Source organism: Lithobates pipiens, unplaced genomic scaffold, assembly GCF_037356315.1.
Source record: "Lithobates pipiens isolate NorthernLeopardFrog02 unplaced genomic scaffold, aLitPip1_a1.2 Scaffold_3, whole genome shotgun sequence".
In the NCBI taxonomy this organism is placed as follows: Eukaryota; Metazoa; Chordata; class Amphibia; order Anura; family Ranidae; genus Lithobates; species Lithobates pipiens.
The window spans coordinates 281,701,606-281,934,898 of record NW_027507790.1 but is presented as its reverse complement, the minus strand read 5'-3'; the positions used below and the strand labels follow the sequence as shown (position 1 = coordinate 281,934,898).

At 49.6% G+C, this 233,293-nt stretch overlaps 4 protein-coding genes across 6 annotated transcripts; 3 read left to right on the top strand and 1 right to left on the bottom strand.

Moving 5' to 3' along the window:
* Positions 1–10,154: 10,154 nt before the first annotated feature.
* LOC143941172 (creatine kinase M-type) lies at positions 10,155–21,950 on the top strand. Its single transcript, XM_077463198.1, has 8 exons — positions 10,155–10,296; positions 13,883–14,095; positions 16,468–16,622; positions 18,242–18,374; positions 18,855–19,026; positions 20,140–20,263; positions 20,787–20,976; positions 21,410–21,950. Exons 2-8 carry the CDS (start codon positions 13,903–13,905, stop codon positions 21,586–21,588), a joined length of 1,146 nt encoding a protein of 381 aa, XP_077319324.1. The 5' UTR covers positions 10,155–10,296; positions 13,883–13,902; the 3' UTR covers positions 21,589–21,950.
* A 9,364-nt stretch (positions 21,951–31,314) lies between these two features.
* On the bottom strand, positions 31,315–146,823 carry MARK4 (microtubule affinity regulating kinase 4). 3 transcript variants are annotated; one of them, XM_077463196.1, is made up of 16 exons: positions 146,774–146,823; positions 104,532–104,580; positions 104,382–104,447; positions 102,962–103,032; positions 96,465–96,521; positions 77,417–77,653; positions 61,572–61,691; positions 61,372–61,483; positions 59,615–59,724; positions 53,939–54,089; positions 53,633–53,847; positions 53,347–53,450; positions 52,966–53,202; positions 47,157–47,236; positions 36,351–36,395; positions 36,044–36,247 (listed from the first exon to the last, which is right to left on the bottom strand). In XM_077463196.1, the coding sequence occupies exons 2-16, from the start codon at positions 104,557–104,559 to the stop codon at positions 36,183–36,185; spliced, it is 1,698 nt and encodes a 565-aa protein (XP_077319322.1). In that variant the 5' UTR covers positions 104,560–104,580; positions 146,774–146,823; the 3' UTR covers positions 36,044–36,182. The 3 variants fall into 3 exon arrangements, with proteins under 3 accessions (XP_077319321.1, XP_077319322.1, XP_077319323.1); XM_077463197.1 differs by having other exon boundaries at positions 61,384–61,483; XM_077463195.1 differs by lacking the exon at positions 47,157–47,236 and having other exon boundaries at positions 31,315–36,247; positions 61,384–61,483.
* A 16,119-nt stretch (positions 146,824–162,942) lies between these two features.
* On the top strand, positions 162,943–210,572 carry MEIOSIN (meiosis initiator). Its single transcript, XM_077463194.1, has 12 exons — positions 162,943–163,012; positions 167,835–167,913; positions 179,079–179,172; positions 181,954–182,049; positions 182,780–182,822; positions 185,304–185,401; positions 186,656–186,760; positions 186,843–186,886; positions 199,202–199,405; positions 205,334–205,479; positions 205,582–205,671; positions 210,277–210,572. Exons 2-12 carry the CDS (start codon positions 167,836–167,838, stop codon positions 210,461–210,463), a joined length of 1,185 nt encoding a protein of 394 aa, XP_077319320.1. The 5' UTR covers positions 162,943–163,012; position 167,835; the 3' UTR covers positions 210,464–210,572.
* An 8,538-nt stretch (positions 210,573–219,110) lies between these two features.
* PPP5C (protein phosphatase 5 catalytic subunit) lies at positions 219,111–232,903 on the top strand (the record flags this gene model as incomplete). Its single annotated transcript, XM_077461097.1, is given in 3 exon segments — positions 219,111–219,290; positions 223,973–224,214; positions 232,756–232,903. Coding segments are annotated over 3 exon segments (523 nt in total), but the record flags the coding sequence as incomplete, so codon positions are not given.
* Positions 232,904–233,293: the final 390 nt, after the last annotated feature.

Genomic DNA, 233,293 nt, shown 5'->3' with positions numbered 1-233,293 from the left:
AGTGTGGGGGAGGGGCATTTGTATGGCGCCCCCTTTACTCCGATACCCCTAACTAAGATGCAGTGGAACCAATTGCCTTCAGAAGTCACCTAATTAGTAAATAGAGTCCACCTGTGTGTCATTTCATCTCAGTATAAATACAGCTGTTCTGTGAAGCCCTCAGAGGTTTGTTAGAGAACCTTAGTGAACAAACAGCATCATGAAGGCCAAGGAACACACCAGGCAGGTCAGGGATGAAGTTGTGGAGAAGTATAAAGCAGGGTTGGGTTATAATAAAATCTCCCAAGCTTTGACCATCTCACGGAGCTCTGTTCAGTCCATCATCGGAGAATGGAAAGAGTATGGGCACAACTGCAACCCTACCAAGACACGGCCGTCCACCTAAACTGACCGGGCCGGGCAAGGAGAGCATTCATCAGAGAAGAGCCAAGAGGTCCATGGTAACTCTGGAGGAGCTGCAGAGATCCACAGCTCAGGGGGGAGAATCTGTCCACAGGACAACTATTAGTCGTCTCTCCACAAATCTGCCCTTTATGGAAGAGTGACAAGAAGAAAGACATTGGAGGAAGAAAGTCATAAGAAGTCCTGTTTGTAGTTTGTGAGAAGCCATGTGGGGGAGGGGGCAGCAAACATGTGGAAGAAGGTGATCTGGTCAGAGGAGACCAAAATTCTACTTTATGGCCTAAAAGCAAAACGCTATGTGTGGGGGAAACTAACACCGCCCATCCCCCGAACACACCATCCCCACCGTGAGACATGGTGGTGGCAGCATCATGTGGTGGGGATGGTTTTCTTCAGCAGGGACAGGGAAGCTGGTCAGAGTTGATGGGAAGATGGATGGAGACAAATACAGGACAATCTTAGAAGAAAACCTGTTAGAGTCGGCAGAAGACTTGAGACCGGGGCGGAGGTTCCCCTTCCAGCAGGACAACGACTCGAAACATCCAGCCAGAGCTACAATGGAATGGTTTACATCAAAGCATATTCATGTGTTAGAATGGCCCAGTCACAGTCCAGACCTAAATCCCATTGAGAATCTGTGGCCAGACTTGAAAATTGCTGATCACAGACGCTCTCCATCCAATCTGACAGAGCTTGAGATATTTTACAAAGAAGAAGAATGGGCAGAAATGTCCTCTCTAGATGGGCAAAGCTGGTAGAGACACCCCCAAAAAGACTTGTAGAGAAAGGGGGTTCTACAAAGTATTGACTCCGGGGGGCGCCATACAAATGCCCCTCCCCCCACACTTTTCACTTATTTATTTGTATCATTTATCATTTTCCTTCCACTTCACAATTATGTGACACTTTGTGTTGGTCCATCACATAAAATCCCAATAAAATACATTTATGGTTTTTGGTTGTCATAAAATGTGGGGAATGTCAGGGGGGTATGAATACTTTTTTCAGGCACTGTATATCTGTATCTATATACATCCTTGTCCTATACGGTGTATCCTAGATACGGGTCTTATAAAATACACAGTGATATAAATGTTAATGGGGTCCCCCCCAGACTCTCCCCCTGGTAAAGCACCCTATCCCTGTGTTGATGAAGAAAAGGGCCTCTTCCCTACAACCCTGGCCTGGAGGTTGTGGGGGGTCTGTGGGTGGGGATTAATGGGATCTGGAAGAAACTTTTTAACCAGAAGGGGGCCCCAGATAACCCCCCCCCCCATGTAAAGGGGTTACTTTTAAGGAGTACTTTTGACAAGAAATATGAAAAGGCCCCAAAATAAAGTCCCATGGTGGAGATCCGCCGTCAGTCACGTATAGTTGTGCCGATCGATGGGCTCGGATGACATCACTGGTTGCTAAGGGTGTGGTTGGGGCCGGGACTTGCTGCTGCCTTAACAACAACTGAGGAAATGATAATATATACGGTTGTGGAAGAGAAGCTCTCCGATACACGGCACTCGGCTCCGGCATAATGGGGTGAAAGTCCGGCATTCATACCAACAACCGGAAATTCAATCCTAACCCTGAGCTCACCCCTAGGGGGCGTCATCTATAAGAGGAGGAGACGGGGTCCCGACCATCCAGAAATTTACAGAGTGTCCTAAAAAATCTACAGACTATTGGGGGAAATCACACAGAGTATGGGGGGACTCGGCACAGACTATGGGGGGACTCGGCACAGACTATGGGGGGACTCGGCACAGACTATGGGGGGACTCGGCACAGACTATGGGGGGACTCGGCACAGACTATGGGGGGACTCGGCACAGACTATGGGGGCGACTCGGCACAGACTATGGGGGGACTCGGCATAGACTATGGGGGGACTCGGCATAGACTATGGGGGGACCCGGCACAGACTATGGGGGGACCCGGCACAGACTATGGGGGGGACTTGGCACAGACTATTGGGGGAATTCGGCACAGACTATGGGGGGACCTGACACAGAATATGGGGGACCCGGCACAGACTATGGGGGGACCCGGCACAGAGTATGGGGGGAACTCGGCACAGACTATGGGGGGACTTGGCACAGACTATGGGGGGGACTTGGCACAGACTATTGGGGGACTCGGCACAGACTATGGGGGGACCTGACACAGAATATGGGGGGACCCGGCACAGACTATGGGGGGACTCGGCACAGACTATGGGGGGACTCGGCACAGACTATAGGGGGACTCGGCACAGACTGTTGGGGGGACCCGTCACAGAATATGGGGGGACCCGGCACAGACTATGGGGGGAACTCGGCACAGACTATGGGAGAACTCGGCACAGACTATGGGAGGACTCGGCACAGACTATGGGGGGACTCGGCACAGACTATGGGGGGACTCGGCACAGACTATGGGGGGACTCAGCACAGACTATGGGGGCGACTCGGCACAGACTATGGGGGGGACTCGGCACAGACTATGGGGGGACTCGGGACAGACTATGGGGGGACCCCGGCACAGACTATGGGGGGGACCCGGCACAGACTATGGGGGGGACTTGGCACAGACTATGGGGGGACCTGACACAGAATATGGGGGGACCCGGCACAGACTATGGGGGGACTCGGCACAGTCTATGGGAGGACTCAGCACAGACTATGGGGGACTCGGCACAGACTGTTGGGGGGACCCGTCACAGAATATGGGGGGACCCGGCACAGACTATGGGGGGAACTCGGCACAGACTATGGGAGGACTCGGCACAGACTATGGGGGAACTCGGCACAGACTATGGGGGGGACCCGGCACAGACTATGGGGGGGACCCGGCACAGACTATGGGGGGGACCCGGCACAGACTATGGGGGGGACCCGGCACAGACTATGGGGGGACTCGGCACAGACTATGGGGGGACTCGGCACAGACTATGGGGGGACCCCGGCACAGACTATGGGGGGACTCGGCACAGACTATGGGGGGACCCCGGCACAGACTATGGGGGGACTGGGCACAGACTATGGGGGGACCTGACACAGAATATGGGGGGACCCGGGGGTACATTATACGGTGATGACAGTCGGGTGTATGTTTATACAGTAGCAATAGTTGGGTGTTTATTATACGGTGATAATGGTCCGGTGTAACGTCATCGTTTGCCGTCTCTGAAGACTCCTCTTGACCTCATCTATCCTCCCTCTCAGCGGTATTTCCAGCCTCTTCTCTCCCCTCCTCCAGTTTCAGGGAGGTGATGATTGGTTGGTGATATTACGCTCTGCGGTGGCGGATCGGGATAATCTCCCTCTTCTGATCTGTAGAGTCCTTGGAATTCCCTCTGATCTGGGATCACTGCAGGGGCGAGGATAATGGGGGGCGAGGATAATGGGGGGCGAGGATAATGGGGGGCGAGGATAATGGGGGGCGAGGATAATGGGGGGCGAGGATAATGGGGGCGAGGATAATGGGGGGCGAGGATAATGGGGGGCGAGGATAATGGGGCTGAGGATAATGGGGGGCGAGGATAATGGGGGGCGAGGATAATGGGGGGCGAGGATAATGGGGGCGAGGATAATGGGGGGTGAGGATAATGGGGGGGCGAGGATAATGGGGCTGAGGATAATGGGGGGGTGAGGATAATGGGGGGGCGAGGATAATGGGGGCGAGGATAATGGGGGCGAGGATAATGGGGGTGAGGATAATGGGAGGCAAGGATAATGGGGCTGAGGATAATGGGGGCGAGGATAATGGGGCTGAGGATAATGGGGGGCGAGGATAATGGGGCTGAGGATAATGGGGGCGAGGATAATGGGGCTGAGGATAATGGGGGGCGAGGATAATGGGGCTGAGGATAATGGGGGTGAGGATAATGGGGGCGAGGATAATGGGGGGTGAGGATAATGGGGGGAAATGTTCTCCAGGGACAGCACGGCCCCATTTATAATTTGTCATGGGGCCCAATCACACTGAGCCCTCCATCGCATTGTGTTCATGTGTGAGGGCGTCAGAAAGTCTATTCATTCGAAGGTGTCATCAACACGAGGGGTCTCAGGTATTTGTGAGGAATGTCTCAGGTATATCTCAGATATGTTTCAGATATTTTTCAGGTGTGTCTCGGGGTATATTTCAAATATTCTTCACCTATACCTAAATTATTAGGTATAGATCAGGGATGTCTCAGGTATATATAAGGTACATCTCAGACATATCTCAGGTATGTCTCGGGTGTATTTCAGGTATTTCTCAGGTAGGAAAGGACTATAGTCCTTTCAGTCTATGCCCTATGAAGTACAGTGCCAGTCCTCTACAGTATATTGCAGGGGGGTCTATGATATAACATCGGTCTATACTCTGCACAGAGGGGCCCCGGTCCTCTACAGTATATTGCATGGGGGTCTATGATATAACATCGGTCTATACTCTGCACAGAGGGGCCCCGGTCCTCTACAGTATATTGCAGGGGGGTCTATGATATAACATCGGTCTATACTCTGCACAGAGGGGCCCCGGTCCTCTACAGTATATTGCAGGGGGGTCTATGATATAACATCGGTCTATACTCTGCACAGAGGGGCCCCGGTCCTCTACAGTATATTGCATGGGGGTCTATGATATAACATCGGTCTATACTCTGCACAGAGGGGCCCCGGTCCTCTACAGTATATTGCAGGGGGGTCTATGATATAACATCGGTCTATACTCTGCACAGAGGGGCCCCAGTCCTCTATAGTATATTGCACGGAGATCTATGATATAACATCGGTCTATACTCTGCACAGAGGGGCCCCGGTCCTCTATAGTATATTGCACAGGGGTCTATGATATAACATCGGTCTATACTCTGCACAGAGGGGCCCTGGTCCTCTATAGTATATTGCAGGGGGGTCTATGATATAACATCGGTCTATACTCTGCACAGAGGGGCCCCGGTCCTCTATAGTATATTGCAGGGGGGTCTATGATATAACATCGGTCTATACTCTGCACAGAGGGGCCCCGGTCCTCTACAGTATATTGCAGGGGGGTCTATGATATAACATCGGTCTATACTCTGCACAGAGGGGCCCCGGTCCTCTACAGTATATTGCAGGGGGGTCTATGATATAACATCGGTCTATACTCTGCACAGAGGGGCCCCAGTCCTCTATAGTATATTGCACGGAGATCTATGATATAACATCGGTCTATACTCTGCACAGAGGGGCCCCGGTCCTCTATAGTATATTGCACAGGGGTCTATGATATAACATCGGTCTATACTCTGCACAGAGGGGCCCTGGTCCTCTATAGTATATTGCAGGGGGGTCTATGATATAACATCGGTCTATACTCTGCACAGAGGGGCCCCGGTCCTCTATAGTATATTGCAGGGGGGTCTATGATATAACATCGGTCTATACTCTGCACAGAGGGGCCCCGGTCCTCTACAGTATATTGCAGGGGGGTCTATGATATAACATCGGTCTATACTCTGCACAGAGGGGCCCCGGTCCTCTACAGTATATTGCAGGGGGGTCTATGATATAACATCGGTCTATACTCTGCACAGAGGGGCCCCAGTCCTCTATAGTATATTGCACGGAGATCTATGATATAACATCGGTCTATACTCTGCACAGAGGGGCCCCGGTCCTCTATAGTATATTGCACAGGGGTCTATGATATAACATCGGTCTATACTCTTCACAGAGGGGCCCTGGTCCTCTATAGTATATTGCAGGGGGGTCTATGATATAACATCGGTCTATACTCTGTACAGAGGGGCCCCGGTCCTCTATAGTATATTGCAGGGGGGTCTATGATATAACATCGGTCTATACTCTGCACAGAGGGGCCCCGGTCCTCTATAGTATATTGCAGGGGGGTCTATGATATAACATCGGTCTATACTCTGCACAGAGGGGCCCTAGTCCTCTATAGTATATTGCACAGGGGTCTATGATATAACATCGGTCTATACTCTGCACAGAGGGGCCCCGGTCCTCTATAGTATATTGCACAGGGGTCTATGATATAACATCGGTCTATACTCTGCACAGAGGGGCCCTGGTCCTCTATAGTATATTGCAGGGGGGTCTATGATATAACATCGGTCTATACTCTGCACAGAGGGGCCCCGGTCCTCTATAGTATATTGCACGGAGATCTATGATATAACATCGGTCTATACTCTGCGCAGAGGGGCCCTGGTCCTCTATAGTATATTGCACGGTGGTCTATGACATAACATCGGTCTATACTCTGCACAGAGGGGCCCCGGTCCTCTATAGTATATTGCAGGGGGGTCTATGATATAACATCGGTCTATACTCTGCACAGAGGGGCCCTGGTCCTCTATAGTATATTGCACGGAGATCTATGATATAACATCGGTCTATACTCTGCACAGAGGGGCCCCGGTCCTCTATAGTATATTGCACGGGGTCTATGATATAACATCAGTCTATACCAGGGGTGTCCAAACTACGGCCCTCCAGTTGTTCAGGAACTACAATTCCCATCATGCCTAGTCATGTCTTTGAATGTCAGAGTTTTACAATGCCTCATGGGATGTGTAGTTCTGCAACAGCTGGAGGGCCGTAGTTTGGACACCCCTGGTCTATACTCTGCACAGAGTATAGACCAGTCCTCTATAGTATATTGCACGGAGATCTATGATATAACATCGGTCTATACTCTGCACAGAGGGGCCCCGGTCCTCTATAGTATATTGCACGGGGTCTATGATATAACATCAGTCTATACTCTGCACAGAGTATAGACCAGTCCTCTATAGTATATTGCACGGAGATCTATGATATAACATCGGTCTATACTCTGCACAGAGGGGCCCCGGTCCTCTATAGTATATTGCATGGGGGTCTATGATATAACATCGGTCTATACTCTGCACAGAGGGGCCCCGGTCCTCTATAGTATATTGCGCGGTGGTCTATGATATAACATCGGTCTATACTCTGCACAGAGGGGCCCCGGTCCTCTATAGTATATTGCGCGGTGGTCTATGATATAACATCGGTCTATACTCTGCACAGAGGGGCCCCGGTCCTCTATAATATATTGCAAGGGGGTCTATGATATAACATCGGTCTATACTCTGCGCAGAGGGGCCCTGGTCCTCTATAGTATATTGCACGGTGGTCTATGACATAACATCGGTCTATACTCTGCACAGAGGGGCCCCGGTCCTCTATAGTATATTGCAGGGGGGTCTATGATATAACATCGGTCTATACTCTGCGCAGAGGGGCCCTGGTCCTCTATAGTATATTGCACGGTGGTCTATGACATAACATCGGTCTATACTCTGCACAGAGGGGCCCTGGTCCTCTATAGTATATTGCACGGAGATCTATGATATAACATCGGTCTATACTCTGCACAGAGGGGCCCCGGTCCTCTATAGTATATTGCACGGGGTCTATGATATAACATCAGTCTATACTCTGCACAGAGTATAGACCAGTCCTCTATAGTATATTGCACGGAGATCTATGATATAACATCGGTCTATACTCTGCACAGAGGGGCCCCGGTCCTCTATAGTATATTGCGCGGTGGTCTATGATATAACATCGGTCTATACTCTGCACAGAGGGGCCCCGGTCCTCTATAATATATTGCAAGGGGGTCTATGATATAACATCGGTCTATACTCTGCACAGAGGGGCCCCGGTCCTCTATAATATATTGCAAGGGGGTCTATGATATAACATCGGTCTATACTCTGCGCAGAGGGCCCCTGGTCCTCTATAGTATATTGCACGGTGGTCTATGACATAACATCGGTCTATACTCTGCACAGAGGGGCCCCGGTCCTCTATAGTATATTGCAGGGGGGTCTATGATATAACATCGGTCTATACTCTGCACAGAGGGGCCCTGGTCCTCTATAGTATATTGCACGTAGATCTATGATATAACATCGGTCTATACTCTGCACAGAGGGGCCCCGGTCCTCTATAGTATATTGCACGGGGTCTATGATATAACATCAGTCTATACTCTGCACAGAGTATAGACCAGTCCTCTATAGTATATTGCACGGAGATCTATGATATAACATCGGTCTATACTCTGCACAGAGGGGCCACGGTCCTCTATAGTATATTGCACGGGGTCTATGATATAACATCAGTCTATACTCTGCACAGAGTATAGACCAGTCCTCTATAGTATATTGCACGGAGATCTATGATATAACATCGGTCTATACTCTGCACAGAGGGGCCCCGGTCCTCTATAGTATATTGCATGGGGGTCTATGATATAACATCGGTCTATACTCTGCACAGAGGGGCCCTGGTCCTCTATAGTATATTGCATGGGGGTCTATGATATAACATCGGTCTATACTCTGCACAGAGGGGCCCCGGTCCTCTATAGTATATTGCATGGGGGTCTATGATATAACATCGGTCTATACTCTGCACAGAGGGGCCCCGGTCCTCTATAGTATATTGCAGGGGGGTCTATGACATAACATCGGTCTATACTCTGCACAGAGGGGCCCCGGTCCTCTATAGTATATTGCGCGGTGGTCTATGATATAACATCGGTCTATACTCTGCACAGAGGGGCCCCGGTCCTCTATAATATATTGCAAGGGGGTCTATGATATAACATCGGTCTATACTCTGCACAGAGGGGCCCCGGTCCTCTATAGTATATTGCACGGAGATCTATGATATAACATCGGTCTATACTCTGCACAGAGGGGCCCCGGTCCTCTATAGTATATTGCACGGGGTCTATGATATAACATCAGTCTATACTCTGCACAGAGTATAGACCAGTCCTCTATAGTATATTGCACGGAGATCTATGATATAACATCGGTCTATACTCTGCACAGAGGGGCCCCGGTCCTCTATAGTATATTGCACGGGGTCTATGATATAACATCAGTCTATACTCTGCACAGAGTATAGACCAGTCCTCTATAGTATATTGCACGGAGATCTATGATATAACATCGGTCTATACTCTGCACAGAGGGGCCCCGGTCCTCTATAGTATATTGCATGGGGGTCTATGATATAACATCGGTCTATACTCTGCGCAGAGGGGCCCTGGTCCTCTATAGTATATTGCATGGGGGTCTATGATATAACATCGGTCTATACTCTGCACAGAGGGGCCCCGGTCCTCTATAGTATATTGCATGGGGGTCTATGATATAACATCGGTCTATACTCTGCACAGAGGGGCCCCGGTCCTCTATAGTATATTGCAGGGGGGTCTATGATATAACATCAGTCTATACTCTGCACAGAGTATAGACCAGTCCTCTATAGTATATTGCACGGAGATCTATGATATAACATCGGTCTATACTCTGCACAGAGGGGCCCCGGTCCTCTATAGTATATTGCATGGGGGTCTATGATATAACATCGGTCTATACTCTGCACAGAGGGGCCCCGGTCCTCTATAGTATATTGCGCGGTGGTCTATGATATAACATCGGTCTATACTCTGCACAGAGGGGCCCCGGTCCTCTATAATATATTGCAAGGGGGTCTATGATATAACATCGGTCTATACTCTGCACAGAGGGGCCCCGGTCCTCTATAGTATATTGCGCGGTGGTCTATACGCTGCAGACAGACATTATTATTACTCGGTGGCAGGTGTCACCCTGGGAGCTCTGTGTGTGCAGATCGCCCTGCAGGGGGCGGGGCTTTCTAAGAATAACTGTAAAGTGAACCCTTCTGCTCCAGATAAAGGCATGTGCAGGGCTCAGAGCAGCAGCCAATCACCATGTTAGGTGGGTATGACATCACAGCGACATGTTTCACACCTCTCCTGTCTGACCAATGGGGTGACCCCGGTCACTATAAAGGGGGAGATTTCGTGACAGTTAGACGGGTCACCCTGAAGTTTGCTCCGTCTCCATAGCAGGTAACGTGCAATGCTTAATCCTTTCCTTCCAGGGACCCCTCACCGCCCACGGACCCTCCCCCAACACCCCATTATTCCCAGACCCCCAAAGGCTGGGAATATCACCCTCAAATTTTCCTGTACCCCCCAATATCTATCCGGGGGGCTCCCATCCCCCAAGGACAGCCGCTGCAGAACCCTCACCCTAAAATACCCCCAAATCTGCAGCTTTACCCCCAACCTGCAAGTCAGCGCTGTGCAGGTCCCCTATATACCCTATATCCCAAGAATGGGCAATGTCTCCAGCCTGCAGAGCATTGCAGCCCTCTCTGCAGAGCATTCTGTCATTGCAGAATGCTTGTATTCATTGCTGCAGATCATCTCCACCTCTCCTTGTCTATTCGCCAGGCTCTGCAGAGCATCTCTCCCTGCCTGATCCATTCACCAGTCTCTGCAGAGCATCTCTCCCTGCCTGATCCATTTGCCAGCCTCTGCAGTAACATCTCTCCCTGCCCGGATCCATTCACCAGCCTCTGCAGAGCATCTCTCCCTTTCCTGGTCCATTCGCCAGCCTCTGCAGAACATCTTTCCCTGTCCCGGTCTATTCACCAGGCTCTGCAGAGCATCTCTCCTTGTCATCATTATAGCTCTATTCATGTGTAGGTGTAATAGACACAGAGCTGTACTTCTACATAATGGCATCAGTGGGATCTGCAGAGCATTTCACCAATCTCAGCACAGAATATCCCTTTCCTGATAACCTGTCATTGTGGCCAGGCAACAACCTGTGACCCCCGTGTGACCCCCCCTACCCACCTGTGACCTGGGGAGGAGGGCAAAGGACGGGGTGGGGTGGGGTGGGGAGGAGGGCAAAGGACGGGGTGGGGTGGGGTGGGGAGGAGGGCAAAGGACAGGGTGGGGGCCGCCTCCTATAACTCTCGCTCTACACTGTTACCACCATCGTCTACCCTTCACCTTCTCCCTCCTGTAACCCTCCTGGTCACCTTCTACCCCCTCTCTTACCTCAAGTCTACCCTCCCCCTCCCATAACCCCTAATGGGGTCACCTTCTACCCCTTCCGTTACCTCCAGTGTCTACCCTACCACCCCCCCCTCCCATAATCCCCACCGGGGGGTCACTTTGTATCCCCTCATCACCACAAAACATCTACCCTTCACCCCCCCCTTCTATAACCCCCCACTGGGGTCACCCTCTGCTCCCTTAGTTACTGTCAATATTTACCCTCCCCCTTCCATAACCCCCACTGGGGTCACTCTGTACTCCTTCTGTCACCACTGAAGTCTTCCCTCCACCCTCCTGTAACTTCCACTCTTCCACCACCAAACTTCACTCCTACCCCATTATAGCATGTAACCCGGGGAAAGGAGAGGATGGGGGCTTCCAATGTCTACTCTTCACCCTCCCCCATCACCACCGCCAATGTCACCCCTTCTCCTCTCTGTTTACTACCAGCAATGTGAATTCCCCCCCTCCCCCTCCCAGTCACATCACACTGCTGCCACCTGTCACCCTGGCTGGGGCTTCAACATTGTGCCATCTATAAATACCAAGAATGTGCTGCCACTGCACTCGCAGATTGTCACACCGCCACGCTACTACACCGGAGTCACGTACACACCCTCTGCACAGACCCTCCACACCCCCAGATCTTCCATACATACACCCTCTGCGCAGACCCTCCACACCCCCAGATCTTCCATACACCCCCAAATCTTCCATACATACACCCCCAGGTCCTCCACTCAGCAAGATCCACCATTCATGCACCTCGAGTTCCTCCACACCCCCAGATCCTCCATACATACACCCCAGAACCTCTAGACCCCCAGATCCTCCATACATACACCCCAGAACCTCTAGACCCCCAGATCCTCCATACATACACTCCTGAACCTCTAGACCCCCAGATCCTCCATACATACACCCCAGAACCTCTAGACCCCCAGATCCTCCATACATACACCCCAGAACCTCTAGACCCCCAGATCCTCCATACATACACCCCTGAACCTCTAGACCCCCAGAGCTTCCATACATACACTGTACACTCACATCCCTTTAGCAACATGATCCACCACAGACTCTTAGGGGTTAAACGCCTCATGTCCAGGTTGGCCAGGACTTTGGTGGCCAGGCGTCGGGAGACCTCCAGGACTACAGCAAGGAGGGGCACCTTTCGAGGTGGAGGTAATTCTGGAACCAATCTCCTTTGGCATCTCCGGCACGCAAACAGCCGTTTCCAGCATCTCACATAACATGAGTAGAAGACTTGAACAGCTGCTGGGCCTCCTGCGATGGGATATTTTTGACACATTGACTCTCCTGTAACCATAATACTCAGTCTGGCTGCAAGACGGAGAAATGTTATCTGAACTTAATAGTACAACTGGCCACAACCAACAACCAGTCCAACCGTCCCCGAAATATACACCTACCTCTCCTTCTAAACCAACGCTACCTCCTCTGGTCTTCATACCAACCAGCCTGAGATCTTCTACTACTAGCCCAACACTAACTCTTCTGGTCTTCATACCAACCAGCCTGAGGTCCTATACTACTAGCCCAACACTAACTCCTCTGGTCTTCATACCAACCAGCCTGAGATCTTCTACTACTAGCCCAACACTAACTCTTCTGGTCTTCATACCAACCAGCCTGAGGTCCTATACTACTAGCCCAACACTACCTCCTCTGGTCTTCATACCAACCAGCCTGAGATCTTCCACTACTAGCCCAACACTACCTCCTCTGGTCTTCATACCAACCAGCCTGAGGTCCTATACTACTAGCCTAACACTAACTCCTCTGGTCTTCATACCAACCAGCCTGAGGTCCTATACTACTAGCCCAACACTAACTCCTCTGGTCTTCATACCAACCAGCCTGAGGTCCTATACTACTAGCCTAACAGTAACTCTTCTGGTCTTCATACCAACCAGCCTGAGGTTCTCTACTACTAGCCCAACACTAACTCTTCTGGTCTTCATACCAACCAGCCTGAGGTCCTATACTACTAGCCTAACAGTAACTCTTCTGGTCTTCATACCAACCAGCCTGAGGTTCTCTACTACTAGCCTAACACTAACTCTTCTGGTCTTCATACCAACCAGCCTGAGGTCCTATACTACTAGCCTAACACTAACTCTTCTGGTCTTCATACCAACCAGCCTGAGGTCCTATACTACTAGCCTAACACTAACTCTTCTGGTCTTCATACCAACCAGCCTGAGGTTCTCTACTACTAGCCCAACACTAACTTTTCTGGTCCTCATACCTACCAGCCTGAGATCCTATACTACTAGCCTAACACTAACTCTTCTGGTCTTCATACCAACCAGCCTGAGGTTCTCTACTACTAGCCCAACACTAACTTTTCTGGTCCTCATACCTACCGGCCTGAGATCCTCTACTCCTAGCCCAACACAAACTATTCTGTCCCTAATACTTACCAGCCTGAGGCCCTCTACTCCTAGCCCAACACTAACTCTTCTGGTCCTCATACTTACCAGCCTGAGGCCCTCTACTCCTAGCCCAACACTAACTCTTCTGGTCCTCATTTACATCATTAACCTTTTCTCTCTTCCAGGTCTAGCCCAATCTCTCATCATGCCTTTCGGAAACACCCACAATGCTTTCAAGCTGAACTTCTCCTGCGAGGAGGAATTCCCAGATCTCTCCAAGCACAACAACCATATGGCCAAGGCCCTGACACCTGACATCTACAAGAAGCTGAGAGATAAGTGTACTCCAAGTGGCTTCACCCTTGATGACATCATCCAGACCGGTGTGGACAACCCAGGTAGGTCTATAAGACAAATCTTTCCAAATTCTGTTCATAAGTCACTAGACTGGTAGCTGACATTGTGTTCTCAGATCTCTTGCGGTGGGACAGGTCCACCATTGCTATGTTGCCTTGAGAACTCTCCAGGTCCCATCATCTGCCTTTAAGAGTATGGTAGTGTTGTAAGGCAATGGCGAGTTCACTAAAATGCAAAGTAATTAGGAGTCCCACAAGACACACTATGACAGTTGGTCAGTTGTTAATGAAACACCGAACATTAACAAGACCTGTTATTATGGATTATTAATTTTCTATACACGTAATAAGCTCATGATGCTGCCCAATAGACAGTTCTAGAGACTTCCGAGGAGGAAAACGAGTAGATGTGTTGTGACAGGAAGACCAGAACGATCTCCGCCGCCAGGAGACTGAAAGGTTCCACTATTCGTACTTTGTGACTTTATCGTTAACAGTGACCCCACATGAAGGGACCCTGGGAGCCTAAACAAATCATTTTCTTAGGTTCTCCAGTTTTACCAATTATTTGGCATTTCATTTCATTTGTTAAATTTCAGCTGGAACTTGGTAGAACTCCGTTCCACCGCCTCTGGTTCCGGCCCTCTGCTCCCCGCTCACCACTATCACTCGTAAACACAAAAGTCCGGCTTCTGTGTTTAAAGGGGACAGCACATCTCCCAACGGCTCCCACAGATCTGGTCTCCTGAGTGGCTCCCACTGAGTGCAGGATGGGGACAAGGGAGATGGAGGTGCCCGGGGTGCAGTACAGATCCCAACACCCCCACTGGATGATCTCCCACAGAGTGAGAGAGGTGGAGCCAACTACAGTTTGCAGGGAGGTACTAAAACCAACTGGGTGCTTCAGCTTAAGACGGCAACTAAGGAAGGCATGTGGGAGATGGTGGAGCTTTTAAGGAAGTGGGGAGAACATGGGGGCGGTGGAGGGGAAAGAGGGGGGGGTTGCATGCAGAGGTGAGAGCTCAAGAGATGTGGATGGGGGATGCAGAGATAAGCAGCTGTGAAAGAAGGGTGAACTCTGCACTCTGTGTGTAGCGCACCCCTGAACTCTGCACTCTGTCTGTAGCGCACCCCTGAACTCTGCACTCTGTGTGTAGCGCACCCCTGAACTCTGCACTCTGTGTGTAGTGCACCCCCTGAACTCTGCACTCTGTGTGTAGTGCACCCCTGAACTCTGCACTCTGTGTGTAGTGCACCCCCTGAACTCTGCACTCTGTTTGTAGTGCACCCCTGAACTCTGCACTCTGTGTGTAGTGCACCCCTGAACTCTGCACTCTGTGTGTAGCGCACCCCTGAACTCTGCACTCTGTGTGTAGTGCACCCCTGAACTCTGCACTCTGTGTGTAGTGCACCCCTGAACTCTGCACTCTGTGTGTAGCGCACCCCTGAACTCTGCACTCTGTCTGTAGCGCACCCCTGAACTCTGCACTCTGTGTGTAGCGCACCCCTGAACTCTGCACTCTGTGTGTAGTGCACCCCTGAACTCTGCACTCTGTGTGTAGTGCACCCCTGAACTCTGCACTCTGTGTGTAGTGCACCCCCTGAACTCTGCACTCTGTTTGTAGTGCACCCCTGAACTCTGCACTCTGTGTGTAGTGCACCCCTGAACTCTGCACTCTGTGTGTAGCGCACCCCTGAACTCTGCACTCTGTGTGTAGTGCACCCCTGAACTCTGCACTCTGTGTGTAGTGCACCCCTGAACTCTGCACTCTGTGTGTAGCGCACCCCTGAACTCTGCACTCTGTGTGTAGTGCACCCCCTGAACTCTGCACTCTGTTTGTAGTGCACCCCTGAACTCTGCACTCTGTGTGTAGTGCACCCCTGAACTCTGCACTCTGTGTGTAGCGCACCCCTGAACTCTGCACTCTGTGTGTAGTGCACCCCTGAACTCTGCACTCTGTGTGTAGTGCACCCCTGAACTCTGCACTCTGTGTGTAGTGTACCCCTGAACTCTGCACTCTGTGTGTAGTGTACCCCTGAACTCTGCACTTTTTGTGTAGGCCCCCCTCCTGAACTCTGCACTCTGTGTGTAGCGCACCCCTGAACTCTGCACTCTGTGTATGCAGCGCAGCCCCGAACTCTGCACTCTTTGTGTAGGCCCCCCTCCTGAACTCTGCAACTAATGCACTCCTGGAATTTATTGCCCCTTTAAGTCCCTCTTACTATTAGTGAAATTTGACCACACCCACTATTTGATGCGATTTGGAGTGTGTGTATCTGTAGGGAGTGGGTCACGGTTGAGTTCCTGTACCTATTTTCTGAGGGAAAAAAAAGCCCTGGTTATATGTTTGTCGTTGACTGGCGCTGTGTGACATCATCTTGAGTATTGGAAATGATGGCCTTTTCCTCTGCAGGTCACCCTTACATCATGACTGTGGGCTGCGTCGCTGGTGACGAGGAATCCTATGAAGTCTTCAAGGATCTGCTTGACAAAGTCATTGAGGACCGTCACAATGGCTACAAACCCACCGACAAGCACAAGACCGACCTGAACTGGAACAACCTGAAGGTAGGTTTGTGTGAGTTGAAGGTCCATGGATGGGGACAGAGGGTGGCGTGAAGTGGGGTGATGCCATTTGTAGACTTGGAGTCTTCCATGTCCCAATGTTCACCTGTTGTGTTTGATCCCAGTAAAGTCTACTGATAGAGAGGTGTGCTCATCACCCACCCTTCTCTTTCCCGTGTCTGAGCCCAGTAAAGTCTACTGATAGAGAGGTGTGCTCATCACCCACCCTTCTCTTCCCCATGTCTGATCACAGTAAAGTCTACTGATAGAGAGGTGTGCTCATCACCCACCCTTCTATTTCCCATGTCTGATCACAGTAAAGTCTACTGATAGAGAGGTGTGCTCATCACCCACCCTTCCCCTCTCCATGTCTGATCCCAGTAAAGTCTACTGATAGAGTGGTGTGCTCATCACCCACCCTTCTCTTTCCCATGTCTGATCCCAGTAAAGTCTACTGATAGAGAGGTTTGCTCATCACTCACCCTTCTCTTCCCCATGTCTGATCCCAGTAAAGTCTACTGATAGGTGTGCTCATCACCCACCCTTCCCCTCTCCATGTCTGATCCCAGTAAAGTCTACTGATAGGTGTGCTCATCACTCACCCTTCTCTTCCCCATGTCTGATCCCAGTAAAGTCTACTGATAGGTGTGCTCATCACCCACCCTTCTCTTTCCCATGTCTGAGCCCAGTAAAGTCTACTGATAGAGAGGTGTGCTCATCACCCACCCTTCCCCTCTCCATGTCTGATCGCAGTAAAGTCTACTGATAGGTGTGCTCATCACCCACCCTTCCCCTCTCCATGTCTGATCCCAGTAAAGTCTACTGATAGGTGTGCTCATCACTCACCCTTCTCTTCCCCATGTCTGAACCCAGTAAAGTCTACTGATAGAGAGGTGTGCTCATCACTCACCCTTCTCTTCCCCATGTCTGATCCCAGTAAAGTCTACTGATAGAGAGGTGTGCTCATCACTCACCCTTCTCTTCCCCATGTCTGATCCCAGAAAAGTCTACTGATAGGTGTGCTCATCACTCACCCTTCCCTCCCCCATGTCTGAGCCCAGTAAAGTCTACTAATAGAGAGGTGTGCTCATCACTCACCTTTCCCCTCTCCATGTCTGATCCCAGTAAAGTCTACTGATAGGTATTGGTGGGCTTACCTTCTGAAGACCCTCACAGAAGCGTTTGAGTAGGGGGAAGGGTGAGTGATGAGCACACAGCTCTATCAGTAGACTTTACTGGGATCAGACATGGGGAAGAGAAGGGTGAGAGATGAGCACCACTCACCCTTCTCTTCCCCATGTCTGATCCCAGTAAAGTCTACTGATAGAGCGGTGTGCTCATCACTCACCCTTCCCCCTACTCAGTCACTTTTTTGGGTGGTATTTTTGGCCAATCCCATGGCCTTCCACTAGTTTCTGGATGCCCCCCCCCCCCCCAGTTGGAGGCCCTTCACTGACTCGTACTGTGATAAAACCCTGTTGCATAGATATGCACGCATAGTATTGCCGCGGCTCGTCTGGTTTTGGTTCTCGGGATCTGTTTTATTGTCCAAAAATCTCCCCTTTGTTGGGAATTGGTGAGACGTGGAAGGGGACTGTTAATTTGCAATTTGCTCTGTGCAGGGTGGAGATGACCTGGACCCAAACTACGTTCTGAGCAGCCGTGTCAGGACTGGCCGCAGCATCAAGGGATACACCCTCCCCCCACACTGCAGCCGCGGTGAGCGCCGCGCCATTGAGAGTTTGTCCATCAAAGGTAAGGAGCTTCTGGAAAGTTCTGGTGACACCTACTGACGGCGGGGCGCGGGGAGCTGAGAGGGCGGCAGACTTCCATATTTAATGATCTACTGATGGAATCTGAGTGTGTAGAATCACTTCCAGAAGGCGATGTTGGGTAACATGGCCTCCCACAAGAGGTGCTCCAACTTCTGATATATTGTGCAGGCAGAACATCTGATCCACATCGGGGTAACCATAGAGAATACATACATGTCCTATACATACTACTGTGAGTCCTATATACCACCACCTTATTATACAAGTCCTATGCAGGTGGGGGCAGAAGACCATATCTGAGCCATCAGGGTAACTGTACTGCGTAGGGATTACATACAAGTCCTATACATGCCACTATCGTCCTATATATCATCACCTGTATTATATATACAATACATCTTTTCTATCTATCTATATATATATATATATATATATATATATCTCTTTTCTGCTTGTCCAGCTCTCAGCAGTCTGACTGGAGAGTTCAAGGGAAAGTACTACCCCCTGAAGGACATGACTGACGCCGAGCAGCAGCAGCTGATTGATGACCACTTCCTCTTTGACAAGCCTGTGTCTCCTCTTCTGCTGGCCGCCGGTATGGCCCGTGACTGGCCCGATGCCCGTGGTATCTGGTAAGTGGCACTAGGGGGAGGGGGGTCTTTCATTTTTCATAGTGTCTATGATGTGATATAGATGGGGGTCAGGTACAGGAATAGACCACAGGCCTCCTCTGTAGAGCCTCTATGATGTGATATAGATGGGGGTCAGGTACAGGAATAGACCACAGGCCTCCTCTGTAGAGCCTCTATGATGTGATATAGATGGTGGTCAAGTATAGGAATACACCTCGGACCTCCTCTGTAAAGTTTCTATATGTGAATTAGATGGGGGTCCGGTATAGTAATACACCTCAGGCCTCCTCTGTAGAGTCTCTATGATGTGATATAGATGGGGGTCAGGTACAGGAATACACCTCAGGCCTCCTCTGTAGAGTCTCTATGGTGTGATATAGATGGGGGTCCGGTATAGTAATACACCTCAGGCCTCCTCTGTAGAGTCTCTATGCTGTGATATAGATGGGGGTCCGGTATAGTAATACACCTCAGGCCTCTTCTGTAGAGTCTCTATGCTGTGATATAGATGAGGGTCAGGTATAGTAATACACCTCACACCTCTTCTGTAGAGTCTCTATGGTGTGATATAGATGGGGGGTCAGGTATAGTAATACACCTCAGGCCTCCTCTGTAGAGTCTCTGGTGTGATATAGATGGGGGTCAGGTATAGTAATACACCTCAGGCCTCCTCTGTAGAGTCTCTGGTGTGATATAGATGGGGGTCAGGTATAGTAATACACCTCGGACCTCCTCTGTAGAGTCTCTATGCTGTGATATAGATGGGGGGTCAGGTATAGTAATACACCTCAGGCCTCCTCTGTAGAGTCTCTGGTGTGATATAGATGGGGGTCCGGTATAGTAATACACCTCAGGCCTCCTCTGTAGAGTCCCTATGGTGTGATATAGATGAGGGTCAGGTATAGTAATACACCTCAGGCCTCCTCTGTAGAGTCCCGATGGTGTGATATAGATGGGGGTCAGGTATAGTAATACACCTCGGACCTCCTCTGTAGAGTCCCTATGGTGTGATATAGATGAGGGTCAGGTATAGTAATACACCTCTGTAGAGTCCCTATGGTGCTATGTTTGTACCAGCTCATGTCACTTTGACTTATCATCTTCTTTCTCCAGGCACAACGACAACAAGTCCTTCCTTGTGTGGGTAAATGAAGAGGACCACCTGAGAGTCATCTCCATGGAGAAGGGAGGCAACATGAAGACTGTGTTCAAACGCTTCTGTGAGGGTCTTCAGAAGGTAAGCCCACCAATACACGTCCCCTTCTATATCATCCAGGAGCTCCTCATATCACCTGATCTGATCTTTATCAACAATCACGGTAGTTCTCATATACAATATACCCATCAGACCCGGCAAAGGTCTCCATGGAGAAAGGGAAACACATTTGGATATCAGGATCCCCTCATAAGAGACAAATGTTACCCCAGACTAGATGGATTCTGGAGGTCACCACTACCCCGGGAAATAATCCAAGCATCAATAGGCGGTGGGACGCGAGTAATATATCTGCCAGTCCCGGCAGCAATACACGTGGGTTCTGCACAAAGGCAAACAAATGTCTGGAGAGTTTTTGTTTTCCTAAAAGTGCACCAGATTTGTTTTTTGTTCTGACATAGAGTTCCATGTCCTCTCTGTAGACTTGACTATCTGGTTGGTCTTATGAGTTTGCAGTAAGGGGTGCCATCATTGTCATGATATACCTTGTCCCTCATCTTCTCTGTTCCATCACCTGATGTGGTCCCATGTGTGTTCTGTGCAGATTGAGGAGATCTTCAAGACTGCAGGACATCCCTTCAGCTGGAGCGAGCATCTTGGTTACATCCTTACTTGCCCATCCAACTTGGGCACAGGTCTGAGAGGTGGTGTCCATGTCAAGCTTCCCAACCTCAGCAAACACCCCAAATTCGAGGAGATCCTGACCAGACTGCGTCTGCAGAAGAGAGGCACTGGTAAGTACATTTATTGTCGGTTTGTATCCACTCCAGTAACCCCAGTCTCTCTTGTATAGTTACATAGTAGGTGAGGTTGAAAAAAAGATACAAGGCCCATCACAAGTCCAACCTATCAAAGATAAAACCTAAGTAAAGAACATGGCGGTTCTTCCAAAATAAATTGGGCCAGCAAAAAACAAGCAGCAGCAAGGAGCTGAAATCCCAGGGTGGAAGGGGTCCTTATGTCAGATAGTCAATCTATATAAGACTTGCTGGATGCCATCTGTGGATATGAGACTATAACCGGGGTGTAATTAGTGTCATTATAACTGGAAGGTAACCCTGGTGAACATCAAGCAAATGTCCTCCATCTGAAGCCATGAGAAGAACGTTACTTGTAGGTCAGGGATTCCGTCCAGTCCACTTACACGTGTGTCTTCTTCCTCCGCAGGTGGTGTGGACACAGCTGCTGTTGGTGGCACCTTTGATATCTCCAATGCTGACAGATTGGGCTTCTCTGAGGTCGAACAGGTCCAGATGGTGGTTGATGGTGTGAAGCTGATGATTGAGATGGAGAAGAAGCTTGAGAAGGGACAGCCCATCGATGACTTGGTGCCAGCCCAGAAGTAAAGGGCTTTTTAGAGACAGAGCTTAACAACTCCCCTCTCGTAAAGGACACCGGAGAGAGGGGGGCATGGAGACCCCAGGAACACCACTAGAGGTTGCAAGAAAATCGTCTTCAGGGGGGATGACAGTAGAGATGGGGGAAGAGAGAGCGCGATGGGAGGGGGCAGAGAGGCTGGCGGCACCAGAGTCATCAGCGGCCTTTATTCCCATCTCTCTCTGCGTGGCGGGTGGACTCAGAGGTGGCTTTTTGTACAGTTGTCATGTATTTATTACACATATTCCCAGGTTTCCCTCCCTCTTCCCCCATGTGTTCTGTGTCCCTTCTGTGATCAGATGAAGACAATAAAGACACAATTTGGCCTCTATATCATCTCTGTCCCTCACTTTGATGTGTATGTGATCAGTATGTGTGCCGTGAGATCTGTGAATGGATGGCTGATGACCTCTTCAGATCTGGTCCAGGAAAACGCAATGTCTCTTCCTTCCAGCAAAGCCACCAAAGATGGTCCTGCTGTAGATAATGCCGTCCAGTGGTGAAAATCTCGCCATACAATTGTTTCAGCATACATGAAAAGAGCAAATCACTGGGCAGAGAGAAGCTGCTGGGTGGAAATAGTCCCTTGAGGAGACCCCAACTCCACATGGCTGACATATCTCTCTACAAGTCCTTCCCAGAACCTGATCAGCTGAGGTCTCATCCGTATTATGGGATGTATTTGTGGCTACATATTATGGCGTGGCTCCGATGTGGCTTCACTATGCCGTCCTCTGATTGGAGTTGGGTTGAATAAAGACACACGTCCATTGGGTTCATCCAAAATACAACATTAATTAAAAACTTTCCATCCTCAGAAGAGTAAACCAAAAGCTGACCCAGAGGAAGGCAGAAAACCATCATAAAGTATTGTCCAAAATCCCCTAATTCCCTCCTGATCTCCCAGGTCAATTGAATATTCCCTGGGGCAACAATCTACATCGGCCATTCCCAACCAGTGTTCCTCCAGAGGTAGAACAGGGTTCCTTGAGCTGTGGCTGATTGACCTCCCATCTGATGGTGCCTCCAAAGCTCTAGAAACAATGCCACTTGGCAAAGCCAACAGCATGACACCAATTACTGTATCTTTTTAGCTGTTTGTAAGGGTGGCGATATAACCACCAATATAAAAAGGGCATTCTTCCTAGTGACCACCACTATAAGGAGGGCATTCTTCCTACTGACCACCACTATAAGAAGGGCATTCTTCCTACTGACCACCACTATAAGGAGGGCATTCTTCCTACTGACCACCACTATAAGGAGGGCATTCTTCCTACTGACCACCACTATAAGGAGGGCATTCTTCCTACTGACCACCACTATAAGGAGAGCATTCTTCCTACTGACCACCACTATAAGGAGGGCATTCTTCCTACTGACCACCACTATAAGGAGGGCATTCTTCCTACTGACCACCACTATAAGGAGGGCATTCTTCCTACTGACCACCACTATAAGGAGGGCATTCTTCCTACTGACCACCACTATAAGGAGGGCATTATTCCTACTGACCACCACTATAAGGAGGGCATTCTTCCTACTGACCACAATGATTAGGGGCACTTTTGCCAATGACCTCCAATGAATTGGCATTGTAAGGGTTTCCCGAGACCTGAAAATAATTTTAGGGGTTCCACTCGGCTAAAAAGGTTGAGAAAGGCTGATCTAAACTGTTATTTTTCTATACTGATAGCCAGTTATGTTCTGTGCACTAAAGGATAAGAGCACCTTAAAACAAAGTACACTTATCCTTTTTGCCTCCTTCGCCTGACCTAACCTACCCCACCCCTTCACAGATGCATATTTACCTTCATCCAATGACCATGCTTCCACTGTTTGTTTACATCCAGTGCCATAAGTCTTCACCGTCCTGGCCAGGCCCACACATTACAGCACCATAGACTTCTATGAGATTATCTCCAGCCTCAAGACACAGCCCTGTACAGATCAATGGGGCACTAATACACAGTGAAGGCTTCTACCTGTCCTGCCAGAAATCCTTAGCTGATAACTTCCCCTTCTTTCTGCTGACAGTTATCAGTTTCATTGTTCACGCTATACATGTGGCTTACAGATACTCATCAAAGTGCCCCCCTCTACATCAGGTTCCCCCATCAAAATGTCTCCGTTACATCAGGTTCCCCCATCACGGTGTCCCCTTACATCATGTTGCCCTCATCACAGGGTCTCCCTACATCAAATTTCCCCATCAAAATGTCTCCTTATATCAGATTCCTTCATCACAGGGTCCTCATACATCATGTTCCCCCATCACAGTGCCCCCCCCCACATCAGGCTCCCACTTTACAGTGTCCCTTACATCAGGGTCCCCCATCACTGTGGTCCCTTACATCAGGTTCCCCCATCACAGTGTCCCCCTACATCGTGTTCCCCCATCACAGTGTCCCCCTACATCAGGTTCCCCCATCACAGTGTCCCCCTACATCAGGTTCCCCCATCACAGTGTCCCCCTACGTCAGGTTCCCCCATCACAGTGCCCACATACAGTTCATCAGGTTCCCCGATCACTTCACTCCCTTTCATCAGCTTCCCTCATCACAGTGTACCCCTTACATCAGGTTCCCCCATCACAGTGTACCCCCTACATCAGGTTCCCCCATCACAGTGTACCCCCTACATCAGGTTCCCCCATCACTGTGTACCCCCTACATCAGGTTCCCCCATCACTGTGTACCCCCTACATCAGGTTCCCCCATCACAGTGTACCCCCTACATCAGGTTCCCCCATCACTGTGGTCCCTTACATCAGGTTCCCCCATCACTGTGGTCCCTTACATGGTTGTTTGGGGGGGGGCCTCTGGTTGCCCTGCCCGGATGCGTTGAGACCTGTTGCCCTTCCTCTCAGGGTTGCTGCTCGTTCATATGACTCGCTACATGCTCTGTCTGTTTACTTAAACTGTTGCCTTGTGGTTTAGTTCTCTAATTTTTTCTTTTTTTTTTTTATGTTTATGTTGAATGTTTTGTGAGGTTGCACATGGTGCATTTATGACTTATAAGAGGCGGGGGGCGAGCCTGCGGAGCTGGGTCTCTGGTTTCCTGTCAGTCTCGTCCCCACCAATAGGCCGGCATATTGCCCGGGGGGTCACGGTTAGTTCCCCCGGGGTCGTTATATGCTTCCACTTGATTTCTAGGGAGCCGAGGGCGACAGGCCCACTCCCGGGATACAGTTTTCTGTGTCTTTATTTTTCCCTTCTCTGCTCTGTTACTTCCCTCTTCTATTCCCTCTTTCTCCTCATTAACTTCTGTCTCTGAATTCTCTGATCTTATCTCTCCTCTCTTTATTTCTGCTTTTGCTCGCTACACTCCGCTTTCTGGACCCTCTCCCCCTCCCCCCCCTTCTCGCCCCGACCCCCCCCCCCTCTTTTCTCCTTGCTCTGACCCTTTCTGCACCCTTCCTTCCTCCCCTCTTACCGTCCCCGTCTACCCTCCCGGTGTACCCCACCCTTTCTCTCTTCCCCACCCCCCCCCCCCTTCTCTCTGGTTCGGTGGTCCCCCCGATTGCTATATGGCGGTGCCACGTGTGAACATCTTGTCACTTAATGCGAAGGGCCTTAATACGCCTGAAAAGCGCCGCATGCTTTTAGCTGATTTGAAAAGATTACATGCTGATATTGCCTTTATACAAGAGACCCATTTTAAACCGACTGCACTGCCGTACCTGCGCAATCGACACTTCCAATGGACGTATCACTCCACTAACCCGCTAGCCAAATCCAAAGGGGTCTCCATACTCCTCTCTAGTAGACTTCCGTGGCGCTGCCAGGGATCCCTGTTAGATCCCTCAGGCAGATATGTGTTCCTTAGGGGGCTTATTGGTCAAGTACAGGTGACATTGGCGGCCGTATACGCTCCTAACGAACTCCAAGCCACTTTTCTAGAGAGGACCATGGAAAAACTGCAGGAATTTAAGGTTGGGCAATTGCTACTCGGAGGGGATTTTAATGTTCCGTTGATCCCCTCTGCAGACACGTCGTCCGGCCGGACGTCCCTGCCGATTGCTCAGCTTAAACGTATTGCGAGGACACTGCATGACTCACAACTTGTAGATGTCTGGAGGTTACAACATTCGGGGGAGAGAGACTACACGTTTTACTCCCCCATGCACAAGCTTTATACCCGAATCGACTACTTTCTAATTCCCCACTCCCAATTACACGCGGTTGAATGCTCTTCCATAGGCGACAGGACTTGGTCGGATCATGCGCCGATCTCCCTTACATACAGGCTGACCGACGCTTCCTCCCTGACGAATAGATTTTGGCGGCTAAACGAAAGTCTCCTACAGACCCCGGAAGTCCTGGATGATGTCAGCCAACACGCTGCGCTGTTATTTACAGGAAAATGACCTCCCAGACTGTCCACCGGGTGTTCTGTGGGAGGCCCACAAAACGGTAGTGCGGGGGGGTTCTGATACGACACGGCGCACGGATAAAACGGGAACGCGCCGAAAGGCTGAACCAGCTTCTGGAACAGCTGCGCGTCGTAGAGGCCAGACACAAACACGCTCCCTCACAACCTTCTGAAACTGACCTACTGATGATTAGAAAGCAGATTACGGACCTACTACATTATAGAGCTAAAGCTGCCATCCAATCTTGCCGCAGGATGACCTATGAGTCAGGCGACAAATGCGGGAAGCTCCTGGCAAGATTGGTCAGGGAACGTAGGCTTCTGACGTATGTTCCCCATGTCGTGGCGCCAGGGGGTCGGAGAGTCCATCTACCCATGCACATCACCAGTGAATTTAGAAATTTTTACTCAGACCTATACAACCTACGGACATGCCCCACGTCCCCAACCGCCCTGACTGACTACTTGGGAAAATCTCAAATGCCCTCCTTGTCCCCGACAGCGAGGGAGGACCTGGAATCCCCCATCACTTTGACGGAAATTCATAAAGCTATAGGGACAATGAAGCCAGGGAAGGCCCCCGGGACCGGACGGTTATACACTGCAATACTACAAACGCCTGTTGGACCTGCTAGGGCAACCCATGCTTGCTCTGTTCAACGCAATAGGGGAGGGCGGGGAGTTTACTCGGGATTCCTTAGCCGCTCACATCTCGGTGATTCATAAAGAGGGGAAAGACCCGGCATGCTGCGGTAGTTATCGGCCGATCTCTCTCCTAAATTTAGATCTCAAAATCTACACCAAGATTTTAGCTACTCGACTAGCAGGCCATCTCCAGCGACTGATTCATTTGGATCAGGTTGGATTTATTCCTTCCCGTGAGGCCAGAGATGGTACCACGAAGGTGCTGAATCTGATCCATGTGGTGAGGAAGGCGGGATTGCCGTGCGTACTATTAAACACGGATGCTGAAAAGGCTTTTGACCGCGTAAACTGGCCATTTATGTTTGCGGTACTCCGGCACGTAGGGCTGGGTGACAGAATGATCGCACGTATATCTGGGGTGTACTCCAAGCCGACTGCCCAAGTTAAGGTTAATGGGGCATTGTCAAATCCTTTACCAATAAATAACGGGACACGTCAGGGTTGCCCACTGTCTCCTCTCCTGTTCGCATTGACTCTAGAGCCTTTTTTGGCCACGGTAAGGCTGAACCCGGATATACGGGGAGTAACCGTGGGGGGTGTGCAACACAAATTATCGGCATACGCCGACGATATGCTCTTCACGTTAACTAACCCAGGCATTTCCTTACCCAATCTGCTCAAAGAGTTTGAGGTATACGGGAAGTTGTCCAATCTGAAGATCAACTTTACCAAATCGGAAGCCATGGGGGTGTTGCTCCCGCCACGGTTGCTCACTGCTCTGCAATCCAGCTTTCCGTTCAAATGGACAACGACTGCCCTGACTTACCTAGGCACTATTATTCCTCTGGACCTTGCAGACCTCTATACATGCAATTTCCCCCCTTTGTTGACTAAGACGCGGCTGCTTTTGGACTCATGGCACAAGGGGACCCATTCCTGGTTCGGTAGATGTAATCTACTCAAAATGTGCATCTTGCCAAAATTTCTGTATTTATTTCAGACTCTGCCGATCAAAATCCCCCCTGTTTATTTTAAACAGGTACAGGCATTGTTTACCCGCTTTGTCTGGGCACAGAAGCAGCCTCGGATACCGCGTTCCCAACTGTCCCTTCCAAAACGATACGGAGGTGTGGCGTTACCAGACGTCAGGCAGTATTATAGTGCCTCCCACTTGAGTAGGGTGATTGATTGGGCTCGCAACCTTCCCACCAAATTGTGGGCCTAAATAGAACAACACCAGTGCCCGGTCCCGCTGAAGTCTGCCCTATGGTGCAGGGCTGCGCTGCCGAAGGAAGTGAAAACCCACCCGCTTATAGGCAACACCTTATATCAGAGTGAGAAGGCGGCGCTCCAACGCTCCCTGACGACCGCGTCGTCCCCGCAGACACCGATTCTTGGTAACCCTAGATTCCCGCCGGGACTACCGTCCACGCAGTTTCCTTACTAGGGCGTCTCAGTTTGTAGCGCGAGATGGCTGGGTTTCTATTGGTGCCCTTATGGACCGAAGGGGCCCCTACGGTTTAGATTTTTGGGATGCCGCGCGTCTACATCACTTTCTTCAGTCCATCTCGAGCCCCTTGGCTCATTCTAGACCGCTGACGGTATTTGAGGAGCACTTCTCTGACACGGAACCTATCTCCCGACTTCTTTCTAAAATGTATGTTCTCCTGAATACACCGCCGCCAACGCACCGGATCTCTAGTCTTGCGAAATGGGAGGGGGACCTGGGCTGCACCTTCACGCCTGCACAGATTTCACAGGTTCTACGGTTTACCCTGAAATCTTCCATATGCACCAAAACACAGGAGTTGAATTATAAAATCCTCACAAGATGGTACCTGACCCCTAGCCGCCTCCACCTTATCTTCCCGGACGCGTCGGCACATTGCTGGCGCTGCGGGGAAGATGGAGGTACGCTCATGCATGTTTTTTGGTCCTGCCCCAAGCTCTTGGACTTTTGGACTGCAGTCCGAAATATTGCCCAAAAGTTTACGGAATGGCAAATCCCGAATGACCCAGCCTTCTTCCTCTTACATTTATCGGACTTGCCCCCTAGGAGATATGCACGGTCAATCTTGCGCCATCTCACCAACGCGGCCAAATCTTGTATCCCTCTGCTCTGGAAGCAACAAACTCCCCCTTCCGTGGCCATGTGGTTACGGAGGGTGGAAGAAATGAACAAAATGGAAGATCTAATAATGACTGCTCCGGATAGGCAGGAAATTTACCGAAAAACCTGGTCTCTTTGGAATGGGTTTGTGTACTCGACAGAAGGCAGAGCCCTTTTCGGGCACTAGGGGGAGTTAGGTGGGCTGACAGGCGTTCGTGCAGGGGACTCCGAATCTCCTCCGCTCCCCTTCCCTAACTTTTTCCTTACCCCTCCTTCCCTTGTCCCCCCCTTTCCTTAATCCTTCCCCCCCCTCTTTTCACTATTTATCTCTTCTACATTATCCCCCCCTTTTTTTTTGCGCTTCTCATCCTCCCCCCCCTTTTTTTCTTTTGCTTTTCTTTGTGCGCTGTTGCCAGACTTTTTCTTATATATGCGACCTAATGACTGCTTACAGCGGTCGTGTTTTCGGCCTATGGATCTGGACCTTGGGTTGTTCACTGTACTTGATATATTTTTGGCCCCCCTTGCCGGTTCTGACAGAGGGGGGGGGGTTCTTGATGAGGTCGATCCAATGTTTACGGTGTAATATGTAACTAATAGTCGTATCTCCTGTTACTATGCTGCACATTATGGAGGCTGCGACCTTCACTGTCTTGGTTGTTATTTTTTTATTGGGGGCCCTACCCTATGTATGTGAAACAAAATTTTCTGAATAAACTTATATTTGCAAAAAAAGAAATGTCCTCTCTAGATGGGCAAAGCTGGTAGAGACACCCCCAAAAAGACTTGTAGAGAAAGGGGGGTTCTACAAAGTATTGACTCCGGGGGGCGCCATACAAATGCCCCTCCCCCCACACTTTTCATATATTTATTTGTATCATTTTCCTTCCACTTCACAATTATGTGACACTTTGTGTTGGTCCATCACATAAAATCCCAATAAAATACATTTTATGGTTTTGGTTGTAACAAAATATGGAGAATGTTGAGGGGTATGAATACTTTTACAAAGCACTGGAAGCCCCCCCCCCCCCCCCCCCAGACACTTAGAGGTGGATTGACCAAAACTGGAGAGTGTTAAATCTGATGCCGATCTGCACAGAAACCAATCAGCTTCCATTTTTTTTTTGTCAAAGCGAAGTTGAAGAAGCTGAAGTGAGTGATTTTGCACTCTCTCCCCCCCCCCCCGGGGTGTCCCCTGGTCATTTACAATGAAGAACTTTGCCCCAGGTTCACTATATGGACCATAGATGTATCAATAAACGGTGATCCGATCCATAGGAATCGCGATGATGCGGATGATATTGGATCCGTTCCCATGGACCCAGGCCCAGCCCATCCCCCCATTTTTCTGAAGACTCAGATAGGAAACAAACCACACTTCAGATTTCAGGGTGACTTTAATAAATAGATTTGGGGTACATTTTCGGGGAGGGGTTCCACTGCTGCGATCTACACTACTCGCATGACTGCTGCGGCCGGAGCAATAATCAGACAGGAAGATGTGGACAGAGGTGGAGTTTGCACAGGATGCCGGGAGTTCTGTGTATAAAACATGAGTAAGAGGACGTGTACCGCTGACCACGCGTGACCAGTGTATGTGGGCTGTTCTGGGGTCACTTGTATGCACATGGAGTTTGGGGGGGGGGGGTAATTGATTGTAAGGCTTACAGATTGCCTCTGATTTGGAGCGCAGAAACCACAGCAGCCAATCAGAATAATTTCCTTGTTCTGACCGTATAATGGTGAAATCTGGTCACTGCACTCCAGCATTGTCCTCTGCACCAACAAAGTGCATGTGGTGCCGGTATGTGGGGGCAGTACAGAGGGCATACAGCTGGGTATGGGGGAGGAGGGGGAAGTCCATATGGGGAAGCTGGCTTTGGGTATGGGATAGGAGGGGGGAACCCATATTGTGGAGCTGATTTTGGGTATGGGGGAAGCCCATATGGTGGAGCTGATTTTGGGTATGGGGGAGGAGGGGGAAGCCCATATGGTGGAGCTAGTTTTGGATATGTGATAGGAGGGGGAAGCTCATATGGTGAAGCTGGTTTTGGGTATGGGGAGGAGGGGGAAGTCCATATGGTGAAGCTGGTTTTGGGTATGGGGAGGAGGGGGAAGCCCATATGGTGAAGCTGGTTTTGGGTATGGGGAGGAGGGGGAAGTCCATATGGTGAAGCTGGTTTTGGGTATGGGGAGGAGGGGGAAGCCCATATGGTGAAGCTGGTTTTGGGTATGGGGGAGGAGGGGGGAAGCCCATATGGTGAAGCTGGTTTTGAAGATGGGGAGGAGGGTGAAGCCCATATGGTGAAGCTGGTTTTGGGTATGGGAGGAGGGGGGAGCCCATATGGTAAAGCTGGCTTTGGGTATGGGGAGGAGGGGGAAGCCCATATGGTGAAGCTGCTTTGGGTATGGGGAGGAGGGGGAAGCCCATATGGTAAAGCTGGCTTTGGGTATGGGGAGGAGGGGAAGCCCATATGGTAAAGCTGGCTTTGGGTATGGGGAGGAGGGGGAAGCCCATATGGTGAAGCTGGCTTTGGGTATGGGGAGGAGGGGAAGCCCATATGGTAAAGCTGGCTTTGGGTATGGGGAGGAGGGGGAAGCCCATATGGTAAAGCTGGCTTTGGGTATGGGGAGGAGGGGGAAGCCCATATGGTAAAGCTGGCTTTGGGTATGGGGAGGAGGGGGAAGCCCATATGGTAAAGCTGGCTTTGGGTATGGGGAGGAGGGGGAAGCCCATATGGTGAAGCTGGCTTTGGGTATGGGGAGGAGGGGGAAGCCCATATGGTAAAGCTGGCTTTGGGTATGGGGAGGAGGGGGAAGCCCATATGGTGAAGCTGGTTTTGGGTATGGGGAGGAGGGGGAAGTCCATATGGTAAAGCTGGCTTTGGGTATGGGGAGGAGGGGGAAGCCCATATGGTGAAGCTGGCTTTGGGTATGGGGAGGAGGGGGAAGCCCATATGGTAAAGCTGGCTTTGGGTATGGGGAGGAGGGGGAAGCCCATATGGTAAAGCTGGCTTTGGGTATGGGGAGGAGGGGGAAGCCCATATGGTAAAGCTGGCTTTGGGTATGGGGAGGAGGGGGAAGCCCATATGGTAAAGCTGGCTTTGGGTATGGGGAGGAGGGGGAAGCCCATATGGTGAAGCTGGCTTTGGGTATGGGAGGAGGGGGAAGCCCATATGGTAAAGCTGGCTTTGGGTATGGGGAGGAGGGGGAAGCCCATATGGTGAAACTGGTTTTGAAGATGGGGAGGAGGGTGAAGCCCATATGGTAAAGCTGGCTTTGGGTATGGGATAGGAGGGGGAAGCCCATATGGTGGAGCTAGTTTTGGGTATGGGATAGGAGGGGGGAACCCATATGGTGGAGCTGGTTTTGGGTATGGGGGAGGAGGGGGAAGCTCATATGGTGGAGCTGGTTTTGGGTATGGGGGAGGAGGGGGAAGCCCATATGGGTGGAGCTGGTTTTGGGTATGGGATAGGAGGGGGAAGCCCATATGGGTGGAGCTGGTTTTGGGTATGGGATAGGAGGGGAAGCCCATATGGGTGGAGCTGGTTTTGGGTATGGGTAGGAGGGGGAAGCCCATATGGTGGAGCTGATTTTGGGTATGGGGGAGGAGGGGGAAGCCCATATGGTGGATCTGGTTTTGGGTATGGGATAGGAGGGGGAAGCCCATATGGGTGGAGCTGGTTTTGGGTATGGGATAGGAGGGGAAGCCCATATGGGTGAGCTGGTTTTGGGTATGGGATAGGAGGGGGAAGCCCATATGGGTGGAGCTGGTTTGGGTATGGGATAGGAGGGGGAAGCCCATATGGTGGAGCTGGTTTTGGGTATGGGGGAGGAGGGGGAAGCCCATATGGGTGGAGCTGGTTTTGGGTATGGGATAGGAGGGGGAAGCCCATATGGGTGGAGCTGGTTTTGGGTATGGGATAGGAGGGGGAAGCCCATATGGGTGGAGCTGGTTTTGGGTATGGGATAGGAGGGGGAAGCCCATATGGGTGGAGCTGGTTTTGGGTATGGGATAGGAGGGGGAAGCCCATATGGTGGAGCTGATTTTGGGTATGGGGGAGGAGGGGGAAGCTCATAATGTGGATCTGGTTTTGGGGTGGAAGGGACATCAGGTTACGGTAAGCAGAGCGGAGTCGGAGCAGGCTGCTGTGAGATGATGAGATCAGGGAATGTGGATATCAGCAGAACCTCCAGCAGAGAGCGACATGAAATTGTGGTGTAAATGTGAAGACATCGGAGAGAAGGGTGACCTGTACATGAATACAAACATTGACAGACATTTGGCCTTCGCCTGCCCGCTGTCTTTTCAAACTCCTAACAGTTTGCAGCATATCTGACCGGATGAGGAGCAACCCATTACTGAAGCCAGGTCCAGGGAAGGAGGACGACAGCGCAGTCACCACATCTCACAACCGCCCTCTGTGTAATACTGTAGAGCCATTTGTATGCCATTCCAGTAATGGACAGAGGATGGGGAGAGAAAGTGGATGAGGATAGTAGAGAGTGATGGGTAAGGGATGAGGAGTGCGGAGAGCGATAGGTAAGGGATAAGGAGTGTGGAGAGCGATGGGTAAGGAATAATGGGTAAAGGATGATGGGTAAGGGATGAGGAGTGTAGAGAGCGATGGGTAAGGAATGATGGGTAAAGGATGATGGGTAAGGGATGAGGAGTGTAGAGAGCAATGGGTAAGGGATTATGAGTAAGGGATGAGGAGTGTGGAGAGCGATGGGTAAGGGATGAGGAGTGTAGAGAGCGATGGGTAAGGCATGATGATGGGTAAGGGAAGATGGGTAAGGGATGAGGAGTGGAGAGCGATGGGAAAGGGATGAGGAGTGTGGAGAGCGATGGGTAAGGGATGAGGAGTGTGGAGAGTGATGGGTAAGGGATGATGAGTGTAATGAGTGATGGGTAAGGCATGATGATGGGTAAGGGATGAGGAGTGTAGAGAGCGATGGGTAAGGGATGATGGGTAAGGGATGAGGAGCGAAGGAAGCGATGGGTAAGGGATGATGATGGGTAAGGGATGTGGAGTGTAGAGAGCGATGGGTAAGGGATGATGGGTAAGGGATGATGATGGGTAAGGGATGTGGAGTGTAGAGAGTGATGGGTAAGGGATGATGATGGGTAAGGGATGAGGAGTGTAGAGAGCAATGGGTAAGGCATGATGATGGGTAAGGGATGAGGAGTGTGGAGAGCGATGGGTAAGGGATGAGGAGTGTAGAGAGCAATGGGTAAGGCATGATGATGGGTAAGGGATGAGGAGTGTGGAGAGCGATGGGTAAGGGATGAGGAGTGTAATGAGTGATGGGTAAGGCATAATGATGGGTAAGTGATGAGGAGTGTAGAGCGATGGGTAAGGGATGAGGAGTGTAGAGCGATGGGTAAGGGATGAGGAGTGTAGAGAGCGATGGGTAAGGGATGAGAAGTGTGGAGAGCAATGGGTAAGGGATGAGGAGTGTAGAGAGCGATGGGTAAGGGATGAGGAGTGTAGAGAGCGATGGGTAAGGGATGAGAAGTGTGGAGAGCAATGGGTAAGGGATGAGGAGTGTAGAGAGCGATGGGTAAGGGATGAGGAGTGTGGAGAGCGATGGGTAAGGGATGAGGAGTGTGGAGAGTGATGGGTAAGGGACGAGGAGTGTAGAGAGCAATGGGTAAGGGATGATGGGTAAGGGATGAGGAGTGTAGTGAGTGATGGGTATAAGGCATGATGATGGGTAAGGGATGAGGAGTGTAGAGAGCGATGGGTAAGGCATGATGATGGGTAAGGGATGATGGGTAAGGGATGAGGAGTGGAGAGCGATGGGAAAGGGATGAGGAGTGTAGTGAGTGATGGGTATAAGGCATGATGATGGGTAAGGGATGAGGAGTGTAGAGAGCGATGGGTAAGGCATGATGATGGGTAAGGCGTGATGATGGGTAAGGGATGATGATGGGTAAGGGATGATGGGTAAGGGATGAGGAGTGGAGAGCGATGGGAAAGGGATGAGGAGTGTAGTGAGTGATGGGTATAAGGCATGATGATGTGTAAGGGATGTGGAGTATAGGGCAGAGTGGATGCAGTACGATTCCATTGCGTGTTGTGAAGACTTGTGCTTACCACATACATGTTTATAGATCAGATTCCGCACATCCTGTGTTAGACTGACTACTGGGTATAATACAGAGAGATGTATGGTTGGATATAATACAAGGTGATCATCTACCATTGGATGGAGTCTAGTGATTGGGATCGTCCAGTGTATCCTATGACCAGACACCGCATGGGATGGACATCCTGTGGTGGAACGTAGGGTGGTGGTGGCGGTCGTACACGGTGATCGAATACCAGGAGGTGTGAAGGTGTGCTCTTCTGTGTTGGGTTCACAGTATCCTCTCAGGGTGCACCTCAGCGTGCTACCGGATTGCGCGTTGCGTTGGGTATGGAGAGCAGTGGGTGACCAGAGGGCAATCCCCTCCCCAATACTTAAAAGGTAATTTGCGTGACCCGCACATATATACAGACCCGCCCACATGACCAGCAACCTATGGGTGTGAGTGGGCAGCGCAAGGGGAGGGGCATAAGAAGGCCAACATTCCATTCCTAATAAAAGGGAAACATTATCCAATAGACATCTGAAGAATAATCACCAGCAAACTGATTAATAGGGTGTGGAGATGGGGGGGGGGGGAGGGGGTCAGATCTGTGTTACTCTTTGTGGATGCAGAACTCAAAATATGGAGTTCCAAGAGGCTCATTAACATATCGCATACGCTAGGGGAGGCGGGGCTAGTGGGGGGCTTGAGGGGCAGGCTCATCTCTGAGTGCTCGGGTTGGGGGGGGACGATTACAGGCTGGGGAATCTTCTCAGGAAAGTGTTAATTATTGGATTAGATAACACTGATCCAGCATGTTTTCCTGTCCATGTTCCTCGTGGGAAGTACAGGGGAGGGGTCTCAGCATGAAGACCCCTCCCTCAGTGATGTCACAGCTCTTCCTCTTCAGGTCACAGCCCTCTCAATATACATAAGTGGGGGATGGCACAGATGAACGGGCCGCGTCTCCTGGGCTGAAGCGGATGAGCTCCTCCCCCCCCCCCCTTCTTTTCGCCGCGGCTGCTCCAACAGCGCGCGGTGGGCGTGGCAATCCAGACCAGGAGGGTGTCCATCTTAAAAGGCACGACATCCCAACAGCAGAAAGTGGACGTGTCTGACCCGAGGGTGGGGCTTTTCCAGCTCTCAGAAGTTACAGCAGAGTTTCAATGGATTTCCACGGAGCGTAGACCTCCCTTTTTTCTTTTTTTTTTTTTTTTCTTAAAGTCCCAGCGACCCAACAGTGACGAGTGGGCGGAGCTTACCCTGTAAGGGGCGTGGTCTACCCACTGGGGAAGATTCACCAGGAGCAGTGGAGGGGGCTGGCAAATTCAAGGGGGTACGCCGGGCAGATTTCTTCACATCCCTGGGAGGTCTGAGCAGGCCGGAGTGGGTCGGCGTTTTATACCAAGGTATATCGCTACTGCGGAGGAAGAGAGAGAGGGGGGGAGGGGGGTGTGAGCGCAAACATGAGACCACCAACAAACACGGCATTCATGATCCAAGAAAGATGGCGGCACACTCACCCTGTGACCTGAGGTCTCCCGACTCCCTCAGATTCGTCTGTGACCCTGAAAAAAAAAAAAATACGAAGGTTCAACGTCACCAATAGACAACCGTCAAATCTGAAATCACCTTCTGGTGCAAAATCCAACCTACTGAAAAGGTTCCTCACCATCAGGGGCACAATGTCAAGTCATTGGGCCCTTTATACGAGGGTTCCTTAAAACGTTTCCACACTTCTATATATTCGTTGGACTTTTTGAAGACCCCTCGTATATTACCCAGCAGGATGGCTATGGCGGGGGGGGGGGGGGGGTCATAAATCCTATCTCCTAGATAAGCCTATCACCCTGCTGTGTTTTATGGGTGTTATATCTGCCCCAGGGGGCGTGTTCAATACAGTTCCCGGGAGGAGCTCATATCGATGGGGATGTGTCTAGGTGTCTAGATCATTGCCAGGACTGTAGGTGCTCCTGCACCCAATGCGGGGAAATACAAAGTGTTGGGTAGTCACAGGCCCTACGGTGGGTGTAGGTGGGTTTGTGTTTATTGTACATTGGATTATGCTGCCATCTTCAGAACCTGAGCACCACTGAGAAGAAGAGGCAGGAGCCCGCCTGTAATGTGTCTTCACTCTCTATAGATACTCCCCTGGGTACCTATGGTGCAATATGCGCCCCGGCTGGTGGAAGTCTGTCCCAGTGGAGGGGTGAAGGCTGATTGGAGGGGGCATGCCCAATGGAAGGGTGAAGACTGATTGGATGGGGCATGCCCAATGGAGGGGTGAAGACTGAATGGATGGGGCATGCCCAATGGAGGGGTGAAGACTGAATGGATGGGGCATGCCCAATGGAGGGGTGAAGACTGATTGGATGCGGCATGCCTAATGGAGGGGTGAAGACTGATTGGAGGGAGTATGCTCAATGGAGGGGTGAAGACTGATTGGAAGGGGCATGCACCCTTGACCCTGCCTCCATTTATAACCTGATCAGTATGGAGAGCACCTCCACCGTGGTCAATTAGGGCTTGATCTTACAGGAGTTTGGGTGTGCCATTATGCCCGGCTTCAGCTGGGTGCCCCTACTGCGTCCACACGGCCTCCTTCCTGAGGGTCACAGGCACCATATGGTCTTCCCTACTGTATCTACATGGCCTCCTTCCTGAGGGTCACACGCACCATTTGGGCTCCCGTACCGCATCTACATGGCCTCCTTCCTGAGGGTCACGCATACCATTTGGGCTCCCCTACCGCATCTACATGGTCTCCATCCTGAGGGTCATGCATACCATTTGGGCTCCCCTACCGCATCTACATGGTCTCCATCCTGAGGGTCACGCATACCATTTGGGCTCCCCTACCGCATCTACATGGTCTCCATCCTGAGGGTCCCACGCACCATTTGGGCTCCCCTACCGCATCTACATGGTCTCCATCCTGAGGGTCCCACGCACCATTTGGGCTCCCCTACCATATTTACATGGCCTCCTTCCTGAGGGTCACAGGCACCATATGGTCTTCCCTACTGTATCTACATGGCCTCCTTCCTGAGGGACACACACACCATTTATGCTTCACTAATATATCTACATGGCCTCCTTCCTGAGGGTCCCACGCACCATTTGGGCTCCCCTACCATATTTACATGGCCTCCTTCCTGAGGGTCCCACACACCATTTGGGCTCCCCTACTACATCTACATGGCCTCCTTCCTGAGGGTCACATGTGTCATTTTCAGAGCACACATGGGTCAGCACAGCTTCTCCCACCACCCCTCAGCATATCCGAGCCTCTGATCCAGTACTTGGGCTACCTGCTCCATCCAGTGACAAGCCACAGGCGGCATTACCACATCCTATTTCTGCATTAGTGTGGGGCTCCCTCAGATACATGCGTACTACGTGGGTCTTGGCAGCATACAATCCTTTAATGGTACTGGGGGGCTTGCAGTGTAAGCTCTATAGGACCTGACACCGATTGCTGGGATCACTCCCAGCACTCCTCTTCCGGGGCTAACCCTTCCCCAGAATTGTTCACGGAATTCTCAGATACTATCTTACAGCCATGAGAGGTGACTCCGAATGCAGGGGCCCTAGGCGTGGTTCCACACCCTCTCCTCCTCTGCATTCCCTGGGGCTGCAGCTGCACAGTCAGACGAGGACGAGGAGGATTGGACTTTATCCTCACTGAGTTCATGAGGAGTCGCAGTCTGCAAACATGACTCCTAAACGTAAGAATGTCACCTTCCTGAGGGTCACGCATACCATTTGGGCTCCCTTGCCGCACCTACATTGCCTTCTTCCTGAGGGTCCCACACACACCATCTGGGCTCCCCTACCACATCTACGTGGCCTTCTTCCTGAGGGTCACACACACCATTTATGCTCCCCTACCGCATCTACATGGCCTCCTTCCTGAGGGTCACACACACCATTTGGGCTCCCCTACTACATCTACATGGCCTTCTTCCTGAGGGACACACACACCATCTGGGCTCCCCTACCACATCTACATGGCCTCCTTTCTGAGGGTCACACACACAATTTGGGCTCCACTACTACATCTACATGGCCTCCTTCCTGAGGGTCACACACACACCATTTATGCTCCCCTACCACATCTACATGGCCTCCATCCTGAGGGTCACACACAACATTTGGGCTCCCCTACTACATCTACATGGCCTCCTTTCTGAGGGTCACATGTGTGATTTCCAGAGCACACATGGGTCAGCACAGCTTCTCCCACCACCCCTCAGCATAGCTGAGCCTCTGATCCAGTACTTGGGCTACCTGCTCCATCCAGTGACAAGCCACAGGCGGCATTACCACATCCTATTTCTGCATTAGTGTGGGGCTCCCTCAGATACATGCGTACTACGTGGGTCTTGGCAGCATACAATCCTTTAATGGTACCGGGGGGCTTGCAGTGTCAGCTCCATAGGACCTGACACCGATTGCTGGGATCACTCCCAGCACTCCTCTTCCGGGGCTAACCCTTCCCCGGTATTGTTCAGGGAAGAATTCTCAGATACTATCTTGCAGCCATGAGAGGTGACTCCGAATGCAGGGGCCCCAGGCGTGGTTCCACACCCTCTCCTCCTCTGCATTCCCTGGGGCTGCAGCTGCACAGTCAGACGAGGACGAGGAGGATTGGACTTTATCCTCACCGAGTTCATGAGGAGTCGATGTCTGCAAACATGACTCCTAAACGTAAGAATGTCACCTCAGTCCTTATTACACAGTCCATACACGCCTAGATCTACCTATATTGGCTACACCTAAAGTCACCGACCTCCGTCCTCTAAAAAGTCCTCAACCTGTGCATGCTTTTCAGGAGCATTCCCTATTACATGGGGTTCTGTACAGTGATTGGTCCAACCTGGAAAAGGTCTTTGATCCTCCTAAGTATTTTGCCCAGCAATACCTCATGGAGGGTTCCTGCAGAAGTTCTCTGTTAAACTTGTGGACATTTCCTGCCCTAACAAGACCCTGACTGTCCCCGTTGAGCACATCCCTGTATTTAACCCCTTCAATACCAGACACTTTCACCCCCTTCCTGCCCACAGAGCGTGCCCGATGCGTGGCCCCCTGGAGAAGTGGTTCTGGGAGGACATCCATAGACACCCTCCTAGAACTTGAGAGCCGTGCTGTAGCCATCTTTGGGGCGGAGAGGGGTTGGAGACCCAGTGAATACAAGGCTAGAAGCCCTTTCTAAGGCCGCGTACACACGGGCGGATTGTCTGCCCAACTTAGTCCGCTGAACCGTGTTTCAGCGGACAGTCCGCTCGTGTGTGGGCTTCAGCGGACTTTTTCAGCGGACAGTCTGGCGGACTAAGTCTTTCGGAATTTCCGTAATTTTATCCGTCCAAACTTGGTTTCAGCGGACAGTCTGGCGGACTAAGTCTTTCGGAATTTCCGTAATATTGTCCGTCCAAACTTGGTTTCAGCGGACAGTCCGCTCGTGAGTAGGCAAGTTGGACGGACTAAGTATGGCGCATGCTCAGAAAGGATTTACACGCCGAAGGTTGCATTGCTGAGTATTGGACGTCGTATTTCTAGTCCCGTCGTACGTGCCGTACACGTCATCGCGCAAGCTTTCAGCGGACTGTCTGTTCATCGTGTGTGGTCCGTTCATTCAAATGTTGGACGGACTGTCTGTCGGATTGTCTGACGAACTTAGTTGGGCGGACAATCCGCCTGTGTGTACGCGGCCTAAGGTTTTATTTTCCACAGGATGGAGATGGGGAGCATTCCGGTCATTTTCATCTCACTGAACTGGGGGTTTTGGTACGTGGACCATGCCACATTCCTAGTGGATCCTCAGTGGGGCCTCTCGACGTATTAAGATCTTCTCTCCCAAGGGCCGGTTTTCCAACCTGCTTCTCAATCTCTGGCTTTTCCAGCTTGGCCTTTGAAGCCCAGGTGCTGAGCGATGAAGGGGGTCTATCGAATTTGTTCTTTAAAGTTAGGAAAATGACTTCTCGTAAGTCTACTACGGCATATTTCTCTTGGACAGGAAGTTCCCTGTAGGATGAATTCTGTTTGATTTTCCAGTCTGGTTTGGATTAGTATTAAGCCTCGAGTACCATCAAGGATAAAATTTGGAGACCCGCTGTGTACCATACCCTAGTCAAGATCTCCATGCAGGAGGGGGAGCTTCCATTGTTCGACTTGTAGATATCCCAGTGAAATATTCAAGAAGAACAATGTCTGTGGCAATTTCATCCTGGTTTTGTTGGCTCTTTAAAGTCCACTCTTTGGACCTATGAGGGGCGTCCCTCTTGTTCTTACTCAAAAGTTTTCCTATCTCATTACAATTATTTCTGCAGGTCGAGTTTCTGAGTTGATGGTCTTCAACCCCTTTCTTGTGCTATGCGAGGACAAGGTTTTTTTGAGGCCCGGGCCTCTTTTCTGCTCAAGGTGGTTTCTTCCTTCCAGAACATTGTACTACTGTCTCTCTGCAGAAGATGCCCCTCCATTGTCTGAATGTGGTGGGTGTTGTTGCATGGGGACAGCCGCTTCTCCTTTCTCCGCTGCCAGGTGGTTGCATCTGCTCATCAGTCAAGCTTAAGGCTTTGAGGGCCAAGTTCCCCCTGTCCCTGTCAAAGCAACAGCTGTGTTAGTGCTTCATGGGCTTTTCAGCGTGAGACGTATGCGTAGCCCCTTTTCCTAAACAGGGTCCTTTTTGTCAGTGTTGTTTTTGGCTGGTCTGTAGTTATCTCACACTGCTTGTATGGGTTTCACCTGTTTTTTCCTTAACCCCTTCCCACCGAGCGTACGCAGATGTGCGTACTTCGCTTCAGGGGGGTATACCGGGATGATGCCCGCACCTGGGGGATCATCCCGGTACCGTTTTTTTCAGCAGGCGATTGGCTATCCAGCAATAACAACCGATGCGGCTAAAAGCTGTTATGCCGGAGGAGCGGAAGGGGACGTCCCCCCCTCCCGCCGCTGTTACCGGTGCTCCCGCTCGATCGGGAGCACCGATTCCATGTCCGCTGCCTCCGGCTGCTGGGGAGGAACTGTAACGAAAGCCGTAATCGGCTTCGTTCCAGTCTCCTCATAGTAAACACAGAAGCGACGTCATGACGTCACTTCCCGTTTACTCGGCTGCCAATGGCGCCGCTTTTAAAAAGATATACGGTATTCAGAATCGCCGTTTTCGGCGATCTGAATACATTGAAGTGTAAAGGAGGGGTGGGGGGGTCTTTTAGACCTCTGATCCCTCCATAAAGAGTACCTGTCACCACCTATTACTGTCACAAGGGATGTTTACATTCCTTGTGACAGCAATAAAAGTGATCAATTTTTTTTTTTTTTTTTTAAACAATTTAGTTTTTTTTAAATAAATTTAAAAAAAAAGAAGAAAAAATTTTAAAGCGCCCGCCGTCCCCGCGAGCTCGCGAAGCAAAGAAAACGCATACGGAAGTCGTGCCCGCGTATGTAAACGGTGTTCAAATCACACATGTGAGGTATCGCCGCGATCGTCAGAGCGAGAGCAATAATTCTAGCACTAGACCTCCGCTGTAACCTGGTAACCCTGTAAAAAAAATTTAAAGCGTCGCCTATTGAGATTTTTAGGTACCATATTTTGTCGTCATTCCACAAGTGCGTGCGATTATAAAGTGTGACGTGTTTGGTATCTATTTACTCGGCGTAACATTATCTTTCAAATTGTGCAAAAAAATTGGGCTAATTTTACTGTTTTTTTTTTTTTTTAATTCATGAAAGTGTCCCTTTTCCCAAAAAGTTGCGTTTATAAGCCCGCTTTGCAAATACCGTGTGACATAAAATATTGCAACAATCGCTGCTAAAAAAGTCTCTGCTAAAAAAAATATATATAATGTTTGGGGGTTCCAGGTAATTTTCTAGCAAAAAATATGGATTTTAACTTGTAAACACCAAATGCCAAAAATAGGCTTAGTCATGAAAGGGTTAAGCTTAAAGCGGCGTTTCACCCAAAAGTGGAACTTCCGCTTTAAGCACTCCTTTCCCCCTTACATACCACAATTGGCATGTCATTTTTTTTTTTTTGGGGGGGGGGGTGGGTCCCACGTCCTGCTTCTGACTACGGGCCCACCTAGGAGACTCCTCATCTCCCCTTAGGTGGCCCCTCCCTCTCGGCAATCTTCTGGGACACGTGGCAGGTCCCAGAAGATTGCCTGTCCACTCGGAGAGCACAGCGCAACTCGCGCATGCACAGTGCATGCCCGGCCGTGAAGCCTCAAGCTGCCGCAGTTTCAATGGAAGCACCGCGGAGAGGAGGGGAAGAGAAGCGAGGCTCCGTGCGGCCGCATCGTTGGACCCCGGGACAGGTGAGTGTCTGTTTATTAAAAGTCAGCAGCTACACTTTTTTTAGCTGCTGACTTTTACTAAACAAAAAAAAATCCGGGAACTCCGCTTTAAGTTGGCTTGTGATTTCTCACTGTCACCAGTAGATGTCCCCGCTATCACTGGTCATAGTATGAGATTTTACAAATAAAACGCATGTTATGAATATAGGTTTAGGCCACTGGTGCATGCTGGGGGAGGAAATAAACATTTAGGACAGGCCGCTCTCTTCCCCTGACGCCTAGGGAGGTGCTGTTGGGTGGAGCTTTGCTGTTAGGCCCACTAGCCTGTTTTGTGTGCTGTAGAGGTTCTGAAGCTGTTCTTCCTGGTCTGGAGGAAGGTGTGCCAAGAGGGAGGCCCCTTGCCGGAGAGCGGCAGGAGAAAGCCCGGTCTCCCAGAAGGGCCTGGTGACTCGCTTGGAGGACGCACTGAAATTTGGGAACGTGCTCCCAGTGTTGCCGGGTCATCCTCGAGGTTCTGATACTGTGAAGCTAGACATTGATCTGGAGAGTCTGGAAGTGATCTGCTACAGCATCTGGGACCAACCCCAAACCTCACCTCCTGAACTGTTCGCAATAAAAAAGTGACTGCTGCCCAATATTCTTTCTCGGTCCCCTATTTTAGCCATGGACTCAGCCATTGGGTGAAATGCTAGCCTGCCTCTGGAGGTGCTATACTGCCTTTGGGGTGTTAAAGGGGTGCTTGTAAAGTCTCCCCCTGGTCTTCCGTTCACAATTTCATTAGGTTTTATCAGGTTGACATTTCGGGTCTCATCTGATCCCGGCTTCCGATGTAAGGTTCTTCGGGTGGCTCTGTAGGACCTGTTAAGCTTCTCCGTTAACCTGGTGGTTTTGGTGGACCTTCTGTCTTGTCCCCTCCCCTCTTTGTTGGACATCCAATGTAAGGTTCTTCGGGTGGTTCTGTAGGATCTTAAGCCTCTCTATTAACCTGTTGGTTTTGGTGGACCTTCTGTCTTGCCCCCACCCCCCCCAGTTGGACATCCAATGTAAGGTTCTTTGGGTGGCTATGTAGGATCTGTTAAGTCTCTCTATTAACCTGGTGGTTTTGGTGGACCTTCTGTCTCCTCCTCCCCCCCCCCCCCCAGTTGGACATCCAATGTAAGGTTCTTCGGGTGGCTATGTAGGATCTGTTAAGCTTCTCCGTTAACCTGGTGGTTTTGGTGGACCTTCTGTCTTGCCCCCCCCCCTTAGTTGGACATCCAATATAAGGTTCTTCGGGTGGTTCTGTAGGATCTTAAGCCTCTCTATTAACCTGGTGGTTTTGGTGGACCTTCTGTCTCTCCCCCCCCCCCCCCCCCCCTTAGTTGGACATCCAATATGGTTCTTTGGGTGGCTCTGTAGGATCTGTTAAGCCTCTCCGTTAACCTGGTGGTTTTGGTGGACCTTCTGTCTCCCATCCCCCTCCTTATTTGGACATCCTCATGAACCTAAATACTCAACCTGTATCTCATAATGTACTTTTATGTAAGATTTTAATGTCGATCTTTACTCTTATTTTAATGAGACGCATAGCTTTGCATTGAAATGACATGCGTTGCAGCATACTGTGATGCATTGCCGTGTGGCGCAACGCGCTGGATGCGATAAAATGCTGGAGGCCTCATTATCTTCTGGTGGGATGATGCTGATGGATATATGTGGCGGGAAGTACCATGACTTGTGTATACTGGGGCCCAGTACAGGACTGGAGGAATCCTCCGGATCCCGATGTCATTGTCTGCTACGCACTTCACAACCATCAGAGATCCCACCAACCCCCTCCACCAACCCCTCCACCAACCCCCTCCACCAACCCCCTCCACCAACCCCTCCACCAACCCCTCCACCAACCCCCTCCACCAACCCCCTCCACCAACCCCCTCCACCAACCCCCTCCACCAACCCCTCCACCAACCCCCTCCACCAACCCCCTCCACCAACCCCCTCCACCAACCCCCTCCACCAACCCCTCCACCAACCCCCTCCACCAACCCCCTCCACCAACCCCCTCCACCAACCCCCTCCACTGACCCCAAAATCATTTCTACAGAAGATACAAAGTGACAATATGGCGGGTGAATGAATAGGAAAGAGCAAGGTTCATCCAGAACACGGCGCCTCTGATCCGGGAATTACAATCCTCCTGGAGATACGCGGCCGCAACTGCTGATCTTCCTCTCAAAATGCTACTCGCCTGGCTGTTATCACCCCACATATCAGGGAGGTCAGAAGCCCTGATCTGCAGGTCAGCAGCAAAACATATACAGAAGCCAGAGGATCAGCATAACAGCCAGGCAACCGGCAACACTGAGACCTCAGCAAAGGCAGTCTCTGCGTTTCTTCCCAAGAGCTTTGTAATAAATGTCCACCAATGAATGAGACAATCAATGAGACAATCAATGAGCCAATAAGCCAATGAATGAGCCAATAAGCCAATGAATGAGACAATGAATGAGTCAATGAATGAGACAATCAATGAGACAATCAATGAGCCAATAAGCCAATGAATGAGACAATCAATGAGTCAATGAATGAGACAATGAATGAGACAATGAATGAGCCAATAAGCCAATGAATGAGACAATGAATGAGTCAATGAATGAGACAATGAATGAGCTAATCAATGAGACAATGAATGAGACAATCAATGAGCCAATAAGCCAATGAATGATACAATGAATGAGCTAATCAATGAACCAATGAATGAGACAATAAGCCAATGAATGAACTAATCAATGAGTCAATGAATGAGACAATCAATGAGACAATCAATGAGACAATGAATGAGCCAATAAGCCAATGAATGAGACAATGAATGAGTCAATGAATGAGACAATGAATGAGACAATGAATGAGCCAATAAGCCAATGAATGAGACAATCAATGAGTCAATGAATGAGACAATGAATGAGCTAATCAATGAGACAATGAATGAGACAATCAATGAGACAATCAATGAGCCAATAAGCCAATGAATGATACAATGAATGAGCTAATCAATGAACCAATGAATGAGACAATAAGCCAATGAATGAACTAATCAATGAGTCAATGAATGAGACAATCAATGAGACAATCAATGAGCCAATGAATGAGACAATGAATGAGTCAATGAATGAGACAATGAATGAGACAATCAATGAGACAATAAGCCAATGAATGAGACAATCAATGAGTCAATGAATGAGACAATGAATGAGCTAATCAATGAGACAATGAATGAGACAATGAATGAGACAATCAATGAGCCAATAAGCCAATAATTGATACAACGAATGAGCTAATCAATGAACCAATGAATGAGACAATAAGCCAATGAATGAACTAATCAATGAGTCAATGAATGAGACAATCAATGAGACAATGAATGAGCCAATAAGCCAATGAATGAGACAATGAATGAGTCAATGAATGAGACAATCAATGAGCCAATAAGCCAATGAATGAGACAATCAATGAGTCAATGAATGAGACAATGAATGAGACAATCAATGAGACAATGAATGAGCCAATAAATGAGACAATAAATGAGTCAATAAGCCAATGAATGATACAACGAGTGAGCTAATCAATGAACCAATGAATGAGACAATAAATGAGTCAATGAAATCTCTTTCTACACATATAGTAAAATGTGGGCACTGAGGGAGGACGTCACATGATCTGCACACAGCGATTGTCAGTGGTGAGAAGGAACGATCGGGATCCGGGGTTGTCGGGTGTGTGGAGGACACACAAATCTGACACTCTGTGGCAGAGTTTTTAGAGGAGAGAGTCGGGTCAGTAAGACTTGGAGTGAGATCACAGCCTTCCATCAGAGGAGAGAGAAGGTTAGAAAGAGAGTTCAGGAGGAGAAGGAGTGTTAGAGATGAGTGGAGACGAGTGTTAGAGACGAGTGTTGGAGACAAGTGTTGGAGAGGAGGGTGATATTAGCAGAGAGGAGGGTTGTATTAGTGGAGAGGAGGGTGATATTAGCAGAGAGGAGGGTTAGACACTTACTGATCTTGCTGTCCTGAGGGAGGGACACTCCAGACACACAGCGGTGGGACGCCTGTCTCTTAGACGGGTCGAGAGCGACCCTGGAGAGGAGAGGAGAGGAGAGTGAAATAGAAAAGGAGACAGAAAGGGGTGGAGTCAGAAGAGGGAAGAAAATAATCTGAAGACAAATGAAAGAAAAAAGTAAAAGTTATTCAGACACAGGAGGGGGAGGGGAGCGAGACGACTGCCAATCTCTGACTGCAAAACTCCGACCCGCCACACCGTCCAATGACATCACATCCATGGAGAGCGCCGGACCCCGACCAGCACCTACCACATAGCCCAACTGTCATACCGTGCACAGCCAACATTCTATTCAACTGTCATACCGTGCACAGCCAACATTCTATTCAACTGTCATATCGTGCACAGCCAACATTCTATTCAACTGTCATATCGTGCACAGCCAACATTCTATTCAACTGTCATATCGTGCACAGCCAACATTCTATTCAACTGTCATATCGTGCACAGCCAACACAACCTATTCAACTGTCATATCGTGCACAGCCAACATTCTATTCAACTGTCATACCGTGCACAGCCAACATTCTATTTAATTGTCATACCGTGCACAGCCAACATTCTATTCAATTGTCATACCGTGCACAGCCAACATTCTATTCAACTGTCATACCGTGCACAGCCAACATTCTATTCAACTGTCATACCGTGCACAGCCAACATTCTATTCAACTGTCATACCGTGCACAGCCAACATTCTATTCAATTGTCATACCGTGCACAGCCAACATTCTATTCAACTGTCATACCGTGCACAGCCAACATTCTATTCAACTGTCATACCGTGCACAGCCAACATTCTATTCAATTGTCATACCGTGCACAGCCAACATTCTATTCAACTGTCATACCGTGCACAGCCAACATTCTATTCAACTGTCATACCGTGCACAGCCAACATTCTATTCAACTGTCATACCGTGCACAGCCAACATTCTATTCAACTGTCATATCGTGCACAGCCAACATTCTATTCAATTGTCATACCGTGCACAGCCAACATTCTATTCAACTGTCATACCGTGCACAGCCAACATTCTATTCAACTGTCATACCGTGCACAGCCAACATTCTATTCAATTGTCATACCGTGCACAGCCAACATTCTATTCAACTGTCATACCGTGCACAGCCAACATTCTATTCAACTGTCATACCGTGCACAGCCAACATTCTATTCAACTGTCATACCGTGCACAGCCAACATTCTATTCAACTGTCATACCGTGCACAGCCAACATCCTATTCAACTGTCATACCGTGCACAGCCAACATTCTATTCAACTGTCATATCGTGCACAGCCAACATTCTATTCAACTGTCATACCGTGCACAGCCAATACGTTCTATTCAACTGTCATACCGTGCACAGCCAACATTCTATTCAACTGTCATACCGTGCACAGCCAACATTCTATTCAACTGTCATACCGTGCACAGCCAATACGTTCTATTCAACTGTCATACCGTGCACAGCCAACATTCTATTCAACTGTCATATCGTGCACAGCCAACATTCTATTCAACTGTCATACCGTGCACAGCCAACATTCTATTCAACTGTCATACCGTGCACAGCCAACATTCTATTCAACTGTCATATCGTGCACAGCCAACATTCTATTCAACTGTCATACCGTGCACAGCCAACATTCTATTCAACTGTCATATCGTGCACAGCCAACATTCTATTCAACTGTCATATCGTGCACAGCCAACATTCTATTCAACTGTCATATCGTGCACAGCCAACATTCTATTCAACTGTCATACCGTGCACAGCCAATACGTTCTATTCAACTGTCATACCGTGCACAGCCAACATTCTATTCAACTGTCATACCGTGCACAGCCAACATTCTATTCAACTGTCATACCGTGCACAGCCAACATTCTATTCAACTGTCATATCGTGCACAGCCAACATTCTATTCAACTGTCATACCGTGCACAGCCAACACAACCTATTCAACTGTCATACCGTGCACAGCCAACATTCTATTCAATTGTCATACCGTGCACAGCCAACATTCTATTCAACTGTCATACCGTGCACAGCCAATACGTTCTATTCAACTGTCATACCGTGCACAGCCAACATTCTATTCAACTGTCATACCGTGCACAGCCAATACGTTCTATTCAACTGTCATACCGTGCACAGCCAACATTCTATTCAACTGTCATACCGTGCACAGCCAACATTCTATTTAATTGTCATACCGTGCACAGCCAACATTCTATTCAACTGTCATACCGTGCACAGCCAACATTCTATTTAATTGTCATACCGTGCACAGCCAACATTCTATTCAATTGTCATACCGTGCACAGCCAACATTCTATTCAACTGTCATACCGTGCACAGCCAACATTCTATTCAACTGTCATATCGTGCACAGCCAACATTCTATTCAATTGTCATACCGTGCACAGCCAACATTCTATTCAACTGTCATACCGTGCACAGCCAACATTCTATTCAACTGTCATACCGTGCACAGCCAACATTCTATTCAATTGTCATACCGTGCACAGCCAACATTCTATTCAACTGTCATACCGTGCACAGCCAACATTCTATTCAACTGTCATACCGTGCACAGCCAACATTCTATTCAACTGTCATACCGTGCACAGCCAACATTCTATTCAACTGTCATATCGTGCACAGCCAACATTCTATTCAACTGTCATACCGTGCACAGCCAACATTCTATTCAACTGTCATACTGTGCACAGCCAACATTCTATTCAACTGTCATACCGTGCACAGCCAACATTCTATTCAACTGTCATACCGTGCACAGCCAACATTCTATTCAACTGTCATACCGTGCACAGCCAACATTCTATTCAACTGTCATACCGTGCACAGCCAACATTCTATTCAACTGTCATACCGTGCACAGCCAACATTCTATTCAACTGTCATACCGTGCACAGCCAACATTCTATTCAACTGTCATACCGTGCACAGCCAACATTCTATTCAACTGTCATACCGTGCACAGCCAACATTCTATTCAACTGTCATACCGTGCACAGCCAACATTCTATTCAACTGTCATACCGTGCACAGCCAACATCCTATTCAACTGTCATACCGTGCACAGCCAACATTCTATTCAACTGTCATACCGTGCACAGCCAACATTCTATTCAATTGTCATACCGTGCACAGCCAACATTCTATTCAACTGTCATACCGTGCACAGCCAACATTCTATTCAACTGTCATACCGTGCACAGCCAAAATTCTATTCAATTGTCATACCGTGCACAGCCAACATTCTATTCAACTGTCATACCGTGCACAGCCAACATTCTATTCAACTGTCATACCGTGCACAGCCAACATTCTATTCAACTGTCATACCGTGCACAGCCAACATTCTATTCAACTGTCATACCGTGCACAGCCAATACGTTCTATTCAACTGTCATACCGTGCACAGCCAATACGTTCTATTCAACTGTCATATCGTGCACAGCCAACATTCTATTCAACTGTCATACCGTGCACAGCCAACATTCTATTCAACTGTCATACCGTGCACAGCCAACACAACCTATTCAACTGTCATACCGTGCACAGCCAACACAACCTATTCAACTGTCATACCGTGCACAGCCAACACAACCTATTCAACTGTCATACCGTGCACAGCCAACATTCTATTCAATTGTCATACCGTGCACAGCCAACATTCTATTCAACTGTCATACCGTGCACAGCCAACACAACCTATTCAACTGTCATACCGTGCACAGCCAACATTCTATTCAATTGTCATACCGTGCACAGCCAACATTCTATTCAACTGTCATACCGTGCACAGCCAACACAACCTATTCAACTGTCATACCGTGCACAGCCAACACAACCTATTCAACTGTCATACCGTGCACAACCAACATTCTATTCAATTGTCATACCGTGCACAGCCAACATTCTATTCAACTGTCATACCGTGCACAGCCAACATTCTATTCAATTGTCATACCGTGCACAGCCAACATTCTATTCAACTGTCATACCGAGCACAGCCAACATTCTATTCAATTGTCATACCGTGCACAGCCAACACAACCTATTCAACTGTCATACCGTGCACGGCCAACACAACCTATTCAATTGTCATACCATGCACAGCCAACATTCTATTCAACTGTCATACCGTGCACAGCCAACATTCTATTCAACTGTCATACCGTGCACAGCCAACATTCTATTCAACTGTCATACCGTGCACAGTCAACATGTTCTATTCAACTGTCATACCGTGCACAGCCAACACATTCTATTCAACTGTCATACCGTGCACAGCCCACATTCTATTCAACTGTCATACCATGCACAGCCAACATTCTATTCAATTGTCATACCGTGCACAGCCATCATTCTATTCAACTGTCATACCGTGCACAGCCAACATTCTATTCAACTGTCATACCGTGCACAGCCAACATTCTATTCAACTGTCATACCGTGCACAGCCAACATTCTATTTAACTGTCATACCGTGCACAGCCAACACAACCTATTCAACTGTCATACCGTGCACAGCCAACACAACCTATTCAACTGTCATATCGTGCACAGCCAACATTCTATTCAACTGTCATATCGTGCACAGCCAATATTCTATTCAACTGTCATACTGTGCACAGCCAACATTCTATTCAACTGTCATACCGTGCACAGCCAACACAACCTATTCAACTGTCATACCGTGCACAGCCAACACAACCTATTCAACTGTCATACCGTGCACGGCCAACACAACCTATTCAACTGTCATACCGTGCACAGTCAACATGTTCTATTCAACTGTCATACCGTGCACAGCCAACACGTTCTATTCAACTGTCATACCGTGCACAGCCAACACGTTCTATTCAACTGTCATACCGTGCACAGCCAACATTCTATTCAACTGTCATACCGTGCACAGCCAACATTCTATTCAACTGTCATATCGTGCACAGCCAACATTCTATTCAATTGTCATACCGTGCACAGCCAATACGTTCTATTCAACTGTCATACCGTGCACAGACAACATCCTATTCAACTGTCATGCCGTGCACAGCCCATGCGTCCTATTCAACTGTCATACCGTGCACAGCCAACATTCTATTCAACTGTCATACCGTGCACAGCCAACATTCTATTCAACTGTCATACCGTGCACAGCCAACATCCTATTCAACTGTCATACCGTGCACAGCCAACATTCTATTCAACTGTCATACCGTGCACAGCCAACATTCTATTCAACTGTCATACCGTGCACAGCCAACATCCTATTCAACTGTCATACCGTGCACAGCCAACATCCTATTCAACTGTCATACCGTGCACAGCCAATACGTTCTATTCAACTGTCATACCATGCACAGCCAACACGTTCTATTCAACTGTCATACCGTGCACAGCCAACATTCTATTCAACTGTCATACCATGCACAGCCAACATTCTATTCAACTGTCATACCGTGCACAGCCAACATCCTATTCAACTGTCATACCGTGCACAGCCAACATTCTATTCAACTGTCATACCTGCACATACCTGGATACCAGTGACACCCAGAGCACAGAGCTGTCGTAGTTCATATAAAATGTGCTCTTTGTGCCTTGCGGATGACCCCAGAATAATCCCCGGGGGGGTTCTCTGGGCCCCCAGTCTGTACTATGGACAAGCAGAAGAAGGATGGACTCCACTTTCTACTCACTTACCTGCGAGTCAGTTTGGAGGTCAGTTTGCTGAACAGGTTGGAGGTGGCCCGGGTCCGGCTCTGGTTTAACCCCTCGTGTGGGTGGGTGGGAGAGCTCGGCGGTGGATTCTGACCCCGGCGGTCCCTTACATGGCCACCATGGAAAGTGCTGCGAACGTTGGAACCCCGGGAGAGGGAGCTGCGCTCCGCGATGCTCTGCGTAGAGGGCGACGGGGCAGGAGGGCGAGACGGCGTAGAGCTGGCGGGAGAGAGAGGAGGGGGTGGGGAGAGATATCATCAGAATCAGAGATTGCCAATAGAGCTCCCAACGCTTCTCAAACCAACATCACTATGATGTCATACGGTGATGTCACTCGACTAATATTGTTGCAGTGATATTTACCTGTTTTCTTTTCCATTATGGAGGAGAGAATGGCGCTCTGAGCCGTGGCGGTCTGTACAAACATACGTGTTCCTGCGACCCATCACCCCCGGAGGCGTGTTGATCTGAGAGACAACAAAATGGCGGTCATGGAGGAGGACGCACACCGCGTGGGAAGCTCAGTGAGAAGTTTCCCCCCCCCATGAGATCTAATGACCAATGAACAATGACCAACCCTTGGCTGATCCACCATCATCCAATCACCTCACACACAGCCAGAGAAGGTAAAATGTTATTGGACGCTTACCGTTGTGGGTGGGGCCTCTTTACGCGACTCAGGAATTTCTGATTTGTTGGGATTGTGTGCATGGCTGACCATGGGGCTAGAGGGCGGGGGAGGCCTGCTACCCCCACTCACAGATCCACTGCCCCTCCTGGGGGCAAGACGCTCCCCAACCGTACTCTCATCCCCCACACCGGGAGGACTCCTCTTGGCTTGTGATGGGACAGGCGCCGGCCCACCTGGAGGAGAGAAACCATGGATTACCGTTACAAAGCCGACAGAGAAGATGGAGGGACACACCTACATTTCTGAGACACCCCAAACACTCACAGAAATCACTGTGCCTCCTCTGTCTCTGGTACCCTCGCTGGTTCTTGCTGTGGGTCGATGATGACTTGGTGGCACCATTGGTAACATCTGAGCTCACTCGAGACCGAGTCAGTGAGAGAGTGCTCTCCGAACGAGTCTCCCCTCCTTCATTCTTTAGGACAAAAAGAGAGAATAATGAGATGACTGGAGGGGGAGGTGAAAGGAAAGTGAGAGATAGGGGATAAGAGAAAGCATGGGAAACAGGATGGAGGGGGACTGAGGGACATCATAGAGGAAGAGAGATGGGGGACTGAGGGACATCATAGAAGAAGAGAGATGGGGGGATGGAGGGACATCATAGAAGAAGAGAGATGGGGGAACCGAGGGACATCATAGAAGAAGAGAGATGGAGGAACCGAGGGACATCATAGAAGAAGAGAGATGGGGGGATGGAGGGACATCATAGAGGAAGGGAGATGGGGGACTGAGGGACATCATAGAAGAAGAGAGATGGGGGACTGAGGGACATCATAGAGGAAGAGAGATGGGGGACTGAGGGACATCATAGAAGAAGAGAGATGGAGGGATGGAGGGACATCATAGAAGAAGAGAGATGGGGGAACCGAGGGACATCATAGAAGAAGAGAGATGGGGGAACCGAGGGACATCATAGAAGAAGAGAGATGGGGGGATGGAGGGACATCATAGAGGAAGGGAGATGGGGGACTGAGGGACATCATAGAAGAAGAGAGATGGGGGACTGAGGGACATCATAGAAGAAGAGAGATGGGGGACTGAGGGACATCATAGAGGAAGAGAGAGGGAGGTGATTGAGGGACATCATAGAGGAAGAGAGAGGGAGGTGATTGAGGGACATCATAGAAGAAGAGAGATGGGGTGACCGAGGGACATCATAGAAGAAGAGAGATGGGGGGATGGAGGGGCATCATAGAGGAAGGGAGATGGGGGACTGAGGGACATCATAGAAGAAGAGAGATGGGGGAACCGAGGGACATCATAGAAGAAGAGAGAGGGAGGTGATTGAGGGACATCATAGAAGAAGAGAGATGGGGGGGACTGAGGGACATCATAGAGGAAGAGAGATGGGGGACTGAGGGACATCATAGAAGAAGAGAGATGGAGGGACCGAGGGACATCATAGAAGAAGATAGATGGAGGGACCGAGGGACATCATAGAAGAAGAGAGATGGGGGGACATCACAGAAGAAAAGAGATGGGGAACCGAGGGACATCATAGAAGAAGAGACATGACATCATAGAAGAAGAGAGATGGGGGGACCGAGGGACATCATAGAAGAAGAGAGATGGGGGGGACTGAGGGACATCATAGAGAAAGAGAGATGGGGGACTGAGGGACATCATAGAGGAAGAGAGAGGGAGGTGATTGAGGGACATCATAGAAGAAGAGAGATGGGGGGGACTGAGGGACATCATAGAGGAAGAGAGATGGGGGACTGAGGGACATCATAGAAGAAGAGAGATGGAGGGACCGAGGGACATCATAGAAGAAGAGAGATGGAGGGACCGAGGGACATCATAGAAGAAGAGAGATGGGGGGACATCACAGAAGAAAAGAGATGGGGGAACCGAGGGACATCATAGAAGAAGAGAGATGGGGGGGACTGAGGGACATCATAGAAGAAGAGAGATGGAGGGACCGAGGGACATCATAGAAGAAGAGAGATGGGGGGACATCACAGAAGAAAAGAGATGGGGGGGACTGAGGGACATCATAGAGGAAGAGAGATGGGGGACTGAGGGACATCATAGAAGAAGAGAGATGGAGGGACCGAAGGACATCATAGAAGAAGATAGATGGAGGGACCGAGGGACATCATAGAAGAAGAGAGATGGAGGGACCGAGGGACATCATAGAAGAAGAGAGATGGGGGGGACTGAGGGACATCATAGAGGAAGAGAGATGGGGGACTGAGGGACATCATAGAAGAAGAGAGATGGAGGGACCGAAGGACATCATAGAAGAAGATAGATGGAGGGACCGAGGGACATCATAGAAGAAGAGAGATGGAGGGACCGAGGGACATCATAGAAGAAGAGAGATGGAGGGACCGAGGGACATCATAGAAGAAGAGAGATGGGGGGATGGAGGGACATCATAGAAGAAGAGAGATGGAGGGACATCACAGAAGAAAAGAAATGGGGGAACCGAGGGACATCATAGAAGAAGAGAGATGGAGAGACCGAGGGACATCACAGAAGAAAAGAGATGGGGGAACCGAGGGACATCATAGAAGAAAAGAGATGGGGGAACCGAGGGACATCATAGAAGAAGAGAGATGGGGGGGACTGAGGGACATCACAGAAGAAAAGAGATGGGGGAACCGAGGGACATCGTAGAAGAAGAGACATGACATCATAGAAGAAGAGAGATGGGGGGACCGAGGGACATCATAGAAGAAGAGAGATGGGGGGGACTGAGGGACATCATAGAGGAAGAGAGATGGGGGACTGAGGGACATCATAGAAGAAGAGAGATGGAGGGACCGAGGGACATCATAGAAGAAGAGAGATGGAGGGACCGAGGGACATCATAGAAGAAGAGAGATGGGGGGACATCACAGAAGAAAAGAGATGGGGGAACCGAGGGACATCATAGAAGAAGAGAGATGGGGGGGACTGAGGGACATCATAGAAGAAGAGAGATGGAGGGACCGAGGGACATCATAGAAGAAGAGAGATGGGGGGACATCACAGAAGAAAAGAGATGGGGGAACCGAGGGACATCATAGAAGAAGAGAGATGGGGGGGACTGAGGGACATCATAGAGGAAGAGAGATGGGGGACTGAGGGACATCATAGAAGAAGAGAGATGGAGGGACCGAAGGACATCATAGAAGAAGATAGATGGAGGGACCGAGGGACATCATAGAAGAAGAGAGATGGAGGGACCGAGGGACATCATAGAAGAAGAGAGATGGAGGGACCGAGGGACATCATAGAAGAAGAGAGATGGGGGGATGGAGGGACATCATAGAAGAAGAGAGATGGAGGGACATCACAGAAGAAAAGAAATGGGGGAACCGAGGGACATCATAGAAGAAGAGAGATGGAGAGACCGAGGGACATCACAGAAGAAAAGAGATGGGGGAACCGAGGGACATCATAGAAGAAAAGAGATGGGGGAACCGAGGGACATCATAGAAGAAGAGAGATGGAGGGACCGAGGGACATCATAGAAGAAGAGAGATGGAGGGACCGAGGGACATCATAGAAGAAGAGAGATGGGGGGATGGAGGGACATCATAGAAGAAGAGAGATGGAGGGACATCACAGAAGAAAAGAAATGGGGGAACCGAGGGACATCATAGAAGAAGAGAGATGGAGAGACCGAGGGACATCACAGAAGAAAAGAGATGGGGGAACCGAGGGACATCATAGAAGAAAAGAGATGGGGGAACCGAGGGACATCATAGAAGAAGAGAGATGGGGGGGACTGAGGGACATCACAGAAGAAAAGAGATGGGGGAACCGAGGGACATCGTAGAAGAAGAGACATGACATCATAGAAGAAGAGAGATGGGGGGACCGAGGGACATCATAGAAGAAGAGAGATGGGGGGGACTGAGGGACATCATAGAGGAAGAGAGATGGGGGACTGAGGGACATCATAGAAGAAGAGAGATGGAGGGACCGAGGGACATCATAGAAGAAGAGAGATGGAGGGACCGAGGGACATCATAGAAGAAGAGAGATGGGGGGACATCACAGAAGAAAAGAGATGGGGGAACCGAGGGACATCATAGAAGAAGAGAGATGGGGGGGACTGAGGGACATCATAGAAGAAGAGAGATGGAGGGACCGAGGGACATCATAGAAGAAGAGAGATGGGGGGACATCACAGAAGAAAAGAGATGGGGGAACCGAGGGACATCATAGAAGAAGAGAGATGGGGGGGACTGAGGGACATCATAGAGGAAGAGAGATGGGGGACTGAGGGACATCATAGAAGAAGAGAGATGGAGGGACCGAAGGACATCATAGAAGAAGATAGATGGAGGGACCGAGGGACATCATAGAAGAAGAGAGATGGAGGGACCGAGGGACATCATAGAAGAAGAGAGATGGAGGGACCGAGGGACATCATAGAAGAAGAGAGATGGGGGGATGGAGGGACATCATAGAAGAAGAGAGATGGAGGGACATCACAGAAGAAAAGAAATGGGGGAACCGAGGGACATCATAGAAGAAGAGAGATGGAGAGACCGAGGGACATCACAGAAGAAAAGAGATGGGGGAACCGAGGGACATCATAGAAGAAAAGAGATGGGGGAACCGAGGGACATCATAGAAGAAGAGAGATGGGGGGGACTGAGGGACATCACAGAAGAAAAGAGATGGGGGAACCGAGGGACATCGTAGAAGAAGAGACATGACATCATAGAAGAAGAGAGATGGGGGGACCGAGGGACATCATAGAAGAAGAGAGATGGGGGGACATCACAGAAGAAAAGAGATGGGGGAACCGAGGGACATCATAGAAGAAGAGAGATGACATCATAGAAGAAGAGAGATGGGGGGACCGAGGGACATCATAGAAGAAGAGAGATGGGGGGGACAGAGGGACATCATAGAAGAAGAGAGATGGGGGGACAGAGGGACATCATAGAAGAAGAGAGATGGGGGAACCGAGGGACATCATAGAAGAAGAGAGATGGAGGGATGGAGGGACATCATAGAAGAAGAGAGATGGGGGGATGGAGGGACATCGTAGAAGAAGAGAGATGGGGGAACTCAGGGACATCATAGAAGAAGAGAGATGGGGGGGGACAGAGGGACATCATAGAAGAAGAGAGATGGGGGAACCGAGGGACATCATAGAAGAAGAGAGATGGAGGGATGGAGGGACATCATAGAAGAAGAGAGATGGGGGGATGGAGGGACATCATAGAAGAAGAGAGATGGGGGGACCGAGGGACATCATAGAAGAAGAGAGATGGAGGGATGGAGGGACATCATAGAAGAAGAGAGATGGGGGGATGGAGGGACATCATAGAAGAAGAGAGATGGGGGGGACAGAGGGACATCATAGAAGAAGAGAGATGGGGGGATGGAGGGACATCATAGAAGAAGAGAGATGGGGGGATGGAGGGACATCATAGAAGAAGAGAGATGGGGGGATGGAGGGACATCATAGAAGAAGAGAGATGGGGGGGACAGAGGGACATCATAGAAGAAGAGAGATGGGGGAACCGAGGGACATCATAGAAGAAGAGAGATGGGGGGACCGAGGGACATCACAGAAGAAAAGAGATGGGGGGATGGAGGGACATCATAGAAGAAGAGAGATGGGGGGGGGGGGGACTGAGGATCATCGTAGAATAAAGAGATGGGTGGACTGAGGGACATCATAGAATAGAGATGGGGAGATTGAGGAACATCAAAGAAGAAAGAGATGGGGGGATGGGGACGGAGTGACATCATAGAAGAAGGGAGATGGGGGGGCTGTGGGACATCATAGATGAAGAGAGATGGGGGTGGGGACTGAGGAGCATCATAGAATAAAGAGATGGGGGGATGGAGGGACATCAGAGAAGAAGAGAGATGGGGGGGGGGACATCATAGAAGGAGATGGGGTGGGGGGGAGCTAAAGGACATCCTAGAGAAAGAAAGATGGGGGGGGGGGGACTGAGGAAAGTATATGACCGCCTCGCTCACCTCTGCTTTCCTCCCCAGCAGCAGGTAGGTGGCCATAACCTCGTTATACTTATTGGAGCTGAGAGCATCTTTGATCTCCTCCCGGGAGTAGCCCATGTCCAACATGATCTCTGGAAAAGAGAAGGATAATTACAGAACTGTCTGGACTCGCCGTTCTTCTGGATTTGCTGACGATTTGGGGAATGATGATGGTCCATATATGGGTTTCATTCCTATCATCACAGAATACGGAGCGGCGCCTATCTAGTGCCCATGAAGCGGCGCACATCGTCCCAATATTAAGGGGTATAAAATGCTCCACCCTCCAGCCTGGAATCTCAGACACGGGGTGTCCTTGGTAAACCATGTGTGCCAATTTCTGCCCCCTCAAGAGTTGGAATTTATCTGCCTGGGAATGTTCCTCTGATGGCTTGTTGCCCAGTCTTGTATTTGGTGCGTTGTGTAGACTCAATGTCTGTTCTTGACTGACAGGAGGGACTACCCGGCTGCAGTCCTTCCTCCTTAGGTTTGCTGCGGGTTCCGTATAGATCTGCTCTACAGAGGGGTTCTGCTCAGAACCAGCCCAGCCCTTCTCCTCTGAACTCTCTCATCCAGCAACTACAAGGTCCTGACCCAAGAATCAGCATCAGCTTAGATCAGCGTCTTCCACATTCCGATGTTCTAACATGAACTGGCCCTCTAGATTATTTCTTTATTTTCTGTTCTTTAGTAAGGAATCTACATTCCACATTAATAATTCTGCTACCAAAATTAGTGTGTGCTGTTACTTGTCTCCAGCATTGTTCCTGTTCTTTTTGCCAGAGGCAGCCATTTTGCTGAAGCCCAGAGCCCCTGAGCAGCAGTAAATCTTTAGTCTGCAAGCAGATCGGCCTCTAGAGTGCCTAAACATAGAGAGCAACCGAGCATGTGCAGAGCTTGGGGAGATTTTTACGTAGTGGCAGCTGGTGCTCAATATTTGGAGGCACGGGGGCAAACAAACCTGCCCCCCCTCGCTCGTACATACCGCTACTGCTAACCACCTACCTGCCCCCATGCACAGGCTGGCCTGGGTACTCACACTGCTCCCCGCTCTCGGCACCAGCTCCTGCTCATCCTCCCATCTACAATCCGTCCGCTCCGTCTCTTCCTTCCCGGGGGAGCTCTTGTTGCAGGCATTGTTTCTCCTCCGGGCTGGACAGGAAGTGGGTCCTGAGACCCGATTGGCCAGGAGTCCCACGACTCCCTGGCCAATCGCGTCTCAGGACCCACCTCCTGATCGGGAGGAGAAGCAAGAAGACTATAGCAAATATTAATTCTCTATGGTCACACAACTGGGTGGGCTCGGGGGGGCGCATTGCTCTGCGCCCCGAATCCAGCCTTTTTTTAAGCCAATTAGACTCTCAGGCTCTAATCATGTGCTTCAAAATAAAAAAAACAACCCATTGAAATCAATGCATCTGGTGCCCTGCATGTAGATTAGGGGGCCGGGCGCATGGTTTAGGGGGGGTGGTGCCCCTGGGCCCCGTATGGAGCGGCCGCCACTGGCATAGGCACCTATGATATACCGTATCTATACCTGCAGAATCGGCCGGCCTGAAGTCATCTAGAAGGACTTCATTTTCTGACTAAATTTCCACTTTAAGCTGCAGCCACATGCCTCCCTTTTTTTTTGCCATTTGTGGCAACCTGACAAAGTGGCCCCGAGCGTAGGATGTGGACAGAATCTGCATTCCGGGGACATAGCGAGGAAGAGGAGAAATATGTTCATTCATTCGTGCCTTCTATCTCACCGATACGCTTGGGGTCAGCGTGGTCCTCTTCTGGCTCTTTATAAGGCTTAAGATCGTCGCTGTCAAAGCCGATGTTCATCCATTTGTCATTCATTATTTGCTGAGCGAGAAAATCAGAAAGTCAGATGGGGGAAGAAGTGGGGGCAAAGGACAGACAGGCCTACAGGCGGCGGGGGCGGGGGGGTTACCTCCAGAGTACACCTCTTGCTGGGATTCAGCACCAGAAACCTCCGCAGGACGCTCTCGCAGTCGGTGCTCATGTAGAAGGGGACTCTATATTTACCGCGGAGGACCCTCTCCCTCAGTTCCTGGGGATACAAACCAGAGACATGAAGAGTCCTATTCATCCTCAGACAGAACCTACCTCTCGTTCTACCCACCCACCTCCAACCGCCGATACTCACCTTCGCTCTACACAGAAAACATACTAAATGGACTTGTGTCTTTATTGTTTTTTTTCAACCTGACTATGTAATTGTGTAACTGTTCGCTGCTTTCCGTGCTGCTTTATAAAGTTATTTTCAGCCCGAAATATAACAAATCTTTATCCCACCAGTACAGTGCCTGGAAAAAGTATTCATACCCCTCGAAATATCCCACCAACCAGCTCTAATTCATCCAACTCCAGATTAATCTTCTTGAAACCTACAGTTGTAGACCTGTTAGTTCACGAGTTGTCCACCGCCGTTTCTGTACTACTCTATCGATGTGAATTTTCAAGAAAACCCTTTGTACGAGAAAGTTCCCACCAACCAAAAAACGTAAATGTATTTTATTGGGATTTTATGTGATAGACCAGGGATTCTCAACCAGGGTTCCTCCAGAGGTTGTAGGGGTTCCTTCAGCATTGGGCCATTTCTGCCTCTCAGATAAGTTCCCACCGACACCATTGATCTTTTTAGCTATCTGTAAGGAGGTAATTCTTCCCCAATGACCACAAGTGTAAGGACCGTTCTTTCCAATGACCACAAGTGTAAGGACCATTCTTCCCACTGACCACAAGTGTAAGGACCATTCTTCCCAATGACCACAAGTGTAAGGACCGTTCTTCCCAATGACCACAAGTGTAAGGACCATTCTTCCCAATGACCACAAGTGTAAGGACCGTTCTTCCCAATGACCACAAGTGTAAGGACCATTCTTCCCAATGACCACAAGTGTGAGGACCATTCTTCCCACTGACCACAAGTGTAAGGACCATTCTTCCCAATGACCACAAGTGTAAGGACCATTCTTCCCAATGACCACAAGTGTAAGGACCATTCTTCCCACCGACCACAAGTGTAAGGACCATTCTTCCCAATGACCACAAGTGTGAGGACCATTCTTCCCACTGAACACAAGTGTAAGGACCATTCTTCCCACTGAACACAAGTGTAAGGACCATTCTTCCCACTGACCACAAGTGTAAGGACCATTCTTCCCAATGACCACAAGTGTAAGGACCGTTCTTCCCACTGACCACAAGTGTAAGGACCGTTCTTCCCAATGACCACAAGTGTGAGGACCATTCTTCCCAATGATCACAAGTGTAAGGACCATTCTTCCCAATGACCACAAGTGTAAGGACCATTCTTCCCAATGACCACAAGTGTAAGGACCGTTCTTCCCACTGATCACAAGTGTGAGGACCATTCATCCCAATGACCACAAGTGTGAGGACCATTCTTCCCAATGACCACAAGTGTGAGGACCATTCATCCCAATGACCACAAGTGTGAGGACCATTCTTCCCAATGACCACAAGTGTAAGGACCGTTCTTCCCACTGACCACAAGTGTAAGGACCATTCTTCCCAATGACCACAAGTGTAAGGACCATTCTTCCCAATGACCACAAGTGTAAGGACCGTTCTTCCCAATGACCACAAGTGTAAGGATCGTTCTTCCCAATGACCACAAGTGTAAGGACCATTCTTCCCAATGACCACAAGTGTAAGGACCATTCTTCCCACTGACCACAAGTGTGAGGACCATTCTTCTCACTGACCACAAGTGTAAGGACCATTCTTCCCAATGACCACAAGTGTAAGGACCATTCTTCCCAATGACCACAAGTGTAAGGACCGTTCTTCCCACTGACCACAAGTGTAAGGACCATTCTTCCCAATGACCACAAGTGTAAGGACCATTCTTCCCAATGACCACAAGTGTAAGGACCATTCTTCCCACTGACCACAAGTGTGAGGACCATTCTTCTCACTGACCACAAGTGTAAGGACCATTCTTCCCAATGACCACAAGTGTAAGGACCATTCTTCCCAATGACCACAAGTGTAAGGACCATTCTTCCCAATGACCACAAGTGTGAGGACCATTCTTCTCACTGACCACAAGTGTAAGGACCATTCTTCCCAATGACCACAAGTGTAAGGACCATTCTTCCCAATGACCACAAGTGTAAGGACCATTCTTCCCAATGACCACAAGTGTAAGGACCATTCTTCCCAATGACCACAAGTGTGAGGACCATTCTTCCCAATGACCACAAGTGTGAGGACCATTCTTCTCACTGACCACAAGTGTAAGGCCGCGTACACACGCGGGGACTGTTCGCCCAACTTTGTCCGTCAAACAGTTTCGGCAAACAGTCCGCTCAAAATTAGCATGGACGGACATGGCCACACACGACGGACGAACAGTTTGCTGAAACCGTACGCGATGACGTGAACGGCACGTACGACGGGATGCAAAATACGACGTCCTATACATTGCATTACAACTTTCGGCGTGTAAATCCTTTCTAAGCATGCGCGGAACTTAGTTTGACGAACAAGCCTACACACGAGGGGACTGTTTGCTGAAACCAAGTTTCAGCGGACAGTTTTACGGAAATTCCGAAAAACTTTGTTCGTCAAACTGTCCGCTGAAACTGTCCGCTGAAAGCCCACACACGGGCGGACTGTCCGCCCAAACACTGTTCAGCGGACAAAGTTGGGCGAACAGTCCGCCCGTGTGTACGCGGCCTAAGGACCATTCTTCCCACTGACCACAAGTGTGAGGAGCATTCTTCCCACTGACCATCACACTAATGTATCATGAGTTGTAGATTTCTAATTTTTAGCAGAGGGTTCCGAGACCGGATAATTATTTCCAGGGTTCCTCTGCATTGAAAAGATTGAGAACGTCTGTGAGCGACCAACACAAAGTGTCACATAATTGTGAAGTGGAAGGAAAATGATAAACTGAAAGATGTAGACAACTCAGAGAACCCTGTTCAGCGGACAAAGTTGGGCGAACAGTCCGCCCGTGTGTACGCGGCCTAAGGACCATTCTTCCCACTGACCACAAGTGTGAGGAGCATTCTTCCCAATGACCACAAGTGTAAGGACCATTCTTCCCAATGACCACAAGTGTAAGGACCATTCTTCCCACTGACCACAAGTGTAAGGACCATTCTTCCCAATGACCACAAGTGTGAGGACCATTCTTCCCAATGACCACAAGTGTAAGGACCATTCTTCCCAATGACCACAAGTGTAAGGACCATTCTTCCCAATGACCACAAGTGTAAGGACCATTCTTCCCACTGACCACAAGTGTGAGGACCATTCTTCTCACTGACCACAAGTGTAAGGACCATTCTTCCCAATGACCACAAGTGTAAGGACCATTCTTCCCAATGACCACAAGTGTAAGGACCATTCTTCCCACTGACCACAAGTGTGAGGACCATTCTTCTCACTGACCACAAGTGTAAGGACCATTCTTCCCAATGACCACAAGTGTAAGGACCATTCTTCCCAATGACCACAAGTGTAAGGACCATTCTTCCCAATGACCACAAGTGTGAGGACCATTCTTCTCACTGACCACAAGTGTAAGGACCATTCTTCCCAATGACCACAAGTGTAAGGACCATTCTTCCCAATGACCACAAGTGTAAGGACCATTCTTCCCAATGACCACAAGTGTAAGGACCATTCTTCCCAATGACCACAAGTGTGAGGACCATTCTTCCCAATGACCACAAGTGTGAGGACCGTTCTTCCCAATGACCACAAGTGTGAGGACCATTCTTCCCAATGACCACAAGTGTGAGGACCATTCTTCCCAATGACCACAAGTGTAAGGACCATTCTTCCCAATGACCACAAGTGTGAGGACCATTCTTCTCACTGACCACAAGTGTAAGGACCATTCTTCCCAATGACCACAAGTGTAAGGCCGCGTACACACGCGGGGACTGTTCGCCCAACTTTGTCCGTCAAACAGTTTCGGCAAACAGTCCGCTCAAAATTAGCATGGACGGACATGGCCACACACGACGGACGAACAGTTTGCTGAAACCGTACGCGATGACGTGAACGGCACGTACGACGGGACGCAAAATACGACGTCCTATACATTGCATTACAACTTTCGGCGTGTAAATCCTTTCTAAGCATGCGCGGAACTTAGTTTGACGAACAAGCCTACACACGAGGGGACTGTTTGCTGAAACCAAGTTTCAGCGGACAGTTTTACGGAAATTCCGAAAAACTTTGTTCGTCAAACTGTCCGCTGAAACTGTCCGCTGAAAGCCCACACACGGGCGGACTGTCCGCCCAAACACTGTTCAGCGGACAAAGTTGGGCGAACAGTCCGCCCGTGTGTACGCGGCCTAAGGACCATTCTTCCCACTGACCACAAGTGTGAGGAGCATTCTTCCCACTGACCATCACACTAATGTATCATGAGTTGTAGATTTCTAATTTTTAGCAGAGGGTTCCGAGACCGGATAATTATTTCCAGGGTTCCTCTGCATTGAAAAGATTGAGAACGTCTGTGAGCGACCAACACAAAGTGTCACATAATTGTGAAGTGGAAGGAAAATGATAAACTGAAAGATGTAGACAACTCAGAGAACCCTCGTCCGGTACCAGTATCTCGCAGCCGGTCCGGCGACACCATATGAGATTAGATTCGCTTGGCGTCTTTCAACTGAGCCTCCAGGCTCCTGCTGAGAAGCCAACCTTTGCTTGGCCTTCTCCCGGAGAGTCCTCCCCTGGGTGCTTCTCCAGTTGCTGGGCCTCTCCACAAACCGAGACGGCACCGGACCACCTTCGAATCCTTCTTTCAGTTTCTTTGCCTCGGGCTAGCCAGTTCCGAGACATGGAGTCGGGTGGATCCGCACCCCAGGTCATGAGAGCCCTGGGGGCTGGTCAGGAGGACCAGGACCAAACAGTCAGAAAGCACTTCTGGACCGGAAAACCCCCGAAGCACGTGACATCCGCACCTTCAGTACCCTCTCCCAGAATGCACAGCAAGAGTGACCCTCCCACTGGGCTGGTTTCGAGAGAGAACTGGCACTTAATGCACCCAACTGGACTGTGTTCTAGCACCTGCCAGGGATGACAGAGCCACCTATGGTCAAGCAGAACACAATGCAATCCAGCCAGACTGGTACTGAGGACAAAATTTCGAGTAATTAAACCCAAAACCAAACTGGAGTTCCAGGAATATTAAATTCCAAAACACACATAGCACGTGCTCTTCAGGAGCGGCGCTACACTGAGATTCAATGACACACAGGTGGACTCTATTTAATAATTAGGTGACTTCTGAAGGCGATTGGTTCCTCTAGATTTTGGTTAGGGGTATCGGAGTAAAGGGGGCGCCATACAAATGCCCCTCCCCCCACACTTTTCACATATTTATTTGTATCATTTATCATTTTCCTTCCACTTCACAATCATGTGACACTTTGTGTTGGTCCATCACATAAAATCCCAATAAAATACATTTATGGTTTTGGTTGTAACAAAATGTGGGGAATGTCAGGGGGGTATGAATACTTTTTCAAGGCGCTGTATCACTCAGTCCCTCTGCTTTCTCCTTCTATCAGCGTGTTCCTTGTGAGCACATGAACAGACTGGACCACCTCCACGTCCGGCTCCTTCTTCTGCCACACTCCAGGTGATAGCACGGCTCGTATTTAATGGTATATTAATGATTACGGAGCTGCATTCATTTGTGACTTTTATATCCGCCTGGACTTCAGTGTTAAGTGTATGGCCAAAACAATCGTTTTTTGTTTGTATTTTAGTTTCGGATGCAGTATGGAAGGGTTAAGACCCCATCAGGTTTCCTTTTAATTTGTGTCTCCCGCTGGAGATCTCCCTTCACTTCCTGTCCCAGAGACACAGCAGGAAGTAAGAAGAGAAGCAAAAATATCCAGACCGATTTGCTGGTGGCCCCCCGGCCATGTATTGGCCACCGCAGCCCATTTAACAACCACCCGTCCAGTTTTGGATCCCGCTCAGACCAATATTTGGGGCACATGTGCTCAGTGCCCTGGTGCCATACACACATCGAGTCTAAAGCTGACCATACATACAACAATGTTCTTTTTCAAATTCCCTTTAGATTTATGTAGTGCAAGGGCCGGCCTGATTGCATACAAATTGATAAAGTGTTTAGGTTTGAACTCCTATTATACGGTTTTGGTAAATCTAAAGTAAAATTGTAGAAGAAGATTGTATCATGTATGGCCAGTTTTAGACAGGTATGGGAACATTTAGATTTGGATTTATTTGCTCAGTTGCCCGTTATTTCTTGTTGCCACATCTACGGCTTGCTCTATGGTTGTTATACTTGTTGTGAAATACTATTACTCCCCATTTTCGGATATGCTGTGGCCTAATGCATGGTGGCCTTAGTGTCAGGGCTGGGCTTGGCCCTTCCTTGTCTGGGCTGGCCGCTCAGCTGTCGTCTAATTGCCAGCTCCAATCTTTCCACAGTTACTCAGCTGTTGATGATATCCTGCTCGTCAGTCATGTCTACTTAAGCCGTCCAGTCCAGAGCAGCTCTGTCTTCGCCTTGGTCAACATCACAGAGACTATCTCCTGTGTTCCTGGTCAAGACTTGCTATGCTGACATCCCTTCTGGCTCCAGATCCTGCTTGCTGTTCCTCTACACTGATCCCTGACTTCTGGCTTGTCTGACTATCCGTTCCGGTTACTGAACTTTGCCTATGTTTTGAGTATGTTTGTTCTTTTTACTTTTATTATAAACAAGTGTGATTTAATTGTACTTCTGTCTCAGTCTGATTCATGGTTCCTGACAGTAGGTGAAGGTCATGAAGTCAGAAGATACAGTCAATCCACTTGTTGGTAATATTTTTTCCAGATTGGATGAGTAAGATCACCGCATGGATCAGTTTGCCTTGGCGTTACAATTGCTCCTGAATCACACGGCTCACCTGGAATCCCCCACGGTGGCTTCTCCAGTACAACCTGAGTCGCAGGCCGTCCCTGCTGCTGTGCCAGTTTCTGTGCAGGCACCCGCCTCGAGTATTACCTCTATAAGAGGTATGTCTGGTTCTGCTCCGCTTCCCCAGAGATTTGGGGGTGATCCAGTTCAATGCAGAGGGTTTCTCAATCAGGTTGAGATATACTTCGAAATGCTGCCCCAGGCGTTTCCCACGGACAGAAGCAAAGTAGGTTTGGTGATATCTTTGCTTTCTAAGAGAGCCTTGGCCTGGGCTAACCCTCTATGGGAGATGCAAAAACCTGTTGTCTTGAGTTACTCTGAGTTTGTGGCCTCCTTTAGAAGGGTATTTGACGTTCCCGCACGCTCCGCTTCTGCTGCCAAGTGCCTCATGTCCATCAAAGTACGAGAACTGTTGCCGACTACGCCATTGAATTCCGTACTCTGGCAGCAGAGGTTGCTTGGAACAATGAGGCCCTCATGTCTGCTTTTTCTCATGGTCTCTCGGATTCCATCAAGGATGAGATAGCAGCTCGAGATATACCCACTGAGCTGGAGAGCTTGATCTCGTTTGCCATCCTCATTGACTCCAGACTCAGAAAGACTTTCTCTTAGGGAGTGCTTGCGGAAGCCTCCTGTACGTTTGTCTCCGAGCTTTGTAGTCCCACCCATGCCTCCCTCACCTCCCTCACCTCCCATGCCTCCCTCACCTCCCATACCTTCCTCACCTCCCATGCCCCCCTCACCTCCCATGCCCCCCTCACCTCCCATGCCCCCCTCACCTCCCATGCCTCCCTCACCTCCCATACCTTCCTCACCTCCCATACCTTCCTCACCTCCCATACCTTCCTCACCTCCCATACCTTCCTCACCTCCCATACCTCCCTCACCTCCCATACCTTCCTCACCTCCCATACCTTCCTCACCTCCCATGCCTCCCTCACCTCCCATGCCTCCCTCACCTCCCATGCCTCCTGGTACCAAGTCGGTCAGTGAAGATGAACCCATGCACCTGGGCTTCACGCGTCTCTCTGCGGATGAGAGAGCCTTTAGGAGGAGGGAGAGATTGTTCCTTTATTGTGGCCAGGCAGGTCACATTTTGAAGTTTTGTCCTACCCGTCCAGGGAACGCCCGAACCTTGAGGTCCTGTCATGGACAGCCCTTAGGTGGCGTTGTTTCATCCCCAGTTATGCAGAAGGATAAGCTCCTGGTTTCGATCACCCTTTCTTGGGCTGAGTCGTCCATCGAGATACAGGCTCTAATCGACTCTGGGGCTGCAGGCCTGTTCATTGATGCTGCATTTGTTTTGCAGCACTCGATTCCGCTGCAGCTGCGTGACACTCCACTTGCCATTGAGGCTCTTGACGGGAGACCTTTACAGCCTGCCCATGTGACGGTTCCGTTGTCCATGGCTGTAGGGGCTCTTCACCATGAGATAATCCAATTCCAAGTTATTTCCTCACCTAAGTTTCCGCTGGTTATTGGTTGTCCTTGGTTGCAGAGACACAACCCCTCTTTTGATTGGCTCCGTGCTGAGGTTCTCTCCTGGTCACCACAATGCAGTGAGACATGCTTCCAGAAGGTATCCAAGGTCCTGTGCACCGCTTCACTCCCCTCCCTGCCGGAGGAGTACCGTGATTTTGGTGATGTCTTTGATAAAGGTCAAGCCGGTAGTTTGCCTCCACATCGGCCTTATGATTGCATGATTGACCTTCAACCTGGTGCCATACCTCCTCATGGCCGGGTTTACTCTTTGTCGGTCTTGGAGGATAAGGCCATGGAGGAGTATGTTGCTGACACACTTTCTTGAGGTTTCATCCGCAAATCCTCGTCTCCTGCTGGTGCTGCTTTCTTCTTCGTGAAGAAGAAGAGCGATGACCTGAGACCTTGTATAGATTATAGGGGTCTCAATTGTTTCACGATTAAGAATGCCTACCGATTCCATTGATTACAGAGTTATTTGACCATCTCAAGAGAGCAACGATTTTCACAAAGCTTGATTTGAGAGGAGCATATAATCTTGTGAGGATTAAGGAGGGCGATGAGTAGAATACTGCGTTTAATACCAGAACATGCCATTATGAATACCTGGTAATGCCTTTTGGCCTTTGTACCGCAGTTTTCCAGGAATTTATTAACGATGTCCTCCGAGATTTGTTGCAGTTGTGTGTGGTGGTTTATCTAGATGATATCCTCATATTTTCCAAGTTCCTGGAGAGCCACCACACAGATATCTGTCGTGTGCTTCAGAAACTAAGAGAGAACAATCTCTATTGTAAACTGGAGAAGTGCGAGTTCCATCGTGAACAGGTTACATTCCTGGGCTATGTCATTTCCACTGCTGGTTTTTTCATTGGACCCAGAGAAACTTTCGGCAGTCCTACAGTGGCCCCGACCCATGGGTTTACGTCCTCTGCAGCGTTTCCTGAGCTTTGACAACTACTATCGGAAGTTTATTTGTAACTTCTCGTCTCTGGTGAAGCCTCTGACTGATATGACCAGGAAGGACGGTAACCCACAGAGTTGGTCTCCGGAGTCCATTAAGGCCTTTGAGACTCTCAAGGCTGCCTTTGTTTCTGCTCCTGTGTTGGCACATCCTGATCCTACGTTGCCTTTTATTCTAGAAGTTGATGCTTCTGAGACTGGAGTTGGAGCCCTTCTTTCTCAAACTACTACCTCTGAGAGCGCTATGCATTCTTGTGGCTATTTTTCCAAGAAATTGTCACCTGCGGAGTGCAATTATGAGATTGGTGACAGAGAGCTGTTGCCGATCATTTTAGCCCTGAAAGAATGGAGACATCTCCTCTAAGGTACCACTGTGCCCGTTCTTATTCTTACTGACCATAAGAACCTCACATTCTTGTCTGAGGCTAAGCGACTCTCTTCCAGAAGGGCGCGATGGGCTCTTTTCTTGTCAAGTTTCATTTACATTGTCTCATTCTTACCAGTAACTAAGAATGTAAGGGCTGATGCCTTGTCACGACAATTTTCCTCCACTTCCAAGTCGGAGTCGGTTCCGGTTCCTATGATTCCTCCTGATCGTATCTTGGCTACGGTTCTCACCAGTCTCACTTCTCCTTTGGGTGACAAAATTCTTGCTGCTCAGGTCCATGCTCCTCCTGATAAACCTTGTGACCTCTGCTTTGTCCCAGAGAGTCTCCGTACTGCAGTGCTCCAGACTTACCATTCTCCCAAGGCTGCTGGCCACCCATCAACTCTTTTGGGCCATTTTCCAACCATTCTGGTGGCCTAGTCTATGTGCTGATGCAACCGCCTTCATAGCTGCCTGTTCCGTGTATGTTCAGAGTAAGACTCCACATCTTCCAGTGGGCCTCCTACAACCCATACCCAATGGAGAGAGGCCCTGGACCCACCAGTCTATGGATTTCATTGTAGAGTTACCCAACTCCCAGGGCAACACTGTTATCCTTATGGTGGTTGACCGGTTCCCAAAGATGTGTCATTGTATTCCACTTAAGAAGTTGCCAACTGGCCTCCATTTTTGCTTGGGAGATCTTTTGCTTACTTGGGCTACCCAAGGTGATTGTCTCGGATAGGGGCAGTCAGTTTGTCTCCTGGTTCTGGTGAGCCTTTTGTGCACAGTTGGGAATTCAGCTTGCGTTCTCTTCTGCGTATCACCTGCAGTCTAATGGGGCCGCAGAACGAGCCAATCAGTCCTTGGGGCAATTCCTACGTTGCTATATTTCTGACCATCATAACAACTGGTCTGACCTATTACCTTGGGTAGAGTTTCCTCACAACAGTGCCTTGAATTCTGCCTCCCGATTGTCTCCATTTATGGTGAATTATGGTTTCCAACCTTCCATGTTGCCTGACTCGTTTGTTCCGCAGAGTATTCCTGCGTTAGAGGAGCATCTCCGTGGTCTTTGTTCCACTTGGGCACAAGTCCAGGAGGCTTTGCGTCATGCTAATGATAGGTACAGACTCCATGCTGCCTGCAGACGCCTGCCTGCACCTTCCTACCAGGTTGGGGACAGAGTCTGGCTGTCATCTCGCAACCTCCGGCTTCGTGTTCCCTCACTGAATCTCGCACCTCAGTTTAATGGGCCATTCCGTATTCTTTGCAGGATTAACCCAGTGGCTTACGCGTTGGACCTTCCTTCTAATATGCGTATTTTGAATGTATTTCGTGTCTCCTTATTAAAACCTTTGGTCTGCAACCGCTTTACCACCTCAGTGCCACGTCCTCACCCTGTACAGGTTGAGAACCATGAGGAGTATGAAGTACAGTCCATTATTGACTCCCGTAGGTTCCGTGGGCACATACAGTACCTGGTGCATTGCAAGGAGTACGGTCCGGAGGAACACTCTTGGGTCTCATCCTCGGACGTACATGCCCCTGTCCTCCTCCGTGATTTCCATAGACGTTTTCCCCTCAAGCCTGGTGGTCCTCCAAGGGGGAGGAGTCGTTGAGGAGGGAAGACTGTCAGGGTTGGGCTCAGCCCTTCCTTCTCTGAACTGGCCGCTCAGCTGTCGGCTAATTTCCAGCTCCCATCTCTCCACAGTTACTCAGCTGTTGATATCCTGCTCATCAGTCCTGCCTACTTAAGCCGTCCAGTCCAGAGGATCTCTGCCTTCACTTTAGTCAACACCACAGAAACTATCTCCTGCGATCCTGTTCCAGACTTGCTTTGCTGACATCCCTTCTGGCTCCAGATCCTGCTTGCTGCTCCACTACATTGATCCCTGACTTCTGGCTTGGCTGACTATCTGTTCCAGTTACTGAATTTTGGCTATGTTTTGACTACATTTGTTCTTTTTAGTTTTATTAAACAAGTGGGATTTAACTGTATTTCTGTCTCGGCCTGATTTCATGGTTTCGGGGTTTCTGACACTTCGGAACCTTTGTCCAGTATAACTTTCTGGTGGCCCTAGGAACCTTTGTCCAGTATAACTTTCTGGTGGCCTTAGGAACCTTTGTCCAGTATAACTTTCTGGTGGCATTAGGAACCTTTGTCCAGTATAACTTTCTGGTGGCCTTAGGAACCTTTGTCCAGTATAACTTTCTGGTGGCATTAGGAACCTTTGTCCAGTATAACTTTCTGGTGGCCTTAGGAACCTTTCTCCAGGATAACTTTCTGGTGGCCTTAGGAACCTTTGTCCAGTATAACTTTCTGGTGGCATTAGGAACCTTTGTCCAGTATAACTTTCTGGTGGCCTTAGGAACCTTTGTCCAGTATAACTTTCTGGTGGCCTTAGGAACCTTTGTCCAGTATAACTTTCTGGTGGCATTAGGAACCTTTGTCCAGTATAACTTTCTGGTGGCCTTAGGAACCTTTCTCCGGGATAACTTTCTGGTGGCATTAGGAACCTTTGTCCAGTATAACTTTCTGGTGGCATTAGGAACCTTTGTCCAGTATAACTTTCTGGTGGCCTTAGGAACCTTTGTCCGGGATAACTTTCTGGTGGCATTAGGAACCTTTCTCCGAGATAACTTTCTGGTGGCCTTAGGAACCTTTGTCCAGTATAACTTTCTGGTGGCCTTAGGAACCTTTGTCCAGTATAACTTTCTGGTGGCCTTAGGAACCTTTGTCCAGTATAACTTTCTGGTGGCCTTAGGAACCTTTGTCCAGGATAACTTTCTGGTGGCATTAGGAACCTTTGTCCAGTATAACTTTCTGGTGGCCTTAGGAACCTTTGTCCAGTATAACTTTCTGGTGGCCTTAGGAACCTTTGTCCAGTATAACTTTCTGGTGGCCTTAGGAACCTTTGTCCACTATAACTTTCTGGTGGCCTTAGGAACCTTTGTCCACTATAACTTTCTGGTGGCCTTAGGAACCTTTGTCCAGTATAACTTTCTGGTGGCATTAGGAACCTTTCTCCAGGATAACTTTCTGGTGGCCTTAGATTTTTCCTTTATTACACATCTCCTTTTTTTTTTCATCATTATTCATCTTGACCAAGCAAATTGCCTTGAAATATTGAAGATAATGAAGATAAGGTCATGTAAGTGTTTGGCCCCACTTTAAATGTCCTGCCATCCCACAACAACAGCGCGACTTGCACATGCGCAGTAGGGAACCAGGCTGTGAAGCCGCAAGACTTCACTTCCTGACTCCCTTACTGAAGATGGCGGCGCCTCCACCCGGGAGGTGAGAGACGGGGTCGGCTTTGGGTGAGGACATCGCCGACAGGTAAGTGTCTTTATTTTAAAAGTCAGAAACTGCAGTATTTGTAGATGCTGACTTTTAATTTTTTTTTTTTTTTTCCAGTGGAACTCCACTTTAACGAAAAACCCATTTAACCTATTTTTCAGGATATTCAGAAATTTGAATATTTGGAAATTCGAAAATCTGAAGATCCAACAATTCGAAAAACTGGAAATTCGAAAATTCAGAAATTTAACAATCCGAAAATAAGGAAGAAAATGAAATAATAGCGAACTAAAATCCCAAAAATTCGAAAATCTGAAATAATAACTAATAATAATATAACTATTACTAAACTATTAAATTATAGGTATTGGAATTTCCTTTCAAATTTGGCTGTTAGTGAACGCAACGAATACGAATTTATCCGAAGTTACAAATGATCTGAAATAGCGAATGCCGTATCGAAATGAATGGAACGTAACAAAATTACTTTTTTATTATTATTTATTATTAATTTGTTTTAGATGCGGTATTCATTATTTCTGATAATTTGTAACTTCAGATACGACGAAACGTACGTCGGGTGGCAGACGTGCTGACGTCATTGCGATACAGTGTAGGTTGGACGGGCGATTGCATGCCGGCCGGCATTTTTTATGGGCGTTTTCACTGCTTTCTATGTAAGTGTATTTCTTTTACTTTTATTAAATTTGTTACACGGAAATTATGCTATGGTGAGTCTTCTTTCCATTTGCCTGAAATCCCGAGTACCGCCTCTCTGCTTCATGTTGCTGCTGTTGACGGTCCCGGCCTGTTTCATTCAATAAGGGAGCCCTACGGTGATCATGGTGTGAGGAGGTGCTGTGGAGATTGACTGTGGGCATGAAATCGCTTGCCTTTTGGTAAACGCATATTTTGTGTGGTGGTGGTCACGATCCTTGGTGTGTTTTGATTAACCGCTTGAGATCCGCTAAAGCCAGATGACGGCTACAGCGCAGACCTCCTTTGCCGGGACTACGTCTATTGACGTCGTCCCGTGCACGAGCGGCCTGCGCGCCCCGCTCTGTGATTGGCGAGTCTATGAGACTCGCCTGATCACAGATCCGAGCAAGGGGTCGATCCCGACCCCCTTACCACGTGATCAGCTGTCAGCCAATGACAGCTGATCATGTGATACAACGGAGTCGGTAATCGGCTACTTTTCCTCCTCGCGCTGACAGCGCGAGGAGAAAAAAAAAAGAGCCGATCACCGGCGGCCGTGATCGGGACATCAGTCCCGATCACGGCCAGCTTACCAGTGCCCACCTGCCCCCTGCCAGTGCCACCTCAGGAATAAATAAGTTCCCCCCCGTCAGTGCCACCCAGCAGTGCCCACAGTGCCACACATCAGTGCCCACAATCTGCCTCAACAACGGTACTGCACCCCAGTGCCACATATCCGTGCCCATCAGTGTCATCTACCAGTGCCCATCAGTGCCGCCCATCAGTGCCACCTATGAGAGCCACCTATCAGTGCCCATCAGTCCCATCTATCAGTGGTACCTATCATTGCCCCTTAGTGCCACCCATCCGTGCCACCCATCCGTGCCATCTTATCTGTGCCCATCTGTGCCGCCTTATCTGTGCCCATCAGTACTGCCTTATCTGTGCCTATCGGTGCCATCTTATCTGTGTCTATTAGTGCCGCTTTAACTATGCCTATCAGTGCCCACCAGTGCAGCCTATCAGTGCCCACCAGTGCAGCCTATCAGTGTCGCCTCATCAGCGCACTTCAATGAAGGAGAAAAATGACCTTTTTGCAAAATTTTATACCAAAATATTAAACATGATTTTTTATTTTTTTGTTGCATCTTTTTTTGTTTGTTTAGCAAAAAATAAATCTCCGAGCTGTAATTAAATACCACCAAAAGAAAGCTCTATTTGTGGGGAAAAAAATGATAAAAATGTCATTTGGGTACAGTGTTGTATGACCGCGTAATTGTCATTCAAAGTGCATCAGCGCTGAAAGCTGAAAATTGGTCTGGGCAGGAGGGGGGGGGTTAAGTGCCCAGTAAGCAAGTGGTTAATCATTTTGTATTTTTTTTTTTTTTTTTACATTATTATTATTACACTCATATTAACACCATTTTTTTTTTATTATCGCTAATATATATTTTTTTACATTTCATTTTTATTGCTGCTATTAATCTAATATTTTTAAATTTTTCCATGAATTCTTATGAAATGTAAGTAATTATTACGTTTTCACTGGACTATTTTTTCATTTATTGGACTTTTTTTTTTATCGTTTCACTGGGATTTTTTGAATTTCATTATTAACACTTGTTATTTATAATTCTTTTTATAAATGATGCTATGGTTGGTTTATTTATTAGAGGGGTAGATCAACTTTTTTTCACTACTATTGCAATCAATTAATCACTCATTAGGTGTTTATATTTAATTGTATTTACAGTATTTATGTACGTGCGCGGCTTTTTTCTTTTGTTATCAGATAAATTCGTATTCGTTACGTTCACTAACAGCCACATTGTTGAACTTGGAGAAAAGGAGATCTTTGCACTGAATGCCTTACAGGGAAGGGAGAAGGAGGTTCCTGCATGTAGCGTGCAGGAGGCAAGAGGGAAGGCAATCCCTGATGGGGTAAGTAAAGGGGGTCGGGGGGAAGGGAGACTCGTCTCCAGTTATTATCCCCAACAATGATAACTTGTAGCAGCCAAAGAAGTTTACCTTGAGGTTCTGTCCATCAAAAGGAAGAGACCCGCTGACCAGGGTGTAGAGGATGACCCCGAGGCTCCAGACATCCACCTCAGGTCCATTATACCTCTTTCCCTGGAAAAGCTCCGGAGCAGCATATGGAGGACTGCCACAGAATGTGTCCAACTTTCCTCCCGGAGTAAACTCATTGCTGAAGCCAAAGTCTGCGATCTTTATGTTGGCCTCGGCGTCCAGGAGAAGGTTCTCTGCCTGTAGAGAAGAAGAAAAGAGACGTCCCGATGTCACTCCGTCATTAATAATAATCCTCTCCGACTATTAGACGTCCTTTCCCTACAGAGGAGCAATGTGAGGATTACATCCGGTATTCTGGGTGTGCCGAGAGCACAGCCCAAATCTGAAGGATCAGCCCACACACAGAACACGGACCATCGATCATTCTGATTAACATCACCATTCACTGCTGGATCCGTCTACCACCAATCAACCCAAACATCCAGCAAATACTCCACCACCCGAGGCATTCCACCCTCACCGCTGTCCACATTCCAACATTCCCCCATTCCAACTTTCCCCCATTCCAACATTGCCCCATTCCAACATTGCCCCATTCCAACTTTGCCCCACTCCAACATTCCCACTTTCCCACATTCAAACATTCCCTCATTCCAACATTCCCCCATTCCAACATTGCCCCATTCCAACATTCCCCCATTCCCACATTCCCCCATTCCAACTTTGCCCCACTCCAACATTCCCACTTTCCCACATTCAAACATTCCCTCATTCCAACATTCCCCCATTCCAACATTGCCCCATTCCAACATTGCCCCATTCCAACATTGCCCCATTCCAACATTGCCCCATTCCAACATTGCCCCATTCCAACATTGCCCCATTCCAACATTCCCCCATTCCAACATTCCCCCATTCCAACATTGCCCCATTCCAACATTGCCCCATTCCAACATTGCCCCATTCCAACATTCCCCCATTCCAACATTCCCCCATTCCAACATTGCCCCATTCCAACATTGCCCCATTCCAACATTGCCCCATTCCAACATTGCCCCATTCCAACATTGCCCCATTCCAACATTCCCCCATTCCAACATTCCCCCATTCCAACATTGCCCCATTCCAACATTGCCCCATTCCAACATTCCCCCATTCCAACATTGCCCCATTCCAACATTGCCCCATTCCAACATTGCCCCATTCCAACATTCCCCCATTCCAACATTGCCCCATTCCAACATTCCCCCATTCCAACATTGCCCCATTCCAACATTCCCCCATTCCAACATTGCCCCATTCCAACATTCCCCCATTCCAACATTCCCCCATTCCAACATTCCCCCATTCCAACATTCCCCCATTCCAACATTGCCAAATTCCCCCATTTCCACATTCCCACATTCCAACATTCCAACATTGCCCCGTTTCAACATTCCCAAATTCCCCCATTCCCATATCCCAAAATTCCCATATCCCAAAATTCCCAAAATGACCACATTCCCCCATTCCAACATTCCCAAATTCCAACATTCCCACCCCCTCAACACCACAGCAATGTCCTCATCTCTTCCAATAGCTCTGGTAGCTTCAATATCCACCAACCACTCCACATTCTCCGGGAAATTCCCCCCCCCCCCCATGTCCACATTACATTCACTGACATCTCTTCTCCTCACTCTCCACATTACATTCACTGACATCTCTTCTCCTCACTCTCCACATTACATTCTCTGATATCTCTTCTCCTCACTCTCCACATTACATTCTCTGATATCTCTTCTCCTCACCCTCCACATTACATTCTCTGATATCTCTTCTCCTCACTCTCCACATTATATTCTCTGATATCTCTTCTCCTCACTCTCCACATTACATTCTCTGATATCTCTTCTCCTCACCGTCCACATTACATTCTCTGATATCTCTTCTCCTCACTCTCCACATTACATTCTCTGATATCTCTTCTCCTCACCGTCCACATTACATTCTCTGATATCTCTTCTCCTCACCGTCCACATTACATTCTCTGATATCTCTTCTCCTCACTCTCCACATTACATTCCCTGATATCTCTTCTCCTCACCGTCCACATTACATTCACTGATATCTCTTCTCCTCACCCTCCACATTACATTCACTGACATCTCTTCTCCTCACTCTCCACATTACATTCTCTGACATCTCTTCTCCTCACTCTCCACATTACATTCTCTGATATCTCTTCTCCTCACCGTCCACATTACATTCTCTGATATCTCTTCTCCTCACTCTCCACATTACATTCTCTGATATCTCTTCTCCCCACTCTCCACATTACATTCTCTGATATCTCTTCTCCTCACTCTCCACATTACATTCACTGATATCTCTTCTCCTCACTCTCCACATTACATTCTCTGATATCTCTTCTCCTCACTCTCCACATTACATTCTCTGATATCTCTTCTCCTCACTCTCCACATTACATTCTCTAATATCTCTTCTCCTCACCGTCCACATTACATTCTCTGATATCTCTTCTCCTCACTCTCCACATTACATTCTCTGATATCTCTTCTCCTCACTCTCCACATTACATTCTCTGATATCTCTTCTCCTCACTCTCCACATTACATTCTCTGATATCTCTTCTCCTCACTCTCCACATTACATTCACTGACATCTCTTCTCCTCACCCTCCACATTACATTCACTGATATCTCTTCTCCTCACTCTCCACATTACATTCTCTGATATCTCTTCTCCTCACTCTCCACATTACATTCTCTGATATCTCTTCTCCTCACTCTCCACATTACATTCACTGATATCTCTTCTCCTCACTCTCCACATTACATTCTCTGATATCTCTTCTCCTCACCCTCCACATTACATTCACTGATATCTCTTCTCCTCACTCTCCACATTACATTCTCTGATATCTCTTCTCCTCACTCTCCACATTACATTCTCTGATATCTCTTCTCCTCACCGTCCACATTACATTTTCTGATATCTCTTCTCCTCACCGTCCACATTACATTCTCTGATATCTCTTCTCCTCACCGTCCACATTACATTCTCTGATATCTCTTCTCCTCACTCTCCACATTACATTCTCTGATATCTCTTCTCCTCACTCTCCACATTACATTCTCTGACATCTCTTCTCCTCACTCTCCACATTACATTCTCTGATATCTCTTCTCCTCACCGTCCACATTACATTCTCTGATATCTCTTCTCCTCACTCTCCACATTACATTCTCTGATATCTCTTCTCCTCACTCTCCACATTACATTCTCTGACATCTCTTCTCCTCACTCTCCACATTACATTCTCTGATATCTCTTCTCCTCACCGTCCACATTACATTCTCTGATATCTCTTCTCCTCACTCTCCACATTACATTCTCTGATATCTCTTCTCCTCACTCTCCACATTACATTCTCTGATATCTCTTCTCCTCACCCTCCACATTACATTCTCTGATATCTCTTCTCCTCACCCTCCACTTTACTTTCTCTGATATCTCTTCTCCTCACTCTCCACATTACATTCTCTGATATCTCTTCTCCTCCCTCTCCACATTACATTCTCTGATATCTCTTCTCCTCACTCTCCGCATTACATTCTCTGATATCTCTTCTCCTCACTCTCCACATTACATTCTCTGATATCTCTTCTCCTCACTCTCCACATTACATTCACTGATATCTCTTCTCCTCACTCTCCGCATTACATTCTCTGATATCTCTTCTCCTCACTCTCCACATTACATTCTCTGACATCTCTTCTCCCCACTCTCCACATTACATTCTCTGATATCTCTTCTCCTCACTCTCCACATTACATTCTCTGATATCTCTTCTCCTCACTCTCCACATTACATTCTCTGATATCTCTTCTCCTCACCGTCCACATTACATTCTCTGATATCTCTTCTCCTCACCCTCCACATTACATTCTCTGATATCTCTTCTCCTCACCCTCCACTTTACTTTCTCTGATATCTCTTCTCCTCACTCTCCACATTACATTCTCTGATATCTCTTCTCCTCCCTCTCCACATTACATTCTCTGATATCTCTTCTCCTCACTCTCCGCATTACATTCTCTGATATCTCTTCTCCTCACTCTCCACATTACATTCTCTGATATCTCTTCTCCCCACTCTCCACATTACATTCTCTGATATCTCTTCTCCTCACTCTCCACATTACATTCTCTGATATCTCTTCTCCTCACCCTCCACATTACATTCTCTGATATCTCTTCTCCTCACTCTCCACATTACATTCTCTGATATCTCTTCTCCCCACCCTCCACATTACATTCACTGATATCTCTTCTCCTCACTCTCCACATTACATTCTCTGATATCTCTTCTCCTCACTCTCCACATTACATTCTCTGATATCTCTTCTCCTCACCCTCCACATTACATTCTCTGACATCTCTTCTCCTCACCGTCCACATTACATTCACTGACATCTCTTCTCCTCACTGTCCACATTACATTCTCTGATATCTCTTCTCCTCACCGTCCACATTACATTCACTGACATCTCTTCTCCTCACTGTCCACATTACATTCACTGACATCTCTTCTCCTCACTCTCCACATTACATTCTCTGATATCTCTTCTCCTCACCGTCCACATTACATTCTCTGATATCTCTTCTCCTCACTCTCCACATTACATTCTCTGATATCTCTTCTCCTCACTCTCCACATTACATTCTCTGATATCTCTTCTCCTCACCCTCCACATTACATTCTCTGACATCTCTTCTCCCCACCCTCCACATTACATTCTCTGATATCTCTTCTCCTCACTCTCCACATTACATTCTCTGATATCTCTTCTCCTCACTCTCCACATTACATTCTCTGATATCTCTTCTCCTCACCCTCCACATTACATTCTCTGACATCTCTTCTCCCCACCCTCCACATTACATTCTCTGATATCTCTTCTCCTCACTCTCCACATTACATTCTCTGATATCTCTTCTCCTCACTCTCCACATTACATTCTCTGATATCTCTTCTCCTCACTCTCCACATTACATTCTCTGATATCTCTTCTCCTCACCCTCCACATTACATTCTCTGACATCTCTTCTCCCCACCCTCCACATTACATTCTCTGATATCTCTTCTCCTCACTCTCCACATTACATTCTCTGATATCTCTTCTCCTCACTCTCCACATTACATTCTCTGATATCTCTTCTCCTCACTCTCCACATTACATTCACTGATATCTCTTCTCCTCACTCTCCACATTACATTCTCTGATATCTCTTCTCCTCACTCTCCACATTACATTCTCTGATATCTCTTCTCCTCACTCTCCACATTACATTCACTGACATCTCTTCTCCTCACCCTCCACATTACATTCACTGATATCTCTTCTCCTCACTCTCCACATTACATTCTCTGATATCTCTTCTCCTCACTCTCCACATTACATTCTCTGATATCTCTTCTCCTCACTCTCCACATTACATTCTCTGATATCTCTTCTCCTCACCCTCCACATTACATTCTCTGATATCTCTTCTCCTCACCCTCCACATTACATTCCTTGATATCTCTTCTCCTCACCCTCCACATTACATTCTCTGATATCTCTTCTCCTCACTCTCCACATTACATTCACTGATATCTCTACTCCTCACTCTCCACATTACATTCTCTGATATCTCTTCTCCTCACTCTCCACATTACATTCTCTGATATCTCTTCTCCTCACTCTCCACATTACATTCTCTGATATCTCTTCTCCTCACTCTCCACATTACATTCTCTGATATCTCTTCTCCTCACTCTCCACATTACATTCTCTGATATCTCTTCTCCTCACTCTCCACATTACATACTCTGATATCTCTTCTCCTCACTCTCCACATTACATTCTCTGATATCTCTTCTCCTCACCCTCCACATTACATTCTCTGATATCTCTTCTCCTCACTCTCTACATTACATTCTCTGATATCTCTTCTCCTCACTCTCCACATTACATTCACTGACATCTCTTCTCCTCACCCTCCACATTACATTCTCTGATATCTCTTCTCCTCGCTCTCCACATTACATTCTCTGATATCTCTTCTCCTCCCTCTCCACATTACATTCTCTGATATCTCTTCTCCTCACTCTCCACATTACATTCTCTGATATCTCTTCTCCTCACTCTCCACATTACATACTCTGATATCTCTTCTCCTCACTCTCCACATTACATTCTCTGATATCTCTTCTCCTCACCCTCCACATTACATTCTCTGATATCTCTTCTCCTCACTCTCTACATTACATTCTCTGATATCTCTTCTCCTCACTCTCCACATTACATTCACTGACATCTCTTCTCCTCACCCTCCACATTACATTCTCTGATATCTCTTCTCCTCGCTCTCCACATTACATTCTCTGATATCTCTTCTCCTCGCTCTCCACATTACATTCTCTGATATCTCTTCTCCTCACTCTCCACATTACATTCACTGATATCTCTTCTCCTCACTCTCCACATTACATTCTCTGATATCTCTTCTCCTCACTCTCCACATTACATTCACTGACATCTCTTCTCCTCACTCTCCACATTACATTCTCTGATATCTCTTCTCCTCACCCTCCACATTACATTCTCTGATATCTCTTCTCCTCACTCTCCACATTACATTCTCTGATATCTCTTCTCCTCACCCTCCACATTACATTCTCTGATATCTCTTCTCCTCACTCTCCACATTACATTCTCTGATATCTCTTCTCCTCCCTCTCCACATTACATTCTCTGATATCTCTTCTCCTCACCCTCCACATTACATTCCTTGATATCTCTTCTCCTCACTCTCCACATTACATTCACTAACATCTCTTCTCCTCACTGTCCACATTACATTCTCTGATATCTCTTCTCTTTGCTCTCCACATTACATTCTCTGATATCTCTTCTCCTCACTCTCCACATTACATTCACTGACATCTCTTCTCCTCACCCTCCACATTACATTCACTGATATCTCTTCTCCTCACTCTCCACATTACATTCTCTGATATCTCTTCTCCTCACTCTCCACATTACATTCTCTGACATCTCTTCTCCTCACTCTCCACATTACATTCTCTGATATCTCTTCTCCTCACCGTCCACATTACATTCTCTGATATCTCTTCTCCTCACTCTCCACATTACATTCTCTGATATCTCTTCTCCTCACTCTCCACATTACATTCACTAACATCTCTTCTCCTCACTGTCCACATTACATTCTCTGATATCTCTTCTCTTTGCTCTCCACATTACATTCTCTGATATCTCTTCTCCTCACTCTCCACATTACATTCTCTGACATCTCTTCTCCTCACTCTCCACATTACATTCTCTGATATCTCTTCTCCTCACTCTCCACATTACATTCTCTGATATCTCTTCTCCCCACTCTCCACATTACATTCTCTGATATCTCTTCTCCTCACTCTCCACATTACATTCTCTGATATCTCTTCTCCTCACCCTCCACTTTACTTTCTCTGATATCTCTTCTCCTCACTCTCCACATTACATTCTCTGATATCTCTTCTCCTCCCTCTCCACATTACATTCTCTGATATCTCTTCTCCTCACTCTCCACATTACATTCTCTGATATCTCTTCTCCCCACTCTCCACATTACATTCTCTGATATCTCTTCTCCTCACTCTCCACATTACATTCTCTGATATCTCTTCTCCCCACCCTCCACATTACATTCACTGACATCTCTTCTCCTCACTCTCCACATTACATTCTCTGATATCTCTTCTCCTCACCCTCCACATTACATTCTCTGATATCTCTTCTCCTCACTCTCCACATTACATTCTCTGATATCTCTTCTCCCCACCCTCCACATTACATTCACTGATATCTCTTCTCCTCACTCTCCACATTACATTCTCTGATATCTCTTCTCCTCACTCTCCACATTACATTCTCTGATATCTCTTCTCCTCACCCTCCACATTACATTCTCTGACATCTCTTCTCCTCACTCTCCACATTACATTCTCTGATATCTCTTCTCCTCACCGTCCACATTACATTCACTGACATCTCTTCTCCTCACTGTCCACATTACATTCTCTGATATCTCTTCTCCTCACCGTCCACATTACATTCTCTGATATCTCTTCTCCTCACTCTCCACATTACATTCTCTGATATCTCTTCTCCTCACCGTCCACATTACATTCTCTGATATCTCTTCTCCTCACTCTCCACATTACATTCTCTGATATCTCTTCTCCTCACCCTCCACATTACATTCTCTGATATCTCTTCTCCTCACCGTCCACATTACATTCTCTGATATCTCTTCTCCTCACTCTCCACATTACATTCTCTGATATCTCTTCTCCTCACTCTCCACATTACATTCTCTGATATCTCTTCTCCTCACTCTCCACATTACATTCTCTGATATCTCTTCTCCTCACTCTCCACATTACATTCTCTGATATCTCTTCTCCTCACTCTCCACATTACATTCTCTGATATCTCTTCTCCTCACCCTCCACATTACATTCTCTGATATCTCTTCTCCTCACTCTCCACATTACATTCTCTGATATCTCTTCTCCTCACTCTCCACATTACATTCACTGACATCTCTTCTCCTCACCCTCCACATTACATTCTCTGATATCTCTTCTCCTCGCTCTCCACATTACATTCTCTGATATCTCTTCTCCTCCCTCTCCACATTACATTCACTGATATCTCTTCTCCTCACTCTCCACATTACATTCTCTGATATCTCTTCTCCTCACTCTCCACATTACATTCACTGACATCTCTTCTCCTCACTCTCCACATTACATTCTCTGATATCTCTTCTCCTCACTCTCCACATTACATTCTCTGATATCTCTTCTCCTCACTCTCCACATTACATTCCTTGATATCTCTTCTCCTCACCGTCCACATTACATTCACTGACATCTCTTCTCCTCACTCTCCACATTACATTCACTGACATCTCTTCTCCTCACTCTCCACATTACATTCTCTGATATCTCTTCTCCTCACTCTCCACATTACATTCCTTGATATCTCTTCTCCTCACCGTCCACATTACATTCACTGACATCTCTTCTCCTCACTCTCCACATTACATTCACTGACATCTCTTCTCCTCACTCTCCACATTACAATCTCTGATATCTCTTCTCTTCACCCTCCACATTACATTCTCTGATATCTCTTCTCCTCACTCTCCACATTACATTCTCTGATATCTCTTCTCCTCACCCTCCACATTACATTCTCTGATATCTCTTCTCCTCGCTCTCCACATTACATTCTCTGATATCTCTTCTCCTCACTCTCCACATTACATTCTCTGATATCTCTTCTCCTCACTGTCCACATTACATACTCTGATATCTCTTCTCCTCACTCTCCACATTACATTCACTGATATCTCTTCTCCTCACCGCCCACATTACATTCTCTGATATCTCTTCTCCTCACTCTCCACATTACATTCACTGATATCTCTTCTCCTCACTCTCCACATTACATTCTCTGATATCTCTTCTCCTCACTCTCCACATTACATTCACTGATATCTCTTCTCCTCACTCTCCACATTACATTCTCTGATATCTCTTCTCCTCACTCTCCACATTACATTCTCTGACATCTCTTCTCCTCACTCTCCACATTACATTCTCTGACATCTCTTCTCACTCTCCACATTACATTCTCTGATATCTCTTCTCCTCACCCTCCACATTACAATCTCTGACATCTCTTCTCCTCACTCTCCACATTACATTCTCTGATATCTCTTCTCCTCACCGTCCACATTACATTCACTGACATCTCTTCTCCTCACCCTCCACATTACATTCTCTGATATCTCTTCTCCTCACTCTCCACATTACATTCTCTGATATCTCTTCTCCTCACTCTCCACATTACATTCTCTGACATCTCTTCTCCTCACCGTCCACATTACATTCTCTGATATCTCTTCTCCTCACTCTCCACATTACATTCTCTGATATCTCTTCTCCTCACTCTCCACATTACATTCACTAACATCTCTTCTCCTCACTCTCCACATTACATTCTCTGATATCTCTTCTCCTCACTCTCCACATTACATACTCTGATATCTCTTCTCCTCACTCTCCACATTACATTCTCTGATATCTCTTCTCCTCACTCTCCACATTACATACTCTGATATCTCTTCTCCTCACCCTCCACATTACATTCCTTGATATCTCTTCTCCTCACTCTCCACATTACATTCTCTGATATCTCTTCTCCTCACCCTCCACATTACATTCTCTGATATCTCTTCTCCTCACCCTCCACATTACATTCCTTGATATCTCTTCTCCTCACTCTCCACATTACATTCTCTGATATCTCTTCTCCTCACCATCCACATTACATACTCTGATATCTCTTCTCCTCACTCTCCACATTACATTCTCTGACATCTCTTCTCCTCACCCTCCACATTACATTCCTTGATATCTCTTCTCCTCACTCTCCACATTACATTCTCTGATATCTCTTCTCCTCACCGTCCACATTACATTCTCTGATATCTCTTCTCCTCACTCTCCACATTACATTCTCTGATATCTCTTCTCCTCACTCTCCACATTACATTCTCTGATATCTCTTCTCCTCACTCTCCACATTACATTCTCTGATATCTCTTCTCCTCACTCTCCACATTACATTCTCTGATATCTCTTCTCCTCACTCTCCACATTACATTCTCTGATATCTCTTCTCCCCACTTTCCACATTACATTCTCTGATATCTCTTCTCCTCACTCTCCACATTACATTCTCTGATATCTCTTCTCCTCACCCTCCACATTACATTCACTGATATCTCTTCTCCTCACCCTCCACATTACATTCTCTGATATCTCTTCTCCTCACCCTCCACATTACATTCCTTGATATCTCTTCTCCTCACTCTCCACATTACATTCTCTGATATCTCTTCTCCTCACCATCCACATTACATACTCTGATATCTCTTCTCCTCACTCTCCACATTACATTCTCTGACATCTCTTCTCCTCACCCTCCACATTACATTCCTTGATATCTCTTCTCCTCACTCTCCACATTACATTCTCTGATATCTCTTCTCCTCACCGTCCACATTACATTCTCTGATATCTCTTCTCCTCACTCTCCACATTACATTCTCTGATATCTCTTCTCCCCACTTTCCACATTACATTCTCTGATATCTCTTCTCCTCACTCTCCACATTACTTTCTCTGATATCTCTTCTCCTCACTCTCCACATTACATTCTCTGATATCTCTTCTCCTCACTCTCCACATTACATTCACTGACATCTCTTCTCCTCACCGCCCACATTACATTCTCTGATATCTCTTCTCCTCACCCTCCACATTACATTCTCTGATATCTCTTCTCCTCACTCTCCACATTACATTCTCTGATATCTCTTCTCCTCACTCTCCACATTACATTCTCTGATATCTCTTCTCCTCACTCTCCACATTACATTCTCTGATATCTCTTCTCCTCACTCTCCACATTACATTCTCTGATATCTCTTCTCCTCACCCTCCACATTACATTCTCTGATATCTCTTCTCCTCACTCTCCACATTACATTCTCTGATATCTCTTCTCCTCACTCTCCACATTACATTCACTGACATCTCTTCTCCTCACTCTCCACATTACATTCTCTGATATCTCTTCTCCTCACTCTCCACATTACATTCTCTGATATCTCTTCTCCTCACCCTCCACATTACATTCTCTGATATCTCTTCTCCTCACTCTCCGCATTACATTCTCTGATATCTCTTCTCCTCACTCTCCACATTACATTCTCTGATATCTCTTCTCCTCACTCTCCACATTACATTCTCTGATATCTCTTCTCCTCACTCTCCACATTACATTCTCTGATATCTCTTCTCCTCACTCTCCACATTACATTCTCTGATATCTCTTCTCCTCGCTCTCCACATTACATTCTCTGATATCTCTTCTCCTCACTCTCCACATTACATTCACTAACATCTCTTCTCCTCACTCTCCACATTACATTCTCTGATATCTCTTCTCCTCACTCTCCAGATTACATTCTCTGATATCTCTTCTCCTCACTCTCCACATTACATTCTCTGATATCTCTTCTCCTCACTCTCCACATTACATTCACTGATATCTCTTCTCCTCACTCTCCACATTACATTCTCTGATATCTCTTCTCCTCACTCTCCACATTACATTCTCTGATATCTCTTCTCCTCGCTCTCCACATTACATTCTCTGATATCTCTTCTCCTCACTCTCCACATTACATTCACTAACATCTCTTCTCCTCACTCTCCACATTACATTCTCTGATATCTCTTCTCCTCACTCTCCACATTACATTCTCTGATATCTCTTCTCCTCACTCTCCACATTACATTCACTAACATCTCTTCTCCTCACTCTCCACATTACATTCTCTGATATCTCTTCTCCTCACTCTCCACATTACATTCTCTGATATCTCTTCTCCTCACTCTCCACATTACATTCACTGATATCTCTTCTCCTCACTCTCCACATTACATTCTCTGATATCTCTTCTCCTCACTCTCCACATTACATTCACTGATATCTCTTCTCCTCACTCTCCACATTACATTCTCTGATATCTCTTCTCCTCACTCTCCACATTACATTCTCTGATATCTCTTCTCCTCACTCTCCACATTACATTCACTAACATCTCTTCTCCTCACTCTCCACATTACATTCTCTGATATCTCTTCTCCTCACTCTCCACATTACATTCTCTGATATCTCTTCTCCTCACTCTCCACATTACATTCTCTGATATCTCTTCTCCTCACTCTCCACATTACATTCTCTGATATCTCTTCTCCTCACTCTCCACATTACATTCTCTGATATCTCTTCTCCTCACTCTCCACATTACATTCTCTGATATCTCTTCTCCTCACTCTCCACATTACATTCTCTGATATCTCTTCTCCTCACTCTCCACATTACATTCTCTGATATCTCTTCTCCTCACTCTCCACATTACATTCCTTGATATCTCTTCTCCTCACCGTCCACATTACATTCACTGACATCTCTTCTCCTCACTCTCCACATTACATACTCTGATATCTCTTCTCCTCACTCTCCACATTACATTCTCTGATATCTCTTCTCCTCACCCTCCACATTACATTCTCTGATATCTCTTCTCCTCACTCTCCACATTATATTCTCTGATATCTCTTCTCCTCACTCTCCACATTACATTCTCTGATATCTCTTCTCCTCACCCTCCACATTACATTCCTTGATATCTCTTCTCCTCACTCTCCACATTACATTCTCTGATATCTCTTCTCCTCACTCTCCACATTACATTCTCTGATATCTCTTCTCCTCACTCTCCACATTACATTCTCTGATATCTCTTCTCCTCACTCTCCGCATTACATTCTCTGATATCTCTTCTCCTCACCATCCACATTACATACTCTGATATCTCTTCTCCTCACTCTCCACATTACATTCTCTGATATCTCTTCTCCTCACTCTCCACATTACATTCTCTGACATCTCTTCTCCTCACTCTCCGCATTACATTCTCTGATATCTCTTCTCCTCACTCTCCACATTACATTCACTGATATCTCTTCTCCTCACTCTCCACATTACATTCACTGATATCTCTTCTCCTCACTCTCCACATTACATTCACTGATATCTCTTCTCCTCACTCTCCACATTACATTCTCTGATATCTCTTCTCCTCACTCTCCACATTACATTCACTGATATCTCTTCTCCTCACTCTCCACATTACATTCTCTGATATCTCTTCTCCTCACTCTCCACATTACATTCTCTGATATCTCTTCTCCTCACTCTCCGCATTACATTCTCTGATATCTCTTCTCCTCACCATCCACATTACATACTCTGATATCTCTTCTCCTCACTCTCCACATTACATTCTCTGATATCTCTTCTCCTCACTCTCCACATTACATTCTCTGATATCTCTTCTCCTCACTCTCCACATTACATTCTCTGATATCTCTTCTCCTCACTCTCCACATTACATTCTCTGATATCTCTTCTCCTCACTCTCCACATTACAGTCACTGATATCTCTTCTCCTCACTCTCCACATTACATTCTCTGATATCTCTTCTCCTCACTCTCCACATTACATTCTCTGATATCTCTTCTCCTCACTCTCCACATTACATTCTCTGATATCTCTTCTCCTCACTCTCCACATTACATTCTCTGATATCTCTTCTCCTCACCCTCCACATTACATTCTCTGATATCTCTTCTCCTCACCCTCCACATTACATTCTCTAATATCTCTTCTCCTCACTCTCCACATTACATTCTCTGATATCTCTTCTCCTCACTCTCCACATTACATTCTCTGATATCTCTTCTCCTCACTCTCCACATTACATTCTCTGATATCTCTTCTCCTCACTCTCCACATTACATTCTCTGATATCTCTTCTCCTCACTCCCCACATTACATTCTCTGATATCTCTTCTCCTCACTCTCCACATTACATTCACTAACATCTCTTCTCCTCACTCTCCACATTACATTCTCTGATATCTCTTCTCCTCACCGTCCACATTACATTCTCTGATATCTCTTCTCCTCACTCTCCACATTACATTCTCTGATATCTCTTCTCCTCACCCTCCACATTACATTCCTTGATATCTCTTCTCCTCACTCTCCACATTACATTCACTGATATCTCTTCTCCTCACCCTCCACATTACATTCTCTGATATCTCTTCTCCTCACCCTCCACATTACATTCCTTGATATCTCTTCTCCTCACCGTCCACATTACATACTCTGATATCTCTTCTCCTCACTCTCCACATTACATTCACTGACATCTCTTCTCCTCACTCTCCACATTACATTCTCTGATATCTCTTCTCCTCACCCTCCACATTACATTCTCTAATATCTCTTCTCCTCACTCTCCACATTACATTCTCTGATATCTCTTCTCCTCACCGTCCACATTACATTCTCTGATATCTCTTCTCCTCACCCTCCACATTACATTCTCTAATATCTCTTCTCCTCACTCTCCACATTACATTCTCTGATATCTCTTCTCCTCACCCTCCACATTACATTCTCTGATATCTCTTCTCCTCACCGTCCACATTACATTCTCTGATATCTCTTCTCCTCACCCTCCACATTACATTCTCTGATATCTCTTCTCCTCACTCTCCACATTACATTCTCTGATATCTCTTCTCCTCACCCTCCACATTACATTCTCTAATATCTCTTCTCCTCACTCTCCACATTACATTCTCTGATATCTCTTCTCCTCACCGTCCACATTACATTCTCTGATATCTCTTCTCCTCACCCTCCACATTACATTCTCTAATATCTCTTCTCCTCACTCTCCACATTACATTCTCTGATATCTCTTCTCCTCACCCTCCACATTACATTCTCTGATATCTCTTCTCCTCACCGTCCACATTACATTCTCTGATATCTCTTCTCCTCACCCTCCACATTACATACTCTGATATCTCTTCTCCTCACTCTCCACATTACATTCTCTGATATCTCTTCTCCTCACCCTCCACATTACATTCTCTGATATCTCTTCTCCTCACCCTCCACATTACATTCCTTGATATCTCTTCTCCTCACCCTCCACATTACATTCTCTGACATCTCTTCTCCTCACCATCCACATTACATTCTCTGATATCTCTTCTCCTCACTCTCCACATTACATTCTCTGATATCTCTTCTCCTCACTCTCCACATTACATTCTCTGACATCTCTTCTCCTCACCCTCCACATTACATTCCTTGATATCTCTTCTCCTCACTCTCCACATTACATTCTCTGATATCTCTTCTCCTCACCGTCCACATTACATTCTCTGATATCTCTTCTCCTCACTCTCCACATTACATTCTCTGATATCTCTTCTCCCCACTTTCCACATTACATTCTCTGATATCTCTTCTCCTCACTCTCCACATTACTTTCTCTGATATCTCTTCTCCTCACCGCCCACATTACATTCTCTGATATCTCTTCTCCTCACTCTCCACATTACATTCTCTGATATCTCTTCTCCTCACCCTCCACATTACATTCTCTGATATCTCTTCTCCTCACTCTCCACATTACAGTCACTGATATCTCTTCTCCTCACTCTCCACATTACATTCTCTGATATCTCTTCTCCTCACCCTCCACATTACATTCTCTGATATCTCTTCTCCTCACTCTCCACATTACATTCTCTGATATCTCTTCTCCTCACCGTCCACATTACATACTCTGATATCTCTTCTCCTCACTCTCCACATTACATTCTCTGATATCTCTTCTCCTCACTCTCCACATTACATTCTCTGATATCTCTTCTCCTCACCGTCCACATTACATACTCTGATATCTCTTCTCCTCACCGTCCACATTACATTCTCTGATATCTCTTCTCCTCACTCTCCACATTACATTCTCTGATATCTCTTCTCCTCACTCTCCACATTACATTCTCTGATATCTCTTCTCCCCACTCTCCACATTACATTCTCTGATATCTCTTCTCCTCACTCTCCACATTACATTCACTGATATCTCTTCTCCTCACTCTCCACATTACATTCTCTGATATCTCTTCTCCTCACTCTCCACATTACATTCTCTGATATCTCTTCTCCTCACTCTCCACATTACATTCTCTGATATCTCTTCTCCTCACTCTCCACATTACATTCTCTGATATCTCTTCTCCTCACTCTCCACATTACATTCTCTGATATCTCTTCTCCTCACTCTCCACATTACATTCTCTGATATCTCTTCTCCTCACTCTCCACATTACATTCACTAACATCTCTTCTCCTCACTCTCCACATTACATTCTCTGATATCTCTTCTCCTCACCGTCCACATTACATTCTCTGATATCTCTTCTCCTCACTCTCCACATTACATTCTCTGACATCTCTTCTCCTCACTCTCCACATTACATTCTCTGATATCTCTTCTCCTCACCCTCCACATTACATTCTCTGATATCTCTTCTCCTCACTCTCCACATTACATTCTCTGATATCTCTTCTCCTCACCCTCCACATTACATTCTCTGATATCTCTTCTCCTCACTCTCCACATTACATTCTCTGACATCTCTTCTCCTCACCATCCACATTACATTCTCTGATATCTCTTCTCCTCACCCTCCACATTACATTCACTGATATCTCTTCTCCTCACTCTCCACATTACATTCTCTGATATCTCTTCTCCTCACCCTCCACATTACATTCACTGATATCTCTTCTCCTCACTCTCCACATTACATTCTCTGATATCTCTTCTCCTCACCGTCCACATTACATTCTCTGATATCTCTTCTCCTCACTCTCCACATTACATTCTCTGATATCTCTTCTCCTCACCGTCCACATTACATTCACTGATATCTCTTCTCCTCACTCTCCACATTACATTCTCTGATATCTCTTCTCCTCACCGTCCACATTACATTCTCTGATATCTCTTCTCCTCACTCACCACATTACATTCTCTGACATCTCTTCTCCTCACCGTCCACATTACATTCACTGATATCTCTTCTCCTCACTCTCCACATTACATTCTCTGATATCTCTTCTCCTCACCGTCCACATTACATTCTCTGATATCTCTTCTCCTCACTCTCCACATTACATTCTCTGATATCTCTTCTCCTCACCGTCCACATTACATTCTCTGACATCTCTTCTCCTCACCGTCCACATTACATTCTCTGACATCTCTTCTCCTCACTCTCCACATTACATTCTCTGATATCTCTTCTCCTCACTCTCCACATTACATACTCTGATATCTCTTCTCCTCACTCTCCACATTACATACTCTGATATCTCTTCTCCTCACCGTCCACATTACATTCACTGATATCTCTTCTCCTCACTCTCCACATTACATTCTCTGATATCTCTTCTCCTCACCGTCCACATTACATTCTCTGATATCTCTTCTCCTCACTCTCCACATTACATTCTCTGATATCTCTTCTCCTCACTCTCCACATTACATTCTCTGATATCTCTTCTCCTCACCGTCCACATTACATTCTCTGACATCTCTTCTCCTCACCGTCCACATTACATTCTCTGACATCTCTTCTCCTCACCGTCCACATTACATTCTCTGACATCTCTTCTCCTCACCGTCCACATTACATTCTCTGACATCTCTTCTCCTCACTCTCCGCATTACATTCTCTGATATCTCTTCTCCTCACTCTCCACATTACATTCTCTGATATCTCTTCTCCTCACCCTCCACATTACATTCTCTGATATCTCTTCTCCTCACTCTCCACATTACATTCTCTGATATCTCTTCTCCTCACTCTCCACATTACATTCTCTGATATCTCTTCTCCTCACTCTCCACATTACATTCTCTGATATCTCTTCTCCTCACTCTCCACATTACATACTCTGATATCTCTTCTCCTCACTCTCCACATTACATTCTCTGATATCTCTTCTCCTCACTCTCCACATTACATTCTCTGATATCTCTTCTCCTCACCGTCCACATTACATTCTCTGACATCTCTTCTCCTCACTCTCCACATTACATTCTCTGATATCTCTTCTCCTCACCGTCCACATAACATTCACTGATATCTCTTCTCCTCACCCTCCACATTACATTCACTGATATCTCTTCTCCTCACCCTCCACATTACATTCTCTGATATCTCTTCTCCTCACTCTCCACATTACATTCACTGACATCTCTTCTCCTCACTCTCCACATTACATTCTCTGATATCTCTTCTCCTCACTCTCCACATTACATTCTCTGACATCTCTTCTCCTCACTCTCCACATTACATTCTCTGATATCTCTTCCTAAATACATTTTTCATGATTCTCACCTTCAGATCTCGATGGACAATGTTCTTCTGGTGACAATAATGAACGGCAGATACAATCTGTCAGCATAAGAAATGGAAACACAAAATTAATATTTCAAAATACAAAAAAATTCATCCAGAGGATACACAATGGAACAAATGAGGGATATGATCGGGGACAGGTGAGGGATATGATCGGGGACAGGTGGGGATGTGATCGGGGACAGGTGGGGATGTGATCGGGGACAGGTGAGGATGTGATCGGGGACAGGTGAGGATGTGATCGGGACAGGTGAGGATGTGATCGGGGACAGGTGAGGGATATGATCGGGGACAGGTGAGGATGTGATCGGGGACAGGTGAGGGATATGATCGGGGACAGGTGAGGGATATGATCGGGGACAGGTGAGGATGTGATCGGGGACAGGTGAGGATGTGATCGGGGACAGGTGAGGGATATGATCGGGGACAGGTGAGGGATATGATCGGGGACAGGTGAGAGATATGATCGGGGACAGGTGGGGATGTGATCGGGGACAGGTGGGGATGTGATCGGGGACAGGTGAGGATGTGATCGGGGACAGGTGAGGATGTGATCGGGGACAGGTGAGGATGTGATCGGGGACAGGTGAGGGATATGATCGGGGACAGGTGAGGATGTGATCGGGGACAGGTGAGGATGTGATCGGGGACAGGTGAGGATGTGATCGGGGACAGGTGAGGATGTGATCGGGGACAGGTGAGGATGTGATCGGGGACAGGTGAGGATGTGATCGGGGACAGGTGAGGATGTGTTCGGGGACAGGTGAGAGATGTGATCGGGGACAGGTGAGGATGTGATCGGGGACAGGTGAGGGATATGATCGGGGGCAGGTGAGGATGTGATCGGGGACAGGTGAGAGATATGATCGGGGACAGGTGGGGATGTGATCGGGGACAGGTGGGGATGTGATCGGGGACAGGTGAGGATGTGATCGGGGACAGGTGAGGATGTGATCGGGGACAGGTGAGGAGATGATCGGGGACAGGTGAGGGATATGATCGGGGACAGGTGAGGGATATGATCGGGGGCAGGTGAGGATGTGATCGGGGACAGGTGAGGATGTGATCGGGGACAGGTGAGGATGTGATCGGGGACAGGTGAGGATGTGATCGGGGACAGGTGAGGATGTGATCGGGGACAGGTGAGGAGATGATCGGGGACAGGTGAGGGATATGATCGGGGACAGGTGAGGGATATGATCGGGGGCAGGTGAGGATGTGATCGGGGACAGGTGAGAGATATGATCGGGGACAGGTGGGGATGTGATCGGGGACAGGTGGGGATGTGATCGGGGACAGGTGAGGATGTGATCGGGGACAGGTGAGGATGTGATCGGGGACAGGTGAGGATGTGATCGGGGACAGGTGAGGGATATGATCGGGGACAGGTGAGGATGTGATCGGGGACAGGTGAGGATGTGATCGGGGACAGGTGAGGATGTGATCGGGAATAGGTGAGGATATGATCGGGGACAGGTGAGGGATATGATCGGGGACAGGTGGGGATGTGATCGGGGACAGGTGGGGATGTGATCGGGGACAGGTGAGGATGTGATCGGGGACAGGTGAGGATGTGATCGGGGACAGGTGAGGGATGTGATCGGGGACAGGTGAGGATGTGATCGGGGACAGGTGAGGATGTGATCGGGGACAGGTGGGGGATGTGATCGGGGACAGGTGAGGGATATGATCGGGGACAGGTGAGGGATATAATCGGGGACAGGTGAGGGATATAATCGGGGACAGGTGAGGATGTGATCGGGGGCAGGTGAGGATGTGATCGGGGACAGGTGAGGATGTGATCGGGGACAGGTGAGGATGTGATCGGGGACAGGTGAGGATATGATCGGGACAGGTGAGGATGTGATCGGGGACAGGTGGGGATGTGATCGGGGACAGGTGAGGATGTGATCGGGGACAGGTGAGGATATGATCGGGGACAGGTGAGGATGTGATCGGGGACAGGTGAGGATGTGATCGGGGACAGGTGAGGATGTGATCGGGGACAGGTGAGGATGTGATCGGGGACAGGTGGGGATGTGATCGGGGACAGGTGAGGGATGTGATCGGGGACAGGTGAGGATATGATCGGGGACAGGTGGGGATGTGATCGGGGACACGTGGGGATGTGATCGGGGACAGGTGAGGATGTGATCGGGGACAGGTGAGGATGTGATCGGGGACAGGTGAGGATGTGATCGGGGACAGGTGAGGATGTGATCGGGGACAGGTGAGGATGTGATCGGGAATAGGTGAGGATATGATCGGGGACAGGTGAGGATGTGATCGGGGACAGGTGAGGATGTGATCGGGGACAGGTGAGGATGTGATCGGGGACAGGTGAGGATGTGATCGGGGACAGGTGAGGATATGATCGGGACAGGTGAGGATATGATCGGGGACAGGTGAGGGATATGATCGGGGACAGGTGGGGATGTGATCGGGGACAGGTGAGGATGTGATCGGGGACAGGTGAGGATGTGATCGGGGACAGGTGAGGATGTGATCGGGGACAGGTGAGGATGTGATCGGGACAGGTGAGGATGTGATCGGGGACAGGTGAGGATATGATCGGGGACAGGTGAGGGATATGATCGGGGACAGGTGAGGGATATGATCGGGGACAGGTGAGGATGTGATCGGGGACAGGTGAGGATGTGATCGGGGACAGGTGAGGATGTGATCGGGGACAGGTGAGGATGTGATCGGGGACAGGTGAGGGATATGATCGGGGACAGGTGAGGATGTGATCGGGGACAGGTGAGGATGTGATCGGGGACAGGTGAGGATGTGATCGGGGACAGGTGAGGGATATGATCGGGGACAGGTGAGGGATATGATCGGGGACAGGTGAGGGATATGATCGGGGACAGGTGAGGATGTGATCGGGGACAGGTGAGGATGTGATCGGGGACAGGTGAGGATGTGATCGGGGACAGGTGAGGATGTGATCGGGGACAGGTGAGGATGTGATCGGGGACAGGTGAGAGATATGATCGGGGACAGGTGAGGATGTGATCGGGGACAGGTGAGGATGTGATCGGGGACAGGTGAGGGATATGATCGGGGACAGGTGAGGGATATGATCGGGGACAGGTGAGGATGTGATCGGGGACAGGTGAGGATGTGATCGGGGACAGGTGAGGATGTGATCGGGGACAGGTGAGGATGTGATCGGGGACAGGTGAGGATGTGATCGGGGACAGGTGAGGATGTGATCGGGGACAGGTGAGGATGTGATCGGGGACAGGTGAGGATGTGATCGGGGACAGGTGAGAGATGTGATCGGGGACAGGTGAGGATGTGATCGGGGACAGGTGAGAGATATGATCGGGGACAGGTGAGGATGTGATCGGGGACAGGTGAGGATGTGATCGGGGACAGGTGAGGAGATGATCGGGGGACAGGTGAGGATGTGATCGGGGACAGGTGAGGATGTGATCGGGGACAGGTGAGAGATATGATCGGGGACAGGTGAGGATGTGATCGGGGACAGGTGAGGATGTGATCGGGGACAGGTGAGGATGTGATCGGGGACAGGTGAGAGATATAATCGGGGACAGGTGAGGATGTGATCGGGGACAGGTGAGGATGTGATCGGGGACAGGTGAGGATGTGATCGGGGACAGGTGAGGATGTGAACGGGGACAGGTGAGGATGTGATCGGGGACAGGTGAGGATGTGATCGGGGACAGGTGAGGATGTGATCGGGGACAGGTGAGGAGATGATCGGGGACAGGTGAGGGATATGATCGGGGACAGGTGAGGATGTGATCGGGGACAGGTGAGGAGATGATCGGGGACAGGTGAGGGATATGATCGGGGACAGGTGAGGATGTGATCGGGGACAGGTGAGGATGTGATCGGGGACAGGTGGGGATGTGATCGGGGACAGGTGAGGATGTGATCGGGGACAGGTGAGGATGTGATCGGGGACAGGTGAGGATGTGATCGGGGACAGGTGGGGATGTGATCGGGGACAGGTGAGGATGTGATCGGGGACAGGTGAGGATGTGATCGGGGACAGGTGAGGATGTGATCGGGGACAGGTGAGGGATATGATCGGGGACAGGTGAGGATGTGATCGGGGACAGGTGAGGATGTGATCGGGGACAGGTGAGGATGTGATCGGGGACAGGTGAGGATGTGATCGGGGACAGGTGAGGATGTGATCGGGGACAGGTGAGAGATATGATCGGGGACAGGTGAGGAGTGATCGGGGACAGGTGAGGATGTGATCGGGGGACAGGTGAGGGATATGATCGGGGACAGGTGAGGATGTGATCGGGGACAGGTGAGGATGTGATCGGGGACAGGTGAGGGATATGATCGGGGACAGGTGAGGATGTGATCGGGGACAGGTGAGGATGTGATCGGGGACAGGTGAGGATGTGATCGGGGACAGGTGGGATGTGATCGGGGACAGGTGAGGATGTGATCGGGGACAGGTGAGGATGTGATCGGGGACAGGTGGGGATGTGATCGGGGACAGGTGGGGATGTGATCGGGGACAGGTGGGGATGTGATCGGGGACAGGTGAGGATGTGATCGGGGACAGGTGAGGATATGATCGGGGACAGGTGAGAGATATGATCGGGGACAGGTGAGGATGTGATCGGGGACAGGTGGGGATATGATCGGGGACAGGTGAGGGATATGATCGGGGACAGGTGAGAGATATGATCGGGGACAGGTGGGGATGTGATCGGGGACAGGTGGGGATATGATCGGGACAGGTGGGGATGTGATCGGGGACAGGTGAGGATGTGATCGGGGACAGGTGAGGATGTGATCGGGGACAGGTGAGGATGTGATCGGGGACAGGTGGGGATGTGATCGGGGACAGGTGAGGATGTGATCGGGGACAGGTGAGGATGTGATCGGGACAGGTGAGGATGTGATCGGGGACAGGTGAGGGATGTGATCGGGGACAGGTGAGGGATATGATCGGGGACAGGTGAGGATGTGATCGGGGACAGGTGGGGATGTGATCGGGGACAGGTGAGGATGTGATCGGGGACAGGTGAGAGATGTGATCGGGGACATGTGAGGATGTGATCGGGACAGGTGGGGATGTGATCGGGGACAGGTGAGGATGTGATCGGGGACAGGTGAGAGATGTGATCGGGGACATGTGAGGATGTGATCGGGACAGGTGAGGATGTGATCGGGGACAGGTGAGGATGTGATCGGGGACAGGTGAGGATGTGATCGGGGACAGGTGAGGATGTGATCGGGGACAGGTGAGGATGTGATCGGGGACAGGTGAGGATGTGATCGGGGACAGGTGGGGATGTGATCGGGGACAGGTGAGGATGTGATCGGGGACAGGTGAGGATGTGATCGGGACAGGTGAGGATGTGATCGGGGACAGGTGAGGGATGTGATCGGGACAGGTGAGGGATATGATCGGGGACAGGTGAGGATGTGATCGGGGACAGGTGGGGATGTGATCGGGGACAGGTGAGGATGTGATCGGGGACAGGTGAGAGATGTGATCGGGGACATGTGAGGATGTGATCGGGACAGGTGGGGATGTGATCGGGGACAGGTGAGGATGTGATCGGGGACAGGTGAGAGATGTGATCGGGGACATGTGAGGATGTGATCGGGACAGGTGAGGATGTGATCGGGGACAGGTGAGGATGTGATCGGGGACAGGTGAGGATGTGATCGGGGACAGGTGAGGATGTGATCGGGGACAGGTGAGGATGTGATCGGGGACAGGTGAGGATGTGATCGGGGACAGGTGAGGATGTGATCGGGGACAGGTGGGGATGTGATCGGGGACAGGTGAGGATGTGATCGGGGACATGTGAGGATGTGATCGGGACAGGTGAGGATGTGATCGGGGACAGGTGAGGATGTGATCGGGGACAGGTGGGGATGTGATCGGGGACAGGTGAGGATGTGATCGGGGACAGGTGAGAGATGTGATCGGGGACATGTGAGGATGTGATCGGGACAGGTGAGGATGTGATCGGGGACAGGTGAGGATGTGATCGGGGACAGGTGAGGATGTGATCGGGGACAGGTGAGGATGTGATCGGGGACAGGTGAGGATGTGATCGGGGACAGGTGAGGATGTGATCGGGGACAGGTGAGGATGTGATCGGGGACAGGTGGGGATGTGATCGGGGACAGGTGAGGATGTGATCGGGGACATGTGAGGATGTGATCGGGACAGGTGAGGATGTGATCGGGGACAGGTGAGGATGTGATCGGGGACAGGTGGGGATATGATCGGGGACAGGTGGGGATATGATCGGGGACAGGTGAGGATCAGAGATAGGTCAGAGGTCCTACTCCCGGGGGGGATCACCTGCGGGGGGCAGAGTCACATCTGTTATACAGGGACACAGATATACAGAAGAGGAGAGGCGGGAGGGCGCACAGAGGAGCGGCGCCCAGGAACATGCATTGTGAATACACCCCGGGGCAGAATTGGAGACGGGTTTGGGGAGACATTTGCTCACCTGCCTGAATTTGGCACGAGCCTCTTTCTCTTTCATACGACCGTGAGACACGAGGTAATCAAACACCTCGCCTAGGAGAGAGCATTAGAGGACACGTTACATACTGACTAGGAAAAAGAGAAAGAGATTCAGAGAGGAGAGGAAGAGGGAGAGAGAGAGGAGAGAGAAAAGCAGAGGAGAGAAGGGAGAAGAGATAGAAGAGAGGAGGAAGGAGAGGAAAAGGAAGAGGAGAGGGGGGTGGAGAGAGAGAAATAGAGAGGAGAGAGAGATGGAGAGATAGAGAAAAATGGAGATCGAGACAAAGAAAAAGAGTGAGGGAGAGGAGAGGAAAAGGAAGAAGATATGGGAGAGGAGAGGAGAGGGGTGGTGAGAGGAGAGAAGAGGGGCAAAGAGACAGAGAGAAAGATAGAAGGGAGGAGAGGAAATAAGAGGAAGAGGAGAGAGGGAGAGACGAGTAAAAGGAAGAGGAAGGGGGGAGAGGGGAGGAGAGAAGAGAAGAGAAGAAGAGGGGCAAAGAGACAGAGAGAAAGAAAGAGGAGGGGTGAAGAGGAAATAAGAGGAAGAGGAGAGAGGGAGAAAAGAGGAAAAGGAAGAGGAAGGGAGGAGAGGGGAGAGGGGAGGTGGGGAGAAGAAGAAGAGAGAGGGGGGAGAGGGGCAAAGAGACAGAGAAAGAAAGAGGAGGGGGGTGAGAGGATATAAGAGGAAGAGGAGAGCGGGAGAGAAGAGCAAAAGGAAGAGGAAGGGGGGAGAGGGGAGAGGAGAAAAGAAGAGAAGAAGACGGGCAAAGGGACAGAGAGAAAGAAAGAGGAGAAGAGAAGAGAAGAGAAGCAAAGAGACTGAGAGAAAGAAAGAGGAGAGGGGGAGAGGAAAGAAGAGGAAGAGGAGAGGGGGGAGAGGAAAGAAGAGGAAGAGGAGAGAGGGAGAGAAGAGTAAAAGGAAGGGAGGAGAGGGGCAGAGAGAAAGAAGGAGAGGAGAGAGAAGTAGAGAGTGAGAAGAGGAAAATAGAAGAGGAGAGAGAGAGAGAGAGAGAGAGAGAGAGGGAAGGAAGAGAAGGGTAGGAGAGGGGAGCTGAGAGGAAAAGGAGAGATAGAGGACAGGGGAAAGACAAGACAGAAAAACATAAGGGAGAGTGAGAGAGAGAGAGGACAGTTGATGAGAGAGGAGAGGAGAGGAAGAGGAACAGGAGAGGAGATGGAGACAGAGGAAGAGGGAGAAGAGAGAGAAGAATGAAAAGGGAGAGGAGAGGAACGGAGACAGTGTGCAGAGAGAGGAGATGAGAGAGGAGTAGGGCGAAGAGAGCGCAGAGAGAGAGAGAAGACAAAGGGAAAGGGAGAGAAATAGAATAGGAGGGAGCGGGAGAGATAGAGAAGAGGAGACAGGAGAGAGAGAGGAGGAGATGAGGATCGGGGGGCCTCCATACCTCCACTGGCGTACTCCATGATTAGGTAGAGTGTTTTCTCGGTCTCTATAACCTCGAATAGTTTGACTAGAAGACATAAAGAGACATTCCCGGGTGAAGGAGATGTTGGGTGTGGAGAGGAGCACACACAGCTTCATATACATTTCTTACCAATATTCGGGTGGTTGAGTCCCTTCATTATCCGAACTTCACGAAACAGCTGTGAAGAGAGAAACGTTACATTATTTTCTGCAAATATTAGACCCCCCCCCCCCCAAAAAAAAGAGACCCCCCCCCATCCCCCACCACCAGATTCCACCCAACACACTGCAATACTAGCAGATGTAGAGTATCCGGAATCCATATATCCCACCACAAGACCCACAATTCCCACCATTCTACATATCATATGGAAGAACCTCCTCTCTGCCAATCCCTCCACTGGTCCCCATTCAGTGTCCTCCACACATCTGTGCCAATCCCTCCACTGACCTCCATTCAGTGTCCTCCACCCCTCTCTACCAATCCCTCCACTGGTCTCCATTCAGTGTCCTCCACCCCTCTCTACCAATCCCTCCACTGAGCTCCATTCAGTGCCCTCCATTCCTCTCTACCAATCCCTCCACTGACCTCCATTCAGTGTCCTCCACCCCTCTCTGCCAATCCCTCCTCTGGCCCCCATTCAGTGCCCTCCATTCCTCTCTGCCAATCCCTTCACTGGCCCCCATTCAGTGTCCTCCACCCCTCTCTACCAATCCCTCCACTGACCTCCATTCAGTGTCCTCCACCCCTCTCTACCAATCCCTCCACTGGCCTCCATTCAGTGTCCTCCACCCCTCTCTGCCAATCCCTCCACTGACCTTCATTCAGTGTCCTCCACCCCTCTCTACCAATCCCTCCACTGACCTCCATTCAGTGTCCTCCACCCCTCTCTACCAATCCCTCCACTGACCTTCATTCAGTGTCCTCCACCCTCTCTACCAATCCCTCCACTGATCTCCATTCAGTGTCCTCCACCCCTCTCTACCAATCCCTCCACTGACCTCCATTCAGTGTCCTCCACCCCTCTCTACCAATCCCTCCACTGACCTCCATTCAGTGTCCTCCACCCCTCTCTACCAATCCCTCCACTGGTCTCCATTCAGTGTCCTCCACCCCTCTCTACCAATCCCTCCACTGACCTCCATTCAGTGTCCTCCACCCCTCTCTACCAATCCCTCCACTGATCTCCATTCAGTGTCCTCCACACATCTGTGCCAATCCCTCCACTGGTCTCCATTCAGTGTCCTCCACCCCTCTCTACCAATCCCTCCACTGGCCTCCATTCAGTGTCCTCCACCCCTCTCTGCCCAATCCTCCCACTGACCTCCATTCAGTGTCCCTCCACCCCTCTCTTGCCAATCCCTCCACTGACCTCCATTCAGTGTCCTCCACCCCTCTCTACCAATCCCTCCACTGGCCTCCATTCAGTGTCCTCCACCCCTCTCTGCCAATCCCTCCACTGACCTCCATTCAGTGTCCTCCACCCCTCTCTACCAATCCCTCCACTGACCTCCATTCAGTGTCCTCCACCCCTCTCTACCAATCCCTCACTGATCTCCATTCAGTGTCCTCCACACATCTGTGCCAATCCCTCCACTGGTCTCCATTCAGTGTCCTCCACCCCTCTCTACCAATCCCTCCACTGGCCTCCATTCAGTGTCCTCCACCCCTCTCTACCAATCCCTCCACTGACCTCCATTCAGTGTCCTCCACTCCTCTCTACCAATCCCTCCACTGACCTCCATTCAGTGTCCTCCACCCCTCTCTGCCAATCCCTCCACTGACCTCCATTCAGTGTCCTCCACCCCTCTCTGCCAATCCCTCCACTGACCTCCATTCAGTGTCCTCCACCCCTCTCTGCCAATCCCTTCACTGGCCCCCATTCAGTGTCCTCCACCCCTCTCTACCAATCCCTCCACTGACCTCCATTCAGTGTCCTCCACCCCTCTCTACCAATCCCTCCACTGGCCTCCATTCAGTGTCCTCCACCCCTCTCTGCCAATCCCTCCACTGACCTTCATTCAGTGTCCTCCACCCCTCTCTACCAATCCCTCCACTGACCTCCATTCAGTGTCCTCCACCCCTCTCTACCAATCCCTCCACTGATCTCCATTCAGTGTCCTCCACCCCTCTCTACCAATCCCTCCACTGACCTCCATTCAGTGTCCTCCACCCCTCTCTACCAATCCCTCCACTGACCTCCATTCAGTGTCCTCCACCCCTCTCTACCAATCCCTCCACTGGTCTCCATTCAGTGTCCTCCACCCCTCTCTACCAATCCCTCCACTGACCTCCATTCAGTGTCCTCCACCCCTCTCTACCAATCCCTCCACTGATCTCCATTCAGTGTCCTCCACACATCTGTGCCAATCCCTCCACTGGTCTCCATTCAGTGTCCTCCACCCCTCTCTACCAATCCCTCCACTGGCCTCCATTCAGTGTCCTCCACCCCTCTCTGCCAATCCCTCCACTGACCTCCATTCAGTGTCCTCCACCCCTCTCTGCCAATCCCTCCACTGACCTCCATTCAGTGTCCTCCACCCCTCTCTACCAATCCCTCCACTGGCCTCCATTCAGTGTCCTCCACCCCTCTCTGCCAATCCCTCCACTGACCTCCATTCAGTGTCCTCCACCCCTCTCTACCAATCCCTCCACTGACCTCCATTCAGTGTCCTCCACCCCTCTCTACCAATCCCTCCACTGATCTCCATTCAGTGTCCTCCACACATCTGTGCCAATCCCTCCACTGGTCTCCATTCAGTGTCCTCCACCCCTCTCTACCAATCCCTCCACTGGCCTCCATTCAGTGTCCTCCACCCCTCTCTGCCAATCCCTCCACTGACCTCCATTCAGTGTCCTCCACCCCTCTCTGCCAATCCCTCCACTGACCTCCATTCAGTGTCCTCCACCCCTCTCTACCAATCCCTCCACTGGTCTCCATTCAGTGTCCTCCACCCCTCTCTACCAATCCCTCCACTGGTCTCCATTCAGTGTCCTCCACCCCTCTCTACCAATCCCTCCACTGACCTCCATTCAGTGTCCTCCACCCCTCTCTACCAATCCCTCCACTGACCTCCATTCACTGTCCTCCACCCCTCTCTGCCAATCCCCCCACTGACCTCCATTCAGTGTCCTCCACCCCTCTCTACCAATCCCTCCACTGGTCTCCATTCAGTGTCCTCCACCCCTCTCTACCAATCCCTCCACTGACCTCCATTCAGTGTCCTCCACCCCTCTCTACCAATCCCTCCACTGACCTCCATTCAGTGTCCTCCACCCCTCTCTACCAATCCCTCCACTGACCTCCATTCAGTGTCCTCCACCCCTCTCTACCAATCCCTCCACTGACCTCCATTCAGTGTCCTCCACTCCTCTCTGCCAATCCCTCCACTGACCTCCATTCAGTGTCCTCCACCCCTCTCTACCAATCCCTCCACTGGTCTCCATTCAGTGTCCTCCACCCCTCTCTACCAATCCCTCCACTGGTCTCCATTCAGTGTCCTCCACCCCTCTCTACCAATCCCTCCACTGACCTCCATTCAGTGTCCTCCACCCCTCTCTACCAATCCCTCCACTGACCTCCATTCAGTGTCCTCCACCCCTCTCTACCAATCCCTCCACTGACCTCCATTCAATGTCCTCCACTCCTCTCTACCAATCCCTCCACTGGTCTCCATTCAGTGTCCTCCACCCCTCTCTACCAATCCCTCCACTGGTCTCCATTCAGTGTCCTCCACCCCTCTCTGCCAATCCCTCCACTGGTCTTCATTCAGTGTCCTCCACCCCTCTCTGCCAATCCCTCCACTGACCTCCATTCAGTGTCCTCCACCCCTCTCTACCAATCCCTCCACTGACCTCCATTCAGTGTCCTCCACCCCTCTCTACCAATCCCTCCACTGACCTCCATTCAGTGTCCTCCACCCCTCTCTACCAATCCCTCCACTGACCTCCATTCAGTGTCCTCCACCCCTCTCTACCAATCCCTCCACTGACCTCCATTCAGTGTCCTCCACCCCTCTCTACCAATCCATCCACTGACCTCCATTCAGTGTCCTCCACCCCTCTCTACCAATCCCTCCACTGACCTCCATTCAGTGTCCTCCACCCCTCTCTGCCAATCCCTCCACTGATCTCCATTCAGTGTCCTCCACCCCTCTCTACCAATCCCTCCACTGACCTCCATTCAGTGTCCTCCACCTCTCTCTACCAATCCCTCCACTGGCCTCCATTCAGTGTCCTCCACCCCTCTCTACCAATCCCTCCACTGGCCTCCATTCAGTGTCCTCCACCCCTCTCTGCCAATCCCTCCACTGACCTTCATTCAGTGTCCTCCACCCCTCTCTACCAATCCCTCCACTGACCTCCATTCAGTGTCCTCCACCCCTCTCTACCAATCCCTCCACTGACCTCCATTCAGTGTCCTCCACCCCTCTCTACCAATCCCTCCACTGGCCTCCATTCAGTGTCCTCCACCCCTCTCTACCAATCCCTCCACTGACCTTCATTCAGTGTCCTCCACCCCTCTCTACCAATCCCTCCACTGACCTCCATTCAGTGTCCTCCACCCCTCTCTACCAATCCCTCCACTGACCTCCATTCAGTGTCCTCCACTCCTCTCTACCAATCCCTCCACTGACCTCCATTCAGTGTCCTCCACCCCTCTCTACCAATCCCTCCACTGGTCTCCATTCAGTGTCCTCCACCCCTCTCTACCAATCCCTCCACTGGTCTCCATTCAGTGTCCTCCACCCCTCTCTGCCAATCCCTCCACTGATCTCCATTCAGTGTCCTCCACCCCTCTCTACCAATCCCTCCACTGGTCTCCATTCAGTGTCCTCCACCCCTCTCTACCAATCCCTCCACTGACCTCCATTCAGTGTCCTCCACCCCTCTCTGCCAATCCCTCCTCTGGCCCCCATTCAGTGCCCTCCATTCCTCTCTGCCAATCCCTTCACTGGCCCCCATTCAGTGTCCTCCACCCCTCTCTACCAATCCCTCCACTGACCTCCATTCAGTGTCCTCCACCCCTCTCTACCAATCCCTCCACTGGCCTCCATTCAGTGTCCTCCACCCCTCTCTGCCAATCCCTCCACTGACCTTCATTCAGTGTCCTCCACCCCTCTCTACCAATCCCTCCACTGACCTCCATTCAGTGTCCTCCACCCCTCTCTACCAATCCCTCCACTGACCTCCATTCAGTGTCCTCCACCCCTCTCTACCAATCCCTCCACTGGCCTCCATTCAGTGTCCTCCACCCCTCTCTACCAATCCCTCCACTGACCTTCATTCAGTGTCCTCCACCCCTCTCTACCAATCCCTCCACTGACCTCCATTCAGTGTCCTCCACCCCTCTCTACCAATCCCTCCACTGACCTCCATTCAGTGTCCTCCACCCCTCTCTGCCAATCCCTCCACTGATCTCCATTCAGTGTCCTCCACCCCTCTCTACCAATCCCTCCACTGACCTCCATTCAGTGTCCTCCACCTCTCTCTACCAATCCCTCCACTGGCCTCCATTCAGTGTCCTCCACCCCTCTCTACCAATCCCTCCACTGGCCTCCATTCAGTGTCCTCCACCCCTCTCTGCCAATCCCTCCACTGACCTTCATTCAGTGTCCTCCACCCCTCTCTACCAATCCCTCCACTGACCTCCATTCAGTGTCTTCCACCCCTCTCTACCAATCCCTCCACTGACCTCCATTCAGTGTCCTCCACCCCTCTCTACCAATCCCTCCACTGGCCTCCATTCAGTGTCCTCCACCCCTCTCTACCAATCCCTCCACTGACCTTCATTCAGTGTCCTCCACCCCTCTCTACCAATCCCTCCACTGACCTCCATTCAGTGTCCTCCACCCCTCTCTACCAATCCCTCCACTGACCTCCATTCAGTGTCCTCCACTCCTCTCTACCAATCCCTCCACTGACCTCCATTCAGTGTCCTCCACCCCTCTCTACCAATCCCTCCACTGGTCTCCATTCAGTGTCCTCCACCCCTCTCTACCAATCCCTCCACTGGTCTCCATTCAGTGTCCTCCACCCCTCTCTACCAATCCATCCACTGACCTCCATTCAGTGTCCTCCACTCCTCTCTACCAATCCCTCCACTGACCTCCATTCAGTGTCCTCCACCCCTCTCTACCAATCCCTCCACTGACCTCCATTCAGTGTCCTCCACCCCTCTCTACCAATCCCTCCACTGGTCTCCATTCAGTGTCCTCCACCCCTCTCTGCCAATCCCTCCACTGATCTCCATTCAGTGTCCTCCACCCCTCTCTACCAATCCCTCCACTGGTCTCCATTCAGTGTCCTCCACCCCTCTCTACCAATCCCTCCACTGACCTCCATTCAGTGTCCTCCACCCCTCTCTGCCAATCCCTCCTCTGGCCCCCATTCAGTGCCCTCCATTCCTCTCTGCCAATCCCTTCACTGGCCCCCATTCAGTGTCCTCCACCCCTCTCTACCAATCCCTCCACTGACCTCCATTCAGTGTCCTCCACCCCTCTCTACCAATCCCTCCACTGGCCTCCATTCAGTGTCCTCCACCCCTCTCTGCCAATCCCTCCACTGACCTTCATTCAGTGTCCTCCACCCCTCTCTACCAATCCCTCCACTGACCTCCATTCAGTGTCCTCCACCCCTCTCTACCAATCCCTCCACTGACCTCCATTCAGTGTCCTCCACCCCTCTCTACCAATCCCTCCACTGGCCTCCATTCAGTGTCCTCCACCCCTCTCTACCAATCCCTCCACTGACCTTCATTCAGTGTCCTCCACCCCTCTCTACCAATCCCTCCACTGACCTCCATTCAGTGTCCTCCACCCCTCTCTACCAATCCCTCCACTGACCTCCATTCAGTGTCCTCCACCCCTCTCTACCAATCCCTGCACTGACCTCCATTCAGTGTCCTCCACCCCTCTCTACCAATCCCTCCACTGACCTCCATTCAGTGTCCTCCACCCCTCTCTGCCAATCCCTCCACTGATCTCCATTCAGTGTCCTCCACCCCTCTCTACCAATCCCTCCACTGACCTCCATTCAGTGTCCTCCACCTCTCTCTACCAATCCCTCCACTGGCCTCCATTCAGTGTCCTCCACCCCTCTCTATCAATCCCTCCACTGGCCTCCATTCAGTGTCCTCCACCCCTCTCTGCCAATCCCTCCACTGACCTTCATTCAGTGTCCTCCACCCCTCTCTACCAATCCCTCCACTGACCTCCATTCAGTGTCCTCCACCCCTCTCTACCAATCCCTCCACTGACCTCCATTCAGTGTCCTCCACCCCTCTCTACCAATCCCTCCACTGGCCTCCATTCAGTGTCCTCCACCCCTCTCTACCAATCCCTCCACTGACCTTCATTCAGTGTCCTCCACCCCTCTCTACCAATCCCTCCACTGACCTCCATTCAGTGTCCTCCACCCCTCTCTACCAATCCCTCCACTGACCTCCATTCAGTGTCCTCCACCCCTCTCTACCAATCCCTCCACTGGCCTCCATTCAGTGTCCTCCACCCCTCTCTACCAATCCCTCCACTGACCTTCATTCAGTGTCCTCCACCCCTCTCTACCAATCCCTCCACTGGTCTCCATTCAGTGTCCTCCACCCCTCTCTACCAATCCCTCCACTGACCTCCATTCAGTGTCCTCCACCCTTCTCTACCAATCCCTCCACTGACCTCCATTCAGTGTCCTCCACCCTTCTCTACCAATCCCTCCACTGGTCTCCATTCAGTGTCCCCCCCCCCTGCCAATCCCCCTACTGACTTCCACTCACCCAAAAAATTGAATTCAAAATACTAACAACACCCTACAAAGCCATCCACAACTCTGCCCCCAGCTACATCACTAGCATAGTCTCAACATACCAACCAAATCATTCTCTTCGTTCCTCCCAAGACCTCCTGCTCTCCAGTTCCCTTGTCACCTCTTCCCATGCTTGCCTTCAGGACTTCTCCCGAGCCTCTCCTATCCTATGGAACTCCCTACCCCAATCTGTCTGACTATCTCCTACTCTGTCCATTTTTAGATGATCCCTGAAAACTTATCTCTTGAGAGAGGCCTACCCTGTGCCCACCTAACAACTGTACTTTTATTTTCTCCATCAGCTCATCCCCCACAGTTATTCAAGTTTGTATCACTTGACCCTCCCTTCCTAGATTGTAAGCTCTAAGGAGCAGGGCCCTCTGATTCCGCCTGTATTGAAGCTGAGACCTGTGGAAAAGTGTTCTATGTTTGACTTTCTTCTGCTTGTATATTTTCCAGGAAAGTCCAACATTCAGTGGGGAGCCAAGACATGGGGTAATGAAGAGAGCAGACAGCCGAGACGTGGGGGGAGGATGAGATCAGAGAGCGAGGCATAAGGTATGAAAATCCTCTGCTAATACTAACAGAAAACAGGAAGAGTTCCTTTCTCTTTACAGGAAGGATTATGAAGATTGCAAGAGGAACAAGACAGGAAGTGGCAGGAATTTCATCATGGGCTTCCTCTGAATCAACAATAATCACCATTATTGATCTATCCATATTTCACGTAGAGATTCGGCGACACACGACAGTTATCTGCTCCGTAAAAGATTTCATTTTGCTACGAATTGTAATTTTCCAGATCTGGGGCACTGAGCCAGAAGTGAACCCGTGTGACGTGACTCGTCCAGTGAGACTCGCTGCGACTGCGGACTAGGCCAAGGAGGATCAATACAATTCCCGATAAAGCACCATTTCCATCCGCTCTACCACACCGCCGCACACAGCCAACAACGCCATGTGCTCCTCATGACAGGCTGACCTCTAGCCGAGTCTGCAGAGGAGAAACAACACGAGGACTCAAATACCAACCAATATAAACAGTGCAACCACAAAGCAGTCCCACCAGCAGGTCATCTACGGGTCCCGCTGTGAATGTGGTCCCTGTGACTGATCACCCCAGAGGCCTAGTCCTGCCTCCCTTGTCAGCCCCAATAATTCTCCTCAACAATTTCCCTTCCATCCTATTCAGAAAACAGAAAGCACAACGACTCCTACAATACAATCCAGGAACAAACAGAAGACTTAGAGCTTGAATTCTAATGGAAAACACGTTCATGATGGTCACCTATCATCCTATTATCAAACCTGGTGGACCCTGAATTCTATATGACCTAACCCGGAGAAGGCATATTTATAACAGACACCTACCTCTGTATGACCAAATTCATAAGGGACATCTATCTCTATATGGCCAATGTCAGGTCACCTGAGTCCGGGTGACAGATACACCCCATTGTGGTCTGGAGTGCACCGCAAGGTAGTGGACCCTATGGCTGACTGCTGTGGATGGAGGTCTAGGATATACAGGGGAGAAGGCACTCTGTAGTACCTAAACGGATGACACTGGGAGCTAAAGCATGAGATTTCCCAGGGCGCGGAGTTTAAGAGCCAGCCGGTGTTCACCAGAAGCCCCTAGTGGTGAGGATGGATTTAGATGCAGTCTGGATCCAGGTCGCGACCCCTGGGGCCTCCCTGCTCACGCTCACGGTAGACTACAGGGAGGTAGAGTGGAAGCAGCAGACAGCATCAACAAGGATAGTTGGGAGATAGCCTAAGGTCAGGGAGACAAGCAGGTAAGGATAGTCAGGAGATAGCCAAAGGTCAGGGAGACAAGCAGGTAAGGATAGTCAGGAGATAGCCAAAGGTCGGGGCAAGAAGCAGGTAAGGATAGTCAGGAGATAGCCAAAGGTCGGGGCAAGAAGCAGGTAAGGGTAGTCAGGAGATAGCCCAAGGTCAGGGAGACAAGCAGGTAAGGACAGTTAGGAGATAGCCAAAGGTCGGGGGAAACAAGCAGGTAAGGGTAGTCAGAAACAAGCCAAGATCGGTAACTGGAATCAGACGTAGAAGACACAGCAAGTCGCACACAAAAGCTAAACACACAATATTGATCGGCAGAGCTGGCTTGCAGTGCACAGGTTGATATAGAGTTCCCTGATAGGGACTGGGGTGGAGCTATGCTTTGAGGATCGATTACTTGAGAAGCAAGGTGAGAGTGTCTGGCCTCTTAATCTGAACACATTGAGAGGTAAGCTGACAGACAAACATGACTGCATAACCATGAAAGCCAAACTTTGAGAAGAATTATTCATTATGGACACCAATCTCCTTATATCCAAACCTGGAGAAGACATATTCATAAAGAACACCTATTTGATATGGTCAGACTTGACATATTCTGTATAGTTAAACCTGGCACATTCATAAGAGACACCTCTCTCCGTATGGCCAAACCTAGAGAAGGTATATTTTTAATGGACACCTACTGTATCTCTGTATATCCAAACCTGGAGGAGACGTATTCATAATGGTCACCCATCTCCATGTGGCCAAACCTGAAGGGGACATATTCATAATGGTCACCCATCTCCATGTGGCCAAACCTGAAGGAGACATATTCATAATGGTTACCTATCTCCATATGGCCAAACCTGGAGGAGACATATTCATAATGGTCACCTATCTCCATATGGCCAAACTTGGAGGAGACATATTCATAATGGTCACCTATCTCCATATGGCCAAACCTGGAGGAGACATATTCATAATGGTCACCCATCTCCATGTGGCCAAACCTGGAGGAGACATATTCATAAGGGTCACTTATCTCCATATGGCCAAACTTGGAGGAGACATATTCATAATGGTCACCTATCTCCATATGGCCAAACCTGGAGGAGACATATTCATAAGGGTCACTTATCTCCATATGGCCAAACTTGGAGGAGACATATTCATAATGGTCACCCATCTCCATGTGGCCAAACCTGAAGGAGACATATTCATAATGGTCACCCATCTCCATGTGGCCAAACCTGGAGGAGACATATTCATAAGGGTCACTTATCTCCATATGGCCAAACTTGGAGGAGACATATTCATAATGGTCACCTATCTCCATATGGCCAAACCTGGAGGAGACATATTCATAAGGGTCACTTATCTCTGTATATCTAAGCTTGGAGAAGTCATACTCATAATCAACACCTGACTCATATGGCTAAACCTGAAGATGACATCTTGGTAATAGACACCTACAGTATCGCCGTATGGCTAAGCCTGGAGATGACATATTTATAAGGAACATCTGATTCATATGTCCAAACTTGGAGATGACATATTTGTAACAGACACCTATCTTTGTATTGTAAAACTGGAGAAGACATATTCATTATGGCCACCTATCTCCATATATCCAAACCTGGAGAAAAACATATTCGTACCATATTTCTACCTCTGTATGGCCAATCCTAGAGAGGACATATGCATAACGGACACCTGTCTCCATATAGCCAAACCTGGAGAAGATATACTCAGAATGAACACCTATCTTTGTATTGCCAAACCTGGAGAAGACATATTTATAATGGACACCAATCATCTTATCCAAACTGGGAGCTGTTATATTCATAACAGACATCTATCTCCGTATATCCAAACCTGGAGAAGTCATATTCATAATGAACCCCTGTCTCATATGGCCAAACTTGGAGAAGACGTATAACGTATAGTCAAGCCTGGAGAAGGCATATTTAGAAGGGACACCTCTCACCGTATGGCCGAACCTAGAGAAGGTATATTTTTAATGGACACCTATCTCTGTATATCCAAACCTGGAGGAGTCATATTCCTAATCGACACCCATCTCCATTTGGTCAAATCTAAAAATTACATATTTATAATGGACACCCATCTCCATTTGGTCAAATCTAAAAATTACATATTTATAATGGACACCCATCTCCATTTGGCCAAACCTGAAAATTACATATTTATAATGGACACTAATCTCTGTATGTCTAAGCTTGGAGAATTCATACTCATAACCAACACCTGACTCATATGGCTAAACCCGGAGGTGACCTATTGGTAATAAACACCTATCTCCATATGGCCAAACCTGGAGGAGACATATTCATACCAGAAGTCTCTGTATGGCCAATCCTAGAGAGGACATATGAGTAATGGACATCTGTCCCCCACATAGCCAAACCTGGAGAAGATATACTCAAAATAAACACCTATCTCTGTATTGCCATACCTGGAGAAGACACTTCAATACTAGACACCTATCTCTATTGGGCCAAATGGATGAAACACATTTATGAAGGACGCCTGAGTTCATATTACCAATCCTGGAAGAAACACATTCAGGATGAATACTTGTGTATTGCCACAGAATTGCCATGGAAAAGATGGGCAGAGAGAAGCTTTGAGAACTACATGGCAAAGAATAGGCACAGCTATAGGAAGGAATAAAAGAAGGACACGGCATGGGTGAGACTTATAGAGCGGTGCACCATGGGAGAGATGTGTACAGAGGTACAATTTGGCAAAGAATAGGCAGAGAGGAAGTATGAGAAGGCCGCAGCATTGACTGAGACTGATAGAGAGGTGCACTATGGGAGGGAAGGATAGAGAGGTGCACCATGGGAAGGAAGGGTAGAGAGGTGCCACCATGGGAAGGAAGAGTAGAGAGGTGCCACCATGGGAAGGAACGACAGAGAGGTGCACCATGGGAGGGAGGAATAGAGAGGTGCACCATGGGAAGGAAGGGTAGAGAGGTGCCACCATGGGAAGGAAGGGTAGAGAGGTGCCACCATGGGAAGGAACGACAGAGAGGTGCACCATGGGAGGGAGGAATAGAGAGGTGCACCATGGGAAGGAAGGGTAGAGAGGTGTATCATGGGAGGGAAGGATAGAGAGGTGTGCCATGGGAAAGAAGGGTAGAGAGGTGCACCATGGGAGGGAAGGATAGAGAAATGTAATATGGGAGGGAATGTCAGAGCGGTGCAATATGGGAGGGAAGAATATAGAGATATTTTCCTTGGGAATTTGCATGGACCTACTACCTTCATTCACCAGATCTCTTTCCATGGATCCACTGTCTCCATTCACCAGATCTCCTACCCATGGACCTACTACCTTCATTTACCAGTTCTCCCATTCATAGATCTACTACCTTCATTCATCAGATCTCCCGTCAATGGATCTACTGTCTATATTCACCAGGTCTCCAGTCCATGGATCTACAACCTCCATTCACCAGATCTCAGCCTCACACTGTACTGGTGTGACACCTAGATCTCCATGGATCTCTTACCTCTATTCACCAGATCTCCTATCTATGGGCCTACTACCTCCGTTTAACATATCTCCTACCCATGGACCTACTACCTTCATTCACCAATTCTCCCATCTGTGGATCTACTACCTTCATTCACCAGATCTCCTATCCATGGATCTACTACCTTCATTCACCAGATCTCCAATCCATTGATTTACAACTTCCATTCACCAGATCTTAGCCTAACACTGTATTGGTGTGACATCTAGATCTCCATGGACCTACTGTCTCCATTTACCAGATCTCTCGTCCATGGATATACTACCTTCAGTCACCAGATCTCTCATCCATGGATCAACTGTTTCCATTCACCAGATCTTCTATCCATAGAACTACTGTCTCCATTCACCAGATCTCCCATCAATGTATCTTTTACCTTTATTCACCAGATCTCCCATCCATCGGTCTACTGCCTCCAATCACCAGATCTCCTACCCATACACTTACTACCTTCATTCACAAATTCTCCCGTTTATAGATCTACTACCTTCATTCATCAGATCCATCCATGGATCTACTGTCACTATTTACCAGGTTTCCAATCTATGGATCTGCTACCTCCATTCACCAGATCTCCTGTCCGTGGATCTACTATCTCCATTCACCAGATCTCCTTTTTATGGATCTACTGTCTCCATTCACCAGAACTCCCATCCATGGATTTACTATTTTCATTCACCAGATCTCTCATCCATGGATCTACTGCCTCCATTAACCAGATCTCCTGTCCATGAATCCACTGTCTCTATTCATCAGATCTCCTACCCATGGACCTACAAGTTTAATTCACCAGATCTCCTGCCCTTGGATCTACTAACTCCATTCATCAGCTCCCCAATCCATGGATCTATTACCTCCATTCACCAGATCTCCTGTCATTGGACCAACTACCTCCATTCACCAGATCTTCTGTCTGAGAATCTACTGCTTCCAGTCACTAGATCTCCCATCCACAGATCTACTGCCTCCATTCTCAGCCTCACATTGTAGTGGTGTGACACTCATATCTCCTGTTTATTGATCCACTACCTCCATTCACCAGATCTCCCATCCATGGATCTACTACCTCTATTCACCAGGTCTCCTGCCCATTGAACTACTACTTCCATTACCCGGTCCCCCATCCATGGATCTACTACCTCCATTCATCAGCTCTCCCATCCATGGATCTCCTGCCTCCATCCTCGGCCTCGCGCTGCATTATTAATGGTTTCCTCCTCACCCTCAGACAATAGACAGGAAACATTACAATTGGCTTTTGTTCTATAAAGCAGCAGAAGGTCTCCGCACTCAGACACGACACACACCTCAGATCTGGTGTCAGACAAATATGGTCTGAGGTCTCCTCTAATCCTGCACTGCGGATGTCTTCATAGGGAAGGAGTCTATGGGCTGCAGATTATCTGGGGGGATGTAGGGGTATCCTGGGGGTATCTGTTGTTATTTGGAGATATCAGGGAGGATCTTTAATTATCAGGGGGGAATCTGAAGATATCAGGGAGGTTCTGAAGATATTGAGGGGGGGGATCCAAAGGTAACAGGGGGATCTGAAGATATCAGGAGGGTTTTGAAGATAATGGGGGGGGGGGGGGGTTATGAGGGTAATAGGGGAATCTGAAGATATGAGGAGGCGGATCTGGAACTATCAGGGGGATCTGAAGGTATCAGGGGGGATATTAAATTATCAGAGGTGATCTGAAAGTATCAAGGGGGATTCTGGAGGTATTAGGGGGATTTTTAATTACCAAAGGGATCTGAAGGTATCAGAAAAAATCTGGAGGTATGAGGGGGGATCTGCAGATGTCAGGAAGGATCTAAATGTATCGGGGGGGATCTGAAGATATCAGGAGGGTTTTGAAGATATTGGGGAGAGGGGGAATCTGAGAGTATTAGGGGGATCCAAAGGTATCAAGAGGGGGTTTTGGAGGTATTGGGGGGGGTCTTAGATTATCAAGGGGATCTGAGGATATCAGAGAAAAACTGGAGGTATGAGGGGGATTTGAAGATGTCAGGAGGTATGGGGGGGGGGCACCTGAAAGTATCAGGGGGATCTGGGGGGATCAGTAGGGATCTTGAGTTTCAGGGGGGATCTAAAGTTATCTGGGTTATCTAGAGGTATCGGGGGGGGGGGGGTCTAAATGTAACAGGGGGATCTGGAGATATCAGTGGGGTTCTGAGGATATTGGGGGGGGGGATCTGAACTATCAGTGGGATCCGAAGGTATCAAGGGGTTATTCTGAAGGTATTGGGGGAATCTTATATTATCAAAGGGAACTAAAGGTATCAGAGAAAATCTGGAGGTATGGAGTGGGGGGGGGGGGGGGGGTCTGAAGATGTCAGGAGGGATCTAAAGGTATCAGGGGGATCTAGGGTTGCCCCCTCATCACTTTAAAACCAAATACATATTCATTACACAGGTTCTGGGGTTAATTTAATGCAGGTGAGGCACTAAGTGATATTAATTACCATCTTAATCAGCCACAGAACCTGTGTAATTTAATATGTGTTCCGTTTTAAAGGGATGAGGTGGCAACCCTAGGGGGGATCTGAAATTATTAGGGGAAATCTGGAGGTATCTGATAGTATGTGGATAAATATGGAGGTACCTGATAAATACCTGAAGGTGTGTTGGGGTATCTGGAAAAGTATAGGGGGCACCTAAGGGTGTCTGGGAGTACCTGGTGTATCTGGACGTATCTTGAGGTATCTATATTTATCTGGAAGTATATGGAAGGATTTAGGGTTATCTGAAAGAATCTGGAAGGACCAGGGGGTATCTGGATGTATATGGAGGGATCTGGCATTAATCTGGATGAATATGGAAGAATCTGGAGTATCTGGAATGATCTACGGTTATCTGGATGTATATGGAAGGATCTGGGGGTATCTGGAAGCACAAGGGGATATCTGGATGTATATATATGGAAGGATCTGGGGGTATCTGGAAGGACATGGGGATATCTGGATGTATATGGAAGAATCTTGGGGTATCTGGAAGAACCTGGGGTTATCTAGATGTATATGGAAGAATCTGGGGTATCTGGAGAGACCTGTGGATATCTGGATGTATATGAAAGGATCTGGGGATATCTGGATGTATATGAAAGGATCTGGGGATATCTGGATGTATATGGGAGAATCTAGGGGTATCTGGAAGGACATGGGGATATCTGGATGTATATGAAAGGATCTGGGGATATCTGGATGTATATGGGAGAATCTAGGGGTATCTGGAAGGACATGGGGATATCTGGATGTATATGAAAGGATCTGGGGTATCTGGAGGGATCTGGGGTATTTGGATTATGTGGAAGGATCTGGAGTATCTGGAAGGACATGGGGATATCTGGATGTATATGGAAGGATCTGGGGGTATGTGGATGTATATGGAAGGATCTGGGGGTATCTGAATGTATATGGAAGGATCTGGGGGTATCTGAATGTATATAGAAAAATATAGGGGTATTTGGATGTAAATGGAAGGATCTGGGGTATCTGGATGTATATAGAAGGATTTGGGGGTATGTGGATGAATATTGAGGGATCTGGGGGTATCTGGATGTATATAGAAGGATTTGGGGGTATATGGATGTATATAGAAGGATTTGGGGGTATCTGGATGTATATTGAGGGATCTGGGCTTATGTGGATGCATATTGAGGGACCTGGGAGTATCTGGATGGATTTAGAAGGATCTGGGGGTATCTGGATGTATATAGAAGGATCTGGGGGGTATCTGGTTATATATAGGAGGGTCTGAGGGTATATGGATGTATATTGAAGGATCTGGGGGTATCTGGATGTATATTGAGGGATCTGGGGGTATCTGGATGTATATAGAAGGATCTGGGGGTATCTGGATGTATATGGATAGATCTGGGGTATATGGATGTGTATTGAGGGATCTGGGGGTATATGGTTGTATACAGAAGGATCTGGGGGTATCTGGATGTATATTGAGGGATCTGGGGGTATCTGGATGTAAATAGAAGGATCTGGGGGTATCTGGATGTATATGGATAGATCTGGGGTATATGGATGTGTATTGAGGGATCTGGGGGTATCTGGATGTATACAGAAGAATCTGGGGGTATCTGGATGTATACAGAAGGATCTGGGGGTAGCTGGATGTATATTTAGGTATCTGGGGGTATCTGGTTGTATATAGAAGGATCTGGGGGTAGCTGGATGTATATTGAGGTATCTGGGGGTATATGGATGTATATAGAAGGATCTGGGGGTATCTGGATGTATGTGGAATGATCTGGGGGTATCTGGATGTATACAGAAGGATATGGGGGTATCTGGATGTATGTTGAGGTATCTGGGGGTATTTGGTTGTATATAGAAGGATCTGAGGGTATCTGGTTGTATACAGAAGGATCTGGGGGTATCTGGTTGTATCTAGAAGGATCTGGGGGTATCTGGGTGTATATGGAAGGATCTGGGGGTATCTGGTTGTATATAGAAGGATCTGGGGGTATCTGGTTATATATAGAAGGATCTGGGGGTATCTGGGTTGTATATAGAAGGATCTGGGGGTATCTGGTTATATATAGAAGGGTCTGGGGGTATCTGGGTGTATATGGAAGGGTTCTGAGGGTATCTGGTTGTATATAGAAGGATCTGGGGGTATCTTGTTGTATATAGAAGGATCTGGGGGTATATGGATGTATATAGAAGCATTTGGGGGTATCTGGTTGTATATAGAAGGATTTGGGGGTAGCTGGATGTATATTGAGGTATCTGGGGGTATTTGGTTGTATATAGAAGGATCTGAGGGTATCTGGTTGTATATAGAAGGATCTGGGGGTATCTGGATGTATGTGGAATGATCTGGGGGTATCTGGATGTATACAGAAGGATCTGGGGGTATCTGGATGTATGTTGAGGTATCTGGGGGTATTTGGTTGTATATAGAAGGATCTGAGGGTATCTGGTTGTATATAGAAGGATCTGGGGGTATCTGGGTGTATATAGAAGGATCTGGGGGTATCTGGGTGTATATGGAAGGATCTGGGGGTATCTGGTTGTATATAGAAGGATCTGGGGGTATCTGGTTATATATAGAAGGGTCTGGGGGTATCTGGGTTGTATATAGAAGGATCTGGGGGTATCTGGGTGTATATGGAAGGGTTCTGAGGGTATCTTGTTGTATATAGAAGGATCTGGGGGTATCTTGTTGTATATAGAAGGATCTGGGGGTATATGGATGTATATAGAAGCATTTGGGGGTATCTGGTTGTATATGGAAGGATCTGGGGGTATTTGGTTGTATATAGAAGGACCTGAGGGTATCTGGTTGTATATAGAAGGATCTGGGGGTATCTGGTTATATATAGAAGGGTCTGGGGGTATCTGGGTTGTATATAGAAGGATCTGGGGGTATCTGGGTGTATATGGAAGGGTTCTGAGGGTATCTGGTTGTATATAGAAGGATCTGGGGGTATCTTGTTGTATATAGAAGGATCTGGGGGTATATGGATGTATATAGAAGCATTTGGGGGTATCTGGTTGTATACAGAAGGATCTGGGGGTATCTGGATGTATATAGAAGGATCTGGGGGTAGCTGGATGTATATTGAGGTATCTGGGGGTATATGGATGTATATAGAAGGATCTGGGGGTATCTGGATGTATGTGGAATGATCTGGGGGTATCTGGATGTATACAGAAGGATCTGGGGGTATCTGGATGTATGTTGAGGTATCTGGGGGTATTTGGTTGTATATAGAAGGACCTGAGGGTATCTGGTTGTATATAGAAGGATCTGGGGGTATCTGGTTATATATAGAAGGGTCTGGGGGTATCTGGGTTGTATATGGAAGGATCTGGGGGTATCTGGGTGTATATGGAAGGGTTCTGAGGGTATCTGGTTGTATATAGAAGGATCTGGGGGTATCTTGTTGTATATAGAAGGATCTGGGGGTATATGGATGTATATAGAAGCATTTGGGGGTATCTGGTTGTATGCAGAAGGATCTGGGGGTATCTGGATGTATATTTAGGTATCTGGGGGTATCTGGTTGTATATAGAAGGGTCTGGGGGTATCTGGGTGTATATGGAAGGGTTCTGAGGGTATCTGGTTGTATATAGAAGGATCTGGGGGTATCTGGTTGTATATAGAAGGATCTGGGGGTATATGGATGTATATAGAAGCATTTGGGGGTATCTGGTTGTATATAGAAGGATCTGGGGGTATCTGGATGTATATAGAAGGATCTGGGGGTATCTGGATGTATATTTAGGTATCTGGGGGTATCTGGTTGTATATGGAAGGGTCTGGGGGTATCTGGTTGTATATAGAAGGATCTGGGGGCATCTGGGTGTATATGGAAGGGTCTGCGGGTATCTGGATGTATACAGAAGGATCTGGGGGTATATGGATGTATATAGAAGGATTTGGGGGTATATGGATGTATATAGAAGGATCTGGGGGTATATGGATGTATATAGAAGGATCTGGGGGTATCTGGATGTATATTTAGGTATCTGGGGGTATCTGGTTGTATATAGAAGGATCTGGGGGTATATGGATGTATATAGAAGGATCTGGGGGTATATGGATGTATATAGAAGGATCTGGGGGTATATGGATGTATATAGAAGGATCTGGGGGTATATGGATGTATATAGAAGGATCTGGGGGTATCTGGTTGTATATAGAAGGGTCTAGGGGTATCTGGATGTATATAGAAGGATCTGGGGGTATATATGTAGGAGTTGGCGGCCATTTTACAGGCTTTGGGTCCGTGTGGCAGACAGACCTTCCTGGTACCCGGAAACGTTGGATGATCGGCTCTCATTGGTCACACCGGCTGTCCTCGTATCTGTCATCGACTTCATTACTGTACATGGCATCTATTGTGTGGACGATTATTGTCCAGACTACATTGTTGGTTTACTAAAACTGGAGAGTGCAGAATCTTGTGCATGGGAGCCAATCAGCTTTCAGGTTTTATTGTCAAAGCTGCATTGAAGAAGCTGAAGTAAGAAGCTGATTGGCTGCCACCAGATTCTGCCCTCTCCAGTGTTGGTACAATACTGAGTGCTCATCATATCTCTATCAGGTCATTAGAGGAGCACTTTGTGGGCCGCGCCTCGTCTCCACACACCTTACAATCCCTGAACATGGAAAACTATGTAATAGGAGCACCTACCTAATCTATCCAATCAGGGAGGTCCTTGTACTACATTGTTCTGCTTCAAATACATCTTTATGCGCCGACATACCTCCTTAGACACAGAATATGAACGGACACAATCATTCTTCATATAATCGCAGTGCGGGGACGTGTAAGAAGACAATGGCCAGCCTAAGCCTGAACTATCACTACATGGGTGACCAATGCCATGTATGAAGTGGGATTGGTCTAGTTGGGAATGAACTAACCAGCACTAAACAGGAGGGGAAACCACAATCACATAGTAAATAGGTAGTGCCCAAAAACCACCACTAGATGTCAGCTTACCCCAAAATAGTAACAATCCAATGCAGTTCAATACAACACAGAAATCGGACATGGAGGTGGGGCGGAATATACAGAGTTGTTGGCAGATATGAGGCAGATTGTAAGATGTGTGGATTCCTGTGATCGGTAATCCTCAGACATTTCACTGCAGTGACGGAGGACTTTGAAGGGCATCCCCAATACATTCTGTGTGGATGAGAACCATTGGCAAGTCTGACAACCCTTGGCGGTGCATCTGCCACCTCTGTATAGCAACTGCAGGTAAGTGATCCTGATTCTAGCAGGTACATTGTGGGTCAGGTAGGTGATCCTGCATCCAGCAGGTGCATTGTGGGTCAGGTAGGTGATCCTGTATCCACCAGATGCATTGTGGGTCAGGTAAGTGATCCTGATTCTAGCAGGTACATTGTGGGTCAGGTAGGTGATCCTGCGTCCAGCAGGTGCATTGTGGGTCAGGTAGGTGATCCTGTATCCACCAGATGCATTGTGGGTCAGGTAAGTGATCCTGATTCTATCAGGTGCATTGTGGGTCAGATAGGTGAACATTGTGGGTGAGTGGATGTCCTGCTGGGAGATCGGTAGGGATGACGCGCAGGCTCGTGGAGGGTTCTGGAAAGGTGCGGACGTGTGAATGGCGCTGTTATGACAGCAGAGATTCTCTAGGGATAGAAATGTGACAGATAACGGGAAGATGGCGGGAAGGTGATGGGAATATGGCAGGAAGATGGCGGGAAGGTGATGGGAATATGGCAGGAAGATGGCGGGAAGGTGATGGGAATATGGCAGGAAGATGGCGGGAAGGTGATGGGAATATGGCAGGAAGATGGCGGGAAGGTGATGGGAATATGGCAGGAAGATGGAGGGAAGGTGATGGGAATATGGCAGGAAGATGGCGGGAAGGTGATGGGAATATGGCAGGAAGATGGCGGGAAGGTGATGGGAATATGGCAGGAAGATGGCGGGAAGGTGATGGGAATATGGCAGGAAGATGGAGGGAAGGTGATGGGAATATGGCAGGAAGATGGCGGGAAGGTGATGGGAATATGGCAGGAAGATGGCGGGAAGGTGATGGGAATATGGCAGGAAGATGGCGGGAAGGTGATGGGAATATGGCAGGAAGATGGCAGGAAGGTGATGGGAATATGGCAGGAAGATGGAGGGAAGGTGATGGGAATATGGCAGGAAGATGGCGGGAAGGTGATGGGAATATGGCAGGAAGATGGAGGGAAGGTGATGGGAATATGGCAGGAAGATGGCGGGAAGGTGATGGGAATATGGCAGGAAGATGGCGGGAAGGTGATGGGAATATGGCAGGAAGATGGCGGGAAGGTGATGGGAATATGGCAGGAAGATGGAGGGAAGGTGATGGGAATATGGCAGGAAGATGGTGGGAAGGTGATGGGAATATGGCAGGAAGTTGACAGGAGGATGGCAAGAACGTGATGGGAAGATGACGAGAAGGTGATGGGAAGATGACGAGAAGGCGATGGGAAGATGACGAGAAGGCGATGGGAAGATGACGAGAAGGCGATGGAAAGATGACGAGAAGGTGAAGGGAAGATGACGAGAAGGTGATGGGAAGATGACGAGAAGGTGAAGGGAAGATGACGAGAAGGTAAAGGGAAGATGACGAGAAGGTGAAGGGAAGATGACGAGAAGGTAAAGGGAAGATGACGAGAAGGTGAAGGGAAGATGACGAGAAGGTGAAGGGAAGATGGTGGGAAGGTGATGGGAAGATGACGAGAAGGTGAAGGGAAGATGGTGGGAAGGTGATGGGAAGATGACGAGAAGGTGAAGGGAAGATGGAGGGAAGGTGATGGGAATATGGCAGGAAGATGGTGGGAAGGTGATGGGAATATGGCAGGAAGTTGACAGGAGGATGGCAAGAACGTGATGGGAAGATGACGAGAAGGTGATGGGAAGATGACGAGAAGGCGATGGGAAGATGACGAGAAGGCGATGGGAAGATGACGAGAAGGCGATGGAAAGATGACGAGAAGGTGAAGGGAAGATGACGAGAAGGTGATGGGAAGATGACGAGAAGGTGAAGGGAAGATGACGAGAAGGTAAAGGGAAGATGACGAGAAGGTGAAGGGAAGATGACGAGAAGGTGAAGGGAAGATGGTGGGAAGGTGATGGGAAGATGACGAGAAGGTGAAGGGAAGATGGTGGGAAGGTGATGGGAAGATGACGAGAAGGTGAAGGGAAGATGGTGGGAAGGTGATGGGAAGATGACGAGAAGGTGAAGGGAAGAAGGCGGGATGCGCAGGAAGGAGACGGGAAGATGGTGGAAAGGAGACGGGACGATGGTGAGAAGGTGACGAGAGGATGGCGAGTCAATGACGGGAAGATAGATGGAAGGTGATGAGGAAATGGCAGGAAGATGATGGAAAGATGGTGGGAAGGTGATGGGAAGATGGTGGGATGCGCAGGAAGGTGATGGGAAGATGGCGGGAAGGTGACGAGAGGATGGCGAGATGATGACGGGAAGATAGATGGAAGGTGACAAGGAAATGGCAGGAAGATGGTGGAAAGATGGCGGGAAGGTGATGTGGAGATGGTGGGAAGATGGCGGGAAGATGGTGGGAAGGCGACGGGAAGGTGACGAGGAGCTGACGGGAAGATGATGGAAAGATGGTGGGAAGGTGATGTGGAGATGGTGGGAAGATGGGGTGGGAAGATGGCGGGAAGATGGTGGGAAGGCGACGGGAAGATGGCGGGAAGGCGAAGGGAAGGTGACGAGGAGCTGACGGGAAGATGATGGAAAGATGGTGGGAAGGTGATGTGGAGATGGCGGGAAGGTGAAGGGAAGGTGGTGGGAAGATGACAAGGAGATGGCGGGAAGATGATGGAAAGGGAAGGTGGTGGGAAGATGACAGGCAGGTGGCAGAAAGGTGACAGGGAGATGGAGGGAAGGTGAGGAGGAGAAGGCTGGACAGTGATGAGGAAATGGCGGGAAGGTGGCGGGAAGGTGACGGGAAGGTGACGGGAAGGTGGCGGGAAGGTGGCGGGAAGGTGGCGGGAAGCCTCTGGCAGGGAATTGGATGTAAATGAGACAATTGTGAGATGAATATGGAGGAGCATCCTCTGTCGTCCCATCCTCCTCACATCTGCCAGAAATAAATGTCATTGGGGGAAGTCGGTGAGATCTGATCTGTGGTTCCCGGCAGATGATTTTTGATTTTAGCAGCGGCAGATGCGGGATTAAATCTGACGCTCACGAACATGGACAGAGTCCCGATACGTGGGAACCCCAACGAGGTCACCACCCTGGACTGGATTCCACTGAAGAACTTTCCTGCCAACCAAGTCTGCAGGAATCCCACCCCTATACACAGGCAGATCTGATTGGTCAGACGCTCAGTAATGACTAAGGATTGGACCTGACATTGCCTCTTCATAGAGGATCACACCCCCACTCCATTGTGAGAGGAGGACAACGATCCCTACGTTCATGTGACAGGAGGCCAGTGATCCCTATGATCATTTGACAGGAGGTCAGTGATCCCTACGTTCATGTGACAGGAGGCCAGTGATCCCTATGATCACGTGACCTGGCTGCTTGGATCCCAGAGAATGGAATTAGAGGCGGGTTTGGCCATGCATGAGTTAAGAATACTCACCACAGAGGACACCTGGTACTACTGGAGACCCCCCACCCACCTTCAGGAGGCCACAAGTGTAACATCTACAGTAGTCTACATGGGTACCTGGAACTTATCTGGGTTTAGTTGGTGTAAATCCATTCTACTAGATGTAGACCGCTCACCGGATAAAACCCTGTCCTGACCCCTACCAAACACTGACTCTTATGTACCTACCATCTAGATCCCCCAGATCTTACCAAATTCTGCCAATATCTCCCCTATTCCTACCCATTTCCAGGTAACATCCATGTTTGGGTCTATCTGGGGTTCCCCCGACCTCCAGTCTCATCCCTGTGGTGTATATGCCAGATCTCACCTAACCCCTCCTCACCCTTCCCCATTCTTCCAGTCCAGTGCTCTCTGATCCTGGGCTTCCTGACACTAGGAAAACCAGGACTGTCCCCGGCGAGGTAAGGTCAGGGGTCCTCCCAGACTATTCCCCAATCCTTTCTTCTCCAACCATCTTCAACTATCACATCTTCTGGCTTATCTCCCAAAGACATCTCTGTCTACCCACAATCTCACAGCTCCTTTACATCATGCAATATCGCTGACATATCGCTTACTCATCTCCACCTTTCATTTCCAATTGGGAGAGGGACCCTCACTACACAGATTGAGAGGGGACTCCTCTTCATATACAAAATTTCCATCTTCTCCAAATACCAAGAATCCTGATACAAATGCTGACTGGAGGGTACTATACTCCCAATCGGATTCATGGAAGAGGTTTCCATGGTACACTGAGATGTGTTGGAGATGCAGGGAGGCAGTTGGAGACATGCTCCCCGTTTTCTGCTTGTGTAGTAGACTTCTGGACGTGTAGAAGGCTCCTGGATGTGCAGTAGGCTTCAGGGACGAGTTGTAGGCTCCTGGACATGCAGTAGGCTTCTGGGGCAAGTAGTAGGCTTCTGGACGAGGAGTAGGCTTCTGGACGAGTAGTAGGCTTCTGGACGAGGAGTAGGCTTCAGGACGATGAGTAGGCTTCTGGACGATGAGTAGGCTTCTGGACGATGAGTAGGCTTCTGGATGAGGAGTAGGCTTCAGGACGAGGAGTAGGCTTCAGGACGAGGAGTAGGCTTCAGGACAATGAGTAGGCTTCTGGACGAGGAGTAGGCTTCTGGACGAGGAGTAGGCTTCAGGACGAGGAGTAGGCTTCAGGACGAGGAGTAGGCTTCTGGACGATGAGTAGGCTTCTGGACGATGAGTAGGCTTCAGGACGATGAGTAGGCTTCTGGACGATGAGTAGGCTTCTGGACGAGGAGTAGGCTTCAGGACGATGAGTAGGCTCCTGGATGTGTAGTAGGCTTCTGGACATGTAGTAGGCATGTAGCAGGCTTCTACATGTCTGATCGGAAGTATGCCGCACAACCCAGAGTTTTACCAATTAGCAAAATCCTACAGACCTTTCCTCCTTTCTGTTACATCATCACAAAATCTCAAGTAGGACCTACAGATGTTCTATTAAAGTGGTTGTAAACTCTGTCACACCACTTGTACCTACAGGCAAGCCTATGGTATCTATAGGTACTGTAAATATCTCCTAAACTTGAACAGTTTACGAGATATTCAGAGGTCAGGCCCCTCCTAACAGGCGCTATCAGTCAGTTCAGCTACACGCTGTTGGACCTCTGAGTGTTCCTGGTTGGGTTGCCTTCCCACCAGGTGTGAACTGCCTTTGCATTATTTCAATACAAGTTCTTTACACTGCACCCCTCCTACCTGGTCAGTGCCGTAAAAAGTTGCATCCCAATTTTCAGGAAACAACGCCAAGCGCCCTCACTTATGGGTATGGATGGCAAAAGTCAAGGAAATCAACGTAATGGAGGACCTGATCGCACCAGAGAAGGGACAGAAGGTGGTACATTTTTGAAGAAATGGTTCTTCTCGCAGGAATTTGTGTCCTCCTCTCCTCATACATCCCTACTAAGCTCCACCTAAACCTAACAGTATTTACAGAAGGTTGAGTGGCTCTGTCAGATCTGGTGAAAGGAGAACTGGGTTGCTCCTCTCCTTTCTTTCTGTAGTAACACTGGAGCCTATTACCTTCCATAGGGGGTTCCAAAACCTCCTACAGGGCTTCCATAACAAATTCTGGGGCAAAGCCAAGCAGGTTTCCATGGTTTGCCCCGACACGGACAACACCTCACACAGGACTTGCCAGGAACCAGAGAGCCTCTGGGGTTACACTCTTATCATGTTTGCAGAAGGAACTCGTGGGCTCTTCCCTGGGGTGGAGGACCAGATTGGTGCGCTGCACTCTATACTCTTATTGGGTTCATCTCCACCATACAGGTTTTCGGGGGGCATCACTGAACGCCACATAAGTCATAACACTATTCTATGGAAAACACAACATCCACTAAAGTTTTATATTTTTTTTTATAACAAATTGCTATAATAAGCTGATAATAGATTTTCTTAAAGCCCCCCCCCCCCCCTGTACAGTTGTAGACAAGTGGGGAGGGGTGCGAGACCCAGTACTGGTCAGTGTTTGGATGGTGCCCTGAACCCAACTCAATCGCTCTCTGAACTCCACATCACACTGAGGGCCCATCATACACCACAAAGATTGTATAAAGGTTTTAATGAGGTGGGCAGAAGATGGGGGCAATGGAGGATGGGGGGGGGGGGGACTTGCATGCAGGGTTCAGAGGTAAGGAGGGGGGAAAGTGAGATGTGGATGGGGAATGAGTTCCGGTGCCGATTTTCTGAGAGAATAGCCCCAGTTCTGGTACTTTTTATTGCATTTGGGTTTTGCTTCTAAATCGTGTTTGTGAAGCATTTTGGGGGGTCTTCTGCAGTGCCGGGTTTGAATTTGGAGCCCAAACCAAGTTTGCTACTATTTGTAGCCATGTATTGTGCTGGGTTGCTTTTATTTCTTCATGCAAGTCATGTGCACTCGTGGTAAGTACATCTCAGATGTAATCTCAACAAGCTATCTTTCCCTGAAAGCATGCTGTGTATACTGTGTACGGCTAGATTCTGGGTATGACCCCATCTATATCAACCTCAACACAGACAGAGCGCTTCCTCATTCTGCTGCTATTGTGAGATGATATGAATGCTGAACTGGGACCTACATCCATGTCATACAGGCATGTACTGGCCATCGGGACTGCCAGGAGTTTCCTGGTGGGCCGATGGCTCAGTGGGCCACTCTGATGTAAGGGGGATGGTGATGGGACACTCTGATGTAAGGGGGTGCTGATGGGACACTGTGATGTAAGGGGGTGGTAATAGGACACTCTGGTGTAAGGGGGTGCTGGTGATGGGACACTCTGATGTAAGGGGGTGCTAATGTGACACTCTGATGTAAGGGGGTGCTGATGGGACACTCTGATGTAAGGGGGTGCTGATGGGACACTCTGATGTAAGGGGGTGGTGATGGGACACTCTGATGTAGGGGGGCTGGTGATGGGACACTCTGATGTAAGGGGGCTGGTGATGGGACACTCTGATGTAAGGGGGCTGCTAATGGGACACTCTGATGTAAGGGGGCTGCTGATGGGACACTCTGATGTAAGGGGGCTGCTGATGGGACACTCTGATGTAAGGGGGTGCTGATGGGACACTCTGATGTAAGGGGGCTGCTGATGGGACACTCTGATGTAAGGGGGCTGGTAATGGGACACTCTGATGTAAGGGGGTGCTGATGGGACACTCTGATGTAAGTGGGTGCTGATGGGACACTCTGATGTAAGGGGGTGCTGATGGGACACTCTGATGTAAGGGGGTGCTGATGGGACACTCTGATGTAAGGGGGTGCTGATGGGACACTCTGATGTAAGGGGGTGCTGATGGGACACTCTGATGTAAGGGGGTGCTGATGGGACACTCTGATGTAAGGGGGTGCTGATGGGACACTCTGATGTAAGGGGGTGCTGATGGGACACTCTGATGTAAGGGGGCTGCTGATGGGACACTCTGATGTAAGGGGGTGCTGATGGGACACTCTGATGTAGGGGGGCTGCTGATGGGACACTCTGATGTAAGGGGGCTGCTGATGGGACACTCTGATGTAAGGGGGTGCTGATGGGACACTCTGATGTAAGGGGGTGCTGATGGGACACTCTGATGTAAGGGGGTGCTGATGGGACACTCTGATGTAAGGGGGTGCTGATGGGACACTCTGATGTAAGGGGGCTGCTGATGGGACACTCTGATGTAAGGGGGCTGCTAATGGGACACTCTGATGTAAGGGGGTGGTAATGGGACACTCTGATGTAAGGGGGCTGCTGATGGGACACTCTGATGTAAGGGGGTGCTGATGGGACACTCTGATGTAAGGGGGCTGGTGATGGGACACTCTGATGTAAGGGGGCTGGTAATGGGACACTCTGATGTAAGGGGGCTGCTGATGGGACACTCTGATGTAAGGGGGTGCTGATGGGACACTCTGATGTAAGGGGGTGGTAATGGGACACTCTGATGTAAGGGGGTGGTAATGGGACACTGATGTAAGGGGGTGGTAATGGGACACTCTGATGTAAGGGGGCTGCTGATGGGACACTCTGATGTAAGGGGGCTGCTGATGGGACACTCTGATGTAAGGGGGCTGCTGATGGGACACTCTGATGTAAGGGGGCTGCTGATGGGACACTCTGATGTAAGGGGGCTGCTGATGGGACACTCTGATGTAAGGGGGCTGCTGATGGGACACTCTGATGTAAGGGGGCTGCTGATGGGACACTCTGATGTAAGGGGGCTGCTGATGGGACACTCTGATGTAAGGGGGCTGCTGATGGGACACTCTGATGTAAGGGGGCTGCTGATGGGACACTCTGATGTAAGGGGGCTGGTGATGGGACACTCTGATGTAAGGGGGTGGTAATGGGACACTCTGATGTAAGGGGGTGGTAATGGGACACTCTGATGTAAGGGGGTGGTAATGGGACACTCTGATGTAAGGGGGCTGCTGATGGGACACTCTGATGTAAGGGGGGTGTTAATGGGACACTCTGATGTAAGGGGGTGGTAATGGGACACTCTGATGTAAGGGGGCTGCTGATGGGACACTCTGATGTAAGGGGGTGCTGATGGGACACTCTGATGTAAGGGGGTGGTAATGGGACACTCTGATGTAAGGGGGTGGTAATGGGACACTCTGATGTAAGGGGGTGGTAATGGGACACTGATGTAAGGGGGTGGTAATGGGACACTCTGATGTAAGGGGGTGGTAATGGGACACTCTGATGTAAGGGGGTGGTAATGGGACACTCTGATGTAAGGGGGTGGTAATGGGACACTCTGATGTAAGGGGGTGGTAATGGGACACTGATGTAAGGGGGTGGTAATGGGACACTCTGATGTAAGGGGGTGCTGATGGGACACTCTGATGTAAGGGGGCTGCTGATGGGACACTCTGATGTAAGGGGGCTGCTGATGGGACACTCTGATGTAAGGGGGTGGTAATGGGACACTCTGATGTAAGGGGGTGGTAATGGGACACTCTGGTGTAAGAGGGTGCTGGTGATGGGACACTCTGATGTAAGGGGGTGCTGATGGGACACTCTGGTGTAAGGGGGTGCTGGTGATGGGACACTCTGATGTAAGGGGGTGCTGATGGGACACTCTGGTGTAAGGGGGTGCTGGTGATGGGACACTCTGGTGTAAGGGGGTGCTGGTGATGGGACACTCTGATGTAAGGGGGCTGCTGATGGGACACTCTGATGTAAGGGGGCTGCTGATGGGACACTCTGATGTAAGGGGGCTGCTGATGGGACACTCTGATGTAAGGGGGTGATAATGGGACACTCTGATGTAAGGGGGTGATAATGGGACACTCTGATGTAAGGGGGTGCTGATGGGACACTCTGATGTAAGGGGGTGCTGATGGGACACTCTGATGTAAGGGGGTGCTGATGGGACACTCTGATGTAAGGGGGTGCTGATGGGACACTCTGATGTAAGGGGGTGCTGATGGGACACTCTGATGTAAGGGGGCTGCTGATGGGACACTCTGATGTAAGGGGGTGGTAATGGGACACTCCGATGTAAGGGGGCTGGTGATGGGACACTCTGATGTAAGGGGGCTGGTGATGGGACACTCTGATGTAAGGGGGTGCTGATGGGACACTCTGATGTAAGGGGGCTGGTGATGGGACACTCTGATGTAAGGGGGTGCTGATGGGACACTCTGATGTAAGGGGGCTGGTGATGGGACACTCTGATGTAAGGGGGCTGCTGATGGGACACTCTGATGTAAGGGGGCTGCTGATGGGACACTCTGATGTAAGTGGGCTGCTGATGGGACACTCTGATGTAAGGGGGTGGTAATGGGACACTCCGATGTAAGGGGGCTGGTGATGGGACACTCTGATGTAAGGGGGCTGGTGATGGGACACTCTGATGTAAGGGAGCTGGTGATGGGACACTCTGATGTAAGGGGGCTGGTGATAGGACACTCTGATGTAAGGGGGCTGCTGATGGGACACTCTGATGTAAGGGGGCTGCTGATGGGACACTCTGATGTAAGGGGGCTGGTGATAGGACACTCTGATGTAAGGGGGCTGGTGATAGGACACTCTGATGTAAGGGGGCTGCTGATGGGACACTCTGATGTAAGGGGGCTGCTGATGGGACACTCTGATGTAAGGGGGTGGTAATGGGACACTCCGATGTAAGGGGGCTGGTGATGGGACACTCTGATGTTAGGGGGTGCTGATGGGACACTCTGATGTTAGGGGGTGCTGATGGGACACTATTTCAATTATCATTCAATGATAAACACAAATATGGCGACCAACAAGAGACATCCAACACCTCAATGTGAGGACGCAGCCAAAACAGAATCATACCCCAAAAAGGCAATTTTTATATACAGTATATATCCAGAGTCATGAGAAATATACATATCCACATTAGAGGCAGAGGGCCTGTGCACACACAAAACCTGACCATCAATGAAGAAGAGTAAAATACTTTGTGCACACCTAACCAGACCATTGATGAATCACAGAGCTGCAAGGTTTGTGGACACCCAGAGACTGACCATCAATGAAAAAGAGTCACATGATCTATGAAGACCCAGACACTGACCATCAATGAAGGAGAGTCAAAGGATCTATGAAGACCCAGACACTGACCATCAATGAAGGAGAGTCACAGGATCTATGAAAACCCAGACACTGACCATCAATGAAGGAGAGTCACGTGATCTATGAACACCCAGACACTGACCATCAATGAAGGAGAGTCACAGGATCTATGAAAACCCAGACACTGACCATCAATGAAGGAGAGTCAAAGGATCTATGAAGACCCAGACACTGACCATCAATGAAGGAGAGTCACATGATCTATGAACACCCAGACACTGACCATCAATGAAGGAGAGTCACAGGATCTATGAAGACCCAGACACTGACCATCAATGAAGGAGAGTCAAAGGATCTATGAAGACCCAGACACTGACCATCAATGAAGGAGAGTCAAAGGATCTATGAAGACCCAGACACTGACCATCAATGAAGGAGAGTCAAAGGATCTATGAAGACCCAGACACTGACCATCAATGAAGGAGAGTCACGTGATCTATGAAAACCCAGACACTGACCATCAATGAAGGAGAGTCAAAGGATCTATGAAGACCCAGACACTGACCATCAATGAAGGAGAGTCACAGGATCTATGAACACCCAGACACTGACCATCAATGAAGGAGAGTCATAGGATCTATGAAGACCCAGACACTGACCATCAATGAAGGAGAGTCATAGGATCTATGAAGACCCAGACACTGACCATCAATGAAGGAGAGTCATAGGATCTATGAAGACCCAGACACTGACCATCAATGAAGGAGAGTCATAGGATCTATGAAGACCCAGACACTGACCATCAATGAAGGAGAGTCAAAGGATCTATGAAGACCCAGACACTGACCATCAATGAAGGAGAGTCACATGATCTATGAACACCCAGACACTGACCATCAATGAAGGAGAGTCACATGATCTATGAACACCCAGACACTGACCATCAATGAAGGAGAGTCACGTGATCTATGAAGACCCAGACACTGACCATCAATGAAGGAGAGTCACGTGATCTATGAACACCCAGACACTGACCATCAATGAAGGAGAGTCACATGATCTATGAAGACCCAGACACTGACCATCAATGAAGGAGAGTCACGTGATCTATGAACACCCAGACACTGACCATCAATGAAGGAGAGTCACAGGATCTATGAAAACCCAGACACTGACCATCAATGAAGGAGAGTCAAAGGATCTATGAAGACCCAGACACTGACCATCAATGAAGGAGAGTCACAGGATCTATGAAAACCCAGACACTGACCATCAATGAAGGAGAGTCAAAGGATCTATGAAGACCCAGACACTGACCATCAATGAAGGAGAGTCACATGATCTATGAACACCCAGACACTGACCATCAATGAAGGAGAGTCAAAGGATCTATGAAGACCCAGACACTGACCATCAATGAAGGAGAGTCACAGGATCTATGAACACCCAGACACTGACCATCAATGAAGGAGAGTCATAGGATCTATGAAGACCCAGACACTGACCATCAATGAAGGAGAGTCACAGAATCTATGAAAACCCAGACACTGACCATCAATGAAGGAGAGTCACAGGATCTATGAAAACCCAGACACTGACCATCAATGAAGGAGAGTCACAGGATCTATGAAAACCCAGACACTGACCATCAATGAAGGAGAGTCATAGGATCTATGAACACCCAGACACTGACCATCAATGAAGGAGAGTCAAAGGATCTATGAAGACCCAGACACTGACCATCAATGAAGGAGAGTCAGAGGATCTATGAAGACCCAGACACTGACCATCAATGAAGGAGAGTCAAAAGAATCTATGAAGACCCAGACACTGACCATCAATGAAGGAGAGTCACAGGATCTATGAACACCCAGACACTGACCATCAATGAAGGAGAGTCAAAGGATCTATGAAGACCCAGACACTGACCATCAATGAAGGAGAGTCAAAGGATCTATGAAGACCCAGACACTGACCATCAATGAAGGAGAGTCACGTGATCTATGAACACCCAGACACTGACCATCAATGAAGGAGAGTCACAGGATCTATGAACACCCAGACACTGACCATCAATGAAGGAGAGTCAAAGGATCTATGAAAACCCAGACACTGACCATCAATGAAGGAGAGTCACAGGATCTATGAACACCCAGACACTGACCATCAATGAAGGAGAGTCACAGGATCTATGAAGACCCAGACACTGACCATCAATGAAGGAGAGACAAAGGATCTATGAAGACCCAGACACTGACCATCAATGAAGGAGAGTCAGAGGATCTATGAAGACCCAGACACTGACCATCAATGAAGGAGAGTCAAAAGAATCTATGAAGACCCAGACACTGACCATCAATGAAGGAGAGTCATAGGATCTATGAAGACCCAGACACTGACCATCAATGAAGGAGAGTCACAGGATCTATGAACACCCAGACACTGACCATCAATGAAGGAGAGTCAAAGGATCTATGAAGACCCAGACACTGACCATCAATGAAGGAGAGTCAAAGGATCTATGAAGACCCAGACACTGACCATCAATGAAGGAGAGTCACAGGATCTATGAACACCCAGACACTGACCATCAATGAAGGAGAGTCAAAAGAATCTATGAAGACCCAGACACTGACCATCAATGAAGGAGAGTCACAGGATCTATGAAAACCCAGACACTGACCATCAATGAAGGAGAGTCATAGGATCTATGAACACCCAGACACTGACCATCAATGAAGGAGAGTCATAGGATCTATGAACACCCAGACACTGACCATCAATGAAGGAGAGTCAAAGGATCTATGAAGACCCAGACACTGACCATCAATGAAGGAGAGTCACATGATCTATGAACACCCAGACACTGACCATCAATGAAGGAGAGTCAAAGGATCTATGAAGACCCAGACACTGACCATCAATGAAGGAGAGTCACAGGATCTATGAACACCCAGACACTGACCATCAATGAAGGAGAGTCATAGGATCTATGAAGACCCAGACACTGACCATCAATGAAGGAGAGTCACAGAATCTATGAAAACCCAGACACTGACCATCAATGAAGGAGAGTCACAGGATCTATGAAAACCCAGACACTGACCATCAATGAAGGAGAGTCACAGGATCTATGAAAACCCAGACACTGACCATCAATGAAGGAGAGTCATAGGATCTATGAACACCCAGACACTGACCATCAATGAAGGAGAGTCAAAGGATCTATGAAGACCCAGACACTGACCATCAATGAAGGAGAGTCACAGGATCTATGAACACCCAGACACTGACCATCAATGAAGGAGAGTCACAGGATCTATGAAGACCCAGACACTGACCATCAATGAAGGAGAGTCAAAGGATCTATGAAGACCCAGACACTGACCATCAATGAAGGAGAGTCAGAGGATCTATGAAGACCCAGACACTGACCATCAATGAAGGAGAGTCAAAAGAATCTATGAAGACCCAGACACTGACCATCAATGAAGGAGAGTCATAGGATCTATGAAGACCCAGACACTGACCATCAATGAAGGAGAGTCAAAGGATCTATGAAGACCCAGACACTGACCATCAATGAAGGAGAGTCAAAGGATCTATGAAGACCCAGACACTGACCATCAATGAAGGAGAGTCAAAGGATCTATGAAGACCCAGACACTGACCATCAATGAAGGAGAGTCAAAGGATCTATGAAGACCCAGACACTGACCATCAATGAAGGAGAGTCACAGGATCTATGAACACCCAGACACTGACCATCAATGAAGGAGAGTCAAAAGAATCTATGAAGACCCAGACACTGACCATCAATGAAGGAGAGTCACAGGATCTATGAAAACCCAGACACTGACCATCAATGAAGGAGAGTCAAAGGATCTATGACCAGACACTGACCATCAATGAAGGAGAGTCAAAGGATCTATGAAGACCCAGACACTGACCATCAATGAAGGAGAGTCACAGGATCTATGAAAACCCAGACACTGACCATCAATGAAGGAGAGTCAAAGGATCTATGACCAGACACTGACCATCAATGAAGGAGAGTCAAAGGATCTATGAAGACCCAGACACTGACCATCAATGAAGGAGAGTCACAGGATCTATGAACACCCAGACACTGACCATCAATGAAGGAGAGTCACAGGATCTATGAAGACCCAGACACTGACCATCAATGAAGGAGAGTCACAGGATCTATGAACACCCAGACACTGACCATCAATGAAGGAGAGTCAAAGGATCTATGAAGACCCAGACACTGACCATCAATGAAGGAGAGTCAAAGGATCTATGAAGACCCAGACACTGACCATCAATGAAGGAGAGTCACAGGATCTATGAACACCCAGACACTGACCATCAATGAAGGAGAGTCAAAAGAATCTATGAAGACCCAGACACTGACCATCAATGAAGGAGAGTCACAGGATCTATGAAAACCCAGACACTGACCATCAATGAAGGAGAGTCAAAGGATCTATGACCAGACACTGACCATCAATGAAGGAGAGTCAAAGGATCTATGAAGACCCAGACACTGACCATCAATGAAGGAGAGTCACAGGATCTATGAAAACCCAGACACTGACCATCAATGAAGGAGAGTCAAAGGATCTATGACCAGACACTGACCATCAATGAAGGAGAGTCAAAGGATCTATGAAGACCCAGACACTGACCATCAATGAAGGAGAGTCACAGGATCTATGAACACCCAGACACTGACCATCAATGAAGGAGAGTCACAGGATCTATGAAGACCCAGACACTGACCATCAATGAAGGAGAGTCACAGGATCTATGAAAACCCAGACACTGACCATCAATGAAGGAGAGTCAAAGGATCTATGACCAGACACTGACCATCAATGAAGGAGAGTCACAGGATCTATGAACACCCAGACACTGACCATCAATGAAGGAGAGTCATAGGATCTATGAACACCCAGACACTGACCATCAATGAAGGAGAGTCACAGGATCTATGAAGACCCAGAGCCCAACCCTCTATGACAGAAAGTCAGGGAGCCTGAGAACACCCACAACCTGACCATTGATGAAGTAGATTTGAACGGTTACATAGTCAGGTTGAAAAAAGACACAAGTCCATCAAGTTACATGCACCCAGAGTCTAACCATCAATGAAGAGGAGTTGGAGGGTTTGCACACAGCCAGATCCTGACTATAGATGAAGGAGAGTCTAAGAATATCCTCGAGCCTGACCATTGATGAAAGAGAGTTGGAGGGTCTGAGCACACTCATAGCCGGACCATAACCCTCTGACTGTCCTTCATTGATGGTCAGGCTCTAGGTGTGCATAGACCCCCCATCTCTTCTACATTGATGGTCAGGCTCTGGGTGTGCATAGACCCCCCATCTCTTCTACATTGATGGTCAGGCTCTAGGTGTGCATAGACCCCCCATCTCTTCTACATTGATGGTCAGGCTCTAGGTGTGCATAGACCCCCCCATCTCTTCTACATTGATGGTCAGGCTCTAGGTGTGCATAGACCCCCCCATCTCTTCTACATTGATGGTCAGGCTCTGGGTGTGCATAGACCCCCCATCTCTTCTACATTGATGGTCAGGCTCTAGGTGTGCATAGACCCCCCATCTCTTCTACATTGATGGTCAGGCTCTAGGTGTGCATAGACCCCCCATCTCTTCTACATTGATGGTCAGGCTCTGGGTGTGCATAGACCCCCCATCTCTTCTACATTGATGGTCAGGCTCTAGGTGTGCATAGACCCCCCATCTCTTCTACATTGATGGTCAGGCTCTAGGTGTGCATAGACCCCCCATCTCTTCTACATTGATGGTCAGGCTCTAGGTGTGCATAGACCCCCCATCTCTTCTACATTGATGGTCAGGCTCTGGGTGTGCATAGACCTCCCATCTCTTCTACATTGATGGTCAGGCTCTGGGTGTGCATAGACCCCCCATCTCTTCTACATTGATGGTCAGGCTCTGGGTGTGCATAGACCCCCCATCTCTTCTACATTGATGGTCAGGCTCTAGGTGTGCATAGACCCCCCATCTCTTCTACATTGATGGTCAGGCTCTGGGTGTGCATAGACCCCCCATCTCTTCTACATTGATGGTCAGGCTCTAGGTGTGCATAGACCCCCCATCTCTTCTACATTGATGGTCAGGCTCTAGGTGTGCATAGACCCCCCATCTCTTCTACATTGATGGTCAGGCTCTAGGTGTGCATAGACCCCCCATCTCTTCTACATTGATGGTCAGGCTCTGGGTGTGCATAGACCCCCCATCTCTTCTACATTGATGGTCAGGCTCTGGGTGTGCATAGACCTCCCATCTCTTCTACATTGATGGTCAGGCTCTGTTTGTGTGTAGACTCTCTGATTCCTTCATTGATGGTCAGGCTCTGGGTGTGCATAGACCCTCCAACTCTCCTTTATCAATGGTCAGGCTCTGGGTGTGCAAAGACACTCTGGCTTTCCTTCATCGATGGTCAGACTCTCTGGGGTTGATGTACTAAAGGTAAATAGTCTGTGCACTGCAAGAGCACCTACAAGTGAACTTCAAGTGCACCACAAGTGCAGTTGCTCTAGGTCTGAGGGGAATATGCTAGGAAATTAAAAAAACTGAAATTTTGCTTGCATATGATTGGCTGATAGAAATCAGCAGATCTTCCCATCATTTCCGAGCTTCCCTTCAGATCTAGAGCAACTGCACTTCCAAATTCACTTCTTGTGCACAGTATATTTGCCTTTAGTGGATCAACTTCTTTGTGTTTGTCGATTCTCGAACTCTTTTACATTCATGGTCAGGCTCTGGGTGGTCTGTATACTGTAGATCCATCAAAGAAGAAGAGTCAAAGGATCTACGCACACAAAACCTGACCATCCATGAAGAAAAGTCAAAGACTCTATGCATATCCAGAGCCTATAGATGAAGAAAAATCTAAGAACATCTAGAGCCTAACCATCTATGAAGAAGAGTTGGAGCATCTGTGCACACTTAGTGCCTTACCATAACTCTCTGACTCTCCTTCATCAATGATCAGGCTCTGAGTGTTCTTAGACCTTCCAACTATCCTACATTGATGATCAGGCTCTGTATATGCGAAGAAACTCCGACTCTCCTTCATTAATGGCCAGGCCTTGGCTGTTCATAGATTCTCTGACTCTTTTACATTGATGGTCAGGCTCTGGGTGTGTGTAGATCTAAGGAAGGAGAGTTAAACAATCTATGCACACCCAGAGCCTGACCATCAATGAAGAGTCAGAGGGTCTGAGCACCCCTGAGAGCCTGACCATCAATGAAGAGTCAGAGGGTCTGCACACACCCAGAACATGACCATCAATGAAGAGTCAGAGGGTCTGCACACACCCAGAGCCTGACCATCAATGAAGAGTCAGAGGGTCTGAGCACCCCTGAGAGCCTGACCATCAATGAAGAGTCAGAGGGTCTGCACACACCCAGAACATGACCATCAATGAAGAGTCAGAGGGTCTGCCCACACCCAGAGCCTGACCATCAATGAAGAGTCAGAGGGTCTGCTCACACCCAGAGCCTGACCATCAATGAAGAGTCAGAGGGTCTGCACACACCCAGAGCCTGACCATCAATGAAGAGTCAGAGGGTCTGCTCACACCCAGAGCCTGACCATCAATGAAGAGTCAGAGGGTCTGCTCACACCCAGAGCCTGACCATCAATGAAGAGTCAGAGGGTCTGCACACACCCAGAACATGACCATCAATGAAGAGTCAGAGGGTCTGAGCACCCCTGAGAGCCTGACCATCAATGAAGAGTCAGAGGGTCTGCACACACCCAGAGCCTGACCATCGATGAAGAGTCAGAGGGTCTGCTCACACCCAGAGCCTGACCCTCAATGAAGAGTCAGAGGGTCTGCACACACCCAGAGCCTGACCCTCAATGAAGAGTCAGAGGGTCTGAGCACCCCTGAGAGCCTGACCATCAATGAAGAGTCAGAGGGTCTGCACACACCCAGAACATGACCATCAATGAAGAGTCAGAGGGTCTGCACACACCCAGAGCCTGACCCTCAATGAAGAAGAGTCAGAGGGTCTGCACACACCCAGAGCCTGACCCTCAATGAAGAAGAGTCAGAGGGTCTGCTCACACCCAGAGCCTGACCCTCAATGAAGAAGAGTCAGAGGGTCTGCACACACCCAGAGCCTGGCCATCAATGAAGAGTCAGAGGGTCTGCTCACACCCAGAGCCTGACCCTCAATGAAGAAGAGTCAGAGGGTCTGCTCACACCCAGAGCCTGACCCTCAATGAAGAAGAGTCAGAGGGTCTGCACACACCCAGAGCCTGACCCTCAATGAAGAGTCAGAGGGTCTGCGCACCCCCGAGCCTGACCATCAATGAAGAGTCAGAGGGTCTGCGCACCCCCGAGAGCCTGACCCTCAATGAAGAAGAGTCAGAGGGTCTGCACACACCCAGAGCCTGACCCTCAATGAAGAAGAGTCAGAGGGTCTGCTCACACCCAGAGCCTGACCCTCAATGAAGAAGAGTCAGAGGGTCTGCACACACCCAGAGCCTGACCCTCAATGAAGAAGAGTCAGAGGGTCTGCTCACACCCAGAGCCTGACCATCAATGAAGAGTCAGAGGGTCTGCTCACACCCAGAGCCTGACCATCAATGAAGAGTCAGAGGGTCTGCACACACCCAGAGCCTGACCATCAATGAAGAGTCAGAGGGTCTGCTCACACCCAGAGCCTGACCATCAATGAAGAGTCAGAGGGTCTGCTCACACCCAGAGCCTGACCATCAATGAAGAGTCAGAGGGTCTGCTCACACCCAGAGCCTGACCATCAATGAAGAGTCAGAGGGTCTGCACACACCCAGAGCCTGACCATCAATGAAGAGTCAGAGGGTCTGCACACACCCAGAACATGACCATCAATGAAGAGTCAGAGGGTCTGAGCACCCCTGAGAGCCTGACCATCAATGAAGAGTCAGAGGGTCTGCACACACCCAGAGCCTGACCATCGATGAAGAGTCAGAGGGTCTGCTCACACCCAGAGCCTGACCCTCAATGAAGAGTCAGAGGGTCTGCACACACCCAGAGCCTGACCCTCAATGAAGAGTCAGAGGGTCTGAGCACCCCTGAGAGCCTGACCATCAATGAAGAGTCAGAGGGTCTGCACACACCCAGAACATGACCATCAATGAAGAGTCAGAGGGTCTGCACACACCCAGAGCCTGACCCTCAATGAAGAAGAGTCAGAGGGTCTGCACACACCCAGAGCCTGACCCTCAATGAAGAAGAGTCAGAGGGTCTGCTCACACCCAGAGCCTGACCCTCAATGAAGAAGAGTCAGAGGGTCTGCACACACCCAGAGCCTGGCCATCAATGAAGAGTCAGAGGGTCTGCTCACACCCAGAGCCTGACCCTCAATGAAGAAGAGTCAGAGGGTCTGCTCACACCCAGAGCCTGACCCTCAATGAAGAAGAGTCAGAGGGTCTGCACACACCCAGAGCCTGACCCTCAATGAAGAGTCAGAGGGTCTGCGCACCCCCGAGCCTGACCATCAATGAAGAGTCAGAGGGTCTGCACACACCCAGAGCCTGACCCTCAATGAAGAAGAGTCAGAGGGTCTGCACACACCCAGAGCCTGACCCTCAATGAAGAAGAGTCAGAGGGTCTGCTCACACCCAGAGCCTGACCCTCAATGAAGAGTCAGAGGGTCTGCACACACCCAGAGCCTGACCCTCAATGAAGAAGAGTCAGAGGGTCTGCACACACCCAGAGCCTGACCCTCAATGAAGAGTCAGAGGGTCTGCTCACACCCAGAGCCTGACCCTCAATGAAGAAGAGTCAGAGGGTCTGCACACACCCAGAGCCTGACCCTCAATGAAGAAGAGTCAGAGGGTCTGCTCACACCCAGAGCCTGACCCTCAATGAAGAGTCAGAGGGTCTGCTCACACCCAGAGCCTGACCCTCAATGAAGAAGAGTCAGAGGGTCTGCACACACCCAGAGCCTGACCCTCAATGAAGAAGAGTCAGAGGGTCTGCTCACACCCAGAGCCTGACCCTCAATGAAGAGTCAGAGGGTCTGCACACACCCAGAGCCTGACCCTCAATGAAGAGTCAGAGGGTCTGCTCACACCCAGAGCCTGACCCTCAATGAAGAAGAGTCAGAGGGTCTGCACACACCCAGAGCCTGACCCTCAATGAAGAGTCAGAGGGTCTGCTCACACCCAGAGCCTGACCATCAATGAAGAAGAGTCAGAGGGTCTGCACACACCCAGAGCCTGACCATCAATGAAGAGTCAGAGGGTCTGCGCACCCCCAGAGCCTGACCATCAATGAAGAGTCAGAGGGTCTGCGCACCCCCGAGAGCCTGACCATCAATGAAGAGTCAGAGGGTCTGCACACACCCAGAGCCTGACCCTCAATGAAGAGTCAGAGGGTCTGCACACACCCAGAGCCTGACCATCAATGAAGAGTCAGAGGGTCTGCACACACCCAGAGCCTGACCCTCAATGAAGAAGAGTCAGAGGGTCTGCACACACCCAGAGCCTGACCCTCAATGAAGAAGAGTCAGAGGGTCTGCACACACCCAGAGCCTGACCATCAATGAAGAGTCAGAGGGTCTGCGCAGCCCCGAGAGCCTGACCATCAATGAAGAGTCAGAGGGTCTGCGCACCCCCGAGAGCCTGACCATCAATGAAGAGTCAGAGGGTCTGCACACACCCAGAACATGACCATCAATGAAGAGTCAGAGGGTCTGCACACACCCAGAGCCTGACCCTCAATGAAGAAGAGTCAGAGGGTCTGCACACACCCAGAGCCTGACCATCAATGAAGAGTCAGAGGGTCTGCGCACCCCCAGAGCCTGACCATCAATGAAGAGTCAGAGGGTCTGCGCACCCCCGAGAGCCTGACCATCAATGAAGAAGAGCCTAATGACACTGAGGGACCTCTCATTGTAAAGAAATATTTAAACTTGAGTCTAAAACCCCATAATAAAGAGACAACATTGTATATACAGTAGACAGATAAACACATACACTGCCCCCCTCCCCCATACTTTCTTGTAGGCCTCACTCACCTTCTGCAAGCTGCTCGGGTTCAGCTGGGTCTTGTCAATGATCTTTATGGCAACCTGGAGAAGTAGAAAAGACAGAGGAGAGTGAGGACAATGAAAGAAGAATCACCCCGAGCTTCCCACCAATGTGTGTTCCGGAGATTAGAAAATATGGTGACTGGTTTCCATGGGACCATACGGACCCAGGCCATACATATGGGGAATGGGACAATACGGACCCAGGCCATACATATAGGGAATGGGACCATACGGACCCAGGCCATACATATAGGGAATGGGACAATACGGACCCAGGCCTTACATATGGGGAATGGGACAATACAGACCCAGGCCATACATATGGGGAATGGGACAATACGGACCCAGGCCTTACATATGGGGAATGGGACAATACGGACCCAGGCCTTACATATGGGGAATGGGACAATACGGACCCAGGCCATACATATGGGGAATGGGACAATACGGACCCAGGCCATACATATGGGGAATGGGACAATACGGACCCAGGCCATACATATAGGGAATGGGACCATACGGACCCAGGCCATACATATGGGGAATGGGACAATACGGACCCAGGCCTTACATATGGGGAATGGGACAATACGGACCCAGGCCTTACATATGGGGAATGGGACAATACGGACCCAGGCCATACATATGGGGAATGGGACAATACGGACCCAGGCCTTACATATGGGGAATGGGACAATACGGACCCAGGCCTTACATATGGGGAATGGGACAATACGGACCCAGGCCATACATATGGGGAATGGGACAATACGGACCCAGGCCATACATATGGGGAATGGGACAATACGGACCCAGGCCATACATATAGGGAATGGGACCATACGGACCCAGGCCATACATATGGGGAATGGGACAATACGGACCCAGGCCTTACATATGGGGAATGGGACAATACGGACCCAGGCCTTACATATGGGGAATGGGACAATACGGACCCAGGCCATACATATGGGGAATGGGACAATACGGACCCAGGCCTTACATACGGGGAATGGGACAATACAGACCCAGGCCTTACATATGGGGAATGGGACAATACAGACCCAGACTATACATATGGGGAATGGGACAATACGGACCCAGACTATACATATGGGGAATGGGACAATATGGACCCAGGCCATACATATGGGGAATGGGACAATACGGACCCAGGCCATACATATGGGGAATGGGACAATACGGACCCAGGCCATACATATGGGGAATGGGACAATACAGACCCAGGCCATACATATGGGGAATGGGACAATACAGACCCAGGCCTTACATATGGGGAATGGGACAATACAGACCCAGGCCATACATATGGGGAATGGGACAATACGGACCCAGACTATACATATGGGGAATGGGACAATACGGACCCAGGCCATACATATGGGGAATGGGACAATACGGACCCAGGCCATACATATGGGGAATGGGACAATACGGACCCAGGCCATACATATGGGGAATGGGACAATACAGACCCAGGCCATACATATGGGGAATGGGACAATACGGACCCAGACTATACATATGGGGAATGGGACAATACGGACCCAGGCCATACATATGGGGAATGGGACAATACGGACCCAGGCCATACATATGGGGAATGGGACAATACGGACCCAGGCCATACATATGGGGAATGGGACAATACGGACCCAGGCCATACATATGGGGAATGGGACAATACGGACCCAGGCCATACATATGGGGAATGGGACAATACGGACCCAGGCCTTACATATGGGGAATGGGACAATACGGACCCAGGCCATACATATGGGGAATGGGACAATACGGACCCAGGCCTTACATATGGGGAATGGGACAATACGGACCCAGGCCATACATATGGGGAATGGGACAATACAGACCCAGGCCATACATATGGGGAATGGGACAATACGGACCCAGACTATACATATGGGGAATGGGACAATACGGACCCAGGCCATACATATGTGGAATGGGACAATACAGACCCAGGCCTTACATATGGGGAATGGGACAATACGGACCCAGGCCATACATATGGGGAATGGGACAATACGGACCCAGACTATACATATGGGGAATGGGACAATACGGACCCAGGCCATACATATGTGGAATGGGACAATACAGACCCAGGCCTTACATATGGGGAATGGGACAATACGGACCCAGGCCATACATATGGGGAATGGGACAATACGGACCCAGACTATACATATGGGGAATGGGACAATACGGACCCAGGCCATACATATGGGGAATGGGACAATACAGACCCAGGCCATACATATGGGGAATGGGACAATACAGACCCAGGCCTTACATATGGGGAATGGGACAATACAGACCCAGGCCATACATATGGGGAATGGGACAATACGGACCCAGACTATACATATGGGGAATGGGACAATACGGACCCAGGCCATACATATGGGGAATGGGACAATACGGACCCAGGCCATACATATGGGGAATGGGACAATACGGACCCAGGCCATACATATGGGGAATGGGACAATACAGACCCAGGCCATACATATGGGGAATGGGACAATACGGACCCAGACTATACATATGGGGAATGGGACAATACGGACCCAGGCCATACATATGGGGAATGGGACAATACGGACCCAGGCCATACATATGGGGAATGGGACAATACGGACCCAGGCCATACATATGGGGAATGGGACAATACGGACCCAGGCCATACATATGGGGAATGGGACAATACGGACCCAGGCCATACATAGGGGGAATGGGACAATACGGACCCAGGCCTTACATATGGGGAATGGGACAATACGGACCCAGGCCATACATATGGGGAATGGGACAATACGGACCCAGGCCATACATATGGGGAATGGGACAATACGGACCCAGGCCATACATATGGGGAATGGGACATACGGACCCAGGCCTTACATATGGGGAATGGGACAATACGGACCCCAGGCCATACATATGGGGAATGGGACAATACGGACCCAGGCCTTACATATGGGGAATGGGACAATACGGACCCAGGCCATACATATGGGGAATGGGACAATACGGACCCAGGCCATACATACTGGGGAATGGGACAATACGACCCAGACTATACATATGGGGAATGGGGACAATACGGACCCAGGCCATACATATGTGGAATGGGACAATACAGACCCAAGGCCTTACATATGGGGAATGGGACAATACGGGACCCAGGCCATACATATGGGGAATGGGACCATACGGACCCAGGCCTTACATATGGGGAATGGGACCATACGGACCCAGGCCATACATATGGGGAATAGGACAATACAGACCCAGGCCATATATATGGGGAATGGGACAATACTGACCCAGGCCTTACATATGGGGAATGGGACAATACTGACCCAGGCCATACATATGGGGAATGGGACAATACGGACCCAGGCCATACATATGGAGAATGGGACAATACGGACCCAGGCCTTACATATGGGGAATGGGACAATACGGACCCAGGCCATACATATGGGGAATGGGATAATACGGACCCAGGCCATACATATGGGGAATGGGACAATACGGACCCAGGCCATACATATGGGGAATGGGACAATACGGACCCAGGCCATACATATGGGGAATGGGACAATACGGACCCAGGTCTTACATACGGGCAATGGGACAATATGGACCCAGGCCATACATATGGGGAATGGGACAATACGGACCCAGACTATACATATGGGGAATGGGACAATACAGACCCAGGCCATATATATGGGGAATGGGACAATACTGACCCAGGCTATACATATGGGGAATGGGACAATACGGACCCAGGCCATACATATGGGGAATGGGACAATACGAACCCAGACTATACATATGGGGAATGGGATAATATGGACCCAGACTATACATATGGGGAATGGGACAATACAGACCCAGGCCATATATATGGGGAATGGGACAATACAGACCCAGGACATACATATGGGGAATGGGACAATTCAGACCCAGGCCATACATATGGGGAATCGGACAATACGGACCCAGGCCATACATATGGGGAATCGGACAATACGGACCCAGGACATACATATGGGGAATGGGACAATATGGACCCAGGCCATACATATGGGGAATGGGACAATATGGACCAAGGAAATGCATTACTCAAAAAAGAGTTTTTGATATCCATAGCAACCACTTAATTGTTAATTGGTTGCTATGGCATGACAGGTCGTTCTTCCTTGATCTAAGACCCCCCGTAACAGAAACATGTACATGGACCTCCCACCCCCTTCTCACCTCTCTTCCGTCAGGACATGTCTTGCCAATTTCACTTTAGCAAAGTTCCCCTTGCCGATGGTCCTCAGGAGCCTGTAATTCCCGACATGCGGCTCCTCGGGGGCGGAGCTTCTAGACCGAGCTCCTGGGGGGCGGGGGCGGCCAGGAGGAAGCGGCGGAGCCTTTCTCTGAGCGGGTGGAGCCAGTCTGAAGGACAGCGGGTGAAAAAAAAAAACAAGATACAATAAGATACGATAAGAGACAAGACGTTCTCCTAATAAATTCTCATGAATGGAAATCTCGAAGCACGAAATGTGCGCTTCTATAAATAAAATTCCTTTCATCCGGCTAAAAATAAGATTCGTCGTTCGCAAAAAAAAAAAAAATTGCCCGCCCCGATCGTCAGTCGTGGTGAAGCAGACCCGTAATGAGATCCGCCTCTGCTTATTAATTAAATCTGCCCGTTTCTGCCTCCTCCACGCACAATCTTCATTGATATGTCAACTTGTGGTAAACAAGACTTTCCCCCTTTTACAATTCCGGCGCCCACACGCTCCCGAGGCGAAACGTCTTCCTTCAGGGCGACGCATTGCTTCCCCGCCGGTGGTACATCGCCCTGGCAATGGCAACCCCCCTCCCCCCACCCCCCGCCAACCCTGCTGAGACCTGTGCCCTCCGAGGCCTCCATTTCCTAGGCACATCATGTGACCTCCAACGTATAGGATGGTCGCTCGTATTCCTGAAGACCCATCTGGGCATCTTCCAACCCGATTCCCTGAGACCTGCCCGCGATTGACCCCCCCCCACCCCCACCCCCCATACACTGCCCAACGTAGACCAATCACAGCCAATCCCAAACAACCTGCCCAGAATTCCCAAGCAAAAAAGGAAAAGAAAAAAAAAAACAGGCAAAATCGCAGATTTGCAGGTAATGAGAGGTCTACCTTGGCGTAGCCGAATGTCCCCCCCCCACCCCCTCCCACCGGCAGAATGGAGATGACTGGTGCCCTGGGGCGAGAGCGCTCACCGTGTCATTGATCCTCTCACTGCCCGTGGAAGCACGAGACATCTTCAGGCCAGGAGAGACAGCCCACCGGGGGTCAGTCAGACATGGTGGCCCCCCGTCAGCGGCGCCGGCCCCTGCGCACTCTCAGAAAAGGGCCCTTTGGCGTTGTGTCTATGGCCCCGGCCCTCTAATAGCATTCCTCTGCACTCTATGGGGAGGATGCTGTCACACACCCAGGGTGTCTCTCCATCATGGAAGGCTCGCTGGGCCCAAGGTCTGACGCTCTAATCTCTGCGCTCTCAGCCCAGCCGTCTCTCCATCCCGGGCCAATCGTTCCTCCCAGGGCCCTCTCATCCGCTTCTCCCCTCCTCGGTACCAGCAGCGCTCTCTTCCTCCCCAGCTGTCTCTCTGGGATGGGCTCCGCTCTCAGACACCCCCTCCCCCTCTCCAGCCTCTTAAACAGACAGTCACCATCCAGATCCTGACATGAATGGGAGGCGGGGGAGGGGGAGGAGAGCCGCAATCTGCACACATTCCCCCAATACAATGTAACAAACTGATATTAGAACATTATCTGCCCCCTCCCCGGATATTATCCCCTTATATTGTAACATTATCTGCCCCCTCCCCCGGATATTATCCCCTTATATTGTAACATTATCTGCCCCCTCCCCCGGATATTATCCCCTTATATTGTAACATTATCTGCCCCCTCCCCCGGATATTATCCCCTTATACTGTAACATTATCTGCCCCCTCCCCCGGATATTATCCCCTTATATTGTAACATTATCTGCCCCCTCCCCCGGATATTATCCCCTTATATTGTAACATTATCTGCCCCCTCCCCCGGATATTATCCCCTTATATTGTAACATTATCTGCCCCCTCCCCCGGATATTATCCCCTTATATTGTAACATTATCTGCCCCCTCCCCCGGATATTATCCCCTTATATTGTAACATTATCTGCCCCCTCCCCCGGATATTATCCCCTTATACTGTAACATTATCTGCCCCCTCCCCCGGATATTATCCCCTTATATTGTAACATTATCTGCCCCCTCCCCCGGATATTATCCCTTATATTGTAACATTATCTGCCCCCTCCCCCGGATATTATCCCCTTATATTGTAACATTATCTGCCCCCTCCCCCGGATATTATCCCCTTATACTGTAACATTAACTGCCCCCTCCCCCGGATATTATCCCCTTATATTGTAACATTATCTGCCCCTCCCCCGGATATTATCCCCTTATATTGTAACATTATCTGCCCCCTCCCCCGGATATTATCCCCTTATATTGTAACATTATCTGCCCCCTCCCCCGGATATTATCCCTTATATTGTAACATTATCTGCCCCTCCTCCGGATATTATACCCTTATATTGTAACATTATCTGCCCCCTCCCCCGGATATTATCCCCTTATATTGTAACATTATCTGCCCCCTCCCCCGGATATTATCCCCTTATATTGTAACATTATCTGCCCCCTCCCCCGGATATTATCCCCTTATATTGTAACATTATCTGCCCCCTCCCCCGGATATTATACCCTTATATTGTAACATTATCTGCCCCCTCCTCCGGATATTATCCCCTTATATTGTAACATTATCTGCCCCCCTCCTCCGGATATTATACCCTTATATTGTAACATTATCTGCCCCTCCTCCCGGATATTATCCCCTTATATTGTAACATTATCTGCCCCCTCCTCCGGATATTATCCCTTATATTGTAACATTATCTGCCCCCTCCCCCGGATATTATACCCTTATATTGTAACATTATCTGCCCCCTCCTCCGGATATTATCCCCTTATATTGTAACATTATCTGCCCCCTCCTCTGGATATTATCCCCTTATATTGTAACATTATCTGCCCCCTCCTCCGGATATTATCCCTTATATTGTAACATTATCTGCCCCCTCCTCCGGATATTATCCCCTTATATTGTAACATTATCTGCCCCCTCCCCCGGATATTATCCCCTTATATTGTAACATTATCTGCCCCCACTCTTATATTGTAACATTATCTGCCCCCTCCTCCGGATATTATCCCCTTATATTGTAACATTATCTGCCCCCTCCCCCGGATATTATCCCTTATATTGTAACATTATCTGCCCCTCCTCCGGATATTATCCCCTTATATTGTAACATTATCTGCCCCCTCCTCCGGATATTATCCCCTTATATTGTAACATTATCTGCCCCCTCCTCCGGATATTATACCCTTATATTGTAACATTATCTGTCCCCTCCCCCGGATATTATCCCCTTATATTGTAACATTATCTGCCCCCTCCTCCGGATATTATACCCTTATATTGTAACATTATCTGCCCCCTCCTCCGGATATTATACCCTTATATTGTAACATTATCTGCCCCTCCTCCGGATATTATCCCCTTATATTGTAACATTATCTGCCCCCTCCTCCGGATATTATCCCCTTATATTGTAACATTATCTGCCCCCACTCTTATATTGTAACATTATCTGCCCCTCCTCCGGATATTATCCCCTTATATTGTAACATTATCTGCCCCCTCCTCCGGATATTATCCCCTTATATTGTAACATTATCTGCCCCCTCCTCCGGATATTATCCCCTTATATTGTAACATTATCTGCCCCCTCCTCCGGATATTATCCCCTTATATTGTAACATTATCTGCCCCCTCCTCCGGATATTATCCCTTATATTATAACATTATCTGCCCCCTCCTCCGGATATTATCCCCTTATATTGTAACATTATCTGCCCCCTCCTCCGGATATTATCCCCTTATATTGTAACATTATCTGCCCCCTCCTCCGGATATTATCCCCTTATATTTTAACATTATCTGCCCCCTCCTCCGGATATTATCCCCTTATATTGTAACATTATCTGCCCCCTCCTCCGGATATTATCCCCTTATATTATAACATTATCTGCCCCCTCCTCCGGATATTATCCCCTTATATTGTAACATTATCTGCCCCCTCCTCCGGATATTATCCCCTTATATTTTAACATTATCTGCCCCCTCCTCCGGATATTATCCCCTTATATTGTAACATTATCTGCCCCCTCCCCCGGATATTATCCCCTTATATTGTAACATTATCTGCCCCCACTCTTATATTGTAACATTATCTGCCCCCTCCTCCGGATATTATCCCCTTATATTGTAACATTATCTGCCCCCTCCTCCGGATATTATCCCCTTATATTGTAACATTATCTGCCCCCTCCTCCGGATATTATACTCTTATATTGTAACATTATCTGCCCCCTCCTCCGGATATTATCCCCTTATATTGTAACATTATCTGCCCCCTCCTCCGGATATTATCCCCTTATATTGTAACATTATCTGCCCCCCACTCTTATATTGTAACATTATCTGCCCCCTCCTCCGGATATTATCCCCTTATATTGTAACATTATCTGCCCCCTCCTCCGGATATTATCCCCTTATATTGTAACATTATCTGCCCCCTCCCCCGGATATTATCCCCTTATATTGTAACATTATCTGCCCCCTCCCCCGGATATTATACCCTTATATTGTAACATTATCTGCCCCCTCCTCCGGATATTATCCCCTTATATTGTAACATTATCTGCCCCCTCCCCCGGATATTATCCCCTTATATTGTAACATTATCTGCCCCCTCCCCCGGATATTATACCCTTATATTGTAACATTATCTGCCCCCTCCTCCGGATATTATCCCCTTATATTGTAACATTATCTGCCCCCTCCTCCGGATATTATCCCCTTATGTTGTAACATTATCTGCCCCCTCCTCCGGATATTATCCCCTTATATTGTAACATTATCTGCCCCCTCCCCCCCTGTTCCTGGACTCTGATTGGTGACACGCCGTGTTCCTGGACTCTCATTGGTGACACGCCGTGTCCCTGGACTCTCATTGGTGACACTCCGTGTTCCTGGACTCTCATTGGTGACACTCCGTGTTCCTGGACTCTGATTGGTGACACGCCGTGTTCCTGTACTCTGATTGGTGACACGCCGTGTTCCTGGACTCTGATTGGTGACACGTCGTGTTCCTGGACTCTGATTGGTGACACGCCATGTTCCTGGACTCTGATTGGTGACACGCCATGTTCCTGTACTCTGATTGGTGACACGCCGTGTTCCTGTACTCTGATTGGTGACACGCCGTGTTCCTGGACTCTCATTGGTGACACGCCGTGTCCCTGGACTCTCATTGGTGACACGCCGTGTCCCTGGACTCTCATTGGTGACACGCCGTGTTCCTGGACTCTGATTGGTGACATGAGGTGTTCCTGGACTCTGATTGGTGACACGAGGTGTTCCTGGACTCTGATTAGTGACACGCCGTGTTCCTGGACTCTGATTGGTGACACGCCGTGTTCCTGGACTCTGATTGGTGACACGCCGTGTTCCTGGACTCTGATTGGTGACACGCCGTGTTCCTGGACTCTGATTGGAGACACGAGGTGTTCCTGGACTCTGATTGGAGACACGAGGTGTTCCTGGACTCTGATTGGAGAAACGAGGTGTTCCTGGACTCTGATTGGTGACACGCCGTGTTCCTGGACTCTGATTGGAGAAACGAGGTGTTCCTGGACTCTGATTGGTGACACGCCGTGTTCCTGGACTCTGACTGGTGACACGCCGTGTTCCTGGACTCTGATTGGAGACACGTCGTGTTCCTGGACTCTGATTGGTTACACACCGTGTTCCTGTACTCTGATTGGTGACACGCCGTGTTCCTGGACTCTCATTGGTGACACGCCGTGTTCCTGGACTCTCATTGGTGACACGCCGTGTTCCTGGACTCTCATTGGTGACACGCCGTGTTCCTGGACTCTCATTGGTGACACGCCGTGTTCCTGCACTCTGATTGGTGACACGCTGTGTATCTGGACTCTGATTGGTGACACGCCGTGTTCCTGGACTCTGATTGGAGACACGCCGTGTTCCTGGACTCTGATTGGGTACACGCCGTGTTCCTGTACTCTGATTGGTGACACGCCGTGTTCCTGGACTCTCATTGGTGACACGCCGTGTTCCTGGACTCTCATTGGTGACACGCCGTGTTCCTGGACTCTCATTGGTGACACGCCGTGTCCCTGGACTCTCATTGGTGACACGCCGTGTCCCTGGACTCTCATTGGTGACACGCCGTGTTCCTGGACTCTGATTGGTGACATGAGGTGTTCCTGGACTCTGATTGGTGACACGAGGTGTTCCTGGACTCTGATTAGTGACACGCCGTGTTCCTGGACTCTCATTGGTGACACGCCGTGTCCCTGGACTCTCATTGGAGACACGAGGTGTTCCTGGACTCTGATTGGTGACACGCCGTGTTCCTGGACTCTGATTGGTGACATGAGGTGTTCCTGGACTCTGATTGGTGACACGAGGTGTTCCTGGACTCTGATTAGTGACACGCCGTGTTCCTGGACTCTGATTGGTGACACGCCGTGTTCCTGGACTCTGATTGGTGACACGCCGTGTTCCTGGACTCTGATTGGAGACACGAGGTGTTCCTGGACTCTGATTGGTGACACGTCGTGTTCCTGGACTCTGATTGGAGACACGAGGTGTTCCTGGACTCTGATTGGAGACACGAGGTGTTCCTGGACTCTGATTGGAGACACGAGGTGTTCCTGTACTCTGATTGGAGACACGCCGTGTTCCTGGACTCTGATTGGAGACACGAGGTGTTCCTGGACTCTCATTGGTGACACGCCGTGTTCCTGGACTCTCATTGGTGACACGCCGTGTCCCTGGACTCTCATTGGTGACACTCCGTGTTCCTGGACTCTCATTGGTGACACGCCGTGTTCCTGGACTCTCATTGGTGACACGCCTTGTTCCTGGACTCTGATTGGAGACACGCCGTGTTCCTGGACTCTGATTGGAGACACGAGGTGTTCCTGGACTCTGATTGGTGACACGCCATGTTCCTGGACTCTGATTGGTGACACGCCTTGTTCCTGGACTCTGATTGGAGACACGCCGTGTTCCTGGACTCTGATTGGAGACACGAGGTGTTCCTGGACTCTCATTGGTGACACGCCTTGTTCCTGGACTCTGATTGGAGACACGAGGTGTTCCTGGACTCTGATTGGAGACACGAGGTGTTCCTGGACTCTGATTGGAGACACGAGGTGTTCCTGGACTCTGATTGGAGACACGCCGTGTTCCTGGACTCTGATTGGAGACACGAGGTGTTCCTGGACTCTGATTGGAGACACGCCATGTTCCTGGACTCTGATTGGTGACACGCCGTGTTCCTGTACTCTGATTGGTGACACGCCGTGTTCCTGGACTCTCATTGGTGACACGCCGTGTCCCTGGACTCTGATTGGTGACACGCCGTGTTCCTGGACTCTGATTGGAGACACGAGGTGTTCCTGGACTCTGATTGGTGACACGCCATGTTCCTGGACTCTCATTGGTGACACGCCGTGTCCCTGGACTCTGATTGGTGACACACCGTGTCCCTGGACTCTGATTGGTGACACGCCGTTTTCCTGGACTCTGATTGGAGACACGAGGTGTTCCTGGACTCTGATTGGAGACACGCCATGTTCCTGGACTCTCATTGGTGACACGCCGTGTCCCTGGACTCTCATTGGTGACACGCCGTGTTCCTGGACTCTGATTGGTGACACGAGGTGTTCCTGGACTCTCATTGGTGACACGCCGTGTCCCTGGACTCTCATTGGTGACACTCCGTGTTCCTGGACTCTCATTGGTGACACGAGGTGTTCCTGGACTCTGATTGGAGACACGAGGTGTTCCTGGACTCTGATTGGTGACACGCCATGTTCCTGGACTCTGATTGGTGACACGCCGTGTTCCTGGACTCTGATTGGTGACACGCCGTGTTCCTGGACTCTGATTGGTGACACGCCGTGTTCCTGGACTCTGATTGGTAACACGAGGTGTTCCTGGACTCTGATTGGTGACACGCCGTGTTCCTGGACTCTGATTGGTGACACGCCGCGTTCCTGGACTCTGATTGGTGACACGCCGTGTCCCTGGACTCTCATTGGTGACACGCCATGTCCCTGGACTCTCATTGGTGACACTCTGTGTTCCTGGACTCTCATTGGTGACACGCCGTGTTCCTGTACTCTGATTGGTGACACGCCGTGTTCCTGGACTCTCATTGGTGACACGCCGTGTCCCTGGACTCTCATTGGTGACACTCCGTGTTCCTGGACTCTGATTGGAGACACGAGGTGTTCCTGGACTCTGATTGGTGACACGCCGTGTTCCTGGACTCTCATTGGTGACACGCCGTGTCCCTGGACTCTCATTGGTGACACGCCATGTTCCTGGACTCTCATTGGTGACACGCCATGTTCCTGGACTCTCATTGGTGACACGCCATGTTCCTGGACTCTCATTGGTGACACGCCGTGTCCCTGGACTCTCATTGGTGACACGCCATGTTCCTGGACTCTCATTGGTGACACGCCGTGTCCCTGGACTCTCATTGGTGACACGCCGTGTTCCTGTACTCTCATTGGTGACACGCCGTGTTCCTGGACTCTGATTGGTGACACGAGGTGTTCCTGGACTCTCATTGGTGACACGCCGTGTCCCTGGACTCTCATTGGTGACACTCCGTGTTCCTGGACTCTCATTGGTGACACGAGGTGTTCCTGGACTCTGATTGGAGACACGAGGTGTTCCTGGACTCTGATTGGTGACACGCCGTGTTCCTGGACTCTGATTGGTGACACGCCGTGTTCCTGGACTCTGATTGGTAACACGAGGTGTTCCTGGACTCTGATTGGTGACACGCCGTGTTCCTGGACTCTGATTGGTGACACGCCGTGTTCCTGGACTCTGATTGGTGACACGCCGTGTCCCTGGACTCTCATTGGTGACACGCCGTGTCCCTGGACTCTCATTGGTGACACTCTGTGTTCCTGGACTCTCATTGGTGACACGCCGTGTTCCTGGACTCTGATTGGTGACACGCCGTGTTCCTGGACTCTGATTGGTGACACGCCGTGTTCCTGGACTCTGATTGGAGACACGCCGTGTTCCTGCACTCTGATTGGTGACACGCCGTGTTCCTGGACTCTGATTGGAGACACGCCGTGTTCCTGGACTGTGATTGGAGACACGCCGTGTTCCTGGACTGTGATTGGTGACACGCCGTGTTCCTGGACTCTGATTGGAGACACGCCGTGTTCCTGGACTGTGATTGGAGACACGTCGTGTTCCTGGACTCTGATTGGTCACTATGGGGGAGGGGTATTATGGAGTAGTCACTATGGGGAAGGGGTATTATGGAGGGGACACTATGGGGGAGGGGTATTATGGAGAGGACACTATGGGGAGGGGTATTATGGAGGGGACACTATGGGGGAGGGGTATTATGAAGGGGTCACTATGGGGGAGGGGTATTTTGGAGGGGACTCTATGGGGGAGGGGTATTATGGAGGGGTCACTATGGGGGAGGGTTATTATGGAGGGGACACTATGGGGAGGGATATTATGGAGGGGACACTATGGGGGAAGGGTATTATGGAGGGGTCACTATGGGGGAGGGGTATTATGGAGGGGTCACTATGGGGGAGGGGTATTTTGGAGGGGACTCTATGGGGGAGGGGTATTATGGAGGGGACACTATGGGGGAGGGGTATTATGGAGGGGTCACTATGGGGGAGGGGTATTTTGGAGGGGACTCTATGGGGGAGGGGTATTATGGAGGGGACACTATGGGGAGGGGTATTATGGAGGGGACACTATGGGGGAGGGGTATTATGGAGGGGTCACTATGGGGGAGGGGTATTATGGAGGGGACACTATGGGGGAGGGGTATTATGGAGGGGACACCATGGGGAGAGGTATTATGGAGGGGACACTATGGGGGAGGGGTATTATGGAGGGGTCACTATGGGGGAGGGGTATTTTGGAGGGGACTCTATGGGGGAGGGGTATTATGGAGGGGTCACTATGGGGAGGGGTAATATGGAGGGGACACTATGGGGGAGGGGTATTATGGAGGGGTCACTATGGGGGAGGGGTAATATGGAGGGGACTCTATGGGGGAGGGGTATTATGGAGGGGACACTATGGGGGAGGGGAATTATGGAGGGGACTCTATGGGGGAGGGGTATTATGGAGTGGTCACTATAGGGAGGGGTAATATGGAGGGGACTCTATGGGGGAGGGGTATTATGAAGGGGACTCTATGGGGGAGGGGTATTATGGAGGGGACTCTATAGGGGAGGGGTATTATGAAGGGGACTCTATGGGGGAGGGGTATTATGGAGTGGTCACTATGGGGGAGGGGTATTAAGGAGGGGTCATTATGGGGAGGGGTATTATGGAGGGGACACTATGGGGAGGGGTATTATGGAGGGGACACTATGGGGAGGGGTATTATGAAGGGGACTCTATGGGGGGGGTATTATGGAGGGGACTCTATGGGGGAGGGGTATTATGAAGGGGACTCTATGGGGGAGGGGTATTATGGAGGGGTCACTATGGGGGAGGGGTATTATGGAGGGGTCATTATGGGGAGGGGTATTATGGAGGGGACACTATGGGGAGGGGTATTATGGAGGGGACTCTATGGGGAAGGGGTATTATGGAGGGGACACTATGGGGGAGGGGTATTATGAAGGGGACTCTTTGGGGAGGGGTATTATGGAGGGGTCACTATGGGGGAGGGGTATTATGAAGGGGACTCTATGGGGGAGGGGTATTATGGAGGGGTCACTATGGGGGAGGGGTATTATGGAGGGGTCACTATGGGGGAGGGGTATTATGAAGGGGACTCTATGGGGAGGGGTATTATGGAGGGGTCACTATGGGGGAGGGGTATTATGGAGGGGACTCTATGGGGGAGGGGTATTATGGAGGGGACTCCATGGGGAGGGGTATTATGGAGGGGACACTATGGGGGAGGGGTATTATGGAGGGGACTCCATGGGGGAGGGGTATTATGGAGGGGACTCCATGGGGAGGGGTATTATGGAGGGGACTCTATGGGGGAGGGGTATTATGGGGGGGACACTATGGGGGAGGGGTATTATGAAGGGGACTCTATGGGGGAGGGGTATTATGGAGGGGTCACTATGGGGGAGGGGTATTATGGAGGGGACTCCATGGGGGGGGGTATTATGAAGGGGACTCCATGGGGAGGGGTATTATGGAGGGGTCATTATGGGGAGGGGTATTATGAAGGGGACTCTATGGGGGAGGGGTATTATGGAGGGGACTCTATGGGGGAGGGGTATTATGGACTCTGATTGGTGACACGCCATGTTCCTGGACTCTGATTGGCTTTTTCCTAGACTCGGATTGGTCACACTTGGTATTCCTGGCACCAGATTGGCTCTTCTTACCAGATTCTGATCTCATACTCTGATTGGTCAGAGGAGGTGTTCCTGGACTGTGATTGGATGGAAGGTTTGGGGGCGTTGTCCTTCCAGGGACATTCCCGTCTCCAGGAACAGGAAATCTAGAACAGGGAGGGGGCGGGGTCCGGGTTGGTACCGATCTGTGATTGGCGGAAAGTACAGCCTAGCGACAGCCCATCTCCCAATCAGCGATAGCTGAAGTAACAAAGTGAGTGACAGGCGGGCCCCGCCCAGGGGGAGGAGTAATCTCCGTAATTCGCCCCACCCCTGCCGTTGTTTCCATTGGAATGACCCCTCAGAGCTGGGGGGGAGGAACCATTCCAGAAGGGGCGGGGTTAATGAATTCCCTCCACAGAAAATACAATCCTCTCCGCCCACTGCCCCATGGACATCCTGATTGGCGGAGAGGTGTGAGGGGTTCATTTGTTCCAATCAAAGAAAAGAATAAAAGGAAAACTGTGGGGGCGGGGCCGCCGTTCCTTTCAATATCTCCGCTGTGAGACGAGACCGGAGGGGCCCCTGTGTGAGGTGGGGGAGGGATCACTATGGGGGAGGGGTATTATGGAGGGGTCACTATGGGGGAGGGGTATTATGGAGGGGTCACTATGGGGGAGGGGTATTATGGAGGGGACATTATGGGGGAGGGGTATTATGGAGGGGACATTATGGGGGAGGGGTATTATGGAGGGGTCACTATGGGGGAGGGGTATTATGGAGGGGACTCTATGGGGAGGGGTATTATGAAGGGGTCACTATGGGGGAGGGGTATTATGGAGGGGACACTGTGGGGGAGGGGTATTATGAAGGGGTCACTATGGGGGAGGGGTATTATGGAGGGGACTCTATGGGGAGGGGTATTATGAAGGGGTCACTATGGGGGAGGGGTATTATGGAGGGGACACTGTGGGGGAGGGGTATTATGGAGGGGACTCTATGGGGAGGGGTATTATGGAGGGGACACTGTGGGGGAGGGGTATTATGGAGGGGACTCTATGGGGGAGGGGTATTATGGAGGGTTCACTATGGGGGAGGGGTATTATGGAGGGTTCACTATGGGGGAGGGGTATTATGGAGGGTTCACTATGGGGGAGGGGTATTATGAAGGGGTAACTATGGGGGAGGGGTATTATGCAGGGGACTCTATGGGGGAGGGTCATTATGGAGGGGACACTATGGGGGAGGGGTATTATGGAGGGGACACTATGGGGAGGGTCATTATGGAGGGGACTCTATGGGGGAGGGGTATTATGGAGGGGACACTATGGGGAGGGGTATTATGGAGGGGACACTATGGGGGAGGGTCATTATGAAGGGGACTCTACGGGGGAGGGGTATTATGGAGGGGACACTATGGGGAGGGGTATTATGGAGGGGACACTATGGGGGAGGGGTATTATGGAGGGGACACTATGGGGAGGGGTATTATGGAGGGGACACTATGGGGGAGGGGTATTGTGGAGGGGACACTATGGGGGAGGGGTATTATGGAGTGGTCACTAGGGGGAGGGGTATTATGGAGGGGACTCTATTGGGGAGGGTATTATGGAGTGGTCACTATGGGGGAGGGGTATTATGGAGGGGACTCTATGGGGAGGGGTATTATGGAGGGGACACTATGGGGGAGGGGTATTATGGAGGGGACACTGTGGGGGAGGGGTATTATGGAGGGGACACTGTGGGGGAGGGGTATTATGGAGGGGACACTATGGGGGAGGGGTATTATGGAGGGGACACTTTGGGGGTGGGGTATTATGAAGGGGACACTATGGGGGAGGGGTATTATGGAGGGGACTCTATGGGGGAGGGGTGTTATGGAGGGGACACTATGGGGGAGGGGTATTATGGAGGGGACACTATGGGGGAGGGTCATTATGGAGGGGACTCTATGGGGGAGGGGTATTATGGAGGGGACACTATGGGGAGGGGTATTATGGAGGGGTCACTATGGGGGAGGGGTATTATGGAGGGGTCACTATGGGGGAGGGGTATTTTGGAGGGTTCACTATGGGGAGGGTCATTATGGAGGGGACTCTATGGGGGAGGGGTATTATGAAGGGGACTCTATGGGGGAGGGGTATTATGGAGGGGACACTATGGGGAGGGGTATTATGGAGGGGACACTATGGGGGAGGGGTATTATGGAGGGGACACTGTGGGGAGGGGTATTATGGAGGGGACACTATGGGGGAGGGGTATTATGGAGGGGACACTATGGGGGAGGGGTATTATGGAGGGGTCACTATGGGGGAGGGGTATTATGGAGTGGTCACTAGGGGGAGGGGTATTATGGAGGGGTCACTATGGGGGAGGGGTATTATGGAGGGGACTCTATGGGGAGGGGTATTATGGAGGGGACACTATGGGGGAGGGGTATTATGGAGGGGACACTGTGGGGGAGGGGTATTATGGAGGGGACACTATGGTGGAGATGTATTATGGAGGGGACACTATGGTGGAGGGGTATTATAGAGGGGACTCTATTGGGGAGGGTATTATGGGGAGGGGTATTATGGAGGGGACACTATGGTGGAGGGGTATTATAGAGGGGACTCTATTGGGGAGGGTATTATGGGGAGGGGTATTATAGAGGGGACTCTATTGGGGAGGGTATTATGGGGAGGGGTATTATGGAGGGGACACTGTGGGGGAGGGGTATTATGGAGGGGACACTGTGGGGGAGGGGTATTATGGAAGGGACACTATGGGGGAGGGGTATTATGGAGGGGACACTATGGTGGAGGGGTATTATGGAGGGGACACTATGGTGGAGGGGTATTATGGAGGGGACACTTTGGGGGTGGGGTATTATGAAGGGGACACTATGGGGGAGGGGTATTATGGAGGGGTCACTTTGGGGAGGGTCATTATGGAGGGGTCACTATGGGGGAGGGGTATTATGGAGAAGTCACTTTGGGGGAGGGGTATTATGGAGGGGACCCTATGGGGGAGGGGTATTATGGAGAAGTCACTTTGGGGAGGGGTATTATGGAGGGGACACTATGGGGGATGGGTATTATGGAGGGGACACTATGGGGGAGGGGTATTATGGAGGGGACACTATGGGGAGGGGTATTATAGAGGGGACACTATGGAGGAGGGGTATTGTGGAGGGGTCACTATGGGGGAAGGGTATTATGGAGAACTCACTTTGGGGGTGGGGTATTATGAAGGGGTCTCAATGGGGGAGGGGTATTATGGAGGGGACACTATGGGGGAGGGGTATTATGGGGAGGGTCATTATGGAGGGTCATTATGGAGGGGTCACAATGGGGGAGGGGTATTATGGAGAAGTCACTATGGGGGAGGGTCATTATGGAGGGGACACTATGGGGGAGGGTCATTATGGAGGGGACACTATGGGGGAGGGTCATTATGGAGGGGACACTATGGGGGAGGGTCATTATGGAGGGGACACTATGGAGGAGGGTCATTATGGAGGGGACACTATGAGGGTGGTGTCCATCTGGTTTCTGTCTTTAATGTGATCGGTGGGCGGTCCCTCTCTCTCTGGTATTGGTGGGTGGGCGGTCCCTCTCTCTGGATTGGTGGGTGGGCGGTCCCTTTCTCTGGATTAATGGGTGGGCGGTCCCTTTCTCTGGATTGATGGGTGGGCGGTCCCTCTCTCTTGGTGGGTGGGTGGTCCCTCTGGTATTGGTGGGTGGGAGGTCCCTTTCTCTGGATTGGTGGGTGGGCGGTCCCTTTCTCTGGATTAATGGGTGGGCGGTCCCTTTCTCTGGATTGATGGGTGGGCGGTCCCTCTCTATTGGTGGGTGGGTGGTCCCTCTCTCTTGGTGGGTGGGTGGTCCCTCTCTCTTGATTGGTAGGTGGGTGGTCCCTCTATGGTATTGGTAGGTGGGTGGTCCCTCTATGGTATTGGTAGGTGTGTGGTCCCTCTGGTATTGGTGGGTGGGAGGTCCCTTTCTCTGGATTAATGGGTGGGCGGTCCCTTTCTCTGGATTGATGGGTGGGCGGTCCCTCTCTCTTGGTGGGTGGGTGGTCCCTCTGGTATTGGTGGGTGGGAGGTCCCTTTCTCTGGATTGGTGGGTGGGCGGTCCCTTTCTCTGGATTAATGGGTGGGCGGTCCCTTTCTCTGGATTGATGGGTGGGCGGTCCCTCTCTATTGGTGGGTGGGCGGTCCCTCTCTCTTGGTGGGTGGGTGGTCCCTCTCTCTTGATTGGTAGGTGGGTGGTCCCTCTATGGTATTGGTAGGTGGGTGGTCCCTCTATGGTATTGGTAGGTGGGTGGTCCCTCTCTGGTATTGGTGGGTGGGAGGTCCCTTTCTCTGGATTGGTGGGTGGGCGGTCCCTTTCTCTGGATTAATGGGTGGGCGGTCCCTCTCTATTGGTGGGTGGGCGGTCCCTCTCTCTTGATTGGTAGGTGTGTGGTCCCTCTCTGGTATTGGTGGGTGGGTGGTCCCTTTCTCTGGATTGGTGGGTGGGCGGTCCCTTTCTCTGGATTGGTGGGCCGGCGGTCCCTCTCTCTTGGTGGGTGGGCGGTCTCTCTCTCTTGGTGGGTGGGCGGTCCCTCTCTCTTGATTGGTGGGTGGGTGGTCCCTCTCTCTTGATTGGTAGGTGGGTGGTCCCTCTCTCTGGTAATGGTGAGTGGGCGCTCCCTCTCTCTGGTATTGGTGGGTGTGCGTTCCCTCTCTCTGGTAATGGTGAGTGGGCGCTCCCTCTCTCTGGTATTGGTGGGTGGGCGGTCCCTCTCTGTGGTATTGGTGGGTGGGCGGTCCCTCTCTCTGGTATTGGTGGGTGGGCGCTCCCTCTCTCTGGTATTGGTGGGTGGGCGCTCCCTCTCTCTGGTATTGGTGGGTGGGCGCTCCCTCTCTCTGGTATTGGTGGGTGGGCGCTCCCTCTCTCTGGTATTGGTGGGTGGGCGCTCCCTCTCTGTGGTATTGGTGGGTGGGCGCTCCCTCTCTCTGGTATTGGTGGGTGGGCGGTCCCTCTCTGTGGTATTGGTGGGTGGGCGGTCCCTCTCTCTGGTATTGGTGGGTGGGCGCTCCCTCTCTCTGGTAATGGTGGGTGGGCGCTCCCTCTCTCTGGTATTGGTGGGTGGGCGCTCCCTCTCTCTGGTATTGGTGGGTGGGCGCTCCCTCTCTCTGGTATTGGTGGGTGGGCGCTCCCTCTCTCTGGTATTGGTGGGTGGGCGCTCCCTCTCTCTGGTGTTGGTGGGTGGGCGCTCCCTCTCTCTGGTGTTGGTGAGTGGGCGATCCTTCTCTCTGGTATTGGTGAGTGGGCGCTCCCTTTCTCGGGGTTGATAGGTGGGGAGTCCCTCTCTCTGGTATTGGTGAGTGGGCGGTCCTTCTGTCTGGATTGGTCGGTGTGATAATAATTTGTTTCCCTCCTTCCAGGATGAAGCAGCTTCCTCTGGATATGGAAGATCTGGCGAGGAGCCTCCCGGGAGGTCAGAGAGCCCAACACAGCATGCGGGTATTTACCCCCCTCCCCCCTCCCCCCTCCTCCCAGCAAACATGGAAGTCAGAAGGTCATGTTGGGCCCCCAGAGAATGATTGTGATGGTGGAGGTCCATGTTAGCAAAAATAAAATAAAGGTGACAGAGCAGAGGGGCGGGGTCATAGGGCAGAGGGGCGGGGTCATAGGGCAGAGAGGCGGGGTCATAGGGCAGAGAGGTGGGGTCATAGGGCAGGGAGGCGGGTCATAGGATAGAGAGGAGGGGGCTGAGAGGCGGGTCATAGGATAGAGAGGAGGGGGCAGAGAGGCGGGTCATAGGATAGAGAGGAGGGGGCAGAGAGGTGGGGTCATAGGGCAGGGAGGCGGGGTCATAGGATAGAGAGGAGGGGGCAGAGAGGCGGGGTCATAGGATAGAGAGGAGGGGTGATCGAGCAGAGAGGTGGGGTCATAGGATAGAGAGGAGGGGGCAGAGAGGCGGGGTCATAGGATAGAGAGGAGGTGGCAGAGAGGCGGGGTCATAGGATAGAGAGGTGGGGTCCTAGGATAGAGAGGAGGGGGAAGAGAGGCGGGGTCATAGGATAGAGAGGAGGGGGCAGAGAGGCGGGGTCAGAGAGGAGGGGTCCTAGGATAGAGAGGAGGGGGCAGAGAGGCGGGGTCCTAGGATAGAGAGGTGGGGGCAGAGAGGCGGGGTCCTAGGATAGAGAGGAGGGGGCAGAGAGGCGGGGTCCTAAAATAGAGAGGTGGGAGCAGAGAGGCGGGGTCCTAGGATAGAGAGGAGGGGGCAGAGAGGTGGGGTCATAGGATAGAGAGGAGGGGGCAGAGAGGCGGGGTCATAGGATAGAGAGGAGGGGGAAGAGAGGCGGGGTCCTAGGATAGAGAGGAGGGGCAGAGAGGTGGGGGTCATAGGATAGAGAGGAGGGGGCAGAGAGGCGGGGTCCTAGGATAGAGAGGAGGGGGCAGAGAGGCGGGGTCCTAGGATAGAGAGGAGGGGGAAGAGAGGCGGGGTCCTAGGATAGAGAGGAGGGGCAGAGAGGCGGGGTCATAGGATAGAGAGGAGGGGGCAGAGAGGCGGGGTCATAGGATACAGAGGAGGGGTGATCGAGCAGTGAGGCGGCGTCATAGGGCAGAGAGGCGGCGTCATAGGGCAGTGAGGAGGGGTCATAGGGCAGAGAGGCGGCGTCATAGGGCAGAGAGGCGGGGTCCCAATGTCAGAGTAGAGTGTATGAAGTTTGGGATCCTGTAGTTCCCTCAGGTGAGGCCGCCCTCCCTCTGCTGTCACAGATCAGTGTACTGCTCTGCTGTCGGGACCATGTGACTGCAGTGACCAATCACAGCAGATCACATGACAATTGTACACGATGGATGCCTTCCTTTCCTGACATTCATTGTGATCACATGGTGCAGACAGGACCAATCACAGCTAATCAAAACAATACCCAGTGAATGACTAGTTTTCATTGGGGATAACGATGATTGAATGTGAGCCCGGCTCACACTGGTGCGATCACAGACATCGCATGAGATTCGTACCTCATTGCTGTGCAGATCACATGCGATGTCTGTGCGATGCGAATACAGTTTGTATGGCGGAATTCACATCACATTCGCACCAAAATGGTGCAGGACCCTCTTCTTTTTTTTTTGGTCTGCACTGGTATTGAATCGCCTTCGGATCCGATTCCTGTACCATTTTTACAGTTCGCACTGCGATCTGCGCACCGATCTGTGGGCGTCATTAACTTTACATTGACACCCTCAGAGAATTGCGCCTGCGATTCAGGTGCGATGCGACACTGCGCCCTTTCTCTGGATCCCGGGGCAAGTAAAGATCCCGCGACTTGAACCTCAAACCCATGGCAGCTCCTTGGACCCAATCACCCAATTATATAATTTTTTTTTTTTTTAGCAAACCCTAGAGAATAAAATGGCGGTCGTTGCAATACTTTGTATCACACGGTAATTGTGCGTTTTTTTTTTTTTTTTTTCTATTAAATGCAATTTTTGTTTGGGGAAAAAAAAATACACTTGAGGCCTGGTTCACACCATCGCCACCGCCTCCATCACACAGCAGGGGGGGCCGGTGCGTCCCGGCTCACCATTTCGGGTCCGACTTCAGCCAAAAAAAAGGCACACGTTTTTTGTGCAAGACGCACCGGACCTGCTGCGGAGATGTGTGAACCGGCTCCATAGAGAAGCAATCACATTCTCCTGCTATGCGAATTGGATGTGGAAAAAAAAAACCCGCATAGGTGTGAACCCGGCCTGAATGAATTTTAATGCAAAAAAAAAAACACAATATATTCTCTTAATTTTTTGATAAACGTATAAAAGATGTTCTTATGCTGAGTAAATAGATTTCTAAGACGTTTTTAAAATTGCGCTCGCTCGTGGAATGGCAACAAACGGCGGTACGTAGAAATTTAAACATAGCTTGTAATAGAAATAAGAGATGACGGGTCCTCTTTATGGGGATCTCATGTAATAGAAATAAGAGACGACGGGTCCTCTTTATGGAGATCTCATGTAATAGAAATAAGAGATGACGGGTCCTCTTTATGGAGATCATGTAATAGAAATAAGAGATGACAGGTCCTCTTTATGGAGATCTCATGTAATAGAAATAAGAGATGACGGGTCCTCTTTATGGAGATCATGTAATAGAAAATAAGAGATGACGGGTCCTCTTTATGGAGATCATGTAATAGAAATAAGAGATGACAGGTCCTCTTTATGGAGATCTCATGTAATAGAAATAAGAGATGACGGGTCCTCTTTATGGGGATCATGTAATAGAAATAAGAGATGACGGGTCCTCTTTATGGGGATCTCATGTAATAGAAATAAGAGATGACGGGTCCTCTTTATGGAGATCTCATGTAATAGAAATAAGAGATGACGGGTCCTCTTTATGGAGATCATGTAATAGAAATAAGAGATGACGGGTCCTCTTTATGGAGATCATGTAATAGAAATAAGAGATGACAGGTCCTCTTTATGGAGATCATGTAATAGAAATAAGAGATGACAGGTCCTCTTTATGGAGATCTCATGTAATAGAAATAAGAGATGACGGGTCCTCTTTATGGGGATCATGTAATAGAAATAAGAGATGACAGGTCCTCTTTATGGAGATCTCATGTAATAGAAATAAGAGATGACAGGTCCTCTTTATGGAGATCATGTAATAGAAATAAGAGATGACAGGTCCTCTTTATGGAGATCATGTAATAGAAATAAGAGATGACAGGTCATCTTTATGGAGATCATGTAATAGAAATAAGAGATGACGGGTCCTCTTTATGGAGATCTCATGTAATAGAAATAAGAGATGACAGGTCCTCTTTATGGAGATCATGTAATAGAAATAAGAGATGACAGGTCCTCTTTATGGAGATCTCATGTAATAGAAATAAGAGATGACAGGTCCTCTTTATGGAGATCATGTAATAGAAATAAGAGATGACGGGTCCTCTTTATGGAGATCATGTAATAGAAATAAGAGATGACAGGTCCTCTTTATGGAGATCATGTAATAGAAATAAGAGATGACGGGTCCTCTTTATGGAGATCATGTAATAGAAATAAGAGATGACAGGTCCTCTTTATGGATCTCATGTAATAGAAATAAGAGATGACGGGTCCTCTTTATGGAGATCTCATGTAATAGAAATAAGAGATGACAGGTCCTCTTTATGGAGATCTCATGTAATAGAAATAAGAGATGACGGGTCCTCTTTATGGAGATCATGTAATAGAAATAAGAGATGACGGGTCCTCTTTATGGAGATCATGTAATAGAAATAAGAGATGACAGGTCCTCTTTATGGAGATCTCATGTAATAGAAATAAGAGATGACAGGTCCTCTTTATGGGGATCTCATGTAATAGAAATAAGAGATGACAGGTCCTCTTTATGGGGATCATGTAATAGAAATAAGAGATGACGGGTCCTCTTTATGGGGATCATGTAATAGAAATAAGAAATGACGGGTCCTCTTTATGGAGATCATGTAATAGAAATAAGAGATGACAGGTCCTCTTTATGGAGATCTCATGTAATAGAAATAAGAGATGACAGGTCCTCTTTATGGAGATCTCATGTAATAGAAATAAGAGATGACGGGTCCTCTTTATGGAGATCATGTAATAGAAATAAGAGATGACGGGTCCTCTTTATGGAGATCATGTAATAGAAATAAGAGATGACAGGTCCTCTTTATGGAGATCTCATGTAATAGAAATAAGAGATGACGGGTCCTCTTTATGGGGATCATGTAATAGAAATAAGAAATGACGGGTCCTCTTTATGGAGATCATGTAATAGAAATAAGAGATGACAGGTCCTCTTTATGGAGATCTCATGTAATAGAAATAAGAGATGACAGGTCCTCTTTATGGAGATCTCATGTAATAGAAATAAGAGATGACGGGTCCTCTTTATGGAGATCATGTAATAGAAATAAGAGATGACGGGTCCTCTTTATGGAGATCATGTAATAGAAATAAGAGATGACAGGTCCTCTTTATGGAGATCTCATGTAATAGAAATAAGAGATGACAGGTCCTCTTTATGGAGATCATGTAATAGAAATAAGAGATGACGGGTCCTCTTTATGGGGATCTCATGTAATAGAAATAAGAGATGACGGGTCCTCTTTATGGAGATCTCATGTAATAGAAATAAGAGATGACGGGTCCTCTTTATGGAGATCATGTAATAGAAATAAGAGATGACGGGTCCTCTTTATGGAGATCTCATGTAATAGAAATAAGAGATGACAGGTCCTCTTTATGGAGATCTCATGTAATAGAAATAAGAGATGACAGGTCCTCTTTATGGAGATCATGTAATAGAAATAAGAGATGACAGGTCCTCTTTATGGAGATCTCATGTAATAGAAATAAGAGATGACGGGTCCTCTTTATGGGGATCATGTAATAGAAATAAGAGATGACAGGTCCTCTTTATGGAGATCTCATGTAATAGAAATAAGAGATGACAGGTCCTCTTTATGGAGATCATGTAATAGAAATAAGAGATGACAGGTCCTCTTTATGGAGATCATGTAATAGAAATAAGAGATGACAGGTCATCTTTATGGAGATCATGTAATAGAAATAAGAGATGACGGGTCCTCTTTATGGAGATCTCATGTAATAGAAATAAGAGATGACAGGTCCTCTTTATGGAGATCATGTAATAGAAATAAGAGATGACAGGTCCTCTTTATGGAGATCTCATGTAATAGAAATAAGAGATAACGGGTCCTCTTTATGGAGATCTCATGTAATAGAAATAAGAGATGACGGGTCCTCTTTATGGAGATCATGTAATAGAAATAAGAGATGACGGGTCCTCTTTATGGAGATCATGTAATAGAAATAAGAGATGACAGGTCCTCTTTATGGATCTCATGTAATAGAAATAAGAGATGACGGGTCCTCTTTATGGAGATCTCATGTAATAGAAATAAGAGATGACAGGTCCTCTTTATGGAGATCATGTAATAGAAATAAGAGATGACGGGTCCTCTTTATGGAGATCTCATGTAATAGAAATAAGAGATGACGGGTCCTCTTTATGGAGATCTCATGTAATAGAAATAAGAGATGACGGGTCCTCTTTATGGGGATCTCATGTAATAGAAATAAGAGATGACGGGTCCTCTTTATGGGGATCATGTAATAGAAATAAGAAATGACGGGTCCTCTTTATGGAGATCATGTAATAGAAATAAGAGATGACAGGTCCTCTTTATGGAGATCATGTAATAGAAATAAGAGATGACAGGTCCTCTTTATGGAGATCATGTAATAGAAATAAGAGATGACAGGTCCTCTTTATGGAGATCATGTAATAGAAATAAGAGATGACAGGTCATCTTTATGGAGATCATGTAATAGAAATAAGAGATGACAGGTCCTCTTTATGGAGATCATGTAATAGAAATAAGAGATGACAGGTCCTCTTTATGGAGATCATGTAATAGAAATAAGAGATGACGGGTCCTCTTTATGGATCTCATGTAATAGAAATAAGAGATGACAGGTCCTCTTTATGGAGATCATGTAATAGAAATAAGAGATGACAGGTCCTCTTTATGGAGATCATGTAATAGAAATAAGAGATGACGGGTCCTCTTTATGGATCTCATGTAATAGAAATAAGAGATGACAGGTCCTCTTTATGGAGATCATGTAATAGAAATAAGAGATGACAGGTCCTCTTTATGGAGATCATGTAATAGAAATAAGAGATGACAGGTCCTCTTTATGGAGATCATGTAATAGAAATAAGAGATGACGGGTCCTCTTTATGGAGATCATGTAATAGAAATAAGAGATGACGGGTCCTCTTTATGGGGATCATGTAATAGAAATAAGAGATGACAGGTCCTCTTTATGGAGATCATGTAATAGAAATAAGAGATGACGGGTCCTCTTTATGGAGATCTCATGTAATAGAAATAAGAGATGACGGGTCCTCTTTATGGGGATCTCATGTAATAGAAATAAGAGATGACGGGTCCTCTTTATGGGGATCATGTAATAGAAATAAGAGATGATGGGTCCTCTTTATGGAGATCTCATGTAATAGAAATAAGAGATGACAGGTCCTCTTTATGGAGATCATGTAATAGAAATAAGAGATGACGGGTCCTCTTTATGGGGATCATGTAATAGAAATAAGAGATGACAGGTCCTCTTTATGGAGATCATGTAATAGAAATAAGAGATGACGGGTCCTCTTTATGGAGATCTCATGTAATAGAAATAAGAGATGACGGGTCCTCTTTATGGAGATCTCATGTAATAGAAATAAGAGATGACAGGTCCTCTTTATGGAGATCTCATGTAATAGAAATAAGAGATGACGGGTCCTCTTTATGGAGATCTCATGTAATAGAAATAAGAGATGACAGGTCCTCTTTATGGAGATCTCATGTAATAGAAATAAGAGATGACAGGTCCTCTTTATGGAGATCATGTAATAGAAATAAGAGATGACAGGTCCTCTTTATGGAGATCATGTAATAGAAATAAGAGATGACAGGTCCTCTTTATGGAGATCATGTAATAGAAATAAGAGATGACAGGTCCTCTTTATGGAGATCTCATGTAATAGAAATAAGAGATGACAGGTCCTCTTTATGGAGATCTCATGTAATAGAAATAAGAGATGACGGGTCCTCTTTATGGGGATCTCATGTAATAGAAATAAGAGATGACGGGTCCTCTTTATGGGGATCATGTAATAGAAATAAGAGATGACAGGTCCTCTTTATGGAGATCTCATGTAATAGAAATAAGAGATGACGGGTCCTCTTTATGGAGATCTCATGTAATAGAAATAAGAGATGACGGGTCCTCTTTATGGAGATCATGTAATAGAAATAAGAGATGACGGGTCCTCTTTATGGAGATCTCATGTAATAGAAATAAGAGATGACAGGTCCTCTTTATGGAGATCTCATGTAATAGAAATAAGAGATGACGGGTCCTCTTTATGGAGATCATGTAATAGAAATAAGAGATGACTGGTCCTCTTTATGGGGATCATGTAATAGAAATAAGAGATGACGGGTCCTCTTTATGGAGATCATGTAATAGAAATAAGAGATGACAGGTCCTCTTTATGGAGATCTCATGTAATAGAAATAAGAGATGACAGGTCCTCTTTATGGAGATCTCATATAATAGAAATAAGAGATGACAGGTCCTCTTTATGGAGATCATGTAATAGAAATAAGAGATGACGGGTCCTCTTTATGGATCTCATGTAATAGAAATAAGAGATGACGGGTCCTCTTTATGGAGATCATGTAATAGAAATAAGAGATGACAGGTCCTCTTTATGGAGATCATGTAATAGAAATAAGAGATGACGGGTCCTCTTTATGGAGATCATGTAATAGAAATAAGAGATGACGGGTCCTCTTTATGGAGATCATGTAATAGAAATAAGAGATGACAGGTCCTCTTTATGGAGATCATGTAATAGAAATAAGAGATGACAGGTCCTCTTTATGGGGATCATGTAATAGAAATAAGAGATGACAGGTCCTCTTTATGGGGATCATGTAATAGAAATAAGAGATGACGGGTCCTCTTTATGGAGATCATGTAATAGAAATAAGAGATGACAGGTCCTCTTTATGGGGATCTCATGTAATAGAAATAAGAGATGACAGGTCCTCTTTATGGAGATCATGTAATAGAAATAAGAGATGACGGGTCCTCTTTATGGGGATCTCATGTAATAGAAATAAGAGATGACGGGTCCTCTTTATGGAGATCATGGAATAGAAATAAGAGATGACAGGTCCTCTTTATGGGGATCTCATGTAATAGAAATAAGAGATGACAGGTCCTCTTTATGGAGATCTCATGTAATAGAAATAAGAGATGACGGGTCCTCTTTATGGAGATCATGTAATAGAAATAAGAGATGACGGGTCCTCTTTATGGAGATCATGGAATAGAAATAAGAGATGACAGGTCCTCTTTATGGGGATCTCATGTAATAGAAATAAGAGATGACAGGTCCTCTTTATGGAGATCATGTAATAGAAATAAGAGATGACGGGTCCTCTTTATGGAGATCATGGAATAGAAATAAGAGATGACGGGTCCTCTTTATTGATGTCATGACATCACTCCAGTCCTACAAGACCATAGAGGCGATCAGAGACGATCTGGTCTCGGTTCTCCTCTATGGCCAGCCCCGTGACCAATCAGGTCGTTCCTCAGGATTATTCTGCCCAGCAGCCAGGGTCGCTCCCTAACATCCGTTTATGGCTGCCCTTCATCCTGTGCCAGCTGTCGCCCAGGCCTGCTGATCCTTGGGGGGGAGTTACGTCCCTCAGAGGAGATCTCTCCACCGCTTGGGGTGGGGCTCTTCTCTACAGAGTGGGTGGAGCAGATGTCTGGAGCCCCACCCCTTCAGGTTGTGATGATTGGAAGCCTCTAAGCTGGTGTCTGGTACGGGTCTGCTGTCCATACAGATGGTATCCCTCCTGGGAAGAGGGGGGTGGTTGCATCCAATCAGCGCCTAACTTTGCTTGGTCTTTGAGGGGCGAGGTCTCTTTGGACCCCACCTTGGTGTCCTTGTGAAGGACATCACTGGAGGTTGGAGCGTTCACCAGCCTCACTGTGAGCAGTCTCGGGAAAGGCCAGCTGAATGCCATCCTTCGCCCTCGCCCACCCCTGAAGTGGGCACATTCAGACCCCCTAAGTCTGGTTCTCCAGGAACCCGCAAGGCTGGAAGCAAGAAATCTGCTAAGCCTTCACAGAAGTCTTTCCAGGAAGGTGCACTCCCACTTGTCTAAGTTTTGGGGGTGGTTGCTATCCTTAGCGGGTCCTTGGGTGCTTGCCTGTCAATCATCTGGGTGCACAACCAGAACATCACCTGACCCTTTTGGGGTCTCCACAAGTCGGGGCCTCCTGTGTCAGGTCGGCATCAGGAGCCGTGTCCCGCCCCGGCCACCTACCTTGTGGTGTGTAATATAATAATGTGTGACTGTGAGGAGGGACATTAGAGTGTAAGCTCCTGTGGTGCAGAGGGAGAGGTCACACATTGGACAGTAGGTGGCAGTGTTGTCTATAGAAGGTGATGTGAGATAAGTGTTGGGATGTGTAATATACAGTATCTGACAAAAGTAAGTACACCCCTCAGTGACATTCCTTCTCTCTTTTCATGTGACAACACTGAAGAAATGACACTTGTCTACAATGTAAAGTAGTGAGTGTACAGCTTGTATAACAGTGTAAATTTCCTGTCCCCTCAAAATAACTCAACACACAGCCATTCATGTCTAAACCACTGGCAACAAAAGTCAGTACACCCCTAAGTTAAAGCGGTCCTGCACCTTTAAAAAAAAAAATAAAATTAAAAGCCAGCAGCTACCAATATTGCAGCTGCTGCCTTTTAATAAATTGACACTTACCTGTCCCAGGGTCCAGCGATGTCGGCGGAATGGTCTGGGGCTGCATGAGTGCTGCCGGCACTGGGGGGCTACAGATCATTGAGGGGACCATGAATGCCAACATGTACTGTGACATACTGAAGCCGAGCATGATCCCCTCCCTTCAGAGACTGGACCGCAGGGCAGTATTCCAACATGATAACCACCCCAAACACACCTCCAACACCACCACTGCCTTGCTAAAGAAGCTGAGGGTAAAGGTGATGGACTGGCCAAGCATGTCTCCAGACCTAAACCCTATTGATCATCTGTGGGACGTCCTCAGAGGGAAGGTGGAGGAGGGGAAGGTCTCCAACATCCACCAGCTCCGTGATGTCATCATGGGGGAGGGGAAGAGGACTCCAGTGGTGACCTGTGAAGCTCTGGTGACCTCCATGCCCAAGAGGGTTAAAGTGGTTGTAAACCCTTACAAAGTACTTTGACCTACAGGTGAGCTTAGATTAAGAAATATCTGCTAAACCTACATGGTTTAGGAGACATTAACTAAAATACAGGTGACAGCTGTCTACGGTGCATGCGCCGCAGACAGCGGCGCGCAGGCGCACTATTGCCGTTAGCAGCATGCCGCTGCTTACGGCGATATGCCGTTAGTGGCGACTCCCGTGCGCATGCGCGGGATTGACGTCATCGCTGCTCCGGAGCAGCGATACCCATAAGAAGATGGAGGCTCTGAACTACAGGGGACAGCGGTGACTTCTCTGGCTCCTGTGTCAGGTAAGTGACACATAATGGACTACTATGCGATGCGATGGGATGCATAGTAGTCCATTATGCTTTACCTTTGCAGGGAGACAAAGAGGAAGTAACACCCATCAGGGTTTACTTCCTCTTTAAGGCAGTGCTGGAAAATAATGGCGGCCACACAAAATATTGACACTTTGGGCCCAATTTGGAGATTTTCACTTAGGGGTGTACTGACTTTTGTTGCCAGCGGTTTAGACATTAATGGCTGTGTGTTGAGTTATTTTGAGGGGACAGGAAATTTACACTGTTATACAAGCTGTACTCTCACTACTTTACATTGTAGACAAGTGTCATTTCTTCAGTGTTGTCACATGAAAAGATTTACACAAATTTGACTGAGGGGTGTACTTACTTTTGGGATATGTATATATGTATGTGTGTATATAGTGTATATGTTGGCTGAGCGCATTTCGCTCTCTGGAATAATCTTCTTATATCTTCTATAAATCTCAGGCTCTGCTCCGCCATGCCATCTCCTACATCCAGTTCCTGCAGAAGAGGATTCGAGACACGCAGGACACGTTGGTGCCGTATAGCAGCCAGCTGGGTAAGAATGGAGCTTACAGGTGGGAGGGGCCTCAGAGAAGGCGGGGCCCGTGAAGGTCCAATTGTGGGTCCATAATACTGTGCCCTACCAGTGATGGGACGAGGTTCTGAAGCCGCCAAGGTGAAAGGGCCCCCCTGACAGGAGCTGGAAGAAGGGATGGGCCAGGGACTATTCAGGGGGTCCTAGGAGGGGAGTGAGCCTCAGGTGAGATAATCCAGGGATAGCTCCACACTACAAATCCCATGAGACGTTGCAAGACTCTGACAGCCGCGAGGATGATGGGATTTGTAGTGTCACCACAGTTATAGTTTCCACCCCTAAGATAAACTATAGGGGCCCTGGAAGTACAATGGCAGAACAAGGCAGCAGGGGGTGTTCCTTCTGAGATAGCTGTGTGATAATCCTCACTCGGGGGGGGGGGGGTACTTTGTGGGTCTAAAATACAGAATAACAATCCATTGTATTCAGGAGGACCTGTCACACCGGGAATGGGGGGGGGGGTACCCGGACACATCTGAGACCTGAGCTGAGGCAATGCATGTGAATGGAGACATTGGGGGTGTAAGTGGCATCAGCGGTTCCAGATCTGATCAGAAAAAGCCAGACCGACCAGTCATACGCACAGGGGCCCCCCCCTCATATTACCTGTATTAGGGGAGATATTGGGGTACAGAGCCTTTGAGCTGATAAAGGCCATTAGAGTGTATATTGGGGTACAATGCATTCAAGATGATATTGGGGTACAGGCCATCCACGTGTATATTAAGGTACAGGAAATCAGAGAAGGCATTGTGGTACGGGCCATCCAAGTTTTATATGTGGGTACAGGACATATGAGGAGGTATTGGGGTACAGGTCATTATAGGAGGTATTGGGATACAGGTCATTAGAGGAAGTATTGGGGTACAGGTCACCCAAGTTTTATATTAGGTACAGGGCATGAGAGAAGGTATTGGGGTATGGGCCATTAGAGGAGGTATTAGGGTACAGGTCATTAGAGGAGGTATTGGGGTACGGGCCATTAGAGGAGGTATTGGGGTACGGGCCATCCAAGTTATAAAGGTACAGGACATGAGAGGAGGTATTGGGGTACAGGCCACCCAAGTTTTATATTTAGGTACAGGGCACGAGACGCGGTATTGGGGTACGGACCTTTAGATGAGGTATTGGGGTACGGGCCATTAGAGGAGGTATTGGGGTACAGGTCATTAGAGGATGTATTGGGGTACAGGCTACCCAAGTTTTATATTTAGGTACAGGACATGAGACGCGGGATTGGGGTACAGGTTATCCAAGATGTTATTGGGATACAGTCCATGATGGGAGATATTGGGGTACAATGCTATTCAAGGTGTCGTAGGGATACAGGCCTTCCAAGATGATATTGGGGTACAGACAATACAAGGTTATATTATTGTACATGCCATGAGGGGAAATATTGGGGTACAGGCCATCTGAGGTGAAGTAGAGGCCATTGGAGGGGATAATGGGGTACAGACTGAAAAGGTTTCTTAAAGGTGGTATGGAGTACTTGCCATTCATTGTGTCATAAGGGTACAGACCATCCGAGATGATATTGGGGTACACACCATCCAGGGTTATATTGGTATACAGGTCATTAGAGGAGGTATTGGGGGATAGGCCCATCTAAGGTGTCAATGGTGTGCAGACCATTAGAGGCGATATTGAAGCACAGGCCGTCCAAGATAATATTGGGATACAGGTCATTAGTGGAGATATTGGGGTACAATGCTATTCAAGGTGTCATAGAGGTACAGACTATCCAAGATTTTATTGAGGTACAGGCCATTAGAGGAAGGTTTGGGGTACAGGCCATCCAGGTTTATATTGGGGTACATGCCATTAGAGGAGAATTTGGTGTACAAGCCATTAGAAGAGGATTTGGGGTACAGGCCATTAGAGGAGGATTTGGGGTGCAGGCCGTTAGAGGGGGGTTTGGGGTACATGCCGTTAGAGGAGGATTTGGGGTACAGGCCATTAGAGGGGGATTTGGGGTACAGGTCATTAGAGGAGGATTGGGGGTAGAGGCCATTAGAGGGGGATTTGGGGTACAGGCCATTAGAGGGGGGTTTGGGGTGCGGGCCATTAGAGGGGGGTTTGGGGTGCGGGCCATTAGAGGGGGGTTTGGGGTACGGGCCATTCGAGGAGGATTTGGGGTACGGGCGTTAGAGGGGGATTTGGGGTACGGGCCGTTAGAGGAGGATTTGGGGTACAGGCCATTAGAGGAGGATTTGGGGGTAGAGGCCATTAGAGGAGGATTTGGGGTATGGGCCGTTACAGGAGGATTTGGGTTACAGGCCATTAGAGGGGGATTTGGGTTACAGGCCATTAGAGGAGGATTTGGGGTACGGGCCTTTAGAGGAGGATTTGGGTTACAGGCCATTAGAGGGGGATTTGGGGTACAGGCCATTAGAGGAGGATTTGGGGTACGGGCCATTAGAGGAGGATTTGGGGTACGGGCCATTAGAGGAGGATTTGGGGTACAGGCCATTAGAGGATTTGGGGTAGAGGCCATTAGAGGAGGATTTGGGTTACAGACCATTAGAGGGGGATTTGGGGTACAGGCCATTAGAGGGGGATTTGGGGTACAGGCCATTAGAGGGGGATTTGGGGTACAACCCATTAGAGGAGGATTTGGGTTACAGACCATTAGAGGGGGATTTGGGGTACAGGCCATTAGAGGGGGATTTGGGGTAAAGACCATTAGAGGAGGATTTGGGGTACAGGTCATCAGAAGTGATAGGTGTCGTGTCCTTGCAGGTTTCTGGCCCCTCTGGACCCCCCGACGTTCACTCGGCAGCACAGAGAATGCAGGAAAATGCCACCCAGAACCCCGGAAGAGAATCCAGCTGAAGGGTGAGGAGCCGCGAGTGTACCATGTGACCTGGGAGGTGATGTGTGACAGCACTGAGTGGCATTGTGTGTAATGGGGGGTTGTGGGTTGGGGGGGGGGGTGGAATATATGATGTTGGGGCTGTCGCTGGGTACTGGGTTGTCATGGTAATCCGTTGGCATCGGTACTTCCTGAGTGATGAGTGGCCTGTAGGGAGGCGGCAGATCACATGACCTGGATGACATCAGCAGAGATCACCTTCAGCAGATCCGGAGACTTCAGCTGCTGAATTAATATCCAAATCATCACTTTTCCACAAAAAGTCTTGTTTGGCCTCTAAATCCACCCTATTGTATTGAAGATCCAATAAGAAAATGGAGAAGGAATCCTATAACGTTGGATGCCTGTATCTCAGGATCTTCTGATTGGTCACTGCAGGTGAGCTCAGCTGGTGGACTTGTCATCCCATGTTGGGGGTCTGGGTGGGGCACTTTGTTGGTCTTTTGCATTCAAACTAATTATCTGCAGTGAGCTGTGCTGCCGCCTTGATCCCTATTCCATCCCTATCCCCGAATGTGGGGAAATGCATCCCGCCCACCCTCTCCAGAGCGGTAATACAGCACAGAGCGCAGCAGTGATGTCCAGAGACACTGTGAAAGGCCTTCTGAAATTGTCTGCAGAGGGTGATAAAGAATGCAGATTATTCACTTTCTATTGTTGCCTTTTTATTCTCTATCCTGTTTCCTTTCCCAGTTTGTGCAGAGAGCCGGCCGCCAGACTCCGAGCTCAGAGCGGGGTAACACCACCTACAGTCCTCTGTCCCCTCCCCTCTCATCTCCTCTGTCCCCTCCCTTCTCTTCTCCCCTCCTCTCTCATCTCCTCTGTCCCCTCCCCTCTCTTCTCCCTCCTCTCTCATCTCCTCTGTCCCCTCTACTTTCCCCTCTCATCTCCTCTGTCCCTTCCTCTCCCCACCTCTGTCCCCTCCCCTCTCCTCTCCTCTGTCCCCTCCCCTCTCATCTCCTCTGTCCCCTCCCCTCTCCTGTCCCCTTGCTTCTACTTTCCCCTCTCATCTCCTCTGTCCCTTCCTCTCCCCACCTCTGTCCCCTCCCCTCTCCTCTGTCCCCTCCCCTCTCATCTCCTCTGTCCCCTCCCCTCTCATCTCCTCTGTCCCCTCCCCTCTCATCTCCTCTGTCCCCTCCCCTCTCATTTCCCCTCTCATTTCCCCTCTCATCTCCCTCTGTCCCCTCCCCTCTCATCTCCTCTGTCCCCTCCCCTCTCATCTCCTCTGTCCCCTCCCCTCTCATTTCCCCTCTCATCTCCTCTGTCCCCTCCCCTCTCATCTCCTCTGTCCCCTCCCCTCTCATCTCCTCTGTCCCCTCCCCTCTCATCTCCTCTGTCCCCTCCCCTCTCATCTCCTCTGTCCCCTCCCCTCTCATCTCCTCTGTCCCCTCCCCTCTCTTCTCCTCTGTCCCCTCCCCTCTCCTGTCCCCTCCCTTCTACTTTCCCCTCTCATCTTCTCTGTCCCCTCCCCCCCTCTTTTTTCTCCTCTCCTGTCCCCTCCCCTCTCTTCTCCCCTTCTCTGCCCTCTCCTGTCCCCTCCCCTCTATTTTCCCCTCTCCCGTCCCCTCTCCTCTGCTCCCTCCTCTTCCCTCTATTTTCCCCTCCCCCTCACCTGTCTTCTTTACTCTCCTCTGTCCCCTCCTATCTCCTCTGTCCCCCTCCTCTCCCCACCACTGTCACCTCCCCTCTACTTTCCCATCTCATCTCCACTGTTCCCTCCCCTCTCTTCTCCCCTCCCCTCTCCTGTCCCTCCCTCACCTGTCCCCTCTCTTCTCCACTGTCCCCTCCTTTCTCCTCTCCCCTCCACTTTCTTCTCTCCCGTCTACTGATCTTTCCACTGTCCCCACCTCTTTCCTCTCCCGTCACTCTCTACCGTCCCCTCCTCTCTCCTCTGCTCTGCTCTCCCCACCCCTTCCCTCTCCTCTCTACTGTTGCCTGACCTCCCCCTCCCCTCCACTCCACTTTCCTCTACTATCCCCTTCCCTCTCCTCTACTTCCCTCTCCTCTACTTCCCTCTCCTCTCCTATCTCCTTCCCTCTCCCCTCCACTCCACTCCACTTTCCTCTCCTCTCTACTGTCCTGTTAACTCTCCTCTCCCTTCTACTATCCCCTTCCTTCTCTCCTCTCCTTCCCTCTCCTCTCCTGTCTCCTTCCCTCTCCTCTCCTGTCTCCTTCCCTCTCCCCTCCACTTCCCTCTCTTCTCCTGTCTCCTTCCCTCTCCCCTCCACTTCCCTTTCCTCTGTCCCCTGACCGCTCCCCTCCACTCCACATTCCTCTCCTGTCTCCTCTCCCCTCTACTGCTCTCACCACTGTCCCTTTCCTCTCCTCTCCCCTTTTACTGTACTGTTAACTCTCCTCTCCCCTCTATTGTCCCCTTCCCTTTCCTCTGCCCTCCCCTCTCCTCTGTCCCATCCTCTCACCTCCACTCTCACCTCTACTCCACTTTCCTCTCCTCTCCCCTCTACTGCTCTCTCCACTGTCCCTTTCCCTCTCATCTGCTCTCCCCTCCCCTCTACTGTCTCCTCTCCTCTGTCCCTTCCACTTCACTCTCCTCTGTCCTCTCTACTGTCCCTTACCCTCTCTTCTCCCCTCCCCTCTACTGTTCCCTCTCCACTGCACTCTCTACTGTCCCCTTCCCTCTCTTCTTTACTGTCCCTTACCCTCTCCCCTCCTCTCCTCTCTACTGTCCCCTTTCCTCTCCCCTCCTCTCCTCTCTACTGTCCCCTTTCCTTTCCTCTCTCCTCTCTACTGTCCCCTTCACACTCCTCTCCCCTCTGTCCCCTTCCCTTTCCTCTTCCCTCTCCTCTCCCCCCTGGTTCCCCTATCCTCTCTACTGTCCCTTACCCTATCCTCTCTCCTCTCTACTGTCCTCTTTCCCTCGCCTCTCCTTTCTACTGTCCCTTTCCCTCTCCCCTCCTCTCCTCTCTACTGTCCCCTTTCCCTTTCCTCTTCACTGTCTCCTCCCCTCTACTGTCCCCTTCCCTCCCCTCTACTGTCCCCTTCCTTCTCCTCTAACCTCTCCTCCCCCCCATTGCCCTCCCCACTGTGCCCTCTGCTGTTCTCCCCACCGTGCCCCCCATTGTCCTCTCCACCCTGGACCCCCCATTGTCCTCCCCACCACGTGCCCCCCACTGTACCCCCCATCATTCTCCTCACCCCGTACCCCCCATTGTCCTCCGCCCCCCCCCCACCCCGATGACATATCTGTCTCATGCAGGCAGAAGCTGGTCCCATACGTCTCCTCCTCATCCTCAGAAAACGGTGACACCGGTCCGTGGCTGGTCTCAGTCATGGTGTCCTCTCCTCCACCCCTCAGTAAGTATATACCCCCCCCCGGTCTGACCTAAGCATAGTCTGTGTGTTCCACCCGGTAACCAATCAGAATCCTCCATCCAGTGTAAGATCCGCAGAGCGTACCACCGTCAGATGCCCCATATAAGGGGCACCTGGAGATGGCACAGGGGGGGCCGTACGCTCCATACCGCTCTGCACTAAGCATGCAATGCATGATGGGAATGTGATCTCCACTGGGACCGGAAATCCAGGATTCTTTACAACAATATAGGATTGGCTACAAATGTTTTCCCTTTTATCAGGAAATTATAAATATGAAAAAAGATTGTGCTAGAAATCTGTTCATGTGTGTATTGTGCAATGTGTGTCTATAGGCAGGATCACACAGCGGATCCCGGATCACCACATACTGTATACAATGTGATGGGGAGGAGATCTCACATTCTCATCTATGGGTATCACTAGATCCTGAGATCTCAGGTCACTACATGTCACATATCACTAGATCCCCGTGCCATTAGATCACTAGATCTTAGAATCAAAGGTTACTAGATTTCAGAATCTTATATTACTAAATCCTGCAATCAAAAACCACAAGATCCCAGAACTACAGAGCACCAGATCCCGGAACTACAGAGCACCAGATCCCGGAACTACAGAGCACCAGATCCCGGAACTACAGAGCACCAGATCCCGGAACTACAGAGCACCAGATCCCGGAACTACAGAGCACCAGATCCCGGAACTACAGAGCACCAGATCCCAGAACCACAGAGCACTAGATCCCAAAATTATAGATTCCAGGACCACGGATCATTGGATCCTGGAATCGCAGATCAATCGATCCCATGGCCACATATAAGTAGATCTAGGAATCACAAATCAATAGTTCCAGGAATTATAGACCACTAGGTCCAAAAATCACTAGATCTTGAACCATAGACTAACAGATCCTAGAATCAGATTATTAGACCCTGAAACCACTGGTTAGTAAATCCCAGACTCGCTATATACCTGACTACCACAGACAAATAGATTCCAGAACCACAGATCACTAAATCTACTAAATATTGAAATCTAAATTACTAGGTCCTGTATTTACTAGATCCCGTAATCACAGATTAGTAAATCCTGGAACCACAGATCAGTAGATCCTATAATCACAGATCACGGAACCACAGATCACTAGTCCGGTAAATAAAGATGAGTAGATCCTGAAATGGCAGATCACTGTGCATCTATCTGTAGTGATGGTTTGGTTTTGTCCCGTGGCAGGCCCCAGTACCCCGCAGTCCTCGGTGCCGCCATTTCTGGGGCTCAGCCCCTCTCTGTGCTCCTCCCCGGTGGATGATGTCACAGTGGGCGGAATTGTACCACCAGGTAAAGCAGTGAGATGTTTGGGGGGGAACTCCGCAGTCAGATGGGAGTCAGCAAAGTAATCATGTGACTTGTTTATTGGCAGTTTTGTTTGAGGAGGTCCAGATCTGCTGCAGCTCTCCGATTCAGGTAATGCTCCTATCTGTTATCATTGGGCCATTCTTATAAGGGGCCCCACACCTCTATAGCAGGGGCCCCCAAACCTTTACACAAAGAGCCAGTTCCTTGTTCAGAGCCCAGACTATGGTCCGTGAGAGTAAAACCAAATATATCCCCATATCAGAGGACAGAGTCATAAATACCCCTTTATCAGTGTGAGTAATAAATACTCCTATATCAATGGGAGTAATAAATAACCCTATATCAATGGGAGTAATAAATAACCCTATATCAGTGGGAGTTATAAATACCCCTATATTGGTGGGAGTAATACCCCTATATCAATGGGTGTAATAAATACCCCTATATCAATGGGTGTAATAAATACCCCTATATCGGTGGGAGTAATAAATACCCCCATGTTGTAGGATAGTGGGAGTAATAAATACCCCTATATCGTGGGCATTATAATTACCCCAATATCAGTGGGAGTATTAAATACCCCTATATTGTGGGCATTATAATTACCCCTATATCGTTGGGAGTTATAAATACCCCTATATCGTTGGGAGTTATAAATACCCTTATATCAATGGGCGTAATGAATACCCGTTTCTTAATCATACCTCACAGGATAAATAGGAGTTCATATTTATGCCTACCTGGGTTATGCTGCCACCTTCAGGTGAATGATGTCAGAAACCATGAATCGGACCGGGACAAAAGTACAGTTAAATCACGCTTGTTTAATAATAAAAGTAAATAGAACAAATCAAAACATAGCCAAAGTTTGGTAACCGGAACGGATAGTCAGACAAGCCAGAAAGTCAGGAAGCCAGGGAACAGCAAGCAGGATCTGGAGCCAGAAGGGATGTCAGCCAAGCAAGTCTTGAACAGGAATGCAGGAGATAGTCTCTGTGATGTTGACCAAGGCGAAGGCAGAGATCCTCTGGGCTGGACGGCTTAAGTAGGCAGGACTACCGAGCAGGATATCATCAACAGCTGAGTAACTGTGGAGAGATAGGAGCTGGCAATTAGCCGACTCAGAGAAAGAAGGGCTTACCCCAACGCTGGCCAAAAAGGGCAGGACTCCTCGCCCAGACAGAGCACCTCCCAGCTCAGCGACACCCAGTTTTTTGCTAGTGTCCTCAGTGCTGGATGTTCCTCTCTAGGTCTCTCTGAAGATGTCTCTCCTGGGCTTTGTACCCATAGATCCTGGCCTGTTCCTTACACCCCTGGTGGGGCAGAGGAGGGCTGAATCTGGATTGGTCGGTACAGCATACAGGGCGGCCGGTAAAGGTGCATGTAGGTTGCTGGATCCTGTGGAGAGTGATCTCTCCTGGGTATAATAACATATGAACCCGCTGGCAGGGTGCTGTACAGGTCCAGGGCAGGGGTCCCTGCGAGGTGTGCCTGCCATGATGGGTGAAGATTTTGACTTTTGGACTGGCGAGTGCCTCTGGGCTACAGGTATTAGTCTTTTCCTCCGGGTGCCCCTGTGCACATGGGCTGCTCTTCTGGCTGTTTGTACGGAGCATTCCAGCTCCACGGGATGCAGCATGTACTACTGAAGCGATTCGCTCACCAGTACCCCATGGAGAAAGAATTCTACAAAACATTGGGTCCTCCTGACTTTTTACCCTGCTTGAGTAAGACCCTGGTGGTCGGTGGTCCCCAAGTCCTTAAAGATGCCACAGACCTGAAGTTAAAGGCCTTGAGTTTCCTGGCAAGATGGAGCCTATGACTTAAGTGCTGGTCGGTGGAACGTCACCGCAAGAAGCAAATCGAGAGTCTGCCCCTTTGAGGGTGAGTGTTTGTTTGGACAATCCTTGATGCCTTCATCCAGAAGATGACTGCGGAAAAGAACATGCTGTTGTCCCCAAATAAGAAGGTGACAGGTCAGAAACTGGTGACCCCTTCAAAATCCAAGAAGATTTCCTTTCATGAGCATCAGGATCTTCCTGTACAATTTTCCTTTTAGATTTACAAAACCATATAATATGAAGTCAAAGTTAAACACTTTCAAATTGTATGCAATCAGGCCGGTGTCCCATCATATAAGGTCCCCCATCAGATAGTGTCTGCTGTGTACTGCGCATGCGCGGTACACAGCACCACAGATTCTGAAAATAGCCGAAGATGAACGGTGCCTGCGCCGTGAGTCCAGGTTCTAGCCCCACCATCCAAGTGGACATAGAGTAGGAATAAAAAAGAGCCGAGAGCAGCAAGGCCGAGCCCGAAGCGTGGCGAGCGAAGCTCGCCCGCGAGGGGCCGTCTAATTTTCACAACCCTATGTCCGCTTGGATGGTGGGGCTACCACCTCCACTCACGGCGCAGGCGCCGCTCAGCTTCAGAAATTTTACGAAACTTCTTCTGCCCCTGATAGAGATGACAGGGGCTCGGGAGCACAAGCGCCTGACTGGTTGGCCGGTGTGGAAGGCAGGAGACCGTTGGTAGTGGGGAGGTGTCCTGTAGTCCAGCCGCAAGATGCAGATGATAGCAGGACGCAGCAGGCGGTTCCAGCCGGAAGCAACGGACAGCAGGGATGTGCCTTGTAGCCCAGTGGCGGGAAGCAGACCGTGGGCAGGATGTGGCTGACAACAGGCAGGAGTCCTGTAGTCCAGCAGCAGGATGTAGGAGGTAACAGAACACAGCGAGAGGCACCAGCCGGGCACGGTGGAGAACCGGGAGGTGTTCTGTAGTCCAGCAACAGTAGACAGGTGACTGGCAGGTAGCAGAGTAGTTAGACAGTCCGGGTCAAGCACAGGCTAGCGGATCAGGTACCAAAACTAAGTCCAGGAGAATAGTCGGGTTCGGAAGCCAAGGTCGGGGGCAGGCAGCAAGCAGAGAAGTCAGAAACAGGCCAAGTTCAATACGGATCAGGTAAGTTCAGATGCAGGGTAGCAGAGCACACAGGAACGCTGTTGATCGGGCAGCAAGGCAAAGATCCCCTTTAAATAGCGCCAATCGCCATCAAAACGGGCGTGCGTGCGCACCGCCGATCGCATTATCGCTCTTCTTGCGCACAGGTATTCTTCTGAACCTTACACCACTCGGATGTCTGTGGGAAGGGTTTTCCTGACACCCTACATCCCAGATCCCCACGCCCTCCCCTCCAGTTCTAGAGGCACATTCTGTGTGTGAGGGGTGGACATCTGTTGAGTTTTGTGGCTGCTTGGAATCAGGAGGTCATGAATGATTTGGGTCTACAGTGTGGTGTCCAGAGGCTACAAGCTGGAGTTTTGCGGCTTTCCCCCTCAATCCTTTTATGCGCTCAAGGGTATTTTCAGAGCCACAAAAAAAAGAGCGGTTGTTTTTGTGGCCATGAAAAGACCGCTGCTCCTGGGGGTCATCACACCTGAAGTCACATGGCTTCTATTTCAACCTTTAAATGGTTCCCCAGCCTTTTCTGCAAAGATCTTAACGTGTTCTTGAAGGTACAAAAGTGTCCTATCGGTGTGTGGCATTGCAATTCAGCCCGCCCACAGCTTCCAGGGATTTTACCAAGGTGTTTGCTCTGGTTTTGGGGGTTGATGAGGACTCGAGGTATCGCCCTTGTGGGGCATCTAAATGACTACTACTCAGGGAGCACTTGGCTCAGAAATTGATATCAAATGTCCAGCAGATGATGTGCTGAAAAGGTTCAGCTGAACCTTCAAAGGTTTGCATTAGTCTTGACACAATGTCTGGAGTACTTAGGTTTAGTTTTTGACACAGCGCCAGCAAAAGGTACCGCTTCCAGAGGAGATATGTTTTGTCTCTTCAATCCCAGGTGGAGTGCCTGAAGTTGTTGGAAGATTCCTCAATTCGGGCCTGCATGAATGTGCTAGGAAAGATGGTAGCTGCCTTCGAAATTGCCCTTTTATGCCCAGTTTCACTCCAGAACTCTGCACCCCTATGTCCTGTCTGTCTGAGGCCGCGTACACACGGGCGGATTGTCTGCCCAACTAAGTTCGTCAGACAATCCGACAGACAGTCCGTTCAACTTTTGAATGAACGGACTTGACCACACACGATGAACAGACAGTCCGCTGAAAACTTGCGCGATGACGTGTACAGCACGTACGACGGGACTAGAAATACGACGTCCAATACACTGCAATGCAACCTTCCGCCGTGTAAATCCTTTCTGAGCATGCGCCATACTTAGTCCGTCCAACTTGCCTACACACGAGCGGACTGTCCGCTGAAACCAAGTTTGGACGGACAAAACCAAGTTTGGACGCACAAAATTACGGAAATTCCGAAAGACTAAGTCCGTCAGACTGTCCGCTGAAAAAGTCCGCTGAAGCCCACACACGAGCGGATTGTCCGCTGAAACACGGTTCAGCGGACTAAGTTGGGCAGACAATCCGCCCGTGTGTACGCGGCCTGAGACAAACATCAGGAATCTTTGGCTCTGCCAATGCATATGACTCCAAAGACCATGTTGGCTCTGGAATGGTGGAGTAGAAGAAAAGCGGTTTAAGAGGAATCTTTACTGTCAGAGCAGTGAAGATCTGGAACTCCCTTCCACAAGCAGTGGTATCAGCAGGGAGTGTCGATTAGTTTTAAAACAAAACCTATTAAATGGGCATAACCTCTCAGTTCAGAGAACATGGTCGTCAGAGGAGCAGAAGTTGCCAATCAACATCCTTGGACATTGGGTGATTAGCTTGGCTCTCCTATTCTGGTCTGTCTACCTTCAGGGTCTCCCATTAATGTTCAGTTTGACAATGCCATGGCTGTGACATATATCAACCGTCAAGGAGGGACAAGAAGCCACACTGCTGAGGTGGGCACGACCTTGTCTTGAGGAGAATTTTGTGCTCCAATTCTCTCCACCGGGCACATTCCTGACGAAGAAGATTGGCAGGTAGACTGTCAGCCATAGGTAGCTGAATCTGGTTGAATAGTCTCTGCACCCGATCAGGGACTCCAGATGTAGATGTCTTGGTGTCCAGATTCAGTAACAAATTGGATAGGTTTGTGTCCTGGTCCAGGGATCTTCAGGCAGTTGCGGTAGATGTCCAGTGACTCCAATGGATTATTTTTTCCTGATCTATGAATTCTCACCTACTGCAGCTTCTTCCTCATCTGTTGCACAGAATAAATGATTCTGATCGCACCGGCTTACCTAAGAGAATGGTGGTATGCAGATATCCTAAATCTCCTGGCAGGCAAGCTGCAGGCTCTCTTGTGGATCAGCCAGATTTGCAGTCGATCATCCATCCTGCTTTACAGTCGATGACTTTGATGGCATGGCTGTTGAAGTCCAAATCCTGAGGGATAGTGGTGTTCCCAACTCTGTAATCCCTCAAAGTAAGAAATCCAGGAAGGTGTACCACCATACACGAAAACGGAAAATTGTATACTCGCCTTTCCGTAATTTTCCTTTCCTGACCCATCCCATGGCAGCACACACATTGGGTTGTGACTCTGCCTCCACAACCTGATAGGACCGGTTAGCTATAAGATTCAAAGAGGAGTCCACTGTTGCATTCTCAGTAACTATCACCTTAGAGGGGTGGGATTCAGTGTGCTGCCATGAGATGCGACAGGAAAGGAAAATTACGGAAAGGTGAGTATACAATTTTCCGTTTTCCTGACACATCATGGCAGCACACACATTGGGAAACAACTCGCTACATGGGTGGGTGCTTTCAAAAGATTTAATTACTTAAGTACAAGGTATGGATGAATTAGTTTGGATGATTGATCTCCCGAATTCAGCTGTAGTGTCATGGTTATGCAATAGTTTGTCTGCTTACCTGTTCCCATGTGTTCATCTAGAGACCAGCCGACCCTCACCTGTCTGCTTTTGTAATCCATCCTCTGGCATGGCTCCACCCTAGCTCCTATCAGGGAGCTCTAACAAACTGTCAGGTCACCTTGAGGCAAGGTGACAGATGCACACCGTAGGGATCAGTAGTGCACCGCAAGGTTGTGGACCCTACGGCTGACTGCTGGAGACGGGGGACAGATTCCACTGGGGTTTGAGCGTAAGGCCGCGTACACACGCGGGGACTGTTCGCCCAACTTTGTCCGTCAAACAGTTTCGGCAAACAGTCCGCTCAAAATTAGCATGGACGGACATGGCCACACACGACGAACGAACAGTTTGCTGAAACCGTGCGCGATGACGTGAACGGCACGTACGACGGGACGAAAAATACGACGTCCTATACACTGCATTATAACTTTCGGCGTGTAAATCCTTTCTGAGCATGCGCGGAACTTAGTTTGACGAACAAGCCTACACACGGGCGGACTGTTCGCTCAAACAAGGTTTCAGCGGACAGTTTTACGGAATTTCCGAAAAACCTTGTTCGTCAAACTGTCCGCTGAAACTGTCCGCTGAAAGCCCACACACGAGCGGACTGTCCGCCCAAACACTGTTCAGCGGACAAAGTTGGGCGAACAGTCCGCGCGTGTGTACGCGGCCTAAGATTCCCTGGGGCGCGGAGTCTAAGAGCCAGCAGGTGTTCACCAGAGCCTCGAGTGGTGAGGATGGACTTGGCTGCAACTGGCTCCAGGTCGCGACCCCCAGGGTTCCCCTCACACCCACAGTAGGCAACAGGAGGATAGGGATGGTGAGGGACAAAGCCAAGGTCGGGGCCACAAGCAGACAGGAATAGTCAGGGACACGCCAAAAGGTCAGGATCACAGGCAAACAGGGATAGTCAAGGACTCGCCAAAGTCGGTAACGGAATAACAGCAGAGCACAGGGCAGGTAACAGGAAGCTAACACACAAAGGTTGATCAGCAGGATTGGCTTGCAGTGCACAGGTTAAGGAACCCCCTGCAAGCCTTGGAGTCGCCAGAGAAACGGGACGGAGCTGGCAGTAATAATGCATGCGTGGATGCGACCGGTGCGATAGGTGCAGCTGCTGACTGTACTTGAGGCTGCAGGTTCGGGGTTCCCAAGGAAGCCTGTAGCTGCTCGAAGCGGGAAGCCAGATCTTGAAGGAATCGCATCACCTGGGTCTGATGCGATTCTTGGGTCTCAAGTCTGCGAACTAAGCCCTGCAACGGATCGACTGTAGGAAGCGGCACGTCAGCCGGGTCCATGGCTGATCAAACTGTCATCTTGCCTCAAGGTGACCTGACAGTTTGTTAGAGCTCCCTGATAGGAGCTAGGGTGGAGCCATGCCAGAGGATGGATTACAAAAGCAGACAGGTGAGGGTCGGCTGGTCTCTAGATGAACACATGGGAACAGGTAAGCAGACAAACTATTGCATAACAATGACATGTAGTTAATTGAGCCGGGTCTATTCTGTAGTGTGCCATGAACATTGTTTTTTGAGGTCCAAGTTACTGCCTTACAAATAGTTTCTGGGGACACTCTACAGTATGCTGCCCAGGAGGTCGCTACTGCTCTTGTCGAGTGGGCTCTCAATCCCTCTGGTATCGGGAGAAGTTGAATTAAGTACGCTTTTCTTATGGTTCTAATCAGCCAAGATGCTATCGTTCTTGAGGATGCTGCCTGGCCTTTTTTTGCACCACGTGGTATGACTAGGTGTTCCGACTTTCTAAGTGCCAGAGTAACTTCTAGGTAGGTGGAGATGACTGATTTAACATCTAAGGGATGATGATTCCCCTTGTAATTGAGAAAGACTGGAAGATTGATTTCCGAGTTGAAGTGAAAGGTAGGCACTACCTTGGGTACAAACTGATCTGAGGGTCTGAGGACAACTGTCTGGATAAAAAAACAGATGCGGTTCTTTAATTAGCAGGGCTTGCAGTTCCGAAACCCTTTTGGCCGACGTTATTGCCACCAAAAAAGATAACTTAAGTCCCATAGGGATACTGAATCTAGAGGAAAGAATGGTTCCTTCGACCGAGCTTATAACACGATTGATAGGTCCCAGGTAGGGAAGATTGGTTTCCTGGGGGGCCTAATTTTCGGATATGTTCTCTGGAATTGGATGATGAGAGGATTCAAGGCCCATTTAACTCCTGTCATTGCGGACAGAGTAGAGACTTGGACTTTTAAGGTGCTAGAGCTTAGCCCCTTCTCCAGTCCTAGTTGCAGTAACTCTAGAACCTGAGAAACTGACGGGAAGAGTGGATCCCAGGACTGCTGTTGAGCAAAAGTGGAGAATTTCTCCTAGATTTTATTATATATGTTGTTGATTTATTTTTATTTTTTCTGGCTAGTGTGAATACTACTCTGAGCAAACACCCCTGATCTAACAACCTCTCCCTTTCAATCTCCAAGCCGTTAGATGTAGTCGTTCTGGAGATGGGTGTAGGAACTGTCCTCGCGAGAGCAAGTCCGGGTACAGTGGAAGCGGGAATGGTTCTTCTGTGTTTAGTTGCAGGATGGTCGCAAACCATGGCCTCCTCAGCCAAAACGGCAATACTGCCATTACTGTGGACATCAAGCTCCTCAGACTGGCTAGAAATCTGGCTATTAGGGGTACCGGAGGGAAAATGTACCCCAGGTGAAATTCCCAAAGGTGGTGGAGAGAGTCGATCCCTGCCGCTGTTGGGTAGGCTGTTCTTGCTAGAAAGCGGGGACATTTGTTGTTCTCTGGCATTGCCACTAAATCTATGTCTGGCATTCCCCATCTGCGTGTGAGAAGGGCAAAGGCCTGGTGACTGAGGGACCACTCGTTGTTTGACACAAATACTCGGCTCAAGTCGTCCGCGAGTTGGTTGTGTGTAGCTGGTACATATATTGCCTTCAAGTCTGCCAGGTGGACCTGCGCCCATTTGAGTATGGGCCGAGCCTCCTGCATGAGCATGTTGCTTCGGGTACCCCCCTGTCTGTGAACGTAGTTTACTGCTACCGTATTTTCCATTCGCAGGGGGACGCTTTTTCCTGTGAGGAGTGGGCCGAAGGTTAGGAGGGCTTGCCAGGCGGCCCTGAGCTCTAGGACGTTCGAAACTATGCCCTGCGGTCGAAAGGCTCAACAGCCTTGTGCCCCCTGGTGTTGATAATGTGCTCCCCAACCATGAAGACTGGCATCCATTGTTATTATTTCTGGTAGTGGGGGTACAATGGGACGGCAGTGTGTCAGATTGCTGATTTGAGTCCACCACCGTGCAGATTTCTTCACTGCCTGAGTGATCACTATTCGCTGATTAATAGAATATCCGTTCCATTGTTTTAGGAACGAGTTCTGGAAAGTTCTCGAATTCCACTGGGACCACTGGATCATTAGGAAGGTGGAGGACATTGATCCTAGGATGCTTAGACACGATCTTGCGGACAGATGATCTGCCGACAGGAGCCTTCTTACTTTGTGGATGAGCGGATGTAGCTTCACCTGGAGAAGACCAACTGTGTTGGAACTGGTATCTAGTTTGGTTCCCAGGAAAATCATCTTCTGTGTTGGTACCAGGCTGCTCTTTTTCCAGTTTATTATCCACCCGAATTGCTGGAGTGTGGAGTTTAGCACTGTTCAATGTTGCAAGGGTGTTTCCTGACTCTCGGCTAGGAGGATAATATCGTCTAGATATTGCAGGACTCTCAGTCCTTTCTCCCTCAGATGTGCTATAACCGGAAGTAAGACCTTTGTAAAGGTTCTGAGTGCCGTTGAAATCCCAAATGGGAGGCTTGGGAACTGGAAATGTCGTTGGGCTATGGCTAAGCGCAGGTACTTCTGAAAGGTTTGGTGCACGGGTATGTGCAAATAAGCATCGGACAAATCGGCTGAGAGCATCCAGTCTTCCGCTACTACTGCTAGTAATATGGATTGAAGACTCTCCATCTTGAAGGATTCGACCAGAATCGTTTGGTTGAGATTCTTTAAATCTAGCACCAGCCTCAAGTCTCCTGTCTTCTTGGTGACTAGAAAGAGGGGAGTAAAAACGTACACCTCTCTGCTCCCATGGGACTTCTATAATCGCCTGCTTCTGTAGTAGCTCCATGATATATTTGACTAGAAGTTTACGTTTTGGGCACGAGGATGGTAGCCTGGTAAATCTGTAGTGATTTTTGGGAGGTCTGTGTTTGAACTTCCATCTGTGGTCTTCTTGAATGGCAGAAATCGTCCAGTGATCTTGTATATGGTCCATCCATACATGGGCAAATAGCCTCAGCCTCGCTCCTACTATTGCGGGCTGGGCGAGCGTGGCATAAAAAAGATTTCGGTTGGTCTCCTGGGGTAGTCCCCTTTGCCATCTGTACCCTCATGAAAGACTGCTGTGTGTTTCGCCAATTCCGCTTGAACTCCTTCCCTGGTTTATAAGATCTTGAATCCCGATATCTTTTGGGCAGATGGCGTCTGAAAGTTGGGTTCTTTTGTTGTTTGGCCCTTCTATCCGACGGGATGAGACCTGATTTTCATCCCGTGACCTTTGATACTGCAGAATGTAACTTGGGGCCAAATAGGTTGGTACCATCATAGGGAATCTTACACCAACTGGACTTAGACTCAGGGTTTGAGCCACAGCGCTCTTCGGGAAGTCACAGAGGCCAACATTGCTCTTGCTGAGGATCTTATTATATCCACCACAGCTTTTGCTATGAAGTCTCTGTATAAATGCACCTGCTCTGTGATAGGCTCAGGGTTCTGATGAAAGCGCAGAGAGCATCATGAAGACCAAGGAACACACCAGGCAGGTCCGTAATACTGTTGTGGAGAAGTTTAAAGCCGGATTTGGATACAAAAAGATTTCCCAAGCTTTAAACATCCCAAGGAGCACTGTGCAAGCCATCATTTTGAAATGGAAGGAGTATCAGACCACTGCAAATCTACCAAGACCTGGCTGTCCCTCTAAACTTTCAGCTCAGACAAGGAGAAGACTGATCAGAGATGCAGCCAAGAGGCCCATGATCACTCTGGATGAACTGCAGAGAACTACAGCTGAGGTGGGAGAGTCTGTCCATAGGACAACAATCAGTCGTACACTGCACAAATCTGCCCTTTATGGAAGAGTGGCAAGAAGAAAGCCATTTCTCAAAGATATCCATAAAAAGTCTCGTCTAAAGTTTGCCACAAGCCACCTGGGAGACACACCAAACATGTGGAAGAAGGTGCTCTGGTCACATGAAACCAAAATCCAACTTTTTGCCCACAATGCAAAACAATATGTTTGGCGTAAAAGCAACACAGCTCATCACCCTCAACACACCATCCCCACTGTCACACATGGTGGTGGCAGCATCATGGTTTGGGCCTGCTTTTCTTCAGCAGGGACAGGGAAGATGGTTAAAATTGAGGGGAAGATGGATGCAGCCAAATACAGGACCATTCTGGATGAAAACCTGTTGGAGTCTGCAAAAGACCTGAAACTGGGACTGAGATTTATCTTCCAACAAGACAATGATCCCAAACATACAGCAAAATCTACAAAGGAATGGTTCACAAATAAACGTATCCAGGTGTTAGAATGGCCAAGTCAAAGTCCAGACCTGAATCCAATCGAGAATCTGTGGAAAGAGCTGAAAACTGCTGTTCACAAACGCTCTCCATCCAACCTCACTGAACTCCAGCTGTTTTGCAAGGAAGAATGGGCAAGAATTTCAGTCTCTCGATGTGCAAAACTGATAGAGACACCCTAAGAGACTTGCAGCTGTAATCGCAGCAAAAGGTGGCGCTACAAAGTATTAACACAAGGGGGCCGAATACTTTTGCACGCCCCACTTTTCATTTTTTTATTAGTTAAAGTTTCAAAAATCCAATAGATTTCGTTCCACTTCACAATTGTGTCCCACTTGTTGGTGATTCTTCAGAAAAAATACCGGGGCCGAATACTTTCTCAAGGCACTGTATCTGAGGTCTACAACTTCATTATTTCAGTCTGAATCCTTGTTCGTTCTGCCTGAGGGTCCTTCCAAGGGTCAGGCTGCTTCTTGATCCACCATTTCTAGGTGGATTCATTTCTAAGGTGTATGGTATCCCTGGTCAAGGCCCATTCCACCAGAGTCATTGGTGCTTCTTGGGCTATTCAACATGAAGTCCTACCAGGTAGATGTTCACTGCATGTGCCAGTTTTGGCTCAAGGTCTTGCAGGCGATTTTGTAGGGTGGTTTTTGTTCTGGGTTTTGGGCTTGTTGCCAACCTCTCACGTTCAGGGCTTTCAGACACCCCAGTGAGTCATGAAGATGCTTTGTGTCCTGTGATGTATGATTAGCAAAGAAGGATTTTTGGTTTACCTGTGAGGTATAAATCTGAAGATGACCCATGTCCTGTGATGTACTCCATTAGGATTTTACAGATAAACCAAAAATCCGGTTATATTTGGGGACAAAGTGTGTAATGCCCTTTTTTCAGTGGACAGAGGGATCAATAAATACTCTGTATCAGTGGACAGTGGGAGTGATATATACCCCGCATAAAATTCTTAGAGAAAGTCTTTGTTGGAAGGTTTTGTGGTTTATTTGGTTGCCCCCCCCCCTCCCCATGTTTCAGGAGTCAACCATGTCCTCCACCCTGAGCCTGGATCACAGTTACCAGATACAGAATGAGATCAGCACTGAGAATTCTGGACCCCAGAAGAATAGATCCTACAGGGAGGAAAAGCAGCCGGACACCAGTGCAGATCCAGAACTGAACATAAGACAGCTGGGCTTGGTGACTAAACCCAGGCCTCGGAGCAAAGCCAGAGCAAGGAAAGTAAGTTCTAGGCTGTAGGTTCAATAATCAGACTGTTCTCACTCTGCATAGGTTATAGGAGACAGTAACAATCTGGGGTATATACTGTACACAACCCAATCTGTACCAGTGATGGTTGGGCCAATTAGGGCGCAATAAAAACTACCTGTAACCAATTGAAAGTCTCATCACAAATTGGGGTCATTCCTTCACGTTCTAATACTCACTGGCTGATTGGTAGAATTGCACTGCATACTGGCGGCACAGAAATGTACTGCAAAAAAACAAAAACAAAGAGGGCTCATTGTCCGATCGTCTATGGCAGTGATGGCGAACCTTGGCACCCCAGATGTTTTGGAACTACATTTCCCATGATGCTCTGGCACTCTGCAGTGTAGTTGAGCATCATGGGAAATGTAGTTCCAAAACATCTGGGGTGCCAAGGTTCGCCATCACTGATCTATGACAACCAATCAGCTTTTATTTTTCGAACTACTGTAAAGTCAAGAGATCTGATTGGTCAGCTCTTTAATAGAAGATGCTGTTGACTCCAATAAAAATGTGTTATAAACTACACAAACGACTTCTCTCATCTATAATGTAACTGAACCTTCCCAGTCTCCTCTGGCCCTCCTCGGTCTCCTCTGGCCCTCTCTGTCTCCTCTGGCCCTCTCCAGTCTCCTCTGGCCCTCCTCAGTCTCCTCTGACCCTCTCCAATCTCCTCTGGCCCTCCTCGGTCTCCTCTGACCCTCTCCAATCTCCTCTGGCCCTCTCCAGTCTCCTCTGACCCTCTCCAATCTCCTCTGGCCCTCCTCGGTCTCCTCTGACCCTCTCCAATCTCCTCTGGCCCTCCTCGGTCTCCTCTGACCCTCTCCAATCTCCTCTGGCCCTCCTCGGTCTCCTCTGACCCTCTCCAATCTCCTCTGGCCCTCCTCAGTCTCCTCTGCCCCTCCGCGGTCTCCTCTGCCCCTCCGCGGTCTCCTCTGGCCCTCCGCGGTCTCCTCTGGCCCTCCGCGGTCTCCTCTGGCCCTCCGCGGTCTCCTCTGGCCCTCCGCGGTCTCCTCTGGCCCTCTCCAGTCTCCTCTGGCCCTCCTCAGTCTCCTCTGACCCTCTCCAATCTCCTCTGGCCCTCCTCGGTCTCCTCTGACCCTCTCCAATCTCCTCTGGCCTTCCCCAGTCTCCTCTGACCCTCCCCAGTCTCCTCTGGCCCTCCTCATGGCCCACTACAGTCTCCTCTGACCCTCTCCAATCTCCTCTGGCCCTCCTCAGTCTCCTCTGGCCCTCCTCAGTCTCCTCTGCCCCTCCGCGGTCTCCTCTGGCCCTCCTCGGTCTCCTCTGGCCCTCCTCGGTCTCCTCTGGCCCTCCTCGGTCTCCTCTGGCCCTCCTCGGTCTCCTCTGACCCTCTCCAATCTCCTCTGGCCCTCCTCAGTCTCCTCTGACCTTCTCCAATCTACTCTGGCCCTCCTCGGTCTCCTCTGGCCCTCCTCGGTCTCCTCTGACCCTCTCCAATCTCCTCTGGCCCTCCTCAGTCTCCTCTGACCCTCTCCAATCTACTCTGGCCCTCCTCGGTCTCCTCTGACCCTCTCCAATCTCCTCTGGCCCTCCTCATGGCCCACTACAGTCTCCTCTGACCCTCTCCAATCTCCTCTGGCCCTCCTCGGTCTCCTCTGGCCCTCCTCGGTCTCCTCTGGCCCTCCTCGGTCTCCTCTGGCCCTCCGCGGTCTCCTCTGGCCCTCCGCGGTCTCCTCTGGCCCTCCGCGGTCTCCTCTGGCCCTCTCCGGTCTCCTCTGACCCTCTCCAATCTCCTCTGGCCTTCCTCAGTCTCCTCTGGCCCTCCTCATGGCCCACTACAGTCTCCTCTGACCCTCCCCAGTCTTCTGTGACCCTCTCCAATCTCCTCTGGCCCTCCTCAGTCTCCTCTGCCCCTCCGCGGTCTCCTCTGCCCCTCCGTGGTCTCCTCTGCCCCTCCGCGGTCTCCTCTGCCCCTCCGCGGTCTCCTCTGCCCCTCCGCGGTCTCCTCTGCCCCTCCGCGGTCTCCTCTGTCCCTCCGCGATCTCCTCTGTCCCTCCGCGGTCTCCTCTGGCCCTCCTCGGTCTCCTCTGGCCCTCCTCGGTCTCCTCTGACCCTCTCCAATCTCCTCTGGCCCTCCTCAGTCTCCTCTGACCCTCTCCAATCTACTCTGGCCCTCCTCGGTCTCCTCTGGCCCTCTCCAATCTCCTCTGGCCCTCCTCGGTCTCCTCTGACCCTCTCCAATCTACTCTGGCCCTCCTCGGTCTCCTCTGACCCTCTCCAATCTCCTCTGGCCCTCCTCGGTCTCCTCTGGCCCTCTCCAATCTCCTCTGGCCCTCCCCGGTCTTCTCTGGCCCTCCTCATGGCCCACTACAGTCTCCTCTGACCCTCCCCAGTCTCCTCTGACCCTCTCCAATCTCCTCTGGCCCTCCTCATGGCCCACTACAGTCTTCTGTGACCCTCTCCAATCTCCTCTGGCCCTCCTCAGTCTCCTCTGCCCCTCCTCAGTCTCCTCTGCCCCTCCGCGGTCTCCTATGCCCCTCCGCGGTCTCCTCTGGCCCTCCTCAGTCTCCTCTGGCCCTCCTCAGTCTCCTCTGACCCTCTCCAATCTCCTCTGGCCCTCCTCATGGCCCACTACAGTCTCCTCTGACCCTCCCCAATCTCCTCTGGCCCTCCTCAGTCTCCTATGACCCTCCGCAGTCTCCTCTGGCCCTCCGCAGTCTCCTCTGGCCCTCCGCAGTCTCCTCTGGCCCTCCTCTGACCCTCCTCGGTCTCCTCTGACCCTCCTCGGTCTCCTCTGACCCTCTCCAGTCTCCCTCTGACCCTCTTCAGTCTTCTCTGGCCCTCCTCAGTCTCCTCTGACCCTCTTCAGTCTTCTCTGGCATGCCTTAGTTTTTTCTGGACCTCCACAATCTTCTCTGGCCTCCCTCAGTCTTCTCTGCCTCTGTCCAGTCTTCCCTGCTACTCCCCAATCTTCTCTGCCCTTCTTCATTCTTCTCTGTCTCTCTGCCCCTCCTCAGTCTCCTCTGACCCTCCCCATACTTCTCTGACCTTCCTCAGCCTTTTATGCCCCTCCCCTCAATCTCCTCTGCCCCTCCGCAGTTTACTCTGCCCCTCCGCAGTCTTCTCCCGATTCTGAAAATAAAGGTCTCAGCGCTAAGCTCCACCATCCTCTAGTGCTGCACTTCTCATCGCTCCTCCTGACTGCTGCTTTTGTTTTGGATCAAATGACTACCAGTATCATTCAGCCCACTTCCTGTGAGCCCAGGGTTCCCCAGACCCACCCCTTGGCCTTGGGCTTATAGGGGAACCTGAAGTTAGGCTTCAATATAAATCTTACCATTAAGGGTTAATTTTATAGAACACAAAAAAAAAAAAACTAATCTCAAGGTTCAAGAGTACAGAACAGCCCCCAGACCCCATATGAGGTAGATCTCATTTTGGCATTCTGAAACAATATTGTTACACGTTAGAAAATCCATTCCATAGTATTCATGTACTGAAGACTTCGGATATACACTGGGGAAAATAACGATCGTCTCCCCTGAAGATTGTGTACGTTTTGCCCACTTACATAGAAATGAAGGGTCTATAATTGTTATCAGAGGTGTATTTTATATGATGGAGACAGAAGATCAACCAAAAATCCAGAAAACACACGATACAAATGTTATAAATGGAGTAAAATAAGTATTTGATCCCCAACCAACCAACAATAACCCTCCCCCCACAGACTGGCTCCAGTAGGTGCTCATGTGGTACACAGATCAGTCCTGTCAATGTAAGAAGGTTCTCCTAACGACAACTCCTTATGTGTATAGAAGACTCCTGTCCACAGAATCCCTTCCCTCCAATCCCCACCATCATGGGGAAGACCAAAGATCTGTCAGAGGACGTCGGGGAGAAGATTGGAGACCTGCACAAGGCTGGAATGGGCTACAAGACCATCAGCAAGAAGCTTGGTGAGAGGAGACGAGTGCTGGAGAGATTATTCACAAATGGAAGAAATACAAAATTACAATCATTCGCCCTCGATCTGGAGCTCCATGCAAGATTTCCCCTCATGGGGTGAGGATGGTCATGAGAAAAGTGAGGGATCCGCCCAGAACTATACGGGAGGAGCTTGTGAAGGATCTCAAGGCAGTTTGGACCCCAGTCGCCAAACAAATCATTGGTGACACAATACACCACCATGGATTGAAATCCTGCAGTGCCAGCAAGGTCCTCCTCCTCAGGAAGACACATGTACAGGTCCCCCTCCTCAGGAAGACACATGTACAGTTCCCCCTCCTCAGGAAGGCACATGTACAGGTCCCCCTCCTCAGGAAGGCACATGTACAGGTCCTCCTCCTCAGGAAGGCACATGTACAGGTCCTCCTCCTCAGGAAGGCACATGTACAGGTCCTCCTCCTCAGGAAGGCACATGTACAGGTCCTCCTCCTCAGGAAGGCACATGTACAGGTCCCCCTCCTCAGGAAGACACACGTACAGGTCCCCCTCCTCAGGAAGACACACTGACAGGTCCCCCTCCTCAGGAAGACACACGTACAGGTCCCCCTCCTCAGGAAGACACACGTACAGGTCCCCCTCCTCAGGAAGACACACGTACAGGTCCCCCTCCTCAGGAAGACACACGTACAGGTCCTCCTCCTCAGGAAGACACACGTACAGGTCCCCCTCCTCAGAAAGACACATGGACAGGTCCCCCTCCTCAGGAAGACACATGGACAGGTCCCCCTCCTCAGGAAGACACACGTACAGGTCCTCCTCCTCAGGAAGGCACATGTACAGGTCCCCCTCTTCAGGAAGACACATGGACAGGTCCCCCTCCTCAGGAAGACACATGGACAGGTCCCCCTCCTCAGGAAGACACACGTACAGGTCCCCCTCCTCAGGAAGACACACGTACAGGTCCTCCTCCTCAGGAAGACACACGTACAGGTCCTCCTCCTCAGGAAGACACATGTACAGGTCCCCCTCCTCATGAAGACTCATGTACAGGTCCCCCTCCTCAGGAAGACACATGTACAGGTCCCCCTCCTCAGGAAGACACATGTACAGGTCCCCCTCTTCAGGAAGACACATGTACAGGTCCTCCTCCTCAGGAAGACACAAGTACAGGTCCTCCTCCTCAGGAAGACACATGGAAAATACACCTCTGAAACATGAACACCATCCCTACAGTCACACACGGAGGTGGGAACATGATGCTTTGGAGCTGTTTCTCTGCTGAAGGTACAGGCCAACTTTGCCGCATTGAGGGGCCAATCGAAGGGGGGCATGCATCTTGGATGAAAACCTTCTTCCCTCACCATGATGGGTCATGGATGGGTCTTCAAGCATGACAATGACCCAAAGCATAACACCAAGTCAAGAAGAAGCACATTGAGGTCATGGAGTGGCCTAGCCAGTCTCCAGGCCTTCATCCTATAGAAACTTTATGGAGGAGCTGAAACTTCGAGTTGCCAAGAGACAGCCAAGAAACCTTCAGGATTTAGAGAAGATCGGTAGAGAAAAGAGGACCAAAATCCCTCCTGAGATGTTTGAGAACCTGGTGACCAACTACAAGAAACGTCTGACCTCTGTGCTCCACCAACCACTAAGTCATGTTTTGCTTGGGTATCAAATACTTATTTTACTCACTGAACTGCAACTCCATTTGTAACATTTGTATTATGTGGGGGTTTTTTTCTGGATTTTTGGTTGATCTTCTGTCTCTATCATATAAAATACACTTATGATAAAAATGATAGACCCTTCATTTCTTTGTAAGTGGGCAAAACTTACACCATCTGCAGGGGAGACGATCGTTATTTTCACCACTGTATCTAGCAGAGGGTTTCCGGTTCCTAAATCTGTTTAATACTGGGAGGATGAGGCTGATGGGTGTTCCTTATATATTGGAGATACCCCCCCCCCCCCCCATTTCTGTCCTCTCAGGTGAAGCCGCCGACGTCCAGTCACCCCCCGGATGCACAGACTTCTGGGAAGAAGACATCCAGTCCCTCCAGGCTGCAGCCAACGAGGAAGAAGTGTGTAAACGGATTCATCATGTTCTGCAGACTGAACCGTAAAGCCTACCTGAGGTGACATGTAACCCCGGTGGGGTGGGGATGATGAATTGGGGGGGGGGGGGTTGAGGGAAACACCAGACACAGAATATCCTGAATTTTATCCTCCTTGTTCAGGGCGAATCCTGGCAAAGCATCCACTACGGCCACCAGAGATCTTGCAGAATTGTGGAGAAACATGTCTGTGAAGGAGAGGCGTCCATACTGGTAAAGAGGATTCTGGGAGATTATTGATGGGTGGGTCTTTGGGGAGGAGCCGCCTTCTACAGGCGGAGTCAAGTCTCCGTCATTCCCTTCTATGGAAGAATGGAAATATTCTCTTTCTGGGGAAAGGTTAGATAACAGGTGAAGGAGTGGCCTAAATTCCACCAGGGAGGAGCCTCGTTTTGGAGTTGAGGGGTCAGGGCTCATTGGGAACACTAGTTCTGGTGGCAACCAGGGATTCCCTCACTTTGGAAGGATTTTATCTCACTTCCTGTTTTGGTTATGGGACAGGAAGTGAAGGGAAATCTTCAGTCACACTTTAATAGCACATGAAATTTTGAAGTATTTTTGAAGGTCATGTGAATTTTTGGTAAGACTTTAGCCATTGACAAAGTAGAAGATTGGGTTTAGGGTGATCGTATTGATTGACTCACTGTATAGATTGTAGTACAAGATTTGGGAGCATGCCGGCCTCTGCAGACGATAGGAACTGATGGTAAGTGAATATTTAATTCATAATGGTTGGGTGTGATTACGCCACCTGCAGGAGTAAGACACTAAATACAACTTTGAAAGAAACACCCTAGTGGCGGCCCCTGCTGGTGGCTATACCCCATCTGTTCCTCACAGCTCAGCACTTACTATAGTTGTTAGGACCTAGGATTTTTTTCTACCTTCCTTCAAAGATGGACCGATAGAGTGGATTGTTACTGTGCTTTCATCTTGGCCAAGCCCTTACAAAGATTGTGGTTTATTTTCCTTACTTCATGCCTTCTCCAGGGGGCGTCCCGTCTCAATGGAATTCTCAGCTGCTGGGGGATCTTATATCGGATCTGAAACGGCCTTTCTTCCAGAATATCAGGGACCTTCCTCTATTGACTCCTCATGACGTGGTCTCTCTGGTTACTATCACCTGGCATCTCTCCTTAGCAGCTTTTCTCCTGTGTGCGACCTTTTCTGGTGCTGCACTGGGTGACGGTGGGACTTCACCCTCAGTTGTCCTTCTGCTAAAGGTTGTATCAGTTCTTACTTACATGAGGTTGTCCTGAGGAAGGTCGTATCAGTTCTCACTTACATGAGGGTGCCCTGAGGAAGGTCGTATCAGTTCTCACTTACATGAAGTTGTCCTGTGGAAGGTCGTATCAGTTCTCACTTACATGAGTTTGTCCTGAGGAAGGTCGTATCAGTTCTCACTTACATGAGTTTGTCCTGAGGAAGGTCGTATCAGTTCTCACTTACATGAGTTTGTCCTGAGGAAGGTCGTATCAGTTCTCACTTACATGAGGTTGTCCTGAGGAAGGTTGTATCAGTTCTCACTTACACAAGGTTGTCCTGAGGAAGATCGTATCAGTTCTCAATTACATGAGGTTGTCCTGAGGAAGGTCGTATCAGTTCTTGCTTACATGAGGTTGTCCTGAGGAAGGTCATATCAGTTCTCACTTACATGAGGTTGTCCTGAGGAAGGTCGTATCAGTTCTCACTTACATGAGGTTGTCCTGCTGACAGTCATATCAGTTCTCACTTACATGAGGTTGTCCTGAGGAAGGTCGTATCAGTTCTTGCTTACATTAGGTTGTCCTGAGGAAGGTCGTATCAGTTCTCACTTACATGAGGTTGTCCTGAGGAAGGTCGTATCAGTTCTCACTTACATGAGGTTGTCCTGCTGACAGTCATATCAGTTCTCACTTACATGAGGTTGTCCTGAGGAAGGTCGTATCAGTTCTTGCTTACATGAGGTTGTCCTGAGGAAGGTCGTATCAGTTCTCACTTACATGAGTTTGTCCTGAGGAAGGTCGTATCAGTTCTCACTTACATGAGGTTGTCCTGAGGAAGGTTGTATCAGTTCTCACTTACACGAGGTTGTCCTGAGGAAGATCGTATCAGTTCTCACTTACATGAGGTTGTCCTGAGGAAGGTCGTATCAGTTCTCACTTACATGAGTTTGTCCTGAGGAAGGTCGTATCAGTTCTCACTTACATGAGGTTGTCCTGAGGAAGGTCGTATCAGTTCTCACTTACATGAGGTTGTCCTGAGGAAGGTCGTATCAGTTCTCACTTACACGAGGTTGTCCTGAGGAAGATCGTATCAGTTCTTACTTACATGAGGTTGTCCTGAGGAAGGTCGTATCAGTTCTCACTTACATGAGGTTGTCCTGAGGAAGGTCGTATCAGTTCTCACTTACATGAGGTTGTCCTGAGGAAGGTCATATCAGTTCTCACTTACATGAGGTTGTCCTGAGGAAGGTTGTATCAGTTCTCGCTTACATGAGGTTGTCCTGAGGAAGGTCGTATCAGTTCTCGCTTACATGAGGTTGTCCTGAGGAAGGTCGTATCAGTTCTCACTTACATGAGGTTGTCCTGCTGACAGTCATATCAGTTCTCACTTACATGAGGTTGTCCTGAGGAAGGTCGTATCAGTTCTTACTTACATGAGGTTGTCCTGAGGAAGGTCGTATCAGTTCTTACTTACATGAGGTTGTCCTGAGGAAGGTCGTATCAGTTCTTACTTACATGAGGTTGTCCTGAGGAAGGTTGTATCAGTTCTCAATTACATGAGGTTGTCCTGAGGAAGGTCGTATCAGTTCTCACTTACATGAGGTTGTCCTGAGGAAGGTTGTATCAGTTCTCACTTACATGAGGTTGTCCTGAGGAAGGTCGTATCAGTTCTCACATGAGGTTGTCCTGAGGAAGGTCGTATCAGTTCTTACTTACATGAGGTTGTCCTGAGGAAGGTCGTATCAGTTCTCACATGAGGTTGTCCTGAGGAAGATTGTATCAGTTCTCACTTACATGAGGTTGTCCTGAGGAAGGTCGTATCAGTTCTCACATGAGGTTGTCCTGAGGAAGGTCGTATCAGTTCTTACTTACATGAGGTTGTCCTGAGGAAGGTCGTATCAGTTCTCACTTACATGAGGTTGTCCTGAGGAAGGTTGTATCAGTTCTCACTTACATGAGGTTGTCCTGAGGAAGGTCGTATCAGTTCTTACTTACATGAGGTTGTCCTGAGGAAGGTTGTATCAGTTCTCACTTACATGAGGTTGTCCCGAGGAAGGTCGTATCAGTTCTCACATGAGGTTGTCCTGAGGAAGGTTGTATCAGTTCTCACTTACATGAGGTTGTCCTGAGGAAGGTCGTATCAGTTCTCACATGAGGTTGTCCTGAGGAAGGTCGTATCAGTTCTTACTTACATGAGGTTGTCCTGAGGAAGGTCGTATCAGTTCTCACTTACATGAGGTTGTCCTGAGGAAGGTCGTATCAGTTCTCACATGAGGTTGTCCTGAGGAAGGTTGTATCAGTTCTCACTTACATGAGGTTGTCCTGAGGAAGGTCGTATCAGTTCTCACATGAGGTTGTCCTACTGAGGGACGTATCAGTTTTCACTTAAATTAGGTTCTCCTGAGGTAGATCGTATCAGTTCTCACATGAGGTCAGCAGTTGACCTCCTCTGGGTCCCTCCTTCTCGTCTCAGGAAGTAGTGTTTTTTGATGGTTTGGACCACATGGTGTTTGTCTTAGTAGGATGGTTCGCCATGTTCATGGTTTGAATGGTCAGGGTGGAGGTGTCAGGCTGCGGTTTGACCGATCCCCTTGGGGTTGGGAGCGTTCATAAAATTTTCTTCTGCTCTTTTCACCTCTATGCCTTTTCCCCCAAACTCTGCGTAGTGATGGCACGGCCTCGAGAGATGCCAGCTTCTGGTCGTTCATCTTTGCTGCCAGCAGTTTGGCTCTGCGGGGGCGGAGTTTCCTGTGCGTTGGTTTGTTATTTATGGGCCCATCCTTTTCTGGCACTGCTTTGGGATGTCCATTGTGTTCTAAAGACTCCACAGTGTCCTTTAATGAGCAAAAGAGGAATCTTTGTAGTCACCATAAAATCCTTTCCGGGTCGATTGGAGGACACCGTACCGACCACGCCTTCTTTTCCTGTCTCCTAATACTACTGGCTGCTAACTGAGCTATGAGGATCAGATGGGGGTGTGAGGCCACCATCTAGGGACTGCCCCTAGGGAGTTTCTTTCTTTTTACACAGTGCCCTGGTCCTACAAGTGGCGTAATCACACCCGTCCAATATCTTCTAACGGTTCAATGTCCTACAATGGAGGTGAGAATCCCACTTCATACATGAAATGGCCGACAAACGTTATCAAGCCTGTTACCCCCCAAGTCACCAGAGGGGTGATAAAACATGCAGATACAAAGCTGGGGCTGTATTATGTACCCAAGAAAACGTTCACACCCCATTACGCTCTTCTGTAATAATATCCGTATCTCTATAACGTTCATAACGGGAGAAGAGGCCAGTGTGCTTCCACAATCCATACAATCAGCCAATAATGGGATCTCCCTGAAACCGATCTTCTACGTTTTGTATGACCTCACTGACACTCGCAGACAATCTACTGGTGTCCCCTCACACAGGAGCGGCTGGTATCAGCTGGTGAGGGGAAGGAGATAAGAGACGCACATTGGAAACTTTGTTGAAGTTTTTTTTTTATAACTTTATATTCAACATCCCCCAAGTAGTTGCTACAGGTGGAATGTCGTTGGCCGGGGAGTTGACATGATGGAGATCTCTGCTGACCACTCACCCCCCACCCTGTCTTTCTCCACAGTATGAAGGCTCTGCACTACAGTCTGATCAACGACCGTCTGGTGAAGCAGAGAAACGTGAATCTCCTCTCCGGGGAGGTCTCTCCACCCAAACCGCTGTCTGTCCTGATGGCCGAGAAGTCTCTTCCCCTCACCCCTGTGCCCAGATTCTTCCACCAGGATCTAAAGATTCCACTTCCCACTCTGTGAGGTGTAGCTGGCAACGTGCACAGTACAGGTTGTAGATCCCCCCACTCTGGCCTTGGATGTTCTACAAATGTTTTCAGTTAATTGTTTAATAAAAGAAAGCCAGAAAGCTGCCTCCTGACCTCCTTCTTCTCAGCTATTCCTGCATGGTATGAGGTACTCAAGGAGCAAATAGTGCCATTAGGTTGGTGCAACCAACCCAACATGGCCTCACTTTGGAAAGGGTTCAGACCCTCCAACATTGATCCTCTTGAGGAGCCTGCAGACCCTCCAACATTGATCCTCTGGAGGAGCCTGCAGACCCTCTAACATTAATCCTCTGGAGGAGCATGCAGACCCTCCAACATTGATCCTCTGGAGGAGCCTGCAGACCTTCCAACATGGATCCTCTAGGGGAGGCTGCAGACCCTCCAACTTGGATCCTTGGGGGGAACCTGCAGAGCTTCTACAAATGTTTCAGAAAACATAATAGTTTAATAAAAGAAACCCAAAAACTGCCTCCAAACCTCCTCCTTCTCAGCTGTTCCTGTATCGTATGAGGTGTTGAAGGAGCAAATAGTGCCGACAGATTGGTGCAACCAACCCAACATAGCCTCAATGTAGAAAGGCTGCAGACCCTCCAACATGGATCTTCTGAAAGAGCCTGCAGACCCTCCAAAATGGATCTTCTCCAGGAGACTGCAGACCCTCCAACATGGATCTTCTCCAGGAGCCTGCAGACCCTCCAACATGGATCTTCTGAAAGAGCCTGCAGACCCTCCAAAATGGATCTTCTCCAGGAGCCTGCAGACCCTCCAACATGGATCTTCTCCAGGAGCCTGCAGACCCTCCAACATGGATCCTCTGGGGGAGCCTGCAGACCCTCCAACATGGATCCTCTGGGGGAGCCTGCAGACCCTCCAACATGGATCCTCTGGGGGAGCCTGCAGACCCTCCAACATGGATCCTCTGGGGGAGCCTACAGAGTGCCTACAAAGAATATGTAATTGTTTAATAAAAGAAACCCAAAAACTTCCTCAACCACCTCCTTCTCAGCTGTTCTTGTATGGTGCAAGGTGTTGAAGGAGCCAATAGTGCTGTCAGATTGGTGCAACCGACCCAACATGGCCTCAATGTAGAAAGGCTGCAGACCCTCCAACTGCAGAACCTCCAACATGGATCCTCTTGTTGACCCTGCAGACCCTTCAACATGGATCCCTTGGGGGACCGTGCAGAGCCTCAAACATGGATCCTCTGGTTGACCCTGCAGACCCTTCAACATGGATCCCTTGGGGGACCGTGCAGAGCCTCAAACATGGATCCTCTGGAAGAGCCTACAGACCCTCCAAATAAATCTTCTGGGGGAGACTGCAGACTCTCCAACATGGCTCCTCTGAGGGGGGCCTGCAGACCATCCAACATGGATCCTCTTGGGGAGCATGCAGACCCTCCAATATGGATCTTCCCCAGGGAGCCTGCAGACCCTCCAACAGAGCCTCAAACATGGATCTTCTGGGGGACCCTGCAGACCCCCTCCCACAACATGGATCCTCGAGGGGAGCCTACAGAGCTACAAATGTTTTCAGAAAAGTTGTTTAATAAAAAAAACTTCCTCCAAACCACCTCCTTCTCAGTTGTTCCTGTATGGTGTAAGATGTTGAAGGAGCAAATATTACCATCAGATTGGTGCAACCGACCCAACATGGCCTCAATATAGAAAGGCTGCAGACCCTCCAACATGGATCCCCTGCAGACCCTCTAACATGGATCCTCTGGAAGAGACTGCAGACCCTCCAACATGGATCCTCTGCAGACCCTCTAACATGGATCCTCTGAGGGGGCCTGAAAACCCTCCAACATGGATCTTCTAGGGGACCCTGCAGAGCCTCAAATATGGATCCTCTGAGGGAGCCTGCAGAGCTTCTACAAATGGTTTCATAAAAGAAACCCAAAAACTTCCTCAACCACCTCCTTCTCAGCTGTTCCTGTATGGTTCGAGGTGTTGAAAGAGCAAACAGTGCCATCAGATTGGTGCAACCGACCCAACATGGCCTCAATGTAGAAAGGCTGCAGACCCTCCAACATGAATCCTCCGGGGGAGTCTGCAGACCCTCCAACATGGATCCTCCGGGGCAGTCTGCAGACCCTCCAACATGGATCCTCCGGGGGAGACTGCAGACCCTCCAACATGGATCTTCCGGGGGAGACTGCAGACCCTCCAACATGGATCTTCCGGGGGAGACTGCAGACCCTCCAACATGGATCCTCCGGGGGAGACTGCAGACCCTCCAACATGGATCCTCCGGGGGAGACTGCAGACCCTCCAACATGGATCCTCCGGGGGAGACTGCAGACCCTCCAACATGGATCCTCCGGGGGAGTCTGCAGACCCTCCAACATGGATCCTCCGGGGGAGTCTGCAGACCCTCCAACATGGATCCTCCGGGGGAGTCTGCAGACCCTCCAACATGGATCCTCCAGGGGAGTCTGCAGACCCTCCAACATGGATCCTCCGGGGGAGACTGCAGACCCTCCAACATGGATCCTCCGGGGGAGACTGCAGACCCTCCAACATGGATCCTCCGGGGGAGACTGCAGACCCACCAACATGGATCTTCCAGGGGAGACTGCAGACCCTCCAACATGGATCCTCCGGGGGAGACTGCAGACCCACCAACATGGATCTTCCGGGGGAGACTGCAGACCCTCCAACATGGATCCTCCGGGGGAGACTGCAGACCCTCCAACATGGATCCTCCGGGGGAGGCTGCAGACCCTTCAACATGGATCCTCCGGGGGAGACTGCAGACCCTCCAACATGGATCCTCCGGGGGAGGCTGCAGACCCTTCAACATGGATCCTCCGGGGGAGACTGCAGACCCTCCAACATGGATCCTCCGGGGGAGGCTGCAGACCCTCCAACATGGATCCTCCGGGGGAGACTGCAGACCCTCCAACATGGATCCTCCGGGGGAGGCTGCAGACCCTTCAACATGGATCCTCCGGGGGAGACTGCAGACCCTCCAACATGGATCTTCCGGGGGAGACTGCAGACCCTCCAACATGGATCCTCCGGGGGAGACTGCAGACCCTCCAACATGGATCCTCCGGGGGAGACTGCAGACCCTTCAACATGGATCCTCCGGGGGAGTCTGCAGACCCTCCAACATGGATCCTCCGGGGGAGACTGCAGACCCTCCAACATGGATCCTCCGGGGGAGACTGCAGACCCTTCAACATGGATCCTCCGGGGGAGTCTGCAGACCCTCCAACATGGATCCTCCGGGGGAGTCTGCAGAGCCTCCAACATGGATCCTCTGGGGGAGTCTGCAGACCCTCCAACATGGATCCTCTGGGGGAGTCTGCAGACCCTCCAACATGGATCCTCTGGGGGAGACTGCAGACCCTCCAACATGGATCCTCTGGGGGAGACTGCAGACCCTCCAACATGGATCCTCTGGAGGAGACTGCAGACCCTTCAACATGAATCCTCTGGTTGACCCTTCAATGTGGATCTTTTGGGGGAAGTCTGCAGACCCTCCAACATGGATCCTCCGGGGGAGTCTGCAGACCCTCCAACATGGATCCTCCGGGGGAGTCTGCAGACCCTCCAACATGGATCCTCCGGGGGAGTCTGCAGACCCTCCAACATGGATCCTCCGGGGAGTCTGCAGACCCTCCAACATGGATCCTCCGGGGGAGACTGCAGACCCTCCAACATGGATCCTCCGGGGGAGACTGCAGACCCACCAACATGGATCTTCCGGGGGAGTCTGCAGACCCTCCAACATGGATCTTCCGGGGGAGACTGCAGACCCTCCAACATGGATCCTCCGGGGGAGGCTGCAGACCCTCCAACATGGATCTTCCGGGGGAGACTGCAGACCCTTCAACATGGATCTTCCGGGGGAGACTGCAGACCCTCCAACATGGATCTTCCGGGGGAGTCTGCAGAGCCTCCAACATGGATCCTCCAGGGGAGACTGCAGACCCTTCAACATGGATCCTCCGGGGGAGACTGCAGACCCTCCAACATGGATCCTCCGGGGGAGACTGCAGACCCTTCAACATGGATCCTCCGGGGGAGTCTGCAGACCCACCAACATGGATCCTCCGGGGGAGACTGCAGACCCTCCAACATGGATCCTCCGGGGGAGACTGCAGACCCTCCAACATGGATCTTCCGGGGGAGACTGCAGACCCTCCAACATGGATCTTCCGGGGGAGACTGCAGACCCTCCAACATGGATCCTCCGGGGGAGGCTGCAGACCCTCCAACATTGATCTTCCGGGGGAGACTGCAGACCCTCCAACATGGATTCTCCGGGGGAGACTGCAGACCCTCCAACATGGATCCTCCGGGGGAGTCTGCAGAGCCTCCAACATGGATCCTCCGGGGGAGACTGCAGACCCTTCAACATGGATCCTCCGGGGGAGTCTGCAGACCCTCCAACATGGATCCTCCGGGGGAGACTGCAGACCCACCAACATGGATCTTCCGGGGGAGTCTGCAGACCCTCCAACATGGATCTTCCGGGGGAGACTGCAGACCCTCCAACATGGATCTTCCGGGGGAGACTGCAGACCCTCCAACATGGATCCTCCGGGGGAGGCTGCAGACCCTCCAACATGGATCTTCCGGGGGAGACTGCAGACCCTTCAACATGGATCTTCCGGGGGAGTCTGCAGAGCCTCCAACATGGATCCTCCAGGGGAGACTGCAGACCCTTCAACATGGATCCTCCGGGGGAGTCTGCAGACCCTCCAACATGGATCCTCCGGGGGAGTCTGCAGACCCTCCAACATGGATCCTCCGGGGGAGACTGCAGACCCTCCAACATGGATCCTCCGGGGGAGGCTGCAGACCCTCCAACATGGATCCTCCGGGGGAGACTGCAGACCCTCCAACATGGATCCTCCGGGGGAGACTGCAGACCCTCCAACATGGATCCTCCGGGGGAGACTGCAGACCCACCAACATGGATCTTCCGGGGGAGTCTGCAGACCCTCCAACATGGATCCTCCGGGGGAGACTGCAGACCCTCCAACATGGATCCTCCAGGGGAGACTGCAGACCCTTCAACATGGATCCTCCAGGGGAGACTGCAGACCCTTCAACATGGATCTTCCGGGGGAGACTGCAGACCCTCCAACATGGATCCTCCGGGGGAGTCTGCAGAGCCTCCAACATGGATCCTCCAGGGGAGACTGCAGACCCTCCAACATGGATCCTCCGGGGGAGTCTGCAGACCCTCCAACATGGATCCTCCGGGGGAGACTGCAGACCCTTCAACATGGATCCTCCGGGGGAGTCTGCAGACCCTCCAACATGGATCCTCCGGGGGAGTCTGCAGAGCCTCCAACATGGATCCTCCAGGGGAGACTGCAGACCCTCCAACATGGATCCTCCGGGGGAGTCTGCAGACCCTCCAACATGGATCCTCCAGGGGAGACTGCAGACCCTAAAACATGGATCCTCCGGGGGAGTCTGCAGACCCTCCAACATGGATCCTCCAGGGGAGACTGCAGACCCTTCAACATGGATCCTCCAGGGGAGACTGCAGACCCTCCAACATGGATCCTCCGGGGGAGTCTGCAGACCCTCCAACATGGATCCTCCGGGGGAGGCTGCAGACCCTCCAACATGGATCCTCCGGGGGAGACTGCAGACCCTTCAACATGGATCCTCCGGGGGAGTCTGCAGACCCTCCAACATGGATCCTCCGGGGGAGTCTGCAGACCCTCCAACATGGATCCTCCGGAGGAGACTGCAGACCCTCCAACATGGATCCTCCGGGGGGGGCTGCAGACCCTCCAACATGGATCTTCCGGGGGAGACTGCAGACCCTCCAACATGGATCCTCCAGGGGAGACTGCAGACCCTAAAACATGGATCCTCCGGGGGAGTCTGCAGACCCTCCAACATGGATCCTCCAGGGGAGACTGCAGACCCTTCAACATGGATCCTCCAGGGGAGACTGCAGACCCTCCAACATGGATCCTCCAGGGGAGACTGCAGACCCTCCAACATGGATCCTCCAGGGGAGACTGCAGACCCTTCAACATGGATCCTCCGGGGGAGTCTGCAGACCCTTCAACATGGATCCTCCGGGGGAGTCTGCAGACCCTTCAACATGGATCCTCCGGGGGAGACTGCAGACCCTTCAACATGGATCCTCCAGGGGAGACTGCAGACCCTCCAACATGGATCCTCCGGGGGAGTCTGCAGACCCTTCAACATGGATCCTCCGGGGGAGTCTGCAGACCCTCCAACATGGATCCTCCGGGGGAGTCTGCAGACCCTTCAACATGGATCCTCCGGGGGAGTCTGCAGACCCTTCAACATGGATCCTCCAGGGGAGACTGCAGACCCTCCAACATGGATCCTCCGGGGGAGTCTGCAGACCCTCCAACATGGATCTTCCGGGGGAGTCTGCAGACCCTCCAACATGGATCCTCCGGGGGAGACTGCAGACCCTTCAACATGGATCCTCCGGGGGAGACTGCAGACCCTCCAACATGGATCCTCCGGGGGAGACTGCAGACCCTCCAACATGGATCCTCCGGGGGAGTCTGCAGATCCTTCAACATGGATCCTCCGGGGGAGTCTGCAGACCCTCCAACATGGATCCTCCAGGGGAGACTGCAGACCCTTCAACATGGATCCTCCGGGGGAGACTGCAGACCCTCCAACATGGATCCTCCGGGGGAGACTGCAGACCCTCCAACATGGATCCTCCGGGGGAGTCTGCAGACCCTCCAACATGGATCCTCCGGGGGAGACTGCAGACCCTCCAACATGGATCCTCCGGGGGAGGCTGCAGACCCTCCAACATGGATCCTCCGGGGGAGACTGCAGACCCTCCAACATGGATCCTCCGGGGGAGTCTGCAGACCCTCCAACATGGATCCTCCGGGGGAGACTGCAGACCCTCCAACATGGATCCTCCGGGGGAGACTGCAGACCCTTCAACATGGATCCTCCGGGGGAGTCTGCAGACCCTTCAACATGGATCCTCCGGGGGAGACTGCAGACCCTTCAACATGGATCCTCCGGGGGAGTCTGCAGACCCTTCAACATGGATCCTCCGGGGGAGTCTGCAGACCCTTCAACATGGATCCTCCGGGGGAGACTGCAGACCCTTCAACAAGGATCCTCCGGGGGAGTCTGCAGACCCTCCAACATGGATCCTCCGGGGGAGTCTGCAGACCCTTCAACATGGATCCTCCGGGGGAGACTGCAGACCCTTCAACATGGATCCTCCGGGGGAGACTGCAGACCCTTCAACATGGATCCTCCGGGGGAGTCTGCAGACCCTCCAACATGGATCCTCCGGGGGAGACTGCAGACCCTTCAACATGGATCCTCCGGGGGAGGCTGCAGACCCTCCAACATGGATCCTCCGGGGGAGGCTGCAGACCCTCCAACATGGATCCTCCGGGGGAGACTGCAGACCCTTCAACATGGATCCTCCGGGGGAGTCTGCAGACCCTCCAACATGGATCCTCCGGGGGAGTCTGCAGACCCTCCAACATGGATCCTCCGGGGGAGACTGCAGACCCTCCAACATGGATCCTCCGGGGGAGGCTGCAGACCCTCCAACATGGATCCTCCGGGGGAGTCTGCAGACCCTCCAACATGGATCCTCCGGGGGAGGCTGCAGACCCTCCAACATGGATCCTCCGGGGGAGTCTGCAGACCCTCCAACATGGATCCTCCGGGGGAGGCTGCAGACCCTCCAACATGGATCCTCCGGGGGAGACTGCAGACCCTCCAACATGGATCCTCCGGGGGAGGCTGCAGACCCTCCAACATGGATCCTCCGGGGGAGACTGCAGACCCTTCAACATGGATCCTCCGGGGGAGTCTGCAGACCCTCCAACATGGATCCTCCGGGGGAGTCTGCAGACCCTCCAACATGGATCCTCCGGGGGAGGCTGCAGACCCTCCAACATGGATCCTCCGGGGGAGTCTGCAGACCCTTCAACATGGATCCTCCGGGGGAGGCTGCAGACCCTCCAACATGGATCTTCCGGGGGAGACTGCAGACCCTCCAACATGGATCCTCCGGGGGAGGCTGCAGACCCTCCAACATGGATCTTCCGGGGGAGACTGCAGACCCTCCAACATGGATCCTCCGGGGGAGTCTGCAGACCCTCCAACATGGATCCTCCGGGGGAGACTGCAGACCCTCCAACATGGATCCTCCAGGGGAGACTGCAGACCCTTCAACATGGATCCTCCGGGGGAGTCTGCAGACCCTTCAACATGAATCCTCTGGTTGACCCTCCAACATGGATCCTCCGGGGGAGTCTGCAGACCCTCCAACATGGATCTTCCGGGGGAGACTGCAGACCCTCCAACATGGATCCTCCGGGGGAGGCTGCAGACCCTCCAACATGGATCCTCCGGGGGAGGCTGCAGACCCTCCAACATGGATCTTCCGGGGGAGACTGCAGACCCTCCAACATGGATCTTCCGGGGGAGTCTGCAGACCCTTCAACATGAATCCTCTGGTTGACCCTCCAACATGGATCCTCCGGGGGAGCTAATTAGAGTTCTAAGACACAGAATTTCCTTCATCCAATGAGGAGGACTCTCCCCTCTCCCTCTCCGAGCTCTGACTTCCCTCCCCAAAATGACCGCTACCGCCCCCCATCACCTCCTTCCGCCACTCGCAAGATGGCGCCGGTCACGTGCTCCTCTGCCGTACCACGATGTGTCGCTGTCCTGGTGACGCACTAACGGTGACCGGCAAGATGGCGGCGGAGACCGGCGGGACAGAGAGTGGGGGCGGCGGGGGCAACACGGCCGAGGAGCTGAAAGAGCGAGCCAACGAGTACTTCCGGGGTACCTGACACCTCCTCTCCCCCACCATACCCCAATTACCCCCACACCCAAAAACTGACCACCAACTACCCCCTACACCTCCCGGTTACCCCCTGACTGACCACCCCCCCTACACCCCCTGACTGACCACCAACTACCCCCTACACCCCTTGATTGAATACCCCCCTACACCTCCCAATAACCCCACTACCCCAATTACCCCTACACCCCCTGACTGACTACCCCCCCAAATTACCCCCTGACTACACCGCCCAATTACCCCCTACACCCCCTGATTGAATACCCCCCCTACACCCCCTGACTGACTACCCCCCTACACCTCCCAATCACCCCACTACCCCTACACCCCCTGACTACCCCCCCAATTACCCCCTACACCCTCTGACTGAATACATCCCCCCAATTACCCCCTACACCCCCTGACTGACCGCCCCACTCCCCAACTACACCCCCCGACTGACCGCCCGACTACCCCCTACACCCCCTGACTGACCACCCGAATTACCCCTACACCACCTGACTGACTGCCCCACTACCCAAATTACCCCTACACCCCCTGACTGACAACTCTATTCCCCAATTACCCCCTGACCACCCCAATTACCCCCTACACCCTCTGACTGACCACCCCACTACCCCAATTACCCCTACACTCCCCTGACTGACCACCTACTACCCCAAGTACCCTCTTTACTGACCACCCCAGTTACCCCCTACACCCCCTGACTGACCACTCTATTCTCCAATTGCCCCCTACACCCCCTGACTGACCACCCCACTACCCCCTACGCCCCCTGACTGGCCACTCTACTACCCCAATTACCCCTATACCTCCCTGGCTAACTACCCCAGTTACCCCCTACATCCCCTGACTGACCACCCCACTACCCCTATTATCCCCTGACTGACTACCCCAAATTACCCCCCTATACCCCCTGACTGACCACCCTACTATGCTAGTAAGTACCCCATCTACCCCTTTCTGACCACCCCAATTACCCCTACACCCCTTTTTGACCACCCTACTACCCAAATTACCCCATACACTGACCACCTTACTACCCCAATTACACCTAACTATCCTCCCCACTACGCCAATTACCCCATCTTCCCCTGTTACACCACACTGACCACCTCTATTACCCCATCTACCCATGACTAACCATCCTACTATCCCTGATTACCCCATCTACCCCTGATTAGCAGTGAGTGACTTGGAAGGGGATGCTGGGATTTGTAGTTCTCTGTTTCGGTTCTGGAAGGGGATGCTGGGACTTGTAGTTCCCTGTCTCGGTTCTGGAAGGGGATGCTGGGACTTGTAGTTCCCTGTCTCGGTTCTGGAAGGGGATGATGGGATTTGTAGTTCTCTGTTTCGGTTCTGGAAGGGGATGCTGGGACTTGTAGTTCCCTGTCTCGGTTCTGGAAGGGGATGCTGGGACTTGTAGTTCCCTGTCTCGGTTCTGGAAGGGGATGATGGGACTTGTAGTTCCCTGTCTCGGTTCTGGAAGGGGATGCTGGGACTTGTAGTTCCCTGTCTCGGTTCTGGAAGGGGATGCTGGGACTTGTAGTTCCCTGTCTCGGATCTGGAAGGGGATGCTGGGATTTGTAGTTCCCTGTCTCGGTTCTGGAAGGGGATGCTGGGACTTGTAGTTCCCTGTCTCGGTTCTGGAAGGGGATGATGGGACTTGTAGTTCCCTGTCTCGATTCTGGAAGGGGATGATGGGACTTGTAGTTCCCTGTCTCGGTTCTGGAAGGGGATGATGGGACTTGTAGTTCCCTGTCTCGGTTCTGGAAGGGGATGCTGGGACTTGTAGTTCCCTGTCTCGGTTCTGGAAGGGGATGATGGGACTTGTAGTTCCCTGTCTCGATTCTGGAAGGGGATGCTGGGACTTGTAGTTCCCTGTCTCGGTTCTGGAAGGGGATGCTGGGACTTGTAGTTCCCTGTCTCGGTTCTGGAAGGGGATGCTGGGACTTGTAGTTCCCTGTCTCGGTTCTGGAAGGGGATGATGGGACTTGTAGTTCCCTGTCTCGGTTCTGGAAGGGGATGATGGGACTTGTAGTTCCCTGTCTCGGTTCTGGAAGGGGATGCTGGGACTTGTAGCCCTCCCCCTTAGTTCTGGAAGGGGATGCTGGGATTTGTAGTTCCCTGTCTCGGTTCTGGAAGGGGATGCTGGGATTTGTAGTTCCCTGTCTCGGTTCTGGAAGGGGATGATGGGACTTGTAGTTCCCTGTCTCGATTCTGGAAGGGGATGCTGGGACTTGTAGTTCCCTGTCTCGGTTCTGGAAGGGGATGCTGGGACTTGTAGTTCCCTGTCTCGGTTCTGGAAGGGGATGCTGGGATTTGTAGTTCCTGTCTCGGTTCTGGAAGGGGATGATGGGACTTGTAGTTCCCTGTCTCGGTTCTGGAAGGGGATCATGGGACTTGTAGTTCCCTGTCTCGGTTCTGGAAGGGGATGCTGGGACTTGTAGTTCCCTGTCTCGGTTCTGGAAGGGGATGCTGGGACTTGTAGTTCCCTGTCTCGGTTCTGGAAGGGGATGATGGGACTTGTAGTTCCCTGTCTCGGTTCTGGAAGGGGATGATGGGACTTGTAGTTCCCTGTCTCGATTCTGGAAGGGGATGCTGGGACTTGTAGTTCCCTGTCTCGGTTCTGGAAGGGGATGCTGGGACTTGTAGTTCCCTGTCTCGGTTCTGGAAGGGGATGCTGGGACTTGTAGTTCCCTGTCTTGGTTCTGGAAGGGGATGCTGGGATTTGTAGTTCCCTGTCTCGGTTCTGGAAGGGGAGGCTGGGACTTGTAGTTCCCTGTCTCGGTTCTGGAAGGGGATGATGGGACTTGTAGTTCCCTGTCTCGGTTCTGGAAGGGGATGATGGGACTTGTAGTTCCCTGTCTCGGTTCTGGAAGGGGATGATGGGACTTGTAGTTCCCTGTCTCGATTCTGGAAGGGGATGCTGGAACTTGTAGTTCCCTGTCTCGGTTCTGGAAGGGGATGATGGGACTTGTAGTTCCCTGTCTCGGTTCTGGAAGGGGATGATGGGACTTGTAGTTCCCTGTCTCGGTTCTGGAAGGGGATGATGGGACTTGTAGTTCCTGTCTCGGTTCTGGAAGGGGATGCTGGGATTTGTAGTTCCCTGTCTCGGTTCTGGAAGGGGATGATGGGACTTGTAGTTCCTGTCTCGGTTCTGGAAGGGGATGCTGGGACTTGTAGTTCCCTGTCTCGGTTCTGGAAGGGGATGCTGGGACTTGTAGTTCCTGTCTCGGTTCTGGAAGGGGATGATGGGACTTGTAGTTCCCTGTCTCGGTTCTGGAAGGGGATGCTGGGATTTGTAGTTCTCTGTTTCGGTTCTGGAAGGGGATGCTGGGACTTGTAGTTCCTGTCTCGGTTCTGGAAGGGGATGATGGGACTTGTAGTTCCCTGTCTCGGTTCTGGAAGGGGATGATGGGACTTGTAGTTCCCTGTCTCGGTTCTGGAAGGGGATGCTGGGACTTGTAGTTCCGTGTCTCGGTTCTGGAAGGGGATGCTGGGACTTGTAGTTCCCTGTCTCGGTTCTGGAAGGGGATGCTGGGACTTGTAGTTCCGTGTCTCGGTTCTGGAAGGGGATCCTGGGACTTGTAGTTCCCTGTCTCGGTTCTGGAAGGGGATGATGGGACTTGTAGTTCCCTGTCTCGGTTCTGGAAGGGGATGATGGGATTTGTAGTTCTGTTTCGGTTCTGAAAGGGGATGCTGGGACTTGTAGTTCCTGTCTCGGTTCTGGAAGGGGATGATGGGACTTGTAGTTCCCTGTCTCGGTTCTGGAAGGGGATGCTGGGACTTGTAGTTCCCTGTCTCGGTTCTGGAAGGGGATGCTGGGACTTGTAGTTCCCTGTCTCGGTTCTGGAAGGGGATGATGGGACTTGTAGTTCCCTGTCTCGGTTCTGGAAGGGGATGATGGGACTTGTAGTTCCCTGTCTCGGTTCTGGAAGGGGATGCTGGGACTTGTAGTTCCCTGTCTTGGTTCTGGAAGGGGATGCTGGGACTTGTAGTTCCCTGTCTCGGTTCTGGAAGGGGATGCTGGAACTTGTAGTTCCCTGTCTTGGTTCTGGAAGGGGATGCTGGGACTTGTAGTTCCCTGTCTCGGTTCTGGAAGGGGATGCTGGGACTTGTAGTTCCCTGTCTCGGTTCTGGAAGGGAATGCTGGAACTTGTAGTTCCCTGTCTCGGTTCTGGAAGGGGATGATGGGACTTGTAGTTCCCTGTCTCGGTTCTGGAAGGGGATGCTGGGACTTGTAGTTCCCTGTCTCGGTTCTGGAAGGGAATGCTGGAACTTGTAGTTCCCTGTCTCGGTTCTGGAAGGGGATGATGGGACTTGTAGTTCCCTGTCTCGGTTCTGGAAGGGGATGATGGGACTTGTAGTTCCCTGTCTCGGTTCTGGAAGGGGATGATGGGACTTGTAGTTCGCTGTCTCGGTTCTGGAAGGGGATGATGGGACTTGTAGTTCCCTGTCTCGGTTCTGGAAGGGGATGATGGGACTTGTAGTTCCCTGTATCGGTTCTGGAAGGGGATGATGGGACTTGTAGTTCCCTGTCTTGGTTCTGGAAGGGGATGATGGGACTTGTAGTTCCCTGTCTCGGTTCTGGAAGGGGATGATGGGACTTGTAGTTTTGGAACAGGATGGGGCTGACCCTTCTCTCTCTCTCTCTCTCCAGTGAAGGACTATGACCGCGCTGTACAATATTACACAGAAGCCATCACTATCAATCCAAACAATGCCATTTACTACGGGAACCGCAGCCTGGCGTACCTCCGCACCGAATGTTACGGCTATGCTTTGGCGGACGCGTCTCGCGCCATCCAGATCGATGGCAAATATATCAAAGGCTACTACAGACGGGCGGCCAGCAACATGGCGCTGGGCAAACTGAAGGCGGCACTGAAAGACTACGAGACGGTGAGACTGGCTGAGCGCCCCGCTGTCTGTATGATTCCATCACTATGCTCCGCCCCCGGCCACCCCATCCCCCACATCCGCCATCCACTTCCTTTTATTTATTTTCTTACATCAGGGGACACAGAGCCACTTACAATGTGTGGGTTATAGGGGCCACTGATAGGTGATGGACACTGGCACGCCCCTAAGGCAAGAAGTGCACTCCCTATATAACCCCTCCCACCTCCCTATATAACCCCTCCCACCTCCCTATATACAGTGGTGTGAAAAAGTGTTTGCCCCCTTCCTCATTTCCTGTTCCTTTGCATGTTTGTCACACTTAAGTGTTTCGGAACATCAAACCAATTTAAACAATAGTCAAGGACAACACAAGTAAACACAAAATGCAATTTGTAAATGAAGGTGTTTATTATTAAAGGTGAAAAAAAATCCAAACCATCATGGCCCTGTGTGAAAAAGTGATTGCCCCCTAAACCTAATAACTGGTTGGGCCACCCTTAGCAGCAACAACTGCAACCAAGCGTTTGTGATAACGTGCAATGAGGCTTTTACAGCGTCCTGGAGGAATTTTGGGCCACTCATCTTTGCAGAATTGTCCTAATTCAGTTACATTAGAGGGTTTTCGAGCATGAACGGCCTTTTTAAGGTCATACCACAACATCTCAATAGGATTCAGGTCAGGACTTTGGCTAGGCCACTCCAAAGTCTTCATTTTGTTTTTCTTCAGCCATTCGGTGGTGGACTTGCTGGTGTGTTTAGGATCATTGTCCTGCTGCAGAACCCAAGTTGGTTTCAGCTTGAGTACACGAACAGATGGTCGGACATTCTCCTTCAGGATCTCTTGGTAGACAGCAGAATTCATAGTTCCTTTTATCACGGCAAGTCTTCCAGGTCCTGAAGCAGCAAAACAGCCCCAGACCATCACACTACCACCACCATATTTTACTGTTGGTATAATGTTCTTTTTATGAAATGCAGTGTTCCTTCTACGCCAGATATACTTGGACACACACCTTCCAAAGAGTTCCACTTTTGTCTCATCGCTCCACAGAATGTTGTCCCAAAAGTCTTGGGGATCATCAAGATGTGTTGTGGAGAAATTGAGACGAGCTTTGATGTTCTTTTTGCTCAGCAGTGGTTTTCTCCTTGGAACTCTGCCATGCAGGCCATTTTTGCCCAGTCTTTTCCTGATGGTGGAGGCATGAACGCTGACCTTAACTGAGGCAAGTGAGGCCTGCAGTTCCTTGGACGTTGTTGTGGGGTCTTTTGTGACCTCTTGGATGAGTCGTCGCTGCGCTCTTGGGGTAATTTTGGGCGGCCGGCCACTCCTGTGAAGGTTCACCACTGTTCCATGTCTTCGCCATTTGTGGATAATGGCTCTCACTGTGGTTGGCTGGATTCCCAAAGCTTTGGAAATGGCTTTATAACCCTTTCCAGACTGATAGATCTCAATTACTTTCTTTCTCAATTGTTCCTGAATTTCTTTGGGTCTCGGCATGATGTGTAGCTTTTAGGATCTTCTGGTGGACCTTACTGTGTCAAACAGCTCCTATTTAAGTGATGCCTTGATTGTGAACAGGTGTGGCAATAATCAGGCCTGGGTGTGGCTAGAGAAATTGAACTCAGGGGTGGACAACCACAGTTATAGTATGTTTTAACAAGGGTGGCAATCACTTTTTCACACAGGGCCATGATGGTTTGGATTTTTTTTCACCTTTAATAATAAACACCTTCATTTACAAATTGCATTTTGTGTTTACTTGTGTTGTCCTTGACTATTGTTTAAATTGGTTTGATGTTCCGAAACACTTAAGTGTGACAAACATGCAAAGGAACAGGAAATGAGGAAGGGGGCAAACACTTTTTCACATCACTGTAACCCCTCCCACTACTGGGAGTCCTCAGTTTTTTCGCCAGTGTCTAAGGTGTTGATCCCGAGTAAAGATGTGCGGTGCTGAGCTCCGCTGGTAGTAATCCTTGCTGGGGCTAGCCATGCTGATCGGATCCGTTCTGATGTCCTTTCATGGGCCTCGTGTCTGAAGGAACAAGGTTTTGCTTGGGAACGCTTCTCTTTAGAGGGCTGGGCCCCGGGATCCAGTACTTTTTGGTAGTGAGGCCATAAAGTTTTTACTGGCAGGGTGCTGTCGCAGGTCCAGGATTGTGGGATAACCTGAGATTTCCCCGGTTCCTGAAGGTTTACTATAAGGCCTCGGAGCCCACCATGAAGGGTGAAGATTGGGGTTTTATCTCTGATAAAACCCTGCTGTGAGGGTAAGGTAAGGGAGATTTTCTCAGGAATTTCTCCTTCTATGTATTGTGTTGTCATGCCTATGCGTCACCACTGGGGGCCGTATTGAGCACTCACCGCCTGATGCTGGAAACGGCACAGAAGCCTTCATTCTCCTCTCCTTCGGCCACAGCAGATCCTCTGGTAAGAAAAGGGGGGGTCTGGTTCTCCTTCTGCGACCCCCAATGTTGGTCCTTTTACCCCTTCGGGGGATTGATATACCAATTTTTTTTTTTTTTTTTAAATGGACAGAACATGCGGCCGCTCAGTGGAGGATTTACCCCCCACCAGGTTTTACAGGACGCTTGAGCCGCTGATCGCGTGGGAAAACAATTTCCTTTGAAGGGCGGGGGACTGTAATTTGCGTGGGGGACGTGGCTAACGGTGTCCGATGCCGGCCACACGTGGAGGAAGTGTTAATGCGCTGTGTATGTGTAGCTGCTGCTGGCTGTGGAGGGACAGAGCAGGAGGATGGCTTGTTCAGGTCAGTGACACAGGCATTTCCCTTTGACACGTTATACTTTACCAGGCTAGGATTAATAGTGGCTAATAGCGCTGGACTATATCCTAGCAGTGTGGATTCTTTTTCTGGTAGTGCCTCTGCTTTTATGCTTCAGGCTATGAGTGGTAATGGGACCAGGGGCCAATGGTTTTCACTATAAACTAAATCCATTTCCAAAAGAATGTCATCCTCCTCTGAGAGGGATACGGCTAGTCAGATTGAGCCGTCAGGGCAAACTGTTCTTACATAAAACTCTTCAGTCCCTGTATATATCATACAAGGGGTTCTTTTTCTACAGTTTGTAAATTGGAAAGAAGATTGATGCTAAGATGTCTCTCCATAGTGGGACTAAACATAGCAGATTCCCATCTAGTCCTCAGGACCCTCTTGTTGAGGTGCAGGAGGCTGGGGATCAGGTAGATCTTCACAAATATTTGGAAGATACTTATTTATCCTCTCCTGAGGATCCTAATATGGAAGGAGTAGCATCAAAAGACAGGTTGCTTGTGCACTCCCTTACTCAACCTTTTTGCTGCCTGCAGCACAGGCTCTTGAGGAACCTACCTCCTAATTGGGTTCATTATAACCTCCCCCATCTGGAGATGTTTTCCCCTATTCGTGCATGGCTAAAAAAAAGCTTATGTATTCTGAATGGGAACATCCGGATAAACAATATTATCCTCCTAAGAAATTCTCCACACTTTATCCTATGGAGGAGGATTTCTATGAAGACAATTGGGGGGGGTTCCAGCGATTGATGCTGCAATCGCCTCTGAGCAAGAATCTCACATGTCCTTTGGATAATGCACTGATGTTAAAGGATCCAACAGATAAAAAGTTGGAACTTCTTTCTAAAAGAAATATGTCTTTTGCAAGTTCAGTAGCGCAGCCGGTTCTTGCCACAATTGGTGTATCTCAGTCCATTAAGGAACAGTTTGTGGAGATACCTGAAATTCTGCCTGATCAGCAGGCCCGGCAATGGGCTGGTGTATCTGACGTACCATGTCTCACAGTAGATGCTATGAAAGACTCTATCATTTAAGACTTATGATTGGACTAGTGCATTCTCGCAGAGTTCTGTGGCTGAAAAATTGGTCAGCCGAAGTACCGTGTAAAAAGCTCTTAGCCAGTTTCCCTTTTCACGGTGAACGGCTATTTTAGAGACGATCTGGATAAGTACATCCAAAGGATCTCTAATGGGGTAAAGCTCTCTCTCTCTCTTTTTTTTTTTTTTTTTACCGGTAAAGGAGTTCAAATATTTCTCCTTTTTTAATTGTGTTTCCTCTCCTGTGCCTCTAGGCAGTCTCGGCTGCCTCAACCGTCAGGTTCAAGGGGAAGTCCCCAAGGGCAGCACCGGGGTCAGACGAGATCATGGAGCAGAAAGCCCACAAAGCAGGATGCTAAAGCCTCCTTATGGAGGGGCGCCCCCGCTTGCTCAGGTAGGGGTAAGGCTCCTGCGATTCTCAAGATCTGGCAGGAACAATGTCAAGACAGATGGGTGGCTTCTGCAGTTTTTATATAGGTTACGGCTAGAGTTCCAAGAGTTTCCGTCTCCTAGTTTTTTCTAAGGGAAAAATGTTCCCAAGGATCCAGAGAAAAAGAAGTCTCTCTTTCTTGCCTCTGGATCCTCTATTATCCCAGTTGGTGATATCAGAGGTTCCCTTAGTGGAACAAGGCACAGGGTGTGATTCAAACCTTTCACGGTTCCAGAACCAAACGGAGAGGTAAGACCCATTCTAGATCTCAAGGATCTGAATCGGCACTTAAACATCCGATCCTTTCGCACAATCCGATTGGTTGTGTCTATCCTGCAAGGTGGGGAGTTTTTGACTTTAATCGATATCAAAGATGCATATCTCCATGTGCCAAATTTTCCCGTTCACCAGAAATTTCTGCGCTTTGAAATATAAAATCATAATTTCAGTTGTGACCCTGCCATTCGGTCTAGCCACAGCACCACGAGCGTTCTGAAAGATTCTGGCACCTCCAGATCAAGGGCTCAAGGCATATCGGTCCTAGCCTATTTAGAAGATCTACCTTTAATCATTCAGTAAGGGTTGGATACTCAACCTTGAAAAATCCTCCTTAAAACCATCAAGGAGATTACAGAACTTGGGGTTGGTTATAGATACCGTACGGTGGAGGAGTAATTCAACTTATCAAAGAAAAATCAAAAATCCTTCCATTCAGCTGGCCAAGAGAAGATTGTTGGGGAAATGGTGGCCTCCTTCGAGGCCGTCCCTTACGTGCAGTTCTCACTCAAGACTGCTTCAAAACACCATCCTGTCGGTCTGGAATAAAAAGATTCAGGCCTCGTTTGTTTCCAATACGCTTGGCTCCCGACGTAAGTCAGAGCCTAAGTTGGTGGTTATCCAGCAAAAGGGAAAATCTTTATCCTGGAAGGTGTTAACAACAGATGGCAGCCCGGGAAGAAGATTCTGTCCAGGAGAGATGGTCCCGGTTAGAAGACCTTGCCTATCAACGTTTTGGAAAATTTGGACAGTACTTCTGGCCCTAGGATCTGGGACGGTCCGACTACTGGACTGTCCTGTCAGGATTCAGTCCGACAAGGCCACGGCTGTGGCTTACATCAGTCACCAGGGGGGACACGAGAGGTCGTGCAGCTCAAAAAGAGGTGAATAATGTTCTAGCTTGGGCAGAACACAACATTCCTTGCCTATCGGCAACTTTCATTCCAGGAATAGAGAGTTGGCAGACGGACTACATGAGTCGCCAACAATTATTTCTGGGAGAATGGTCTCTTCCCCCCGACCTCTTCCTAGTGTTATGTCAGAGAGGGGGGTGTTCTGGACATGGACCTGTTCACGTCCAGATTCAAAAACAAAGTCAACAACTTTGTGTCGGGAACAAGGGATCTGCTAGCAGTGGGAACAGACGCAATTAGTCTTCCCGTGGGATCAGTTTTTTTACTGATCTATGCGTTTCCTCCAGTTCTGCTACTTCCGTGTGTTCTCCGCAGGATCAAGCAGGAACGAAAGAAGGTGATTCTGGTGGCCTCAGAGGGCCCCAGAAGATCTGCATTTACCAAGATCTTAAAGATGGTAGTAGGAGTCCTTCGGACTTTTGCCATTATTATAGCCAGACCTTCTCGAACAAGGTCCGGTATTTCATCCTACCTTACGGACGAAAAATGTAACAGGTCTGACTGTTGAATCCCACTTTATAAAGGATCGTGGGTGATCTCCTTCAGTAGTGTCTACTTTGATTAATGCCAGGAAGCCGGCTTCCAGAATCATTTACTATAGAGTCTGGAAAGCACATGTTTCTTGGTGTGAATCCAGGGGTTGGCACCCCAGGAAGTTTGTCATAGGCAGGATCCTTGATTTCCTGCAAATGGGATAATAAAAAGAAGCTGGCCTTGACTTCTATCAAGGGCCAGATCTCGGCCTTGTCAGTGTTTTCTTTTCAATGGCCTCTTACTTCCCACTCTTGGTGCGTAGCTTAATTCAGGGGGTAACGCGGATTAATCCCCCTATCAAGGCACCTCTAATCTTTGGGATTTAAAATTGGTTTTATCGGACTAAATCACATTATCCCGGCTCTACCCAAACATTTACAGCAACTGGCGTTTTTTATTTTTCTTGGGGCCAAAATTACGATAGCTAAGGCCTGGAAGAAACACACGGTTTCCTTTTAAGATGTTTAGAACTAAGGTAACTTGGATTATGGTACAAGAACAAGTAGTGGCCAAATGGAAAGACAAAACAGAGAGATTCCGGTTGATCTGGGAACCTTGGGCAACAAAGTGTAATATTTCTCTTATTCCGGGGGTGCAGCCTGGAACCGTGGCCTCTGGGGCAGGTAACACTTGAATAGCATTTTACATTCTTTCTTCTCCTATCTCACACGTTTTCTCTTTTTTTTCCCCCTTCGTCACCTCTCTTGGTGTACCATGTTGTGCCCCGAATGGGGTCCTAAGACAGACAGTAGCTATGTTATGGGCTAATTAGTCGCACAAATTTTATATCGGCATCCTAGGTATTGGAACTCTGTTGGGATGGGTTGGGAGTACCCTGGTCTTGGTGGGCGGGCCCGTCCCCTGGTCTGCAGCTTGATCCCGTTTGGGGCGTCAGGGGGCTTCGGGCTCGTATGCCTGGACTGGACATACTCCAATGATGGGAATTGACTAGATGTGGGTCCATGATATTACAGTTGATATAGCAACACCATGCCTGATCGTTTTACAGGTCTGTTATGTCCAGGTTTTTGTCTAGATTTTTGTTAGTCTAGAATGGCTTTGTATATGCAAAGGTGGATTTTACTTGCTTGTTATAAGGAATGTTCATCTTTATTGTTCTGCTGAAAATCTTCAATAAAAATTATTGAAACCAAAAAAAAAAAAAAAAAAATTGGTTTTATCGGCTTTGCTGAATCAGCCGTTAGAACCATTACAAGAAATTCCCTTGGTCCTTTTGACAAGAAAGATAATCTTTCTGGTTGCCATTTCTTCTGCTAGGAGAGTATCGGGAACTAGCGGCTCTGTCTTGTTAAGAGCCATATTTGATCATGCATAAGGATGAGGTGGTTTTATGTCCTCATCCTGAATTCCAACCAACCAGGTTTTCATTTAAACCAAGATATTATTCTTCCTTCTTTCTCCCCAGATCCTCAATCTAGGGAAGAGAAGGCACTACATTCTCTTGATGTAGTAAGAGCGATCAGAATCTATTTAAGGGCGACCGCTCAGGTTCACAAAACACGGGTTTTGTTTGTACTGCCAGAAGGTCCAAAATGTGGACAGGCGGCGTTTAAAAATCTACTATTTTCCAAATGGATTCGTCAAGTGATTGTTCAAACTTCAGCTTAAAGAAGAAAATTTTTCCTTCTCATGTTAAGAGCACACTCATCCAGGGGGCGATAAGTGCCTCTTGGGTGGGGCATCATCAGGCCTCTATGGCTCAGATCTGTAAGGCCGCGACTTGGTCTTTCGGTTCAGACGTTTATCAGATTTTATCAAATCGATTTTCAAGGTCATGATGATATCGCCTTTGGGCGCAGTGTGCTGCAGGCTGCAGTATGAGTCCTCTGGCCTCCTGTTTTTTTGTTGTCTCCCTCCCTTCAGTTGCCATTGCTGTGGGACCTCCCACATAGTAACTACTATGGCTCTGTGTCCCCTGATGTAAGAAAAGAAAATAGGATTTTTAAAACCGCTTACCTGTAAAATCCTTTTCTTTGATGTACATCAGGGGACACAGAGGTCCCTCCCTCCTTTGGTATACACTTGTATTGCTTGGCTACAAAACTGTGGACTCCCAGTAGTGGGAGGGGTTATATAGGGAGTGCACTTCTTGCCTTAGGGGCGTGCCAGTGTCCATCACCTATCAGTGGCCCCTATAACCCACATAGTAAGTACTATGGCTCTGTGTCCCCTGATGTACATCACAGAAAAGGATTTTACAGGATTAAAAATCCTGTTTTTTCCCTCGCCTGTCGACCCCTTGCCCCTTCCTGTCCCCTCCTCACCACTTCCCCTCTTCCCTTTCCTCCTGTTGCTTCCCTCGCCTCTTTCTCCTCTTCCCCCCACATTCCTCCATTGCCATCACCCCCCCCAGTTCTTCCCCTTGCACTTTTCCTCTTCTCTTTGCCCCGCTTGATCCCACTTTTTCTCATTGGTTGCTCCTCGCCTCGTCACCCAACCCCCCGCACTGCCTGGCCCCTTACTCCTGCCACCCTTCCTCTCTCCTCATTGTCTGCTCATGACTCCCCTCACCTGTTTTCTCTTCCCTCCCAGGTGGTGAAGGTGCGCCCCAATGACAAGGACGCTCAGATGAAGTTCCAGGAGTGCAGCAAGCTGGTGCGGCAGAAAGCGTTTGAACGAGCGATTGCCTGCGACCAGCACAACCGATCTGTGGTCGACTCTTTAGATATTGAAGGGATGAGTAAGTGGGGGCCGAATGAGGGCTGGGGGTGAGTGACGAGGGGAGGGGTGGGAGCAGTTGAGTGGGTGGGAGCAGTTGAGTGGGTGGGAGCAGTGGAGTGGAGGGGTGGGAGCAGTGGAGTGGAGGGGTGGGAGCAGTGGAGTGGAGGGGTGGGAGCAGTGGAGGGGTGGGGGGGGGAGTGGAGGGGTGGGAGCAGTGGAGTGGAGGGGTGGGGGGGGGAGTGGAGGGGTGGGAGCAGTGGAGTGGAGGGGTGGGAGCAGTGGAGTGGAGGGGTGGGGGGGAGTGGAGGGGTGGGAGCAGTGGAGTGGGTGGGGGGGGGGAGTGGAGGGGTGGGAGCAGTGGAGGGGTGGGAGGAGTGGGTGGGAGTGGGCGAGGGGAGTGGAGGGGTGG

Coding starts and splice junctions, on each gene's coding strand:
- LOC143941172 (XM_077463198.1), top strand. CDS start 13,903: ATGCCTTTCGGAAACACCCACAATGCTTTCAAGCTGAACTTCTCCTGC. Junction 14,096..16,467: donor GACCGGTGTGGACAACCCAG/GTAGGTCTATAA, acceptor TTTCCTCTGCAG/GTCACCCTTACATCATGACT. Junction 20,264..20,786: donor TCTGTGAGGGTCTTCAGAAG/GTAAGCCCACCA, acceptor TGTTCTGTGCAG/ATTGAGGAGATCTTCAAGAC.
- MARK4 (XM_077463195.1), bottom strand. CDS start 104,559: ATGAAGGGACTCAACCACCCGAATATTG. Junction 61,484..61,571: donor GCAAGAGGTGTACTCTGGAG/GTAACCCCCCCG, acceptor TTTCTCGCTCAG/CAAATAATGAATGACAAATG. Junction 36,248..36,350: donor GGGAGACCTCAGGTCACAGG/GTGAGTGTGCCG, acceptor CTTCCTCCGCAG/TAGCGATATACCTTGGTATA.
- MEIOSIN (XM_077463194.1), top strand. CDS start 167,836: ATGAAGCAGCTTCCTCTGGATATGGAAGATCTGGCGAGGAGCCTCCCG. Junction 179,173..181,953: donor GCCGTATAGCAGCCAGCTGG/GTAAGAATGGAG, acceptor GTGTCCTTGCAG/GTTTCTGGCCCCTCTGGACC. Junction 186,887..199,201: donor GCTGCAGCTCTCCGATTCAG/GTAATGCTCCTA, acceptor CCCATGTTTCAG/GAGTCAACCATGTCCTCCAC.